Here is a 262,823-nt window from a genome sequence, read left to right on the forward strand (position 1 = left end):
TTATATAAAATATTATACATATAAATATATTTTTAATATTAAATACAATATGAATAAAAATCAAATGAATATTTTGTTAATGAATAGGGAAAGTATAAATTATTTAATTAAATTATAAACCTTGTACCTATAGAATCTATTCAAATATTTTTTTAAATTTTTATCTCTATCCTCAGTCAATAAATATTTTTATATATATTTACAACTTCTAATTGTTTATAAAATTAGTTTATCAGATAAATAAAAAAAAATTAACGTATTTATATTATATAAAATTTTATTCTACAAATTGATATACATAGTATATTTTATTGAGATATAATATTTAAAATATTTAAACACTTATTTTAAATTTTTTTTAATTATATATATATTAATTTTTATTTTAAAATACTAGCTACGCCACTTATATAAAAATAATAAAATCATATTATAATTAATATAATTAATTTATTAAATTGCTCTTAAAATACCATACCGTATTTCTGATCAAATTGGTCATCTGACCCCCGGATCATGGGAATATTTTTTTTTCTCATTTTATTTTTGGTATTATTTTTTAAAAATAAGTATAATTTTGATAGTCTTTTGAATATTTTATTTTTACCTTTTTTCTACAAGGTTTACATAATTATTTTTTTCAGACTTTATTGGAGTATTTTTAATAATTTAAATCCCTCAAAATATTTATAAATTCTTTTATATTTGCACCATTATCCTCTTTCAGACTTTTAAATACAATTTATATAAATAGTTAAAAAAATAAAAAATTAAAATTAATTTTTTAAAAAATATATATATTAAAACTATACTACCTAAAATAATGTATCAAAAATAAAATAATAGCGAATGAAATGAGATTGGAAAATTTTGAAATATACTTACATAACAAAAAATATATATTTTATAAAATAAAATAAATATTTAATATAATTTTTTAAAAAATATATATTTAATATTAATTTTCTTAAAATAGTACTCCATTCGTCTCAAACACCGTGCAACATTTGTGTTTGACACGGGAATTTAGGTGAAAAGTATTAAGTATGATAATTTGAGATAATTTGGATATTAAGTAATGTGATTGGAGAGAGAAATGATTATTTTATTTTTTTTATTTAAGTGATGTGATAGATATAGTGAAGTGTATATTAATATGTGTATAAAAATATTATTAATTATTTTTAAATTTAAAAATATTGCAGTGAGTTTGGGACCAATAAAAAAGAAAATACTGTAAGGTATTTAGAACGGATGAAGTAATATTGTTATAAAAAATATACGCATGTAACCCGTGTTGGAGGATTTGACCAGCCGCCACCAACTTTGAGTTGTTGGTAGGGCTAATTAATAATTTATTTATTTAATTAATTAAATAATTAATTTAGCTATAAATTGATGCAGCACAGAAACAGCTGCCTATTGCCTATTGCCTATTGGCTATTGGCTATTGCCTATTGGATTCCTTGTCAGCTGTACCTAATTTGCCCATTGGAATCTCGAATGTAATGAACCTTATTAATTAAGATTCTTGACTTTTAAGATTACTTAATGAATTTAATTTGACCAAACTTCTAGACGTCAACCATGATGATAGGGCTGCCACACCAAGAGTGTGTTTGTTTGGATTTTGATTTTGAATTTAAATTTTGAAAACTAATAATTTTTTATTTAAATGCTCTTTTCGTTCAATATGTATTAGTTAAGGATTTTCGTTTGCGGATAAATATTTAATGGTTGTATTATCTTAACAGTTTGAACTTTTAGATGAAACAGTTATTTTGCATCCGACATAATATCTAAGTCTCGAGTTCGAGTCTGACAGATAAAAAAAAAAATTATTTCATTTTTAAATATAATTAATATAAAATTAAAAAATTTAATTATTTATCTTATTATTTTAGTTTTTTTTTTTAATATCGTTATTTATAAAAAAAATATATATACATAGTAGTATTAAACTACATTTAAACAAAAAATTCAAATTTAAATACAAGTAAATAAAGTTTAAGATGTATATATATATATACATATACTTCATCTGTCCGCCTCTAACGGTCACATTTACCTTTTACGTCATTATACTTAACATTAAAAATATTTTTATATTTATATAAGTTTTTGTTAGTATTATAAAACACTAATTAAAGTATTTTTGCAATTTTTTTAAAATTTGTATTATATTTTAATATAATAATAATTATTCAAAAGATGAACACATAAAAAAACAAATAAGATTCTTCGAGTCGGACTGAGGTAGTATTATTGATATTATACATATAGATAGGCTTCTAAAGAATCCAAAATTTTGGGGTCTAGGCATGGTAAATAATTTAACATTTTTATCATTAATATTTTAACAAATAATTATAAATTTAATTTTTTTCTACTTAGCTCATTATTTTTTTATCAGTTTTTTAAATAAAATTGCTTAGTACATTCACTTTATTTTATGCAGCAAAATAAAATTCTAATTTTAAAATAGTATATTTTGAGTCAATTAGCAAATGTTAATAAATAATAATAATAATAATAAAATTAGCATATATTAATATAATATATAACAAATATTTTAATAGCAAATTATATAATTACATATAACAAAATATAAATATGATTTCAAAACAATAGGTTTTGATTTTCATACCCTAGTTCAATAAGCAAATTAATAACAAAATACAATATATAATCTACACAGCAAATATTAATACAATATATGACAGAGCATAATATATAATTATATATAATACAATATATGTATATTTTAACACGAAATATAATCTACGCAACATGTATTTCTATGTAACATAACATATATTATTTGTTTTGTAATAATTTGTTAATTGTTTCAAGTTAATGTGCTAATTTGATAATATGTTATATGTCTTGTGATGAATTTGCTAGTTATTTCAAGATAGTTTGTTAACTTAGTCAAAATCAAAATAATACTAATTTGATCAAATCAGCACTCTGAATATCCTAATAATCATAATTTAAGTTGAATTATATTCTCATACAACAATTTATTTGTAGCAATACCTTTATATGTGGATCAATAGGAAAACTTCCATCAATAAAGCTCCATCAATAGAAATCTTGTGGTGCTAATAGTGTTCATCAATGGCAATTTGGTCATTGGCTCACACAGTATTGAAGGGAGTGGTGATGATGGTGTGATGGTGATGGTGATGGTGAAAGAAAATAATATTTTATCCGTTTAATTCTGAGGGTCGCATTTATATTTTGCATAATTATATTTAACATTAAAAATATTTTTATTTTGTATAATTTTTTGTACAAATGTTCTTGTATTAGTATTATAAGATACTAATTAAAGTATTTTTTTAATTTTTTCTTAATTTGTACTATATTTTGATATAATAATTAATATTCAAAGATCAATACGAAAAAAGTAAATGAGACTCTTAGAGCCGGGCGGAGATAGTATATTTTTATTAGAAATTGTGTCAAATAAATAGTGTTATTTTGAATTGAAATGGTAAAAACAAACAAACAAACACCAAGATAATATGTTGAAAATTTAGAGGGTGTTTGGTAGACGGTTTTTTCAAGAGCTTTTAGCTTAACTTTTAGTTGTTGACCAATAAACCAGTTAATTTTGATATTTGGTAAATTAACGTTTTCAATTAGCTTATTAGGTCCAAAAAGCTAATTTTGAAAAAATTGTATATCCCAACGTTTCAAATTAACTTTTTCATTTTAAGTTTTCTTATTCTTTATTTGCTCTTAAAATTAATTAATTTTTTCACGTATATTAATATATATTTTTATTACACTATTTATTAATTATTTGGATATATCTTCTTCTAATAACTTATAAATTCATATTTATAAATTTAAAATAATTGTTTTGTTATATGTAAATTATCTTATTTATAATTATTTTTTGAAAATTTTTTAGAATAAGGATAATATGAAATATTAATATTATTGATTCATTTATATAGTATTTTTTATCACATAATATTTTTTTATTAAAAATGACTATATTTATTTAAAATTATAAATTTAATGTAAATATATATTAATTAAAAATTAATCTAATAAAAATATATATACTAATGATTTTTGTTCTTTTATATTTATACTATTTCTAATGAAAAAAAAATATATTTTTCAATAAGTTTGCATTAATTTTTGCAAAATATTTTAAAAATAATAAAAATAAATATCTTAATAAATTTTTTCTAATTTTTAAAATTAATAATAAAATTCTAAAAAAGTCTTCCATTGAAAATTCAACTAAATATATTGAAAATAACATATAAAATATCCTTAATTGTAATTTTACGTATAAACAACTAATATCAAACCGTTATTTTATCAAACATTTTAATACAATCAGCTAATCGAATCAACCAGTCAAACCAGTCAGCTAAGAGCTAACATTTATCAGCTAATTGTCAAACACACTCCTATTTCATACACTAATACTAGAAAATTATTTAACTTTTATTTAAATTACAAATATATCATTACACATATAATTACTTTATATATAAAGTCAAATGACAAAAATATCGCAACTTCTTACACATCTTCACTAACCAATAAAATACTATTATTTTTTAATATTTCTCCGAAGCGCATTTCGAAGGCTTCATTCCACTCTACCTTTGCTTCTTTCTTAATCAAGCTAGTTTGCTTGTTTGTAAAAAAAAATCCGAATTTTTTTCTCATTCCATTCTTTTCTTTTAAATCGTATCAAATTAGTGATTTTTTTTTTTTAATTTGATATTAGAAATAATTTTGCATTTATCATATAACATCTATATATATATATATTTATATTAATTAAATAATTATTTTTAGTTAAAATTTGATGATTATTATTTCTAATTCTCACCTTACAATCAAACAAACCTCCCTCAATAATTTTGTGGTGGTAATAAGCCAATTCCATAAACTATACATCTCTGTATACACTATTAGTTTTGTCTAATCGTGCATTGTGTTGATTTTTCCGAATCTACATCATTCTTTTCACTTAAAGAAATATTTTACGGTCGCTTTTTCACTAAAATAACGCGCTCAAGAAAAGATATATATATATATATATTTCACTTCATCACTACTTATGCTTGAAAAACTTTTGCATATAATATTTTTCTTTAGTCAATTTTTTCAAAATTTTATTATTTGGACTCTGTGTTTTCTGTATTTTTTTTCACAAAACATCACATCAAATATTATTTTTATATCAAATTCAAATCAATTTTTTTTCAAACTCATCAAAACAAACACACATCGGTAAGTCTTGATGAACATTCTAATCGAATATTATTATTATTATTATTATTATTATTATTGTTATTATGTGAGTCAAGTGATTGCTTAAACATATCCTAGTCATTGCCACGTTAGAAAATCTTGAAAGTCAATGTCAATATAAAAATCTGAATACTACTAACAGTCTAATGTTCTAGGTATTTGTCATTGGAGATGCTAGCCACGATCTTAATTACTTATTTGCATCAATTTTTAGTACCCTTTTCAATACAGTAAGATTTATACTCCAATTTTTTTAAAAATACATTAAAAATATTCTATTAAAGATTATTTATATAAAATATTATGTTATAGTATTATCACTAAGATCCTCTCTAACGATTTCATTCTTTATAAATATTATAAAAAATTATAATATATATTTTACATCGGAATTTGAACTTATAATCTCACAGTTAATGGTTCATATTTACACTATTAGATAATCTCATAAGGATTTAAAAGTTATTAGTATTTTATTAGTGAGTAAGAGCAGAGCGGCTCGAAGCAGAGCAGAGTGAGCAACTGTTCATAGAGGGTCTATATTTTAAAATATTATCCATTATTATTTTTAAATTTTAAAATTAAAAATTAACTTTTTGTTTATATATTTTTTTTCATAGTTCAATTTAATTTTATTTTATATCTCTTTTTCTTAAATATACCTCAACTTATCTTTTCAAATTTAATCTCAGTCTACATTTCTTTACCTCACATCCTGTCGTACTGTACTCACTAGCTTAGACCAAATCCGGCTCACTTTCTCTCTTTCTTTAACCCTCTCTCAATTCTTCTTTTTTTTCGAACCTACGGACAATTCGTTTTCATCTTTTTTTTTTTCTTAAATTGACACTGTTTAAACCGTCACGGTCAACATTTTGTCATATCGACGCCAATCAATGATAATATTTTGAATATATATTTTAATAATGTATTTATAAAACCTATAATTTATTTTTACTCAAAGCAGAAAAAAAATACGAGACATCCCTGGGTAAAGTATGTAAAACTCTATATAAAGTAATTATAGTATATTTATAAATTAAATACAAATTATTAAATATTTTAATATTAATATATAATTATTTTTAATAAAATAAAAAACTATATTTTGTAAATAAAATATACAAATATATTAAAAAATATTTTAAATTAGACGAAAATAATACTCCCTCCGTCCATTTATAAGGATTATATTTATTTTTGGCGCGGTGTTTAAAAAATAATAGTATTTTAATTATAGTGGGTAATTAAAAATAATGTTATGACATTTTTGCCTTTATTTTTTTGTGTAAAAGTAACGATGTAATGTAAAGTAAGGGTACTTGTGGAAAAAAATAGAATATTTAATAAAACGTAAACTTTGTAATTGACCGTCCCAAAATAGAAACACGTTAACTTTTACTCGAAGAGCGTGCTTTCAGCAACCTATATTATTCATGGATACTCGTGTCTATAAAAGTAATTTAAGTTGATACACAACAAAGCCTTAGTCATGATCAAATAATCAATTCCAAGCTCCCAAATTCGGTCAAAAGTTTGTCTGATTCTTACACCAAAGAAAATGAAATTAAATAGTGGCCTCGACGACGACCAAACTAATCTTCTCCACCAATAGCAATAGCAATGACAAATTAGGAATAGCAATGGCGTCCTTGACTAGTTGTATATATATCTCCTCCACCAAACCCTCCCCGAATTTCCTAAACCTCTTTCTCACCAAATCCAAACACACCTTTCGCTCTCCTCATTCACCTCTTCATTTCCGAACCTTAATTCCACGATCCATTTTCCGTTGTTCTTCTAAAATCCCCAAATTGCCCAAATCGAAACCTAGAATTTTCGACAATATCGACAAACATCATCATCATAATCGTGTCCGGACAAGGAATATTGTTGGCGGCGAGGCTAAAATGACGGTGACAGCGGCGGTGCAAGACGGAACCCTAATTGTGAATGGGAAGGCGGTGGTGGTCGGTGTGCCGTCCAACATTGTTGTCCGCCAGGTGTTCGACGATTTGCCTGCTGCTGCTGCTGCTGCTGCTGCTGCATTTATTGGCGCTGCCTCCACTTCTCCCAGCTCCAGACATGTCTTTCGGCTTGGTCATTTTCAGTAAGTTCTTATACCTTTTTTATTTTGACGAATTTAATTCTTTTAGATATAAGTTTTTTGAGATTTTTTAAAATTTGAAATTTTGAGAAAAGAACTCAAAATTAATATTGGATTTGATGTTTATGAAAAAAAAAATAAAAAAATAAAAAATTAGAGTATCTCTCCGCCTCATAATAAATAATTCATTTTTCAGTTTTAGTCTGTCTGATAACAAAATATTCATTTCATTTTTTTTTTTATAGTAACTGTCTACCTAGTATTACAAATACCCTTACAAGTTACAATATATTACACAAATATCATTATCTTTATATCACATAACTAATAAAGTTATTTTAGTCATTTCTAACTTATTTATATTATATCTCAATATAATACTAATATTTTTAAAACTACGTGCAAAAAATAAATGGATATTTACTTATGGGACGGAGAGAGTAATATTTTTGTGTTTCAGTAAAAATGAACAAAATATTTTTTATTTTATTTATTGCGCAAAATCCATTGCATTAATATAAAGTTTGTCCGAAATACTTAAATTACGAAAATTTTATACAAATAAAAAATGAAAAATATGTTAAATAGTTTTTTTTATAAAATAAATAAATAAATAAATAAATAATCTTTTATTTTATAGTTTTTAAAACAAATTGTTATCTGATTTTTATAAAAATTATAAAAATAAGTGATTGATCCATTATTTATTTATTTATTCATTTATTTTATTCAACAAAATTATCTAAAATATTTTTTATTTTTTATTTGTATAAAACTTACGTATAGATATTTATTTTAATTTCACGCAATAAATAAAGAGTATCTTGTGTATTTTTACTAAAAACACAAATATATATATATATATTTAATATGATACTTTTTTTAAAAAAAAAAAAGTAAATTATATCAAACGGAAGTGGATTATATTTAAACGAAACAAGGTTGAAGGGATTTTTATTATATTGGGGTTTTTATCATAAAATAAAAAATAATTATCCCTCCATCCCAGATATCGTGTCTGCTACACTATAGACGGTATTTTAGGAGGGGTGTAATTAGTAGATAATTAAAAATATTTTAGTGAAAATAATTATCCTATCATATAAATAATTATAAATTAAGATTAAGATAACTAATTAGTTTAATTAAAATTAAAAAAAAAATTTAAAAATTTAAAAAGAAATTAAAATGTGTAATAATTTTTCAAAAAAGGAAAGTAACATGATATGTGGGACGGACATAAATGGCAATGTGGACGTGGTATCTGGGATGGAGAGAGTAATGTTTTATTGTTAGTAAAATTGTATAAGATGGTTGATATATAGATATATATATATTTTATTTTATGTATATGTATCATTGTATGTTTGTTATTTTATTTAAAAATTAAAAAAGATTTTAATATTAATTTATATTATATTTATTATAATATGAAAGAAATAATTTTGAGGGAAAGAAGAAGTACTATATTGTGTTTATTTGTGGATTTGGATTTGAATAGCTTTTTATTTAATATAAATAAATATTATTGTGATATTTTGAATATAAAATTAATTTTTAAAATAATATAAAAATAAAAATAATTATTTAATTTGATATTTTTTTAAAAAAAATAAATAATAAAAATATTATGAGAAATTCCCAACAAATGCAAGTATGCAACAGAGATTGTAGTGGTAAGCAAGAATTGGGAGTTGGGACACGAATACATTGATAAGTATGGGAAGAAGTTTTTTTTTATTTCAAACTCAAATTTTTTATTATTTAATTTATTATCAATAAAAAATAGTAGTATATTTTCTTACACAACAAATTTCAAATAAAAATCAAATACACTTTCTCTTTCCAAAAATGTTTCAACACCTTATTTTTAGTTTTTATATTATATAAAAGAAATTAATTTTACCATTTTAGTCTATTGAAATCAAAATTTCATATTTTTTTAATAGTAAAAATAACTATCAACTAAATATTCCTATTTTTATTTTTTACAATACTTTTACTTTAATGTCAATATCAAAATAAATATTACACTTTTCTTTTACACTATATTTAATAAAATATTAATTTACTTTAATGTAAAAGTCAAATGAAAAGCTTGCTATTAAATGGTGAGAATATATATTTTTAAATATTGGAGGGTTTTTCATTTTGAATTTTTTTTTTAAATGTGACTTATAAGGTTTACTTTAAATAATATTTTTTTAAGAAAAAATAAATAATGTATATTTGTAGAAAATTTTGAGAATTACATAGCAAAACATTCTGAAATCAAACTTCAAAAAAAAGAACATGAATTTATTTGTTTAGTATTTTAGTTTGAGATGTTTGTTTAGTGTCGGGTATTAGTAATATAAAAAAAATAATATTTTGCATTGAATTGTTAATTTTGGTGAGATAATCGAATATAAACATTACAGTATATATTAGGAATAGTAAACAAACTAATGATTTTTTGAACAATAATATATTTGATTAAAAATTAATTTAAAATATATGTTCAATTATTATAAAAAGTGTAATTCAATAAAATAATACATATATATATATATTTGTATATGATTGTTATAATTTAAAAAACAAGAAATTTTTTAATATATATGTTTATATTTATTTTAGAAGAGCAATAGAAATAAAAAATTTTAAGTAGGTTCCATTGTGAGAAAATGTTGAGAGATATGTGATGATAAATTCCGAGAGTATAGTGATATTTCTTATATCTTTTCAACATCAATACCTTGTTTTGTACAGCAAATTTCGAAAATTTGGATTAATATGTGGATATGTAATAAAGACAGTTGGTTTGATCAGCTGGTGCATTCGATGCTCGAACATTGCAGGGAGTGCAAGTATGTGTCCTTGTTCAGACACAAAATTTGGTGGATGATACCTCGTTTTGGTAGCTTGGGAAAGGACATCCCGATCGAGACACAAATGCTGCTACTCGAAGAGACGGATCCGGCTGGCGACACTTTTTATGTGTTGCTATTGCCTGTATTGGAAGGGAAATTCCGCGCGACTTTGCAAGGGAATTCATCGAACGAGCTTGAATTGTGTGTCGAAAGCGGTAAGTTTGAGCACTCTACATGAATAACTTGAGGTTGCGGATCCTATGCTGATTGGGATTTGACTAATGTAATAAAGGTATATAACATATATTTACGTATATTTTTATTATATATGTTGATTTGGTCAAATCAGCGTTGTTATGTAATAAAGGTATACAATATATTTATAACACAGTATATACTTTGTTATAACACAAATATATACTGTGGTATACAAAAATATATGTTGTATGTTTTTATTATATATGATAATTGGGTCAAATTAGTATTATGGGTAATATAAATAGGTATTGATGTGATATTTTGAATGAAAAATTGATTTTTATTGTAATATAAAAAATACATTTTAGATTTGATGTTCTCATAGGGAAAGTTTTGGGGAATAATAGAATTTTTGTAAAGTCTGGTAAAAGAACACACCTAATGTTGATTTGACCCAATTTGCACTCATAATTTGATATCTTGAACACATGGTATGTTCCTTTAACGTTTGGAGGTTTGGGTTTAAGTGTAGGGTCTGAGAATGATAAAAATTTAAATTGAAATAACATTTGGTCGTGATATAAAAAGATATTTTGAACTAAAAATTTATTTTTTTCTGTGTATGATATATTTAAATAAAAAATTAAGTGTTTGATTTGACAGTTTCGAAAGTGAAAAAAAAAGAAAAAAAACGATGAAAATAATGCGAGATCAAAACCAAACCTTAAAGGAACAAGCTTGTTGTATCATGACACCGTGATGATTTTGGATATTCGAACTTGGAATGTTGTAGGAGACGAACAAATCGAAACCATGGAAGTGACTGAATCCGTTCTCATTAATTCGGGGCGTAACCCTTTCGAGCTCATAAAGGATTCTTTCAAGTATGTAGGCGAATCGTAATTTCTTCTAATTACGCGCCATTTGTTTAAGGTTCCGTCACGGTACATGTTTTGTTTTGTGCACAGGATTCTTGAGAAGTGCAAAGGCACATTCACTAATCTTGTCAACAAAAAGGTGAGAATTTTGCAATGCTCGCAACATTGAGCTGAATTTTAGTTGAAACGTGGTGAATCTTTCGTTTGTAGAAACCGGCACATTTAGATTGGTTCGGTTGGTGTACTTGGGATGCTTTTTATAAAGACGTAAATCCGGTTGGAATTAAAGAAGGCCTCGAAAGGTAAGTCGACGTACAAAAATAATTTTCGCGCTCGCGGTTGAATGCAAATTCTTTTTAATGATTCAATGCAGTTTTCTAGAAGGTGGTTGCCCTCCGAAGTTTTTGATCATCGACGACGGATGGCAAGATACGTGTAATGAGTTTCACAAGGAAGGCGAGCCATTGATCGAAGGAACACAGTGAGTAATCTAACCGTCGAATCTTTTAAACTTGATAGTTGTTTAATCGGAAATAAGTTTTATTTTTGTTGTTCATCTGCAGATTTGCGAGTAGATTAGTCGATATTAAGGAAAGTGCAAAATTTATGGCGTCCGGGGTCGACATTTCGTGTTACAATCTCCGCGACCTTGTCAACTACATCAAAGAAGAATATAGCGTGAAGTATATCGCAAACCTCGATTTTTTTTTCTCGTCATTTACTCCCTCCACTCCATATAATTTGTTCACTTTTTCTATTTCGATTCGTCCCACATAATTTGTCATTTTATTTTTGTTAAAGTATAATTATACACTTTAATCACTTTAATCTATAATTATTTTTATTACAATGTAATTATTGTTGTTAATACACTTCTTAATTACTTATTAATTATATAATACCTAAAACTCCGTGTTTCAGCTAAAATAGACAAATTAACTGGTACAGAGGGGGTATTTTTTAACATTTCGTAATTATTTGCGCGTTTCGGTGTAGATTCATCTACGTTTGGCACGCGTTGCTCGGGTACTGGGGAGGGCTTCTTCCATCGTCGGAAAAAATGAAGAAATACAATCCGAAGATAATACATCCCTTGCAATCTCCCGGAAACATAGGAAATATCCGTGACATTGCCATGGATAGTATAGAAAAATACGGAGTCGGTCTTATCGATCCGGAGAAAGCTTACGACTTTTATAACGATCTCCACAGCTATCTTTCCAGCTGCAATGTTGACGGAGTGAAAGTAGACGTGCAAAATCTGGCAGAGACACTTGGCAATGGTTACGGAGGCCGGGTCACCGTTACCCAACGATTTCAAGGAGCGTTAGAGGAGTCAATTGCGAAGAATTTCGAAGAGAATAATTTGATAAGCTGTATGAGCTTGAACAACGATTATGTTTACAGGTTCGACTTCTTTTTTTGTTTTTAAATTTTTTGATTCGATTTCTCAGGTATTTTTTACTGTGATTTATGTTTACGCAGCTCGAAGAAGAGTGCCACTGCAAGAGCGTCGGAAGACTTCATGCCGCGGGAGCCTTCGTTTCAAACTTTGCACGTTGCTTCCGTGGCCTTCAATAGCCTTCTGCTCGGAGAGGTTTCCGTGCCCGATTGGGACATGTTCCAGGTATCTTTCAGACATTACTAACCGTTTCTTCCGGTACAAAACTTGAATTCTTACACGACGAGCGAATGAAGTCGTAAGGTGTCATTATTTTTGGAAAATGGACTTCGAGTTAGAAGAAATGAATATAAATAGATACATCCTTAGGCGAACATTTAACACGGTATTATGGCGCACGGGAGTGTGTGAATTCTTACTTTCTTATATATCCCTCTGTCTCACTCAAATGTACCCGTTTTTAGTAAATTAAGAAATAACTCTGTCCTAAAAAAGTACGCCCATTTGACCGGCTTTTAAGAAAAATAGATAAAAAAAATATTTTGGATAAAAAAAAAAAAAAGTGACATTTTTTACTAAAAAATGAAATAAAAATAAATTTAAATTATAAAAAATAAAAAAATAAGAATAAATTTGAATGACGGAGGAAGTGTTTTTATTGATCATAATAAATAAGATAATTTTATTCTTTTTGTTCTTTGTACTTTATATTGTATAAAAGAATAGTACATGTAATAGTATATTTATAATTTATTTTAAAATTAAATGATATTTTGTTAGTAGTGAGGTAGCATTTACGAAAATAGTAAAATATATACTTTTGGTTGGGTGGGAGGGAGAGAGTACAACATCATATGAATTTCTTTTTTTCTTTTTTTTTTTTGTTATAAATTTTTTAGGTGAGACGATCGTTTAATTTTTATTATTTTACTATCGTATTTTCTCGATGCATCCTATGTTAGAGCAACCATTACACAGCCGAATTCCACGGCGCGGCAAGAGCGTTAGGTGGATGCCCGGTGTATGTGAGGTAAGGTGTCGCTAGCGAACTAATTTGATGCGATATTTTTTATACATTTCCCAAATACGTTATTGTTAATTTTCAAATATAATGACATAAGCGACAAGCCCGGAAAGCACGATTTCAAAGTCTTGAAGAAATTAGTGTTGCCCGATGGCTCGATACTAAGAGCTCGATATGCTGGACGGCCCACACGCGACTGCTTATTTGTGGACACTGTAGTCGATGGCAAAAGGTGAAACAGCAAAATTTCATCGATTTTTCAAATTTCAATGAGCATTTTTAGGCTATTGAGGATTTCATATACTAAAGTGTTAACTTGTATAGCTTGTTGAAGATTTGGAACTTGAATAAGTTTTCGGGAGTGATCGGTGTGTTTAACTGCCAAGGAGCCGGAAATTGGCCGATGATGGATGATCCGGCGCATTATGCCAACTCGTCATCCGAGCCTCGAGTTTTGTCAAGCCAATTGAGTCCCGAAGACATCGATTTTCTTGAAGAAGTTACTGATGAAAGTTGTGATGGTGAATGTGCTGCCTACGCGTTTCATACCGGTAAGTCTTAATTTCATAATCGTTAATCGAATTTGAATTTGAATTTGAATTTGAATTTGAATTTTAGGTTTTTGGAACTCAAATTTTTTTGCTCACTTTACATAGATACTTCTGAAACTTTCGACACTAGTGTTTGATTACATTTTTACTCTCACAAAACGTTACTTCAAATACTATTTTACTAACTCCAAAATTTTACTATTTTCAAATTATCCAAAACACTAGAACTTTCAAAACATCTATTTAAACGGAGACTGAATATTTGGAAATCGAGCTTGAAGAAATTTGATTCTATAGTTAATTGTTTTGAATTTGATTCATGTGTGCATATGGTTACAAAATTGGAATTTTATTTTCGAATATGCATTGATCTCAATAAACTTGACTATAAAATGTAAAAAATAAAATAAAATAAAATAAAATTCAAAGAGAACATATCCTTAAAAACACGCGTGCGCAACTATATCTTTTATGTTGTCATCGTATAGGTTCGCTTTCTCGACTCTCCAAAGAGGAAAGGATCAAAGTGTCATTAGCCACTCTTGAATGTGAAGTATTCACCGTCTCTCCGATAAGGGTAAGTAATCAATCGATCATTTCAATACTCACCTTTACGTGAAAAAGTTTGATCCGCGTCTTTAAAAATATATACATATAAATAAATAAATATATATATATGTATGTGTGTGAATTATTGTAGGTAAAATGGCAAGTTTGGTTCTATTAGATGGTTTTATTAGTTCTCAATGTTGATCATTCTAGTAGGATCAAAATTACTTTTGTACCGAAACTTTTTATTTGTTGCTCAGTAAAAAAGAAAATGTAAACTACATTCCCACCGCCTTTGTTTTAATTAAAAATGCATAAAATATCTTGTATAAAATTTATGGTCGTAAACTACCTTTTCATTAGCTAAAATTATGCATAGAATCTCTATATTTGTGCGAAAAATAGAGATTCTACGTATAATTTTAGTTAACACAAAGGCATATTATTATGCAATAAAATTTACATGATTCTCTCTTCTTTCTTTTTTTTTTTTTTTTTTTTTTACATTCCATTAAAAGCCATGTACTATCTGTATATTTTACACTATTAACAATAAAACTACTCTTCTTTAGATACTTATAAGCTTCACATGGACAGGTTTTGAACGAGGACTTGCAATTTGCTCCGATCGGGTTAATTGACATGTACAACTCCGGGGGAGCGGTACAAGGTTTGAGGTTGTCCCAAAAAGCTTCGGAACAGAGTGTAATAATTGAAGCCCGAGGCAGCGGCCGGTTGGGTGCATACTCAAGTAAGAAACCGGTTCGTTGCACAGTGGATGGCGAGGAATTCGAATTTGTGTATTTTTCAGACAATGGTTTGCTTATCGTAAATCTTGAAGGTGAATGCAAAGTCAGGGATATTAGTTACTGCTATTAGCATTTTTTTGTTTTGATCAATCGATTTTTCAATGAAATTGGCTGGTTTGGAGTTTTATTTTTCTTTTGAAGGGAAATTTGGATCGATTGTTCAGATGATCTAGTCGAGAATAAGCCGATGATGTTGTTGTTGTCGTCGGCATTTTAAAGGTTGAAAAGGTTGCCATTGTGAATTTTGGATTGTAATAAGAATGTTGTTTCAAAAGATATTTTGTGGTGAAGTATTTACCGTTTACATCTTGATTAAAGAATAATAATATTTTATATTCAGTAGAACGTATGTATATGTAAAGATTAAAATACCCTTGAGATATACAATATTTTATTATAAGAAAATGTGTTTTTTTTTTTTTTAATATGGATATATAGTTGTGCTATTAATGTACAAATTTTTTTATACAGAAATATTTGAGTCTATATTGGGTAAATCCTTTGTTCAAGCTTAATATATGAAAAATCACACCTCAATTAAATCACACTAGTTAAAAAGTGAAGTATAGCATAATTCTTACATCCTCATTGATTACATTGTAGACTATTTTTACTAGCATCGAGGATTCGCAGCGGGTTCATTCTTTCATAAAGTCCTTATTCTTTTTTTTATTATTATAATGTCAGCTATTACTTTTCGAGTGCGCTCTAGATAACTCTCCTTGGTGGCACATTGTGAAATTGCAACTTGTTCTTACATGATTTTATGAACATAGCGAAAGTGAGGAGATGAACTTTCTAGCTAACTCTTCCTATGTTTCGAGTAGAGGTTGCTTGTCAAACCGCTACTCTAGCAAAAGTCATGAAAAAAAAAAAAAAAAAAAAAAAAATTCTTACTCTATCCAGAGTTTGATTCATTATATCAGATTTTGATCCAAGAACACTATCAAAGTGTTTCAAAGATGGGGTTATCTTGACGTAGGTCTACCTCCGACATAAATTGTTTTAAATTAAATGAAGTCTCTTTGTTACTTTAAAAATGAAAATCAAATATAAAATTTTCGTACACCTTAAAGCTTATAGGATAAAAAGAATTTTTGTAGAACTTTATACTCATTATACCTAATCTTGAATGCATTGGTATTATCACAAAAACCCGTCACAACAAGAAAATATCAATTTTGTAACAAAGATTTTTTCATCCCTAAATTCACTTATTCAATTACTAATGACATTAAAGACGGAATTAAAGAGGGAATTGCGTTAACTACGTGAACTTTAGAGACGGAATTCTGTTACTAATATACTATTTTTTTTGTAGTGCGTCCTGAGTTCGGATTGCAGGCTGCAACTCGCCTACATAAGCCAGAATCATTAAGACAATAAAGCAAAGTGGGGAAGAAAGTTTGTTGAAAAGCTTATATTGTTCCCAAGGATCTTTCATCGGTAACTCATGGAACATAAGCAACAAAGCAAATTATCAAATATCTAATTACTCAATAGTAAAACCGAACTTTTACTTAGACTTCCCGATTTATAATTAAACCTTGTTTTTTTTTTTAGAGAAAGGCTCTCCTTCAATTTTTTTTGTTCTTTAACACTTGATAAGATTCCAATATTGTATTGGTATTAGTTTTAGAATATTATGTTGGTGTAGCATATGATATGATGTATATCTATATATCGGTTTGATTCTAATGTTAATTAGCGCATTATAATGATAAGCGCATATATGGTTATTGTTGAAACATGTATTGTATATATCATTAATGGATGCGGATCATATGTTGATCGGGCCAAATCAACATAGTACTAACTTAATCGGATCAGCATGTCATACACATAATACAACATATAATATAATATATGTTGAATTATAATATAGTATATGTTTATTATAAATATGTGTAAATATATATATTGATTACCTGAATAGTATATGGTGATTCGATTAAATCCGCACCATGCTTACTTATGATATATATATATTATTCGTTCATAGATATGTTATATTTATATTATATTAACATAAAATTTGCATTGTTACTTTATGTTTCGTATACTACAAAATACTTTTTATAAGCACACAAACATCCTACCTAATACAATATTGGATGTAGTAATCTAGGGCAGGTTGTTTTTATTGCATTTATACATTTGGTAGTGTCTTGTTTTTGGACATACTTCAATCGTGCAAATGAAACAGTTTATTTAAATTTTAAAATGTCTTCCTTATGTTTTTTTTTTAAATAAAAATATCTTTTTTTCAAGTAAATTAAATAGTTAAATACGATATCTTGATAATATATATATATATATGTACTACATACTACATACGTTTCACTTATTCTATCTATTATTTTATGTGCAACCACTTTGTAATAAACACCCTTCATTTTCAAGGAAAATCTACTTTATAGTTGTATTGTAATTTAGGTTCCATTTAAACAAAGCCTTTTGAAATATTAAAGATTAGAAAATAAAAATAAATAATTAAATATTTATAAAAAAAAATTATTATTATTTATTTAATGTAATATTTTATAAAAAAAAAATAATTCCTCCGTCCACAAACTAACGCTCTACTTTCCTATTTGGAATATCCAACAATTATTGTCCTCTTTCTATTTTTATACACAAAATTTACTCTTTTACTCTTACTTTAGTTACTCTTTTATTTTCTATACATAAGATTAAGGGCAAATTTGTCAAATTTGTTATTTTATAAAAAAATCATAATTGTCTAAAAATAGTGTAAATATCAAATAGGACATTAGAAAATGAACAGTGGGAGTAATTATTTAACATAATACTTTTTTAAAATATACATATTGATGAATGTCAGCAAACTTTTGAAAAAGTACATATAATTATATAAATAGAGCTTTATATATTTTAGAAAATTCAAAACTTAATGTTTACTTTGACAATTATTTTCATTTTTTTGCCTTTCAATTTTTACAATTTTCTATACAAAAGATTATTTCCTCTTACTAAACATTAAATTCAAACAAGCAAAAAAATCCAAAACTAAAAAAAATAAAAATCACCAACTAATGACAAAACTCAATTTAAAAAAAAAAAAACAAAAAACAAAAACAAGTAACAAATATCACGCCAAATCGTGAAGTAACAACGAGTTTAATTTAAGAAACTTATGTACATTTATTCCCAAAAAAGGAAAAATAAAATAAAACTCCAATTTATCAAAATTAATCCACATAACAAAGGTCACAAACCTATTATGTTCAAAACTTATGTACATAAGAGAAATAAATAAATTCATGATAGAAAAAAATAATGTTCAGAACATGTTCGAATAGTAGGCACAAATAATGCAAGAAAGATTCGACAATAGGCAGCTTCCATGAGACCTTGAGTATTATTTAGTAGAGCTTTATCCTTGTCTCGATGGGCATTCGACAAATAGGACACGAGACAAGATCTTGTCCGCATTCACAGCATGTCTGTAAACAAGAATCACGACAAGAGCACAGAAAAAAAATAAAAATCAATCATTTCTCAGTAAAATATTTCCCGGGCTTCCACAATCAAATGTAAGAAATGTAGCAAGAGTTGTACCTGGTGTCCGCAGCCAAATGCCATGTCCTTTGGCTCGGTAATGCAGATCGGGCAAAGCTGCAATAATAATTACATAAATGAAAACCAATGTTGTTCTTAACCTCCATAGATATTATGACTTAAATTGAATCAAGAAGTATTCGAAATAATATGACTAGTTAAGAATATATTTATATAATTATAAATTGATCGTAAAAAATATATGTGTGAGTACTCACTCTGTCTCATCCAAAAGTATATATTGTCATTTTCGTCTTTCCCATCCAAATATGTATACAATTTCTATTAATAGTAGAAGTGTTACTCGGGACATTGTTTTATACATAAGCCATAAAGTATAAAATACAAATTTGTCAAAATATTCTTACAAACTCTACTTACTAATAAAATACTATTATACATTAATGTACTACAAAAAAACAAATGTATACATTTAGATGGGATATCAACTTTCTCCGTGTATTTTTCCGATTAAATTTGTGCAGCATATCATGTGATATTAGTTGCTAGAAAAAACTAAAAAATAAAAACTAATTCAAGTATAAAATGGCTCAATGTGTATGCATTTTTCTAGGATCGTTTCAGTTTAGGTACCAAAATACTACCGACAGACCTTACAAGTGATTTATCGATTGTTTCTAAAGGATGTGATCTTAATATATCATTCTCGATCAAGGTCATTAAGTTTTCAAATGAATATTAGTATAATTCAAGCAATTAGTTATGTAATCGATTAGCTTGATTCATTACTAATGTAAGAGAGAGAGAATTAGAGATTATTACATGGTTGTCAGAAGTGTGGCTTCCGGAATGGCTGGACCGCGGAGCAGAATCCCGACTGCTGGAAGTCGGTGCACTGGGACAGAAACTGTTGGAACGGGAAGGCTTTGGTGTGGAGAAAGATGCCGCGCCGTAGAGGGGAGGAGGTAGTGAGATTCGATCAACGTCCTTTCCTCTAGAAGCACTGGATTAAGATTTCAATGTAAGAAGATGGCAATAGAAATTTTGTCGTAATTTGTAAAAAAAAAAAAAAAAAATTAGGATTTTAGTTTTACCCAAGAATATTCAGCTCCAGAGTTGCTCTATACTGAGCAGGTATTTCCATTAATGCTGCGAGCGCAAACTCAGCTTCTTTTCGAGCCCGATCCATGTTCTTCGACATGATTTCTGTGAAGTTTACAAACTAGAAACGCAGAGAAACCATAGATGTTATGGCTTTAACCATTAACAAATTCTCACCAAAAATAAAAAATGAAGAACCTTTGCGAGTTGTGATTAAGATTTTGAAGCTTTGGATACATTTTTCCAAATACACATGATTAATCTTTCATTTACAATTCCATACACGACTCGGGATTTTAATCTCAACTTCGATTTATCAAGAATATATTAACTTGCCTGAAAATTGTCAAAAGCCCGGGAAGGAATATTGTCGTCGAATTCCCTCATCATATCCCACGGCCCATCTCCAACGCCAACCAATATAATAGACAATGGGTACTCACTGTAAACAACCGAAAGGGTGTCAAGAACGAAGGAATCTCATGTGTCTAAAAGAACTAAGATGCTTGAAAGGGAGTGGAAATGAACTAATACCTAGCTTTGACGATTGCATCCACAGTTTTCTTCTCTTGGGGGCTTAGCTGGCCACGATTAGTGTCGACACTTCTTGTGACCTATATACCAAATAGTTACACATATTGGGTTCAAAAACCGAACCATCAATTTTTCGGCTATTCACATTTGTTATGGTATAGACTAATGGGTTTATAACCAGTCTGGCTGTATACTCGTATATGAAAAAAGTTATGGTGCCCAAGTGAAACTACATTAAACATAAAACATATACGGAATATTCTTCGGGTATTCTATATCACATTTGGTTCGACATCTTTTTATCAGATATTTGAGCTGTTGTTTTCACAAAGTGAGGGATTACTCAGAACTGGAAACATAAATCCTTTTCGAAAATCTAGCATTTCGCATGTATGCTATCATCAAACTATCAAAGTGTTCTTGTATAGCTTAAATTTTCAGGAATAAAGCCCCGGGGACAAAATTTCCCATTTAAATAATTGGTACCTGTCCGTCAGCTATGATCAGCAGCACGTGGTACTGGCCACCACTTTGTTCGACGATGGTCATAGCCATTTCAATGATAGGAGCAAATGATGTTGGTCCTGTTCAACAATAGAAAACACTTGTCGTAGGAAGACAAGACTGATAAAAAATTGTATAAAGGGAATCAGAAAAATTGAACCTGCAAGCCGCAATTGAGGAACTAAATCCCTATATCGGTTTAGCACTTCCTCAAACCCTTCACAAAACCTCTCGTCTGGGAAAAAACTGAAGACTTCTTGATCGTGCGTTGAAGCTGGCAATAAGAAATCATCACTTATTTCATCAGCCTTCAGTTCTCAAAACTCAAAAGAAATTGGCATATGAATCCAGACAATAAAAATTACCATCGCCGAATCCAAAACAAGGAATTAAATTATCTTCATCAAATTTGGAGAGTGTTCGTCCAATAATCGATATGGCTTGTTCATAAGGATTCTGCTCATCTCCAATATGATGCAAACTTCTCCGGTGAAATGACCTGGCACCTGAGAAGAAAAACAAAAGAAATATGTAGATATATATATATATATCAATGCAATCATCGGTATCTGCAAATTAGAATAAAAAATTTGTTCTCAGACAACAGAAACCATACCAGTCCACTCATTACTCTTTGTGAAATCAATACCAACAATTAAGTTCGAGGATTCTAGACCAGCACGTGCAAGAGCATCAGTGACCTGCACAATCGTTAAATTTTTATAACATAATTACTCATAATACCACAATTCTAAGAAAAATTAACACTTGAATCTTCAATAATCTCGGAGAACATGCTTAAGATTGTTTTACCTGATCTAAGGAGTTGTAATTGTCATCTATTCTAGAGAACTTCCTCTCCAATCTTCTCTTAGACTCCGGAGGCGGGGGCGGGCCACCATACATCGAATGTTGAGGTGCATAGCCATGACTTGGCTGAGGATACGATGATTGTGGATAGGCAGTATGGTTCCAGTTCGAACTTGACGCATACGATGAATATCGACCAGAAATCGATTTTTTTGATATCTTGTTACCCATCAGCTTTTCAACCTAAAAGATTAGATATTACTTCTAGACTTAAAGTGCATCCATAAACTGCTTTACCCAAAATAATTCACAAAAAAGCAAAACATATTTTTCTATCTAAAAAGTAAGCATTCAAAAATCGTAAGTAATTTCAACCAATATCGAATTTCAAAGCAAATTATTAAAGTTTAACATCACCAAAGTGAGCCAAACCAAAGTACAAATATTGAAAATCAGTGAAAGATTATTTCAATTAACAAAAATGAAGCAATAATCTTCTGTTTGGATGGATTCAAGTATATCTCTATGATTTTGACAAATCCCACAGCAAGAATGCTAACCGACAAGAACCACATCAACAACAAAAAAAAATTGAAATGAAAATTAAAAGCTAACCCTTGCCTGTGGAATTTTTAACTACAAAACCTAGAAATTTCTCCTCTCCGAGGTTAAACCTTCGTGTCTAATTCAATTACCTCAACAGAAAAAGTTACAATTCCAGCATAGATCCACTGGCATACGCAGCACAGAACCGAAACCTTCAAATTCGATAAAATTGCTTCAATTTACTTGCCGAATCACCGAATAGAACAATCTCCTGCTACACAGAAATCCATCACAAACATTTCACGCAAACAATGCATCAGAAAAGGGGGAAAAAATCATAAACAACCAAGAGTTACCTGTAACAATCTCAGCATCAAAGTGAAAAACAATTACACAAAAGTTTCACCAAATATAAAATCACACAAAAATAATAATAAAATCAAAAAACGTCATTATCACCGAACAAAGAATTAACAAAGCAACTAAAACATCAAAAAAATTAAAATTGAAAAGATGAAAACCAAAGTTACAAAAGCAAGTATATTCGAGATCTCCTTCCTTCAGCCTTACCTTTCCTGCATTTGGTGTGAGAGAAATTAGATAGAGACGAAGGAAAGTAGTGTATGTGAAGCAACAACAACCGATTGAAAATGGATTGAGGCGGAAATCGGTTGGATTTGCGATGGATTTTTTGTCGTCTTCAAAGTGGGAGGAAGGAGGGAGTCACATGTGGGAATTTTACCTCTGCAAGACTCTTACTCTTCTTCCATCAAAATTCTCTTTTCAACTCAAAAATCATATTTTTATGTGTTTATATTTGTATGGGGTTTTGATTTTCTGTTTCGATTTCGAAGGTGAAATTTAAGATTTAAATAACTTTTTTGGAAAAAAATCACAATATCAATATAACCAAAATTTATTATTTTTTAAAAAAATATAAAAATAAATAAGGTTTCAATTAAACCCAACGAGTTTTGGTTCTGGGACTAAAATTGATTAAAATTTTATATTATAACGATGAATTTTATTTATATTGAGACCAAAAATGATAAATTTTGATTATATTGAAATCAAAATTGATAAAATTTTTATATTATAATAAAAATTGATGAATTTTAATTATATTAATATAAAAATAGTTTTTTCCCTAACTTTTTATATGATATAAATAAAAATTAATTTATGTTGTTTTTCTACTAATAACTTTTTAATATAAAAATAATTGAATGGTAAAATATGAATACTTTTATATTTACTTTGGAATGCTTTACTAATATAAAAAGAAAATTGAAAAGATCTGAATAATATATTTACTTTTTCTGTTCCATGTATATTAGTAAAAATAATTATTATATACTAAAAATAATTATAAATTAATATTAAAATAATTAAATAGTTTAATTAAGATTAAAAAATTATAAAGTTTAAAATTTAAAATGTGATTAAAGTGTATAATTATATTTTCAAATAAGAAAATAATAAATTATGTGGACAGACGAAAATAGAAAATATGAACAAATTATATGGACGAATGGAGTAAAATTTAAAAGTAAAAATAAAAATATTTTTAGTAGATGGATGGAATAATATTTTTAATAGAATATTAAAAAATATATATTTTAATATTTTGAAAAAAAAGGTTGTGAATAGTAAAACTCAAAACAATCCAAACAAACATTCAGAAAACTTATACTACATTATTGGATCGATATGTAACTAAATTTTAACATAAAAATATGCTATATGAAAAATAAAATGAAATATTATAAAAAAAAATTAAGATAAAGACTGAAAATTAATAATATTTTAATAATAAAATATAATTAAAAAATAAAAGTACATTATAAAAAATTTATTAAATAATTAATAATAAAATAATAGAATAAATAAATAAAAAATAGTGACATATTTGTTATTATTAATGAATTAAAAAATATTAGCGGATTTAATAGTAACATAAAATAAATAAAAACACATTGTAACCGTTCATAAATAAAAGTTTAATATATTATTCATATTATAATTTTAGTGAAAAAGTGTATCAAAAATAATTTTAGCTGATTTTCAATATAATTTTAATATTAAAATAAAAATAGATAAAACACATTGTTTTGTAATATTTTATAAAAATAATAATATATTAAATAAACTGCAATAATTATATAATAAAAATAAAATAAATTTTCAAAATCCTATTCTTATACAAAGTTATAAATAGTATATAATAATAAAAAAATAGCATATTGTGATATTTATTCATAACAAACAGCACCATTGTTTATGCAATGTTTTTAAGATAAAATGTTTGGTATATGGTATGAGAAATTATTTCAAAAATATAAAATATATTACTTTATATTGACTTTTGAATTTTTTATAGTGACTTTTGAATTTTTTTTTATTTTTTTTATTTTTGTATAATATATTTGATATTTTCTATTATTTTTTTAAAAAAATCACAATTGAAAAGTGATATCGGAAAAAGGTAAAAAAGTTGTCCATATTTTAGAATGATTTTTTATTATTATTTTGTCATTTAAATCTTTATTTTTTTAAATCAAAATTTATTTATTTATTTATTTTTAGTAAAAAAATTCTATTTTTTATATTTTTTCCTTACTCAAAAAATAAAAGTTTTTATTTTGTACAACAGAGGATGTATTATGATTTGAATTGCACAATATTTGTTAATAAAATATATTTTATAATATTTGAAATAAAAGATTTACACCACTATTATATCATTACGAATTTTAATAAAAATATATTATTTTTTAAAAAGAAATACACATTAAATGTTATTTAACAAAAGTTCAATTTCAAATTACAATAAAACATATCATATAAAATCATATAAATTATCTTACAAAAATTAGTTGAACTACTAAGTACTAACACATCCTTTTATGTTCTACAATAATAATAATAATAATAATAATAATCAAATATAGGGTGTGATGTTTAGTATTTTAGTCAATAATATTTATTTTTAATGTTAAATATAAATAATATAAAAATTAATATTTTACTTTAAATATTAAACTTTTTTTAAAAGTTATTCTATCTGTTCCATAATAAAATATCCATTTTTTTTAGTAACTGTACTATCTACTAATATTATAAATACTCTTACAACTTACAATATATTACAGAAATGTCATTACATTTATATCATACATACTAATAAGATTATTTTAATCATTTATATTTTATTTTTACTATATCACAGTATAATACTAATATTTCTAAAATTACGTGCAAAAAAACAAATTGATATTTACTTATGGGACGGAAGGAGTATTATATAAATTATATACTCCCTCCGTCAAAGCTAAAAGTATACATTTACTCTTGGCGCGGAGTTTAAAAAATAATAGTATTTTAATTATAGTGGGTAGGTAAAAGTAGTGTAATGACATTTTTGCCCTTACTTTTTTTATATATAAAATTAATGATGTGATGTAAATGAGGAGTATTTGTAGGAAAAATAGTGTATTTAATGAAATGGTTACTTTGTAATTGGACGTTCTAAAATAAAAATATGTATACTTTCTAGCTGGCCGGCGGAAGTATGTTGAAAATAAAAAAATATTTATATGAAAGAAGACATTTGATACCAACAATTATTATAATAATTTAGTTCTAATAATCATTGACGAAAAGTATTACAATAATGTAGTAGTGAAAGTTTTGCTTGTAGAAATTGAATTATTATTTTATTTTTATTTATTTAAGAACCAATGTGGGGGAGACAGAGAATAAAGTGGGCAACGAACACTAAAGAGAATGTCCTTTTCAATTTGAAAGAATAAAGACATCAATTAGTCCCTCTAATCATTTTCTTGTAATATATAAACATATCCTTACATATATATATATATATATATTTAAAAAAATAATAATTTCATTTTCAATGTCTTTTATTTGATTTCGATACAAGTATTTTCGTTTTGGATAATGATTATGATTTATGTTTTATGCATTTATATTATGTATTATGAGTATGTGTTTTATTCGAGTTACAGAAAAAAATATTTAAATATTCTGTATTTTTTATTGATTTAAAGTTTATATTATTTTCATTAATAATAGTTCTGTTTGAATAATTTTGTGAATGTTTTAGTAGGTTATTATTATTAGTGAAGTGAAGTATGTATATTATTATTATTATTATTATTATTATTATTATTATTATTATTATTATTAGTGAAGTGAAAATATGAATACATATACTCCTTTCGTCCCATAACAAAGTATTTATTTTTTTTTAGTAATTGTACTATCTACCTAACATTATAAATATCCTTACAACTTACAATATATTACACAAATGTCATTACATTTTAGTCATTTCTAATTTATTCCTGCTTGATTTCAATATAATGCTAATATTTCTAAACTTCCGTACAAAAAGTAAATAAATACATAGTTATAAGATAGAGAAAATATTAAAATTTCAATGTACAATATATAGAAGAATTGAAAATTTGTTAAAAGATATCCTTAGAAAAACTTTGTTTTTTTGATTTAAACCATGTTTGAATATTAATATGAATTTTATTTTTATTCTATTGATTTTTAGAGTTAACATATATTAAAGATTATTTTTTAATATCATATATAATAAGTTTTGTGTAATTTTATTTTTTATAGTATAATTTTGGCAAATGCTAATTAAATGCATTATTATTATTATTATTATTATTATATGTCATATAGTATCACTTCTGCTTGATTATTTAAATAAAAACAATTTTTTAATAAATGCATATTAAAACAATATTAGAGTGTATGATTATATTTTAAAAAATAAAATAATAAATTATAAATTAAAATATAGATAATTTATGTGGACCCAAAAGAGTAATAATCTTACTATGGGACTTGGGTATGATCAAACAACCGACAAGAAATCAGTACCATGCTGATGCGGAAGGCATCAACAGAGTAACCATGGCCGTATTATACTCGGTCGTTATTTTCTCACAAAATATTAACATTTATAAAATATTATTTTTTATACTTCCTCCGTCCTATAACAAAGTATCCATTTTTTTATTTTAGTCCGTCTCATAACAAAGTATCCATTTCCTTTTTTTTAGTAACTGTACTATCTATATAATATTAAAAATACCCTTACAATTTACAATATATTACACAAATGTCGTTACTTTTATATCAAACATACTAATAAGACTATTTTAGTCATTTCTACTTTATTTCTTCTATATTCCAATATAATACTAATATTTTTAAAACTACGTGCAAAAAGCAAATGAATATTTTCTTATGGAACGGAGAAAGTATTACTTATTTTTATACTTCAAATAAAAAAAATACCCCAAGTCAAGTACTAAATAAACCATCCCTATTTTATCTATAAAATATTTAAAAACATAACAATATTTTAATGCTCCTTGTTCGTAAGTATATATTTTGCTATTTTTATTGTCCAAATAAAAAATATTATTTTTTTTTAGTAAATATGATTTCTATATATATTACAAATATCATCATATTTATACTTATATTATAACAATAAATTCCGCAATAATTTTACACATGTAAAAATAAAATTACATATAAAGATAAAATTATCATCAACTATCATTAAAATAATAATAAAAAACAAAATCAAAACCAAAACACGAGTATACATGACCTTATTATGTTTTAATTCTATAACGTATAAATCCGCAACCGCTATGTATATTATGGATCAATTTTTGATCGAATCTAAAGACTCTTAAATTAAACTAGCAAGCTAAAGCACATTAGGCCGAATGACATACAAGAGTAAGATCGGGTCTAGACTTTATAAGAAGAATACCGTTTGCGTTTTGACATTGTATTTAATAGTAAAAATATTTTTATATTTGTATAATTTACTCTATAAATGTCATTATATTTGCATTACAAGATACTAATAAGAATATTTTTGTATTTTTTTTCTTGATTTATACTCCCTCCGCCACACCTACCATATCTACATTGTTTGTTTATGTATGTCTCACGTCTCATGTCTTTTTTTTTTTTTTTTTTTTTAATGCTTACACACCTTAATATTATTTTAAATTTTCTAATTTTAAATTTTTAAATTTTTAATTAAATTAATTAATTATATCAGACATGTAATGTAATGTGGGATGAGAAAAGTGCTGCCTATTAATATAATAATTAATATTTAAAAATAACATGAAACAGTTCATTATCTTATGAAATTTATTAAATAATTTATAAAAAGAAGTAGTGAGATAAATAAAAATAACAATACTAAATAAATTATTATATAAAAATAATAAAATTATTTAACATTTATGCATAAATAGCTAAGTAATTTTGGCCTATGAGGAGTATTATTATTCTAGATTAAATAAACAAACAAACACGTCCTTAACCAGCAGCGTTTGTTCTTTTTCCCAATTCTATCGAAATTATCTATCAAAGCGGATAAGCAAGCCAGCAAGCCAGCAAGCAGCTAGCGCCATTTCCGACTGCAAATGGAAATCCTTGCGCTTCAACTCCCGCCCATCAATGCTCTCCATCATCACAAACCAAGAAGCTTCAACTGTCTCTCCGGCTCAGTCGCTACTGCAATCCCTTTTTCATCGAATCTCAATATTCGCCGCAATGTAAGCTGAGTTACCCTCACTTTTTGTTTTCCCCAAAAATTTCGTGTTATTTTTCGAATTAGTGTGTGCATTTAGTTTTCGTTTGGTGATTGGAATTTGGCGTTAGTTTAGTGCAGGCGTGGAGTAAGAATGCAACAAGCTGTTGAAGAAGAGTACGAGGTGAAGCAAATGAAAGATCTTGCTGCAGCTAGAAGAAGATGGGAGACTTTGGTAAAATTTCTATCCCAATTTTTATAATTATCAATGAGATTGTTTTTGGACTGACCATTTTAGTTAGCAAGCATGTGTTTGAGCTGTAAATACTGTGTATTTATATATATATAGATATATATATATATATGGTAATGCAAAGTTCTATATTTAGGGACTTGGTTATCAATTTATTGTGATGAATACTGTGATGAAAGTTTGAATTTGTTCCTTATTAAGTTTAAGGACTTGTTCTCGAACTTGTATTGTTCCTGCTGATATAGTTCGATCATAGATTGTTTGCTGAGCTCATCTGCCAGCTTGAATACAATTTTTAGAGTGGAGCTTTTTTTGTGAATATTTGATAGTATCCGACAAGAGGGTGAATTGAGCTATATTAATTTTGTAATAATAGACTTGAGTTCAATTCCTCGATGAAATGCACTAGTTGAAAAATAAAGATTTAAAAATTGCTTAATCTTAAACAAAATATTGCAGAGCTTGAATAATATTTTCTACTTGCTTCTCTCAATTCCTGGACAGGGTTAAAGCTCGAGTGGTAAAGTTTGGTTTAATTTTATTTTGTTAATAACTCTAGGCTGTGCTAAATTGGTAAATTCTACTTTGTAGTAGAATATATTATTATAACCACATTGTGATCGGTGTTACTGCATTTATATATTTGTTGGTTCATATATTATGATCGCTATTGTATTGAAATTGCATATCTTTTTGCCTGGCCCTGTAGGAAGACCCAGCTCGAATTATGCTAATAATCCAAATATTTTGTAAGAATTAGTAGCTTTGGCAATTGAGCTTTAAAATCCAAAATCCGCTGCCCAAATCTCATAAACAAAAGAAATGATGTAATCTGAGCCTGAACTTGTCAAATTTTCATCTCATGAGTCCTAACAGAAAGCCTACGAATTTGATTTCCATAATTGTGGAATGCTGCTGGGAGAGATTCATTTCACTTTATTATATTATAGACATATGAATATATAATATTAAATTACAAAGACTTTAGCTGTATTCAAAGTATATGAAGTTGCAAAGATGATGATTAGTTTTGGAAAATTTGTTAGTACTGGCAAAATGTTTTTCTGCACTTGGGCTTAGACCCGATTAAAAACACCTGAATGTTGCAAAATATTGGTTAACATTCGCAAAATGTTGAGACACCTTTCATTTCATTCCTTATTGCAACACATTCATAAAATATTATGGCACAATATTTGCACAGCTCTGCCTGCAAACGATTTTGTTTTTACTTTTTTGTTTATATAAGTTTGTGTGCATTGGTTATATTTGTTAATAATTCATACTGTTGTTATATATAAGATGTTAGCATTTGTCTCAATTTGAATATATATCTTTTAAACTTAGGTCCGGGAGGGAAAAGTAAAAGTTTTAACTCCAAGAGAAGCTGGATATGCCATTAAACTCTCGTATAAAACATTGCTTGATGTTCGTCCCTCCACTGAGCGCCAAAAGGTGAATTAACTTTCTTGATTGTGTCCCAACTCTGTTATGTTCCTTTGCTAAGTAACAATAAAAACTCACTGCATTTACTTTATAAATGTTACCTGTTTATTTTAAAATTTCTTAAATCTTATACTTCTCTGTACAAATTCAGAGCTCAGGATTTCTATAGCAGTTGTCCGTGATTTTTGTTGCTTGATTATTTTATCACACACTCCATCCATCATTGAAAAGTATTCTCAAACTTTTCGGCACATGTTTTAATGTTGATGTCTGGTTTTTGTTACTTTTTGCTTTTTATAATAAAAATATACTACAAAGTATGATTTTTTATTAAAAATGAAACAAGAATATTTTATTATGACAACCGCAAAAAAAAGTAAGAATAGAATTGAATGAGAGAGGGAGTATATGTTATGACGAGGAACTTGCTAGCTGGACCCAACTTTAGGTCTTCTTATAGTCCATATATGATGAGTTTGTGATAATATTTTTTGTGTTTTTATTATTGTTTCGAAGGCTTGGGTCAAAGGCTCTACTTGGATTCCCTTATTTGAAGTTGATGACCGTGCCGAAGCTGGTACTATCGCGCGGAAGGTCACAGATTTTGTAATGGGTAATGTATTTGCCTCCCCTATGCCAATATTTGTGCTGATTTTTTCAACATAATTAATATTGTGAAAAAATAAATGATAAAGACATATATGTATTGCTTTTGTAGGAAGCTGATTTCTTAGGCTCCGTTGGTTTCAATTTCTTGCTATGCAATAATCCAATTCCATATAAAAATTACACTATTTTTTTCTACGAAACATCACATCCAACCACTATTCAAACCAACACCCAAAATCAAAACACAACCAAACCCCAAGTAAAAAAACTCTTGTTATTTTTGTAACTATTGCAGGTACTATGTTCACTTAGTGTTGTTTTTTTATGTTTATTTATTTATTATTATTATATTTTATGTTTTGGTTGTTGGATGTGATGTTTTATATTAATTGATATGTTTTTATAGGGAATGTGAGGTTGTACCATAAAAAGATTGCAAAAAAAAAAAAATATTGAATTGATGGTTCAGATTGGATACTTAATATTTTTAGTAGCATTTTTTGCATGTTGTATGTTGTGTGCTTTAGGTGGATGGTGGAGTGGCGTTCCGACTTTGTCCTACAATAAGTACGATCTTAATCTTCTCATTTTCTTGCACATAAGCAGCATTTATATTCTAGCTTGTACTATACTGTTGATTAGTTTTTTATATTCTTCTATCCTTCTATCTCATCAGAGAATTTGTGTCCAAAGTTGAGGAAAAATTCCCCAAAGACACTGACCTTATTGTGGCTTGCCAGAAGGGATTGAGGTGAGTTCTTGTTCATTTCCTTCTTCTTCATATGTTAAAATATTAGCAAGACTTTAAAGTTGTTACATGTATGCTTTCCCTTAAAATACTTCGGACGGATAATGCTACTGAATACTTCTCTACTCTTATGACTCATCTCATGATATTTTACATTAGTCCTCTTGTGCCTATACTTCTCAGCAAAATGGGTTGGCTGAACGCAAAAATCGCCACCTAATTGAGACTGTTCGTACTTTGCTTGTGCATCATCATGTTCCTTTCCGGTTTTGGGCTGATGTTGTTCTTACTGCCTGTGATGATGATAATTTGTGTGCGTGGGTTTACACAATTCACAGGGAATTTATATTTGAAAATCAGTGAGTGAAGTTTATAGAAAACGATCAGATATAGCAATTGGTGGTTGTAGACCCTGAGTAGTCATCACAATTATTTATACTCTTTTTACTGGTGAGTTTCCATGTCGAACACAAGGATTTTAAGTCATAAATTTCAACGATGAAAATTTTGAAAAAGCGATGAAAAAGTGCAGGAAGGGATCCGCTGCAAAAGCTAGACTATAGAAAGCGGTAAGTAAAGCGATAAAAATTGGAGTGAGCGAAGCGAGGGCGGAAGGTGAAGTGCCAGCGGTAACCAGATGATCGGAACATGAGCGGAAGTGGGGACCAGATGAACGGGACATGAATGAATGATGGTTACCGAGTGAACGGGACATGAGCGAGTGGCACATTATATGTAGATATATATATAGATGAGCGACCGAGAGTGAAGGAGAGATGTGTCTGAACTGTGCGTTACTAAATAGATAGATTTCCCTGGAGGCAATGAGCGAGCGATGCAGTTGTGTTATTGGAAATATAAAGAATTCATAACACTGGAATTTTTTACCTTAAGGGATTTACAACAAGACTTCAATGACACCCATATTCAAGACATTATAAGAAAGAAACCCTACTGTCACTCGGAATCTCTTTGACCTAATAGACCACCGCCTTTGTCCCGTTAATTTTTCCAAAATCTGCCTCATTAGTGGCTTTACCCTTATGTTATCTTTTTTTTTTTTTTTTATCAAAATTGAATTCAAAACAGCAGTTAAGCAGGTCGACAAGACTCCCGCATACTTAACTACATTGAGACCGCTTTTGGCGCATAGCAAGGCTCAAATAATCAATTCTTTTTTAGCTCTAAACCAGTGAAATAGAATTCTCTAATTTCAAACTTTATATAAGTGTGTAAAAATATGGGCGAAATGAGGATGAAGAACTGAATGATATTTCATTATCTACTACGAAAGCATAAAAAGACTAAAGCTACAAAGCTGTAAACGAAAGTAGTAATCTAATTAAAAAAACTGTAAAGACTTGGCCAAGGGAGAAGGAAAACTCCTACTCCCTTGGCCATTTCTGTGGATAACTCCCTTAGAGGGTTGGAGCTCTCGGAACAGGAAGACAATTTTGCTTGAGAAGTACTTGCTAAGAGTGTTTTTAATCGAAGTATCGATCTATTTTTACATAAAGATATCTGGCCCTATTTATAGCAGGTGAAACGGAACAGTTGCAATCAGTTGTTGGGCAGTTCCAACCGCTGGGCAGTTAGGCGGTTACTGGTAGTTATTCTGTTGAAGCAGTTGCTGGCCATAACTCCCAGGGCGCTTGCTTTGATTGCACTGAACTGTAAGGGCGCAAATCTTCCTCGCTTGCCGAAGAGCTGGAGGGCATCAGCGCAGCTAGGCTCGCTTGTGCTGGCTGGAAATGGAATGGCTGTACCGCTGCAGTTGGAACACTTAGTTGGAATCTGGTGATAATCTGCAGCGGTGGGTGTCTGGGCTGTCACTTGCGGGTGGTGAAGGCTGCCGCTTGCCTCTCATGCCTTAGTATTTTCCAGGATGTATTCTGGGCGCTTGCGAACAGAGGTGGCTGTCGCTTGTGGTGTCTGCCTTAGCTTTTTTGGCACCAGACTACCGCTTAAAAAGACAAATCGTTAATAATCTCAACAACGAATTCTGGATCATGCCAAGCGATATATATCAATAATGTATACCATTAATGAATTATTGTGATGGTTTTTATACAGAAATTCGAGTAATACACAGTTTTGTCAAGCTAAGAATATGCTCCTATTTGGAGTTATCAAACCTCCTCACACTAAACCTTTGTTCGTCCTCGAACAAACTGCATTAAGAGATCAAGAGTTTATACTGTTCACTGCAATTAAGAAGTGTTACCAACAAGTGCCATGATTGGGAGTAAAGTGAATCTCAAAATAGAAACAAAGAAGCCATAAGTATTCAGCTTGTCATTTGATTTAACAAGGTTGGAGTTATCCAGGTATTGTCAACTTTGTTTGCTTAGCGGGGAATGTTTTTTCGGATTTAGGAAACCTTCAGCCGAAGGGTGCGGAGTTTTTTTTTTTTTTGGATCGAGAGTTTCAAACAAAATTGTGTCAGCTCAAGATCTTATTTGATTCTCACACGCCTAGGTCTTTTTGGTCCCTTTGTAATGATAGGTCCTCCCTGCTTCGCTTGCATTGTATCTTAAACTATATTTAAGGATTTCTCTTTTGTTATTTCTTATGAACACAGTTGAAAAACATAGGTTTGCTTGCCCTATTGAGTATGGAAAAGTTGAAACAAAGGGGCACTAATCTTCACAAGTCTTATTCGTTGTTACTTAGTTTAACGCTAATGTTCAAGTTATTGTGAAGTTCGAAGGACAATTACTTGGTCTGATGTGCTTAAGTCATCTAACTCTACTCTAAAACATATCACAGAGTTAACTCAACAGGATATTACAGGCATTTCACATAAGAACACATACTTTAGGTTATGTTAGGCATACAATAAAGAAAATTTGTCACTTGTTACCAAAAAGTGTTGTGTCGTTGATCAATGTTTTGTACAACCCTTGCCATTTTCAAAATGTGTGCATGGGGGAGGACCTTTCTTCATTTCCTTTTCTCGCTTGGTGGTCCTCGCCCCTGAGGAAGGTTTCTGGATATCTGCCGTACTAGGTCTTCCATTCGTTGGAGACTCCTGGATGTGTCAAGCTGTTGTTCCATAAGAATGGCGTTTTGTTGGATGAGAGCTGCGAGCGCTTTCATAATTTTCTGCAGCGTCGTACCCATGCTTGCAGCTTAAGTCTCCAGTGCTTCTACACGCGCTTCTAGTGCGGCAGTCGCTTTCTTTCCAGTGGTCAGTTCATCACCCAGACTCCTAGCGTATGTGTCAATTATTGTCTAAGTCATCATGTATTGGGTGAGAATGGCTGAGTCGAGTTCCTCCAGTCTTCTTTCAATGCTTTCCAGAGATGAGCGGGGGTTGATGGTCCAGCACCCGCTGCTGCTGGTGACTATCGCTCGGACTCAGCCGAACTGATCTCCACTGGCTCTTCCTCCCGAAGGGAATCAGGTGCTGGTTCAGAGGTGACGTCCCTGAGGAATACTAGCTGCATCGCTGCCTCGTACTCCAGCTGCTCTGCATTTTTTCTCTTCATATATCTCCTAAATCGCAGCTGGAGTTGAGTCAGCGGTTTCCAGTATTTGAGCAGCTTGGCCAGCACCTTCATTTTCCTTTTCTTTCTGTCGCTCGAGCTGTCGCAATCGTTCGATCTATTGTACTTCGGCGAGCAGCTGAGCTTGCTTCTCCTGCAGCTTCCTATCCTGCTCTTCCTCTATTAGTGTTTTGTCTGATTTAAGTGAGGAAGGAGTCAGAGTCTTTGCAGGTGTCCCCATCCTGGTAGGTGTTTTTGGGCTGCGTGGGGACACTTGTAAGATAGGAAGGTTTGAAATTACTGCCTCCACCTCTTCGGTTTCGTTGGCAGCTTCAGCGGTTGTGGCAGCGGGGGCCTCGGCGGGGTATTCTCTGTATGACTCCACTGTGACATCGATCCCGCCGATGGTTTCTTCGGTAAGCACAGTCTCCCGCTCCTCCTCTGTTCCAGCAGCAATAGGCTCTACCGCTCCCGGCTGATTAACGGGTGCGGCTTCCTCGCCTGATCCAGCAGCAGTTGGCTCACCTGCCCCCTGCTGGTCGAAGGGAACAGGTTCATCGCTAAGCGGACTTGGCAGTCTTGGTGACACCTCCACCGTCGCAGGCCTTACTGGCGAAGGTCTCTCAGGTTGAGCGGTGGGTTCTCTGATGACGATCCCTTTCCGTAGTCTGGAGAGGGGGATCGTGTCTTCGCTTGAGTCTACATCCACCGCTTTCCCCTTTCCTTTCTTCTGCCTCGTCGCTCGCCGAGGGGGTGTTGGATTTTTTCGCAGTGCTTCATTGACCCTCGGCTTCTTGACAGGTGGCGGAGCAGGGTCTTCTTGTCTCTTTGACCTGTTTTCGCCAGCGGCCGCTCGTGGCGCTTTTCCTCCCTTATCGCTCCTGACCGAAAAGATCCTCCTCTATCTCCCGAGCGAAGCGGAGGGCTTCCTCTTCCTCATCGCTGGGAGCTTCATTGGAGACTGTCCTCTCAGAATCGGGCTCGGCTTGAGGTGTCACATCCTCTCTGATGATTTCCCCCCTACAAACTTCATCTTCCTTTTTGGTGGAGGGGGTGCTGCCGCTTGTGCTTTCCTCTTTTTCTGCTTGGGGATAAGAGTAAACCCCATGGACTCCAGCCAAGTTTTGTGGAAGGCCGCCGGATACAGCGGCTTCATTTGTAGCTCTGGGGCTGGAGTGGGCAAGTCGACGCCCGCGCGCCGGCATAGTTCTGTGATCAGGGTCCCATGACCCAATGTTCTGTCTCCGTTTCTTCGATCCCAGATATCTATGCGTATGATCGCGCCCAAATCCACATCAGCATTCTTCTCCAGAATTGAGCGAAGGGCAAAGAGGTAGTCAGGACGGATGTCAGTGGTATGTGCGGTGATCATTATTCTGCTTAGCGACCACTTCACCCATTCCTTTTTTTCTTTGTCCACCGACCCGAATTTTAAATTCTTCTTCTCGTATACAGGGGTGGTGGCAAAGGTCCTGTAAAGCGTTTGCAACTCAAACGAGCTGCAGACCTCTGTTGCCTTCAACTTATCTCTCATCTCTGGATGGGGTAGTGGTGTTCCCATCCCAGGAGTCGGTTGATCTTCCTGGCTGAGCAGTTTACCCATTTTCCCCGGATGTAGACATGTTTTAGACTCTCAGCCTGGTTTAGATTAGCGTAAAACTCCCTCACCAGCGATGCATCCACTGGCTCACTGGGGTTTCTGATCAACCATGACAGGCCTCGCTCCTCCAGCCAGTCAGAGAGCGGGCCTGTGATCTTTTCGGGGTCAAATCCTCTTTCGTAGAGGATCCTCATCGCCTTCATCCGCTCATAGGCCGCTGCTGCATCAATGTTGGAAAAATGGAGTTTGTCAAACTGCTTGGACCTCAACACATCCTTTGCAGCATCGGCGGCATTCTTTTTGGAGGTTTCGCCTCTGAATGCCTTCATCCTCCTCAGCGGTGCCTCTTGGCAGGCAAGTTTGTCCCTCAGCTCTTTCAGCTGGTACTCCTTCAGCTCCTCGTAGTCCAACCACCAGTCGATCACCGGATACCTCTACTCTGTTTCTTCAGTGTATTCGAATCTGAGGTAATCCTCCGGGAACTCTGGAATGAATTTTCTGAAGGGGAGTGACTTCAGCTGCCTGAGGTTCTCCCAGTCCTCCGTAAGCTCCAACACTCTCCTCCTCCTGTAGTATGCCTCTGGCGGCGCTGGCTCTACAAATTCTGCCCCTGAGGTTGTTGTCACCACCTGTCGTCCGTCTGTGGATTTAATCCTTTGGACTCTCTTTTCTATTCTCTCCTCAACTTTCTCAAACTCCTTCTTGAACGTTTCTCGCTTGACTGGATCTGTTTTGTTAAGCTTGTCCTGAACCTAGGTTTTCCAAAGTTATTGTTTAATATAGGAAATTTATGAATCCTGCCTTACTACTTTAAAATGCTAACAACGTTCATGTACAGGCAATCATTTTCACAATTTCAGTGATTTTAACCCTAGATCCTCCCCTCACAAGGAAACAGAACACTATTGTGAGTGTTACGTTGTGAAAAAGGGAGAAAATCATAGAACAGAACAAAACATACAGATTATTGCAAAATTGAACCATATGAAGCAAGGAAATCAGTTATTGTATCTAAATCTAACAGACAATAGACCTAGATTCACATAAATCAAACATATAAACAGTTTCGCAAAAATGAAGAACAGACAGATATCGCGAAAATAATTTGGGATTCTATGTTTTTGAACGTTAAATCAGAGAAAATCAACCGTAAAATCGAGTTTATGTACTAAGGTTAACCTAGATCTTACCTTAGATGAAGCTATTATTGGTTGAAATGTCGAGATTTTGAAAAAAAAAAAATTTGCTTGGAGAGTGGCGGTTACTAAAACGTCTGGAAGAAGTTACTATAGAGCAAAAGTGGAAAATGACTGGTGACTGGGGTATTTATAGGATTTTCTATCGGTCATATGGGGGCAAGCGGACTGCTGCCTAGTCCATTGTACTTACTTATAAAGGTATAAGGGAGGGTTTTCAGGGCGGGTGAGCGAGTAAAGTAATACTTCTATTTATCTAAGCATGACATTCAAGCAGTGATGGAAGCGGTACTGGTTCAGCGATATTGCTCCCCTAGTGAATATCAGGGTGAGACAAGCGAAGCGATAGATGGCTTGGTCAGGCTCAGGTTAGAAGTTAATATGCTAACATTAAACTACTTCTATAAAGCGATAATCCTACTATACTGAAAGCGATAACAAAACTGTAAACCTATACTATGAAAGCGGTAAGAATTATAACATCTATCTATGAAAGCGATAAAGAAAACTTGTAAATTTTAACTATGAAAGCGATAAATTCTAACTAGGAAAGCGATAAATTCTAACTAGGAAAGCGATAAAAGAAAGCTGTAAAATTGACGGATATAAGATTAGGCTTTTGGATCCTTTTTTTCCGAAATTCTATCATTGAACGGGCTTCTGAACCTCCATCAGATTAATATCTGCACTAGCCTGCTGCAATACAGGCCTTCAATATACGGTTTCAGTCTCGCTCCATTTACCAGGAAGGAGTTTCTTTCTCCTGGGGTTTCCAGATTATTGATCCTTATGGCTCCACTTGGCAGCACTTGCCTGACGATATACGGCTCAGTCCACCGTGACTTCAATTTCCCTGGGAATAAATAAAGCCTAGTGTCGTATAGAAGAACCTTGGATCCCACAGTGAATTCCTTCTTCTCCAACTTCTTGTCATGGTCGAATTTCATCCTTTCCTTGTAGAGTTTAGCACTTTCATATGCAGGATAACGGAACTCAGTTAGATTGAGCAATCTTTTGGCGCGCTTCTCCTGTGCTGGGAGAAGATCAAAGTTGAGATACTTGATGGCTCAATACGCGCGATGCTCGAGTTCCAGATGTAGGTGGCAGGCTTTTCCATATACAAGCCGATAAGGGGACATTCCAATTGGAGTTTTGAAGGCTGTTCTATATGCCCACAGCGCATCATCCAATTTCTCTACCCAATTCTTGCGACTTTTATTTACTATGGTCTGAAGGATGTGTTTGATTTCTCTATTTGAAACTTCCACCTGACCGCTCGCTTGTGGATGATAAGGGTAGTTAGATGCTGGCGGAGACCATATTGTTGAAGGCGAAGGCAAGATTGCAGCACCTTATTCACAAAGTGGGTGCCTTCATCGCTTATTATCGTTCTGGGGACCCCAAACCTTAGGAATATGGTATATTTTATGAAGCAAATCACAGATCGAGCATCGTTAGTGGTGAGCGCTTGCGCTTCAACCCACTTGCTCATATAATCCACCGCCACCAGGATGTATAATTTCCCATTAGAAGGCGGAAAGGGACCCATAAAATCTATCCCCCATACATCAAATATGTCCACAAACAAGACTACAGTTTGGGGCATCTCATCTCTCTTCGAGATAGATCCAATCTTTGACACTTGTCGCAAGATTTGGCAAAGGCATCAGCATCTTTCTGTAGGGTAGGCCAAAAGAAGCCTGACTGCAAAACTTTGGCCGCTGTGCGCAGGCCAGCGAAATGCCCTCCTACATGGGACCCATGACATTCATTCAAGATCAGTGGGATCTCAGATTCCGCTACACAGCGACGGATTATCCCATCTGCGCCGATGTTGAACAAAAACGGTTCATTCCAAAAATAGTCTTTTGCCAAACTAAGCAATCTCTTCGTTTCCCTTTGTATAGTATGTGCTGGAAACTGTCCTGTAGTTAGGAAATTGGCCAGGTCCGCAAACCATGGCTCATTCGCTTGCACCAGGAACAGCTTCTCATCTGGGAATTGTTCGTTGATTCCTGGAGATATGTCCTCTTCTTGCCTTAACCTACTGAGGTGATCTGCCAGATGATTCTCTTTCCCCCTCTTATCCCCGATCTCTATGTCAAATTCCTGGAGCAACAGAACCCATCTGATCAAGCGGGCCTTTGTCTCCTTCTTCTCCATCAAATACTTAATAGCTGCATGGTCGGTGTGGACAATGGTCTTGCTCCCGATAAGATTTTGTCGAAATTTCTCGAAAGCGAAGACAATAGCTAGCAGCTCCTTCTCGGTTGTAGTGTAATTCTTTTGAGCGGAATCCAGTGATTTAATTGCATAATAAATGGCGTTCAACTTAGATTCCACACATCCGTCATCAGCTCGAATGGCTTACTCCACACTGGTGCTAAAATTATAGGAGCGGAGGTTAACTTCTCCTTCAGTACTCGGAAAGCCTCCTCACACTCGCTTGACCAATGAAACTGAGAATCCTTGCACAACAGTGATGTAAGTGGTTGCGTGATTTGACTGAAGCCCTTGATGAAACGACGGTAGAACCCCGCGTGTCCAAGGAAACTTCGCACTCCTTTCTCATTCGAGGGCGCTGGCATCTTTTCGATTACACTAACTTTGATCTATCCACCTCAATACCGGCAGATGAGATCTTATGGCCTAAGACAATTCATTCATTTACTATGAGATGACACTTCTCCCAGTTCAACACAAATTCAGTCTCAATGCAACGGAGAAGTACTTTTTCCAGATTATTCAGGCATCTGGAAAATGTCTTGCCATAAACCGAGAAGTCATCCATGAATACTTCTATAGAGGAGTCAGGAGATCGCTGAAGATATGGTACATACATCGCTGGAAAGTGGCCGGAGCATTGCAAAGCCCGAATGGCATCCTTCTGTAAGCGAAAGTCCCATATGGACAAGTAAATGTAGTTTTTCACAGTCCTCCGGTTTGATGGGAATTTGATGGTAGCCTGAGTAGCCATCGAGGAAACAGTAATATTCGTGACCTGTGAGCTTCTCAACACATTGATCAAGGAAGGGAAGCGGGAAATGATCCTTCTTCGTGGCGGAATTCAATCTTCTGTAGTCGATGCAAACCCTCCATCCAGTGACAGGTCTTGTCATGAAGACCTCCCCTCGTCGCTTGTTTGTTCGAAAAAGCCTCCTTTCTTGGGAACCACCTGGGTTGGGCTGACCCAACCCAGTGATAGGGTATATGATTCCTGCATCGAACAACTTGATCACCTCCTTCTTTACTACCTCTTGCATATTTTCGTTTAGTCGCCGCTGAGGCTGTCTGCATAGCTTAGCGTCAGCATCCAGCCTTATATGGTGCATGCACACTGCTGGGCTGATTCCTTTAATATCCGTGATCTTCCATGCAAACGCTGCTTTTCTTCTTTTGAGAAGTGAGATGAGCTGCCTCTTCGGCGACGTTGATTGTAGCTTGAGCGGTGGCAAGGAAATGTCTCCGTAGAATTATTGGAATTTTGCGATCCTCGCTCATTTTCATTCTAATGAAATCTGCAGGGAAAATAAATTTGTTTACTTGCACGAGTACATCACGAATGATTCCTTTAGGTAATCTTATTGATTTCTCGGCAAGCTGAATTACAGTTCTACATGCTTCTAATTCATAAAGCCCTAATTTAGAGAAAAGCGAGAAGGGCATAAGATTGATACTTGCATCTAGATCACATAATGCCCTAATCGGCTCTAAATTTCCTATAGTACAAATAATAATAAAACTCCCAGGATCGCTTAGTTTCTTCGGGAGGTCCTCCTTAAATACGGCGCTGCACACACTCTCCAGCTGCACCGCTGCCGCCTCGTCAGGGAATGCCCGCTTTCGGTTGATTATATCTTTGATAAACTTAGCGTAATGTGGCATCTGTGACAAAGCATCAGCAAACGGTATAGTAATTTGAAGACTACGAAAAGTGTGCACAAACTTATCAAATTCCTTGGAGCTGCCCTTCTTCCCAAGTCGTGTGGGAAAGGGGGCTCGAGCCAAAGGCTGAGCGGGACCCTTTTCCTTCGGTTCAGGCACCCGAGCGGCTGGTATCGCTCGAGGTTGGGATGGACTTTCCTCCCCAGTCGAAATCTGTATATCTTCATCATGCACAGGCACATTAGCAACAAAAGGTTAGGAGAATGATTAATACATCTGTCTGGCAGCGGTGGTGATTGTGCCCGTTTTCCTCCCTTTGTTTCGATGGCCTTTGCTTGGTTCGGGACAGTCTCGACTGTCCCAGGCAACGTTCCTTTATGCTTTAGCTCATAGCTTCAGCTATCTGCCCGACTTGTATTTCCAGTATTTTGATCGAGGCAGAAGTATTTCTTTGGAACTCCTGATTTGCTCGCTCTGTGTTCCTCCACAGCTCCTCCAGACTCAGCGGTGCTTGGCCCGCTGTGGGAGGTTGAGCGAATGCAGGTGCCTGCTGCGGAAAGTGGGCGGCTTGAAAATGTTGCTGTTGATGTGGATAATATCCCCTTGATGATATTGTTGTGCAACGAACTGTTGTGGCCTCTGAAATTGTTGCTGAGGACGCGGTCCAGCGGGGCCTTGAGCCTGCCTCTTTTGGAATTGCTGGAATTGTGGGGCATTTCTGTCAGCCATATAGTAGACCTCCGTTGGGTTCTGAGCCTCTTCAGTCGAGCACTCAGCAACCTGTGGACCTTGTTGGTCTTCAAAAGCTCTTTCGCCAATTTCCGCGGCCTCGTGTAGCGCCTGTTTCCGTTTATTACGCAGGTCCTGCTTCATGAGCTTAGACAACTCCTTGACTTGGATCGACAAACTGTCAATCCTTGCATCATAAGAAACGGAAGCGGGAACCTGGTATAGACCCCTCAATGGCTCAGGCCTGTTGGACTCTGGCCAACTTGACTGATTGGCCGCCATTTTTTCTATTAAAGCCCTCGCTTCTGAGGCACAGCGCCCCATCAGCGAGCTTACTGCCGCTGCATCTAAGGACATTCTTAATTCAGGAGTGATTCCTGAGTAGAAAATTTGAAGCTCCATGAAGTCCGGAATTTCATGATGAGGGCAGTTGCGGAGCAATTGTTTGAATCTGCTCCAAGCTTTTGGAAGGGTCTCATCACTCGCCATCTTGAAAGTGAGTATTTCATTCCTTTGACGAATGGTCTTCGATACAGGATGATATTTACTCACGAAGGCCTGCGCTGCTTCCTTAAAAGAGCCAGGAATGGGATAAAGGTTATCGAACCATTTCCTGGCTTCTCCAGATAGTGAAAATGAAAACAGTATCAGTTTTGCAGCGTCCTCCGTGATGCCGTGAGATTTGGAGGTGGCAGCGATCCTGTTAAAGTTCTGTAGATGCTCATAGGGGCTTTCGTTGAGCAGCCCATGAAATTGGCTCTGACTTGCCAGGCTAACAAGCGTTGGTTTCACCTCATAATGGCCAGAGCCTCTGGGCGCAGAACTTGTAATTAATGTATGATCCAGAAGGGACTGGTAATGAACATCTATGGGGACTTCAACCCTCTGGTAAGGCTCAGCAGTAGGTGGTGGGGGAGTGATGGTAGCGGTGTTGGCAGCTTGAGCCGCTTGGGAAGCGATAAACGCCCCCTGCGCAGCTTGAGCTTGCTCCACCTGAGCGAGGTACGCTTGCAGCCCCCCATTCCCTGTTGGATGCTACTGAGGGCTCTCATTAATTGCTCATCAGTCGGTGTGAGCGCATGGGGAACGACAGTAGGGACCACAGTGGGGATGTGGAGCGGCACCTTCTGTGAAGATGCAGATGTGGCAGAGTTAGAAGATGTCCCAGCGGCAGTCTGAAAAGCTGGGACGACAGTAGAAGAAACGGTCGCATTTCCTTGGTTCGCCATAAGTTGTTCTCGAACTTATGGATGAATGGCAGTTACCGAGTGAACGGGGCATGAGTGAGCAGCACATTATATGTATACATATATATATAAATGAGCGACCGAGAATGAAGGAGAAATGTTGTGTCTGAACTGTGTGTTACTAAATGGATAGATTTCCATGGAGGCAATGAGCGAGCGACGCAGTTGTGTTATCGGTAATATATGTATTTTACGGAAGCGGTGAGAAGGAAGTAGTGTAATTATATAAACTGAATATAAAAAATTCATAACACTGGAATTTTTGACCTTAAGGGATTTACAACAAGACTTCAATGACACCAAGATTCAAGACATAATAAGAAAGAAACCCTACTGTCACTAGGAATATCTGCGACCTAATAGACCACCGCTTATGTCCCGTTAATTTTCCCAAAATCTGCCTCATTAGTGGCTTTACCCTTCTGTTACCTCTTTTTTTTTTATCAAAATTGAATTCAGAACAGCAGTGAAGCAGGTCGACAAGGCTCCCGCGTACTTAACTATATTGAACTACCTTGAGACCGCTTTTAGCGCATAGCAAGGCTCAAATAATCAATTCTTCTTTAGCTCTAAACCAGTGAAATGGAATTCTCTAATTTCAAACTTTATATAAGTGTGTAAAAATATGGGCGAAATGAGGATGAAGAACTGAATGATATTTCATTATCTACTATGAAAGCATAAAAAGACTAAAACTACAAAGCTGTAAACGAAAGTAGTAATCTAATCTAAGAAAACTGTAAAGACTTGGCCAAGGGAGAAGGAAAACTCCTACTCCCTTGGCCATTCCTGTGGAAAACTCCCTTACAGTGTTGGAGCTCTCGGAAACAGGAAGACGATTTTGCTTGAGAAGTACTTGCTAAGAGTGTTTTTAATCGAAGTATCGATCTCTATTTACATAAAGATATCTGGCCCTATTTATAACAGATGAAACAGTTGTTGGGCAGTTCCAACCACTGGGTAGTTAGGCGGTTACTGGTAGTTATTCTGTTGAAGCAGTTGCTGGCCATAACTCCCGGGGCGTTTGCTTTGATTGCACTGAACTGTAAGGGCACAAATCTTCCTCACTTGCCGAAGCGCAGCTAGGCTCGCTTGTGCTGGCTGGAAATGGAATGGCTGTACCGCTGCAGTTGGAACGCTTAGTTGGAATCTGGTGATAGTCTGCAGCTGTGGGTGTCTGGGCTGTCGCTTGCAAGCGGGAGAGGCTGTCGTTTGCGGGTGGTGAAGGCTGCCGCTTGCCTCTCATGCCTTAGTATTTTCCAGGATGTATTCTGGGCGCTTGCGAGCGGAGGTGGCTGTCGCTTGTGGCGTCTGCCTTAGCTTTTCTGGCACCAGACTACCGCTTAAAAAGGCAAAAATCGTTAATAATCTCAACAACGAATTCTGGATAATGCCAAGCGATATATATCAATAATGTATGCTATTAATGAATCATTGTGATAGTTTTTATACAAAAATTCGAGTAATACACAGTTTTGTCAAGCTAAGAATATGGTCCTATTTGGAGTAATCAGCCTGCTATCTTATTAATCGCATTGCGTCCACGGTTCTCCAGAATAAAATTCTTCAACAGATATTGTTTCCTCAAGATTCTTTATATCATTTACTGTTTCGTGTCTTTGGGTGTACTGCATTTGTGCATGATCACTCCTTAGGTCGGGATAAGTTAGCTCCACGTTTTTTCCTTGGCTATTCTAGGGTTCAAAAGGGTTATAAGTGTTTCTCTCTGATACTCGTAGGTATTACTTTTCAGTTGATGTTACCTTTTTTGAGTTCACACCTTATTTCTCTCCGTTATCTTTGATCCCGTCTGTCAGCCACGTGTTTCCTATTCATTTCTCTTCTCCTCTTCGCGTCCACCTCTTCAGGCTTATAGTCAACGTCCTTGCTTGCAAGTGCTCCATTTCGATGTTCTACTCCTCATGTTCCTCCAGCGTCTATCGAGTGGCCTGGCTCTCAAGACTTGCCACTTTCTTCTTCTTCTCCGGCTCCTATCCTACCGGATCCTGCACCGTTACGACGAGGTACTCGTTCTTGTCGTAATCCTCATTCCATTTACAATTTTCTTAGTTTTCATCGTTTGTCTCCCACATACTATACCTTTGTGTCAAACTTATCTTCCATCTCCCTTCCTTAATCCCTTCGTGAAGCTCTTTCTCACCCAGGTTGGCGACAGGCAATGGTAGATGAAATGACTGCTTTGCATGCTAATGGTATTTGGGACTTGGTACCTTTGCCTTTAGGTAAGTCTCTCGTGGCTTGTCGTTGGGTTTAAGCAGTTAAGGTTGATGCAGATGGTCAAGTTGCTCGTCTCAAGGCCCGTTTGGTGGCTAAGGGCTTCACATAGGTCTTTGGTGAGGATTATACTGAAACTTTCTCACCTGTTGCCAAAATGTCTTCAATCCGTCTTTTTATTGCTTTCCTGGCCTCTTCGTCAGCTTGATATTAAGAATGCATTTCTACATGGCGAACACCAAGAGGAAATTTACATGGAGCAACCACATGGATTTGTTGCTCAAGGGGAGTCTGCTTTTGTTTGCAAACTACGCCGTTCGCTTTATGGATTGAAACAATCTCCGCGTGCTTGGTTTGTTCGATTTAGCAGTGTTATACAGGAGTTTGGCATGATCCGAAGCGCATTAGACCATTCTGTCTTTTATAAGCACACATCAAGTGGTAAGTGTTTATACCTTCTTGTGTATGTTGATGATATTGTTATCACCGGAAATGATCAAGAAGAGGCCACTCAGTTAAAGCAACATCTATTTAAGCATTTTCAAACTAAGGATATGGGACCATTGAAGTACTTTCTTGGTATTGAGATTGCTCAATCACGTGTTGGTATTGTTCTTTCAGAATGGAAGTACGCATTGGATAGTCTTGAAGAAATTGGTTTGTATGACTGCAAGCCAGTAGACTCTCCCATGGATCCAAATTTGAAGCTTATTCCGGGACAGGGGGAGCCTGATGAGGCTAAAAATGTGCGCGTATTTACAAAATTCGCAGGGAATTTATATTTGAAAATCAGTTAATGGAGTTTATAGAAAACGATCAGATATAGCAATTTTTGTGATTGTAGACCCTGAGTAGTCATACAATTATTTATACTCTTTTTACTAGTGAGTTTCCAGGTCGAACACAAGGATTTTAAGTCATGAATTTCATCGGTGAAGATCTTGAAAAAGCGACGAAAATACGGGAAGGGATCCGCTTATATCTGATCCAACAGCTAGACTATAAAAAATTGTAAGTAAAGCGATAAAGATGGAGTGAACGGAAGTGAGCGAAGCGAAGGCGGAAGATGAAGTGCCAGCGGTAACCAGATGATCGGGACATGAGCGGAAGTGGGGACCAGATGAACGGGACATGGATGAATGACGGTTACCGAGTGAACGGGGCATAAGTGAGCGGCACATTATATGTATACATATATATCTATATAAATGAGCGACCGAGAGTGAAGGAGAGATGTTGTGTCTGAACTGTGCGTTACTAAATGGATAGATTTCCCTGGAGGCAATAAACGAGCGATGCAGTTGTGTTATCGGAAATATATGTATTTTACGGAAGCGGTGATAAGGAAGTAGTGTAATTATATAAACTGAATATAAAGAATTCATAACACTGGAATTTTTGACCTTAAGGGATTTACAACAAGACTTCAATGACACCCAAATTCAAGATATTATAAGAAAGAAACCCTACTGTCACTATGAATCTCTGCGACCTAATAGACCACCGCCTATGTCCCGTTAATTTTCCCAAAATCTGCCTCATTAGTGGCTTTACCCTTCTGTTACCTCTTTTTAATTAAAATTGAATTTAGAACAGCAGTTAAGCAAGTCGACAAGGCTTTCGTGTACTTAACTACATTGAACTACCTTGAGACCGCTTTTGGCGCATAACAAGGCTCAAATAATCAATTCTTCTTTAGCTCTAAACCAGTGAAATGGAATTCTCTAAATTCAAACTTTATATAAGTGTGAAAATGGTGGAAGAATTTAGGATGAAGAACTGAATGATATTTCATTATCTACTACGAAAGCATGAAAAGACTAACGCTACAAAACTGTAAACGAAAGCGGTAATTCTAATCTAAGAAAACTGTAAAGACTTGGCCAAGGGAGAAGGAAAACTCCTACTCCCTTGGCCATTCATGTGGAGAACTCCCTTACAGGGTTGGAGCTCTCAAAAACAGGAAGACGATTTGCTGAGAAGTACTTGCTAAGAGTGTTTCAATCGAAGTATCGATCCTCTTTTACATAAAGATATCTGGCCCTATTTATAGCAGGTGAAACAGGACAGTTGCGATCAGTTGTTGGGCAGTTCCAACCGCTGGGCAGTTAAGCGGTTACCGGTAGTTATTCTGTTGAGGCAGTTGTTGGCCATAACTCCCAGGGCGCTTGCTTTGATTGTATTGAACTGTAAGGGTGCAAATCTTCCTCGCTTGCCGAGGGCTGGAGGGCATCAGCGCAGCTAGGCTTGCTTGTGCTGGCTGGAAATGGAATGGCTATACCGCTGCAGTTGGAACACTTAGTTGGAATCTGGTGATAATCTGCAGCGGTGGGTGTCTGGGCTGTCGCTTGCAAGCAGGAGAGGCTGTCGCTTACGGGTGGCTGCCGCTTGCCTCTCATGCCTTAGTATTTTCAGGATGTATTTTGGGCTCTTTCGAGCGGAGGTGATTGTCGCTTGTGGCGTCTGCCTTAGTTTTTCTGGCACCAGACTACCGCTTAAAAAGGCAAAAATCGTTAATAATCTCAACAACGAATTCTGGATCATGCCAAGCGATATATATCAATAATATATGCCATTGAAGATTCATTGTGATGGTTTTTATACAAAAATTCGAGTAATACACAGTTTTGTCAAGCTAAGAATATGCTCCTATTTGGAGTTATCAAACCTCCTCACACTAAGCATTTGTTCGTCCTCGAACAAACTGCATTAAAAGATCAAGAGGCTATACTGTTCATTGCAATTAAGAAGTGTGGCCAACAAGTGCCATGATTGGGAGTAAAGTGAATTTCAAAATAGAAACAAAGAAGCCATAAGTATTCAGTTGTCATTTGATTTAACAAGGTTGGAGTTATCCAGGTATTGTCAACTTTGCTTGCTTAACGGGGAATGTTTTTTTGATTTAGGAAACCTTCAGCCGAAGGGCGCGGAGTTTTTCTTTTCTTTTTTTATTGGGATCGAGAGTTTCAAACAAAATTGTGTCAGCTCAAGATCTTATTTGATGCTCACAAGCCTAGGCTTTTTCAGTCCCTTTGTAATGGTAGTTCCTCCCTGCTTCGCTTGCATTGTATCTTAAACCATATTTAAGGACTTCTCTTTTCAAGTTATTTCTTATGAACACAGTCGAAAAGCATAGGTTCGCTTGCCCTACTGAGTATGGGAAAGTTGAAACGAAGGGGGCACTAATCTTCACAAGTCTTATTCGCTGTTACTTAGTTCAACGCTAATGTTCAAGTTATTGTGAAGTTCGAAGGACAATTACTTGGTCTGATGTGCTTAAGTCATCTAACTCTACTTTAAAACATATCACAGAGTTAACTCAGCAGGATATCACAGGAATTTCACATAAGAACACATACTTCAGGTTATGTTAGGCATACAATAAAGAAATTTTGTCACTTGTTACCAAAAAATGTTGTGTCGTTGATCAATGATATGTACAGCCCTTGCCATTCTCAAGATGTGTAAATGGGGGAGGACCTTTCTTCATTTCCTCTTCTCGCTTGGCGGTCCTCGCCCCTGAGGAAGGTTTCTCAAGATGTGTCAAGCTGTTGTTCCATAAGAATGGCGTTTTGTTGGATGAGAGCTGCGAGCGCTTTCATAATTTTCTGCAGCGTCGTACCCATGCTTGCAGCTTAAGTCTCCAGTGCTTCTACACGCGCTTCTAGTGCGGCAGTCGCTTTCTTTCCAGTGGTCAGTTCATCACCCAGACTCCTAGCGTATGTGTCAATTATTGTCTGAGTCATCATGTATTGGGTGAGAATGGCTGAGTCGAGTTCCTCCAGTCTTCTTTCAATGCTTTCCAGAGATGAGCGGGGGGCTGATGGTCCAGCACCCGCCGCTGCTGGTGACTGTCGCTCGTACTCAGCCGAACTGATCTCCACTGGCTCTTCCTCCTGAAAGGAAACAGGTGCTGGTTCAGGGGTGACGTCCCTGAGGAATACTAGTTGCCTCGCTGCCTCGTACTTCAGCTGCTCTGCCTTCTTTCTCCCTATATATCTCCTAAATCGCAGCTGGAGTTGAGTCAGCGGTTTCCAGTAATTGAGCCAGCACCTTTATTTTCCTTTTCTTCTGTCGCTCGAGCTGTCGCAATTGTTCTATCTGTTGTACTTCGGCGAGCAGCTGAGCTTGCTTCTCCTGCAGCTTCCTATCCTGCTCATCCTCCTCTTCCTCTATTAGTGTTCTGTCTGATTTGACTGAGAAAGGAGTTACAGTCCTTGCAGGTGTCCCTAGTCTGGTAGGTGTTTTTGGGTTGCGTGGGGACTCTTGTAGGATAGGAAGGTTTGAAATTACTGCCTCCACCTCCTCGGCTTCGTTGGCAGCTTCAGCGGTTGTGGCAGCGGGGACCTCGGCGGGATATTCTCTGTATGACTCCACTGTGACATCGATCCCACCGATGGTTTCTTCGGTAAGCACAGTCTCCCGCTCCTCCTCTGTTCCAGCAGCAGTAGGCTTTACCGCTCCCGGCTGGTTAACGGGTGTGGCTTCCTCGCCTGTTCCAGCAACAGTTGGCTCACCTGTCCGCTGCTGGTCGAAGGGAACAGGTTCATTGCCAAGTGGACTCGGCAGTCCTTGTGACACCTCCACTATCGCAGGCCTTACCGGCGAAGGTCTCTCGGGTTGAGCGGTGGGTTCTCTGATGACGATCCCTTTCCGTAGTCTAGAGAGGGGATCGTGTCTTCGCTTGACTCTACATCCACCGCTTTCCCCTTCCCTTTCTCCTGCCTCGTCGCTCGCCGAGGGGGTGTTGGATTTTTTCATTTGAGATTGTCCTCTCAGAATCGGGCTCGGCCTGAGGTGTCACATGCTCTCTGATGATTTCCCCCCCCCCCACAAACTTCATCTTCCTTTTTGGTGGAGGGGGCGCTGCCGCTTGTGCTTTCCTTTTTTTCTGCTTGGGGATAAGAGTAAATCCTTTGGACTCCAGCCAGGTTTTGGAGGGCCGCCGGAAACAGCGGCTTTATTTGTAGCTCTAGGGCTGGAGTGGGCAAATCGACGCCCGCGCGCCGACATAGTTCTGTGATCAAGGTCCCATGACCCAATGTTCTGTCTTCGTTTCTTTGATCCCAGATATCTATGCCTATGATCGCGCCCAAATCCACATCAGCATTCTCCTCCAGAATTGAGCGAAGGGCAAGGACATAGTCAGGACGGATGTCAGTAGTATGTGCGGTGATCATTATTCTGCTCAGCGACCACTTCACCCATTCCTTTTTGTCTTCGTCCACCGACCCAAATTTTAAGTTCCTCTTCTCGTATACATGGGTGGTGGCGAAGGTCCTATAAAGCGTCTGCAACTCAAGCGAGCTGCAGACCTCCGTTGTTTTCAATTTATCTTTCATCTCCTGGATGGGGTAGTGGTGTTCCCACCCCAGGAGTCGGTTCATCTTCCTGGCTGAGCAATCTACCCATCTTCCTCGGATGTAGACATGTTTTAGACTTTCAGCCTAGTTCAGATTAGCGTAAAACTCCCTCACCAGTGATACATCCACTAGCTCACTGGGGTTTCTGATCAACCACGACAGGCCTAGCTCCTCCAGCCAGTCAGAGAGCGGGCCTGTGATCTTTTCGGGGTCAAATCCTCTCTCGTAGAGGATCCCCATCGCCTTCATCCGCTCATAGGCCACTGCTGCATCAATGTTGGAAAAGTGGAGTTTGTCAAACTGCTTGAACCTCAACACATCCTTTGCAGCATCGGCGGCATTCTTTTTGGAGGTTTCGCCTCTGAATGCCTTCATTCTCCTCAGCGGTGCCTCTTGGTAGGCAAGTTTGTCCTTAAGCTCTTTCAGCTGGTACTCCTTCTGTTCTTCGTAGTCCAACCACCAGTCACTCACTGGATACATCTGCTCTATTTCTTCAGTGTATTCGAATCTGAGGTAGTCCTCCGGGAACTCTAGATCTATTTTGTTAAGCCTGTCCTGAACCTAGGGTTTCCAGAGTTCTTGTTTAATACGAAATTTATGAATCCTGCCTTACTACTTTAAAATGCTAACAACATTCATGTACAGACAATCATTTTCACAATTCCAGTGATTATAACCCTAGATCCTCCCCCTCACAACGAAACAGAACACTACTGTGAGTGTTACGTTGTGAAAAGGGAGAAAGTCACAGAACAGAACAAAACATACAAAATATTGGAAATTTGAACCATAGGAAGCCAGAAAATCAGTTATTGTATCTAAATCCAACAGATAATAGACCTAGATTCACAGAAATCAAACATATAAACAGTTTCGCAAAAATGACGAACAGACAGTTGTCGCGAAAATAATTTGGGATTCTGTGTTTTTGAACGTTAAATCAGGGAAAATCAACCGTAAAATCGAGTTTATGTACTAAGGTTAACCTCGATCTTACCTTAGATGAAGCTATTATTGGGTGAAATGGTTAACCTCGATCTTACCTTAGATGAAGCTATTATTGGTTGAAGTGTCGAGATTTTGAAAAAAATTTGGCTTGGAGAGTGGCGGTTACTAAAGCGTCTGAAGGAAGGTACTGTAGGGCAAAAGTGGAAAATGACTGGTGACTAGGGTATTTATAGGATTTACCATCGCTCATCTGGAGGGCAAGCGGAGAGCTGCCTAGTCCATTGTACTTATAAAGGTATAAGGGAGGGTTTTCAGGGCGGATGAGCGAGTAAAACAATACTTCTATTTATCCAAGCATGACAATCAAGCAGTGATGGAAGCGGTACTGGGTGAGCGATACTGCTCCCTCAGTGAATATCAGGGTGAGACAAGCGAAGCGATACATGGCTTGGGTCAGACTTAGGTTAGAAGTTAAAATGCTAACATTAGACTACTCCTATAAAGCGATAATCCTATTCTAATGAAAGCGATAACAAAACTGTAAACCTATACTATGAAAACGTTAAGAATTATAAAATCTATCTATGAAAGCCATAAAGAAAACTTGTAAATTTTAACTATGAAAGCGATAAATTCTAATTAGGAAAGCGATAAAAGAAAGCTGTAAAATTGGCGGATATAAGATTAGGCTTCTGGATTCTTTCTTTCGAAATTCTATCATTGAACGAGCTTCTAAACTTACATCAGATTAATATTTGCACTGGCCTGCTGCAATACAGGCCCTTCGATATATGGTTTCAGCCTCGCTTCATTTACCAGGAAGGAGTTTCGTTCTCCTTGGGTTTCCAAATTATTGATCCTTATGGCTCCACTTGGCAGCACTTGCCTGACGATATGTGGCCCAGTCCACCGTGACTTCAATTTCCCGGGGAATAAGTGGAGCCTAGTGTCGTATAGAAGAACCTTGGATCCCGCAGTGAATTCCTTCTTCTTCAACTTTTTGTCATGGTAGAATTTCATCTTTTCTTTGTAAAGTTTAGCACTTTCATATGCAAGATAACGGAACTCAGTCAGATCGAGCAATCTTTTGGCGCGCTTCTCCTGTGCTGGGAGAAGATCAAAGTTGAGATACTTGATGGCCCAATACGCGCGATGCTCGAGTTCCAGAGGTAGGTGGCAGGTTTTTCCATATACAAGCCGATTAGGGGACATTCCAATTGGAGTTTTGAAGGCTGTTCTATATGCCCACAGCGCATCATCCAATTTCTCTGCCCAATTCTTGCGACTTTTATTTACTGTGATCTGGAGGATGTGTTTGATTTCTCTATTTGAAACTTCCACCTGACCGCTCGCTTGTGGATGGTAGGGGTAGTTAGATGCTGGCGGACACCATATTGTTGAAGGCAAGATTGCAGCGCCTTATTCACAAAGTGGGTGTGCCTTCATCGCTTATTATCGTTCTGGGGACCCAAAACCTTGGGAATATAGTATATATTAGGAAGCGGATCACAGATCGAGCATCGTTAGTGGTGAGCGCTTGCGCTTCAACCCACTTACTCACATAATCCACAGCCACCAGAATGTATAATTTCTCATTAGAAGGCGGAAAGGGACCCATAAATTCTATCCCCCATACATCAAATATGTCCACAAACAAGACTCCAGTTTGGGGCATCTCATCTCTCTTCGAGATAGATCCCAATCTTTGACACTTGTCGCAAGATTTGGCAAAGGCATCAGCATCTTTCTGTAGGGTAGGCCAGAAGAAGCCCGACTGCGAAACTTTGGCCGCTGTGCGAAGGCCAGCGAAATGCCCTCCTACATAGGACCCATGACATTCATTCAAAATCAGCGGGATCTCAGATTCCGCTACACAGCGACGGATTATCCCATCTGCGCCGATGTTGAACAAAAACGGTTTATCCCAAAAACAGTTTTTTGCCAAACTGAGCAATCTCTTCTTTTCCCTTTGTATAGTATGTGCTGGAAACTATCATGTAGTTAAGAAATTGGCCAGGTCCGCAAACCATGGCTCTTTCGCTTGCAGCAGGAACAGCTTCTCATCTGGGAATTGTTCGTTGATTCCTGAAGATATGTCCTCTTCTTGCCTTAACCTACTGAGGTGATCTGCCACATGATTCTCTTTCCCCCTCTTATCCCTGATCTCTATGTCGAATTCCTGGAGCAACAGAACCCATTTGATCAAGCGGGCCTTTGTCTCCTTCTTCTCCATCAAATACTTGATAGCTGCATGATCAGTGTGGACAATGGTCTTGCTCCCGATAAGATATTGTCAAAATTTCTCGAAAGCGAAGACAATAGCTAGCAGCTCCTTCTCGGTTGTAGTGTAATTCTTTTGAGTGGAATCCAGTGATTTACTTGCATAATAAATGACGTGCAATTTAGATTCCACCATTTGTCCTAGTACAGTGCCGACGGTATAGTCGCTCGCATCCGTCATCAGCTCGAATGGCTCACTCCACACTGGTGCTGAAATTATAGGAACGGATGTCAACTTCTCCTTCAGTACTCGGAAAGCCTCCTCACACTTGCTTGACCAGTGAAACTGAGAATCCTTGCACAACAGTGATGTAAGTGGTTGCGTGATTTGACTGAAGCCATTGATGAAACGACGATAAAACCCCGCGTGTCCAAGGAAACTTCGCACTCCTTTCTCATTCGAGGGCGCTGGCATCTTTTTGATTACACTAACTTTCGATCTGTCCACCTCAATACCGGCAGATGAGACCTTATGACCTAAGACAATTCCTTCATTTACCATAAGATGACACTTCTCCCAGTTCAACACGAGGTCTGTCTCAATGCAGCGGAGAAGTACTTTTTCCAGATTGTTCAGGCATCTGGAGAATGTCTTTCCATAAACCGAGAAGTCATCCATGAATAATTCTATACAGGAGTCCAAGAGATTGCTGAAGATATGGTACGTACATCCTTGGAAGGTGGCCGGAGCGTTGCAAAGCCCGAACGGCATCCTTCTGTAAGCGAAAGTCCCATATGGACAAGTAAATGTAGTTTTCTCACAGTCCTCCGGTTTGATGGGAATTTGATGGTAGCCTGAGTAGCCATCGAGGAAACAGTAGTATTCGTGACCCGCGAGCTTTTCAAGGTATTGATCAAGGAAGGGAAACGGGAAATAATCCTTCTTCGTGGCGGAATTCAATGTTCTGTAGTCGATGCAAACCCTCCATCCAGTGACAGGTCTTGTCATGAAGACCTCCCCTCGTCGCTTGTCTGTTCGACAAAGCCTCATTTCTTCGGGACTACCTGGGTTGGGCTGACCCACTGGCTGTCACTGATAGGGTATACGATTCCTGCATCGAACAGCTTGATCACCTCCTTCTTGACTACCTCTTGCATATTTTCGTTTAGTCGCCGCTAAGGCTGTCTGCATGGCTTAGCATCAGCATCCAGCCTTATATGGTGCATGCACACCGCTGAACTGATTCCTTTAATATCTGTGATCTTCCATGCATACGCCATTTTTTTTCTTTTGAGAAGTGAGACGAGCTGAGCCTCTTGGTCCGGCAACAGTGAGGCGGAGATTATCAGCACGTAACTCTTCTCCGGGCCAAGGAATATGTATTTGAGGTGCTCACGTAATTTCTTCAGCTCATCCTTTATGTTGGTGTCGCTGGCTGGTTCCCTCGTCGCTCGTTCAATGGATTCAGTGAGCGCTGGTGTGTCAGCGCTTGCCTCTGCTGAATCCTCTGCAGCTTCCCGCTCAAGCGACCTGTTATCTGAAATTCCTTCGAGATTTTCAAGTGTAATAAAGCTCTCAAAAGTTATTATTTCATTTAACTCGTTTATAAAATCACAATTTTCTTCTGAGGCTGACGCAACGCTGAGTTCATGGAAAATGTGACTTTATCTCCACCGAAGCTTAATGAGATTTCGCTTTCGTCGACATTGATTGTAGCTTGAGCGGTGGCAAGGAAATGTCTCCCTAGAATTATTGGAATTTCGCGATCCTCGCTCATTTCTATTATAATGAAATCTGCAGGGAAAATAAATTTGTTTACTTGCACGAGTACATCACGAATGATTCCTTTAGGTAATCTTATTGATTTATCGGCAAGCTGAATTACAGTTCTACATGCTTTTAATTCATAAAGCTCTAATTTAGAGAAAAGCGAGAAGGGCATAAGATTAATACTTGCACCTAGATCACATAATGCCCTAATCGGCTCTAAATTTCCTATAGTACAAATAATAGTAAAACTCCCAGGATCACTTAGTTTCTTCGGGAGGTCCTCCTTAAATACGGCGTTGCACACACTCTCCAGCTGCACTGCTGCCGCTTCGTCAGGGAATGCCCGCTTTTGGTTGATTATATCTTTAATAAACTTAGCGTAATGTGGCATCTGTGACAAAGCATCAGCAAACGGTATAGTAATTTGAAGACTACGAAAAGTGTGCACAAACTTATCAAATTCCTTGGAGCTGTCCTTCTTCCCAAGTCGTGTGGGAAAGGGGGCTCGAGCCAAAGGCTGAGCGGGACCCTTTCCCTTCGGTTCAGGCACCCGAGCGGCTGGTATCGCTCGAGGTTGGGATGGACCTTCCTCCCTAGTCGGAATCTGTACATCTTCATCCTGCACAGGCACGTTAGCAACAAAAAGGTTAGGAGAATGATCAATACCTCTGTTTGGCAGCGGTGGTGATTGAGTCCGCTTCCCTTCCCTTGTTTTATGGCCTTTACTTGGTTCGGGACAGTCTTGACTGTCCCAGGCAATGCTCCTTTCTGCTTCAGCTTCATAGCTTCAGCTATCTGCCCGACTTGTATTTCCAGCATTTTGATCGAGGCAGAAGTATTTCTTTGGAACTCCTGATTTGCTCGCTCTGTGTTCCTCCGGAGCTCCTCCAGACTCAGCGGTGCTTGGCTCGCTGTGGGAGGTTGAGCGAATGCAGGTGCCTTCTGCGGATAGTTGGGGGCTTGAAAGTATTGCTGTTGTTGTGGATAATATCCCCTTGATGATATTGTTGCGCAGCGAACTGTTGTGGCCTCTGAAATTGTTGCTGAGGACGCGGTCCAGCGGGCTTTGAGCCTGCCCCTTTTGGAACTGCTGGAATTAAAAGGCATTTCTGCCAACCATATAGTAGACCTCCGCTGGGTTCTGAGCCTCTTCAGTCGAGCACTCAGCAACTTGCGGACTTTGTTGCTCTTCAAAAGTTCTTTCCTCACATTCCGTGGCCTCGTGCAGCACTTGTTTTCCCTTATTTCGCAGGTCCTGCTTCATGAGCTTAGACAGCTCCTTGACTTGGATTGACAAACTGTCGATCCTTGCATCGTGAGAGATGGAAGCAGGAACCTGGTATAGACCCCTCGATGGCTCGGGCCTGTTGGATTCTGGCCAACTTGACTGATTGGCCGCCATTTTCTCTATTAAAGCCCTCGCTTATGAGGCACAGCGCCCCATCAGCGAGCTTTCTGCCGCTGCATCCAAGGACATTCTTAGTCGGGAGTGATTCCTGAGTAGAAAATTTGTAGCTCCATGAAGTCCGGAATTTCATGATAAGGGCAGTTGCGGAGCAATTGTTTGAATCGGCCCCAGGCTTTTGGAAGGGTCTCATCACTTGCCATCTTGAAAGTGAGTATTTCATTCCTTTGGCGAATGGTCTTCGATACAGGATGATATTTACTCACGAAGGCCTGCGCTGCTTCCTTAAAAGAGCCAGGAATGAGATAAAGGTTATCGAACCATTTCCTGGCTTCCCCAGATAGCGAAAATGGAAACAGTATCAGTTTTGCAGCGTCCTCCGTGATGCCGTGAGATTTGGAGGTGGCAGCGATCATGTTAAAGTTCTGTAGATGCTCATAGGGGCTTTCGTTGAGCAGCCCATGAAATTGGCTCTGGCTTGCCAGGCTAACAAGCGTTGGTTTCACCTCATAATGGCCAGAGCCTCTGGGCGCAGAACTTGTAATTAATGTATGATCCAGAAGGGACTGGTAGTGAATCGTCTATGGGGACTTCAGCAAGTGGGCGTTCAGCAGCCCTGTGTCCCTCAGCCCTCTAGTAAGGCTCAGCAGTAGGTGGTGGGGGAGTGATGGTAGCGGGTATCGCAGCGGTGTTGGTAGCTTGAGCCGCTTGGAAAGCGATAAATGCCCTCTGCGCAGCTTGAGCTTTCTCCACCTGATGCGAGGTGCGCTTGCAGCCCCGTCATTCCCTGTTGGATGCTACTGAGGGCTCTCATTAGTTGCTCCTCAGTCGGTCTGAGCGCATGGGGAATGACAGTAGGGACCACAGTTGGGATGTGGAGCGGCACCTCCTGCGAAGATGCAGATGTGGCAGAGTTGGAAGAAGTCCCAGTGGCAGTCTAGAAAGCTGGGACGACAGTAGAAGGAGCGACGGCATTTCCTTGGTTCGCCATAAGTTGTTCTCGAACTTGCTCTCTGGACAGACGTCTCTGTGATCGAGCGAAAGGAGTAAGACTTGGGGGACGCTGAAAACGCTTCGGACCCCTACATAATGATAGCCATATCAAAGAAAAAGTCAGCAAAATTAGTAAAAATGCAAAAATCATTACAAAAAATTTAAAAGTAATTTATGGCGCTTCAAAAGATCCTCAACCAGAATACTTTTTATAAGTTTAAAATCCCCGGCAACGACGCCAAATTATGATGAGGCTAAAAATGTGCGCGTGTTTACACAATTCACAGGGAATTTATATTTGAAAATCAATTAATGGAGTTTATAGAAAACGATCAGATATAGCAATTTTTGTGGTTGTGGACCCTGAGTAGTCATCACAATTATTTATACTTTTTTTACTTGTGAGTTTCCAGGCCGAACACAAGGATTTTAAGTCATGAATTTCATCGGTGAAGATCTTGAAAAAACGACGAAAATACGGGAAAGCGGATCCAACAGCTAGACTATAAAAAGCGGTAAGTAAAGCGATAAAGATGGAGAGTGAGCGGAAGTGAGCGAAGCGAAGGCGGAAGATGAAATGCCAGCGGTAACCAGATGATCGGGACATGAGCGGAAGTGGGAACCAGATGAACGAGACATGGATGAATGGCGGTTACCGAGTGAACGGGGCATGAGTGAGCGGCACATTATATGTATACATATATATCTATATAAATGAGCGACCGAGAGTGAAGGAGAGATGTTGTGTCTGAACTGTGCGTTACTAAATGGATAGATTTCCCTGGAGGCAATGAACGAGCGATGCAGTTGTGTTATCGGAAATATATGTATTTTACGGAAGCGGTGATAAGGAAGTAGTGTAATTATATAAACTGAATATAAAGAATTCATAACACTGGAATTTTTGACCTTAGGATTTACAACAAGACTTCAATGACACCCAGATTCAAGATATTATAAGAAAGAAACCCTACTGTCATTAGGAATCTCTGCGACCTAATAGACCACCGCCTATGTCCCGTTAATTTTCCCAAAATCTGCCTCATTAGTGGCTTTACCCTTCTGTTACCTCTTTCTAATCAAAATTGAATTCAGAACAGCAGTTAAGCAGGTCGACAAGGCTCCCACGTACTTAACTACATTGAACTACCTTGAGACCGTTTTTGGCACATAACAAGGCTCAAATAATCAATTCTTCTTTAGCTCTAAACCAGTGAAATGGAATTCTCTAAATTCAAACTTTATATAAGTGTGTAAAAATGGTGGAAGAATTTAGGATGAAGAACTAAATGATATTTCATTATCTACTACGAAAGCATGAAAAGACTAACGCTATAATTCTAATCTAAGAAAACTGTAAAGACTTGGCCAAGAGAGAAGGAAAACTTCTACTCTCTTGGCCATTCCTGTGGAGAACTCCCTTACAGGGTTGAAGCTCTCAAAAACAGGAAGACGATTTGCTGAGAAGTACTTGCTAAGAGTGTTTCAATCGAAGTATCGATTCTCTTTTACATAAAGATATCTGGCCCTATTTATAGCAGGTGAAACAGGAGCCAACCGCTAGGCAGTTAGGCGGTTACTGGTAGTTATTCTGTTGAGGCAGTTGCTGGCCATAACTCCCAAGGCGCTTGCTTTGATTGCACTGAACTGTAAGGGCGCAAATCTTCCTCGCTTGCCGAGGGCTGGAGGGCATCAGCGCAGCTAAGCTCTGGTGATAATCTGCAGCGGTGGGTGTCTGGGTTGTCGCTTGCAAGCAGGAGAGGCTGTCGCTTACGGGTGGCTGTCGTTTGTCTCTCATACCTTAGTATTTTCAAGATGTATTCTGGGCGCTTGCGAGCGGATGTGACTGTCGCTTGTGGCGTCTGCCTTAGCTTTTCTGGCACCAGACTACTGCTTAACAAGACAAAAATCGTTAATAATCTCAACAACGAATTCTGGATCATGCCAAGCGATATATATCAATAATGTATGCCATTGATGATTCATTGTGATGGTTTTTATACGGAAATTCGAGTAATACACAGTTTTGTCAAGCTAAAAATATGCTCCTATTTGGAGTTATTAGAGCCATTAGCTTACGCAGAAAGATATCGTAGAATGGTTGGTAAGCTTAACTATCTCACACTTACTCGACCTGAAATCTCTTTTGCTGTAGGTGTTGTGAGTCAATTTTTTCAGTCTCCATGCGATAGTCACTTAGATGCTACCATTCGAATCTTGAAATACATCAAAGGGTCTCAATGGTAGAGGATTATTGTACACATTTTTGTCAAGCTAAGAATATGCTCATATTTGGAGTCATCAAACCTCCTCACACTAAACCTTTGTTCGTCCTCGAACAAACTGCATTAAAGGATCAAGAGGTTATTCTGTTCACGGCAATCAAGAAGTGTTAATAACCAGTGCCATGATTGGGAGTAAAGTGAATCTCAAATAGTAACAAGTGAACCACAAGTATTCAGCATGTCATTTGATTTAACGAGATTGAAGTTGTCCAGGTATTGTCAACTTTGTTCGCTTAGCATAGATTCTTTTTTTTTGATCCAGGAAACCTTCAGCCGAAGGGCGTGGAGAATATATATATTTTCCTTTGGATCGTGAGTTTCAAACAAACATTGTGTCTGCTCATGATCTTATTAGGTTCTCGCACGCCTAGGCCTTTTCAGTTCCTTTGTAATGATAGGTCCTCCCTGCTTCGCTTGCATCGTATCTTAAACCAAATTTAAGGACTTCTCTTTTCAAGTTATGCCTTATGAGCAAAGTCGAAAAACCTGGTCATTTGCCTTACTGAGTATGGAAAGTTGAAACGAAGGGGGCACTAGTTTTTCACAAGTCTCTTTCACTGTTACTTAGTCTAACACTAGTGTTCGAGTTATGGTGAAGTTCGAAGGACAAGTACTTAGTCTGATGTGCTTAGGTTGTCTAACTCTACTCTAGAACATATCACAAAGTTAACCAAGTGGAATTTCACATAAGAGCACATACTTCAGGTTATGTTAGGCATACAATAAAGAAAAATTGTCACGAGTTACCAAAAATTGTTGTCTCCTTGACTGATGTTATGTACGGCCCTTGCTATTCTCAAATTTTTAAGAAATGGGGGAGGACTTTTCTTTACTTCTTCTTTTCGCTTGTTGGTCCTCGCCCTTGAGGAAGGTTGCGTGATATCTGCCGTACTAGGTCTTCCAATCGAAGGAGACTCCTGGCTGTGTCAAGCTGTTGTTCCATTAGGATGGCGTTTTGTTGGGTAAGAGCTGCGAGAGCTTTCATAATTTCATGCAGCGTCGTACCCATGCTTGCAGCCAGAGTCTCTAGCGCTTCCACTCGCTCTTCTAGTGCGGCAGTCGCTTTCTTTCCAGCAGTCAGTTCATCACCCAGACTCCTAGCGTATGTGTCTATTAATGTCTGAGTCATCATGTATTGGGTGAGAATGGCTGAGTCGAGTTCATCCAATCTTCTTTCAATATTTTCCAGTGATGCGCGGGGGGCTGATGGTCCAGCACCCGCCGCTTCTGGTGATTGTCGCTCGCTCTCAGCTGAACTGATCTCCACTGGCGCTTCCTTGTTTTGGGAATCGGGTGCTGGCTCAGGGGAGACATCCCTAAGGAATACTAGCTGCCTCGCTGCCTCGTACTCCAGCTGCTCTGCTTTCTTCTGTTGTAAGTACCTTCTGAATCGCAGCTGGAGTTGAGTCAGCGGTTTCCAGTATTTTAGCAGCTTGACCAACACCTTCATTTTCCTTTTTCTTTCTCGCTCGAGCTGCTGCATTCGTTCGATTCGTTGTACTGCGGCAAGCAGCTGAGCTTTCTGTTCCTGAAACTTCCTGTCCTGTTCCTCCTCCTCCTCTTCTATAAGTGTTTTATCAGATTTGGTTGAGGCAGGAGTCAGAATTCCTGCGGGTGTCCCGATCATGGTATGTGTTCCTAGGCTGCTCGGGGATACCTGCAAGACAGGAAGATTTAGAATCACTGCCTCCACCTCATCGGCTTCATTGACAGCTTCAGCGGTTGTGGCAGCGGGGACCTCGGCGGGATATTCTTTGTATGATTCAATGGTGACATCGATCCCGCCAATAGTTTCTTCGGTTAGTATACTCTCCCGCTCCTCCTCTGCTCCAGCAGCAGTAGGCTCCACCGCTCCCGGCTGGTTAACGGATGTGGTTTCTTTGCCTATTCCAACAGCAGTTGGCTCGCCTGCCCCCTGTTGGTCGAAGGGAACAGGTTCATCGCCAGATGGGCTTGGCAAAACCTCCTCTATTGCTGGCCGTGCCGGCGAAGGTCTCTCGGGTTGGGCGGTGGGTTCTCTGATGACGATCCCCTTCCGTAGTCTGGAGAGGGGAATCGTGTCCTCGCTTGACTCTACATCCACCGCTTTCCCCTTCCCTTTCTCTTGCCTCGTCGCTCGCCGAGGGGGTGTTGGATTTTTTTGCAATGCTTCTTTTACCCTCGGCTTTTTGACAGGCGGTGGAGCAGGGTCTTCTTGCTTCTTTGACCTTTTTTCGCCCACGGCCGCTCGCGGCGCCTTTCCTTCCTTATCTCTCCTAGTTGCTTCAGCCCCAAATAGATTTTCCTCAATCTCCCGAGCGAAGCGGAGGGCTTCCTCTTCCTCATCGCTGGGAGCTTCATTGGAAACTGTTCTCTCAGAGTCTGGCTCGGTATGGGGTGTCACATCTTCTCTTATGATTTCCCCCCCCCCACAAATCTCATCTTTCTTTTTGGTGGAGGGGGCGCTGCCGCTTGTGCTTTCCTCTTTTTCTGCTTGGGGATGAGAGTGAACCCCTTGGACTCCAGCCAATTTTTGTGGAAGGCCGCTGGGAACAGCGGCTTCATTTGGAGTTCTGGGGCTGGAGTGGGCAAATCAACGCCCGTGCGACGGCAAAGTTCTGTGATCAGGGTCCCGTGACCCAATGTTCTGTCTCCACTTCTTCGATCCCAGATATCTAAGCCGATGATCGCGCCCAAATCCACATCGTTCGATTCCTCCAAGATTGAGCGAAGGGCTACGAGGTAGTCAGGACGAATGTCAGTGGTGTGAGCAGTGATCATTATTCTGCTCAACGACCACTTCACCCATTCCTTTTTCTCTTCGTCCACCGACCCGAACTTCAGGTTTCTTTTCTCATATGCAGGGGTGGTGGCGAAGGTCCTGTATAGCGACTGCAGTTCAAGTGAACTGCAGACCTCCGTTGCCTTCAGCTTGTCTTGCATCTCTTGGGCGGGGTAGTGGTGTTCCCAACCCAAGAGTCGGTTGATCTTCCTGGCTGAGCAGTCTACCCATTTTCCCCGAACGTAGACATGCTTTAGACTCTCAGCCTGGTTGAGATTAGCGTAAAACTCCCTCACCAGTGATACATCCACTGGTTCATTGGGGTTTCTGATCAACCAAGACAGGCCCCGCTCCTCCAGCCAGTCAGAGAGCGGGCCTGTGATCTTTTCGGGGTCAAATCCTCTCTCGTAGAGGATCTCTATTGCCTTCATCCGCTCGTACGCCGCCGCTGCGTCAATGTTGGAAAAGTGCAGCTTGTCATACTGCTTCGATCTTAATACGTCCTTTGCAGCGTCGGCAGCATTCTTCTTGGAGATATTGCTCCGGAATGCCTTTATTTTCTTTGGCGGTGCTTCTAGGCAGGCAAATTTATTTTTGAGCTCCTTCAGCTGGTACTCCTTCAGCTGCTCGTATTCCGATTCTTCTAATTCCAGCCACCAGTCGCTCACCGGATACCTCTGCTCTGTTTCCTCAGTGTATTCGAATCTGAGGTATTCCTCCGGGAACTCTGGGATGAATTTTCGGAATGGCAGTGACTTAAGCTGCCTGAGCTTCCCCCAGTCTTTTGTTAACTCCAATAATCTCCTCCTCTTGTAGTATGCCTCAGGTGGCGCTGGTTCTACTAATTCTGCCCCTGAGGTTGTTGTCACCACCTTACGTCCGTCCGTGGATTTGATCTTTTGGACTCTTCGTTCGATCCTCTCCTCAACTTTCTCAAACTCCTTCTTCAACGTTTCTTGCTTTGCTGGATCTATTTTGCTAAGCCTGTCCTGAACCTAGGGTTTCCAGAATTATTGTTTGTCATATGAACATTATGAATCCTGCCTCATTATCTTTAAATGTAAATAACATCCATATAAGGCAATCACATTCAAAGTTCCGGTGATTTTAACCCTAAATTCTCCCCCTCACAACGAAACAGAACACTACTGTAAGCGTTACGTTGTGAAAAAGGGAGAAAATCACAAAACAAGACCTAACCTACAGATTAGAGTGAAATTCATCCGTAGAAAGCAAGTATATCAGTTATTGTATCTAAATCTAGCATATAACAGACTTAGATTCACAGAAATCAAACAGGCAAACATTTTCGCAAAAATGAAGAACAGTGAAATATCGTGAAAATAATTTGCGATTCTGTGTTTCTACGTTAAATCGGCGAGAATCAACCGTAAAATAGAGTTTATGTACCAAGGTTAACCTAGATCTTACCTTAGATGAAGCTATTATTGGTTGAAATGGTGAGATTTTGAAAAATTTTCGCTCTGAGAGTGGCGGTTACTAAAGCTTCGGGAGGAAGTTACTGTAGGGCAAAAGTGGAAAAATGACTGTGGACTGGGGTATTTATAGATTTTCTCAAGACTCTCTAGAGGGCAAGCGGAGCGATGCCAAGTCCACTGTAAATACTTATAAAGGTATAGGGGAGGGTATTTTAGGGCGGATGAGCGGGTAAAGCAACACTTCTATACACCTAAGACTGACACAAAAGCGAAAATGAAAGCGGTGCTGAGTGAGCGATACTACTCCCTCAGTGAATATCAGGGTGAAACAAGCGGAGCGGTGGTTGACTTGGGTCAGGCTTAGGTTGGAAGTTAAAATGCTACATTAAACTATTCCTATAAAGCGATAACCCTACTCTAATGAAAGCGATGAAATTATGAAATCTATCTATGAAAGCGGTAAAGGAAAACTTGTAAATTTTAACTATGAAAGCGATAAGTTTTAACTAGAAAAGCAATAAAAGAAAGCTGTAAATTGGCGGATATAAGATTGGGCTTCTGGATTCTTTTCACGAAATTCTATCATCGCTTGAGCTTCTGAACCTCAATCAGATTAATCTCTGCATTGGCCTGTTGTAACACAGGCCCTTCAATGTATGGTTTCAGCCTCGCTCCATTCACTAAGAAGGAATCTTTCTCTCCGGGGGTCTCCACATTGTTAATCCTTATGGCTCCACTTGGCAGCACTTGTCTGACAATATACGGCCCAGTCCACCGTGACTTCAATTTCCCTGGGAATAAGTGGAGCCTAGTGTCATATAAAAGAACTTTGGATCCCACCGCAAACTCTTTCTTCTTCAACTTCTTGTCATGATAGAATTTCATCCTTTCCTTATAGATCTTTGCGCTTTCATATGCAAGGTATCGGAACTCGGTCAGATCGAGCAATCTTTTCGTGCGCTTCTCCTGCGCTGGGAGAAGATCAAAATTGAGATACTTGATAGCCCAGTACGCACGATGCTCTAGTTCCAGCGGTAGGTGGCAGGCTTTTCCATATACAAGCCGATAAGGGGACATTCCAATTGGAGTCTTGAAGGCTGTTCTATAGGCCCACAGCGCATCATCCAATTTCTCTGCCCAATTCTTGCGACTCTTATTTAATGTGGTCTGGAGGATGTGTTTAATCTCTCTATTTGAAACTTCCACTTGACCGCTCGCTTGTGGATGATAGGGGGTAGTTAGATGCTGGCGAACACCATATTGTTGTAGGCTGGATTGTAGTGCCTTATTCACAAAATGGGTGCCTCCGTCGCTTATTATCGTTCTAGGGACCCCAAACCTTGGAAATATGGTATATTTTAGGAAGCGGATCACTGATCGAGCATCATTTGTGGTGAGCGCTTGCGCTTCAACCCACTTACTCACGTAATCCACCGCCACCAGAATGTATTGTTTCCCATTAGAAGGTGGAAAGGGACCCATAAAATCTATCCCCCATACATCAAATATGTCCACAAACAAGACTCCAGTTTGGGGCATCTCATCTTTCTTCGAAATGGACCCCAATCTTTGACATTTGTCGCAAGATTTGGCAAAGGCATCTGCATCTTTTTGTAGGGTAGGCCAAAAGAAACCTGACTGCAAAACTTTGGCCGCTGTGCGCATGCCAGCGAAATGCCCTCCTACATGGGACCCATGACATTCGTTCAAGATCAGCGGGATCTCAGACTCCGCTACACAGCGACGGATTATCCCATCTGAGCCGATGTTGAACAAATAAGGTTCATCCCAAAAATAATCCTTTGCCAAACTGAGCAATCTCTTCTTTTCCCGTTGTACAGTGTGTGCTGGAAACTGTCCTGTAGTTAAAAAGTTGGCCAGGTCAGCGAACCATGGCGCTTTCGCTTGCACCAGGAACAGCTTCTCATCTGGGAATTGTTCATTGATTCCAGGAGATTTGTCCTCCTCTTGTTGCAACCTACTGAGGTGATCTGCCACATGATTTTCCTTTCCCTTCTTATCCTTGATTTCTATGTCGAATTCCTGGAGCAACAAAACCCATCTAATCAAGCGGGCTTTTGTCTCCTTTTTCTCCATCAAATATTTAATGGCTGCATGGTCAGTGTGAACAATAGTCTTGCTTCCAATAAGATACTGCCTGAATTTCTCAAAAGCGAAGACAATAGCTAGCAGCTCTTTCTCGGTGGTAGTGTAATTCTTCTGAGCAGAGTCCAGCGCTTTACTTGCATAATAAATGACGTTAAGTTTAGACTCCACCCTTTGTCCTAGTACAGCGCCGACGGCATAATCACTTGCATCCGTCATTAGCTCGAATGGCTCACTCCACACTGGTGCTGAAATTATAGGAGCAGAGGTCAGCTTATCCTTCAGTATTTGAAAAGCCTCCTCACACTCGCTTGACCAGTGGAATTGAGTATCCTTGCACAGCAGTGACGTGAGTGGTTGTGTGATTTGACTGAAACCTCTGATAAAACGACGGTAAAATCCCGCGTGACCCAGAAAGCTTCGCACTCCTTTCTCATTCGAGGGCGCTGGCATTTTTTCGATTACACTAATTTTTTATCTATCTACCTCTATACCGGCAGACAAGATCTTATGGCCCAAGACAATTCCTTCATTCACCATAAGGTGACATTTTTCCCAGTTCAGCACGAGATCAGTCTCTATGCATCGGAGGAGTACTTTTTCCAAATTATTCAGGCATCTGGAAAATGTCTTGCCATACACCGAGAAATCATCCATAAAAACTTCAATACAGGAGTCCAGGAGATCACTGAAGATATGGTACATGCATCGCTGGAAGGTGGCCGGAGCGTTGCACAGTCCGAACGGCATCCTCCTATAAGCGAAAGTCCCATATGGACAAGTGAATGTAGTCTTCTCACAGTCCTCCGGTTTGATGGGAATTTGATGATAGCCTGAGTAGCCATCGAGGAAACAGTAGTATTCGTGACCTGCAAGCTTCTCAAGGCATTGATCAAGGAAGGGAAGTGGGAAATGATCCTTCTTTGTGGCTGAATTCAGTTTTCTGTAGTCGATGCAAACCCTCCATCCAGTGACAGGTCTTGTCATGAAGACCTCCCCATCGTCGCTTGTCTGTTCAACGAATCCTCCTTTCTTGGGAACCACCTGGGTTGGGTTAACCCACTGGCTGTCACTGATAGGGTATATGATTCCTGCATCGAACAATTTGATCACCTCTTTCTTGACTACTTCTTGCATATTCTCGTTCAGACGCCGCTGAGGCTGTCTACATGGCTTTGCATCGGCTTCCAGCCTTATATGGTGCATACACACCGCTGGGCTGATTCCTTTGATGTCTGAGATTTTCCATGCAAACGCCGCTTGATTTCTTTTGAGAAGTGAGATGAGCTGAGCCTCTTGGTCCGGCAGTAATAAGGCGGAGATTATCAGCGGGTAACTCTCCTCCGGCCCAAGGAATATATATTTGAGGTGCTCAGGTAATTTCTTCAGCTCAACCTTATTGTTGGTCTCGCTCGCTGGTTCCCTATTCGCTTGTTCAATGGATTCAGTGGGCGCTTGAATATCGTCGCTTGCCTCAGCTGAATTCTTTTTATCTTCCAGTTCGAGTGATCCATTACCTGAAATTCCTTCCAGGTTATCAAGTGTAATATGGTTCTCAAAAGTTATTATTTCATTTAACTCATTGATAAAATCACAATTTTCTTCCTGAGGTTGGCGCAGTGCTGAGTTCATGGAAAATGTGACTTTATCACCACCAAAACTCAAGGATATTTTTCCTTCAGCAACATTTATTGTAGCTTGAGCGGTGGCTAGGAAAGGTCTCCCTAATATAATTGGAATGTCGCGGTCTTCGCTCATTTCCATAATAACGAAATCTGCAGGGAAAATAAATTTGTTCACTTGCACGAGTACATCACGAATGATTCCTTTAGGCAATCTTATTGACTTATCGGCAAGCTGAATTACAGTTCTGCATGCTTCTAACTCATAAAGCCCTAATTTAGAAAAAAGCGAGAAGGGCATAAGATTGATACTTGCACCTAAATCACATAATGCCCTAATCGGCTCTAAATTTCCTATTGTACAACTAATGATAAAACTCACAGGATCGCTGAGTTTCTTCGGGAGGTCCTCCTTAAATACGGCACTGCACACACTTTCCAGCTGCACCGCTGCCACTTCATCAGGAAATGCCCGCTTCCGATTGATTATATCCCTGATAAACTTAGCGTAATGTGGCATCTGAGACAAAGCATCAGCAAACGGTATAGTAATTTGAAGACTACGGAAAGTATGTACAAACTTATCAAACTCCTTGGAGTTGTCCTTCTTCCCAAATCGTGCGGGAAAGGGGGCTCGAACCAAGGGCTGAGCAATACCCCTTTCATTCGGGTCAGACTCTTGAGCGGCTGGTATCGCTCGAGGTTGGGATGGACCTTGCTCCTTAGATGGAATCTGCTTACTCTCATCCTGCACAGGCATATTAGCAACAATAGGGGAAGAAGATTGATTCATACCTCTGTCTGGCAGTGGTGGCGATTGCGTCCGTTTCCCTCCTCTAGTTTCGATGGCCTTCGCTTGGTTCGGGACAGTCTCGACTGTCCCACGCAACGTTCCTTTCTGCTTCAGCTTCAGCGCTTCAGCAATCTGCCCGACTTGTACTTCCAGCATTTTGATCGAAGCAGATGTGTTTCTTTGGAACTCCTGATTCGCTCGCTCTGTGTTCCTCCAGAGTTCCTCCAGACTCAACGGGACTTGTGCCGCTGTGGGAAGTTGAGCGAATGCATGTGCCTGCTGCGGAAAATGGGGGGTTTGATTGTATTGTTGATGATGTGGATGATATCCCCCTTGGATATATTGTTGTGCAGCGAACTGTTGTGGCCTTTGAAATTGTTGCTGAGGACGCGGTCCAGCGGGGCCTTGAACTTGCCCTTTTTGGAACTGCTGGAATTGGGGGGCATTTCTGCCAGCCATATAAAAGACCTCCGCCGGGTTCTGAGCTTCCTCATTTGAATACTCAGCAACCTGCGGACATTTTTGGTCTTCATAAGCTTTCTCCTCGCATTCCGCGGCCTCATGTAGTGCTTGTTTTCCTTTATTACGCAGGTCCTGCTTCATAAGCTTAGACAGCTCCTTCACTTGGATCGACAAACTGTCGATCCTTGCATCGTGAGATACGGAAGCAGGAACCTGGTACAGACCCCTCGATGGCTCGGGCCTGTTGGACTCTGGCCAACTTGACTGATTGGCCGCCATCTTCTCTATCAAAGCCCTCGCTTCAGAGGCACAACGCCCCATAAGCGAGCTTCCTGCCGCTGCATCTAAGGACATTCTGAGTTCATGAGTAATTCCTGAGTAAAAAATCTGAAGTTCCATGAAGTCCGGTATTTCATGATGAGGGCAGTTGCGGAGTAGTTGTTTGAATCGGCTCCAGGCTTTTGGAAGGGTCTCATCACTCGCCATCTTGAAAGTAAGTATTTCATTCCTCTGGCGAATGGTCTTTGATACAGGATGGTATTTGCTCACGAAGGCCTGCGCTGCTTCCTTGAATGAGCCAGGGATCGGATAAAGATTATCAAACCATTTCCTGGCCTCTCCTGTTAAAGAAAAAGGAAACAGAATCAGTTTGGCAGCGTCCTCCGTGATGCCGTGCGATTTGGAGGTGGCAGCGATCCTATTAAAGTTCTGTAAGTGTTCGTAAGGGCTTTCATTGAGCAGCCCATGAAATTGGCTCTGGCTCGCCAGGCTGACGAGCGCTGGTTTCACCTCATAATGGCCAGAGCCTCTGGGCGCAGAACTTGTAATTAAAGTGTGATCCAGAAGGGTCTGGTAGTGAACATCCATGGGGACTTCCGCAAGTGGGCGATCAGCAGCCCTATGACCCTCAGCCCTCTGGTAAGGCTCAGCAGTAGGTGGTGGGGGAATGATGGTTGTGGGTATCGCAGCGGTGGTGGCAGCTTGTGCCGCTTGGGAAGCAATAAATGCTCCATGCGCAGCTTGAGTTTGTTCCACCTGAGCGAGGTGCGCTTGCAGCCCCGCCATTCCTTGTTGAATGCTACTGAGGGCTCTCAATAGTTGCTCCTCAGTCTGTGAAAGTGCAGGAGGAATGACAGCAGGGACCACAGTGGGGACGTGGAGCGGCACCTCCTGCGAAGATGCAGATGTGGCGGAGTTTGAAGATGTCCCAGCGGCAGTCTGGAAAGCTGGGATGACAGTAGGAGGAGCGGTGGCATTTCCTTGATTCGCCATGAGTTGTTCTCGCACTTGCTCTCGGAACAGACGTCTCTGTGATCGAGCGGAGGGAGTAGGACTCGTGGGACGCTGAAAACGCTTCGGACCCCTACAAAATGGCAGCCACATACAAAAAATTTAAAGTTAGAAGAATTTAATTAAATACAAAAAGCATTATTACAACGAATTAAGGGTAAATTATGGCGCTTCAAAAGATTTCCAACAGATACTTTTCATGAGTTTCAAATCCCCGGCAACGGCGCCAAATTATGATAACAGAAAAATATATTTGTTATTGTAGGTTGTATATCAAGTCGCAGGGAATTTTATTCGAAAATCAATGAGTAGAGTTTTTATAGAAGAATGGTCAAATATAGCAATTGTGTGGTTGTAGACCCTGGATAGTTATCACAATTATTTATACTCTTTTTACTGGTGAGTTTCCAGGTCGAACACAGGGATTTAAAGTCATGAATTTCAATGGTAAAAATCTTGGAGAAGCGACGAAGAAACAAAAAAGGGAGTCCGCTTCGAGCGGAGAATCTTCTACTACTGAAAGCGGTAAATAAAGCAGTAAAAAAATGAACGGGGGCGAGCGAAGCGAAAGCGAGAGGATTGGGATGTGAGTGAGCGGCATATTATATGTATATGTATATGAGCGAATTAGAGTGAAGAAGAGGTGTTGTGTCTGAACTGTGCGTTACGAAATGGGTAGATTTCCCTGGATGCAGCGAGCGAATGATGTAATTGTGTTATCGGAAGCATATATGTATATTACGAAAATGATGATAGAAAGATGTTGTAATTATATAAACTCGATTATAAAGAACTCATCACACTGGTATTTTGGCCTGGGGGGATTTACAAAAAGACTTCAATGACACCCAGAATTAAGACATTATAAGAAAGAAACCCTACTGTCACTAGGAATTTCTGCGACCTAATAGACCCCCGTCTATGTCCCGTTAATTTTCCCAATTTCTGCCTCATTAGTGGCTTTACCCCCTGATGTTGGTATTATTTTATCAGAATCAAATTTAGCGCAGTAGTTAAGTAGGTCGACAAGGCTCCCGCGTACTTAACTACGTTGAACTACCTTGAGACCGCTTTTGGCGCATCACAAGGCTTAATTAATCAATTCGTCTCTCGCTCTATACCAGTGATATGAAATTCTCTAAAATTGATTTATATAAGTATGGAAAATTGTGGAAGAATTTAATTTGAAGAAGTGAATGATATTTCTTTATATACTACGAAAATGCGAAAAGGATTAGACTACAAAGCTGTAAATGAAAGCAGTAATCTAGTCTAAGAAAGCATTAAAGACGTGGCCAAGGGAGAGGGAAGACGCCCACTCCCTTGGCCTTTCCTGTGGAGAACTCCCTTACAGGGTTGGAGCTCTCGGAAACAGGAAGACGACGAACGCTGTGTGTATTCTGAAATTATCCAAGAATTCGATTCTTTATACATACAGATATCTGGCCCTATTTATAGCAGGTGTAACGAGACGGTTGCAAGAAGCTGTTGGGCAGTTCCAACCGCTGGGCAGTTAGGCGGTTGCAGGTGGTTATTCTGTTGAAGCAGTTGCTGGCCATAACTCCCAGGGTGTCCGCTTCGCTTGCGTTAATGGCACAGATCTTCCTCGCTTGCTGGAGAGCAGGAGGGCATCAGCGTAGCACGGCTCGCTTGAGCTAGCTGGAATTGGAATGGCTGTACCGCTGCATTTGAAGTACTTAGTTGAAATCTGGTGATAGTCTGCAGCGGCGGGTATCTGGACTGTAGCTTGCAAGCGGGAGAGGCTATCGCTTGCGGCTATGAAGGTGGCCGCTTGCCTCTCATGCCTTAGTGTTTTCAAGGTGTGTCTTGGGCGCTTGCGAGCGAAGGCGGCTGTCGCTTGCGGCGTCTGCCTTAGCTTTTCTGGCTCCAGAATACCGCTTAAGAGGGCAAAAATCGTTAATAGTCTCAACAACGAATTCTGGATCATGCCTGGTGATATAAATCAATATTGTATGCCGATTACGAATTATTTTGATGATTCTTATGCAGAAATTCAAGTAATACACATTTTTGTCAAGCTAAGAATATGCTCATATTTGGAGTCATCACTTAACTATCTCACACTTACTCGACCTGAAATCTCTTTTGCTGTAGGTGTTGTGAGTCAATTTTTTCAGTCTCCATGCGATAGTCACTTAGATGCTACCATTCGAATCTTGAAATACATCAAAGGGTCTCAATGGTAGAGGATTATTGTACACCAATTAAGGTCACACTTAAGTAATTGGCTACTCAGATGCTGATTGGGCAGGATCCCAGTTGATAGACGCTCTACTTCGGGATATTGCATATTTGTGGGAGGTAATCTTATTTCATGGAAAAGTAAGAAACAGGATGTTGTTGCTCGTTCAAGTGCAGAGGTAGAATATCGAGTCATGGCATTAGTGACATGTGAACTTATTTGGGTAAACCAGCTTCTTCATAAGCTCAAGATAGTAGAAGTTTCAGAAATGAAACTCTTTTGTGACAATCAAGCTGCCTTGCATATTGCGTCTAATTCGGTGTTTCACGAGAGGACTAAACATATAGAGAATGATTGTCATTTTATTCGAGAGAAGGTATTATCTGGATGCATCGCCACTCACCGTGTTGCTTCGAATGAGCAACTTGCAGACATTCTTACCAAATTTCTTAGAGCCCTCGAATTAAATTTTTATGTGACAAACTTGGATCATACGATTTGTATTCTCCGGAGAGTGTTAGATATATTATGTATTAGAATATTTTTATATTTATAATAATATGGGGGCAGTTTAGATATTTGTATAATTTTAATATATTAGAATTTTGTATATTATAAAATCATTCTTTCTTTTGACGCAAAATAATAAAATAAACAATGATATTCTTCAAAATCAAATACTTAAGTAAAATATTTACTAAAAATGTTTAAGAATCCTTATTGTTATTTTTTTTCCTATTTGTTTTTTTTTTTTTTTTTTTCACTCAATGATTTCATCTTTCTGCTTTGTATTTCCATTTTTTGTTTATGTAATAACTTTATATATTTTTTGCTACATATTTCTTTCTTGATGCTATTTTTTTGTTAGTTGATATGGAATAGTTTTTCTTACTTTATATGCAAAACAAATAAAAAATCAAGAAATAATAAAATGAAGTATTAAAAATATGTAGGCACACATATCGAATCTGCTATTAAACTAGTTATAGTTTTATTTCAACACACTTTGTGAAGGTATTCTTTTTTCATAAGTCATAAATGTGATTTTGTTTTAAATTTTGGTTGAGAATGGGATAATTTGAAAAGATTCGGATTTGTTCTCTTTATATATTTTTTTCCTTTCATTTTTTCACACTATATAATCTTTCAATTTCCTTCCAAAAATATCTCATCCAATACTATTTTCAAAGCAAAACTAAAAATCACAAACACCAAACTAAAATATAACTACTATTTCACCTCAACAACACCAAACTAAAAATCACAAACACAAATATATATATATACATAGAAAAGGAACAGATCCTCAGATATTTGTTTGAAGTTTCTTAGCAAAATTGAATCATGAATATGGAATGATAGCTATAAAAAGTGGAATTGGATGTTTACTTAATTCTAATAGTTACCGTTTATATCCAAAATTCATCATAAAATTAATAAGAACTTATCTCCTTGGGTTATAAATCTTTGTATACACTGCAATCTAATGAAATCAATTCATAAAAGTGAGGCTTCTCACATTTTTCAATGGTATACTGAATCCTTGCACGTAATTTGTTTTTGCTGTTGTCTCTCTCCATTTATTTTTGCTGAGTCATTCTATAATAAGGCAGATCCCTTGCAGCTTGTGAGGCACTGTACAATGCCGGTTACGAAAATCTATTTTGGGTTCAAGAGGGTCTTGAGGCTGCCGAAGAAGAGGTGCTACTATGATTGTCATTTTTTAAAATTATTATTATTATTATTATTATTATCATCTTGGTGAATTTGTTACAATTCCATTTAGGCAGTTTTAACATATTAATTTTTCATGAAAATACTTATAGGACCTTGAAAGAGAGGGACCTCAATCCTTTAAGCTTGCAGGGATTGGTGGACTTTCAGAGTTTCTCGGGTAACTTTTATGTACAATTCTTTTTTAGAGCACATTTCTTCTGTGATAAATAGTTTTCATTTGTTAATCCTTCCATGGTTTTGTTAGAGTATTAAGAAAAATGAAAATCTTAAGGGAAAAAAGAAAAAAGAAAAGGTGATTGAAATTTTATTTGAGAGTTTAATCACAGAAAGTTTAAAAAAAAAAAAGAAAAACCTCTTATTTGCAGAAAATTTGAGGAAAGATCATATGGCAATAAACCTTAACGAATTTCCTTGTTTATAGTAGTATACTAAAGTTTTTCTATTGAATAAATTGGAACGGATTTTCTTTTTTTTTTTTTTTTTGACGAAATCATTCTTTTCCCAAATAATCGTGGTTTTGTGTATTAATAGTGGTTGGATATGATGTTTTATGAGAGGAAACAATGTATGTTTATATAAAATCGTAAAGGTTGCATAGTAAATAAATTGAAAAAAAAAAAAAGACTATACCAGAGCTTTGTTTCCATTTTCTCTTGTTTTACATTCGAAAAATTTAAACCTATTAAAAGATTTAAACTACTCCATGTCATTTCATTTCACTTTATAATAAACTCCTATACAAATGCCATTACAAAATTTTAGCTATTTACTCCTTTGTTGGCTGTTTTACTTCCATTTCAAAATGGACCTTTTTTATTACACTCTTCATCTCCGATAAAGTGTCTCGTTTACTGTAGATACAAGAACTTAGAAAAATTATAATTAGTAAGTAATTAAAAAGTATATTAGTAAAAATAATTATGATATAATACAAATAATTATAAACTAAGATAAAATAAAATAATTTAAAATAAGATTAAGAAAATACTAGATTATGTAATTTAAAATATGATTAAAATGTATTATCATTTTTTAAAAAAAATAGACATTATCTAGGACAAACTGAAATGAAAATAGTCGATGCTTTATGTGGGACGGAGGAAGTAACATTTATAATAGCGGATTGCTATTGTTTATTGAAATTATATTAAAAGATATATAGAATGAAGAATTACATAAGTTTGATTAATAAAAATGAAGAAATATAAATAAATTCGAAAGTATTAAGAATATGCCTATGCACATATGCATGGAACAAGGGGTGGTTAACTCTACTTACGGATTTTACAGATTTAGTTAACCGATCTATTCTAAAACATTTGGATCATAATATGCTTACATCCAAGCATATAGTGTCAATAAATGAATGTAATAGGAATATATACTTTGTTCTCATAATCAAATGCTCATTCATATTTATTAAAATGATAAGGTTGCATTTAGATATGTTTTGGAAAGTATTTGTTATGTTTGTTTGGAGATTTTTAGTTAACTATTGAACTAATTTTTAACCCCTAAAAACATCAAATCAAATATATATTTCTATTTATATTACATTAAACAATACACCTTTGTGTTTTGAGTTGTTTTGGAAACAATAAAAGTTTAAGTAAAAAATAAGTATTTAATATGATATTTCGAATAGAAAAATGGTGTGTTCTTTTTGTGAAAAAAGCACACATATCTCCACAAAAAAATTAATATATTTCACATATTCATATTTTTATATTACCTACACAATTCTCTATATTTTATATAAAAAAAAATAGTGTTAGACGTGATGCATATTAAGGAAGAAGATTTTTAGAAATAATGCAAAAACACAATAGGTTTGTTCATTCAACCATTTTTGTTGACATAATTTTCAATAAATATTAATAAAAAAATACGATATATACACACATCAACATAACTTAAATATTATTTTTTATATTATCGATATAATTTTTCATATCTCACGTAAAAAAAGAAAAAAAATCAAACTAAAACAATGAACAAACACACCCAATGGAAAATATAAATAAACAAAGAGTAAACAAACAAATCTATACAACATTGGGGACCTAAACACTAGGTATTGTATCTGTATTCAATTAGCAACATTTTATTTGCAAGAAATATTTCTCAAATTGTATATTAATGACAATTAAGCAATTTGTCATCATTGTTATCCCCCAATGGCTAGGATGGAATGTTTGGCAGATTTAGATTTGAAGAATATAGCCATCCATCTCAAAATCTTCATAGGGTATTTAATTAATTTCCACCTAAATTACTAAAATTATCTGCATTGATTGGACATGTTTAAAACACTAAACTAGAAAAATATATTCCTAACTCCTATTATATTTTCTCTAACAATTTCTTAATAAAAAATATTAAGGGGGCGTTTGGTACAGAGAATGGAATTGCAGATAAATGAGAGTAAAGAATAGAGAAAAAGGGAATTGATCAGAGAATGAGAATTAATTCTCTTATTTGGTAGAATAAAGAATTCAGTTAAGAAATGTAAAAAAATGAATGGATCGGACAAGAATAAATGATTAATCTAACAAAAGATAGTTTTAGCGAGTGAGAATTCATGAAAAAATATTTATGGTGACTTTTTTTAAAACCAAAAATTATAAATTATATACGAAGTTTTGTAAGATCATATTTTAGTATAATGTTTTTCAAAAAAAAAATTCGTAAAAAATTAAATACTTGAATGATAAATTAAATATAATTTTTCAAAACTAAAATAATATAATATAAATAATTATAAAAATTAAATAGTACAAAAAAGTATAAAATGATAAAAATTTATGTACTGCAACATCATTTCTCTCCATGGAGAGAAATGAAAACAGAGAAATGGAAATAATTTATTTCTCAAGTTCTATTTCTCTGACTCAAACAAACAAGATAAATGGAAACATTTCTATTTCTCTGCTGCCAATTCCCTGTACCAAATTGTTTGGGGTTTTGGGTTTGGATTTATGAATAGTAAAAAGTTAGAATTTAAATAGTTATTTGATGTGATATAATAGATATCTATGTAATGTAAAATAAATTTGTAATATAATATAAAAAAAGAAAGTAACTGTTTGATTTGATAATTTTTGGAGGAAAAGAAAAATCTGAATAGTAAAAATTTGTGTTAAACACAACCTAAGTGTGTTTGTTTGTGGGTTTGGGTTTTTTTTTGTTTGAATTTTTGAATAGTTGCTTGATGTGATATAAATATATATTCATTTTATGTTTTGAATGTAAAATAAATTTGTATTATAATATAAAAAAGGAAAGTAATTGTTTGATATGATATTTTTTAAGGGAAAAAAGAATTTGAATAGTTAAAACCCTCAAAAGAAGACAACTAAGATAGGATTTAATTTCCAACATTGTTTCTTTTAACTATATTGATCAGTAAATTTGTATGATTAAAAATTAGATTTAACACTATTTTCCTATAATATAATCATTCGTAAATTTAAATCATACTTTCACTTAAAGATGCTATTGTGGTATTCTACACCAGTTGGACAGATCAACAAAGAGCTGCAGCTGCCAAGGAAGGCTGGGGCTACCGACTGGTCTTCTCAGCCCGTCTGGTAGGCAATTAATTCTCACCTTTTCCTAAGAACTTTTTGGCTGACATTTTGATTGTTAGATATGGTCATTAAAGAAGCAAAATCTTGCAGATCGGGCTGTTTCTTGTGGCTGATGCCTTGTTTCTTGGGGCACAGCAATTCGGACACTATCTTCAGGACTTGAGGTCTCACTGAATAATATCTGCAGTTTCGCGCCGTTTCCAGGTTCTATATGTTGTAGTTATGAAGGATCCCTTTTCTTTGTTAATAATGGTGTGGCCTATTTTGTTCATCTGATTTTGGTTCATAGTTTTGTCTTAGTTATTAAGTTGTAGTGATGGTTTTGGCCAAAATATTGTGTTGTGAAATTGGCATTTGTTGAAATGACTTTTTCCTTGAGTGTTGGAATTAGTTAAGGTTTCATTTAGGAGTTGTTTTTGTGTGCTCCCGGATCGGGTGGAGTCGAAAGGCTATTGTTGCTGTGGGCCCCACTTCATGAATTTCGACTAAGCCATTCGACTCCGGGAACTCTAAGGGTGTGTTTGTTTGGGGGTTTGGATTTTGAGTTGAGATTTGAATTGTAATAGTTGTATGATGCGTGTTAATGCGGTGTTTTGAATGTAAAATTGGTGTTTAGTATTATATAAAAAAGTAAAGAATATGTATTTAATTTGATATTTTGAAAAAATAAAATAAAATTGATGAATAGTATAAATTTTTGGAAAATATTGCAAACGATATAAGGCGAGTTTACTTGTGCTTTGGATTGTTTTGCATTTGAATTTTTAAGTCTTGAAGAGGTGTTGAAGGTGATGTTTTTAATAGAAAATGAATATTAAGTGTGATTTTTATTTTCTTTTAAATATCTTTACACAATCCCGATAAATATTATAAAAAAAATATATTATTTGTACATATTTATATAGTATATAATGTATATATAATATTTTATATTACTGTCATAATTTTTTTTTTTTTTTTCGTACTAACATAAAAGTAGATACACCTAAAAGTACAAAGTGAACATATGTTTTATAAGACATTTAAATAGCATGCATGATTAAATTTTGGTTAAGAAATTATTCGTGGAATTTTATTTGTCTCAGTTATTAATAAACAAATATTTTGACTACATTCAAAATTTTATATTTTTTATAAAATTTATTTGTATCGGTATATATATTTTATTATTTATAAATGGTATTTATATTAAATATAAATTTCAAGATATAATTTTTAAAAATTTATACTTTAATACATATTTTAATTTTTTTAGTCAAATATTTAATTTGTTACCTAAAATCCTAAGGAATCCAATTCATTGAACATCATAAGGGCTCAAAAAGGGGCAAATTGCATATAAATTATTTGTATTTAATATAAATATATAAAATTCTTATATAAATTTTATTGTAATTCACTTTTAAGTTAACAAAGAATACACAAAACCCATGTCATGGGTATAAATACAATGGTTCTGTTCTTTTGTTGGTTTTACCACAAATTTTTACTATTCAAATTATTTTTTTTTTTTAAATTATTCAATCAAGCAATTACTTTTTTTCTTATATATATTACAAATTTATTTTATGTTCGAAATATTACATCAAACATTTATTTATATTACATCCAACAACTATTCAAATTCAACTCTTTATTATTCAAAAATTCAAATTCAAATCCACAATCAAACACACCCAGAATTCTACACATGATCTCGACTAACACAACATAATTATACAATAAAATTTACATAAGATATTTTAACGCATATGTATCAAAACAAACAATATATATATATAATATACTTTCAAAATGATTGAAATTAAAACAAGTGTTTTATTGAACCCCTCTAACATATTAAGTAAACTTTTGCGACGCGTCTAAAAGTAACACTTCGTAGCAACAACAACAAGAGGATCCTTTTTTCCAACGGTCATACCTGGTTTTTCTTCCACACTCACTTCTTCTCCTCTCGCTCCATCCGGCAATGCCCAATCGAACTTTTGCATAAAATTCGCCAATGTATGCTCAATAGAAATAACCGCAAATGCTAATCCGGGACACATTCTCCGGCCCGCCCCAAACGGGAGTAAGCAAAAGTCAAAACCCTTGAAATCTACCGAAGAATTGCTGAACCTCTCGGGGATGAATTCCTCGGGATCATTCCAACAAGAAGGGTCCCGACCCAAAGCCCACGCGTTTATAAGGACCGGTGCATTGGGTTCGACTTCGTATCCCATTAGATTTACATGTTGTCTCGAACATCGGAAGTATATTGGGATTGGAGGGTGAAGTCGAAGCGTTTCTTTGATCACGGCTTTTAGATACGGCATTTTTTGCAACTTTTCGTCGGATATGTGTTGTTCCCCTTTCATGACGTCCCTTACTTCATCTTGTAACTTCTTCATAACGGACGGGTGTCGTATGAGCTCTGTCATTGCCCATGTTAGGGTAATTGACGATGTATCGCTTCCCGCTCCAAAAATATCCTATACAAAGTGAAATATATATATATATATATTAAATTCAACGCACACGATTTTTTTTAAAGAAATACATTATTTTTTCTAACAAAACATTTTATTCAGACTAAAACACAAACCAAATTCTTGAAATTTTTTATTATTAAAATATAGAGAAAGATTAGGGTACTATTAGGATTAATAAGCATCATACTGATTAGTCTAATGAACACATAGAATATCTTCTACCGATAGATAATATATATTTTCAAGTAATATAACATATTTGTTTTTAGCTGAAAACATGTGATGACTATTAAATTTTATAATTGTGTTGTATTAACATATCTCATGTGCTAAGCTAAGCTGAGTAATAGTATCAATCTAAAATATGACTATAAAATGAAAATAATAATAATAAATAAGATATAACCTACGGTAAAAATGATAATTTTATTTCCATATTATTTATCAAATTACTTAATTTATAAAAAATCACCTTTACTATTCATTTTTCATTTAAAATGCAAATTTTATCTTTTACTTAAAAAAATGTCCATATTATTTATCAAATTACTTAATTTATAAAAATCACCTTTACTATTCACTTTTCATTTAAAATGCAAATTTTATTTTTTACTTAAAAAAATATCGCGTCAAACATTTATGTTCATTTAGTTTATACTAGTCTCAATACAATCCAAAGCATCAAAATATTACCAAAATATATCTAGCATGAAATATACTTACTATAATTACGCCTTTCACCGATATGAGATCGATCGAGAGACCCGGATTTTTTCCCTTGTATATATCCAACAAAATATCGACAAAATTCTCACCCCTACTCGGGCGATCATCTCCGTTCAAATGATACTCGATGACGGCATCCAAAATCTCGTCTTTCTCCTTCGCATATCGATCCAACGCTGCGTTGAATCCATTGAGATTATTGATCCAAGCGAGCCACGGCACAAATTCGCCGATCGTGAAATTGAACAATATCCCCATAACTTCGTCGATCTTCTCCACGAATTTCTTGCCCTCCGTAGTCTCGCTGTACTTCTTCCCAAATGCCGCTCGGCTAATCAGATCGTAAGCCCAGACAACGAACGTATGGCTGAGATTAATCGGAGAACCCGACCGGCATGACTCTCGTAGTCGATCCATTAGTAACATCACCTGTTGAATTAAAAATTCAATAATAGATTTAATGTAAAATGTTTTGAATATTAATAAAACTAAATCCAATACCTCTATATATATATATACTCCATTATCAATTTTGTTATATATTTATTACAGACAAACATATCTCATATATTTGCAAAAGTCGTTATTTTTACCTTTGGTCGCGCCAGCCAAACGTGACCGCGCGTGATGCGCACATCGCATGCGGTCAAAGGACACAAATAACAAATTTTACAAAGATATAGAATATATTTTGTCACATAGATAAATAAATGACAAAAAAAAAATAATGTGATATAGATAGGGATATTTTTACAATTTTCTCTATAATTAATTATAATAAGTAGAATTGTGATTCTAGACGTCCCTGTTAATTTTTTCATAATTCATCGTGAAAAGATGCATTGAGTAGTGTCTTTGTTTTGTGTTTTGATTTTAAAATAAAAAATAAAAAAAAAAATGATATGAGATATAGAGAATTACGTAAATAATATAAAAATAATAAATATATATATTATATTAATTTTTCGAAAAAAATATGTTGATAAAGTCTTTGTAAAGAAACAAACCATTTGTGTTCTTTGAAGAAAATTGCCTCTAAAGCTTGAAAACATTAGTCATTCGATTTTATATTTAAATTAATTTTTATAAAAGTAGAATTTTATAAAAAATTTGTTTACATATAGTAAATTGAAAATGATTTTAAACCATTAAAATTATCAAATGGGACACGCTAATATAAATATATTTTTTATTATATTTTTCTATTTAATTTTAAGAATTTTAAATTATGATCTAGCCTAATTAAAAATATATTTATTAAATAAAAACAAAAATAAAAATATAATTAACTTAAATAAATTTTACTGTATAGTAATATATTTAAAACTTTAGAAGCAAAAGCCAAAAGATTAGGTATATTGGGGTGTCAAAATTAAACTCAATTAAAAAATTCGAACTTGTTTAACCTGAAAATTTTCAGGTTCGAGTTTAAGTGTTTCGGATTTATAAAAAATCAGATAGATCCGAACATGAAACCAAAAAAATTTGTGTCGTGCTCGATCGGAATTTAAGTTGATCTGATAATTCGAAATATAAAAGTCAAGTCGAGTTTTGGATTTCAAATTTTGGATTGACTTAAAATTATTTTTTATTATTATTTTAATTTATAATAGTTATATTATCTTAAATATAAAATAATTATTAAAAATGAATTTATTTAGGTAAATTCAAAATTTTTAAAATTTTCGGATGTATTTCATGTGGAGTTTGTTTGGATTTTAGGTGATCTAAAACTAAATTAAATCAGGTTGACCTGAACTAGATCAAAAAAAATTCATATATGAGTTCGAATCTAAAGTTAAATTTTGGGTTCAATTGAATTCAATTGACAATTTTTCATTACACTCATAGCTAAATTCGACACAAACTCGCTCGAAAATACGAATTGATACTCTACTCCAAACGGAATCCAATTCATGTTAATTTCTAAAATCACCTCCTCCTCGCGGATGGTCCCGAAGGCCCGGACCCGCGAGCTACTCAGCAGCTCCTGGACGAAGATCCCGCGGAGCTTGCGCCATAACTCGCCGTACTTCATATGTATGGGGTCCTTGAGGTCGTAGAAGAGCTTACGTGGCGCGCTGAATGCCGGCTTGTCGAGGAAAACGACGTCGTTCGTTTTGAAGATCTCACGCGCCGCCGCCGGCGACGACACGACGATCGTCGGAATTGATCCCAAGTGGAGGAGCATCAGCGAACCGTGTTTCTTTGCGAGCTCCCGCATCGATCGGTGCGGCAGTTTTCCGAGCTGGTGGAGGTTTCCGACCACAGGGAGCGACGGCGGCGACGGCATCGGGTTTTTCTTGGGGCGGCGCGTGAAATACCACGCGCAGAGTGTGGAGAGGAGAGTGAAGAGGATTGCGTAGAATTGCAAATCTGCCATTATGAGTTTGGAGAAAGAATGCTTGTAAGCTTTGCTAATAGTAACTTAAATATATAGAGTATTTAAAATTGGTTTAGTTTTATTTTAGTTTTAATTTAAATAGTATTTTAATTTGACATTTTACTGTATAATATTTTTTTATATCCAATAAAATTAGAGTATTTGTATGAAAAATAGAAAAAATAAATATTTTATTAGAAAAATGATAAAAATAAAAATATAGTTGAAAATATTTTTGAAAATTTAGTTAGAATTAATGAAAACGAGGAGAAATGATATAATAAAGGTAAGTCAGTTATTGTAAATAAACGTTAAATGAAAGATAATAATTAAGGGTGTGTTTCTTTAGGAGGTTTCCCAGAAATTTGGATTTAGGTTTGGTTTTTATTTGAATTTTGAGATGAGTTTGAATTTTTATGTTTCTCTTGGGTTTGGGTTTGGTTGAAGTTTAAGAAGTTTTGATGGATATTAATTTGATGAATATGAATATAATAATATAAATTTATAGTAATTTGTATAATTTAATTACTGTCCCCCAAACCCCCTCCAACCCAGTTTTGGGCCGGAGAAACAGACCCTAAGTGATGATTTTGTTGACTTTGCATAATTAGTAAAATTTGTTTGAATGGATCTTTTGAATATCAACTAATATTTTCAATACTAGTTAATCACGTACTATTTCTAATTATTTTGATACATTTTTCAAAATATATATTTTGTCCGTCCAAAATTATTGTCTTAGTTGGGTTGAGAGAGACTTAAAGAATATTGATAATTGATAAAAAGTACGAATAAAATATTTTTTGTCCTTGTAATTGTATCAAATTTTTGAAATAAAAGTTATTTATGTTATTATTAATTAAGGATTTCTTATATGGCTAAACGACCCTTGCGATGTGATAAATAAAAAAATAATGACAAAGTGAGGGTAGTATAGTAAATTTATTAAATATTTGAAAAAGAAAAATGATGTGATAAATAGAAAAATAATGATAAATTGATTTTTATCTGTTAAAGTATGATGAATAAAATGTTTTCAATAAATAAATTGTGCATAAATTTAGCGGACTACAAAAAAATGAAACCCAACATAATTACACCGGTGGATTGATTAGATTACTTATGTCAATAATATGCATTTTTTTTCGATAGTCCACTTGAGAGAACTCTATGAATATAATTGAATAATATTTTAGTTAACTATTCATGTTAACAATATGTAAATTTTTTTCAGAAATTCATTTAAGTGAACTATAAAGTTGAACGTATTTTTTCTAGGATAATATCAGAATTAATGTATTTTAAATTTATTTTAATTATATATATTAATTTTCATTTTAAAAATACCAATAAAATCACTCACATAAAAAAAAATAATAATACCATAACATATTAAACTTTATTACCATAAATACATTGTCACTAATCAAACACGTCAATTTTCCGGAACATACGGAGTACATAAATACTTAGCATATTCCTCCTTTCAAAATATACTCCTTCCGTCTAGCAAATTTAGTCTTATCTTTTTTGTAAAAATACAAAGAAATGAGCTAAATTTTTCGGACGGACGGAGTACTACTTAGGGTGTGTTTATTTGGGGGTTTGAATTTTTTTGTTAAGATTTGAGTAGTAAATTTTTTTTAATTGAAATATTTATATTATGTTATATAAATAGAGGTTGATATTGATGTTTAAATTTAAAATTAATTTTTAATATAATACAAAAAATAAAAAATAATTATTTGATTGGTTATTTTTTGAGAAATTTTTTTAGTGAATAATAAAAATTCAGAGAAATTTGATAAAAAAAACACACATTCATGACAATATGAATTATTTCATACCGAGTTCAAATCGATATATTCATTTTCGTTTCGGATCAATTTATGACACCGACATAAGTTTGCATACTATTAGGTTCGATCAGAGGTTTATCCAAAGTACATTCGAATGGTAACGGTTCTGAATTTCTTCGTTATAAAATAATAATAATAATAATAATAATAATAATAATAATAATAATAATAATTGGCACCCCTACACATAATAGTGTAGTTATGCACAAATAAATAGTACAATTTGTTACAAATTAGTTTAGTATATGCTTTGGCAATTTTGCCTAATTTTATCTATAGGGGCTATCGACTATATATAAATTTATGATTTCATTTATATCATTGTTGGCTAGGTTTTGGCTTTAGCAATTATTTTACACTTAAAAAAAAATAAAAATAAAAATCATAGCATGTATAGTTGGGCATCTTATGTGATTGTAAATTGATCTATTAATATACTCTCTCCGTCTCAATATGATAGTTTTGTTTATCATTTTTGTCCGTTCTAAAACAATAGTCTTGTTTCCATAAATAACCATATCACCATAAATTACCTCTACTTTTTCATTTTATTACACAATTGCCACTAATTTTTTACACTAATACACTCACAATGGCAAAAAAGTACTTTTTACCAACTACCAATGTTCCTTAAATCTCGTGTCTAACCCAATTAAGACTATATTTATGGGACGGAGATAGTATTATTTATACACAATTTTATCACTATAGTTTGTTTTCATTTGCATATGCTTTGTATTCCTTTATTCTTTATGCAAATATGTGTTAAAATAGTTAGACGTGAATTTTAATAAAAGTTAATAATAATAATTGTTATTTTATATATTTTGTAGGAAAAAATACAAAAAGTTGATGTACTTTTTTACTTTTTTTAAAAAAAATGATTTTTTTAATGAGAACTCGTTAAAAAAAATAAGTATAGATTTAAATGACGAATGAAATAATTATTTGTGAATTTTTTACCGATGGATTTCTTTTTTTATTTAAAAAAAAGTAAAAGATATATATTTATATCATTAGTAACATTATGTGTTCTTTTTAAAATTTATTTTGCTTTAAATAGTATTTTAAAAATATATTCTTTTAATAAAGAATTACAAAGATTGAATATTAAAAAAAAGTTGAAAAAATAATAAACTGATTTATTTCAATAATTTTGTATAATACCAATTTCAAAAAGAAATTGATGTAAAATACAAGTTAGATAAAATCTAGATGTGAAAAATATTAAAAATAAATTGTATTTGTGTAACTAATGGCTTAAATTATGTTGTAATTTTCCATAGAAAAGTACATAAGGAAACTAGTTGAAGAATATTTTTTTTATGGGAAAATTGAAAAAAACATATAAATCAATAAAATGAGAAACATTTAAAACAATAAAAAAAAATAAGTAGAAGAATGAAATAAAACAATATGCATCACTATTTTTCCCATATTTTGATGAAGAATTTAAAAGTAAAATATATGGATCTATAATACATCTTTTATAGCAAAACTTCGATAAATAGTAATTCGAATGTAATATTTTATTAAATAAAATACAGTATTTTTATAGAGAATAGTCAAGTGAAATCTTTAAATTCATATAATAATTATATCCGTTTTGAAATTGAAATTAAGTATTAATTGTACCATCGTTAATAAACAAAATTACTTTTTAATTACGAATGTCGTTTTTAAGAGGGTGCTTAACCTACTAGTAGATTTGTGAAAAATGAAACGCGCCATTTGTATTTTTATTTTTGCTAAGATGAGATTATTTATATGATATTTTGTATAAAATTAATAAAAATTAAATATATCATTTTTTCGATAAACACAAAATACTTTTTCTGTCCGTTAAATTTATTTCTATTTTTTTTTCGTATGTTCGTTAAATTTATTTTATTTTGAAAATGTAAAAAAATAATATTTAATTATATTACCTTTAATTTAACACTTATTTTTTTACAATAAATACAGCTAACTTTGTTACATCTTTTATTTTAATTCTTTTTAATTATTAACTAAATTTTCAAAAATATTGTCGACTACTATTTTACTTTCTTTATCTTTTTAATAAGATATTTATTTTTCTTAATTTTTGACGCCAGCTCCAAATATTAAATACTAAAAAATGAGATTGACTATACAAAAGTAACTTATGTCATTTTCTATCTTATGTAATTTTCTAGATGTGAAGAATGTTGTGGTTTATTTGTGGGTTTGAGTTTTAATTTTATATTTTAATTTACATAATATTTTAATATAGGTGTAAGTTCTTTATTAGAGTTTTCTATAATAATAATAATAATAATAATAATTTAATGTTTTATATAAAAAAATTTGTTTATTTACTAAAAAAAAACAATAGTTATATAGTAAAATTATTAAAATTAAATTCTAAAAAAAGTCGCCCAAGTGTGTGACATTTTCTGAAGTCAGTTCAAATGAAATTTGTTTACTTGGAATTTTATTTTATAATTTAATTTTGAAATTTTTATTTAAATAATAATTTGAATACGATAAAGTATGAAAAAAAAATATCGTAATTTCAGAAAATTTATAAGTTATATAGTAAATAATTTGAAATAAAACTCCGAGTATATTTCAAACTTGTATCAATCTATGGCTAGAATTGGATTGTTGATTGTTTTCAATAATAAAATTAGATTAAGATATAAATTTGTAATTAATTTTATGAAAGTAGGGCTGGTGATATTTATCTATAGAAAAAAAAAAGTACATACAATTATTTTTAATTTAATTTAATTTGTGTTGTCCGAATTAATTTTTGTTAGCAATGTACGTGCCTTCGATTTTTCTATGTAAAAATTGTTATATGCGGCCGGATTTTTAGTCCATTTCCATTCTATTTAGATATATTTTTTTTTTGGAAATTTTCGAATTTTGAGAAGTTAAAAAAAAATAAAATTAATATGATATTTTTTTGAATATATATATATATATATATTAGATGATCTTTTTGTAAAAATATTATTAAAAATGAATAATATTGTCAAAAGTATTTTTTCATCTCTAAGATTTGGAGTATTTGATATATATGACTTTCGTTTTCTTGGGCCTCTTGGCTACTATACTATTTTATTGTGTGTTTGTTTGGGTGTTTGGATTTTGAATTGAGATTTGAACAGTAAAAGTTTTGAATTTGAATAGTTGTATGATGTGATGTTTTGAATGTAAATTTGATTTTTAATATAATATAAAAAATAAAAAAATAAGTGTTTGATTTGCTATTTTTTGAGGAAAAAATAGGATGAACAGTGGATTTAAAATTTAATCCCCAAACAAATATATTATCAATTTTAACATAGTATCTTGTATGATTATTATAGTCTTGAAAAAATTAATTTCAACCTAAAAATCTAGATAAAAAGTTTTGAAATGTAAAATTTTTAAGCTATTTGAAATCAGCCATTCAATATATATATATATATATATATAAAAGAATTAATCTTTTTGCCATAAAATATACGAAAGAATTTACAATAAAAAAATTTACAAAACTTTTTTGCAAATGATCAATTCGGCACATCCCTCGCAAGAACATAACATAACACAACCAATAATTTATTTTATAATAATTCGCTCAATATTATTACAATATTCGGGTTCAATTCTACCTATAAATTGGAAACACAAAATTATTCAATTTTCTATAAATTGCATTGGTCTCCCATATATGTAAATGAAACAATTGGGTCAAAGATTGAACTATGCTCGACGATATTTAATACTTCATTCGTTTTATCCACTTTTTCATTTTCATTTTTATTTGTTTTATTTATTTTGTCATCTTTTTTTAAGTAATATATACTTTAAATTTTTTTAATTTTAATTATATTAATGGGTTATTTTAAATTATAATTTAAAATTATTTTTATTAAATAATTTTGCTAATATATTTTTAATTATTTATTACTTATACTTCTAAATTTTAAAATACCATATTCTAGATAAAGAGAGTATTAAAAATTAAAAGCCCAGAGTTTGTAGAAGGAGCTAAAAAATAACTTAAAAAGTAAATATTTAAATAGACGGAGTATAAGTATTATTTATTAATATATTATTTTTATTTTTATAAAATTGATTATTTTTAGTTATTATATATTAAAAAAATTATTTAAATAAAACAACCGTTTCCTTCTTAGGTATAGCAATGAAAATAAAAAAATAAAAAAAAAAAGAATTGCAAGTTATTTGAAAAAATATACAAATAATTAATATGGGTAGTGTATTAATAATAATTTAGAGAAAAATTAATTTTAGTCAGATATAATTAAAATGTATCAATTTTGATCTTCAATATTAAAAACTCATCAATTTTAGTTTTATTATAAACTATTTTAAAGAGATGCCAGCTGATTTAGATATTATACTGTGTATAACATGTTTTTACGTGATCATGTTTAATTGTATAAGACCGTATACTTTTTTGTTTAGTGTAAAATTTTATTTTTTTTTATTAATTTTTTTTTAAAAAAAATTAATTTAAAATTGTTGACATTGTAAAAATGAAAAAAAATCAATTTTCCAATAAATTTAGATCGAACCAGACGCGCCCTTATGTCGCAGGCGAGAAACACAGAGGTGATATAGGTCATATCATTTCTTACGCAAGGTAAACACATTCAAAATTTTTCTATGATGTTGTCCTCCTCGCTGCTTTCCGAATTCATTCGTGATTGATTGCTGAACTCATTCTGTTTTGTACTTTGAAATCGCCATTCCTTTTTGGTGATTCATTTGTTTTTGAACTTTCTGTTTGGAATTTTGGGGATTTTCAGATTGCAGGTGCAGAATTTTAGCTAAGCTGTTGGGTATTCGAGATGTTTAATTCAAGTTTTCAAAATTATGGTTAATATTGCTGGAAAGAGGGGGAAATTATATGGCAATTTAGTCTATTTAAATTAGCACCGATGAGCTGCTGCAAATAATTTGGATAGATTTAAGAGAACCAATTATGCATTATACGTGTGAATTAGTTCTCAGACATGTTTTACCCCAATTTAGATGTGTTTGAACTGTTTTTGAGTGTGTGACATAGCTTGTGGTTTTCTTATTTTTGAAATATATATTTGATTGATTGAAGCATTGTATCGGATAGTATGAATAACATTTATTTTTGTTTGATTGAGAGGGTAGGGTATATGGTTTCGCATGAATAAATTCGAACCTATATTTTAGAAGGTGCAATGGTTTTATGGTCAGAATCCTCATGAAGTGAAATAGGTTTGTAATGTCAAGCATACTAAACAAATTAGAGACTTGGTTTTGGCAAATAGGAGAGTTACCTGTAGTGGGTATGCTTTAAGGAAATTCGATTAGGTTCACTAGGAAGTTGAGAGTCGGGATATCACGATGTAATAGAAAGAATTGAGGAGTGTTTACATTGATTTTCTTTTTGCACAATAAAAGGTGGAATTTTCTGTTACAAGTGTCTTCCCTTTATTGTGAGCAATTTCGAGAGACGATCGATTTTATAACTTCAATATTTACAATATTTCTGTAGAACTTTTATTTGTTATAGTAGAGACCGTTCTTGATCATTATATGCCCGTGTCCTTTAATTGCTTTGGATCCAAGTGCTTCAGGAATTTTTCTCCTAAGTTGAAAATTTATTGAGTTGTTATATTTATGTAATAAAACAAAAGGTGTTAAGTTTAGAATTTATGCTTGGTGGATGAAGTGCTATGAAAATCTTGAAGGAAATATTTTTCGAATTTAAATGTTTTATTTCCTATTACATGGAGAATGCTTTCGATGTGCTTGTGTTATATGCATCACTAATTTGAACATTCTTTTGATGCTTATAGAATTTGATTTTTCTGCTCAATGAGCTATCCAAATGGGATCATTGGTGCACAAGGAAAGCAGCCTCTGGTTTCTTTTGGGGTGATATCAGATGTCCAGTATGCTGACATTCCAGACGGACGCTCATTCTTAGGTGTTCCCCGCTATTATCGGCACAGCCTGCTTGTGTTGCAAAGAGCAGTGCAGAGTTGGAACAAGCAGAAGCTGCCATTTGCCATTAATTTTGGGGATATTGTTGATGGCTTGTGCCCAAAAGTCCAGTCTCTGACTGCAACTCAAAAAATTGTCAATGAATTTAATGCGTTTGATGGCTCGGTGTATCACATGATTGGCAACCACTGTCTCTATAATCTTCCTCGTGACAAATTACTTCCTCTATTGAACATTACTGGTTGTGACAGTCGTGCCTATTATGATTTTTCTCCAATACCAGAATTCCGATTTGTAGTCCTTGATGGGTATGATGTAAGTGCAGTGGGGTGGCCTGAGAATCATCCCAGCGCAGTTCAGGCCATGAAATTTCTTAAGGAGAAGAATCCAAATTCTAACAAGAACAGTCCAAATGGACTTGTGGGGACGGATAGAAGGTTTCTCATGTTTAATGGTGCAGTAGGAAAAGAACAGATGGAATGGTTGGATTATACGCTTAACAATGCGACAAAGTTACACCAGAAAGTGGTGATATGCTGCCATCTTCCATTAGATCCCAGTGCATCGTCTCCGGAATCATTATTATGGAATTATGACGAAGTGATGGAAGTTGTGCATCGATACAATTGTGTAAAGGCCTGTTTAGCTGGCCATGCACACACAGGTGGTTACTCTGTGGACTCCCGAGGTGTGCACCACCGTGTTCTCGAAGCTGCCTTGGAATGCCCTCCAGGAACCAGTGCTTTTGGACGTGTTGATCTTTTCCACGACAGTTTGTCTCTCATTGGAATGGATAGAATGGATAGTCAGGAAATGGTCTTCAATTAGATGCATCAAATGTATTGTATGATCTATTCTCGTTGCTCCTTATGCTATTATAATTTCCATTATCTTCAGAACAGTTTGGTTATATTCAAGAAAGATTCGTCAAAGGTTCGCAGTGCCCTATTATACATAATGATTATATTAGTACCTGTGGATGCAGCAATGATCTGTACACCGGTTTCTTTTCTTTGCTTAGGCAATTTGGTATAATCTGATCTGCATCTTATTTACGTTTCTATTATAATCTGTTTGTAGTTAATGCAACATTGATCAACTGCATATCTATTTTCTTTCAGATTTATACCAAAGCTGGAGCTTCTGAGTGGAAGATACTCGATTTTCTATCTCACCTACAACAAAGAGGAATTCTAGTACGATGGATTAGTAGTCTTTCGTCATGATAAGTCTGATTTCACCTCTCTCTTTATGTAGTTTACTTAGATCTTGTCTTCATCTATGCACTTGATCATGCTTGTCTTTCTATTTATTACATAATTCTTGCTGCTACTTATATTCTTGACAAGTCATTTTAGCAGATCCTTTACTCCTCATTGTTAAATAAATATCTCACCTAGATCATTGAATAGTTCTTTATATTAAATTCTTCCAACTTGTCCTTAATCTGCAATATTTTCTACATTCTGACGTTAGCAAACTATCTTGTAGTTAATTGTATTTGTTTTTGACTTGGAGTATTTTTGGTATATTGGCCTATTTTGAATTTGAACTTTTTTAACAAAAACAAAGATTTTGAAGAAGAGAAATAGGTTCCGGATGTTATGTTTGTAATAGAACATACATATTGGATATGATCTTTCTAGGAGAAAATTGTACTTTTTTATGATAGATGGCATATTGCTAAATAAATAAAACATAGAAAACACAACCAAACAGTCCTACAAATTCTATTCCTTTTCTTTATATTGGTGAGCTGCCTTTTGAATAATTAAGCAGGTGATGGCAGCATGTTTATTTTATCAATTTATTCAATTGATAACAGGTCACATGGTAGAACTTTGATAGTATTGTTGACTTTAGGAAAATGACAGGTACCTTCTCACTTGCATAAAGTTTAGACTATGTGTAACTTCTTAGCAAGCTTTCGGTATAAATATAAGAATAAAATTCAATCGAAATGAAAGTGATTTGACTTGGGAAGTAAATCATCCCTATATTCATATAATTACAAAAGAATAGAGAATTATTCTCAATTTTGGTTCCTAATACATCAAATTACCAGATGCCCAGATCATTACCTCTGATCAAAAGTCATGGTTCAAGATATGACCTTTAAACATACATAGAAATTTGTGATTACTTTTGAACAAAGGGATAAAATCACTTTCCAAACGAAACTATGATTTACCATTAATTTACAGTGCTTTTCCTGCAGACAAGGAAGATAATTCTAAGTCTCTTATGTGAATATGTGGTTTAGAGATAATGGAACTAAAATATCGAAATTATTACCAGCATTTGAGGAATAACCAAATCTGTGTATTGAATTATTTAAATGGGAATTTCAGTCGATTAGGATTCTGATTTCCATCAATAAACCAAAGGCCTGAATGTTTAACGATGTTTAGGCAATAGAAGTTTTGGCTATGGATTAATATTTTTGTTCATGTAAGCTTGAAAGTTCCTATGTTCTTCATTTTTCATTCAGGCATCAACGCTAGCTAGAAATTTCTCTTGTTAAGTAATTTTTTGAATTTTATCTCGAGTGAAATATACCAAAAAATTTTGGCTCTTAAATCTTAATATCCAGTTCATAACTTCTCAATCCTACAATATAATTTGCAGCTCATCATGAAGTCCTTGAGTTAGTTCAATAAACTAGTTTAAGCTTTGTCGGATGTCGTGGAGAGAGGCAGTTGTCTATCCCTCCTATCAATTTTGTGTTCGGTACACTTTCTCAAATGAGGAAAAAATAGCTTGAGCTATATAGACTATAATAGCAAAATCTTGAAAAATTAAAAACCAGTTTGTTTAACATGTTACCGAAAGCGTAGACACACCAACCAACCTTACACAGCATTCCCATGGAGACTTAACTTGCACATTTAGACGTATGCATCATAACGTATGAAAAAGGGACAAGAATGATTTGTTCAGCTGATGAAATCACTTAGTCTTGTTCCGGATTTTCTCCAAGAAGAAGAAGAAGAACAGCGACACCACGGAGAATGCCGAGAAGCAGATGGACGCAATGTCAAGTGACAGATGGCGGCCCGTGATTGCCTGGATTTCGAACAAGTTTGTGGTCTTCTTGGAATCCGTGGTTTGTCCAAAGGCTACCTCATGCTCGGCTGAGTTAAGAACATAAGCCCGGACGAAATATGTAGCTCCCGGGCAATCCCTCTTCACTATCCAGGTAACATTGTTGTTCGAAGGAGCATATGGTCGTGAAGCAATCAGGTGTTGGCATGTCTTGTCCTTTTTTAATTCGTTTTGTGTTTTCCTCCAGCCACGTTCCTCCTGGCTGATCGGGGCGTAGCAGAGCTTCACCTTCACTGTCTTGTAGTCCGAGTCGGCTCCATTTGGAAATGTAGTGTTGAGTGACCAAGTCACCGTTATTTTGTCCTCTCCGGCTTTTAGAACTGCGAAATTCAACAAAGAAAGGTAAGCTATATATTTTGTTTTCGAATTCGACTCGAGCTTTTCCGAAGTAAATCTCAAGCTTTACCTATAATATACTCCCTCCGTCATTCACATCTATTCTCACTTTCATTTTCTGGTTGTCATCAAAATTTATTCTTGTTTCTTTTTTTAGTAAAAATATACCACTTTTCTTTACAAAAAAAAAAGTAAAAATTTCTATTCTTACATTTTTTTTTAAAACCCGTGCCCGGTCAAATGAGCACACAATTGGATGACGGATGGGGTATTAAGGTAAAATTACTCATAACTCCACTATGATTTCGAAATTCAGCGTAAAATCTTTCAGTACTTTAAAAATTACATAGCACCCCTTATACTTTCAAAAATATTGCACGAAATCCCATTGCCATGAAACCTTCTTGTGTGATGAAAATATGATTTTCTATCTATATTTTTTGCATGGCGGGGAGTTGCATGCAATATTTTTGGAAGTATAAGGAGGCGTCAAGACAAGTTTTAAAATAAAATAGAGATTTACGCTGAATTTCGAAACTACGGAAGAATTTTATGCAATATTTTTTAAAGTATAAGAGATTTACGCTACAAGAAAGTTATGGACAATTTTGCCATATATTAAAAACACGAGAAATAGCATAAATTTATTACTTGCTCAACTCAAAAACATCTTAAGCTCAAACACGACTCGTTAGAATAATTAATGAGTCGAGCTTTCGAGTAACTCAACATGCATAGAGTTCTTTCTAAAGAGATTTCTAACAACATATATGCCTGTGGATTAGTTTTATTACCTTGTCCCGATTTAGGTGAAGCTGTGACGACAAGACTCTCCTTCAGATCCGAGAAGTGAATGGCGGCGCCACTCTCCACGACCAAACACCAAACCGAAACGGCAACAAAAAGGGATGTCCTGAATGCCATGGAATTGTTAAGATTCAGAAAACAATGAGAAGTAGAAGCTGTGAAAGATCTCACTGATTCTTGAATCTGAGGTAAGTACAAAAGTTAAGACTTTTGTTTGCTTATATAGAAGATGATGAGCAGCTATTCTGAAAAGTACAAGAAATATATTTAAAACCCTTAAAAGAAATAAAAAAATAAAAGTCAAATCCACAACCTGTGTTAGTATTATTATAAAATTTATTATAATTATAATTAATTGTGCATTTGGCTGGTTATCTTGTTTGACATTTTGATGTTAAGTGTTTTGTTTAATGTGAAAGTGTCCCAAAGGCATGTTTAGGGGATGAGTATGAAAATTGGAATGTCATCTGGATGTGTTGAAGAATCACATTGATCATATTATACAAATGGTGAGTATATTCTTTGTGTCACATATATATATATATTTTAAATAATATATATATATATATATATATACACGTATGTATGTAGTTTTGGCTGTCTCAAATTGAATAGTGAGGAGAGGAGATAAGCAAGTGGTGTTTAACTCTAATGTGTGTCCAAAGGGTTTTTATTTAGTAAGTAGTTTTTAGTTATTATTGTGAGACTTGCCCCCATGTTTTGTAGAGAGAGAATATAAGCCTTTGTCTTTTTATAGTAGAGATCCGGTAGGGTATAGCCCTATATTATGGGAAGGGATCCTAGTGTAGTGTGTCTATATATATATTGCTTTTAGTGAGGCACGTGAAGTGGCGTATGGGGGCCGAGGATCCTAGGGGCCGAGCAGGGCCGTGTCCTCAATTTCGAAGGGCTTAGTACGAAAAAAAAAAAAAAAAAAAAACCCTAATATATAAAATAATATATTTTTATTTATAATAAAATATAAATAATTAAATAAAATAATTTTTTAATATTTTTAGATAAAAAATATTTTTAAATGTTTGAGACTTAAAATCTCAATCTCTATATCATCGAAATATAATATTTTATATTTACATATATCAAATAAGTTATATATATATAATTTATACGTATATAATATAAATATATAATAAGTCCTCTGATTACCGTAGCCCTGGGATGGACACCCAGGGTCAGCGCTAGGGCCGAGGATCCTATCTTTATATTACCTATTCAAATTTTATAACAAATAACTTATTTTTTTCTTAGGTAATTTACTCATTTTTATTTTCATTTTAACACTTATTTGATGTTATCTTTATAATATATTTTTTAATTTTTTTAAATCTCTAAGTAAAGTTTCAAAAGTACTTTCAATTACAATTTTATATTTTTTTATCAATTTTTTTAATAATATATATATATTTTTTAATCTCCATAGTGATCCAAATGTACTACTTTTTTACAGGAGAGATTAAGTATTACTTCTGATTAATTAGCATCATAATCAATCCTATATTTTTATTCGAAATTTTTATACGTAGGTGGACCTGAAGGCATCGGAGTTTGAATTCATAATTTTACGGTCACAAATTCATTCTCTACCCCATCGGGTCGTCCTCAAGCGACTTTATTTATTTATATTTATGAGTATGAACTTTTGCCTAGTAGGTAGAGCTGTAAACAAATTTTTTTTGACTATGCGAGCCATCTTTTATAGAATATTGTATATGTATATTTATAATAAATTATTATATCAAATCATTGTTTTAAAATAGACATAAAGCCAAGTGAAAAAAGTCTTATTTAGGGTTAATTTATAGTTAGGAATAAGAAAATTAGAGACGATTTAGGGTATTCCATGTATGATATGGATTTTGTCAATTTTGAATCAATTTTAAAATTCAATTTTGTGAAAAATTGATTTTATTCAAAAGGCGAAATTGTGATACCCTTTAGTTGGATTGTTGTTTGGCCAACTCCTCTGTGTGGATGAGTCGGTATTAGACCATTCGAAGTTGATTAGAAGTTAAGTGTATTGAGTAGACTTATTCATGTCAACAATGTGCACATTTCTTTTTTAAAGTCCTACTTAAATAACTCTAAAATTAAACGTGGGAAGTCTGCGAATATGCGTGCAAGTGAGGACAGAAGCGTATGACTCGTGTTGACCTGTGAGATGTACGCAACATGTGTACAAAAATTGTCCAAAATTCACTTGTGATTTGGAAACGTCGATGTAATTTTATATTGTAGTTTAAATGGGACACTCTCATATTTTTTAGAATGTTGCATTAAACTTCCCCTGCCTACACTTGTCCAAGATTCACCTGTGATTTGGAAATTTTGTGTAATTCTATCTTGTGGTTTAAATGTGACACTCTCTCATATTTTTCAAAATGTTGCATTAAACCTCCCCACATGTACACTCTCTCAATATAGATTGGGCTTTGGTTGAATTTTGGAGCGTACAATTTGTAAAACAATACACTTATAATCCTAAAATATAAGAATGTCACATAGAAAAAAAAATGGCTCTAAATTATTTTATTATGTGATTGCATAATATATTAAAATAATACTATATACTATAATTTCATCCTATAAACACACTCTTAAGTGCAAATATAAAATTATGAATGCTAGTCATACGAACAAATATGATATTACACCACTTATTAGTGATACTAAGGCAAAAATAAAAGAAAAAATTTTGAATTTTTTTTATTTGTAAAAGTAAGATTATGAATTTTCGATGCCATTTGATTTTATCCGTCATATATAATTCATATACTATGACTTATCATATTGATTTAGTTTACAATCTATTATGCATTTGAAACCTAATAATTGTAAATTTTCAAATTATCGAAAATATGAAACTCTCGTATTATTAAATTAGAAAATATATTAAACATATATGGTGAATAATGATAAATATTATAATCTAATATTTTTATCAATTATCTATATCCAATTCTATTGAAGTAGTATATAATTGGGTATTTGCCGTTAGCATAAAGTCAATGTTTCCTAAGGCTAGATTTGTAATTTCATTACACTGCCTTCATTTTTAATAACATATGACCAAAGAAAAGATAACGATTCTGTTTACACTAATACATTTTTCTTATTTGAGACTGTTTATTTTTTAAAAAATATCACAATAAATATATTTTTTTTTACAAAATATTTAATCAAATTTTTTATTTTATTTCAAACTTTTAAATTTTTAAAAACCTCTATCTAAACAAAGAAGATTGCGCAAATGTGCTCTCTCCATTTTCGAAAGTAAAGCCAATAATTTAATTAATAACCTTTTTTGTTATAATTAATAGAACATATACAACATAATTATATGTATATATAGTTATTAGAACAATATTTATGTATAATTAATATGTTTACATAAGTTTATATTATTATTTAAGAAGGAAAAAAAATATTTTATTGATGATGTAAATAGATTTACATAATGGCCTACTTATAGGTTTTAGAAAAGTGATTACTCATCACTTAGAATGATACATTCATGCTAATTTGAATACATTTGGCATATTCCGTGGTAAAATGCATGTTTACCGTCGCTAACGAACCAGCAGTAAAAATTGGAGGGAGCATAATCAATTTTTTTTTATTGATTCAATGTTATTTTTTTTATTCATAGTACATCGGCGGCAAAAGATAAAAGAAATTGAAAATTTTAAATGTTTTAGAAAAAATTTCAATAAAATTACATAAAATTTAATACTTTTTTACAAAAAAATAAATATAATTTAAAAGACTAAAAGTATAAATCAATACACGAATAAAATTTTTATGATTTTTTTATATTACAAAATAAAAAATTAGAAAAAGCAAATTAATATAAAATATTTAATTTTATTTTTTTTATATTAAAAAATACATGAGGGCTAGGGTCAGTGTCAGATGACTCTCCTAGCCCCCACATAGTTCCGCCCTATTTACAATTGTTATGAGTCATACTCCATTTGTCTCACATTGTATGTTCAAATTACTGTAAATATAAAAATTTAAAATAAGTTCTAATTAGTGTAACTAAAGTTAAAAAAATTACAAATTAAATTTTTTAAAATAAAATTAAAATGTGTAGTTATTTTTTAAAAAAAACATAAAAAGTAGCATAAGATTTGATACGGATAGAAACGACAATATGACACAATAGTTAGGACCGCAAGAATTAGGATCTCTTACCATCACTTCTCTTGTTATCTTTATGATTACTTTTTCAATTTTATTTTATAATAACTAGTTACCTTCATCGTTACTTTTCTTAAAGAGATACATTTATTCACTATTTATTACCTTAAAAACTAGTTATTTTTTTAAAGAAAAAATTAAAAATAATAGTAAATTAATTATTTTAAAAAATTTTAACATTATCAATTTAACATAAATTATCTAATATATATATTGATTTATTTGAATAATTTTAATTTTTAAAATAATAAATTATATGTTTCAATATATTAAAATTTATATAGATTAAAATTTAAAAATTTAATATAATATTATATAAAAATATATAAAAGTATATATAAATAAATAAATAATTTTTATATATTATACAATAAACATATATAAAAACAGATAAATTAGTATAAATCCTATAAAATATTAAAATTAATATGTTGAAAATGATTATTATAACTAGTGATAAATAAATTAATTTAAATATTGAGTTAAATATAATGTGAAAAAAAATAATAATAATAATAACAAAAACAAAATAGATGTAATATCTGTAATGCTGTCAATATCCAGTTATCGATCACTGCTTTACTGAACAGTATCACAGTGGACTCCACTTTATCTTCTTTCTTTCGTCCGTTTTCCAAACCAATAATTTAGCTTCAGCTCTCAAGCTTTCAGCTATGGCGTCCGCCTGATCACTTCACTTCGCCACTTCCTCACAGCATCCATGGCGCACGCCGCCCTCGTCTCCCTCCTCCACACTCTGCACAACCTCTCCCGCTCCGATCACTCCCACACTCTCTACCCACACGACCAAGTCCAAAACCTCCACCAAAAGCTTCTCCACCTCCAAACTTCCCTCGAAAAGATCTTCCCTGTCACCAGAGACATCAGAGACACCGTATCCGACCTCGAATCCCAAATCCGAGACGCAGTCTTCAAATCACAGGACACAATCGACTACTTCCTCTCCACCTGCCTCCTACCCCCACCCACCCCCGCCGATCTCCGCCAAATCATCTCCAGCTTCGATCCAATCGCCAAAAACGCCGACGAACTCGTCGATTCCGTCAAACACGTCCGTTTGGGGACCGAAGGAACAGATCCGTTCACGAACGAAGCTATCGCCTCCAAATTCACTTCCAGATCCAAAACCACGCGGATCGTCGGCCAGGAAGAGGATTTCAAGCTCGTAACCGCCGAGCTCGTCTCCCCCTCCGACGACCTCCAAATCATTCCGATCATCGGTATGCCTGGAATCGGTAAGACCACTCTCGCTCGTAGCATCTACTTAGATCGACGTATGGAAGACGAATTCCTCGCCCGCGCTTGGGTAACGGTGTCGCCGGAGTACAATTTCCGCGACATCTTCACCAAGCTTCTGTCCTCCATTGAAACACGAGGTCAGAAAGGGGACGAATCCGTCTCCAATCTCGTCAGCCGCGAGAGCGACGAGCAATTAGCTCAACGCCTCCATCAAACCTTATACGATACTCGTTATCTGCTAGTAATCGATGATATGTGGGTAGAAACTTGTTGGGATCGATTGAAGCAGTATTTCCCTGACAATAAGAACAGGAGTAGGATCATCCTCACCACCAGGCACAACCACATTGCCGATCATGTCAATCGAATCGGATTCCGCCACACCATGAAGCCATTAAACGAAGAAAACAGTTGGATTCTGCTATGTGATCGTGTCTTCGGAACTGGAAATTGCCCCCCACACCTCCACGAAACCGGCCAGAAGATATCGAAGAACTGCCGGGGGCTGCCCCTGTCGCTGACCGTCATCGGCGGGCAGCTCTCGCAGGAGAGGAAGACCGTCGAGTATTGGACGATTATCGAACGCGACATTTACGCCGCAGTCGCTTCGACGGACGAGAAAGAGTCGTATATCGAGATTCTAACGTTGAGCTATAATCACTTGCCGAGTCGGCTTAAAGGCTGTTTTCTTTACATGGGAGGCTTCCCCGAAGATAGCGAGCTTCTTCTATCGAAGCTGACGCGGTTATGGGTCGCCGAAGGGTTTTTAAAAGATTCGAGGGACGAAAGATTCGACGCTTTGAAGAAAGCATTGAACGATTCGAAGGACAAGACGACGTTGGAATTCGTCGCGAAGAGGTTCTTGGAGGAGCTCATCGACAGGAATCTCATTGCGATCCGTAAGTTCGGTCCCGACGGTCGGATTAAGTCATGCGGGATTCACGACGTTCTTCGCGATATCGCCATTAAAGAGTGTCAAAAGGAGAAGTTCTTTCACGGCATAAAAAGGTATTACGAACCGATCCCGAAAGGTGCCGAGACGCAGAGGCGACTTTCGGTGCACAAAAACATTCTCATGTGTATGGAAGAAGTTTACGATGCCGCCATAGCTGTCACTACTGCCCGGAGTTTTCTCTTCACCGGAAACCACCACCACCACCCGTATCCTTACTCATTAGACTTCCATTACCTTAGAGTATTGGACGCTCTTACGGTATTTTTCATCGAATTCCCGGACGAAGTAGCGAGAATGATCCACTTGAGTTATCTTTCGCTTACCTACAATGGGAAGATTCCTTCGTCGATAGGAAAGCTTCGAAATCTTCAAGCCCTGATCGTTCGGCAGCATCCGAAGGTCATATTCTTGGGCGCGTCGATGCTGCCCGACGTAATCTGGAGCATGCCGGAGTTGAGGCATCTGTTCTTTACCGAAACCGAGCTGCCCGATTTTTCCGGAGTAGACTTTCTGTTGAGGGGCAATCCGCTCCTCGAAAACCTTCAATCTCTATCGAACATCAACGCCACTTGCTGTAACTGGGACGTTCTCCGAAGATTTCCCAACTTGAAGAAGTTGGAGACGTGGGTTGCGACACCGGATGATCCTGTCGATTTCCATATCGACGGGCTTAAATTTCTCGAAGTTTTCAAGTTTTCGGTTCTGAATCCTGTCCCGGAGAAGAAGATCGACTTCCGGCCGGCGCTTGCTTTCCCGAACAAGCTGAGGAAGTTGAGTCTGAGCGGGTGCGTGATCCCGTGGGACGACATGTCGATACTTGGACAATTGGAACATCTCGAGGTGCTGAAGCTGCGGGAGTTTGCGTTCCACGGGCATAACGAGGAAATCGAGAGCCGGCTGGACGAAGGAACCGTTGAGGAAGGTAATGTCGCGAAACTAACTTGTATATCTGAATCGATGGAACTATTGATGAATTTTTTTGGATCGTTGTTGTCGACAGTTTCGGTGTGGTTGCCGAAGGAAGAGCAGTTCAGGGTGCTGAAGTACCTGATGCTTGAAGGCCTGGATTTAGATTACTGGATTGCCGACGACACGCATTTCCCGAGCCTCGAAACGCTGATCGTCCGGCATTGCTATGACTTGGTGGAAATCCCTTCGGAAATCGGAAACATAGCGTGCCTGGAGCTCATCGAAATGATCGACTGCAGCCCTTCCTGCGTCTCGTCGGCGCGCGCGATCAAGAAGGAGCAAGCGGACATCAATAAGCTACTTCAGGTACGTATCTATTCTTCGTGGGAATAGTTAAGTTTGGTGAATGTATATATTTCATTTCGATTTTATGTTATGTGTTAGTCTTGTGATGGTTTGTTGAGTTTCTTGCTCTAAAATTTTGATTTAGACGGTGTCGTGAATAGACAAATCGTTAAGTTTGATCTGTACTGAGTAAATTCCGATCAAATCATACGTAGCAGACAAGATCAAGCCGACTTTGAATTTCACATGGTCGTATCTATTTCATTTTGATTTTATTTCATATATTTATAAATAATTGTTGATGCCGTTTTCAACCAACAATAAAAATTAAAATTTGAAATAAATTTGAATTTGACTGCAATAATATTTGGAATCGAAGATTCTCAAATATCATACGAAATGTAAGAAAATAAAAGCAAACTGATACTAAAACGAAAATAAAAGATGATTCTCAAAGCGAATTTTTATGCTGATTGAAGATGCCCCTGCTGGATGCGAATCGCTTGTTATATATTCTCTAATTCGGTTATTGAATCGTGTGCGCAGTCGGTTGTAACGGACTGAAAACTTCATCGTGGTTGCAATCGCTTGAAGAACCGTCTTCGATTACATTTCGTGCTATCAACCGACCAGCCGATCAGACCAGACACTAATCAACCGACGAACCACGCTACTGACCAACCGACCAATCAAATGACTGATCAACCACGCTATTGACCAACCGACCAATCAAGCGACTGATCAACCGACATGTTTCTTCAATGGGCGTCCGAAGCCCACTCTTTTTTTGGGTTTATCTGTAGGCTCAAAGTTAAAATCCAATTATAGGCCCAATAAAAACCCTAAAATATTTTAATATATAACAATAATATTTTTATACAAATTCATTACATAGTAAAAAATATATTTTTTTCAAAAAATTTAATATATATTATTCATTAATTATTTTTATATTACTTACACAATTTCATATAACTTACATTAAAAAAATAATAATAATAATTCTTCAAGCAATTTTACTAAACAAACACACACTAGATACAAATAAGAACAAGAACACTAACATTCACTTATTTACAACTTTTCTCTTTTCGAAAAAGAAGAATCCGAACAACGCGATGACGGCGAAAGCTGAGAAACAAATCGAGGCAATATCTAGGGACATATGGCGCCCGGAAATGGCTTGAATGTAAAACAAATTTGTCGTCTTTTTTTGATCTGTCGTTTGGCCATAGGCAACTTCATCTCTCGTGGAATTATAAGCATAAGCCCTAATGAAATAGGTCGCCCCGGGGACATCCCTTTGTATTGTCCATGTAAATGCGCTGTCTAAAGTGTTGTATGGCTTGGCGACGATCTTGTGTTGGCATGTCTTGTCTTTCGATAAATCATCTGCGGTTTTTCTCCAGGCACGATCTTGTTGGCTAATCGGGGCGTAGCAAAGCTTGACTTTTACTGTATGGTAAGATGAATCTGTCCCCGTCGATAGGCTCGTGTTGAGTGACCATGTTACTGAGATTTTATCGTCTCCGGCTTTTAGAACTGTAAGAAAATTATCGTAATTTTTTTTCTGTTAAGGCAAGTGGAAAAATAAAGAGAGAAAAAATAATAAAAGTAGTGATATTTGTTGTAAATAAGTGTTTAATTATGATAATAGTTAAATATTAATTTATTAAAATTAGTAACAAATAAATTTAGCGGACATACTTTAAAAAAGAAATGATTAAATTTGACAGACGATAAAGTATAATATTTCAATTGGATTTTTTTCAAAAAAATTTTTTGAGTTGATAATCAATGGCTCAATGAATATTTTGGGTTGAAATCTTAAAGATTTCAAATAATAAATAAGTATTGAATACAATTTTTTTTTTTTAAAAAAAAAAAGAAAAATTACGATTTTATTGATGAATGTATTTATATTGCTATTTTAGTTTGTTCATTTTCACTGTATTCGTTTCTTTTTTAGTAATTGTATTTTTTACTTAAATAAAGACTATTGTATATTTTACAATATATTACAAAAAAATATCATTAAAACAATAAGTTTAGTAATTGTATCTTTTAGCTAACAAATTATATCAGCAAGACAAGTTATACTAAATTAATTATGTGTGGTCGACAAGACTAAATGACGTTAAAGGATTTGAATCCATAACCTAACAGTCACATGTTCAACTTCACACAAAATTCGTTACAAAAGATCGATGAATTGAAAAAATATACTCAATTCAAGAGTAAAAAATTTACATCTCACGAAGCGATAAGTACAAATATTAATTTCCATGAGCACGCACTTATAAATCGATACAACAATTACACACAAATACATATATATGTGTAATAAACATACCTTGTCCATGTTTTGGAGAAGCCGAGACGGTGAGAGTGCGTGGGAGAGACGAGAAAGTTGCAGCGTTAGAACAAGTGGCTGCAAGAACACAGCATATTATTACAACAAGAGAATTTTCGACAGCCATTTTTTTCGAGACAACAAAGGTTCGAGTTTTCGGACCGAATTAGGGTTAGAAAGAATGAGTTTTCCATAAATTTATAGAACAAGTAGGGGTGTAATTTCTTGGCATTATTCTCTTTGTTTTCTTGTTTTTCTATGCTGGCTATGCTTTGTTTTCCCCTTGGAAGAACAAGCCAAACAATATCGATCAAGTTTTAGTTTCTTTGTATTAATATAATCAAGGGTCATATATATATATATATATATATATATAGGAATAAAAATAGTTGTATTCGTTTGTGGGTTTTATGACACGTTTTTACTATTTAAATTCTTTTTTTCTTTCGAAAAATCACATCAGACAATTACTTCTTTTTTTATATTATACTAAAAATTAATTTTTACATTCAAAATATCACATAAACTTCTATTTATATCACATCAAACAACTGTTCAAATTCAATTTTTTACTGGTAAAAAATCCAAACTCAAACTCAAAAACTAAAACTCTCAAACAAACACACCCTTAGAGTTAAATGGCCACAATTATGAAGGATGCCTAAAAAAAATTGTTTATCTTTTATATATCGTGTGTTTAATATAAATGCATAAAATGTATACTTTTTCCGTCCCACTTTAAAGGGGATTTATGAGATTTTGTAGTAGATTAAGAAATAATAGTATTTTATTGGTCATTCGAAGTGTATAAAAGATTAGACATTTTTGTCTGTTGACTTTATGTTTAAAGTAATTGTATGTATAATAGATATTTGTAATTAAGTAAAAATTAAAGGTATTTTGGTATTAGTGTATGATTATTTTTTTAAAATAAAAAATGGATACTTTTAAGTATGATGAACAAAAATAATAAAAAAATATTTTGAATTGGAACGAATTTTGCACTATATTTTATATAATAGTATTATCTTGCTATTTTTGTTTTACTATTTTATTTTATTTTTATTTGAAATAGTTTTATAATTGTATTAAGTAAAATAAAGATTAAAAAAAAATGTTAAAAATCAAATATTTTAAAAAATTCGAACCGTTAGGATATTGATTAAGTTAATTAACATCAATTATTATGTGTTTGTAAAAAATTATAGTGTTATTTTAACCATTATCTAATTAGTCATAAGTGTGTGTATTATAATGATTAATTTGATTTAATAAATAGAATGATGATTGAGATATGTAGAAAAGTGAAATGACTCTAAACCATGTTTAAGGGGCAATCAATATTTATTTAGTGAGTGATTTTTTATTTTTATTTTTTCAGATTTATATATTTGGAATTTTCTATGGGAATTCCCTTTCAGCATTTTATATTCTTCCATTTGTCTCTTGTTTTTAATTTTTTTTTTTTTTTTTTTATGTTTGTATCTTTCATTAGTTTTTTTCCTTTTATAAAAGAAATACAACAACTTTTATACTTCCACCGTTCCAAAAGTACAGTCTTATTGTGATAGATACGGGTTTAAGAAATATTGATATTATATTGATAGTGGGTAAAAAGTAAGGATAAATGACTTTTTTGCCCTTGTGAGTAATATTAGTGTAAAAAGTAGTGGCAATTGTGTAATAATAATAAAAAATTAGAGATAGTTTTATAGTGATATGATTATTTATGGAAATAAAACTATTGTTTTGAGACGGACAAAAGTGGTAAACAACACTATTTTATTGGGACAGAGGGAATAATATTTTATTAAAAAATAGAAGATGTTTATGATAATTCAAATAAAAGATGGAAATGAAATTGAATTACAAATAAAATACTCTTCGTCCCATATTTATCTTTATATTTATCTTTTGCGTTATTGTATTAACAATAAAAATATCCTTAAAATGATATTTGTACAAAAAAAAAAATTGTATAAATATAAGAATATTTTCAATATTAAGTATAAAATGTGACCCTTAAAAACGGACAGATTGAGTATATTATAAGAGTGTGTTTACTTTACGAAGATTATAATACTTTTTACGAAGATTATAATACATAGTATTATTTTAATGAATTATATAATCATAGAATAAAATAATACTCATATGTTTCCTTTAATAGATTATTGTGCGAAGATTCTAAATTTTTATTTTTTTGTAAAATACCCTTAATTATATAATAAAAGTAATACTATGTTAACTATTAATAAAGATAGAATAATATTTTTAACATTAATACAAAGTATGTAAGATTACGGTGGATAAAATAATATTATTTACCGGTGGTAATCATACAAAGTAAACACACTTTAAGGATAAAATAGTTTTTATATACAAAACTATTATATTTATAAAATGGACGGATGAAGTAAATATTAAAATTTGTTTGATTCTATTTAATTTAAACTTAATATTTTTATAAAAAAAAAAAAAGAATAGTAGGATTTTATTAAAAATAAAATAAAATAAATAAATATTAATTATTTATATGAAAATTAAAATAAAAGACATATTTATTTTTGTTCGGGCCAGAAACGGCCCAGCAAAACACAAACCAACTGTTACCAAAATAATTTGAGAATACCCGGACCCGGTTTTTGGACGGAGCGGGTCTTGGGTCCGGAAACCGGATGAACCCGATCCAGTCCCTCCCACACTCACTCTCGATTAGGGTTTAGGGTCTCTCGCTTTTTGAAACCAAATTCCGTTCAATCCTAAGGCTAGCGATCGATCTTTTCAGGAATTGCTGGGATTCAAGCTCTGATTCGACATTGTTGTGAATAGTGGTTCTTTTCGTCCATTACTCCGAGGCGTAGAAATGCAGTCTCTGTATGGTAAACTTCGGGTGGTAGCGAGGCAAACGATCGGCAATCTGAAAACTGTGGAATCAATTGCGCCATTCGAATCAAATTTGTCGAGGCACGCGTTGAGTCGGTCTTCGGCGTTCATTTCTGACCATTTTGGGTCTTGTTCCCTGTTCCGGTTGGTATGTTCTGTTTATATTTGTTTGCTGATTGCTTGTTTATCGATATGTGTTTTTGGGGAAGATTCAGTTCGTTTGTGTTGGTTTTAATATGAATATTGGGTTTGAAAATCATTTCTACATTCTGTAATGCACATTATGTAATTCTGGTAATCTGATTGGTTGAATGAATGTTAGAGAAGCTACAAATGAAGATGGAATGATATTTTGGGGACAATTAAAATTGAGAATCGAGCAAAACTAACATAAGAGGCGTAGGGATGTAGAAAGGAGATCAAATCAACCTATTTTGATCTAGGAATCGATCAATTCGACATGCCCATTGTTATGTTTTTCGTGTTGATCCAAGGATCTGATTGTCCGGTTGGTTAAATATCGTTGTTAATGAGAATCATAGTTGGCTATAAACTTGTAATTAACGACAGATCGATTGAATTTATAGCTTTGTTGTTAAAGGTTTTCGACTCGGTAGAGTAATCTTCAATCGGGCATCAATTATTCGAATTTTCGATTTAGTTCATCATCTCGTGTTTGATATTTTGCTATTATTGTACTACATTGTAAACCTTGACTCCGATTTCAAATCGACTTATGTAAAAGTATGACTATCTGATGAGATTTGTACTAATTTGATCTGTTGAAGTTCAACCGAAGAACACTAGGGAGTGTGTAACTTTATAGTTTCATCCAAGTTTGTTAAAATCGATGATTTTCTTCTTCAGAATCAAAATCTTCACACACGAACAGTCGAACCCACTTATTCTGGAAGTTATGGTGTACCTTCAGCATTGTCGTCCCAAGCTACAAGCTCAAGCTTGAATCACTCAGCTTCAATGGTGTTCAAGTTGTTGTCTAGAAATATGACGACGGAAGCAGCTTCGCAAGATGTTTCTCCTTCTCCTGCTGTACCCGAACGCATCAAATTCAAGAGACTCGATAAAACAGCCAGACACATTATGCAGGCAGCAATTTTAGACGAGCTCTTCTCCCTTCGACATTTGTATTATACCGTAATATAACTGATCATACTCAGTACTTGATAAAATGTTGTGTTCTTTTGGCTTTTTTTAATGCAAACTGCAGATTATTGATAAAGAAGCAGTCGAGGATGTGAAAACAAGCCGAGAGATACCGGAAATAAAGCCTGGGTATATCGTCCAATTGAAAGTGGTAAAAGATTATACTTTTTACGGTTGTTTATATATTCTTGTCCTGATGCTTATGGTGTGTTTGTTTGGCGGATTTCTCCATATTTCTACTATTTATAAAAAAAAAATTCCCTTAAAAACATCAAATCAAATATCTATTTTTTTATATTTTATATGATACTAAAAATCAATTTTACATTCAAAACATTACATCAATATCTATTTATATTACATTATACAATTATTTCAGTTCAAAATTTTTACTATTTAAATTGCAACTCAAAATCCAAACTCCCAAACAAACACACCCTTAGTTGAAAATTTGTTATCAGTTTTTGTTTGAAGTAGCGATGACCTATTTTCTGCAGGAAGTACCTGAGAACAGAAGGCGTACATCGATGTTGAAAGGCGTAGTTATAGCCAGGCGTAATGCTGGTTTAAATACTACCTTTAGAATAAGAAGGCTTGTAGCGGGAGTTGGGATCGAAAATGTCTTCCATCTGTGAGTATTTAGTATTGATTTTTGCTGGATCTCAAAACCTATAAATCTTCATTTTTATTTTTTATTTTTTTATATTGCATATCGATAACCTCTATTTTGTGATTTCGGTATTTCCATTTGTTACTTGTTCTTTGTGTGCTAACCTTATCGATCCTCGGTGGGGGTAAGACTACATTTCAAATCCTAAATTGAATTTGTGACATTTCACGTGATCTTCATTAGATATGTTTTGAGAGTATTTTTGAGTTTTGAAGAGTTTTGCAAAAAGTAAATAATTGTCGATGTTTTGTATAAAAAATAAGTGTTTGATCTGCAATTTTCTTAAAAGATATTGTTGATGAATAATTTCAAAAGCTATTAACATGAAAATAGAGCTTTGATGTTTGATCCAGACTCCAAAACAAAAAAAGATGACGATTTTGTATGAATGCTGATGCGCTGTTTTCTCGTAGACTATGAATATAAGATGTTGACTCATCCCGAGTGCATACCATCTGTGACCTTGATTGTGTAGAAAAGCTTTTTTCGAAGAAATTCGCTGGTGTTATGGTTATGGTTGCCTGTGTTTTGTATAGAAAATAAGTTTTTGATGTAATATTTTATAAAAAAAATAAGTTTTTGATTTGATTTTTTTTTTTTTTTTTTGTAAATTCGCTAGTGTCAAAAGTGATTTGACATTATATGAAAATAGAGTTTGATGCCTGATCCAGGATAAGTATTTCGTGTGAATGTCAGATGCTCCATTTTCCCATAGACAATATGACTATAAGATATGAATTCTTCCCGAGTGCATACCATCTATGATCTCGCCTGTATAGAAAAGATTTTTTCTGTGTTTGTTTGTGGGTTTGAGTTTTTGGGAATAGTTGTTTGATTTGATAGAAATAGATGTCATGCTTTGAATGTAAAATAAATTTATAGTATAATATAAAAAAATAATAATAATTGTTTAATTTAATATTTTTAGATGAAAAAAAAAATTTGAATAATAAAAATATGTGGTAAAATCCACGAAAGAACACAATCTTTATTTTTGTCGAAAAAAAATAAAATCTAATGTTACAAGTTATATTCGATGGTTGATGACAGGTATTCGCCAAATATAAAGAAGATCAAAGTGTTGGACAAGAAGAAAGTGAGGAGAGCCAAGCTATACTATTTAAGAGACAAAATGAACGCGCTCAAGAGGCAATAATAAATGCCATCTTGTTTAGCTTGTGGATGCAAAAAAATAAATAAAAAGGTATGTTTACATAATGCTTTGTGGGCTCTATATGTCGAGAAGAAGGATCCGGATTACGTTTAAATTTAATTGCGTATCGCTTAAAGTAGCATTTAGGGGAACCAAAGTTGGTGGAGACATGAGTGGATCGAATAGTTAGCAGCAACAATAGCAATATTGGTTCGATATACATCTTTTTCGAGTATAGAGCTCTTAGAACACTCGTTTGTGCCGAACTTTTAGATTTCTACTACTCGTTGTCTTGCATCGTATGGCTGTTGAAAATTTGTATTGTGACAACACATGGGGTGTCTTTAGGACCCTACCAAATCTTGGCTTTTTTCCTCTAAGTTGTTTTTTGGACTCTTTTGGTAGGGTGTGTTCTTTTGGGGGATTTCTCCATATTTTTACTATTCATCCAATTTTTTCCCTCCAAAAACATCAAATCAAACACTTAATTTTTTTTTTTTTATGTTATATTAAAAATTAATTTTACATTCAAAACATTATATCAACACCTATTTATATCGCATCATACAATTATTCCAATTCAAAAATTTTATTATTCAAAATTCAAATTCCCAAACAAACACACCCTAAATGTACGAGTGTGTTTGTTTGTTGGATTTTTGTCTTTGATTTCATTGTTTCAAGAAAATTTTTCGAGTATATCAAATTAAATAACTATTTCAATTTTTAAAAGTTATTATTCATTGTTAGTAGAAATGTATAAAGTTGTGTTCTTTTGAGGATTTTACTTTTTACTACAAGTTTATTTTATATTTAAAATATCACATTATCGTCTATTTCTATTATATGTCTAATCTAAAGTGGACAATTTAAATGGGATTGAGAGAATATTAAAAATCCAAATCCCAAGACCCAAAACCCAAACATACAAACAAACACATCCCAAGAGATTTTGCATTTTTTTTCCTTTGATTTATGTATAAAGTAATTATATATGTAATAATATATTTATAATTTAAATAAAAATTATTTTGGTATTAATGTATAATTTTTTTTATTAAAATAAAAAATAAATATTTTATAAGTAGAAAATTATGGACAGACAGACAAATAGTAAAGAATGGGTTTTCAGGACCAAGGTTGTCTTCTTTTTTGGTTGAGTTTTAAAAAATTGGTATAAATTTGTTATTAAAATAATATTTGATTGAATATTTTGTGAAATAAAAAATATATTTCTTTTTATTAACCTTTTATATTTGCGAAATTAACACATGTTTTTTTCTTTTTACAAATATATTTCAAACCTACCAACCCAATATGTATTATAAATTCATATGTTTTTTTTTATTAATAGTATTTACTTTTTTTTATTTGGTAATTTTTCATACATTTTACTATTTAATCTCTTAATTTTATTTTAAAAAATATATATATTATATCAAATATTTATTTTTCGGATGAAATATTATATTTAATAATTAATTATTTAAAAAATGTATAAAAAAAACAACAAAAAAAATACATCTCTAATATCGATAAAATAATTATTAAATATGGTATTTTACAAATATATATTGAATATAAATGTACTGGATAAAAATTTCTATTGATGTAAAAATAGAATTAAAAAATCATATAAAGTAAAAAGTAAGAAAATTAGACAATTTTTCACCAAGAACCTTATTGAAATTTGAAAGAAGTATTTACACATCGGTCCCGATTTCTCTTAAAAGGAAAGGGACATTTTTAGAAATATTTTAATTTGTTTATAGTCAATATATTTATTTTCAAATTTAGTAAATATAATTCTCACATATTAATAAAATATTTTTATTTTAAAAGATAAATTACATAATATATTAATGTATTTTATGAAAATGGCATATAATAATAAATTTTATTTATTATATAAAATCTCTTATGTAGGCACAAAATCTGAATATTTTATATTTTGTCCAAAAATAATAATAAAGAATAATTACACTTTTCTAATTTTGTACTCAATGAAAGTAAGTATTGAATTTATATACCTTACAATAAAATAAAAAATAAAAAAAATAAGGTTGACATTTTCTTATTCATTGCTATTGAACAAAAAAGTACTTTATAATAATATAAACAAAATTTATACATCAAATAAAATATATGATTCTATGCAATTTTTATAAAGCACAAGAAAGTTCTTGTGGATTATGGAATTTATCCAATAAACTAGAAATAAGAAGAATTAGAGGGAGACATCGGGTCGGGTATTTTTACTTCGGATAGTTCGGGTCAAGTTCTTAAAAAAGGAGTGAAAACGAAACAGCGAAAAAGCTTAGCTGCCCACATGGAACCCGTTGAGTTGAGTTACAGTCACAGCGACAGCTGATTCGGCTTTCATTTCATTTCATTTCAACCTTCGATCCCATTCCCATTTCCATTCCCAGCAAACCCCAGAAAAGTTCCTTCATCAATCAATGCTATGCAACCCGCAGTTGCAAATTCAACTCCAATTTGATCGATCCATTGATCCATTATTACTCACCTACTACGATCGGATCCCGCGATTTCCGACTGCTCCGCACTTCACGCCAATATTCTATTGCAATTCACTCCTTCAGATTTTCCTGCCGCCGCAAAGTGCTCCGACTTCGCGGCGTAACTGCTTCCAATTACGCCTCCTAGATCTGAATTCGAATGTGCCTTTCCCTCCTCAACTTGCTTCCTTTCTCAATTCGGTAGCAGAAAATGTCGCAGAAGTCGGCGTCGGAACCTGAGCCGGACTCCGACGCCGAACCGGATTTCGTCGAGGTCGATCCCTCCGGTCGCTACGGCCGGGTGCGTATATATACATATATATTCAATCTTTAGTTATCTGTGATTTATGTGTTTACTTTCTGTAAATTGTATGAGGTTTTTCTGCTTTACTCAATTTTCATTATGGTTAGAAATTTATTCGGTTGTTTGGTGTAGTGAAGTTTCGACTTCAGGTTATGTGTGATTGTGATCATTTATGACATTACTGGTTTGTGTGAATTCATGTTTTGCAGTACAAGGAGATATTGGGTAAAGGAGCATACAAGAAAGTGTATCCTTTTTCGATTTTGTTTTTTGTTTGGTTTTATACTTTGATTGCACTTTGAGTTGAATTCTGATTGAAAAAGTGGCTATGGTGAGGCCTTAATTTTGTCGCTGGCAAAATAGATACAGAGCATTTGATGAATGGGAAGGAATTGAGGTGGCTTGGAATCAGGTGAAAGTTACCGATCTTTTGAGGAATTCTGTGGATTTGGAGAGGCTGTATTCGGAAGTGCACTTGCTAAAAACCCTCAAGCACAAGAACATTATCAAGTTGTATCACTCGTGGGTCGATAAGAAGAACGAGCATATCAATTTCATTACAGAGATTTTCACATCCGGGAATCTGAGGCAGTATGTCAAATCCATTGGTGTGCATGTTCTAAAAGCTTAGGTTTTGATTGAAACATGGGCTGAAGTTGGCTGATGTGTTTCCTTAGGTACCGCAAGAAACATAAGCATGTCGACATTAGAGCATTGAAGAAATGGTCTAGACAAATTCTGGAGGGGCTTTCGTATCTCCACGGTCATGATCCGCCTGTTATTCATCGGGATTTGAAGTGCGACAACATTTTTGTTAATGGAAATCAAGGGGAGGTGAAAATTGGCGACTTAGGTCTCGCAGCTATTCTTGAGCAGGCTCGATCAGCTCATAGTGTAATAGGTGAGGCAAGATTTTGTCGTTGCTTTTTATAGAATGGGTTTAGTTTTGTTAGGCGGGAGATGCGATCATTTTTTCTTTTTTAAATGTTGTACGATTCCAGGCACTCCAGAATTCATGGCTCCCGAGCTTTACGAGGAGGAGTACAACGAGCTAGTGGATGTTTATGCATTTGGGATGTGTTTGCTCGAGCTAGTGACCCTTGAGTACCCATATGTCGAATGTTCCAACGCCGCTCAGATATATAAGAAAGTGACAACAGTAAGTTGTTCTTGACCTTGGGATTTCGGTTTTATTCTTGTTAGTATCTTTCCTTGATGAGCTTCGACTAGTGAAAGTGTTGATTGAACCCAAAGAACATGAGAATGTTTGTTAATATACTGTAATGCTTGTTATAATACATAGTTCAGGAAATGGTAATAATAAAATAAGAAGAGGTTGTAAAGAACGCTAGGAATTAAGCTATGTTGGTTGATATTTAACCCTACATTTGATTGCTGTTGTTATAGCCTACACTCATGCCTACGATTAGCTGTGTTAACTAAGTATTGCAATTTAAGAGCTTCGAGAGGTTCAACCATTTGATAACCAGTGTCATTTTTATTTTATTATTTTTATAGATGTTCATTATGACTTGAGACAAATAAGTTTCAATCAATTCTTTCTATTCTGACTTAAGGTTCAAAAACTGACACAAAAATTTCCTTTCTGTCATTGTTGATTGACTATATAATGCAATTAATAATGCATATTTCTATAATTTAAACTTTTAGGTGAGATGATCATTTAAATTTATTTGTGTGTGTATATATATGTTTTATTGTAAAATATAATTTTTTGGATAATATCTACATAGAATCAGAGCGGAACGATCCGTGTTCGTTGCACCGCTCTCCTTAGAAAAAAGAATAATAACAATAATTGTTCCTGTGCAAGATTCGTATGTGACGTAAATTCACTTTGCACGTGAGGGGCTTGTTGGATTATATAATATAATTAATGATGCTATTCCTAATAACTTAACTTTTTATGTAAAATGGTCATTTGACAGTCATCCTCGACCAAACCATTGCTCGTAACCCACAAATCTATTTCCCAATTCACTCATGTTCTTTGTTCTTTTTTCTTATCATATAATAAAGATCTTTATTCTTGCTACCAAGAACCGACGTATTTAGGTACCAATATTAATGATTCTGTTAGAAAACAATGAGATTTTGTAATGCGATAGCTCCATTAAGTTAATTTGTTAAGATTGAGTTATCTCTTTGCTCGGCATCTCCTTATCGTTTATATACTCCTCTGATGGATCAGCTATTGCTATTTGTCTTCAACATTTACATAGAAAATTCCTGAAGTAGTTGTGAATCTTTTGGGGTTCATTATGAATGCTCTCAATGTTCTTTAAACGACAAAAATCGACTCGCTGTCTTTATTTTATTAGGCTGTTTTTATAAATGCAATTTTCTCATTTGAACGGATGTCTTGACTCAGAAACAGAACAATGCATGCTGATTATCTTTCGAAATCAGCCAAATTTCTCTTTATATTAACCTTTTTATGCTCATTGAAGGGAGTCAAGCCTGCCTCATTAGGAAAAGTGAAAGATCCGGGAGTCCGAAAATTCATAGAGAAATGCATTGCAGAAGTCTCGGAACGTTTATCCGCCAAAGAACTGCTGATGGATCCGTTTCTTCAACCAGACAACGAGTTTGGGAATATGCATTGTTCTCCACCACCACCTCAGTCGACAGCAGGTTCAGTTTTGACAATGTTATCTTTTATTTCTGCATTTTAATCACTCTTTTTCCCTGATTTCGAACACCGTGTATGCAGATGATAACAACAACCAAAAAGCTACAGAAGAGACTCTGCTTGAGGATGGTCGAGATTTCATCGTGGAGGGACAGAGACAAGACCACGACACAATTTTTTTGCGTCTTCGGATAGCTGATTCGACAGGTTTTTTTACCTTTCTTTTAGTTTCCTGTAGTAAATCGAATCTCGGAAATATGGCAACTATATAATAGATTTTTTGCCATTGATGGAACTCACTTATGCCGAGTGAGCAAATCTTGTTAATTTTAAGGCTTAAAATCTTGTTTTAGTAGGACTACAAAATAAAGCGAGTTCGTTATAATTTTTTTTTTTTAATTTTGATCACTCAAGTATCTAATTTTATTAGTGGTGTTAACTAACACAGGTTATATTCGGAACATTCACTTTCCTTTCGATATCTCGGTGGACACTTCAACTAACGTTGCCGGGGAAATGGTCGAAGCACTGGACTTGACTATCAACGATGTTTCTGTCATCGCCGCAATGATCGATTCTGAAATTCAGTCGATCATCCCCGACTGGGAGCCAAGACAAGTTGCAGCCAACACCACTTCTTCGGAAAAAGAAATTCTTGAAAGCAGCAGCGAGGCGTGGGATGACGAAGCGTCCAACACAGCCACCGACCCGAGTAAATCCGACGCCAGCACTCTCGAAAGGATGCCGCCGGGATGGGAAATGTGGTCCGAATCTTACAAATCGAACGGAGAAATCCCGCCGTTACTCCGCAATTTGGCGACTTCCAGAGACAACCTGTCGAAACATGTCAGCGAGCTCGATTCTAACGACAATGGCGACAGAAAACCGGTGATCGATTCATCTGACGATGGTACATCCAGCGTTTGGGAGGAAAGTATGACCCCAAATAAAGTCGATTCAGACAACATCGAAAACGTCTTCGAACAGCTCGAACATGTCCTGGACAGGCAGCAGCAGGAGCTGAAAGAACTTCAGGCGAAGCACGAAATCGCCATCATGGACATCTTAAAGAAACTTCCGAAGGAGATTTGCCAGAGCGTGCTCCGCAGCTGTAGGAAGAAGAGATCTGATCGTATCCTCGACATCAAGAAACACCCGCGCCGAACCCTTCGACCCGTCTTCGTCGATGATGTAAGTCCCGCAATCACTTCCCGAACTCCGTCACTGCACAAGCATGGCACGTCTATTTACCGTCTCTAGCCTTTTAATTACGATTTCGATGTCCTCGTCCTGAAGGTTTCAAGTTATTCTAGAATTATGAAAATGTTCGGCAATATCGTCAGGAGAGGGAAGAGACTCGGCGCCATCATCGACAAATGCGTCCGCCGACGATCTCCGTCGCGCTCGTGCTTTAACAGCATCAAATTCTGACCTTTGCGAAAGGCGTTGCGGCAAAGCTGTAGCTTTTATAGGTGTGTTAGCATTATACCGTTCGATCCCAAGCAGAGGCACGACGATGGACCCGACTCGACGGGATTTCGAAAATCGGTAAGAAAGAATCGTATGTTTGTTTTGTGTTTTAGATTATAAGTGTACAGATTGATCTGTTGATGGGTGTTTGTAGAGTTAGTTTTGTTGGTTGGTTTTAGTTTTGTTTTATGTTAGTTGAATGAAATATTTGAACACCTTTTTGTGTGATTGCTCTTGGTGTGAGTGATTATTTGGTTTTTTTTTTAAAAAAAAATAGATAGTGTAATCTTTCGGACCATTTCTTACCGGAACGATTATTTTTAGCACTTAATAGAATTATCATTTCGTGCTTGGATTGTAACTTAGGCAAAATGAAAGTAATTGCAAAATGGTCCTTAATTTAGATGTCCAAATTTGAAGAGTGGCCTAAATTAGCAAACGTGGCGGAAACAAACACACACCCAAATTAGCAATCCGGATCATCCATATTCAAAACGGATCATAATCCTGGCCACACACGTGTCATCTTCTGATGCCGGTAGATCAGAAATCCCATGCCTCCCCTAATCTCCCATTTCTACTTAGAATGAGAGGTCCTCTTTGCAGATAGATAAAACCCCAATTCCCTTCCACTCTCCACTTTCTCGCTCATCCTCTCTCCCTCTCTCTCTCTCTACAATATCCTCCGCCATGGCCACAATCTCCGCCGCCGCCGCCGCTACTGTTTCGAAGCTTGCATTTGTCTCATCGGCGCCTCCGGTGGGAAACCCTAAACCGTTGAAGCCTGCTAAAGTTGTTTTCTCTTCGTCCTTCGCTCCGTCCTCCACCGCTCTCTTCTTCCGCTCCTCCACCGCCGCCGCCCCCCGCTGCCGCCGCGGATTTTCCGTCCGCGCCGCCCGGGGGAAGTTCGAGCGGAAGAAGCCGCACGTGAACATCGGTACAATCGGCCACGTCGACCACGGCAAGACCACGCTCACGGCCGCCCTGACCATGGCGCTGGCCTCGCTTGGAAACTCTGCGCCTAAGAAATACGACGAAATTGACGCGGCGCCGGAGGAGAGGGCTCGGGGTATCACGATTAACACCGCTACCGTGGAGTACGAGACCGAGAATCGCCACTACGCTCACGTGGATTGCCCTGGCCACGCGGATTACGTAAAGAACATGATTACCGGCGCCGCTCAAATGGACGGAGCTATTCTGGTGGTTTCCGGCGCCGACGGTCCGATGCCGCAGACGAAGGAGCACATTCTGCTGGCGAAACAGGTCGGAGTTCCGAACATGGTGGTTTTCCTGAACAAGCAGGATCAGGTCGATGATGAGGAGCTTCTCCAATTGGTGGAATTGGAGGTACGGGAGCTGCTTTCATCTTATGAATTTCCCGGTGATGATATTCCGATTGTTTCCGGTTCTGCTTTGCTAGCTCTAGAAGCTTTAATGGCGAATCCCGGCCTTAAAAGAGGGGAAAATGAGTGGGTAGATAAAATCTATCAGTTAATGGATGAGGTAGATAATTACATTCCAGTTCCTCAGAGACAGACTGATTTGCCGTTCTTGATGGCTATAGAGGATGTGTTTTCGATTACCGGTAGAGGGACAGTGGCAACGGGGAGGGTGGAGAGGGGTACAATTAGGATAGGTGAGACTGTGGATATTGTGGGGTTGAGGGAGACTAGGGCAACAACAGTGACAGGTGTGGAGATGTTTCAGAAGACATTGGATGAGGCAATGGCCGGCGATAATGTGGGATTGTTGTTGAGAGGCGTTCAGAAAATCGATATCCAGAGAGGGATGGTGTTGGCGAAGCCAGGGACGATTACGCCCCACAGGAAGTTTACGGCGATTGTTTACGTGTTGAAGAAGGAGGAGGGTGGGAGGCACTCGCCATTCTTTTCGGGTTACAGGCCTCAGTTTTACATGAGGACTACTGATGTGACGGGGAAGGTGAACAATATCATGAATGACAAGGATGAGGAGTCGAAGATGGTGATGCCCGGTGATCGAGTGAAGATGGAGGTTGAGCTAATTAATCCGATTGCTTGTGAGCAGGGAATGAGATTTGCGATCAGGGAGGGCGGTAAAACTGTCGGTGCTGGGGTCATTCAATCGATTATTGAGTAGGATGTTGAGGTTTTAATTTCCGCGTTTGAGTAAAAGGTTGTTGGGGACGAGAGAGCATTGCCCGATGTTGTGAAGTTGGGTTTGTTTCTCTATGCCGCAAGATCTTGTGTTAATTGTCTTATATGATGGGAATGTTTTGAATTTGAATTTTGTGTTGCATTATTTGACTAGTAGTTTAGATTCAAGAACACTTTTGTGATTATTCCAAAGTTTTCATAATACTGCTGCTTTTTTTGTTTCGCTTACCTGTGATGTTCTTTTAGTAACTTATAGCCGCACAATTGATGAAATTGATGAAATGGAACCTATTCCTCTGCATTGGCTATCTGAAGTAAGGTAAGTTTTTGATCTTCTTGAGAATTGATTTTTGATGATTGTTTCTTAGCTTTGAAACTTGAATTTGATCTTCTTATTATGTTTTAGTAATGAACTTCTGATGAGCTTTAGCTTATGATTTTATATTTTTTCTTTGAAGGCTGATGTTTGGTTTGAGCACAGGTATTGAATAGGAATGTCTATTTGATTGAGAACATTTCTGTATCCAAAACACTCAGCATTCGAGAGGTTTGGGGAATACAAAATTCGTGGAAATCATTTCCAAATTTTGATTTTCTTATTTTACAGCTTTGTGGATTCAAGTCATCCAAGTGGTGATGTTCTTGTAATCCATCGACTATTTTCTCCATTGCTTCATTAATTTATTACACAATCTGTGATCGTCAATGCAGATTTCATCAAAAGATTACGACCATCTGACTGGGTAGTGAGGCTATGAATAAATACATCATTAGGATCGTATTTGATGACCTCGAATAAAAATCTTTCCAGTTGATTTTTTCTACATTTTACATCATGCATTCATAATTACAGTGAATATTGCAATACATACTCATTGAATAGTTTTATGGATATCTTAGTCGCAGCTTTTAGATCTTCAGACATTCCCTCAATCTTTAGAAATAAGTTTGAGATGTCTAACATTTAATTTACTTTATAAATATGGATCATCTTGAAGCATCAACAGTTTAAAAAAATAGTCAAGATTAGAAGCTCCTGGAGGAATACGGCATGCTTCCTTCTCTCCTCATTGGCTGGTTCCTCAATTTGGCAAGTTTTGTAGCTGCAGGAAGAAACTATGGCATCATCCCTTCTCCTAGGTAAATTTCACCTTACTTGTTACCTTATGTTATTTGTACTTAAAATTAACTTAATTTGCTAGAGTGCTCGCATTTTGATTGAAAGTGTGTTAACTTGTGATGTTTTTGTGGTTTGGATTGTTTTTTATTTGAATCTTTTTCCGGCGGACAAGAATGTTTGGATACGATGTTTTGTATAGACTTCATTATTAGGAAATGATGTTTTTAGGTTAGAAAAAGTTTTTTACTGTAGATCGAATAATATGAATAGTGTGTTGTAAAAAAGTTGTTCTTGCTTCCTATATTTATACCCCTTAGATTTCTTACTTTAGATAAATTTTGATTTAGCGTTGGATAAATCTTCCAAGTTTTGATTTGGGTTGAAAAATTTTGGTTTGGGTTTGATATTAAAAAATATTGATGGGACGTGTTTTCTGAGAAGAATTTTATTTATTTATTTTTTTTTTATGAAAAACGCAGAGTTCAAATAGTAAAATCTGTACATTTCAATTTCCTTGCATATGCTTATATAAATTATACGGATTTGGATATATGCTTTTTGACCATTTCGATTGTGTGACAGAAAATGAACAGTCTTTTTTAAATATATAGATATATTTGTCTTCGACATAATGTCTCAAAACAATTGAACTATATGACTAGCTACAATAAGATTGATTTGAAGAACGATAATCCTCGAATAATTGTTGAAATTTTTACTAAGAAATATTGATTTTGTGAAAGTTTATAGGTATTTCAAAATGTTCTTTAAGAAGAAGCCTAACCTTTCGGCACTATGCGTTGCAGCAACAGCGTCGTCGTGGTGACATTCTTGAGAGGCTGTATGAGGTGTGATGCAGATAAATGGCGCAAGGATGGGATTGGGTGTCGATGGTTTATTACCACCTCTGCACAGACCAGTCATCGAATTTCCCCAGTCTATAAACGAGGTTAGTACTTTCGAGTCCTCGATCTTTTTCGACTTTTCACACCTCTTCCTCACGCACAGCAATGGAAGTTTAATTTCCATTTAGCTTACCATAAAAAGGCCTCAGTTCATCTTCTATTTATGCCTAAGCTTCATCTCTTTAGTTCTTCATTTATAGATGAGGATAAATTAGGTCTTCTACACTTAGAAAAGTCATAATTTTATATAAATATAAATATAAATAAAAATATGAATATGAATAAATAAATATTTAACATATAAATCAATTTATGCATAATGTTTAGCAGCACATCCACCTCAGCACCTATAGTTGGCAAATAAATATGATGAGCAAAATAAGTAGTGTTGATATTATACTTGGTGAAGTACATTCTTTTAAGCAAAATATTAGCATAATATAATACATAACTTAAAACATATGACAGTATTCAACATAATTTATTTTGCAAGATGGTACTTTCTCCGTCGGCCTCTAAGGGTTATATTTGTATAATTTTAAAAATATTTTTGTATTTGTATAATTTTAAAAATATTTTTGTATTTGTATAATCTACAAATGTTCTTCTATTAGTATTATAGGACACTATTAGAAATATTTTTGTAATTTTTTACTAATTTGTATTATGTTTTGATATAATAATTAATATTCAAATATTAATATAAAAAAATAAATGAGACCACCGGAGGGTTACGGAGGTAGTATTATAATTTATAGTATTATTTTAATACTCCCTCCATCAATTTTTATTGTCCTTGAAAGTATATTTGTACGATTTTTTAAGTAATTGTGTTTTGGTATGAATCGACAAACTTATTATTAAAGTAAAGATTAAAAATGATAAATGAATGAAGGGTAAAAAAAGTAAAATTTGTGTAAAAATTAAAATAGAAAGATAGTGGTTGAACATTCCAAATAGAAAAACAGGACATTAGTTTGTGGATGGAGATAGTAGATTATATAATTATGATACATTAATACATCATGTTTATTTATTTGATTAAATATAGGATAAATATTAATTTTTAGTACAACTATTACTTTAGATAAATTAATCCAATTCATTTAGGTAGATTTAATTACTCTATTATTATTATTATAAAAGGTAGATTTAATTAAATTTGAATTTTAAAAGTGAATAAAAGGGACATAAAAACGTAACAATTATAATACTAAGTTAATGTATTTAAAAGTTGCAGCAAATAGGAGAGAAAAGGGTGTTGAAAAGATTATTTGTATTATGAAAGTTGCGTGTGTGTAAAAAGACTGATGATAGAAGGTGAAATAATGACACAGGACGTACGTGGAATCGAGTTTAGTATTTTGTTGTCATTAAATAAATCTATTAAGTTAGCTAATTGTTTTATATTTTCTCTATTCTGCATAATTATGTTTTTTTATTTTTTTTTTATTGTCCTGTTAAATTATACTTTCTCAATCCCACATAAATTGTCCACAATTTTTATCTCTCTTTCACATAATTTGTCTTTTAATTTTTTATAAATATAATTATATTTTAATCATATTTCAAATTTTATAATTTATAATTTTTTTAATTTTAATTATATAATTTAGTTATTTTAATTTTAATTTATAATTATTTTTATTATATCATAATTATGGTTACTAATACACTTTTTAATTATTTACTAATTAAGTAGTATCTAAATTTTCGTATTTACAGTAACATGGACAATTTATCTGGTATCGAGGGAGTATATAATCTATTTGGTTTGAAGAAACTTTTTTGTTTTGCCCCTTAAATTTTTAGACTCCCTCTTCAGTCCACTTTAAAGGTTTACATCTACTTTTTATGTGTTGATATTTGAATATTATTTATTATATCAAAATATAATACAAATTAAATAAAAAAAAATAAAAATACTTTTATTATTAGTGTCTTATAATACAAATATAATATTATTTATATAAAAATTTATACATATATTTTAATGTCAAGTACAACGACGCAAAAGATAAATGTAAACTTTCAAATAGACGGAGAAAAGTATAATCTATCATAAATTAAAAATTTAAAATATCAACTAATTTTAAGTTGTAACAAAGACATCATAGCTGCATTCTATTCTATTATCGGACAAAAAAAAAATCAACATTTGATTCAAAATATCATTATTTATGTTATCATAAGATTAATATGTCTCACATAAAATTATTTCTAATTAAAATGCTAAGCAACACCCATTTGTCTGTTTATTTTGAGTTTGAGTTTTAATTTAAAATATGATATTTTAAAAAAATAAATATATATTTCATATATAAGAATTATCAGAACTATACAGTAAAATAATTAAAAACTTCAATTAAATAGAGCAAATAGGTCAAGGGTGTGTTCTTTTTTCTCCAAAAGTACATACTTGCTTCTTTTTTAAAAAATAAAAAATTAATATATTATATATATTTATTATTTTATTTCCCTCCGTCCCACTACAATAGTCATGTTTATCATTTTTGTCCGTCTTAAAACAATAGTCTCATTTCCATAAATAACTATATCACTATAAAATTATGTTTATTCTTTTATTATTATTACACAATTGTCGTTATCTTTCACACTAATACATTCACAAGGACAAAAAAGTTTTTTACCCGTACTTTTTATTCACTACCGATATAATATCAATATTTTTTAAATCTTATGGCAAACACAACTCAAACTATAGTTTTGGGACGGAGGGAGTATTATTTATACAATTTTCTATATTCTTCACAAAACAAATACACCCTAGTGTTTATATGTATACAAGTATTTGTGGACATAAAGATACATTAAATTTTTAGTTAGTTAAAAGCCTATTTATGTACACTAATAACAAAAATAGGTACTAATTAACATATATTTTATAAAATATTAGTACATGATGTTACTTCTATTTTATGTGCATTGTAGATTTATATATGGGGTGTGTTTGTTTCTTTTTCCTCTTCGAAATATCATATTAAATATTTATTTTATTCTATTTATATTATACTAAAAATTGATTTTACATTTAAAACATCAATCATTTGTATTGTATCATATAACTATTCAAATTCAAAATTTTTATTATTTAAAATTCAATCCAAAATCTACACCTATCTGATACTCTCTCCGTCTCAAAACTATAGTTTGGATTGTATTGGACATGAGATTTAAAGAATATTGATATTATATTAGTAATTGATAAAAAGAGTACGAGTAAAAGACTTTTTTACCCTTATGAGTGTATTAATGTAAAAAATAGTGACAATTGTGTAATAATAATAAAAAGGTAATGGTAGTTTTATAGTAATATTGTTATTTATGAAAATGAGACTATTATTTTGAGACGGACAAAAATAATAAACAAAATTATTGTATTAGGGCGGAGGGAATATATTACTGTGTCAGTAGGTGAAGAATATGGAGTTAGAAATGTGATGTTCACATAAATGTTAACAACCAAAACTATTTGTGGTAGTTTGTAATTTTCTTAAATATCAAATTAAAATATTATTTAAATAAATATTTAAAACCAATTTGAATGTATAATCAAACAATACAAATAATTGATAAATCCAATAGAATCGGGTGGTTATATACGGTCGGATCCGGGCAAATGGGTTGGGTCATTTCGATTCAAATCAAAACCCGTCTAAAGCCCTTCCCAAAACCCTCCGTAACTTCCTCTGCCGCAAAATTCCTTCTCCAGAGCAGCCATGAATGGAGCTAAGAGAATCCTCAGCCGTTGCCGGTTCGCGAATCCTCTAAGGTCGCCGCAGATCTCCAAATATCGCTCTACACCAAAGCAGGTAACTCACTGTTATCATTTCTACACTTTTTCTCCATCGAGAATCCCTACTTTAATCGATTCGAACGCCGCCCTACCTGGACGCCGGAATCATTTCTTCTCGTCGTCGCCGGAATCGCTTGTCGATATTTTCTCATCCGATGATTGGTCGAGTAAGCTGGACGAACACCTCGAATCTTCAAAATTAGGGCTGAATCACGAAACCGTGATTTACGTATTGAAGAAACTGTCGAACGATCCGCGAAAGGCTTCGGAATTCTTCGGATGGGCGGTAGATAAGAACGGATTCGAGCCTAGCTCCTCGATTTATAGCTTGATGCTTAGGATATACGCCAGGAAGGATTTCATGAAGGAATTTTGGGTGACGATTAAGGAAATGAAGGAGAAAGGGTTTTACATCGATGAGGAGACATTTAAGTCGATCTTCGCCATTTTCAGAGGCTTGAAAATGGAGGCTGATGCAACTGCTCTGAAGCATTTCTTCCAAAGGTTGATTGCAGAAAATGCTATGGAGGATTGCGTTAAGCAAGTCGTCGAAACGATTCGATTCTCCGAATGGGGAGTAGATGTCGAAAACAAATTGGAGGCGATGCATTTTGTCGTTTCGGATAATTTTGTTCTTAGAGTGTTGAAGGAGCTTCGATCGAAAGGATGTTCTTCGAAGGCATACAGTTTCTTCAAGTGGATTGAAAATCGTTTAGGCTATAAACACGATAGCGTTACGTATAACGGTGTATTGAGAGTGCTTTGTTGGGAGGATTCGATCGATCGATTTTGGGTCGTTTTGGACGAGATGACGAACGCCGGATTTGAAATCGATTTCGATACGTACGTAAAGGTTTCGCGGCAGCTTCAGAAGAACAAAATGCTGCATGAATCGGTGAGGCTATACGAGCACATGATGAACGGATCGTATAAACCATCGTTAAAGGAATGCAACGTACTATTACGTACACTCGCAACGCACTCGAATCCGGATCTCGATTTGGTTTACAGAGTTGTGAATAAGTTTGAGGAATCGGGAAATTCATTATCGAAGCATATCTACGACGGGATTCATCGATCGCTGACGAGCCTCGGGAAGTTCGCCGAGGCGGAGATAATCGTCGCGACGATGAGGAATGCGGGATTCGAACCCGACAACATTACCTATAGCCAATCGGTGTTCGGGCTTTGCAAGGCGAAGCGTTTCGCCGACGCCCGCAAAATCGTCGACTCGATGACGGGATGTGATCCCGACATCAAGACGTGGACGATTTTAATCAAAGGGCATTGCGACGGCGGCGAGATCGACGGCGCGGTGCTCTGTTTCGGGAGGATGATAGAGGCGGGGTGCGATCCCGACGCGGACGTTCTCGACGTTCTCGTAAACGGGTTTTTGAGTCGAGGGAGGACGTCGGGGGCACGGGAATTGATCGTCGAGCTGGCGGGGGGGCTCCGGGTGGCGCCGTGGCAGTCGACATTCAAGAAGGTGATCGGAAAATTGCTGGCGGAGAGGAAATTGGAGGAGGCGACGGAGGTGCTGCGGGTGATGAAGAAGCAGAAGTATCCGGCGTATACGGAGCCGTTTGTGGAGTATGTTTGTAAGTATGGGACGGTGGCGGAGGCCAGGGAGGTGCTGGCGGCGATGGGCGGCGGGAGTAAGTTTCCGGCGGTGGCGGCGTACCGGAATGTGTTGGGGGGGTTGGTTAAGGAGGGGAGGCTGTCGGAGGCTAATGATTTGTTGTTTAAATGCCCACACCATATTCGTAAGCATCCTTCTGTCATTGAGATTTTTGGCTCTGCTGCTAAATTAAATAGAACTTAGGGATTTTTGTTTAATCCCTTTAGGTGTTAAAATTTTTGGAGTATTTCTTTTTAAGTGAAGAAATGGTTTTCAATATATATATATATATATAATATTTGTAATCTATTTTTGTTTTTTTACAAAAATAAATAAATTAGATAAATATTTTTTTATAATTATAAAGTAAGATTAAAATAATTATTTGATTTAATTAAAATTACAAAATTATAAATTAAAAAATTTAAAATAGGATTAAAATTTAAATTTTTTCAAAACAATAAAAATAATATGAAATGTAGAACAAATAGAAATAATAATATAAACACGATATGTGAGACGAAAATAGTATTAAAATGTAATTATTTTTTATTTCGTCTATCCAGTTCAAATATATATATTCTTTTTGTCCCGCAAGAAGGTTGCAATTTAGTTTTTGCGTATTCAACTTACTTGACAAATATCATTATATTATATTTGTATTATAAGAGATTAATAAACGAACTTTTGCCTTTTTTCTCTTGATTTTTACTACGTATTGATATGAAAAAAAAATATTCTCTTTTATAATTATCGATATAATTTTTTATAAAAATACATCAAACTAAATGCTACTTCATCAGCTTTCTTGTTTTTGAATAGAATTACACTTTAATCTAATTTAAATTTTTTTATATTAGTAATCTAAAATTATTTTTATAATACTGGACGAAAGGAGTACTGAATAAACACATTCCTATTTTTATCTTATACTTTCTTATTGTTAGTTAATATATATTGAGAAAATGTTAGTATTTTCATCTTTAATGTAAGACAAATTTAGTGTTTGTTTACATAGAGGTGGTTATTTGAAAAAAAGTAAAATGTTAATATTTCCTTTCATTATTTTTTTATTTTGATCAATTTCATAACAAGATATTCAAATTTTTTTTTAATAAATGTACTATTTACCTAATATTACAAATACCCTTACAATTTTTAATATATTACACAAATACTATTACATTTATATCAAGCAATACTAATAAGGTCATTTTAGTCATTTATATTTTATTCCTATTATATCTCAATAAAATACTAATATTTTCAAAACTCCGTACAAAATACAAATTGATACATAGTTATAAAATAGATGAAGTATTTGATTTGATATTTTACGAGAGAAAATTTATATTTGTTGTGATATTTTTTGAAAAATAAATAATGTCAAATAAGCAAAAATATGTTGCATAAACAAAACTTTAATGACATGAATAATATGTAATCTTTGTTATTTTTTATTGAAATAGTGCATACTGATGTTACATGAAAGGCAACCACATTACACACACCCACTTTTTTCTCTTCTAAAAATGTTAGATTAAAAATATAGATTATGACTTTTTAATTAACGGGACGTTTGGCAATTACTTAAAAAATTACCAAAAAAAAAAAACAAGAAAAAAAAAGAAGCTGATTCTCAAATATCTTAGAAGTTTTTGTTATTAATTATAATATTCTAAAAGTATTCGAATTTATTAAATAATACTTCATCTATCCCACAAATATATATATATGATGGAATATTTAGTTTTCGCCACAAAATTTAGATATATAGTACTCAAGTAAAATAAATTAAGAATAAAATGATGTCGGAAAAAATATATATTTGTCTTTTTTATTTAAGCATTTGATAAAATAAAATATAATTAATTATTTTTTATTTAAAAAATATTACACAACATCCGAAACAAACCAAAATAAAACTATTATGTGGAGTACGAAGCCCTCCTTTTGCCAAATTTAATCTACTTTCTTTGGAAAAATACAAAGAAAGTAAACTAAATTTTCAGGACAAAGAGTATTTATTTATTTATTTTTATTATTATTTATGTGTATTTTACATTGTGTAAGCACTATAATGGAAATATTGATTCAAACACTCAACCCTACAAGAAAACACCAAAAAAAAAAAAAAAGAAAAAGGACAAAATACTAGTATATCCTAAGAAGCTGAAGGATTTTAGTTTAGTTACATAACATCTACCTTGTGATCAAATTAAGCCATTCAACTAAAAGCCTATATATATATATATATAGCTCCAAAATGTTGTAACATTTTTTTTATGCCAAATTTCTTTCAACTAATACAGCTACTAATCGAAATCGAAATCGAAATCGAAACCGAAACCGAAAAATGCGCAACAGCGTACCTTCACAGAGACTGCTGCAGGCAGTTTCAGTTCATTCAGGTATCTCCGAGCATTCTCTTTGAGCTGTTTCGATCATTTTCTCCAAGAATTTCCCCGGTTTGCAACCCGAAGGATTCGCCAGAGCTGCATACGTTAAGAATGGAAGTTTCCGGAGCGCTCGTCCGCTCCATCCCTGAAGATGTAGAACAGCAACTCATATATACTCACGCCTCGTTAATGAATTAATGTCTCATCATTTTCAACTAAGAGTTTTACGCGCAAATAAAAATCCACGACTTGTTTTTATGATATCATCGAAGTTTTTACCTCGCATGCTTCTGCAGCTATAAGCAAATCTCTGCAGAGGTGTGAAGGAGCTGCAGCCGTATTCGTGTGCTCTTTCAAACTGGTAAAACTTGGAAGAATGAAATGTTCGTCGACCTGAATGAAGCTAGTGTTAGCTCTATAGATATAACCGTAAATTTTATCACGATAATGAGAATCAATGATAAAATTGAATCCCCATTTAAGCGATCCAAACTAGTTCAAAAGCTCGATTCATTAATCATACTGACAAATATAGTTTGGCGTAAAATGAGCATTTAGAAAAATTATCGAGTTGAGTAAGCTCAGATCGATAGATTTGATAGAGCTTGACGAGGAAATAAATATGTATTTTAAATATGAGTTTGGCGCGAAAGTCTACGATGGCGCATTTAATGCAAGGATGCAAATCAATGATAAAACTAAACCTATCTTAAGAGATACAAACTAGTTCAAAAGCTCGGTTCATTAATAATCATAATAACAAATATAGTTTTTGACGTAAAATGAGTATTTAGAAAAAATTATCGAGTTGAGTAAGCTCAGATCAATAGATTTGATAGAGCTTGAAGAGGAAATAAATATGTATTTTAAATATATGAGTTAAGCGTGTTTACTTAATTAAATAAGCTCAAGTTGAAGCTTAGCTCTCAATAAAAGCTTGAGCTGAGTTCGAAATGAGATGCTCGATTCAATTTGATTATAGGTCTAGTGAAGTAAATACGAGGTTTAAAAACAAATACTTGAGACTCCGAACATGATAGTACGCCAGCTCTCATAAGCTCTTGCAGACAAGATCCAAGGATTTCATAGCGCGCTCGAAGAGTTGGAGGACCAACATATGCCTTAATATCAGCTCGATCGACAAATGCTATATCTGTAACCAAGGAATTAAAAGTAGTTATGGCAATCAATCAACTTAACAATGTTGGTCATCACAAATATATATATATCGATCGTGTTTACCTATTGCTGTTGTTATATTTGACGTAGTTAGAATTATTACATTAGGCGAGAACTTCAACTTGTCCATCTGAGTCAGGAGAGCATTTACAACCTGCACAAATATATATATATATATATTCATCACCACAAGGAAGGAGAGGGTGGGGTGAAATTAATGAATTCATGTTTTCTTAAGAACAAGATAGAACCCTTATTGAATCCGAAGGTTCGGAGCCTGATAAAGCAGCCTTCCTGGCAGCGGCGAGGCTTTCGACTTCATCTGCAGGATTTCATCAACAAAGCATCAGCAACCAACTCATTCAAACCAACACACATTGACCATACTCATTGTAAAACATCCTCACCGATCAAGACAAATACCAGATTGTTTTCTTCCTCTACCATTTCTTGAATTTTGGCGAACAGCTTCGCAACCTAATAACTGATGCTTTAGTACTAGTAGAGATACAAGTGATGAGAATGCTCTGTGAACATTTGAATTAGTAGTAACATTTATAAACTCCAATCCCGGCAAAAATATGTAACATTGATCTATAAAATGATGGAGGAGATGGGAGTTACCAGCTTGCCACTTTCGGAAAACCATTTACTGAACAAGGAATGTGCATTAACTTCGATCAACTGGCACTGCGGGTATCTGGACAAAGAGGCGTTTTATCAAAACAGGAAAACGGTCAGGCAAATGAAGGATAATGTAAATGATGAAATTCAGAATAAATGGTTTTTCGATAACCTTGAGCTGAAGCGTATGGAGAGTTTTTGTGCCAATGCTTTGCAAAGAGACGTCTTCCCTGTACCTGGAGGTCCATGAAGCAGAATGATGCTGCATGATCGTTCATAAAAGGAAAATTAAATTATTGGGATATATTCGGAAGCCGGGAACCATGGAATATGTGAGTTACATTTCATGAACAAATAAAATAATAAAGCATCAACCATAAACATTTAACAGTAGAAATCCCTTGACATTCATACCATCCCAACCGACCCTTTAATTCTACTTTTTAATTCTTCCTTTGAAAGTTTAAGCAATACATTTTCGACAAAGCAAAGTACATATTTCAAGTGACAACCGCCACCCCCCATATGAATATGAAGAAACATCCAAGTTAAGGGGTCCTTTATTTTCATGATATGGAGTTCCAATCGACCCATCATTGGCATAAAGAGCATCGGCATAATGTACAAGAATGAACCAATATGGCTTCCTTCCACTGGCATATCAGTGTGAAAAGAATTGACGAAATTAAATACTTACCGATTCCATGCTACAAGGAAAGGATTCACTCCCTTCTCTGTAAAAAGCAAAGCACTTGCTGCATAGCGTAGCAACCTCTGTTTGAGACCAGAGTCATAAATTAAGCTGCAGAAATTAATAAAGCCAGTGCTCTTAAGTTTCTATTCTCGTCGATGTTAGAAAAAGGAGTAGCCACATAGTACAACAAACCTTTCCCACATGCCATCGAATTCCTTTGCAGGAAGAATCCATTCATTAAAGCTAGCAAGTTGGCCATCACTGCTTAAATCCTCACATGGACCTTCCTCACTGAGCTGGAAATTGCAAGAAACATATCAAACTGTAGCTGTTTTCAATACATTAAGAACTATCAACATTCTGATTTCCTCTTTCGAATTCATCAAGAGCCTCGACGACAAGATAGTAAAAGCAAATATTTGGAAGCTTTAAAAATCGATGTTTCTGTAATATGCAAGTGATGAACCTATATAAGGAGAAAAGTGCAAGCATCATTAGCCTCAAACTGACCTGGAAAACATGCACAACAGGCTTGACTTGCCAAAATAACAGAATTTCATGTTTTTCCAGCCACACATCTAACAATCACAAGGAAAGAATTACACAGATATTAGGAGTAAATTGAATAAAAGTATCGACTTTGACATTGTTCAGATGCTAAATAACAATTAAGAATGCATATATGTAATGAATTCAATTGAAGGCCTTAATTCAAAAATAACAACTTTAGATTTGTAAACGTTGACTACCTGAATCGCATATACAAATTCGCTGTACATTGTCCACTAGAAAATCATCATCCATTGGAACTGGAATTGGACCATCAGAGTAGCTCATGCTCCTCTTTTCCAGCATTCTAAACAAATGTTAATTCGACATTGTTAGAAAGAATTACATAGAAACATTAACAAACGGAATATTTGCAGAATTTTGCTTTCACCTTTCTACTGCTGCGCGGACATCATCAGCCTGTGCTGTACTTGAAGGTTTCAACAAAACTTCAACTGGAAATTTGTGAGATCGAATTAAAACAAGAAGAAAAAGACCATAACTTCACTCCAAACTATAATCATTTCTATATTGCAGTTTTTAACACTTTATGCTCGCGATTTGTGCACTTACCTGAAACAAGGATTTTATCCTCGTTCAGTAACGGAGGTGGAGTCGGAAGCGAAGCCGAAGGCGTTGACGACGGTGCAGCAAGCGGTGGCTCAAAGATGGCAGCTTCACGGTCAGGTACATTGCCGTGGACGGGATTGGGAACCGAAATATCCATCGGAGTACTCATTTCGGCGGCCGACATCGCCGGATTCTTCCACACAAGACAACGGGATTGATCGTCAAAACCCTAGGGAAAATGCAGATTCTTAATTTGAAATTGTGCGCGGGAATGGAAATTCAACTCAAACCGAAGCATTCTCAAATAAATATATATATATATTGCTCCGACAAGATACAGTGAATATATTAATGAAAATAATTATCTTATAAAATAAATAATTATAAATTAAGATTAAGATAATTAATTAGTTTAATTAAATTAAAAAAATAAAATTTAAAAATTTAAAATGAAATTAAAGTATATAATATTTTGGATTTTAGATAGATAATTTGGATGTAAATTTAAGCTGCTGTATTCAATTAGAATTTTAATGGATTTGTTTGGACTTTAAAAAATATGTAGATTTAAGTGATTTATAAATTTTATACAGACGCTTTAATTGATTTTGTTTATTGATTTATATGAATTTTAAAAATTTTGATTGAATTATTTATTGATTTATCTAAATTTCATTAGAATTTATATTTTATGGATTAAATATTTTTTTATTGATTTATATAATTTCAAATATATATGAAGTATACTTGTATATATATACATATAACTTCAAATATTTAACAAAAATATTAAAAATATATTCATTTTCGAAAAATATACTATTATTATTATTATACTCATTTCTTATTTTAATAATAATAATAATAAATTTATACATTTTTGTTGTATTATATTTTGATCATATTTATTATATTATTATTCAACGTAATTAATTCTTATCTTGTAATAATCTATTTAATTGTTATTATTATTATTATTTATATAACTTTTTACGCAAAATATATATATATATATTAAATAAAATAAAATTACAGTTTTTTAATTGAAATTAAAAATTAAAGAATTAAAAAAGAATAAATATAAACCAACATTGTAAATTAAAGTCGGTAATTTTTAAACTGAAATCGATGGAATTAAAATCAAAATAAGAAAATAGAAATTAAAATCGTAAAAAGTTTAATTTCGATTTGACCTTTCAAAAAATCAAATTGGTAATTTTAATTCAAACTATTTGAGCAAGTCTATTTTGTTATTTTAAATATATATAATTTTTAGTATTATTTCGAATATATAAAATTTTAAAATATTTTGTAATTTTTCTATTTACATCTATACTTTTCTTATTTTTATGATATTATTATAATAAAATATTAAATACATATATAAATAAAAATAGTTATTAATGATATAAAAAAATAATATATTAACAATTTTGAGAATTCATTGAAATCTCAACTTCTATAGAGTGTAAATGATTAACAATTTTATTAAAGAATCCAACAAAATCCACGGACTTTAAAAATCCATGGACGGTTGAATACACCAAAATTTATGAATACACCAAAATTTTTAGAGATTTTTTAAAATCTGTACACCCAGATTTTAAAGTACTTTTAAAATTTTGGATTGAATACACCTAAATTTCAAAAGTTCAATGAAATCCAATAAACTCTAAATTGAATATACACCTTTTAGTATTGAAATATAACAAGAACTAAATAAAAAATAAATATTTCATTGTCCGTTTTTAATGATCACATTTATGTCATTGTATTTAATATTAAAAATATTTTTATATTTGTATAATTTTATTTTACAAATAATCTTCTATTGGTATTATAAAATATTATTTTAGTTTTTAATATAATAATTAATATTCAAAGATGAAGCTGGTATTTGATTTGATTTAGAAAAAATGATGACTAATAAAATTTTTGTAAAATTTAATTATTAAAAAAAGAAAAAAAAAGTAAAACTAATCCGGTCCCGAAGGGAATTATAATATTAAATATTTTATTAAAATTATTAAAATAAAAGGATAGTTTTAACAATTTTGAAAATATAATTAGTAATTAAAGATTATGTAAAAAAAGATAGTAATAGTAATAAGTGTTAAAATCGTAAGAGTAAAACAAATAACAAAAAATAGTAGTATCTCCGCAAGGAGATTGTCATTAGATTTTTACATGTTGATTATAAATATTAATTATTATATAAATACGTACTACAAATTAAAAGAAAATAATAAAAATAAATTTATTAGTTTAATACAAATACAATGACATTTGTGAACTAAATTATACATATACAAAAATATTTTATTGTCAAATACAATTAAACAAAAATTAAATGTTAATCTTGCATCGAAACGAATAGAATAATAGTGTTAAAATTATTGATAAATACCTCCTAGCTATATAACAAAAATAAGAATATTGTAATTGTCTTTTTACTATTGCAAGTTGGGTGTAAACAACAACTTCTCTGGTCTACCTCAAACTACATTTTCTTTCTTTTTTTTTTTTTTTTTTTTCGTCCGTCTTATTTAAAATTATTTATTTTCATATTAACAAAAATAATTATATATTAATACTAATATATTTTTAAATTTTATTTAAATTACAAATATATTATTACACACATAATTAATTTATACATAAAATAAAAAGATAAAAATATCAAAATTATTTTACACAATTCTACTGATTAATAAAATACTATATTAGTTTTTAATCTACTATAAAATTTTAAATGACCCAATATGAGATTAGGAAGTAATACATACAACTAACAAGAGGGGATGAGATCACCAGCCCCTCCTATATATATTAGAGTGAATTTATTTATAGTTTGGTATCCCACATATAAGTTGGTTATAATCGAATTAAATTAATAAATTCTTGTGTAATTATTATTTTAGTGTATTTGCATTTATTATGTATTATAATATTAACTAAATTGATTTATATTTATTAAATATTTATTAAATTAATAAAATTTATTAAATATAAAAGAATACATTTTAGTAAGAGGCAGATTAAAATTAATGATTTTTCAAACCTACAAAATCAAAGCAAACATTTTTCATCTGCAAATAATGATTTTTTTTGTTTTTTTTTTTAAAAAACAAGCATATCTAAAATATCTCGAATTATTTTTTCTCAATTAAAATTAAACTATGTCAAAACTCATTTACCCTCAAAATTTATATGTTTTTTTAACCAAATTTTTTCAAATTTTACTATCAAATCCAAACCAATTTTATTACCAAACTCAAACAAATTTTTCCTACAATTGTTTCCAAATTCAAGATAAAAAAGAAAACACATCCGTAGTGTTTATTATATATATATATATATTAAACAGAATATTGTATGTTAGAAAAATTAGACATACAATATTTTATTATTAAAAAGAAAAAATGGTTATATGTGAATGTAAAATTATATTATTAATATAAAAAATAATATTTTATATTAAATAATTATGCATAAAAAAATATATTATATATATTATGTTTATGAATATATATTATTATATTAATTCGTTCGATTCTAAGTATCTTATTTATTTTTTTAGTATTGATATTAGTAATATTAATTATTATATAGTGCAAACTAAGAAAAAATTTTAAAAATACCTCCAGTTACCCTCAAGGCGGACTAAGAGAGTATATTTTGTAATAATATTCTTGAAAATCAATACACTTTAAAATAAAAATAAAAATAAAAAATAAACAAATCCAAAGCTGCCATAGACAAAATACTTCACCAAAAATTCAAACAAATAATCCCAAAAATAAAAAACTTTTCATAAAATAAAAAAGGAGAAACAAAAAATAAATAATCCAAAACACAAAAAGCTAATCCTTAAAAAAAGAAAAAAAATCCAAAATAAAAAGAAAAAATCAATTACCAATATTCTCTTCAGCAATAAGATCCAAAACCACCTTCATTATGCTCCCATTGTTCTTCTCCAACAGCTTCTTGTTCGTCTCCGAATCCTTAAATCCCTTCAATCCACAATCAAATCAAATTCACAGATCCAAAAAAAAAACAAAAAAATAAAATAAAATAAAAATAATAATAATAATAATAATAATAATAATAATAATAATAATAATAATAATCTCACCATCTCCAGCAGCTCTTCTAGCATGGGATCCCAGTCGTCACTGTCACTGAAATCATCGTCCCTTGTCTCATCCAATTCACATTCTGATTTCTTCTCGTTTACGTACATGTCGTGAAATTTCTTCACAATACCAATCTTCTCCTCCTCGGCAGGATCCTCCTTATTTACAGAAACCTCAGTTTCAGATTCTGGAGGGCCATACAAAAGCGACCTTAGAGACCTTTTCGAAGATTTGGAAACATGCATAGGCATTGCTGAATCCGGGACAGATAGACCACACAGATCAGAAATCCATAGATCGTTCGCACCATTCCCTAGTAGAATAGATGAAGTGTAGTTTTCGTATATAGTCGGACGCCAAGCTGTCGAGTTCGTCCACCCGTCCACATTCATTGTATCTGTATCCTCTGCACTCTCTTCTTCTTCTTCTTCGCTTTCAGTTTCTTCGTAGCTTTCTTCTTCGCTTTCAGTCTCTTCGTAGCTTTCTTCTTCGCTCTCATCCTCTTCGTAGCTTTCTTCTTCGCTCTCGTAGTATTCGCTTTCAGTTTGAGGTTCCGTATCTTCAACAATGGGCACTGCATTGAAATTAATTATCGGAATTTTCTCCTCATCTTCGATCTCAGGTTGCGTATCATCGACAATTGGCGCTGGACTCGAATGCTCTACCGGTGTTGATTCTTCGTCTTCTATCTGAGGTTCAACAATTGGCTCTGGATTCGAATCTATTTCTGCAGTCTGAGGTTTGATATCTTCGACAAATGCCGGCTTCGAATTTATACAGCTGCTGCTGCTTCCAAGGGACAGTTTCAGACTCAAGTCACAGCTGTCGTCTTCTTCGTAATTTAGCGTCGTAGCGACATGATCAACCTACGATTAGCCAAGAACACAAGAATCCGAAATGTTTGTAAGAAGCCTCCACAAGAATGCGATAAATCGAACAAAAAAATCGACAGGCTAACCTGTAAGATGACCCAAAGAGCTTGTCCGAAATACTGTCTATCCGGCGAAGTCATTGTCCAAATAGAGATGTACTTGCCGGGCATTTCAGGAGCGACAAAATCGACAAAAATTTCTAGATCATCGCCTACTGGCACACCGGATATAGGAATCTAAGATGAAACGGAAAATCAATCGAAAATAAGTAAAGAACGAATAAACGAACAACATCGATAATCACTCGACTGATTCAAAATCACCTCAAGTTCGAGGCAAGGATTGCGTCTCAGCTGCTCTCCGCTGGTACAACAAAGATACGTTCCCTGCGGCCATTCGACCGTGCCATTGTTCCTCAATCGCCATTTCTTCGCAAACATAGTTAAAGGCGGAGTAACTGTAATATCGACTATATTTGCATTCGAATCAACGATGAAACTGTCGAGTCTGTGATCGTTCGACTTTCTGTAAGAGAGGACAAACGATGGCATCAGACAATATCATATCGAAGAAATACTATCAAAGAAAAACGATTAATTCTTACACTTGGGACGCGAATCCATTGTTATCACAAAAGGAACTCGTCTCTCGTTCAACGCGAGATATTTCATTCGCAAGACAACAAGCTCGGATTGTCTTCCTCGAAAGAACAGGGGAAACCATCAGGGGTCTCACAGACCGTGGCTTCCGACATTTGTCCCAATCCCAGTTTTTGATAGATACATTGCCAACATTATCATTTTGTAGGTTACCATCGTTATGATCCTTGGATGTATTCGACAAGCTATTTTCAGAGACATCCGAAGGCAATGTCTTTGATGAAACCGACGAGCTATTTTCAGAGACATCTTCAGAGACATCCGAAGGCAGTGTCTTCGATGAAACCGACAAGCTATTTTCAGAGACATCCGAAGGCAATGCATTAGATGAAACATCGGAGGCGACGTTGTTAGTGAGACTTCTGCGCAGAGGCCCCGGCATACATTTCAGAATTTCGAAAATCCCCTGCAATGGCAAGCAACTAGGCACACTTGAGGCTATCCGTGAACCGAGCAAAAGAGTTAATCGAAGAGGGTTGAGGCCCTGTTTCATCACATCGCAAATATCATCGTCGTCGACAAGATGCATGACATCGCCGTCCCTATCAGTGTACCTCAAAATCAGTTCGACATTGGGAGAAATATCGAAAAGAAACCGAATCTTCTTCTTCAATCCATCCATACTATAATACAATTTCTCCCCCAAAATTCCAGCAATGAAACGCCTCTGTACATCTCCATACTTAACCTGTAGAACAATTTACATCAATTTGTTACTATAAAGGTAGGCATAAATTTAGATCACTAACCATAGTTATAAGATAATATAAACCAGAAACAAATTGCAGCACAGTTTTGTGATTAACCAAAACTCATAAATTTCGATTTTCAGTGTATAGCAAAGTAGAATAAAATAAACCTCAAATTACAGAGTAATGGCAGATACACAGCAACAAACGAAAACAATAAAACCTACTCTAATATAATAGCATATGAACAAACAACATATAGACAGGCAACAAATAACATATACACATGATTTTCAACAACAGTCATCTTCAACAAATCGTATCGTTACAGAATATCATTCTCGTAAACAAAATGGCATCAAATGTATAAAATAGATTTGACAAATTCAGGAAAACCAGCAAAATCATCCACGCTAGACAAAAGAAAAAAAAAAGAAAAAGAAAAAACATGGCGGAAGGAAACGAGGGAAACAAAAATATTCAAAATCCTAACCTTAATCACGAGAGTTGAAGGAGTCGCCATGGCCATTGCAGTATCTTAGACGCTGGAGTTCAGAGGTTAGAGTCTCTAATTGAAAAGTAAAAAATCTCTCACGGAAATTTACTGAAAATAAGAAATACTGCGAAACTGAATCATGAGTAATATAGGGAATAATGAGTAATATAAGGGATTTCACATTATCTCAAGTAACAGATTAAGCAGATAAACCTAAATTAAGATAAATATACAAATTTATTTATATTTTATTATATAATAATTTTTTTATAATAAAAAAATATAAATAAATTGTGGTATTTACAGATTGTCGAAACAAATTGAGATGGTTAATTATTTAATTTTAGAATTTATTTTTATAAAAAATATTAGTAGACATTAGGCTCCTTTGTTTTTAAAAAAAATAAAATAGTGGTAATCTAATAAAACTTTCATTTTTTAAAATTAATTAATATAAATTTTAGATTTATTTACTTATTTTTTTTTATTTTTTGTATATCTTTTTAATAATATAAATAAATATATATAAAGACTTTATTAAGAGTATTAATAAATTATTCTTATATATATATATATATTTATTATTTTTTATTATCGTTTACATTATGCCTATAATGGCTTAATCTTCTATTTATAGGTATTTATTAGAGTCAGCTGCAAAAAATACTATTCTCTCCGTACAATATATCTTAATTGAGGTGGCACGACACTTAACGAATATCGAATATCGAATATCGATATTATATTGGTAATTTGTAAAAAGTATGAACAAAAATTTTTTTTTAGCAGAAAAAGTAGTAATAATTGTGTAATAAAAATAAAAAAATAAAGGTAATTTTACGATGATATAATTATTTACAAGAACAAGACTATTGTATTGGGACACACAAAAATGTAAACAAAGACAGATTTTTATCATTTCAAATTAATTTAAAATTGCAATCAAACAAATTCTAAGAAACTAAACAATAAAATACATGGAATAATTAGGCTACCTTTGTTTGGATTGTTTGGCTATGTTTTTTTTTTCTTTTTTTTTTTTTAATTTCTTAATTTGGATGGAATTTACATTTATATATATATATATATATATTTAATTTGAGTACTGTTTAAATAATAAAAAGGTAGATAGAATAACAGAACTCTATCAAATAAAATAATCATAATCAGTAATAAATTAAACTGAAAAAAAATTGATATAATTTTATATTTTTACATACTCTACGGGTTTGTTTCATTTGATAAAGCATGAGAAAATTTAAGTTTAAATTTAATATTAAATTATTATTTTTTATCAAAAAAATCAAAGTTCAAATAATAAAATATGCAAAATTTTAGTGTAAAAAAATACACCCTTAGTTTAACAGCTATTTTGGCTACAAATTTTATTTTTTCTATTATGATTTTTAATATATTTTCTAAAAAATATTATTTTTATATTTATTATTTTTATATTTACTACGATATTTCGATATTTTACATCAAAATAAATAAATAAATAAATTGTTGCAACGACTGTTTGGCAATCCTAAAGACTACACACAACGAATATTTATTACCTATTAAATAGTAAGATTAGATGATGCATTGCCATGGGACTGCAGCAATCCATCCGCACAATTTATCCCATGATATGTCTGCTTAGGAGCTCCCCCATCTCTCCGCCGGCGCTCCCCTCCGTCCGAATTCTCAATCCTCGCTGTTTTCTTGTTCGTCCTCATTGAATTTTTTCCCCCACATTCACCGCGCATTTGAGGAAGGGAAAGCTGTTTGTTTTGTTGATTTTTTCTAGTGTTTTATTTTGTTTCTGATTGTGGATTTAGGGCTGTTGGAGCTGGAGTTCAGCTGCGAGGTGCGTTGGGCGTGCTTATTGTTCGACTTCGAGGTCTCTACCGAAAGCAATGGCGTCGCCCAAAATCGCGACGGGTACGGAGTCGATTTCCTATTTAAATCAGCGAGAAGCGGCGGAAGTCGATGAGATTCTCATGGGGCCTTTGGGATTCAGCGTCGATCAGCTGATGGTCTTCTCTTTTTTTTTTTTTTTTTTTTTTTTAATAAAATAAAATTAGCTCTGTTGTTGTTGTTGTTGTACTGTAGCTGTTTCGATTGATTATTGGAGTTTTCTGGTTGCAGGAATTGGCTGGTTTGAGTGTGGCCTCTTCAATAGCTGAGGTATGTACCCATTTTTATTTTATTTATTTATTTTTTCATGTAAATTTTTGTAATTAGTGGTTTTTCTTCACCTTCACCATTGCTTACATTCGAGAACTGTTTGTTGTTGCTGATAAGGTTATCAATGTATTTATTTTATTGTTTTGGATCGTCCGCAATCAATATATCTATTTTCTATTGTAGTAAATGTAGTCAAAATTCCCTTACATTTCATCTAAAATTACAACCATACAATTCTTTGTCAATTGGTCTTTCGAGGATATTTTAGTTAATACAGTCTCACATAAATGGTAGTATTCCTTAGGATACATACATTCGGATGGATGAAGTAATAAATTGTTCTATTTCGGTTGAATGATCAACCTGAACTACATTCGAGAGCTTTTTCTTGTTGCTGATATTAGTACACATGTGATTGTATAATATTCCTTTTGTCTGCTATCAGTGTATTCATTTTATCAATTTGGGTTGTTTACAATCAATATATTAATTTCTTAATGTAGTAAAGGTTGTCAAAATTCCATTACATTTGATCTAGGTGTGTTTGTTTGGGGGTTTAGACTTTGGTTTTGGGATTTGAATAGTAAAATTTTTGAATTTGAATAGTTGTACAATGTGATATAAATAGGCGTTGATACGATATTTTAAATGTATAATTGATTTTTTGTATAATATAGAAAATGAAAATAGTCGTTTGATTTATGTTTTTTAGGAAAAAAAATTCGGTGAGTAGTAAAATCCTTACAAAATTCTCCAAAAGAACACCATTCCACTCCGTATCAATTGTACTTTCAAGGGTATTTTAATCAATATACTCTTGTACATTATCCATTAGGTATAAAATACTATTATTCTTTAATCTAGATACACATTCCGGATGGAGGGAGTAGTAAATTGCTCCAGGTCTGTTGAATGATCATCTGAACTAAAACAATTGATAAATATACTTCATTTGGGAGTGGATTATTTGCTGAATTCATTTAAGTCTTATATAAAAGAACCTCTCTAAGAGATCTCTTGAACTTGATGAACGACGTCAAACATTAGTTTGCGACTATAGTGTTGAAACATAATATGATTATCTCGAGCCATGTCGTAAATTTGTTGAACATTGATATAACTATGGTGCAAATCTGATGAACCACGCAAAGAACCGTTGAACCATGATGTATATTTGTTGAATACTTCAAGTTTAACGAGAAAAATAGGAATTACGTACAAAATATTTATTTATTTTAACTTGCACCCTAAAGACACAAGCTAAATCTCTTTTAGTAAGCCTTGCATGTGACATAATTTTTCACGAATGGGTCGTGGTGGAATTTAAAAATGGGACCATCTACTGGCTTTGCCATATTGTTCCTTGATTGCCTAACCAATAGGTCAGTTTGAGAGAGAAATGTATCATTTTGTATTTATTTATGCTTAATTTCTCCATGACTTTATTTTCCCTTTGTTCGTGTTTTTTTTATTTGTTTAATAAGGTGCAAGAATATCCTTTTGCACGTACAGTTTCTGCACCTTTGAGTTGTAAATTCTTTCGTTCTGCAGGTCTATAAGCCCGTAGATCACAGTCGAGTTCTCACTATCTGTGGCCCTGGGAATAATGGTGGTGATGGTCTTGTAGCTGCTCGTCATTTGCATCACTTTGGGTACAAACCATTTGTTTGTTACCCGAAACGTACTGCTAAGCCTCTTTACGATGGGCTGGTGACACAGGTATTGGGAATGGCTTAATCATGATATACTATAATGGCCTTAAGTTAGAGCAATGCTTATACCCAAGTTCTTACAGTTAGAGTCATTGTCCATTCCATTCCTGCCTGTGGAAGATCTGCCGAAAGACTTGTCAGATGGCTTTGACATTGTAGTGGATGCCATCTTTGGGTTCTCATTTAAGGGTAAGTAAAGATAGCTATTGAACAAGTTTTGAGCTAGAGTTAGTGGACGATAAATATTGATATCGTATTTAACTATGGTGGTAATCCTAACATTGCAGGTTTTTTAAACACAACTTTCATGTTTTTTCTTTGTAAGTTCATGCTAATGAATTCTTTTTTCCAAAATGTGATGTATATTAGTCCACTTTTCCTTCCTTATTATGCTCTATTTGGTTCTTGAATTTCGTTACACTACTTTATGTATAGAGCATAAGATCATCAAATTGAATTGCTGAGTCTTTTCTGAAGCAAATGAAGGGTTGAATTTGTTTTCCCTGGTCAGAAAAGATATCTTGCCTTTTGCCCTAAATTCTCATTCTCAGTTTTCCTTATTGTATCCTTGTTAACTAAGCAATGGAAATCATTTTCCCAAGTCTATTCTGTATTTCTCTTTCCAAAATTCTTAAAGCTAATAAAGTGTTGGTAAATTAGGATAGGGGTTGTGGGAAATGATTTAGTTGATTGGAAATTGCTCAGTTTGTTGGAAATTTAATTTGTTTTGTACCTCTTATGTTCATCAGAATTGGAATTCTATATCTGAGATTTTATTTTACATTTTTCTGTTTCTCTCATCATTCCAATTATCTATTCAAGCAATTACCACAAAATGTGCAGATTCCAAATTAATATTGCGTTAAGAATAAGACATGACCTGTTAAGCTTTGACATCATTGAGGAGATGAGATGAAATTTCATCTGGTTTGGACTTTTGTAACCTGAAAATTTCTTGGGTGGCTCTGCTTCATTTCTTAGTTATATGCTTCATCTTACACACTATACTTTTTCAGATCATGTAGATGAAGATCACTTCTAAACATGATGATCCATTCTTGACCAGCTATTACTGCATCGGAAATATATTTGACCATAAAATATAAATTGTCTAAGTTTTAACACCAGTTCAATTCTTTCTTCCATTCGATAGTCCCTGTTCTTTCTTTTAGGTTTAAGATCCTTCAATTAATTAAAGTTATGTTCTCAGGAGTATTTGTTTTGTCATCTTTTGAGTGATTTTTACAAATAAATTTTTGTAATTGTAGTATTTTTCAAGTTAAGAATATACCGAATACATATGTGATGTGTTATAACTGATACCTTCTTTCATTACATGCTTTAAACTTCCTTAGGCAGCCCAAGACCACCTTTTGATGATATAATACAAAAGTTAGTTGCCCTGGGAAATGACAGTCAAATGAAACAGAAATCACCACCCATAGTCTCCGTAGATATTCCATCTGGATGGCATGTTGAAGAAGGCGATCTCAGTGGCGAAGGCATCAAACCCACCATGCTTGTATGCATTGATTGTTAAGAAATTCAACCTTTTAGTGGCTGACGATGAGAATTCCTGTCACTCTTGATTGGAATTGTAATATGCTGCAATTTGTTTGTAGGTTTCCTTAACGGCACCAAAGTTATGTGCAAAAAAGTTTTCTGGTCCACATCACTTTCTTGGAGGCCGGTTTGTCCCTCCTGCCATCGCAGAAAAATTCAAGCTTGAGCTTCCGGCTTATCCAGGAACCTCTATGTGTGTCCGAATAGGCAAGCCTCCACGAGTTGACATATCAGCTCTTCGAGAGAATTATATTTCGCCGGTGTTTACAGAGGACCAAGCTGAAGCTGATCCCTTCACTCAGGTGCTATTTCATGTCAATCAGAGTTGCTGTTTCATCTGTAGCTTTTGATATATATATATATGTATGTATGTATGTCTAAATGATACCAGGTTTGAATTTTATAGAAGTTTCTTATACGCACCATGATATACCTGAGCTAAAATTAAATCTTGATTTTTGTCCCCTTTCAATTTCTCTGCATAGATGATGCTTCATTTAATTTAACTCATTTCCTAATGTTGTAGTTCCAAAAATGGTTTGATGATGCCATGACATCAGGCATGAGGGAACCGAATGCTATGGCACTGTCCACAACTGGAAAGGATGGCAAGCCGTACGTTCCTTACTCTTATCCGTATTCTTTCTCATTTATGATACTTTCATGGAGAAAAACCATGAGGCTATTGTTTGTGGATTTTATTACAGTACTCAGAGTTAGTATTTTATTTTGCTTCTGTGGCACTTTTTTTTTTTTTTTTTTTTATTTCCTGCATGTTTGTGGCATTCTTTTAGAGCAAGTTGTCCTTTGTCATATGATGACAATGCAATGAATTTGCTCTCTGTATATCTATAACATGACATTTAACCAGTTCAAGTTTTTCTTTCTCTCTTTCTTTTTTGTTTTTGTAAATTTCCTTTTGTTGGTCTGATGATCCCATCGTGGTTTTTCTATGCCATGCCCATGAAGCATGACCCTGGAATATGATTATGTGTTCAATAATATGTGACCATATTCTTATGGATTATTAAGTTTTTTTTTTTTTTTTTTTTTTTTTTTTAAATTTCTATACTTGCCAAACATTTCCGTGATGAATTTATGGTTTTCCTTTCCTGCAGATCATCAAGAATGGTATTGCTGAAAGGATTCGACAGAAAAGGTTTTGTCTGGTAAAAGAAGCACTTATTGTGCAGACACATATTACTTGCTTTCCTATTGGCTACTCAGAAGTCTTAAGCCTCTTATCTATTATTAGGTACACCAATTATGAAAGCCAAAAGGCTCGTCAACTATCAGAAAATCCTCAAGCGGCTCTGCTTTTTTACTGGGCTACTTTGAATCGTCAGGTATCTCTTATATTTCATCAGATTCTATTCAAGTCTCATGAAGCTCTAGATCAATTGAGAACTATCCAACATGTTCACTCGGTTTCAATTTTTTTCTCTAGTGTTTGAATTCATTGCTTGGCAGCCATCTGGTTATAGTAAATGTATATTGAAGATGAATGCTTTCTAGCTTTTGGAACAAATTTTTTTTGTTTGCCGAACTCGTAGACTAGGTGTTTTGGGATATGACAAAGTTGCAAATACGATAAATTTTATACGATGATATTTATCCGGTTGAATTGTTTTATGTTAGGAATCTAGTCTGAAACATGATAAGATTTATGCTATTGATAAGTGCTTCGACAAATTTTGGTAGATATGATTGTAAGACCATACATAGACTTGCTTTTCAGTTGTGTAGAATATTCATAACTTTTGTTTTCAGCAAAATACATCCTTGATTACGGTCGCTTTGCCTTAGTATGTGTTTGTGTTTCAAATTTGTGAAAATCCTTCCTGAAAGAATTTCCATCCAAACTGATTAAAATTTGCACCGAAATTATTCACTTTAAGTTCCTGTATAGATAAAGCTTTCATTTACATGATCTAGGTTAGAATTGAAGGACCAGTGCAAAAGGTATCGGAGGAAGAATCCGAACAATACTTCCACAGCCGTCCGAGAGGTAGCCAAATTGGAGCAATAGTAAGCAAACAGGTGTGTTTTCCACTCTCTTTTTGGAATGGGAATCGATTTTTTTGTACTTGGAATAAAAAAAGGTCGACATATGTCTTGTTTACCTCCAGAGTACTGTACTACCCGGAAGACATGTTCTATACCAGCAACAGGAAGAGCTGGAGGCTCAGTACTCTAATGGGTTAGTTAATTCATCCTCAACTCAACGTGTTTCTTTAAGTTCTTAAGTGTTTTAGATTGTTATGGGGATAATAAAATATTGAATCGAAAATAAGCTTTGATGTGATGTTTTTCATGGAATTATTGGTATTTGATTTGATATTTTATAGGGATTGAAGGAATGAAAAGACAAAGAAACACACGAAATTTGTGTGGTTATGAAATTCAGAAAACGGAAATGTTTGGGCAGAACATGTAATTGGAATTAGCATTGCATCTTGAGTTTTGTGTGTTCATAAAGAGAAACATTTAGGTATTTTATGATACTTTATTATGATTGATTAATTTTTAATCTGCAAACACAAGAGAAAATCCATTTTCATATCAAGTTGTAGTAATGTGACTCTCGACTATGTATTATGAACCGACATTGCTGTGTTTGATTGTGTGTATTTAAGGTTTGGATTTGGTTTTGAGGTTGAGAGTGGTAAAAATTGAATGGAAATAGTATTTGATGCAATATATATTTTGATGTGATGTTTTGAATGAATTATTAATATATTTTTGACTAACAAATTCATATTGATTTGCAGGAGTCCGATTCCAAAACCTGCCTATTGGGGAGGTTACCGACTCGTGCCAGAGCTTTTTGAGTTTTGGCAAGGACAACCGTCTCGATTGCATGATAGGTAACACAATGCTATATTATTTGTCTATTTCTTATGTCAACATGAAGCATGTTGTAAGATTCATAGTTTCAACGGAAAAGTTAAGCACGATGGCCATAGAATAGATGATTAGAGAATTCAAAACAAGAAAGAAAATGGATAACTAGTCGCGAGCATCAATAATGACGTATGATGTGTTTGTTTGTGGTCCGGATGTTTTAAAGTTAAAAAGTTCTGAATGAAAAATAGTTGTTTGATATGATTCGTTTAGTAGGAAAACATGTTTTTCTTTCATTCGACTAGTGATTGTAGATAATGTTAATTATAAGTAAAAAATCGAGAAAATGATTCTATTCTATTGATTCAGGTTGAGATACACTCCTCAAGATATAAACGGGAAGATAGCGTGGGAAATTGTTCGATTGTCTCCGTAAGCATGTACAATTTTTTTACGAACATATTTATTGGTTATGAGTGAATAAGTGAAGGTAAGAAATGGCCTGCCTTGGCTTTTGTTGCATGTATAATTTGGTGTGGATTCATTCTTCTGTACTTGCCCTTGTTGTCGAAAATTATACTCATTTTTTTTTCTTTTCATTAAAATATATTCTCATTTTTAAGTTAAAATAATACTCATTCCGTCTCATTAGTCTTGTTTTTATCATTTTTGTTTGGGTCAAAATAATACTTTTTTTTTTCAATAAATAATCATATTATTATAAAATTATAATATTTTTTTTATTATTATTCTTATACAAATATAATTATTTTTTACATTTAAATTAAAATATACTCGCAAAGGTAAAAGAAAATTTTTACTACCAATCTAATGTGAATAGTTTCTAAATTCCGTGTTAACACTAATTAAGTAGAGGAAGTATTTTTTTTTATTGCTTTATATATAATAATAATAATAATAATAATAATAATAATAAATAAATAAATAAATAAATAAAATGTGTCAAATTATTACTTATTTGTATTCAAATATATGTCCAAAAATACAATCATATTTATTTATTTTTCAATATTATTATTATTATCTGAAATTTTAATTTTCTTTTATATAAATTATAAATATATTATTGCACATAAAATATAGTCAGGGTGTGTTTGTTTGGGGTTTGGATTTTGAATTGAAATTTGAATATTAAAAATTTTGAATTTGAATAGTTGTATGATGTAATATAAATAGATGTTGATGTGATATTTTGAATGTAAAATTGATTTTTAGTATAATATAAAAAATGAAAAATAGGTGTTTGATTTGATGTTTATGGAGGGAAAATTTTGGATGAATAGTAGAATTTTGGTAAAATTCTTCAATTGAACAAACCGTCAGTATTCGTCTAGGTCGGATGAAATAATAGTTTTAATAATCAATACGTCTAGAACGTATGAAATAATACTTTTAAATGTGGTACCTACAAATATTTATCAATTCACATGAGACCGAGAAAGCATATTTAAAAAATTAAATTTTCACTTAAAATATTGACCAAATACTCCTATTTTCATACTAAAAGCTCCAAATCCAAACATAAAAAAGGAAACCAATGTCCCAAAACACACAAACACAACAAAACATGTTCTATAGATTATGGAAAGCCAAGTAAAACGATTAAAGACCCAAATCCGAATTGGCTAATATCACAGCATACCATAGCATAGCTTAAATAGAAAAAACACACACACACACAGAACGAACTACGACGACTCTCGACTCACAATGGTTAAAGAAACAAACATGAATTGACATGATAGAAAAATAAATGAATTCGAAGATGCGTACCTTACAAACATTTCGCAAGTTTATTCAGAGATGCATTTCTCATCGGCAGCTGGGCTAATGGGGATGACACCAGAGGATGTTACAAGTGCATCGATGGGGATATCGTTCGGAGTAATTGGTATAACGCCGTCTTCTAGAATTTGGCACGAGTAAGAAAGAGCAACTGCACGTGGAAAATCCCGAGCATTCATATATATATATGAATTTAGTGTGTATATATATATATAGGTGGTTATTGTGTTGAGTCTAGTGCTGACGGCATATTATAGACAACACATAATATAACAACATATATCATACTACCTTCGTCCAGCTTTAAGGGTCTCATTAACTTTTTGCGTATTAATCTTTGAATATTAATCAAACGAAAATGACACAAATACTTCTATTAGTATCTTATAATACTATTATAATGACCAAAAAAATATAAAAAATATAAAAATATTTTTAATGTTAAGTACGCAAAAGATAAATTAGATCTTTAGAGTACCACGGAGGGAGTACAATTTATGTTAACATAATACAAAAATCCCTCCGTCCCGACTAAAAGTACATTTTTTTATCATTTTCGTATGTTCTACTTCAAAGTATCTATTTTCTATTTTAGTAAAAGTAATCACATACTAATACAAAAATACCTTAATTTTTACTTAAATTACAAACATACCATTACACATGCAGTTGTCAAATGTCAAAAATATCAAAACTCTTACATATTTTCACTAACTAATAAAATACTATTATTTCTTAATCTACTACAAAAAACTCCAAAGAACCTCTTTAGAGTGTGACGGAGGGAGTAAACATATAAACTGACAATACATGATATAGTCCACACAACACATCCTAACATTTATTTTCAACACAAGACGTATATTCATAAAATATACTATGAACTAACAACATATGTCTTCAAATAATACAATACATGCAAACCAACCCCTGTATATATATATACATATGTATGTAAGATGTGATAAATAGTTAGCTCATCGTACCAAATAAAGGCTTCTTCCACGTGCGCGCCTTTGTAAGCTCTTGGTATTTTGTGAGGAATGCATCGTAATAGCTAAGTTTGATTTATTACAACACATCATGGAAAGGAAATAGTCATTACTATACAATGTAGATGCAATAAACCACGAAGATGCTTGGGTAGATCTACGCATAATCACTAATATTCAGTTTCGTAAATAGGCAGAGAAATACAAACAGGAGATTAAAATTTACGGAGAAGAGATGTTCACATATATTCATCTTCAAGGAGATTAAAATTTACGGAGAAGAGATGTTCACATATATTCATCTTCAACTTTTAAGTATAGCTCGATGAAAGGAACATAATGAAGTTCAAATTACTCCCTCAAATCCATTACTTTTATTTGGACATGCAAAATCTATGAAGTTAGATGTGTACTTCAAATTCATAGCTTTTAATATTTAAAAAAAAAACCTCTTTAACGCTACATCATTTTAAATACTTCCGAAAATTCTTGTGAAATCAACAATGACTTATAATTATAAAGCATTTCAAATCTACTCTCAAATCCATATATCAATTGTACTTGAACTGTTAGATAATAAAGCCAAATGCGCCTTAAAAGAGATCTTTGTTCATGAATGCAGAGACAGCATCTTTGAAAAGGATGTTTTGCAGAACATCAGGAAGAATAGATAACAATGCGACAATAATTATCACAGAATCAATTTTGTCTTTGGAAATAAAAAAGAAAAGAGACATCGGTTGACAGTCAGCATGCATTTTAGCACAATGACAACAATGTAAAAAGATTATTACAAATTGATTAATTTCTAATGATATTGAAATTCTCTTTTCATATGCTAAAAACATAGAAATAAATAAGATCTTCACATATATAGACCAAGATCACCGCACTCTAAACAATGGGACTTCAATTATTGAAAACAGATACTAAAAAGAAGAATGCATTACATACCCTCCACCACGGCCCAGGCGCCTCCCGAATTTGTCAAAAGCAAGACCTGGGTAATCAAGAGAACAAATTATGACACAAATCTTTGTAGCCAAAAAACTCTACAAGATCATTTACGATAATTTGATCAATCCCTACGAAGTGTGAGAGACTTTTGACGTCATACCAGGTAAAAGGAACAAGTCAACAGGTTCACCTGCAAACATGACTGCACGGGATAGACATACATTAGTTTTGAAGTCACAAATATCCAGAATATCACATGTATGCACGAGATTTGGTATGGCAATTGCATGCACACGCAATATCAAACAATATTGAGCCAAAAATTATTTAAATCATTAAGGACCCGATTAATTGGAGGGATTTGGATTAAAAAAATTTCAAGTAACACCATCAAATTCATTAGTTTCGTTTTTCAATATGATGTATTTCAAATCTCTAGAGTTAGTTGTGGATTTCAAATCCATTTCCTTTAATATTTCAAATATTTTTTAAATTGTGTTATTTCAAATACTTCATACAACCAAACAATCGATTTTAATTATGATTTATTTTAAATCTACACTAAATCAAATCAATCCATTTGAAGTCCACCATTAAGTTCAAATCTATCCAACCAAATGGTACACAAAATACTTCTTGGAATTGCAAAAAAGTTGTTGGTAAAATGTTTCCCTAATAGCAATAAATCAAGTTACATTTTCAAGAATTGTACTCTGTTCTTGAAGCATATAGTGATGAAACTATGTGGTACTAAACACAAAGCCATTGTTCATAGCAGCCATAATACCTATCATGTAAAGATTCTCCATGCTGTAGTGGGTAACTAAAAGCTTGTTTGCTTGTGTTTTCCAGAGTTCAAACCTTAGAAATTTTTTTGAAAGAAATACTCCATTCGTCATCCAAATTTATGTTTATTTTCTCTTTTTGGTTGTCATAAAATAATATTCTCGTTTTTTTTTAGTAAAAAAAAATACTACTTTTTATTTACTATAAAAGGAAATCTTTTTTTATTTTTATCCACTTTTCTTGAAACTCATGCACCGTCAAATGGATATGAGTTTCGATGACGGAGGGAGTATAAGGTTTGGAATGTAATACTTTGAATGAAAACATGTTGGATATAATTTTCTCTTTCAATGGAAAATAAGTGATGGGAATGATTTTCAAGGGGCAGGGAAAATATTTTACTTTAAATTTAATAGTGTGAAAACTTGAAAGCACAAACAGACACATCTAAGAATTCTTCCAAGGCCAGTGAGAACCACATACAATCGGAAATTTCCAATACAGTGCAAATAATAGCGCAATAACAAACAAGAATTACCATCTTCGCGTTCGTTTCCTTCAGCATCACATGATGCAGGTTCCAATATATCCATGGAATTCGCAATCAAATCATCCATCTTCGAAATGTGCAGCATCCGCATGAAACTGTTCTTGTCTTCCACTCTAGGAACATAAACCTTTTTTCGAACCTGTGAACCATCATCTTGTTGAAGAACAACAAATTAAGAACTTATGTTTTGATGGATACAACAACAAGTTGAACACAGCCAAACTCCAGCACCATCACAATTATAACACCAAAAAAGATCTTACAATTTCTAAATAGTAATGGCAGCATCATTTATACTTAACCATGATTGATCTCATTAAATGAACCACAATAATGGTTTTAACGAATAACATCCAATGCTAACACTTTCTGGAATTAAGTGATGAGAACACTAATCTAAAATCATTCAAATTGATCAAACAAGCAAAAATCTTATTTCAAATCTAAATTAGAAGATTACCTGTGGATGTGTTCTTCAAAATTTCAGATAGAATTTTCGATGTATCCACTTCTCTCAACGCGGCGCAGCTGATGTAAGCACAGAGACTTCTACAGGACTTGAACCATGGAGCATTCAATACAATGCTCTGAATTGCGTCGTCTGCGCAAACAAACAAAAATCGTAGAAACCTCTAAAAAAAACTTTCCCCCAAATAAAACATAATAAAATCACAAAAATTTCCGAGACAACAAAAATCTAGAAATTCAAAACCGCGTGAAAACAAATAAATACGTGTTTCGAACGAATTCAATTGCCTTCTTGAGATCTAAGGGCGGGGTCCATTGACTTGAGCTCTTTTCTGACTTTGGAGCGGAGAGCCTTTTTCTGCTTGAACAGCGTGTCTAGAGGAGTCGTGGCGACGGTCCTGGAGGCGCTCATGGCGGAGGATAAGAGTCGAGTGAAGGTATAAAAGGCGGTGGGGGCGGAGCTCCGATGTGCGGTGGCCGTGGCGGTTGTTGACAGTGGCGATGCGGCAACTGGTGAAATAAAATGGGCGGTGGTCATTCGTGCGGCGAACTTCTGCGCCAGACCCATTTTGGTCATTTCGCTTTCTAAATACCCCGAATTTCACTTTTAACTATTTGAAGTTATTTTGGAACACATGGAATCTCTTTGCAATAACATTTTTTGGAACATTGTGTGTTTTTCCTAAAAATATATATATATATATATATCACAGAAGTTTGTTAACTTTATATCAAATATATATATATATTACAAAATATTGAATCAAATGATAAATTTTTATATTTCAAAACTTTTATTCAACTCTTGTGCTTTGATTTATATAAGTTGAGATATTTTAAATTTAAATTTAAATTTAATTTAATATTTTTGTTAGATTAATATAATATTGATTGATTTATTTTAAATTTAATAATTTTAAATTATAATTTGACCTTATCTATGATTTAAGTTTATCTTGACATTAATATAATACAATTTTTGAATTTCATACAATTATTTTTCACAATATATATTACACATAAATATAATACTAGTATTAAAAATAAATATTACACAATCTAACTCCGGCCAAACCTCAGACGAAGCAAGTCATTAAAAACGAAACCATTTCTACCTAATTTCGTTTAGTAAGAACACATAGAAAAATTGACCCGAGACAACAATTCGACACGAAATAATTAAATTTGGGTCAAATATTTCAACCCACCCGTTTATATATACGGATTGACACGAATCCGACACAATAATAAACAAGTCGGGTTATAGTTAAGGCTCTCAACTCGAATCCTACACGACAACACACTTATAACATATTAATATTGATTAATATATTTATTATATATATAAAATAATCATATCTCATAAATTAATTTAAACTAAATTCAATTTTAAATAATTCAACCTCAAACCAATAAAAACTAACATAACACAACAACACTACAAAATATAATTTAATTTGAATCAGAATTTTTGATTTAATTATGTATACGAATCAATACAAATCAACCCGAACTCGACACGATAATAAACGGGTCAACATGAACCCGACACTATAATAAACCGGTCGAGTTAGAATTGAGTAATTTAACCCGTTTAAAGTGTTCAACTCAATACAAATCGACCCATTGCCAGCTCTGGAGTCAAATTTTAAAGATGCACACTCAACATGTACTGCAATAATCAGACAAAAACCCAAAATCTTTGAAGGATTCATCTCAACATGTATAGTAATAATCGGACAAAACCCAACAAGCAACGCATCGAAAAGGCGTCGAAGAACGTTAATTCCGTCCGAGCAGATAAATCAAGAAGTTATCGCAGGAACGTCGACGAAAGAAAGACACATACATAATGTAATTACGAACATCACCAGGTCGGAAGTTCGAGTCCTTTCTCACAGCTGCTGATTCAGGTAAGGATCGTCATTGCTCGATTTCCCGATGCCTCCCAAGTACCCTGAAACATTCGAAAAAACATTATTCAACCACAACGTGCTTCGATTTAACAAACCCGTTTGTGTTTGCTCGGGGTCTTGAACCATCGCCGCACTCCGCTCTTCCTCCATCACTATTTGTTCCCATCTTTGCACCATGTAAGCCTTAACAGCTTCGACGCCGTCAGAGGCGACGTCATTCGGAGGTATTTCGAGCGGGTTTTGGTCCACATTAAGTCTCGTTAAACTCGCCAGCCGACCGAAGGTGTCGGGCAATGCCCGAATCTGGTTGTTGCTCAGATTGAGTTCTTTGAGGTTGATCAGGTCGGGAAGTGTGTCGGGGAGTTCAGTCAGGTCGTTGAAGTTGCTGCTGAGGTTAAGTATCTCGAGATTCGTCAATCTTCCAATTGTATGCGGAAGACCGCGGAGCTCGTTGAAATGGACGTCGAGAAAGCACAGCGACTTCATCTCGCCGATCGATGTGGGGAGGGAACGGATCTTGTTGAGATGTACGTCGAGCCTTTTCAGATTCACGAGCTCGAACCCGATGTTCGTCGGCAGGTACGTTAGTTTGTTGAAACTCGCATTCAGCTCTACCAACGACCTGTAAACAAGAGATAAATAATTCATTTAATTTTATTTTTTATATCACTCTAAGAATCAATTTTAGATATTAAACACTAATTCAAATTCAAATTTTTACTATTCAAAACTCTAAATCCGAAATCTAAATCCACAAACAAACACACCCTTACACTAAAATTCAAGTAAAGAACGTTCACTTACGACACTTTGGGGACTTTCGGAAACATTCATCAACAGTAATTTTTGCAAAAAACATCACATAAAACCCCTGACGTGTATTATTTCCAAAAATTTTCAAAACTTCTATCTAATCGGAACCTGAAATTTTGACTCGAAAGACATTTATAAATATAAAAACCATTAAATTGAGGGACTAAAATTGGAACGTGGTATTTAGTAGAGGATAAAAAATACTATTTTACGTCATCTTCCTCGATAATTATGTTACCTGCAATGGCAAATGCTGTCGGGTAGGGCACCAAGCTTGTTTCCAGAAACATTCAGCAGTTTCAGCTTAAACAATAGGCCGATCGAATCGGGCAATGACTCTAATAGATTCTCCGAAAGATTGAGTTCCTCAAGATTTTCTAACCCTGCGATTGAGTCGGGAATTTCCTGGTTCGAACACATAAAAAAGAGTTCATTGTTATTCTCTGTTTAATGATCTACAATAACTCATAATATAATCTCCAATGGTAGGCGAAAGTGGCTCACAGATTATTTAAACTTAATTGACAAACTTGACATAGAAATGCTCGTATGTTAATATCATTATTTAAACCAGTGGAAAAATCATATTGCGGCAGAAACAGGTCTAATAAATAACTAAAACTGGGGAAGGGAATGAAACAAAAGTCGCTTACGATGATGTTTCTAAATTTGCTAATTTTTTCAATTTCATTGACCCCTTATTTTAGTAATAAATGATGGTTGACGAATTCGGGTTAGCAAATTGCGTAATAAGAACTAACTGCTCTTAACAATTTCGGTCGGAGGTCCATTTTTTTAAACTGTGTCTTTTATTTTCAACTCTCCAATGAATTATACAGAAAGACGTATACAGTGCCAAAGAAAATAGTATCTAAGGCTGTGTTCTTTTATGTGTTTTAACATAGATTTTTACTATTAGGATCCTTTTTTCCTCTAAAAATATCAAATCAAACAATTACTTTTCTTTTTTTAATATTATACCACAAATCTATTTTATTTTCAAAACATCACATCAATCGTCTATTTATATCACAAACAACTATTTAAATTCAACTTTTTACTATTCAAAAATCCAAACCCACAAACGAACACACATTGTTCACGTTCTCCAAAAAGCCGTAACAGCCTAATATTCTTCACACTTAGTTTCTTCCCTAGAAAACTAATCGAAATCCAAATAGCCCAACATTGATGCTTCCTAAGTTCAATCAACAAACACATCGTCCTATCAATCGAAATGCAATACTTATCTATTTCCTCCATATATGCATCAAGAAAAACCTAAAGCAATTACAAGAAAAAACACAAGCCGTGCTTGATTTCTTTCCTAGAAAACTAAATGCAATACTAAACAGCCCTACATCGATGCTTTGTAAGGACACTAAAATAATAAAACGGCGGCGCTATATCAATCCAAATGCAATGTATATCTATCTCCTCCGTATATGCATCACGAAAAACCTAAATCATTTACAAGCCATACATTGATGCTTCATAGGTTCACTTGTGTTTGTTTGAACGATTTCTATGTATTTCCACTATTCATCAAAAAATTTTCCTTAAAAAACATGAAATCAAACACTTATTTTTCATTATATATATTATATTAAAAATCAATTTTACATTCAAAATATTACATCAACACTTATTTGTATCACGTCATACACCTATTCATATTCAAAATTTTTACTATTCAAATTCCAATCTAAAATCCAAACCCCCAAACAAACACACCCTAAAGAAACACATAAACGGCTATATATCAATTGAAATGCAATGTGTATTGATCTCACCATAAATGCATCAAGAAAAACCTAAATCATTTACAGGCAAAAGACACAAGGCAGTGTTCAATTTCTTTCCTAGAAAACTAAATGCAATACTCAGCAACCCTATCGATATTTTGTAGATACACTGAAGTAATAAAACAGCTCTACATCAGTCGATATGCAGTGCCTAACTATCTCCTCCATATATGCATCACGAAAAACCTAAATCATTTACAAAGCCGAAAGACACAGGCCATGTATAATTTCTTGATAGGATTTGAAGCTCTCAACGATTATCTAAACCTCACATTTATCCATCAAATTAAACTGAAGATATGATCAACCATGATTTTAGCAAACTCAACGATAAATTCAGAAACACAGGATGAACTAAATCAAGTAGCTGAAAGCAAAAAATACGGATATGAATATTCGAAAGTAATGATCCGAACCTCTAATTGATTGTTGGAAAAGTTCAGCACAATTAAGAACTTCAATTTCCCAAAAGCTTCGGGGAAAATCGTCAGCCTTCTCCCTGATAGATCCACACGTTCAATCTCCTTCCCAGATTCTGCCTCCTTCAAAACCTCGACCACCGCCGCATCCACTTCTGGTTCACTCAGATCCGGCGCCGCATCAGCCTGAATCAGCTCATCTCCGGCGACCGCCGCCTCGTAAATCTTCTCCAACCTCCGCTCCGCCTCGCTGAGCATCCTCTCGTATGCCTCGTGCATCTCGTCCACCGCAATCACCGCCTTATACATCTTCGCATCCTCCGAATCGCTCGACGAGTGCGCGCTTATTTCCGACAGTCGGAACCGCGCGGCGTCGACGGTCTCGTGGTCGGGGCGGGGACCCAGGGCTTGGAGCGCGGATCGGCTCTCCACGACGTCGCTCACGGCTTGGCGCATCTCGGAGATGAGTTTAGGGTTCTTGAGGTGCGGCATCCTCTCGGTGAGTTCGAAGTAGGGTTCCGGCGGGTGCGAGTCCGGCGCCGGCGGGTTCTCGACATCGAAGTCCGGGGAGAAGGTGCGCTTGATGGTGGGGAGCTTGGCCATGACGTAGGAGAGGATGGGGAAGCTCTTGGGATTGGGATCCATGGCTGAGGAAGGTTCTGGAATGGAAGATTGGAAGGAAGAACAACGTGGAGTGATGAAGTGCAGTGTTGTTGTGTTTCAACGCAAAAATGACTATCGATATTCTATCCTCTATTTATACTCCGTTTTTTTTTCTCTCTTCCACTCAAGTCAATACTCTATTTAAGTAAAAACATTACGCCTGTTTTCTTTTGTAGATTTCAATTGTTTATTAAACTATTGTATATACAAGTAATCAATTTAATTTTTTTTTTATTTTTATTTGTTTCAATCCTTTTTTATTTAGAAAAAAAAAATTAATCAAGATACTTTTTAATTTTTACTTAAATTATAAATATATCATTACACATGTAATTTCTTTATATATATAAAAAAATTATTTATCTTCCGTGCTATTATTTTTTAATTTAGTACAAAATTTCAAAGACTTGTTCAAAAATGGCCAATGGAGTATTATTTGTTAGATCAAAGTTAATAATATTATAAATAAATAAAGTTGTTTATTGAATTTTAACATAAAGCCAACACAATTAACTTATTGATAAGCTCACAAATTAATTTGAAGTATAGTATTACTTTCTATTATATGCTTTAAAAAAATTAACATTTAACATAATTTCATCTAATTGTGTGTTTAAATATTTAGGTATAAATTTAAATAAAGATAAGTAATAATTGTTATTTTTTGTCATTTATAATAAAAAGTCCAGAAGAATAATATAGTAAAAGATTTTAGGTTGATTGAACTTTTGATTATAGTAAAAAGTACAAAAGAATAATATAGGTTATGTTTCTTTTGACAAATTTTACTATTTAAACTCATGTATTTTTCGAAAAAAATTACAGTTTTTTCTCTCACAAAACATCTCATCAAACATTATTTTAATACTAAATTCAAACCAAAATTTCCTTAACTCAAACAAAAGAAACAAACCCTAGTAAAATATTTTAGGTTGATTGGACTTTTGGTTGGTCTTTAAGGCGTAGAGATTTGAACAACTATATTAACATATGTTGTATACTTGTTGTATGGACTATTATTTTATTTTTTGCATTTGAACAACTATATTAATTTTTTGCACAAATATCACTATAATAGTATTATAATAAGATACTAATAAAAATATTTTTATCTTTTGTATTATTTTTTATATAATAATTAATATTACAAAAAATAAATAAAATGCTGGACGAAGTAGTACATATCATTGTTCTCACGGAGATAGTATATATTATTGTTATGCTATATATTGCCTCCATACTCAGCAGCACTGTAATAACAGTCCTCATATTTATTTCCTCCAAGATGTTGCAACATAGTAATATATATATATACATATACACATTAAAATTGCTAATTTATCCATATATCGAATGCAGTAATATCATCGAAAAAAATTTATTTTTCCGGATAGTGTTGTTAGAGATGTGCTTTGCTATTTCTATAGAATTATTCGAATTTCGATTCTATCGTAATTTCTACAATCAAATGTATCGTTTGTGTTTAAGACATCGTGTAACAATTGCATCCTAAATGTCAATGTTTCTCAAGTGTGGCTATCGACCCGTTAGCAATATCTCCCGCTCGACCAATTGCAATACCTCTTGCGACCAATGCGTGAACTTCGCAATGACATTCCTCGCTATCCTCGACTCAAAGTTGGTGCTTCTTAGCCACATGACTCCAATGTAAATATCACATTTGCAACAATTATGCGTGAAAGAAGATTTCTCGATTTGGTACCGAAATTGAACCTACACGCACGGGAGAACATATAAGGAGTTCATTACATAAATATTGTGTAAATTGCAGCGAGAAATAATATAACTTATATATGTTCTTTACTTATTTTGACTTTGATTTTTGAGTTAAATAGTGATTTACATGTAATATTTTACGGGCAAAACGAATTATATGAAAAGTCTGCACCATAATTCTTTATAATTTAGAAATACACGAGACTTTCTTGTGTTTCTAAAAATACTGTACATAATTTTTGCACGAAAGTTTTCTTATGTTTTCAAAACTATTACACAAAAATCGCTAAACAATTTTTAAAATATTACAAAAAAATTTTATGCAATTTTTAAATCATGAAGAAGAATAGTACATATTATAAACAATTTTACCTATTTGATCTATTTGATTAAATGAAGCAATGTATTTTTATAGAAAATAGTGATGATTGTATAGTAAAAATACCGAAACAATAACACTAAACAAAACCTATAAGAGAAACCAATTCAATTTTAGTTCCATGTATCTTTTCACCGAATTTCAACTTGAATCTTGAACATGTATCGAATACAATTCTATCGACTTTTTGGCCATAAAATGAATAAAATTAAGCGAATCACGATGATCCATCCTTCATCTTTAGGCCAAAAAACTTATAGAATTTGACTCGACGCATATTAGACTCAAATTGGAACCAAACCAAGTGTAAATAGTAAAACCAAAACTAAAATTCAGAATGTGTAAGGATTTTTATCGACCATACTCCAAAGAATGTAATAAAGCTCGGAAGCCGTAACTTACTTGGAAGTGATCGCTAAACGGGACATCGTGAAGGGTCATCATCTCGTTGACGACCCACCCATTGTCGTCCGGCAAGGGAGATTTCTGCTGCGTGCATGTGACTTCGCCTCCGAAGATTGAAATCCGTCGACTGAATTTGTAGCACACACGGCGTTCTTGTGTGCCGGGAGTTCCTTCTTCCCATGCAGTCGTTTGATAGTTGAGGCAACCGGACTTGCTCATTACCTTATGCTCCAACTCTCCTCCATCGAACATCTTCATCAACGACTTGATCTGCATCATTTAAAATATAAAAATCTACAATAGCCGTCGGCACTCAACAATTGGGATTTGTAAATGAGAACAAAGTAGCAAAGGGACCAGCCGAACTTACGTTCATAGGAAGTTCGATGGTGTAAACCTTCGTCATCTTGACGTCTTTCGCCACCAAATAGGATGCGGTGTCGTCAATCAGAAAAGGTTTCGCGTCATCACTCAACTGTTCCTCTGCAATCCGAGCTTTCTGATCAGGCTCCAGGGTTCGTGTTCTCCACAATGCCGTAATTGTCCTGAAATATAACGAGTCATCGAAATTAAGTGCACGCCAAAGGTACAAATTCAAATTCGGTGAAATATCCATCTGAATTTCAGATCGAAGGGAATTTCGGCGGTAGCCAACTCATAAAAACTTTTCATTTTATAGATCCACTTCTAAATAAACGATCGAAATCTGTTCGAGAACGAGGTCAACAAATATTGATGAAGTTTTCAAATTCAAATGTCACCCCTACTTGCATTGCTTAAAGGTAAAATAGCAAAAAAAATTATGTAGTTTGCTGAAAAGACCATCTGATCCTAAAATTTTGCTTTTGTTTTATCTACTTGTGGTTTGAAAAATATTGTAAAAAAATAGCCTATCTTTTAATTAGATTATGAGGCACGCGCTTAACCTGCAATTAGTATTTACAAGATCATATATAACACGTTTTAACCGTAATTTATAAAAATATCTAAGAGAGTAGTTTTGTAATTTCATACCTTGTTATATATGATTTTGTAATACCACATTGCAGTTTAAGCGCATGCCTCATAATTTCCGTTAATTACTAACGGAAAATATATTTTTTGCATCAATTTAAAAACCACAAGTAAGTAAAACGGAATTTTAGGACCAGACGATCTTTTGAGTAATTTTTGGAAACCATAATAGGAATTTTTTGCTATTTTACCTTGCTTAAATGAAAATAACTTTGTAGCGAAATACCTGCTAGCAGCATTGAAAGAGACGAATGAATGGAAATAGAAATGCAGTCTCCCGTCCTCGTCTAAAAGCTTGGCTCCATGCCTGGAATCGAGACCCCGACCTTTATGCAAGATTATTACCAGAGTGGGGCTGCCGACAGTCGAAAGAGACGGCGGCAGCACCTGAACATCTTCAATGTCTTCCCACAGGAAGTAAAATCTGGTCTTGTGTCCGAACAAGTTCGCATAGAATCCAACGATTCGAGCAGAAAGAAAAAGCCGGCCCTGCAAACACAAACAAATAAGAAAAAAAAAAAAGACAATAGGATCTGAAGTTATTCAATATTCCTTCTATACCTGCAAGGGCATTTTTCTCTTGAGGGAACACGAGAAATCGCTGATGAGAAATTCTTCCGGCGGCAATCCAAATAGCTTTTGAAAAGTCGAATTCCTGTGAGGTGATCGGATACTCAACTGTAGGCACAATTAGTGAGAACATTGTGGCGTCACTTATAAAAAACTATTCGTAAATTTAATGCAAAAGCACAGCTATACCTTTTTCCCGACCTCCTTTTCCAAATTTGCCAAATAATCTCTGATCGTTTCGACTCCGTTAGTATTGTCCAAGAAAATCCTCAAGTGCAGTTTTGACTGAGAAGACTGAGCAAGTTTTCCGTCAAGAGGGACCCAAAGATCGGCAAGTTCGGCAGCCGTGTGCTTCAGGAAATTGATCTCAGCATGGCCAAGAGAGGAAGCTTGGTCGAACGGGCCCTCGAAATCAAAAACTTCCACATCCAACACCGATGGCGGATCATCGACAGCGTCAAACTCAAGGATTTCTGCACAAATTATAAAATTATTTCAAAAAATTTTCAATTTATAACAATTGAAACAACCCAAGGCGCGAAAATATGTACCGTTCCATTGAGGGTCGAGAGTTTGGAGCTTGACCGAGCTCGTTCGTGTCTTGCCATTGCAAGTGAACACCACATAAGGATCCGGGATTTCGGTTTGATTCACGGAAGCTAAGTTCGTTGCCTCGATCAAAGCAACCGTAAGAACCCACCCGTCTCCTTGCGCTTTAACGCCATGATCGCTTCCTGTCAATATTGTATAATGCATCAAAGTCGAGAATATGCGACACATAACATTAAAAAAAAAAAAACCTCGAAATACAACTGTTACCTCTTTGTAGCCTAGCTTTAACAAAATGCGAAACTAAAATGTATGTTCGCTCCAACTGAACGAACAGAAGGGCGCAAGAGATGATCTCGCCAAAACTGTCGGGCAAATCAAGGCCGTCGAATTCCAATCCATGAATCTTGCTCGGTTCGCAGAGAAAAATGTGAACAACAACATAAAGAGAAATAAAAACTGCCGACACCACAGTGAAATTCAAGAAGTACTGAACAGCTGACTTCGAATCGGTCCGGTGGCTGCTCTCCAGCGTCGCCAACAACTGATCCTTTTCCGACATATCCGCGGCTTTCAATGTTTTGAACTTTTGTGATAATAAGCTCGAAAACTGTTCGAAACTCTCCTTCAAACCTTGCCTAACTCCATTCTCAACCATACCTTTCATCATGATATTCTGACTGAAATTAACGGCCCAGGATACAACCAGTCGAGCAGATTCCTCTTCTGAAGACCCTCGGATTATCTTGAAAAGTAATTCGACTTTGAAAGTGCTTCCGTAAGGAACATCCGGAGTGCTGACATTGACAAGGATTGCGAATTCGTTGCCGTCAGCCTTCACATATGTTTGTTCTTCGAAAGCTTTCACAGCCTTAACAAGTTTGCTAGCAGCTTTGGTATACGAAACAACTCTACTCAAAGACGGGGCGCCATCCGATTTCCATTTCCAGGCTTCCTCTTGAACATTCGTCGTCCCCTGCAATTCCGCTAAATTCCTTTGGAAATCAGAATTCGGACCAAAAATCAGATTATTAAGATCCTTTGGGGAGACAATGTAAGTTTCGTCTAAAAGGATACCCCCATGCAGATTCTCCGGCATTTCGTGGTTTTTGTTCCTCGATTGGAAAAGTTCGATGGCTTCTTCGAAGCTCGAGCTGCTAGGCATTTCCACTGTGCTTTCTTCGCTGTCAGACAATGGCGACACCAATTCAGAGGAGCTGTTGTTTGATGAAGTTTCGTCCTTCTTATGGAAGAGTTTCTCGACCCGATTGGCGAGTGCTTTCATCAATGCTTTCCCCTCCACGGGTCTCTTGGAGTGTGGTCGATCTTCACGAGATGTAATGATTTTACCTCCCCCTTGTGACGAATTACTAGTTTCCGAACTCGATTGAGTAGAGAAGGGATGCTCGATCATAGCATCAGGATTTCTTCCATGTAGGGACAAACCAAGAAGTATTTTGCCTGCAATTTTACGGGATAAAAAGGCTCGTATCAGTATAAACATCCAAGAATGAAATTTCTCCCAATTCGATTAGATTCTTGAACCTCGAGATTGACAAAAAAAATAATTAGCTCTTTAAACAAAAGTGAAAAATACATCAATCATATCAACGTTAAAATCATCGAGGCAAAATTAGACCACAACACGTCCAACTCCTAATATTGTCGATCATCAAATCAACACTATCCATCCTTTAGTTCAACTCCAGCACAAAATGTCACTGTGCTCTTGCTATACCGAACGTTATGCCCTTTCATCGGCTTATGAGTACAAATTAGGATGTGACAAGTTACTTTTTTATCCCTTCTACAAACTTAGCATGTTCATATTATTGACGCTAAACATACAGATAATAGCCTAAAACTACAAACTTTAGTTCTTATAGTCTTCAATGGAGTAGACTTAATTCTTTATAGTTCATCTCTTTCTAACTCATGCACTACCCCAATTGGAGAGTCTTTCGACACAATCATCGATAACCTCAGTCCTACCACCTAAAGTAAACATAACCATGCCCTGGAAAGGTCATGAATTCAAAACTTCTCGAAGATTAACCACGGTTAAAGCTGTAAAATAAACAAACAGTTTGCGAACTTAGTAAAGTTCGGCTCGTTTGAACTAAACGAGCCGAACACAAACATAAATTTTAGCTTGTTACGTTCACGAACGAGCTCAAGCTTGTTCGTTTAATGTTGGACAATATTTATTAAAAATTAAATTAGTAATTTTATATTTAATAAGTGAATATATTTTTATAAATATGAATATTTAATTTATTTAAAATAAATAAATTCTCTTAATGAGCCGAACACGAGTTAACTCAAACAAAAGTTTCAGCCCGTATCTCTTAATGAATGCATACGAGCCAAACTTAAACATGACAAGTTCGACTCGGTTCAGCTCGTTTACAACTCTAAGTCCACGGTGATTATCAAAACAAGCAACTCAAACGAAAAATGTGGAATTGCAAAACTAGTAACTAGACTGAATTTCCATCGAAACACCGCAATAGAAATAAAACATCTTTATCCTTGAGTCATCGTACCAATGCAAAACTGGGGGTCGGGAGGGCACGGATACTCGGTCTACCATCTCAGTTCTAACCCTAAATAATTGGACATACATTTTCAATAAGGGACAACAACAGACTGTGTCCCGACTATAATTCGAACACACCAAATGGATTTCCTGAAATGGACTAGAACGCACACTATTAGAAGAATCGCATATTTTTGGCACGAATGCAGGGTACCCTGTCTTGTACTAAACCTTTTCTAAAGAATTGGATACACATTTTCGATACTGTGTCCCATATTATTGTCACGGGCAGGGTAAATCCTCTCTCGACTGATCCCATCCTAAAAATTAGATATACACATTTTCGACTCCATGTCCTGAAAAATTTTTGAACATGCCACATGAATTTCCCAAAACAGAGTAGAACACATTATTCAAATGGAGCATATAACTTTATAGAAGTGAGCTGAAATCGACAAAAGCCGTAACTGTGTCGTGCCTACTCCTATCTTCACAATATCAATACACTGTAGAATCAAGAAACTAAAACCTCATCCCGTAAGGGATGGTCCAGTGGCGTGGGGGTTGGACGTGTGACCATTAGGTCATGGTTCAAACCCCCGAAGCCTAGTGTGAGTGCCCGTCGGCTATTAAGGCCACGTTTGGTTGGATGAATATGGATTTGAAAGCGGATTTTAGTTACGTTCCACAATGCAATGTATTTCAAATCTTCAACTTGATCGAAGATTTCAAATTATCTCTGATATTTCGAAATCTTTATACTGTATGGTTTCAAATACTTCCAACAACTATTTCAATTCCGGAGCAAATAAATTTTCAAATTCAAATCCATACAACCAAACAGAAATGGTTAATTGTGTTCTCCACTCAATTTCGATTCAATGAAATTATTCATCAAACAAAGCATTTCATTCACAAGCCATAATCGAATAAAAAAGAAACAACCAAACACTGTATCGATCATCAAAGAGCTAAAACTGTAACAAGAGCAGAGAACTAACCGAAATCCCTGTCGATTGCTTTCGAGTTCTTCGGCCGTACGACGGAGAACCAAGTCGGCGGCAAATTCCAATTCTCCTCCGCCGCCACACTCCACACCGGAATCCTGACCCGACCGGCCGATTCGGCGCCGGAGCAACCGAACACCCCGTGCTCATCGTCGCCGGCGTAATTACAAACAGACACTACGAGTTCCTCCTCCAAATCGACGACTCTGAACACGAATTCCTCATTCCAAATCGGATTCCCGGTGCTCCTCAACACTCTACTCTTCGATTTGCAGGCGCCGACCTGCAATTTCACGCACCAATCCGCCGCCGGCCAATCCTTACCCTCCAACAAGTACACGTAGAGCCTCATTCCTTTAATGTTCTTCGAAGACGGTGCGAAAGGGGTTTGGGGAAAGTGGGGGAGGGGGGAATGATTATAGGTGAAGCCATGAATTGGAGTAGGAGCAACGTGGGCGTGCGCTGAAAGCGACACGAGTAACGAAGGGAGTTGAACAGAAAAAGAAAAGTACAAGGGGGCGGGAGTGATGCTGTTTTTCTTGTTTTTTTTTTTTCTTTTTGGAGAAAAATCGAAAATGGCGGTTTGGAAATGTGGGTTTTTGGTAGCTAGAGAGGATTGTTGGACGAATTAGTTGATATGGATGGAATGGAGATGAGATGAGGTGGAGAGGATGGATCGATTGGATGGATAATTTGGATCGATTTTGGTGCGGTGTTGACGTCAAACGACGAAAAGGCCGAATTTTTAGAATACGGAATGCGATTGCGATGGCGATTGCTGAGGTTTTGTGTTGGAGATTTTTGGGGTTTCTACAAATTTTGACTATCACATTTACAGTGTGTTTATTCGGGGGATTGGATTTTCAATTCATTCAATTTTTTTTTTTTAAAAAAAATATCAAATCAAATATATTTTTTTTTATATTATATTAAAAATTAATTTTACATTCAAAACATCGTATCAACACCTGTTTATATCACATCATACAACTATTCAAATTCAAAACTTTTACTATTCAAATCCCAATTTAAAATCCAAACCCACGAACAAACACACCCGTAATGTACTTCTTCTTTTACTTTATAAAATATTTGCTCGGTACGGTGAGTGGAATAGTAAATTAAAAGATAATAATTCTTTCGTTTTTATGCAATAGTCTTATTTATTATTTTTATCCATCTCAAAACAATAATCTTATTTTTATAAATAATCATATCACGATAAAATTAACCTTACTTTTGTTTTATTACACAATTGCCACTACTTTTTCCACTAATACACTCACAAGGGCAAAAAAGTCTTTTATCTATATTTTTACCGACTACCAATATAATATCAATATTCTTTAAATCAAGTGCCCAACCCAATTAAGATTATAGTTCTGGGACGGAGGGAGTACTATTTTCGTCCACAAAGAAAATAACATTTGTTTTTTTGCAAATAGATTTTTGAATATTAGTATTATATTTGTTTATAGTTGAAAAAATAAAAATGCTCCTAGATTGTGTGATAAAAAAAAATAATGGCATTTTGTAATATATTTGAAGTTGTAAGGTTATTAATTATGTTAGACGGGTATACAATTAAATTACTAAATTAGGAAATTGTATTCTTATTTTTGGACGGACAAAAATGAAAAATGGTATTCTTCTTATTGGACGGAGGAAGTAGTATTTTATTAGTTAGCGGAAGTGTGTAATAAATTTTAACATTTTTGCTCTTTGATTTTATGTAAAAAATAATTGTATGTGTAATGGTATATTTGTAATTTAATAAAAAGTTAAAGATATTTTAGTATGTATGTATGATTATTTTTATTAAAATAGTAAATTGATACTTTGGAGTGAGATGAACGAAAATATTAAAAATGGTATTTTCAGTTAGCACGGAGGGAGTATTCATTTACTTTCTACGCTATTATATTTAATATTAAAAATATTTTTTTATTTTTATAATATTTTATACAAATATTATTATACTTGTATTAGAACATTAATAAAAGTATTTTTATTTTTTATTAATTTGTAATATGTATGAATATAATACTTCATTCGTTTCATAAGAAGGATATTATTTTTCACTTTTATCTGTCCAAAAAAAAAATATCATTTCATAATTCAGTAATTGTACTACCTACCCAATCTAATTATTACCTTTAATGCCTTAAAACTTTATATTTTTTTTACTATAAATCAATATAATACTAATATTAAAAAATTAACGTGTAAAAAACAAATATTGCTCTTTTTGAGGGATAAATATAGTATTAATATTTAAAATTCAATATCCAATAAATGGATATATAATTATGTAACATAATACTATGTTACGTCTTCCCTCTACTTATAAAAGAAGATACTCATCCTTCATTTCAGTTTTTACGAGAGATTACGACAATTTTATTAAATAATTAAAAAATATATTAATATAAACAATTATTATATAATAAGATTAATTATAGATTAAAATTAAATAATTAAATAGTCTAATTAAAATTAAAAAATTTTAAAATTTAAAATTTAAAATATAATTAAAGTGTATAATTATATTTTATTTTTTTAAAAAAAAAAAGTAGAATGAACGAAAATAAAAATAATAAAAAAAATAAGACGACAAATGTAATTTACAATTATTCGAAAGTGAGTTTTGTACTCATGAAATCATAATTCAAACTATTGTTTAATTTTGCAATTCAATTATGGTTGGTTGAAAGCACTATATTGAAGAGCACATAGTTAGAGCATATCACTTGCTAGCAAAAATTATAAAATTTTAATTTCTAACTATATATAAACTTTGAAATTTACTATTTAAATGAGAACTTCTTATGAGAAATTGAAAATTCAAAGCAAATTTTATATTGAATTTTTTTTTTCCAAATTACAATAATTTGCTAATTTATATTACTATTTTGTTCTTCTATAAAATATTATTTAAATTAAAATTTAAATTCAAAACTAAATAAAATTTAGATCGAATTCATCCTTTATTTTCCGTTCTTAATATATATTACAATTTGTTTGTTGGAAAATTTATTAGCGAAAATACTCCTTCCGTCCCAAAAGTATAATCTTATTGTGTTGCGTACGAGATTTAAGAAATATTGATATTATATTGGTAGTGAGTAAAAAGTAAAGATAAATAACTTTTTTGCCCTTGTGAGTATATTAATGTAAAAAGTAGTGGTAATTGTGTAATAATAATGAAAAAGTAATAATAGTTTTACGGTGATATGATTATTTATGGAAATGAGACTATTGTTTTGGGACGGACAAAAATGATAAACAAGACTATTGTATTGGGACGGATGGAGTAAGAGATATGCCAAAATTCGAAATACAAATCAAATACGATATGAAATCAAATTCAAGCCTCGCGTGGCATGCGATTTCTTTGAAACGAATTCGAACCCTATAAAAGTGTCTGGCAAAACAATTCAACGCATGAAGATGTATTGAAGATTCTATCAAAATGCAATTTTATTTTTTTCATTGTTATTTATGTCATTCGAAGTATGTTAAGATACTTATATGGTCAAATTTTAAACTTTCTTTATTTTATCCAAACCAACGTAAAGTTTTTTAAGTTTATGTTAGAATTAAAAAGGTTTTTCACATTGTGTTTGTATATTAACAATTTGACTTTTTTCGATTCTGAAATTAATAAAACTTAATGTTAAAAAATATGATGAAACATCAAATACGCGGGACATGAAGATCAAACCAAATTGTTTCATTTTTTATTTTTTTTTAAAACCAAATCCAAATTGAAGATCATAAACATCAAATTCCACAAAGAACTCATCAAAGTCAAATTGCATATCAAATTCACCTAAATGAAGATATAATCTACACAAAATTAACCCAAAAGAAGAATAAAACCCAGATCACTTTACCCAAATCACATGTTTTTTTTAGAAAAATTTGTATTATAAAATAACAAAAAAATATTTTGACGTAAAATATTGGAAAAATATATATATATACTATTTTTGATTAAAAATTACATGTATATTTAATAAAAAAACCAAATCGAGCGCAAAAATAATACCTTCATAGGCTCGTTACGGGCCCATTTAAATCGAGCACTACATATATATATAAAAAAAAATCTATTAAAATCATTAAATCAAACATTTTCGTTTAGACAAAGTTTTTTAGAAATTTGAAAAAAAAAAGTAAAAAATTATTATTTGATTTGATATTTTGTGAGGAAAAACAATTGATATTTTGATATTTTTTAAATTCAATATTTTACACTCTCTCAGTTCCACTCGAATATACCCCTTTGAAGTTTTGTAATAAATTAATAAATAGTATTACCTCCGTCCCACATACCGTGTGTAGACACGGTATTTTAGAAATGGTGTAATTAATAGATAATTAAAAATGTATTAGTGAAAATAATTATCCTATAATATAAATAATTATAAATTAAGATTAAGATAACTAATTAGTTTAATTAAAATTTTAAAAGAAAAATTTAAAAGTTTAAAATGAGATTAAAGTATGTAATCATTTTTCAAAAAATGAAAGTTACATGGTACGTGGGACAGACAGAAACGGTAACGTGGACATGGTATGTGGGACGGAGGGAATCTTATTTTATTAGTTAGTGTAAATGTGTAAGAAATTTTGATATATTTTTTTCATTTAATTTTATGAATAAAGTAATTGTACGTGTAAAAATATATTTTTAATTTAAGTAAATATTTAAAAACATTTTAATATTACGATGCGATTATTCTTACTAAAATGATAAAGTGATATTTTTGAATTAAATAAAAGAAAATGGTAAAAATAGTACGGGTACTTCTTTATTTAAAACATTATGCTGACATTTGGTACAAAGAATGAAATTGTAGATAATTAGAGTAGAAAATGAAATTTGAGAGAAATAGAATTGAGTAGAGAATGATAATTAATTGTCTTGTTTAGTAAAATAAAAAATTCAGTTAAAAAATGTAAAAAAATACAATTATATGAATGAATCAAATAAGAATAAATGATTAACCTGATAAAAGAAAAAAAAGAGTTTTAACTAATGGAAATTCATGAAAAATATTTTTGGTGACTTTTTTTTTTTTAAAAAAATATAAACTATATACATAATTTTCAAGATTATATTTTAGTACAATTTTAAAAAAATCGTAAAAATTAAATATTTTAACAGTAAATTAAATCTGATTTTTGTAAAATTAAAATAATATAATTTTTTTTTTAAAAAAAGTGTAAAAATTAAATAGTACAAAATAGATAAAAAAAAAAGTTTTAAAAAATATACTGCAATATCATTTTTTTTCTATTTTTCTTGAAAGAGAAATGAAAAGAAACGAATAGAAATGATTTATTTTAAGAGATTTGTTTGAATTTTGAAAAGTTCGCAGAATTGAGTGGATTTATAAATTCCATAAAATTTAATTGATTTTGTTTATTGATTTATATGGATTTTGATAAATTTGATTGAATTATTTATTGATTTTCCTATACTTTATTAGAGTTTATAAAATTGTCGATTAAATATTTTTTTTATTGATTTATATATTTTCAAATATATGCAGTACACTTGTATGTATATAAAAAATTTCAAATATTTAACAAAAATATTAGAAGTACATTAGTTCTCAAAAAATATATTTATTATTATTCTCATTTTTATTTTATTTTAATAATAATAATATTTTTAATTTATATTTTTTGTTATAGTATTATTTTGATCGAATTTATTATATTATATATTCAGCGTAATTAATTTTTATTTTGTAACAATTTATTTAATTGTTATTATTATTATTTATATGAATTTTTATATAAAAAATATATTTATAAATAAAATTACATTAAAATTACATTATTTATTAATTAAAATTAAAAACAAAATAATTAAAAAGGAATAAACATAAACTAACATTGTCAAATATAATCGGTGATTTTTGAATCGACGGAACTGAAATCGAAATAAGAAAATATAAATTAAAATTATGAAGAATTTAATTTTGATTTGACATTTCCAAACATTAAAATTATATATTTTAATTCGAACTATTTGATCAAGTTTATTTGTTATTATATATATATAATTTTTAATATTATTTCAAATGTATAAAACTTTAAAATATTTGTAATTTTTATATTAAACATTAAAATTTTTTTTATCTAATTGATATTATTATAATAAAATAATAAATACATATAAAACAATACATATTTATTAATGCTATAAATAAAATAATATGTGTTTTTTTACTAATTTTGAGAATTGTTAACAATTTTATTAAATTTTTGTTAAAACAGACAAAATAGACAAAATAGAAATGATTTATTATAGGTTTGTTTCTTTAAATTTCAAATTTGGATTTTTTATTATTTGAAAATTTTACTTAAAAGAAAAAATAATACTCCTTCATTCCAATAAAAATAATACCATTTTTTATTTTTGTACATCCAAAAACAACTATATTACTTATTCTTTTTATTTAGTAATTGTACTACCTACTTAACATAATTAATAAATACATTTACAACTTCCAATATATTACACAATATCGTTACTTTTATATCGCACAATCTAATAGGCGCATTTTTGTTCTTTTCATTATAAACCAATATAATACTAATAATAAACGTTACTCCTCTTCCGGGGGCGAAGGTAGTACTAGTATATTTTTTTCTCTCACAAAATATTCAATTATACATTATTTTAATACTAATTTAAAGTCAATATTTCCGAATTCATTAAAGGTAACACATCAACTAAAAGTAATACTCCTCTGTTCCACTTAATTTGTCAATTTTTTCTATTTTTATATGTCCCACATAATTTATTATTATTTTTCTCAAAATATAATTATACAATCACATTTTAAAATTTTTATTTTATATATATTTTTTTATTTTAATTAAGATATTTAGTTATTTTAATTTTAATTTATAATAATTTTTATCAATACCATTTTTTAAGTATTTACTAATGACAAAAGTAAAATGACAAAAGTAAGTAGGACGGAGAAATATCTTGGGGTGTGTTTGTTCGGGGTTTGGATTTTGGATTAGGATTTGAATAATAAAAATTTTGAATTTAAATAGTTGCATGATGTGATATAAATAGGTGTTGATGTGATGTTTTGAATATAAAATTAATTTTTAGTATAATATAAAAAATAAAAAATAAATTTTTAATTTGATATTTTTAAAAAAAAAAAAATTAGATGAATAGTTGGATTTAAATCCAATCCTCCAAACAAACACACAAAATTCTTCACAACGGATAACGGCATGTGTACGTGTTCCTTTGGCCCACCCCACCCCACTCAAAATTTCTTGACACGTGTGCCCTGCCCTCTTCGTAACTGAATCAATAAATACAAATGCAGACTGTCGTCAGTCACACAATCCTCCATCAACAAACCTGTCACGTGGACCATCACCGCCGCAAGTAACCGCCGTGGCGGCGGCGGCGGCCGGTAACACAATCAGATTCCGGCGACCGGAAAATCCTAGTTCATAAACAGAGGCAGAGATCGAATAAAATGAAGATGCAATCAGAATTTGAGCGAACCGTATCATAATTCTCAGAGGAAATTCCACAATCCAATCACGAAGTTTTCGTGTTCAAATTAAATCCAAATCCTTCTGCGATTCGACGGTGCAAATAAGAAAATTGTGTATTCAGTAAATGTGTTTTTATTTTGAGAAAATAGAAGAAACTAAATAGCTTTTTTTCGCTCACTTCAGGTTACCGCTGGGGATGAAAATGCCTTGGATTGTTGCGCCGGTGTTTTCCGGCGAGGACAGGACATCCAACCGCCGGAGATCTGCAACAGGATGCGGCGGCGCGCTTTGATTTTGGAGCGGACGGGAAATCGAAGCACGAAATCGGAGACGACGGAGGTGAGACTTTGTTCGCCGGCGTTTCGGAATTAAGCACCGCTACTATTTTCGCCGCCGGCAAAAAGCTCTCGTATTCTTCGATTACATTCCGGAGATCCTCGTCGGATTTGACTGAAATCAACATATCCAAATCTTCGCTAGGCAACTTACACTTCAAATTCACCGAAATTCCACACGATTCCCCAAATTTCAACATCAGCTCTACACCAAAATCGCGAAAAAAAAACTTCAATTCCATTTCCACCCTTACGAATAAATGAATAACAATCATATGCTATTATCTCAAAGTACCTGAAAATGAAATCGAGCGATGGACAGAGAGAACACGAGTGTGACCTGCGACGTATCGGAGCTTTCCATCGGTTGGACGAGGCATAATTTTGCCGCCATAGCTGTAAAGAAACTTGACAGTTTCTAAAGGATTCATGGCGGAACTCGATTTCTGATTCATATTAAGCAAAAACTAGTAAGCGGTGAGAGAATTCTCTCAGGAACGAAGAAGCTCTGGTTTTACGCCTTACAATAAAAAGAAAGATGAAGAGTTGGGGCCATATATATAGCAATTTTTATTTTTTTTTTAATTTTTTATTTTTAATTATAAATATTAAAATTAATTACAAAGCTCCGTTTTAAACACTTCTTTTAAAGACTTTTTTGGTTGCATTTGTTTAAGGGGTTTTGCCTTTAATTTGAATGTTGAATAATAAAAATTTTAATAGAATATATATATATTTTTTATTATAAAAGGATTATTTGAAATTTTTATAATAGATTAAAAATAATATTATTTTATTAAATTAATGAAAATATATTAAAAAATTTGATATTTTTTAAATTGTATGAAACAAATAAAAATAGTAAAAAATATATTTTGAATTCAAATAAAAGAAATATATATTGTGAATTTAAATTGAAATTAATTATTTATTTATTTAATTTTTAATAAAAATATATTATTTTTTCTAAAAAATATTATTTAGATAAAAATTCAAATCATATACATATTTTTTTATATAGATAAAGTATATTTAAATAAATAACGAAATAAATTATAAAGGAAAGTAAATAGATTCCAAATACTTTTCAATTTTGAAAAAACGCTATACATATATTTGATAGTATTAAATATTTTATTAAATATAATTTTTTTCTTTTTAGATTTTGGTAAAATTTTAGATTGGATTTTACTATTTTAAATTTTTTTTTTTAAAAAATATCAAACTAATTTTTTTTTATTAATTATATTACATTAAAATTTAAATGTACATTAAAATATTACAGGAATATGTATTTATATCACAATTAAAAACTATCAAGTTTATTTGATTGTGACTTAAATTGATTTAATAGGGTAAACTATTTTTTTATTCCCGTAACTGGACCCCTTTATCATTTTAGTCCCGTAAATGGAGCATGTCACAAACTAGTCCCATAAGTGAAATTTTTTTGCTGTTTTAGTCCTCCGGCGCCGGAGACGCCCGCGTGGCTCGCCGGAGGTGACGTGTCCGCCAGGTCAGCGACACCTGGCACTGACTTGGCGGACACGTGGATTTTTTAATTTATTTTTTATTTTTAATTTTTTTTAAAAAAATAATTTTTAATTTATTTTTAATTTTATTTATATATTTTTAATTTTTTAATTTGATTTAATTTTAAAAAAATAAAAATAAATAAATAAAAAAAAATAAATCCACGTGTCTGCCAGGTGTCGCTGACCTGGCGGGACACCTGGCGGACACGTCACCTCCGGCGACACGCGGGCGTCTCCGGCGGCGGAGGACTAAAACAACGAAAATTTTTCACTTATGGAACTAGTTTGCGACAGACTTCACTTATGGGACTAAAATGATAAGGGGGTCCAGTTACGGGATTAAAAAACAGTTTACCTGATTTAAAATAATTATTTTTGGTGAAAAATTTTAGTGGATAAGAATTTTTTTCCCCAAAAATTCAACCAAACACACCCATATCTACTTAATTGAGATTGGTTAGAATATTGATTACGACTAATCATTACTGTAGTTATGATTTCATTTACTTTTTACGGGTTGATATTTAAATATTAATTATTATATAAAAATATAATATAAATTAAGAGAAAATGATAAAAATATTTTTATTAGTGTTTTATAATAAAATTATAATGACATTTGTGCAAAAAAATAATAGAAATATATAAATATTTTTAATGTTAAGTACAATGACACAAAAGATAAATAAGACCATTGGAGTCGGATGAATCGAATATATTTTATGTGATGAATTCAATATATTGTAGTATGTATTACATGGATTATAATACAATTCTTATTTTATTGATTTATATTTTATCTATCATATGTTAATATTAGGTCCATAGTCAATTTTATTTTATACTTCATCCGTCCAGTTACAAAGTATACATATTTTTATTTTGGGACGTACAATTACAAAGTAATCATTTCATTAAATACCTCACTTTTTTCCATAAATACCTTTACTTTATATCACATCATTACTTTTATACCAAAAAGCAAGGGCAAAAATGTCATTACACTACTTTTACCTACCCACTATAATTAAAATACTATAATTTCTTAAACTCATTGTCAAAAGTAAATGTATACTTTATCCGTTGACGGAAAGAGTATTTATTAGTATATGATACTCCCTCCGTCTCAATATAGTAGTCTTGTTTACTATTTTTGTCCGTCCCAAAACAATAGTCTTATTTTCATAAATAATCATATCACTATATGACTACCTTTACTCTTTCATTATTATTACACAATTATCACTACCTTTTATACTAATACACTCACAAGGGCAAAAATGTCTTTTATCTTTATTTTTCACCCGCTATTAATATAATATCAATATTCCTTAAATATCGTGCCCAACACAACTGAGATTATAGTTATGGAAAAGAGGGAGTATAACATAAGTGATTTATTGTCATTTATTTAAAATTTATTAAGGGTGTGTTTGTTTGGGGGTTTGGATTTTGAGTTGGGATTTGAATAATAAAAATTTTGAATTTGAATAATTGTATGATGTGATATAAATAGGTGATGATGTGATGTTTTGAATGTAAAATTGATTTTTAGTATAATATAAAAAATAAAAAATAGGTATTTGATTTGATGTTTTTGGGGAAAAAATTTTGGATGAATAGTGAGATTTTGTCCAAATCTCTCAACCAAACACACTTACTCTTAACTAATTTAATACTTGGTCACCTTACTTGAGTATTATTGAAGATAATATAAGTTGTTGATATGGATATATATATATATATATATATTTTTTTTTCAGACTAATTTGGAAAATTATGTTAAATTTGGTGATGTCATATCGAGTTTTTTTTTTTTTTTAAGTAATAATGTACAATTTATTATATTATTATTATATTCTTTATATTTATCATCAATAAAATTATTCAAACTCTTTGAGCATATAATATAAAATACAAAATAAACACACCCAATAATTCAACATATATATATTATTTTTTATATTAATAACACTTTCTTATATTTAATATAAAAAAATAAATAAATATAAAAATACTTTAAACTAAAAATACAAAAGAAACATACCGTTATATATATTTGGTATTAAGAATTATTAATGCTTTATTCAATAATTTTAAGTATTTAATTGTTAATTAATAAAGATTAATATATCATAATTGTTCATATTTTACTGCCATTTATAACTATAAAAAATAATGTTAATGAAGTCATAGTAATAATAATAATAATAATAATAATAATAGTAATAATAGGTGTGTTCACTTTATAATGTTGATAAATATGTTTTTAATGTTATGTATAAAAAATTAATTTAATATAAAAATAATATTTTTATATTAAATACTTTTTATGAATGGTTAAAATATATATTATATTTATTTTATACTTTCTTAGTCACATTTTAAATGGTCTTTTTAGATTTTATAGTAGATTAAAGAATAATACTACATTTGTCCGGTTATAAGGATTCATTTATTTTTTGCATATTGATATTTAAATATTAGTTATTACTCTCTCCGTCCCATATTGGATGTCTGAGTCACTGTAGATACGAGAATTTAGAATAAGTATAATTAATAGATAATTAAGAATGTATTAGTGAAAATAATTATCTTATAATATAAATAATTATAGATTAAGGTTTAAGATAACTAATTAGTTTAATTAAAATTTTAAAAAATTAAATTAAAAAAATTAAAATGAGATGTTTAATCATTTTTCAAATAAAGGAAAGTGACATGGGATGTGGGACGGACAATAACGACAATGTGGATATGGTAGATGGGACGGAAGGAGTATTTGAAAACGTAGTACAAATTAAGGGAAAATAGCAAAAATACTTCTATTAGTGTCTTATGATACTATTATAATGACATTTGTGCAAAAAATTATACAAATATAAGGATATTATTAATGTTAAGTACAATGACACAAAAGGTAAATGAGACCCTTAAATATCTTGTGATTGTAATGATGTGATTGTAACAAGAAATACAATTATCAAAATTTATTACATTTCTTAACAACGGATTACCTTCAACAAAAATTAAAAAAAAAAAGTAAATTAAATTAAATATTATCCAAAAAATTTTGAAATGTCAAAAATTTAAATTTTATATATATTTAAAATTTATTAACCAATTCTCAGGCTTTATCTATCCTATTTTAAAATTATTTATTGTTCTATACCTTATTGCATATATTATTTGGATACGAATTGAAAATAAAAATAATTATTGTTAAGTTATATTGTTAATTATTATGATTCTTTTGATGTTATTTTTAATTAATATATATGTTGATTTATTCATAATATATTCAATTATTAAAATTTATATAGATTAATATTTAAAAATTAAAATATAATATTATATAAAAATATTATTAGATAATAAACATATATAGAAATATGTATAGATAAATAATTTTTTTTTTATATATTATTACATAATAAAAATATATAAAAATGAATAAATTACTATGTATTTATAAAATAGTAAAAGTAATGAATTGAATGTGATTTATTATATACGATGTGGATGAGAGAGAATGAGAGATAAAATAGATAATGTGGTAGAAATAATGACTATAAGAGATGTTCTAAGGAAAACGCTTTTATAGGGGAGATATAAATCGATAATCTAATCACTAATTAAATCGGGAATATTTTGAACGGAATTTAATCAACATTATACTGATTATAATAATTTTATAAGTAGGATTTTTGAAAAAAATAAAATGTGCATGTTGTTGACATAGTTTATTCAATTTATATTCAATCTCGAATAATCTAACACCGCTTTATCCATACACCGAAATTAATCTAACATCAGCTCAATTTCGGAGTATCATGCACAATTGTATGTGCTATATAAATTATTAGCATATGTTGTCTATTTTTTTTATTTTTTTTTATTTTTTTATGCGCTGAGTTAGCATGTTTTATATGTTGAAATTAATTGTAATATGTATTATGTGAACTATTATCGTGTGTTATATTTGCATTATATTGACATATAGGTTGTGATCTCAATTTATACTACATATGATATTGGTATATATTATATGTAATGTTAATACTAATTATAGCCAGTATAGTAACAACTGTCAATTAAATTACTAAATAAAATCTTAATAAAAGAGAATAAAATGAAAGCAACATTCTTGGACAAAAATTTATACCGTATATCGTATCAAAATTTTCGGTATAATATTCTATCGTACTGATAAATCAGTATATCAAAAATTCAATATTACATATGTTTTATACCGTACCATACCGACAATTCAGTATTGAATCGTCTGTACAATATGATATATTATTTCATGCTGAAATGTAAAAAATATCGACATATATTATATTATACCGAAATATTAAAATATAAATAATATTGATACATACGTTTCATACTATACTGTACAAAATAATAACATATCAATTTTAAAATAAGTTCATCATATATATAATATATTTAAGAACAACACCATTAAAAAAAATATAAAAGTTATCTTCAACTTATTGATTATAATCCTCATTCTTCTCCTATATATATATATATATATATTATATAATAATAATAAAAAATTAGTGGTGCTGCCACCCTCAATTTTGATTATTTTCAACTCTTCAAATTTTCAAAACTCATTTAAATAAAGCTTAAATTAATTTATCAATTTTAAATAGTTTTCAATTAATATAAATAACAAGTACGTGCTTTTTAGTGCTTATAAAACTACATATAAGTTGCATTTAAATTTCTTAATTTGTATTTTCAGGAAATTTTTAATAACGTTTGCTCTTTCTAGAGACAAAAAATTACATGAATTAGAGAGGAATTATACAAGAAATGTATATTCTCTTAAGGTTTGGATGCGAGAACAATAAAATTTTGAATTGAAATAATAATTGTTATAATATTTTGAAAGGATTGAATGTAAAAATAATAAAATTTTGAATTGAAATAATAATTTATATAATATTTTGAATAAATTTATATATATAATATTTAAAAACAATGTTTTATTTGATGGTTTTGAAGGAACAAAATATTTGTTTGAATAATATGCCAGAGTTAAAAGTGTAAAATTATACAAAACATATTATTATTTTCATCTTTCAAATACATACAATATAAGTTAATTATTGCGATAACTAGGTAATCATATATGCACAGATTATTTAAATATAATACCATAATAGTTCTTTGAGATGATATAAAAAGTTACTATTTTTTATTTGGTAAGAAAATTTGCACTATCGAATAGGAAGAAGGCGAGAGAAATATTCTAGAGATTGCAAACGGCTTCCATTGTTCATTGTGGTCAAAAGTAAACTCTTATAGACGCCAAGAAAATGAGAGATCTATTGTAAAGAAAAAATCGAATTCAAATTTAATTTAGAGCACGGACAAACATTCTTTTCAAATATCAATTCGCTTGGTGGCTATACATAAAAATTTTCCGAGAAAATAGTGAATTATTGTTTCTAATTTCATTGGATTATGGGTTGCCAAAGGATTCGTAAAACCAATTTTTGGGAAAGTATATAAACACATTCAAAAGGATAGTTGATCGATCTCACGGTAGAAATGTAATTTTAGTTAAAATCATAATACCATTTATCTTTTTAATAACATATACAAACATTTCTACTCCATTCGTCAATAAAATAAAAAACCCTTTTTAATTTAAGCACAAATCATAGTGTAAAGTTGAGAGAATGGAAGCTCAAGTATTGCTTCTTTCCCTTATCGCCCCTATTTGCTCGTCGACATGCCAAAGCCACGGACTCTTTCATAGACTCGGGGCCACACACCAACACACCTACATTTGATTCTCCGGATTCATTTCCAAAACTCGAGACAATCTCTGTTGAATCAAATCAGTACCATTATCAAAAGAAAAACAACAAGTTAACGAATCAATATCCCTATTGGAAAAGACACAAATGTTATGAACAGAAAAATTGCAGATTTGTCATTAGTTATGGAAAAAAAAATATTTTATTTCAACCCGACTGTATTGTACAAGTCATAATATTTTTGTAGGTTACTAGAGAGTTATTAGCCTAAAGAGGCTATGGCTTTTCTATAAAGAACAATAATTAAGATTTTACCTACACAATAGTATTTAATCCCCGAGCATTCGAATTTATGGACCTAAATGTAGTTTAATTTTGCTAATATCTTATAGACAATTATAAATTCGATCAAAAGTGTTACCTTGAAAGTTTGGCCTTTCTCCGAACAAAATTTCATGCTTATCAAGATCGTTGTAGGCTTCAAGTGAACTCAATTTCACGGTCTTTTCTTTGTTATCGGAAAACCAATTGACCTTCTTTACTCTTCTCCACTTTATTATAGTGCCCATCAAAATGCTACATGCCAAAGCTATTAGAAACGAGCATAAAAGAAAGAAATCAACCCAAGAAGACGAAACCTTCTTTGCCTTGGCCGGTGGAATGACAAAATAGTTGAAAGTAATGAGCGATAAAACAACTACTATAGAAGAAGCCATAGTGATTGCTACTAAGTGTAATAATCTTTCGGGTCCATATGCCGCATATTTTGCACATGTAGTGCTAAAAGTTGTCACCCGTGGCTCGGGGATGTTGCCAAGTACGTCTCTTAAAGTCGTACCAATGAAGTTTTCACGAGTCACGAATACTCTGAGGTTTATATTGAATTTCTCTGTGTTTAGAAGATAAGGAAAAATTGATTCGAGTATGCAAAGATCTTGGGATTGTTTTATGGTGTATATGAGTTGTATTCGATGAGGGTAATGGTTTTTATCGTAGTTTGAGTTAGAGCTGATTTCCTTCAAAATGCTCAAAAATGGTGTTACTCCGATCCCTCCAGAAATAAGGAGCAAATATTTGTATCTGCACGTTCAAAAATTAAAAAACAAAATTGCAAATTATTTCTAGTTTTATAACTATATTTTATTTAAAAATAACTATTTAAAATATGGGTAAACTGATTTTTAAGTTCCATAATTGGACTTCTTTTATCATTTTAGTCTCATTACTGGAGCATGTCGCAAATTAGTCCCGTAAGTGAAATTTTTTTGCACTTTTAGTCTTCCGGCGCCGGAGATGCCTACGTGACACCCGCGTGGCTTGCCGGAAGATACGTGTCTGTCAGGTCAGCCACATCCGGCAGACACATTGATTTTTATTTTTTATTTTTTTAAAAAAAATTTAATTTATTTATTTTTCTCTTTTTAAAAAATTAAAAATATAAATAAAAATCCACGTGCTGGTATCTCTGGCACCGGATGACTAAAAGTGCAAAAAAATTTTATTTACCGGACTAGTTTGCGACATGCTCCAGTTACATGATTAAAATGATAAAAAAATCCAATTACAGGATTGAAAAATCAGTTTATCCTTAAAATAATTATAATAAGGATACTTTACATATATATTTTTTTATAGTATAAAAAGAATTTTATATTTATTAACATGTGATATATAACACTTTTAAAATATAATTTTAAACTATGTTTGAAAAAAAAAAAAAAGTGTATAGTTGATACCTTATGAAGTCGAGTGAAGCCGGGCCATATGGACCCTCGATCGCAACGGGAACACATATCATTTGATCTTCTTCCAAATCGTGTTCATTGTGGACTAAGCTATACAAGGAGCTTGTCCATTGTCCCTCGCATTTAATGATAACCGAGATTGTGTTTTCATCGAGGCTAGAGGTAGAAGTTACGCTAAAAGGATGCCATTGAACCTTGGAAATGCTCGGGATTTTCAAAAATATCACACTAGTCGGCGTATATCTCATCCCTAACATCAAAGCAAAATTTTCATTACCACTACAAATTAGACAAGCAAGAAAATGTACGATGTTTCATGATAGTGAAGAAGATATCATGAAGACTTACTTGGATCCTTAGGCAAAGTCAATTCCATGGCTTTGGATGGGAACACACGCGCGGAGACAATGCAAGTGCACGGCCTAGATTGTATGAGACGTTGCAACTTATCAACGGCAAAGAGAAAAATTCCCGGGAAAACCATGTAGAAATGGCGATCTCCCCCGTGGAACAAGAAAAGTATCATGAAGACTATGTATAGGTGATGCGTGTAGAAGAAGAGACGAAACTGTTTCCTTCTTATTCGTGGGAATGTCGTGATCCACATAATGAGAGCCGTTGCGAGAGCCATTTCGCCGGCTAGATATATCCGCCCATTCTTTTGCCACTTTCGTATCTATTTCAAATGTTGAATATATATATATATATATAATATAAACCTTCGTTCAAACCAAATCACGGTCTGTTAATTCATTTATATTTCAAATTTAAATCACCACTACTCAATTCGTACAATTTTCAATAAAAATATACTCTTTTATGTTCATTTGACTGTGCACGAGTTTTAATAAAAATAAGTAATAATTGTTATTTTTTTCTTTTATAGTAAAAAAATACAAAAATGTAATAATTTTTTGCTTAAAAATGAAATTTGAATATTTTTTTATAAAATTTTTAAAAAGAAAGTGGGTATAGATTTGAATGACGTGGGAAGTTATTCTCATAAAATATCAATCAAAATACTATTTAAATCAAAACACAAATGAAAACATTAATAAAACATACTCCTTTCGTCTCAAAACAATAAGGACATTTCGGATGGACATGATAATTAAGAAATAATAAAATAATAGTATTATATTGCTAGTCGGTGTAAAAGTGACTCTGAAAGACCAAAATGTCCTTACTTATGTAATTATTATGAAAAAAAAAAATGGGGATAGTTTAATAAAAAGTGGGGAGCTAATTACTAAGAATGTAAATGAGACTATTATTTTAGAATGAACAGAAATGACAAACTAAACCTATTGTTTTGGAACGAAGAAGTATCTTTTTTTTTACAAAATATGAAATCAAAATACTATTCAAACCCAAACACACAACTAAACTTCATTCGAATAAAATGAAGTTACCTCATCTTCGACTTTATGCTCGACTCCCCAAATAAAGAGAGTTCCGGCACCATGTAAAGTCGCAAAGAATACCAAGGCATTGCCGAGCCAAACATGATATCTCACCGAAGCCTCAAATTGAATGCCAAGTACACGAAATAATGACATCCCTCGCAACACCGGGATAAATAATAGCGCAAGACAAGCTTCAGACAATAATCCACATCTCGTAGCCATACGCGACAACTTATATTGCCATCTGAAATCTCGAATATTGTTATTGAAATGCTCGCTTTACCATTTTAGTTGTCTATGATTTAATATCTCGAAAAAAATAAAAATTTCATTATATTTATTTACTTACAAGCTTAGTTTGAGCGATTTGGCCGGTGTTATTTTCTTGAAGTCATTGGAAATACGGACAGAGAATGTCCAAACAAGAACGGCGACAAATAGCAATGAAACGAGAATTTGTAGTCCGGATAAGATTCCAACGTATGGATTCACTAGTAATGGACTAGACAAACTAGTCGTGAATCTTCCATATCCTTTTCTGTAATAATACATGACGTTCGAAAGAATTTAGGAGTTGTATTATGTAAAAAAGATATTAACAGAATTTAGTATAATCATTTGTCTCCAAAAAAGAATAAAATGAAGGATCAATCAATATATTTTATTAAAAAAAATTATTTAAGATATTTTGCGTTTTTTATTTGTAAAACTTGCGTAATTTAAATCTTTATTTAAAACTAAACATCAGTTTTCGACAATGAAGGTGTTTCATGCAAACTTTACACTAACATAAAGGGGTTTACACAATAAATACAATACATGATATTCTGTGCATTTTTACTAAAATACAACGGTGTTATATAACTTACCCTATTATTTAAATACTATCATATAAAACTTTAATTTTCTTAAAAAAAATTAAGTTCAAAGCACCAAGTATGTTTGGTTTTAAATTGAGTGTTGTGGTTGCAAATTGAATTTTACTACTTATAACATTTTTAGTTGATTTATAATGTAATATATATTAAATATAAATAAATTAACAATATTTTCTGAATGATTTAAACATTATACTTCACTATATACTATGAATGTCATAGAAAATAAAATTTAATTTAATATGCATAAGTAAAAGATATATATAATTATATATGATTAGTATAAATTAGTTTATACAAAGTTATGAAATAGTAAATGTATATATATATATATGAAAATTAGAAATGAGAAGTTAGAAGTGAATTTTATATATGTATATATATTTTTTTAAAAGAGAAAATACTTAAGATTTAAAAAATAAAAGGGAAAAAATTAATTTTGGTCCCAATATAATCAAAATTAATCAATTTTTGTCCCAATATAACCAAAATTTATCAATTTTGGTCCCAATATAAAAAAACTTATCAATTTTGGTCCCAATATAACCAAAATTTATGGGATTAGTTTGCGACAGACTCCACTTACGGAACTAAAATGATAAAGGGGTCCAGTTACCGGATTAAAAAAACAGTTTACCATACAAATAATTATAATTAAAAATTAAGATAATTAATTAATCTAATTACAATTATAGAAATTATAAATTAAAATAAAATTATTAATATGATTAAAGTGTATAATATTGTTTTAGAAAACAAAAAGAAAAAACTAAAACTACAATATGAACATAGAGGGTGTGTTTGTTTGGAAGATTTTCCCCAAAATATACTATTTATCCAATTTTTTTTTAAAAAAAATATCAAATCAAATACCTATTTTTTATTTTTTATATTATACTAAAAATCAATTTTACATTCAAAACATCACATCAACACTTATTTATATTACATTATACAACTATTTCAATTCAAAAATTTTAGTTATTCAAATCCCAATTCAAACTATTACCTGCTTGATTCTGTTTGTCTAAAATCCATGTAGATAAAGCCAAGCATCGCCAAAGCTATCACAGGAAAGCTATATACAACAAAGTCGACACCTGCCCATTCCACAATTATTATTATTATTATTATTATTATTATTATTATTACTATATAAAATATTAAATTTATTATCTTAGAAATATGTTTATATTATTGAAAACGGTAAATTGTTTTTTAGTATCATGATTTGACTCTTTTATCATTTTAGTTTTTAATTTGATGGTGTTTTAAAATAGTTTCGTAAGTGAAAAAAAATTTCAATCTAGTCTTCAAATGCGGGCATCTGCGTGGCAGGCTGGAGGACACATGTCTGCCATATCAGCACCATGTTGCTGACACGTGTCCGTCATGTGAAAATTTTTTCTTTTTTAATTTTTTTTAATAAAAAAAATTAATTAATTAAATATACAAAAAATAAAATTAAAAGAATATAAAAATTAAAATTAAAAAATTTAAAGAAAAAATTAATATTATCCACATATTCGTCAGGTCATTGCTATGTAGCTGCTACGTAGATAATTTATATTTTTTATATTAAAAATAAAATATAAAAAATAAAAAATATAATTAAAAAATAAATTAATATATAAATTATTAAAGGTCACATGACGTTGATTTGACGGACATATAGATAATTTTTATTTTTTTTTATTTTTATTTTTATATTTGTAATTTTTTATATTTAAAAAAATAAAAATTAAAATAGTTCACGTGACCGACACGTGTCAGCCACATGACACTGACCTGGCCGATATGTGTTCGTCAATCTGCCACGTATATGCCACGTAGACATTGAAGATTAAATTACAAAAGATTTTCATTTACAGACTATTTTAAGACATGCTCAAGTTACGGAATTAAAGTGATAAATAAGTCTAATTACGAGACTAAAAAATCAATTTATTCTATTTTAAATGTTGTGGCATCGGATACTCAATTTCATATTATTCTATGCAATATAAACTACTCATAATAAAAACAAAGGGTAAATTTGTTTGTTTGTTTGTTTTTTTCTTTCTTTTCAATTTTATAAGTGAAAATTTTTTGCGCATTTAATTTTCTGGCGCCATAAATGACCGTGTGACACCTTTGTGGCACATCGGAGGACATATGTCCTCCAGGTCAATCGACTTAACAGCCACATAGATAATTTTAATTTTTTTATAAATTGATGTATTTTTTATTTTCCAATAGACCAAATAGAAAAAGGACAAAAATATATAAATTTAAAATTAATAAAAAAAAAATTAGTCATGTGTCCGCATGGTAGTGCTGATCTGGCGGATACGTATACTCCGACATGCCACGCAGACATCTTCCTCGCCGAAAGACTAAATGTGCGAAAAATTTCTAAAATAAGAAAAAAATCTATTTACGGGACTAAAATATCAATTTATCCTGAAATAATTACAAGTTTGTTTGGTTGTTTCAAACACTTTTTTTTTTTCAATAATTTATTTTTTCTATCTTTAAAAAGATTCTTAATTTCTATCTTTTATATTATGATCAAATAATTATTTTTATTTATTTATTATATTAAAAAAATAAACAAACAACGCTGAGCTATTTACAATATAAAAATTGTGCTGTGTGCAACCTTTTCTCTTTATCGTATGTAATTTTTTTAATATATATTTTTTAAGTTGAATATAATATTCGATATAATATTTTTTATAAAAAATATTGATTGCAAAGTTTTACTACTATTTTTTTTAGGGAAAAAGTATATTGAACACGTGAAACATTATTTATAAAAATACAAGTGAATAAACTATTAAATAATAATAAATTTTTTTTTTAAGAGGAAAGAAAAAAAAAAAAAACCCTTTTATTTGTAGTAGTGGTTTTTAAATATTTCAAGCATAGGTGTACTCTTAAGTAATTTATTTTTTATTTTTTTATTGTGCCTTTTTAAGAAAAAATAAATAAATACTAAATAATTTAAAGGGGGAAAAAGAAGGTCACCCTTATTTTATTTTTAAAAGGTTTGTTTAAATTTAAATTTGTGGTTGTTTTGAATAAATTTTGATTATTTGTGATTTTCTAAAATATAAAATCAAAAATATTAATTATTTTTATTTTTATATTATATTCAAAATATTAGATTAATATTTATGTATATCATATCAAATAATGGTTTTAAATTTAAAATTCTATTATTATTTAGAAGAGCTCCAAAATACACTCTATGCTAAGGTGAGGGGTGATTTTCACATTAAGACTCCATTGATGGATATGATGTTCTCTTTGTTTAGAACATAAACTTATGTAGTTTTATTTTTTTTTCTCTTTTTGTATATATTCCTTCCGTCCAATTTCTATTATTCTAAAGTATATTTTCACGGTTTTTTAGATGATAGTCTTTTTGTTATGAATTGACAAATTTGCCCTTAATTGTATGATAGAGATCAAAAGTAATAAATAAATGAATGGTAAAAATATAAAATTTGTGTTTAAAAAATAAAATAGGACAATAGTTATTTAATGTTCCAAATAGGAAATTAGGACATTAATTTGTGGACGGATGGAGTATTATTTTTAAAAAATTACATACTAAATATCAAATAAACTAAAAAATATATATACCGTTGTATCCGAATATGGTGGATGAGGCGGCATCTTCGACTCGTTTCCATCTTGTCGTCCAAAATTGCGTCGGCTTGAGAAGCCAAAGGGCAATCCAACCACCAAATATGAGGATCATAGTTAGCTTGAGCATCACCAACCACACACCCTTCATGCTTAACATCGGATTCAAGATTCGATCCGAATAAAATTTAACTCAGAAAAATTTAATATTCGATTCGATTCGATTCGATTCGTTTTGCTATGATATGTAAGAAAAGGGTTCTCTCCCTCCATCTTCTATATATAGATAGTGCCCTTTCTCAATTAAGAAGATATATATATATAGAGATATAGAGAGAGAGTAGAACTTTATGAGTGGAAATGGGTTTAGTGTAGTGTTTAGTGTGAGGGATATGGGTCGGATACGACGACTTTGTTCTTTTACCAAAAAAAAATTTCAAATCTTATTTTTCTAAACATAATTAGTATACTATATACATTTATTATTTTTATATTATTTACACAATTTTTTATATTTTATATACTCCTTCAGTCATAAAAGAGACGTCTTATTGAGCGTTGGCACAAGAATTTAAAAATAATAGTATTTTAATTAAAAGTTAGTATAAAGTAGAATGTAAAAGACTAAAATGCCCTTACTTTTTGAAAGATTTTAAAAAGTATATTAGAGTAATAATTAGGGATAGTTTGAAAAAGTATGAATAATTTTGTTATAAAGTGGGGACCACAGTTACTAAATAAGAAAACAAAATAATTGTTTTAGGACAAACGAAAATGAAAAAACAAGACAACTCTTTTAAGACGGAGGGAGTATATATATAAAGAAAAAAAATTTCAAACCAAAATACAAAACAAACTACCAACGTCATCTTGATCTTTTATAATTTTGAGATGATTTTGGAAATTTTAAAGGTGTTTAGTTGTAATTTCAAATCGAAATTAATATCATTCATTTTGTGTGATTTTTAATAAAAAAAAATACAATAAAATATACTATTTAAATAAAAATAAATATAATATGCCAAATCAAAACTAAACAAACCGGGTAATCATAATATTGTTTAAAAGTATTACTTTTTTATTTTAGAAAAAATAATCATACATTAATACTAAAATATCTTTAAATTTTATTTAAATTACAAATATATTATTATATATACAATTACTTTATAGATAAAGTCAAAAGGTAAAAATATCAAAAATTCTTAAACACTTTCACTAACTAATATAATAATATAATATTTTAATCTACTACAAAACTCCAAACGGCCCATTTGATTTGGACGAAAGGAGTATTATTTTATATTTTACACTATTCTAAAAAATATTCATATTTTTTATTTTTCTCAAATCTAACAACAAGAAAAATAAATAATTTATGGTATTTTTACAATTTCAAATAATTAATAACAATTTTTTAAAAAGTTTTTAAATTCAAAATAACACAATTAAATTTTTAAGAAAATAAAATATAAATGTCTCGTATTGTTATTTTATATATAAACAATAATATTAAAATGTTATTTTATCAAACACTTTAACAAACAATTAATTGAATCAGTTAGTTAAATAAATTAATAGTTAAATGAATCGGCTAATAATTAATTGAGTCAAATAATAACTAATTGAATCAACTAACGGCTAAAAATTATCAACTAATAGTCAAACACACTCATAGTCATTGTGATCCCTCACGGGTGACCTAGTGGGGCGACCGTTAGGGTGCTGACTTAATCGTGCAGTTTGACCGAGTCAACACCCTAACATCAGGGAATCAACATCTAATCAAAAAATAGAAAACAAAATCTTGTATTATATAGAAATATGTGTTGTGCAGTATATATAGTATATTCTACTGTATGAATATATTTATTGTATTGAAAATTAATAGCATCTTGTGTGTATTATATTATTATAATATATTGTTAGAATATATGTTAGTACCCCTCTCGTTTTAAATCAAATGGGTCTTTTGGAGTTTTGAAATAAATTTTTTAAAAAAATTATTAGTTAATGAAAGTGTGTAAGGGTTTTTGATATTTTTTTTCCTTTGACTTTATATATAAAGTAATTGTATGTATAATGATATATTTGTAATTTAAATTAAAATTAAAGGTATTTTGATATTAGTGTATGATTATTTTTTTATAAAATATAAAAGAGATACTTTGAAATGAGACAAACAAAAATGATAAAAAAAACTATTTTGAATTAGGACTGAGGAAGTATATTGTATTACCATATGCGCTGTTTTTATTTTATGTGATGTCTGATTTATAAATTTGTGTTAATTGGGTCAAACCAGTACGACGCTGACTTGACTCAGTCAACACTTGAACCAAACCGGACCTAATAGAGTGAAGGTTGAATTGTAAGGTCATGAGTTCAAATCCTCTAAACGACTTGATCTTTTAAATTCTATCGGAGATTTATCAAAAGCATTACGAAGAATAACAACGGTAGATTCTTACGTCATCAAAATATATGATAAATTGCATAATACTCAATTGTCTTTTAGTATAAAAATACAAAATATCTCGTATTTTATTTGTTATGTTAAATTTCTTATGCTAAATTAAAATCTGCACAAAGTACTATATTGGTCCGAAAGTTGATGTCATATTTAATTATGTAAATTTATATAAATAAATGAGATCAGATATATTAAATAATTTTATTTGAATAAACTAAATAATTGATTAATATTTTATTTTATAATTTTTATATATTTTTTTTTTTTTTTGTAAAAATTAAGTAATGGTTCATCTTTAATAAAACTACTACCGAATGGTTGATAAATTGTTTGGTTAATAATTTTATTCAAAAAATATTATTTTTTTAGATATTTTACCATTTTTATTTATATAGAATTTACATAATTAGATATCTATTCATAATAACATTAATTTTGAACGAAAATTGTATTTTGTGCATTTTTTTTATGACGTAGGAACCCGCAGTTACTACCCCTACACCACCAGATCATTCTTTACGGGATGTTTTTTTTTTTTTTTTTTTTTTGTGCACATTTTAGTTTTACACAACAAAGTTTCATATAATAAATAAAATATGAACTGCTTTATACCCCGTCGTCCTCTTGGTAAGTACACATATTGCTATTTTTCTGTCATCTAAACAAAAAGTATCTATTTTTTTTTTTTTTAAACTAAGTATAAATTACTTTATATTACAAATATCCTTATATTTATATTTACAATAATTTTTACACATTATAAAAATTAAATAATTTTTACATATAAAAGTACTATCAACTATCATTAAAATTTAATATTCATTAATTTTTGTGCGAAAATAAATGTATAATTATTAAATAAACGGAAGGAAAATATTATATAATTTAACCAAATATAAATAAATATACATATAATATTGTGGTGGAATTATGGTCCACAATTCCACTGCCACTTTTGTAAGATTATTGCCTCAAGATATTTTTATTGTGGAATGATAATGATAATAATGATAAGATAATGGAGAATATATAATAGCAAGTTGATCCGTGTTAAAATTAATAAATTAAATAAATAACACTGTGTCAACTTTGACATATTTTCATTTAATTTAAAATATTTTTTAGATGAAATAATAAAATAAATATTAAAATATTATATTTTTAAATTTTGGCAAAACAACAAAAAATCCACCGTAATTTACCAAATTCGCTGAAAATCCTTTGTAGTCTTAAAATTCCAAAAAACCTACCCGTGATTTGTAAAATGTTGCAAAGAATCCCCTAATCCTAACGAAAGTGGTATATCACGCGCCTAAAATGCGATTTTTGGTTCATAGAGTGATATTTCTGTATAAAATTACTAAAATACCCTTATTGACTATTTTTTACACCAACTTCTTCTTCGTTCTTCTTCTTCTTTATTCTTCTTCTTTCTTCTTCTTCCCCATTCATTTTTTTATTTATATTAAATCCGCTAAACACAACATAAATTTTACTAAATTTATCACAATTAATTGATTGGACATGGAGATGGAGATGAGAATGCGTAAGTTATTATTCACCGTCGATTTCTTCTTCTGTTTTACCAAACCCAAAAATACTTCTTCTATTTTTACCAACCCCAGAAATCTAAAAATTCAATTTGACATCAAGATTTGAAATCAATCTAAGAAGAAGGAAAGAACTTGCTGCTAGTTGCAACCGTGTACGAAATAATTAAGGAGAAAAAATAAAAAAAAAAAAAAAATTGGGGAAAAAGAGATAAAGAAAGAAAAATAAAATTGGAAAAAAAAAAAAAAAAAACCTAATGTCCGGCCCTTCTTTCTCATCTTCTTCTTTCCCTTCTCTTTTTTATTCTCTTTCTTTTCTTCATTTCTTCTTCCTTGCTCCCTTTCTACCCGTCATCTTCTTTCTCTTTTTATTCTTTTGTAATTCTCCATTCTTCAAAGAACAATTGGAGATGAAGAAGAAGCAAAGAAAAGAAATGGATGGAACTGCTATGACCTGAAAAAGAATTGGAGAATAAGAGAGAAAAATTGAGGAAAAAGAAAGAAAATAAAAAAGCGGGTGGAACTGCTATGACCTGAAAAAGAATTAAAGAAGAAGAGAAAAATTGAGAAAAAAGATGAGTGATGAAGAATTTGGGGAATAAAAGAAGATGGAAGAAAGAAGTTGTGGAGAAGAGAAGAAGAAAGGGGCATAAAGGCCTGATAAGGCTAAAATTTAACGGGCGTCAATGTGATTTAAAAGGGGAGCGAGTGTGTATCGTTTTACAAACCACGAGTAGGTTTTTTGAAGTTTTAGGACTAGGGGGGTTTTCAGCAGATTTGGTAAACCGATTTTTTTGTTGTTTTGCCCTAAATTTTTAATATTGAATATTTATGTACCAAAATTATTTTTAAAAATAATTAGTGTATCGATTCTAAATCTAAGTAATTAGATAATTAAAAAATAAATTAATTTTAATAAATTAAATGCAACTAATACAATAAAAAATTGTAATTATAAAAATTTTAAAATAAAAAATACATAAAATTTTTCGAATTGGTTTGTTTGTAGGAATGATTCGTTATGACGTACCAAAATTTATATCACATATCGTATTATGTGTCAAATTTTTGATTTGATATTTTACCATTCCGATACCATATCAATAATTTCGTATGTTAAAATTACAGATGAAAAAATATCGAATTACTGAAATATCGAGCATACCGTATAAAAACAATATAAAAAATTTCAAATTTTTTGGTATGATACGATACCATACTGATTATTTTTTGGTATTGTAACACAATACAATTTGATATTTTTAATAAATAGAGCCAAAAAACCGGTTTTTTGGTATGACATCGATAAACAAAACAACGTTGGTTTTAATTTGGAGTTTTGGTGTTAAATAGTAAAAAATCTTGAATTAAGATAGTTATTTAGTGTAATATAATTATGTATCTGTAATTCACCAAAAAGAAAAAGTCTAGATCACCGGCTTACCTAACGAAGATTATGCCACACATGGTTCGGTTAGTGTGACTTGCTTTGTCGGGCCTAGTTTGCAAGGTATTAGGTTCGACCGATGATTTACCCAGTGAATACTTTCTGGTAGCAGCTGCGTGTTCTCATATTATCAAAAGAAAAAAAAAAAAATCAACCAAAGACCTCAAATGAGCAGATCCTTTCACCTTCTCTAGCCGGCCAGTCTTACGGCAGCCCATAAGAGCTGGTCCGGGTATGGACTCGATTAGGTATGTGATGTGAGAAGCTGTTTCACACTATGAATGTCAAATACTTATAAAGAATGTCCAAAGAAAATAATAGATTTTTTTTACTTTCTCGGGCCGGCCCAGCCTTACAACCGTCCATAAGAACAAGCTCAGATGTGAGCTCGATGATTAGAAGGTGACATGGGGAGCTATTTTGCTATCAAATCCAAAATTGGCCCAAGTCGGATATTAGTCAAAGGCCCAAAACTTACCCAACTTATTTCTTGTAGCTATAAGCCCAAACAAACACTAATGGCCCAATCCGAACCAGTCCAGCCCGTGAAGCAGCCCATAGAGGAGGTCAGCTCGTGGATTTGGTAATGTGGTTATGAGAAGGTTGTTTGTTGGAAGATGGAAGTTGTTGGATAAAAATATAGAGATAAATGATTTATCAACAAGATTAAAAAATAGAATAAAAAAAAATACTCCCTCCCTCCCAAATACTGTGTTTGCTACAATGTAAACATGGTATTTTAGGAGTGATGTAATTAGTAGATAATTAAAAATGTATTAGTGAAAATAATTATTCTATGATATAAATAATTATAAATTAAGATTAAAATAACTAATTAGTTTAATTAAAATTAAAAAATTTAAAATGAGATTAAAGTGTGTAATCATTTAAAAAAAAAAGAAAATGACATGAAATGTGGGACGGACAGAAACGGCAACGTGAACATGGTATCTGAGACACGGATAGAGTAAAAAAATTCCAAGGCCGATGGGATCATTCAAAGCGCATAATTATCTTTTCCTTCAATTTTTTTCTTTATTTATTTTTTCTTTAGGAACATCAATTATTTTTAATTAATTTCCAACTTCTTTTTCAACTTTTTCTTAATCTTATCGGCTTCAATTTGACATTCTTTTCACGTTAATTATTCGAATATGGGCAAGATAGCTTAATTTTTTTTTTTGAGAATGCTGAAAACTCTACTATTAAATCAATTTCTACTGACTTTTCTAATTAAACCGTCAATCATAATTTTTTACGACTACTATCGATTAACTGCTTTGAATATAAAATTAAATTTTAATTTAAAATAAATATTTAATTTGATATTTTTTAGATAAATATTTTTTAAAATAGTAAAACCAACATAAAAATCTCACGAGTAAAAACACCATTATTATTATAGTGTTTATACATATTCTTATAAAAATAAATATCAACTACAATTATACTAATATTCAAAAATATATTTGTATACCATAAACAAATTTAAAATAAAATTCATAAAAAATAAAATTATAACTCTGAAATTTGTGCAAAGTAGAAAATCTCTATAATACTCTCTCTGTCCTTTGGTATAAACTTCGTTTTATTAGTATTATAAGACGTATTTTTATCAATTTTTTTTTTTAAATTTGTATTATATTTTGATATAATAATTAATATTTAAAGATGAATATGCAAAAATTTAAATGTAAAATATTTACTAGTGGACCAATGGAGTAATTTTTTTTGTGTGTGTATATATTCGATTTATAATAAAATATTATTTTACCATTTTGTTTTTAATAATATAGAGATTGAAGTTTGAATCATATGATCTTATGAGTTCATTCTATCAATCATCCTTATGAGACTTTTTATGTTTCACTTTAACATAATAAACCAAAGTTATTTAATTTTCCTTAAACGGAGGAGTATAATATACATGAAAACTAAAAATAAAAAATAAAAAAAATTTATGATTATTATATTATTATTGAATTTAAATTTAAATACTCCCTCCATCTCAGATACTGAGTCTGATATACTGTAGACATCGGTGTTTTAGGAGGGATGTAATTAGTAAAATAATTATTCTATAATATAAATAATTATAAATTAAAATGAAAATAACTAATTAGTTTAATTAAAATTAAAAAATTTAAAATAAAATTAAAATATATAATTATTTTTCAAAAAAAAAAAATAATGCGTAGGACGAACAGAAAACGGCAACGTAAACACTGAGGGAGTACAAAACAAACACCTGGTATTTTTACAATTTTACAAAGAAATATATATATATATATTTATCTAAACATTAAACAGCGTTAAAAAAACAAAAGAAAAACAACTTTTATATTACGCCGGTTCGAAGCATTTCTTTCCCTATTCATTTAAGGTTCTGGAGCTTCTTCTCAAAACTGCGAACCCTAACCCCAAATTTCAACCCAGAAACCTTCTCGCAATGTTTAACGACCGCTACGATCCCAGACAACACGATGCCGGCTCTTATCGTCAGCGCCGGAGGTATTATTCTATGTTTCTTTCTACAATTTATTGTTTTGAGGTTCTTGGTGTTGAACGATTTCCAGTATCTTCTGTTGCTTCTAAGAATTCTAGTATACTAATAAGTTGCTGTTCTTGAATCCTTTGTTGATAATGTAATAATCTTTATGTTTGTTGCTCGCACCGCTCAATTTACTTCCAATGGGATGCGACGTACGAAGCTTCGTCTCATGCTGAGTTACCGGTTGTTTTTGAGTGTCTGTACTGTAGTTGTGTTTGCACTGCGTTGTATGAAGTTGCCGCAGCGAATTGTGGTTCTATTTGGTGAGATTCTTTCTGTTTATTGTTTTCAGTGATTTGACGGGGCAGCCGCCGATGGGGGTTCCGACTCATGCTCCTGGTGGTGCCGAAGGCTACGAACGCGGTGCTCCAATTCCATATGGAGGTCCTTCTGGGCATCGTGAGACTGAACATAGCGGTGGACGGGATAGTGGAGGAAAAGGGTTTGGGAAAGGATCAGGTAGTAGAGACTATGTAGATAGAAGAAGTGATGGGAGAGGTTTTGGCTCCAGTAGGGATTATGATCGTGGTGGAGATAGGGGTGGTGCCCGTGAGGGCTTTGGCAGGGGGCGGGGTGGAGGTAGAGATGGTCGTGGCTTTGATGGAGGCCATGGTGGTAGGCCAAGAGGGGATGACTTGGATAATATTTCTCTTCCGAAGCCAGATTTCAGAGGGTTGATTGCCTTTAAGAAAGATTTTTATGTCGAGAGTCCGTCTGTAAGGGCAATGACTGAGCAAGAGGTCTCTATGTTTCGTGCAAGGAAGGAAATCACCATTGAAGGCCGTGATGTCCCTAAGCCAATTAGGATGTTTCAAGAAGCAAATTTCCCTGGTATTTCTTTGTTTCTTTTTGCCCCTTTTAAATAAATTAGCGATGGCGTGCCCCAATTGTCTTATTGCATTTGCCGATCTCTTGAAGCTTTATGCCTGATTCTCCTTTTCTGTTAAATTTTCTATGTGTAGTTAGTTTAATGGGTATTTGGCTTGCAGATTACTGCCTTGAAGTCATATCTAAATTGGGTTTTGTGGAGCCGACTCCTATTCAATCACAAGGATGGCCCATGGCTTTAAAGGGTCGAGATCTGATTGGCATAGCTGAGACTGGTTCTGGAAAGACTTTGGCATATTTGCTTCCTGCTTTTGTTCATGTTAGTGCTCAGCCGAGGCTGGGTAAGTTCATTCAGAAACTGGTAGTTTGATAAAGCCACAAAACCTTATAAACGTATGTTTCTAATTCTCTTTTGGCTTAATATATATAAATCCAGCACATGGTGAAGGGCCAATAGTTTTAGTGCTTGCACCTACAAGAGAGCTGGCTGTTCAGATTCAAGAAGAAGCTGCCAAATTTGGATCATATGCGCACATAAAAAGTACCTGTATATATGGCGGTGCTCCTAAAGGGCCGCAAATTCGCGACCTTAAAAGAGGTGACTCAGATTCGTCATTCTTCTGTGCTGTTACTGTTTTGAATTTATTGTGCTGATCTTTTGGGGAAATATATTCTACTTAATTCTTGTGCCAGGTGTTGAAATCGTCATTGCTACACCCGGAAGATTAATTGATATGCTGGAAGCTCAGCATACTAACTTGAGAAGAGTTACGTATCTCGTGTTAGATGAGGCTGATCGCATGCTTGATATGGGTTTTGAACCCCAAATTAGAAAAATTATTTCTCAGGTATCAAGCCAGTTGCCTATGTCACTTTCAGTTATGTATCTTTGCAAATTGGCATTAATAACCTCTGCGTACGTGTACGTGCGTCCCTATACGTGTCATGTTCATGGTCTCTTGTGTCCTACAATGTCACAGAATCGGCAATAGATATCAATCATTATTACCAATACACTTTTTAGTCGCCTTTTTGACCTGTTTGCGTGCTCCATTACTCCTAGAAAGTTGTTGGCTGCATGTTCAGATTCAGGGGGCCCACGTAGCTTATCAATTTTTCGGATACGTGGTTCAGATATAGCAAATATAATACACATAATATTGTCTGATCTGTTGTACGTAGACTGAACCAATAAATTTCCTATTGTATGCTGTTAAATGCAGTTTTCTTGCACACACACAGTAGTTTATGAATACCTTCATGTATTTACTTACTTTCTTTCTCTATATTATGGACCTAATTTTCCTGTTCTTGTTTATAGCATCTTGTTTGGAAAGTTCTGATGTATTCAGTTTAACGATTTCTCAAAATCCAGATCCGACCTGATAGGCAAACCTTGTACTGGAGTGCTACATGGCCAAGGGAGGTTGAATCTTTAGCAAGACAATTCCTGCAAAATCCATACAAGGTTTGTCTTACATTTTATCCTTGAGCAGCAATGTAATATGTAAAATATGCTCAATGTCAATGATAATTCTTTGGTTGTAAAATAAGGGTTGTGCGAAAACTTCTCAATTTTAATATTGAATTAGAAACATAATCTCTATTCTATTGCATTGTAGGTTACCATTGGATCTCCAGATCTGAAAGCGAATCAATCTATACAACAAGTTATTGAAGTTATTACCGATATGGAGAAGTATAACAGGTGAATTATGGAGAAGTATAACAGGTGAATTTGGTTGTACCTCCAGTTGTATCCTAACGAGGTTCTTGATTCTTATGGGGTATCCTTTAACAGATTGATCAAATTGCTGAAGGATGTGATGGATGGGAGTAAAATTTTAATTTTTGTGGAGACAAAGAAAGGATGTGATCAAGTCACTCGACAGTTAAGAATGGATGGATGGCCGGCTTTGTCCATTCATGGTGATAAAAGCCAGGATGAGAGGGATTGGGTCCTGGCCGAGTTTAAAACTGGCAGGAGTCCTGTAATGATTGCCACTGATGTGGCTGCTCGTGGCCTTGGTAGGATAAGTCTTACAGTTTAGGGTTTAGCATATCTTGTTTTGGATCTTACAACTGCGTAGGCAAGTCTTCCGGCTGTTCTCCATGTTCCTGAAGAAGTTGTGGGTTGGGCACAAATGCTTTTCCTGTAGTGTCCTATATCTGATCACAACCATTTTGTTGTGTCTGACGGGAGTTTCTTTATGCGTCACAGAAGGGAGGATATACAGTACCTAACCTTAAACATTTTGATCCTGAACCCTAAACCTTCCATACCTTGAAAATTTGGTGTCTAAACACAAAGCCTTCATGACCTCTGAAGCTTGGTGTGCTAACCTTGTCATGACCTAGAAATAGGTCGGAGATTTGACCATTAGTTGGGAGGTTGCTTTATATCGGGAAGATAAGAGTCAATTTGATCTACTTTTCCCTAAGGTCTATTTACCTTATACATCCTTATTGGGGGTGGCATTTTCTTCTGACCCAAAAACATAAAGGTAACACAGAAGTAATGGGTCTGGATTTGGATGTTTCGGTTTGATTCAAAATCAGGCTTAGCGTAATAAATCCCAAAGACAATAGGTGAGTTTTGTGTGAAATTTTGGCTCAACTCTCAACCCATTTTTAAATACAATTGAACTAAATATTAATGTATATAATTGTTTTACTGATTTATTATCTATTATATATTTGTTGGATATTCTTGACTGAGTTTGTACTGTTTGTTAAAATTAGATAGATGATTGACATATACATTATGTTTCAGTCTTCCATTGTCGTAATTTAGTTTATGTTTGGTTTGGAAATCTTTATTAGGCTCTTCTATTACTTTATTCTGCGATTCGTCTTGTAATATTCCAGGCCTTTGGTTGACCTGAAAACTTAAGATTAAGTTCAAGTCAGCCCATATTAACCCATTGCAGTTTGGTGGATTGAGTTTGATACGATGGATATCTTCATATTGCTCGAGTCATAACCTGACCTACTAAACCTTTTTAGATCTGATTTCCGCCCCTAGTATGCCGCCCCATGGACTTTTGACTGCTATCAGAGCTTAACGAAAACTAGGTCTTGTCAACTGTTGTTCGTATTTTCTTTTTCTTTCTCCATCACCTAAGAATAAGCATTACAGAAGGGCACTGAATGCCTGTAAAATTCTTCCACTATGTTGCCTTCCTCCTTTCTTTCCAAGTTGCATTATTATTTGAAGTGCCCATCCACACTAGGGACCTGGAAGTTTGCGACAGCCGGTAGACTCATACAAGATTATTGATTGATTGGACAATGATTATTGAAAAAAATTGTGGATGAGCAGGCTCCTTATCCCTGCAAAGTAAGGTAGGCACATTTAAGAGATGTGTAGTATCTTAAGCACGATCAGTTTTTGATCTTAGAACAGCAGGGATAAGGTAGCGACATTCTCAATTTTACCTCTGATGCTAACTCTACTATTTTCTGTAGATGTGAAGGACATTAAATGTGTTGTCAACTATGACTTTCCGTCGTGCCTTGAGGATTATGTTCACAGGATTGGCCGAACTGGTCGTGCTGGAGCCAAAGGAACTGCTTTCACATTTTTTACACATGGAAATGCCAAGTATGCAAGGGGACTAATTAAGATATTGCAACAAGCACGACAAGTTGTACCTCCGCAACTTTCTGCTTTGGCTCGATCTGGTCCTAGTTCGGGGGGTAAGAATTGCTGATTAATTGGTGTTTCATAAGTGGTTTATTTCCAAAATTTATGAAACATGCCAAAAATTTTGATATATTTTGATGTATTTTTGGAGTTCGATGAGTGTGTCAAGTAATGTGTTTTTGTTGATTTGGAAAGTAAATTTTGGTAGAATGATTGTAAAATAATATTACGCAGAAGTTTCAGTGTTAATTTCATTTTTCTAGGCAGGTGAATATTGTGAGCAAAAAAATTGAAATGAAGTCAAAGGAATGGCCAAATAATATTGCATTCTTAAGTTTTAATTTTAATCTGTCGTAAAAAAAAAAAAAAAAAAAAGAATATTTTTGTGAAAGGAAGATAGTTATATTCTCGGTTTGAAAGTCTGTGCGTCATTGCTAAATGATTATAGAGTTATTGACTCAGTGAGAACACATCTAAGTCCTTAGAAATGTTTTCTAATTTCTTGATTATTGGGAATGTGTCAATTAATGTTTATTTCCACGTTCGTTCTTCTTATATTGACGGGGATCAAAATTTCCTAACTTGAATCTTCTTTTTGGCGGGTTCAGGAAGCAACTTCCGATCTAGAGGACGAGGTGGTTTTGGCAACCGCTCTTCGATTTCTGGCTCGAATGCTATTCCTATTGGCGGCAGAAGAGGTTATTGATTTACTGGAGCACAGGTTTTATTTCCTTATGAGAATTGCATATCCATTACCAATCTGTGTGGAAAGCTTTTAAAGAGGTGGGATGGTTTATGTGTGATACCAAATATCGATGAATGCTTATGCATGTGTACATATCTCTATGTTGTAATAACAGCGCTGAATTGATTGCCTAGGAATCCTGTGGTTATGATTTTGTTTGTTTATGTGATTGTCTTGTCGAAGGAACATTATATGAAAATTGTTTCGTATCTCATTCATTGTCGTTGAAATGGTTTTTGTATTTGTGTGCAACACTCAGCGCGCACGGTTAATTCACAATATATGAGTGCGTGTCGTGCACAAATACAAGACTATTATGTGACAATGGTTGAGATACCAAATGATTTTCATATATAGTCCATTTAAAATAAAAATAATGAAGGATGTTTCTATATAGAAGTCATGTGATTTTATTTGTGTTGAGCTGTACTAATGTGTCATATTTGCTGAGATACATAGTGCTATGTACTGTGTTTATTATTGCTATGTGTTGTGAGTTTGATATGCTGCATTTATATTAATTAGGATAAAAAAAATGATAATAAAAAGAAGAAAGGGTGCTACTCTTTTACTTTGGATGACAACTTAAAAAAAACAAGAAAGTGAGAATAAATCTGGAGAACGAGAACTATATTTAGTTTTAGTATATAGAGTTTTAAGAAATATTGTATTTAAATAGTTGTTAATTTTTTTATTTTTTTTGTATGTAGATATTTATTTGCACATAGTATTTTAATTTGATTTAGTGAGATATTAATATAAATAAGTTTAAATTTTAAGGATATTTGTAGGGGTCTATATTTATTAAAGAATTCTTATGTATATGTATATCTTGTGTTTATATATATGATAATGGTATAATGTTTATCTTTCGGATAGATGATCATTTCTATGTTTGTATATTGTATTTTGTGTTGGTTAAATACTTTAAATAGGTTAAATCATTCAATTATAATTCGATTTGTTTATTATCTTGTCAGGTTTGTGTTGATCCATAGATATAATTGGGTTGAAATTTTTTATTTAAATCCAATTATTTTTTGTTGAGATCTCATGATATATTAATTTTTATTAGTTTTAGTGTAATGTATAGTAAATTAAGTTGGATTATTGAAGATTGAATTTAGTTTAAATTAATATGTAGACTAATTATCAAATTAGAATTATTTTACATATATAATAAATATATTAATTAATATTAATATATTATAATTAGGTTATTATGTCTGGGTTTGAGTTGAGGTTACAATTTAACTTGATTTGTTTATTATCGTGTCGGATATTTACAAGTATATATAATTGGTTCGAAAATTTTGATATAAATTCAATTATTACTTTGTGTCATGTTAATTGTATGCCCTTTTTTGATAATATTTGTGTATAATATAATTCATAAACAATAGAGCTTCGATTTTAGATATATTTTAAAACTGTTTTGCAAGTTTTGGGTTGTTTGCAATGTAACATGAATAAAGATTAATTATCAAATTATAATTGCAAAAAATAATTAAATAAATAAATAAAAACTCGAAAAAATATAAATAAGGTAATTATCAAATTATATTTGTTTTACATTTACAGAAACTATAAAAATTAAAATTTTGCTAACTTATGGTGTGTGTTTTTTTTTTTTTTTTTGAAAAAAATGATATACATATTTTTTTAAAAAAAAATTAATATACTATATATATATTTATTATTTTTATATTATTTATACAATTTTTTATATTTTATATAAAAAAATATTCATTCTAACAATTTCACAAAACAAATATACTTTTATCCATTTTTCAATTTTATAGTAAATATATCTCCGTTCTATAAGTAGGTTCTATAAGTAGGTATCAGTTTGTTTTTTGCACGGACTTTTAGAAATATTAGTATTATATTGGGATGATGTAGAAATAAAATAGAAATGACTAAAATAATCTTATTACTATTGTGTGATATATATGTAGTGGTATTTATGTAATATATTATAAGTTGTAAGGATATTTGTAATATTAGGCGGAGAATACAGTTACTCAAAAAAATTAATACTTTATTATGAGACAGATTAAAATAGAAAAATAAATAATTTGTTATGGAACAAAGGGAGTATTATATTCTCTTCATCCCAACTCAAAGTATCATTTTTACTATTTTCGTTCGTCTCATTCCAAAGTATCTCTTTCCTATTTTAATAAAAATAATCATACACCAATACCAAAATACCCTTAATTTTTACCTAAATTATAAATATATCATTACACATACAATTATTTTTTTCATAAAGTTAAAAGACAAAAATGTTAAAATCTCTTACACTTCTACTAAGTAAGAAAATACAATTATTTCTTAATTTGCTACAAAATTCTGAATGATCCATTTTAAACTGGACGGAAAAAGACTATTTAAATTTTATATTTTGTGTAAGTAATACATAAAAATTACTATTATATTATTATATTTAAATACTTATTCACCAAACCAAATTAAATTTTCTATACCATATCTAAACAAATCTTTATTAAAATATAAATATATTCTTGTTAATCGTTAAGTATATTACTAACAAATATCTTTAAAATAACAAATGAAATAAACTTAAAAAATAATTATTTATGTTTACATCATACATTATTAAATATCCATATAAGTATTAATATAACAATCATCATAAATTTAAAAATATAATAGTATATATGTAGCTACATATTCTATAAAAATTATTAAAAAAAATAAAAATAAAGTAGCGTGGTTGTGTTTGTTTAGTGAATTAATTTGAATACATATTTTTTTTTTCTTTTACTTGAAATATAAAAAATTACGTTGAAAATATAAAAAAAATGCTAATGTGTTAAATATTAATATGTTTAGAAAAAAATTTATTTTTTTCCATTGAAAGAACACATCTTATATTTTTTAAGTTTCAATTCAATATTTTTATACAATTATTTTTTTTATATATAAAAATACAATATCTATATAGTGATATTTAAAATGGATACGAGAATTAAGAAATAATAATATCATATTGATAGTGGGTATAAAAGTTTTTTTAAAAATGGTTATACTTCATGTAATTATGGTAAAAATGTGAAAATAAGTTTGTAAAAAGGCGATGAGTTAGATAAAAAAAAATAAAAATAAGACTATTATTTTAGAATTGAAAAAAATATGAGACTATTATTTTAAAACGGAGATAATACTAAAAAAAAAAAAAAAAAAAAACTAAAACGAACACGCTTGTACCTATATAACACTCCTCAAACGTGAAGGGTAAATTTGTCATTACACTTCTCCTATGAAAACCCTAGCAATTACTCATTTGTGTATATAATTCCCCCAACGCTGATACTTCTCCTTCCCCAGTTCCGCCGCTGCCGCAGCTCTCCCCAAATCGCCTGAAATCCTCGCCGGAATGACGACCAGATTCAAGAAGAACCGCAAGAAGCGCGGCCACGTCAGCGCGGGGCACGGTCGCATCGGCAAGCACCGGAAGCATCCCGGCGGCCGCGGAAACGCCGGCGGTATGCACCACCACCGCATCCTCTTCGACAAGTATCACCCTGGATACTTCGGGAAGGTCGGCATGCGGTACTTCCACAAGCTCCGCAACAAGTTCTACTGCCCTACCGTAAACATCGACCGGCTCTGGTCTATGGTGCCGCAGGAGGTGAAGGAGAAGGCAGCGAAGGGCGGCGAAGCTCCGTTGATCGACGTCACGCAGTTCGGGTACTTCAAAGTCCTCGGGAAGGGGCTGCTGCCTGGAGATCAGCCCGTGGTGGTAAAGGCGAAGCTCGTGTCGAAAAACGCCGAGAAGAAAATCAAGGAGGCCGGCGGCGCCGTCGTCCTCACCGCCTAATTAGGGTTTTTGATCAATTAACTGCTTTATTATTATTATTATCATTATTATTATTATTATTATTGAATTGCCTCTTTTGATACTTTGATTGATGCATTTTGGTGAGCACAATGATCGTTTCTGTTGCAATTATATCAAATTGCTTATGTGGTTTGCTTATATCTCTGATTTCAATTCATTTTCTCTCTTCGATTGGCATAATGTGAAATTATCTGTGTTAAATGTTGTCTGGCAGTTGTTTTTCTTTATTTCATAGAAAGAAGGATGCTTTGGATTCATCTGTTGCTGCTGACTGATAATTCATGTTTGGGTGTTAGATCATAGATGATTAGTATGTCGATGAAATTGGTTAATGTGACCAACTGGATTTGATTATGGAATGTTCTTGCTAGAAGAAATGCTCCTGATGATCAATTGGGATTATTGATTTCTATCCTTATCTGAAGTGTCATTTGAATTTTCTCTAGTTTCTGTTGAGGTAATCCTTACGGTGGTGTTCGATAATTAGTGTGTTTGTTAAATTTCATGATGTGTTGAACTTGATTTCATTACAAATTGTTTTTATTCAAAGAAATGCTCTTGTGATGACCATTTGAGGTAATTGGTTTCCATTTTTATTTTTATTTGTGCTCGAATCTTCTTGGTTTCTGTCAAGTTAATCTCTATGGCGGTGTCCTATGTTGGTTAAAGTGTTAAATGTGTTTGTTGAAACAAATTTCATTACAGAATGTTATTGTTTCAAAAATGACTATTTGGGATCCTTGGTTTCCATTTTTATTTTTATTTTTGCTCGAATTCTTGTTGGTTTCTGTCAAGTTAATCTCTATGGTGGTGTCCGAAGATTATTATGTCGGTTAAAGTGCTAAATGTGTTTGTTGAAACGAATTTCATTACAAAATGTTGCTGTTCAAAGATGAGTATTTGGGATCATCGGTTTCCATCCTTATTTGTATTAGCTCTCAAAACTTGTGTTGGTTTGAGCTATTTGATGATTAGTATGTAAGTTAAATTGGTTAATGTGTGTGTATATTGTATGTATTAGGTCTCGATTTTTGTTGGTTTTTGTCGCATTAAGCTATCACTATGTTGGTCGGAGTGCGCTTTAGGTAAACTTTTGGTCGAATCTAATAGCTTGCGAACTTGAGGTGTTTGGGTTTTAAAATTATTATTCTACGATTACGAATTCACTATCACATCATTAGACTATCTCTTAGTGTCTTGCAGGATATTGTTGTTCAAAGAAATGATCTTGGTGAGCATTTTCTTACTAGACATCATATTCGAACCACTATTCGAATAAAAAATTAAATATATTCCCAAGTTGGATGTCCGGGCCAATTTAGGATAAATATAATTAGTAGATAATTTAAAATGTATCAGTGAAAATAATTAATTAATAATATAAATAATTATAGATTAAGATAATTAATTAATTAAATTAAAATTAAAAAATTAAATTAAAAAATTTAAAATGAGATTAATGCGCATAATCATTTTAAAAAAAAGAAAAGTAACAAAATGTGGGGACATTCCTGGAAGTGAAGGCGCAGAGTGAAGTGAAAGTTTTGTTGCTTGTGCAATATTATCGGTAAGGTTGTTGTTTGCTGATTGTTAATTTTTTGAACATGATTTAACCATTCGGATGGTATTTGGAAGACGATTATTGTAATGAGGATTGATGGTGGTGGTGTTGTGGTGGCCCTGATGGTTGTTCTGAGGCCTTGGGATTGAGAATCTACCGTAAAGTTTCCTGCAACTACTCGACTATATCGGAGTTGTATGAAATTTTCGTTAGACGTAAGATCAACAATTTTGCCTTTTTCTCACTGTGGTCGCCAATTTGTTAATGGTAAAATTTCAACAAATAAAAAGTAAAATTCAAAAATATATTTCGAACTTGAACATTAAAGCTTGGAACTATAAATCCTCAAGCGATAAACAAAGGGGAAAAATGAAAGCTGAAAAAGATAACTAGAAAACTAAAATGACGTTCCCAATGAGATTCTCTGGAATTTTGTCTGATTGAAGATGTTTATCTCTATCGCTGAGGTTACTTATATACGTATAAAATCAAATCGTCCATAACCACTTCCATGGCGGTTACCCTTGAACTTCCTAAAAAACTGCTTCCACGTCAGTAACAGCCCAAAACCGATTCCTCTTCGATTATCGATTTGAACTGTCCGAAACTGTTTTTTAGTCGGTAAGATTTGTGACCAACTGACTAGCCATCCCACCAAAATCGTTTACACATCGGTAACTTTTGTGACCAATCGACCAACTGTTCCAAGGCCCACACTCAAATGAAAACTGTCCGTAGGGCCAACCGTTCGACCGATCTGGCCCCAACAACCATCCGACCGAATGACTCTGGCCTACCACAGATCACCATTGGGCCCATCCATTTATCCTTCTATCTTATTTTTTTGTGCTAAAAATTAATAATTATAAACAATTAAAATATTTGAACTTTAGGAATTTTAACAAACAATTATTTTCTAAACAAACAAACCCCAAATTCTTTAACTTGAAAAGGTAATAGTTTTTTTTTTAATTTATTTAAATGAAAAATTCATTTATTTTGGAATTTTAAATTAAAATATATATAAAACATTATAGGAAGTTTTTGTGGTTTATAGTTAAAAAGTACTAAAAAGATAAACGATAATATTTTTTATGATAATTTTTATAAAAAAGTGATTATAAATTTAAATAAAGAGAGGATATATCTCTATCTTTTTATGTGAAATTTTGGGCCTGTGATTGTGGGAGGCCCAACATCACTCAACTTGATCCGTTCATCCAAGATCCGGATCCGTGCCCGCGACCTAACCCATATGTGTTGAGACAAGGTGGCAGTCGTTCGAACGAGGGTTTAATTATGGGCCTTTCATCTGCTTACCAATCTAATATATATATATATATATATAACCTGGTTACTCCTACGATTCTCTCTAAAAACCCTAATCTCCCGATGGCGTTCCCAGATTGATATTCCTTGCGATTTTTCCGGTGATCTTGTCCAGCGAAGCTAAGGATTTGACGTGCGCGATCATGTTCGACTTGTTCTGAGACTGTCCATGGGTTTGCTTTCTCGATTCTTGCCTTATTTGTTGTTCGTGGTGTATTTGTGTGACCGCGATGAAATTAGGTTTAGAATGTCGATGTTTCCATATATTGTGATTCGATTCGCGTTGTTTGTTCGTTTCCGTAGATGTCGTTTGTGGTTTGGGTCGAGGTTAAGTGTTTGTGTTGGTTTCAATTGATATATTGGGTAAACTGAGTTCGAACTCTATTGATTTCGAAATATATAAAAGATTCTTTAGATTTCTTTTTTGATTTCGCTCGATTGTATGTAAATAACAAGCGGCCGATTCTCAATTTTGAAATAACATTTTATATATATCATATTATATTTTAAGATTATTTTTATAATTTTATTTTGATGATAAATATATTTGTATATAAATATAATTATGATATTTCATTTATTTTATTATTTATGTTTGGAATATATATATATTTATATATAATTATGATATTTTAAAGTTTTTATAGTTTTATTTGAAAAGGATTTCGATTTGTGTATATTTGTGTATATATAATTATAGTATTATATATTTTTAGTAATTTTATGGTTTTATTTGGAAAATATCACATTCTATATATTAATTTAGATATTTTAGTAAAAAAATTAACTTTTTCTTTATGAAAAATGAATAATTTGATAATTTTAGATTAAAATATTAATTATTTATGGATTTTATTTTATTTTTTTCTATTTTTTTAATTTTATTTTAAAAAATTAATTTTTTAGTCTGTCTTGAACATTATGAAATATTTTTAAAATAAAAAATAATTAATTATAATAAATTTATACAATATGATCTCATCAAACAGCCTAAATAAAATAAATAAATAAATATTTATTTCTCCCTCTCATTGCATCGTCTGATTGTCAAATTATTGTATTTAATAATATTCATCTAAATTATCATTTCGGAAATCAAATGTAAACATATTTGAGGCATGGAGAGAAGAGACTACTTAGAGTACAATAAAATTATATTATTTTATTTTGCAATAATTTTGTAGTATTTTCGGGAATGTTAGAAAACATTGATCGTATGAATTGAGAATGAAATAATTATCCAACCGGTTGGAAATGTTACTTTTCAAGTAAATATAGTAAATTTACAATTATATTATAAGTTGCGGCATTATATAACTTGTGGATTTGACATTTTTTTTTAGCACATCAGGTACATGTAATGTAATGATATTAATGTTCTCAATCAATTTCTATTATTTAATGATATTTTGGATGGCAGAAATCTGCAAGTGTATTTCGTCGTTAATGAACATCAATATATTATGAGTTATTATCTTATGGATGATTTTTATCCACTATAGGCAATTTTTATTCAATTTATTCGTCTTCCACAAGGTTCTACAGCATAATTGTTTTGCATAATATCAAGAAATAACTCGAAAAGATATAGAATGTGTTTTTGGATGTTACAGGCTCGATTTACAATTATTTGTTGTCTGTGTGCTATTTGAGATCTAAATATAATTGGAAAAATATTGAAGTATTGCATGATATTATATAATGTGATCATTGAAAATGAAATATATATATATATATATGCATTGTTATAATATTTCATAATTTGATCAAGTGAAGATATATAGACGTCAATTTTTCTTCTTGGACATACTCGAATGATAGATATAATAATATGACAAGTTTTCTATAAAACAAAATCAAATTTAATAAAACACATGTGAAAGACTTTTAATCCTTTTAAAAGTTGAATTGTATATTTAAAATAATTTTGAAAGTATATGGAGCGCGATGCAATTTTTAAAGTAAAGTGAGATTTACTCTGAGTTTTGAAACCACTTTTATATAACTTTTTAAAAATTATAGGGGACGCTATGCAATTTTTAAATTTTTAAAGTAAATATGCTGTATTTTGAAATCAGAAGGCAGTTATGGATGTAGTATTTAATAAAATATTATTTTAAATATTTTTTATTTTGATAAAATATTGAAATAAAAGTTAAAATATTTTTAATTCTAATTTTTTAATATTTAATATTTTATTTATTAATATTATTTTATTTTAATAAATTATTATTTTGATGATAAATCTACAATCAATATATACAATTAGATAATAAATTTTAATAATTTAAATACAATTAATAGTCGTAATAATAAAATTTTTAATATAAATAATAAATCAAATTTCTCGAATGTGATTGTTGGTAGGGATGGTTAAATATTATATATCAAAGTTATACTTATACCGCATATCTTATATATTGTACCAAAATTTTTTGTATGCTATTTTACTGTACCGATATATTGTACTAATAATTTGGCATGTCAAAGATGAAAATTACCGAATTATCAAAATAGCGCATACAGTACCAAATTTGGTATACCGAACTTTTTTCGATTTAATATATCAAAAAATTCAGTATGGTATTCAATATGGTTCGGTATTGTTGGTATACCGTATCGAGACATTTCTAATCAAATTGCATGTATGTTATCATAATATACTTTTTTTTATGTTGAAATATCAAAATTAAAAATAATTTTTATAATTTTGAGAATATATTATAAAATTAATTATTTTAGTATAAATATATTGAATTAGCGATATATATTGATATATGAAATTATAAAATATCAAAATTGTATATGGTATTTTATGTATATAAAACCAAAAATGCTAAAAGTATATACAATTACATATATAAATATTAATACCAAAATATGGATACATCAACTTTTTTATATTATGTTAAAAATGAATTTAAAATTTTAAATATCGGATAAACACTTATTTATATCATATTAAATATTTATTTTAATTTTTATTATTTAAAATTCTATCTAAACTTCTAAATTTACAACCAAATAAACAATAAAAGTTAGAGATATTAGAATGTGTTTTTTCTCACACATATTTTCCAAAAAATATTAATATATCACACATATTTATTATTTTATATTCTTTACATATTTCTCTATATTTCACATCAAAAATTTTTCCTTTATATTATTTCACAAAATAAACATACGTAATTTAATGAAATATAGTTAAATGTGTAATTTGAATTAGTATTTACAAATCATTACTATATAAAGAAATATGACTAAGTTCGCGAGACGGCTAAAAAAAAATGGACCAATTAATTTTGCGGAATGAAGAGAGTATATTGATAATATTTCTATTCAATAAAATAATTTAAATGAAAAATTATTTAATATTAAACTAAAACAATTTAGTAAATAAAATCTATATATTAAATACAAATCATTTTATAGTATTACATTTATATGTATATATATTTATATTTATTTATCATTTTATTGATAATTTATTTTAAATAAGCTTATATATACATATGAGTTATGAAAATTATTGAGAATATAGTATTTCAATTTAATAATAATAATAATATTAATGTGCAATAAACTTAACATAATAAATAATTAAATATTTAAATTGTATGAAACCCCTGGCCATGCAGATAGAAAATCATTTTCTCACGGGGTGGGTTTCATGAATGTTTTATGGGATGGATGTCATACAATTTTTAAAATATAAAGAGATATTTTAAGCTAAATTTTGAAACTACATGGATATTATGAGCAATTTTACTTTATATAAATCATTTTTTAAAATTGCATGAAAAAAAAAAAAAAAAAAACCAATTTCGCATGACTGATGAAGTACACAATATATAATGTGAAAAACTATATTATATAAAATTTATATTAAATAAAATAAAATTTTTATAATATAGAAAAAAAAACTGTAAAATTCAGTTTTGACGTGACAATTAGACTTGATTCTAACAAAATTACTTAACTCTAGATTTATCTGTTCGAATTCATTGTTATCCCTACTCAAACGTCGAATAAATAGCCACTCAATGTCAACGTACGTTCGAAAATGGATAAGAGGGCAATAGATAATGTTTTCGCAACTTGAAATACTCTCAATATTGTATATATATGTATATATACAAGAGTTCTTACATTGGAATGTTTCGGCGGAAAGAAATAATTCCACGGCCAAATTAGATTAATCACCATGTACGCGAAGGGAAATGTTGATGAGAAAGTCGCCACTTTCGATACCTCCACGCAACTTGAATACGTCTAGCTGCAAGACCTCGCCAATACGGTGATTCGTACCTACGACAAGAAGGGCATGTATGAATTCTTACGGAGCAAACGAAAAAAATGGCATGCATAAAGATGATCTATAGCAAAACACAAATGAAACATTTTACGCGCATGCATAGTTTGGTTTGTGTTTAAATATTAGTTTGATATGATATTTTATGAGAATAAATAAAATTATCTTCGTCTATAAGAAGAGTATCATGAGTGTTTTGCATGTTGATTTTTTTATATTATTATTATAGACAAAATTGTCCATAACTTCCTTGTGGTTTCGAAACTTGGCGTAAATTCCCTTTACTTTAAAAATTGTGTGGTGCCTCTTATACTTTAAGAAACGTTACATGAAATCTTTCTGTGGTTTCGAAACTAAATGTAAATCCCTGTATTATGTTAAAATCTGCATGACACTCTTTATACTTTAAAAAATATTATATGAAAAAAATATATATATATTGCATCAACTTCTCATCACAAGGAAGTTTCATGATAGTGGAGTTTTATGCAACATTTTTAAAAGTATGACGGGTGTCATGCAATTTTTCAAGTGCAGATGACTTTTAAAGTACAACTTTTACACTGAATTTCGAAACCATAGAGGAGTTATCAGCAATTTTACCATTATTATATTAATACGTAGTATAAATTAAAAAAAATATACAAAAATACATTAACGCAAAACTCAAACGGTATCCTTCTTATGGAACGGAGGTAGTATATTTTTATGAAAAATCCGTGAAAATTTTATAATAGAAATTAAAAAAAAAAAAAAAAAAATCTCAAAGAGAACAGAGCCACAATCTTGCATATCAATTACTATATTGTAAAAATATGATATTGAGATGTTAGATTTTAGAAAAGATCGATCAAAACTATAAAGATGAGGGCATTGATGATGCGCGTGTAAGAAGTTCTTGATCATGTTGTATATAACAACCATTCAAAACATTTTGTTAAGAGATTCGCCACGAATGACAAAAAAAAAAAAAAAAATGTACCTTATCGCCCCTTGAACGCGTGGATTCCTCAAGAATCGAGCATAAAGACTAATAACTTCTTCAAGATCCGCAGCTCGAAGAATGAAAGCTTCAACATGAGCTAAACATTTTATTGTCCTATTGCTCAACAACCGATGTCGGGGAAGTCCAATTCTTTTTCCATCTGAAATAAAAAGCGCGACGATTTTAATGTGAGAATGAAATATTTGAATGAATTCATCTCTAAAGCGACGCAAAATTTGATAAAAAAACAAAAAATAAAAATAAAAATCAAACTATACTTGTACTTTTACTCGTTGAAGAATGCTCGAGGAACCATGTAAGAAGCTCTTCTCCACAAACATCTCCTTCGGACAAAGGAACAATGACATTTTCTTCAACGGTCTCCATCTTGCCGCGGATTATGAAAACCATTTTATCAACAAGACCACCGGGGAATATAATTCTGCTTCCTTTGACGTACGTTTTTGTTTTTAGCCTATTGCATATGGCGTCTATGACGGGCTCATCCAAGAATTGGAAAATCCTCACCTGTATTTACGAGCAAATTAAGTACGAGGCAATGTTTCAAATTACACCTTTCGCAACAAATACGAGACTTTTTTTTTTGTTTCATTGAATGTTGTTGTAATGGAAGTGCATTAATTCTTGAAAGGAAACTTACTTTCTTAACAAATTTGAAGAGATGACGGCGTATATCTCTTTGAAGGTCTTCGGGCAAATTTTCCATTAATATTTCTTCATTGACGCCTCTAGTTGCAACCCAAGCAAAACGCTCAGATTCTCGAACTTGTCTGCAGATCAAAGACTATTAAGTTGTCAAATATTCATCCATTGAACTGAAAAGAAGCCGAGTTTCTTATTTTCAGTTTCTAAAACAGAAAAAATGAAGCTTCTATTAAAACATGACAACTTAACCTTCTTAGCTCTTCAGGCAGTCGACGATGTTTCATCCATCGTTCAACGTCACGGCGCCTTAAAGTCATCTCTAGTCTCCTAATGAAATATATATTCATTTAAAACCTATATTATTATCATTTAAGGATGCTAAATTTCGATATAATGAAGAAGAGAATAAATCAAGAAATATCGATGCAACAAAGCTGTTACCTACGCCCGAGAGCTTGAAGAAAGTTTTGAATATTTCCTATCAAAAGAGCGAAAAGCAAAAGCCCAATCCCTAATATGGCCATAGTGAAAAGAACTTCCCATACGAAATAACTCGGGGTCTGGTTCCCGGCCAAAGTGCTAATTTGCTATGTAGAACACCAAAACAAAAAAAATACAGAAGATTAAACAAAATCAATAAATAAAATTTTGATCTTTAAGACAATGTATACTCGATAATATTAAGAAACAAACTTACTAGCATGTAATAGATATCCATCTACCATCATGTTGAATGAAAAATAAGTTTTGTAAAATACCTGAAACCCCCAAAAGAAGGAGTATATATACCGCGTCAACAAGCTTTGTTCGGCTGTCAAGTTGACGGCATTTTGATAAATTCCATATGAAAAAGAATAGCGTCCATCTAAGCAACCAATGGCATTTTCATTGTTCTTCCACTGGTTTCGAATTCCTGCATCATTGGGGCCGTCCTTGCAGTCGATGAGCTGTATACACATCGTAATGTTGGATTGATGGCAAGCATTTCGAAAGCACTGATTCACCCTCTGTATTTAAGTCAACATAAAGTCAGTGATGCGAGCAACAGCCTCAGAATTAAAAATTTCTCAAACTTCTAAAGGGATCATTAGATTAGTCTTAGATGAGGTAATAACTTTTATTTTGTCACTTTGATTCCATTCGAGGGGAAATTGAGCAGAAAGGAAGACAAAACGAAAAATCATTGCGAAAAATGTAAGCAATTAAATACCCCTCTACTGTGAATTTGTTTACATAAATCGAAGCATCATTCATATGATATACTTCCATAGTTGTCGATCTCAGAAATAGCAGTCAAATTCTAAAATGCTATAGCGGATAGCAGAATGACCTATTCAAAAACTTAAAAATATACCTATAAAAGTTATTGTATACAAAATATTGCAAGCAAGATGTATAAAAAAATATATAATCATTCAAATCAATAAAATGTCAAATATATATAATTATAGTTCATAGATATATAATCAAAGATAATCATAGTTTCACATTTTCACCCTCCTCATTGCAACACTGCTCACTATTGCGCGCACTATTGACAACTATGTATACTTCGAAGCATAAAAACCAAATTTTCAGCAGAAAGTGTCTCACCTGTAGCCCAAAAAGATACCAGCATGATCCTACCACATGGCTAGCCAGCATATATGTAAGAAGATTTATCACAAAATTTGCCCAAGCCGACTCGAATACAAAACCAGTTGGAGACTGGCCAGCCAGCAATGGTATAAATCTGAATAGCCGCGGAATGTACTGAAAAAGAATTGCTGCTCGGAGAAAATTTTTTGCATCATTAGCACCAGATCCAAACGAGGAGGGTTGCAGTGCCCCGAAGATAATGATCTGCTCAGAATGAATTAAATGAGTATTTATACGAATCATACAATATAAGCAATGAAATAGAAAAGAAAGGTTTTCACTAATATGTAATGCCGGCATTGCATTCGAAAATCAGCTTAAAAGACAAAATAAATTTACCTGGGGAAGAGGAAGTGCAGCAAAGAAATCAAAGATAAAATATCGAGATAGATAATTTACAGCAATCTTTTTGGGATCATCGATTAATTCTCCAGCTCCAACAACTCGAGACTCGGGAGCAATGTAAGCCAACCTAAACTGCAGAATGGAAATCAAGAATGCTTTTGTGATTCCTGATGCTTTTGCTTTAACAACATGTTGGCATGACTTATGGAAAGAATTGTACGAACACAAAAAGAATGAGTCCAATCACAAAAAAAGGAAACAGTGATAGCTTGGAAACAAGAAATCCACATACAACATAGCTCATTAACATTATATAAACCTTTACATAGAAAATAAAAAATCCAGCATAATAAATTCGATAACATACGAACGAGATTAATTGAATCTAATCATATCACTTTATACCTCATCATTTTACGAAGACGAGGATGTTGGTTTTGAGAAAAGAGATAAAACTAGTACACAAAAACACCAACAATAGATAAATTCATTCAGTAACTTTACTTTGAGAATAAATACCTGAAGGAGGATATGAAGCAAGTAAATGAAGTCAGTTATGCTCCTCATGAGCACAAGTACGATCGCCATGGGCCAATTCAATCTTATGCAATTTTGTGCCTAGGAAGAAAAAGACATTAAATTGAAACAAAATACAAATTTATCAATCGATCTCATCTCGTTGCACAAGAAGCTAAATGTTTCAAAGAAAAGAAATCCCAAATGCTCTTGATCAACAATAATAATAGAGTTAAGATCAAAACCATTGCAATACTGAAAAAGATCACAAACAATAAATCTATAGTAAACAAATAAATGTAATGAACAGTATCTTAAATAAAGAAGAGTCGGGTTTTGGAGACGTACCTTGTCCACATTGAGAAGCAAGAAGAATAATGGGTCCAAAAATATTGCAAACAAACAAGAGATTACAAAGAACTTGTTCCAATGCTGAACAACTTTTGTGTGAGGATTCATGACTCTTGGGATACAAGATTTCAAGAAAGAACATATTCTCTGCCAACAATTTTTAGCCTCGGCAGCAGATTGGAACTAAACAAAATCAAATGGAGAAGAAAATACAACCAGTATAAGTGCACTAAACAACTTCAGACTTCACGACACTAAATCGAATAAACCTATGAGTAGTTTCTTTGCTCTTTTATTTATTTGTTTTGTGAATATCACTCCAAATCCACAAAATGAATCAAGATGAAATTAAACGAATACGTAGAACAAGTACCTTCTTAAGTACTTTAAGATCGCCTAATTCAGTAAACAAAAGCTTCTGGTGCGAGTTAGGACGGTCGTACGATGGACATGTCATGCAATACGGATCATCACACATTCGAAGCTGCCTAGATTTCATGAGATGCTCGTCTCTAATATCAGATGTGCCGTCATATTCATCTGTGCTGTGAATGAAAGGATGTATTTGTTTGCCATTTGTAGATTTCGACTGTGAAACATTTTGGGGTGGCTCGAAGACAACCTCATCAACAGTGTTGACATACAATGAACCAGACATTTGTACCGGGGATGTTTGCCTTTCACTTCTCAAACGATCTAGAGAACCACCAACATTGTTCTTGTGCTCGAAGGAATTCAAACCATCATTCAAAGAAAATGGCATGGGTGTATTCTGCCTCCCCGACAACGAACCATTATTGGATGAGTAATAGCGGGAATCTGAACTGTGTACATCAACCTTTTCCAAACCATCCATTTTGTGAAAAAGCCTGTATGAGAAAGTAACAAATGCTGCTTAAATCCAGCATCGAAGATATCAACGAATCAACGATTTGTTCACAACACAAAATTTTCCATTTTTTCGACTATTCATTCTCTCAGTTCACCTCCCAAAACATTACATCCAATTTACTATTTCGCCTCAAATTTTACCTCAGAAATACTTTGGCTCAAAATACAAACGCAAAAAGAACACTCCCTTGGTGTTTTTGTTTATGTTTTCAATCTTGTTTTCGTACTAATCAAGCTACATTAAAATATATTTTTCATTCAAAACATCTTGTCCAAAACCTATTTCCATTCGAAACAACATATCCAACGTCGAATTTTCAGTTTAAATATCATATTCAAAACCTGTTTTCATTCAAAAAAAAAAAAAAAAAAATCAATTCCAAAAGACACCAAAACAGTCCATAAACACTAACAAGCGCGCACCTACACACACTCTCTAATCCAAAACTACTACAAAAAATAAAATAAAATAAAATAAAAAAGGAAAACAAATCCGAAAACATTCGATTTTCTGGAATGAAAATTCTGCATTGGAAACGATTACAATTGCAATTTCCCTATCCCCAAATTCAATCAAATGCTTCATCCATAAACATTCAGATAAGCTCCTTCCATTTCATAAATAATCGTCTTATTCATCAAACAAAACAAATATAACGCAAAGCAAAGTCATCGATGCAGACGTAGATAAGAAAAATCAACACAACGGCCAGAAACCAAAATAAGATACGATTCAACAACTTCGCATTAGAAAATCAAATTAAATAAACAAGAAATGCAGAGAACAGAAGCCATAGACGAACAGAGAAAAACGTACCTTTTTTCTCAGTCGAACAACAAAACCGCAACGCGATGCTCAGAAGAAAATCAATCGTCAAAAGCTCCTCAGAGAATAGAAACGACAATCACGAGAAATCTGCCGGAGAACGAAGCCATTTTTGTAGCAGCAGCTTGGACGAGGACGAGGACGAGGAGTTGAATTCCTTCACCAGTCAAGATTTTTCAGTGTGGACTCGTGAAATTCTGATTTTGCGTGTCATTTCTGATTTGCCACTTAAGGCAGTGTTTGTTTGTGATTTTTTGTACTTTAAAAAAAAAAAAAATACTTTCTTCCGTCGGATTTGGATTTTGGATTGGAATTTAAATAATAAAATTTTTTAATATTGTATGTGATATAAATAGGTGTTATGTAATATTTTGAAAGTAAAATTAATTTTTAAATGACTCCGCCACATATGACCTTATTTCCTTTTTTGTACATCGCGCAAAAGATGACTCCTTCTAAGTTTATTAATTTTAAATATATTTATAAAATACGAATCAATTTAATTAAACTTCTGACATCTTACACGTAAGATCATTTAAAACTTTTTTATTTCTATATCTCTTCAATTAATAAATATTTTTTATCTACCTAACTCTTCATTTTTTATAAAACTAATTTATGGTAATAATAAATAAATAAATATATTTTTTTTATTCATTTGTATTATATAATATTTTATTGTCTACAAAATGATATCTATATTGCATATATTTTATTGAGATATAATTTTAAAAATATTTTAAAATACAAACAATACTACACATATAAAAAATAATAAAATATTATCATAACTTAATAACCTACCATTCCTGAAATATCGGATCCTAACAAAAGTGATCATCTTTAGTGGGACGGAGGGAGTAGTTTATATTTAAAATTTTGTTCTTTTAATTAAATTTTTCAACATATTTTTTAAAAAAAAATTAATATATTACATATATTTTTTATTTTTATATTACTTATACCATTTTTCATATTTTCCGTAAAAAAAAAATATTAAAATATAAAACAAACATTATTTTTTCATTCGAAATATAATTTTCAAGGCATAAAAGAACAAAGACGCGTAAACACAAACAAACGCATACGTTAGTATTTTTGGATGTGTTTTATTTTTGTTACTGTCTTTTTGTGAATTAAAAAATTGATAGTTTTAGATGTGCTTGTTTGATTTATATTTTTATATTAATAGTATTTTATTATTTTGAGCTGTTCATAGTCAAATTATTTAATTTTTTATATATATTTTTATATAATAACAAAATATTTTTAAATTTTATGAAAATTGATATTAATTTATTAGTTGTATGCAGTAGTATTATTGGTAATTTTAAAAGAATAATAGAATATATATGATTAAAATCAATTTAAGATATATATTTAAATATACATATTACTTAATCTGTTCCAATACAATAGTATTGTTTATCATTTTTGTTTATTTTAAAATAATAGTCTTATTTCTATAAATAATCATATTACTACTTATTTTTTTATTATTATTACACAATTGTCACTACTTTTTACACTAATACACTCGGTAAGGCAAAATGTCTTTTATCCGCAATTTTGTTAACAAACACAGTCCAGGGCCCACCTCTTGTTTGTTGACATCTGGACTGCTTTTTCAGTACCAACTTTCTGAACCAATCATTTTGTGGGTCTAGTTGATCTATTTTACCCTATCTATTTTTTTGTATACATATAGGCCGTGTTTGTTTGGAAGATTTTCTCCCAATACATTATTCATCTAAATTTTTTTTTTTCAATAGCATTAAATCAAATATTTATTATTTATTTTTTATATTATATTAAAAATAAATTTTATATTCAAAATATCACATCAATACTTATTTATATCACATCATACAACTGTTCAAAATTTATTTGAATTTACTTTTTATGTAAAAAGGTTATATTAAAATAAATAATTTACGATTTTTGAAAAAATATTAAAATAAATAAATAAATATAAATTAACGGTTCAACAAAAAATATATATTTAAATATCTATTTCACCGTTATCGCAATGATAATATAGTGTATTCGATAATTGAAAAGAAAATACAACAGTAATATATTATTGTGATAATAATATTTTTTAAAATTATATTTATAATATAAAAATATAAATTTAAAAAAAATCATAATAATTTGTTAGTATATTTTAGTTTTAAATTATTATTTTTATTAAAAATTATAATAATAGTAATAATTATTATCATATTATTGATCACATATGCAATAACAACAACAACAAAATAATAATAATAATAACAATAATAATAATAATAATAATAATTTTAAGAATCCATAATTTTAAGAATCCATCAAAATCTGTGATGGTAAGGAGAAATTTTTTCCTACACAAAAATCCATTAAAATCCATAAACTTTCAAAGTCTATAGATTATTTAATATCTCAAGATTTTAAAAGTATGGATTGAATACCTCTAAATTTTAAAAACTTTTAAAAATTTTGATTGAATAGACCTAAATTTTGAAAGTCCGACAAAATCCTACAAAATCTATATTGAATACACCCCCCTTATTTTTTTTTTTATAGGCAGCAGTTTATGTCAAATCAGTGCTGATTTGACCAAAACTAATTTAAAGGAATTAATAAATCATTACACAATATATAGCACATCATTAAGTTAGCACATTAACTTAAAATAATTAGCAAATCGTAACAAGAGAGATAATATATATTATGTTATATAACGTGCTATATATTATGTAATGATTTGCTATTTTCTTTGTGGATATTTGTTAATTGAATCATATTACTCCCTCCGTTCCATGTCTATATATCCATTTATTTTTTGCACGAAATTTTAAAAATATTAATATTATATTGGAATAAAGTAGAAATAAAGGTAAAAGGACTAAATTAACCCTAATAGTATTGTATGATATAAATGTAATGACATTTGTATAATATATTGTAAATTAGAGGATATTTGTAATGTTAAGTAGATAGTACAATTACTATAAAAAAAAAAAAAAAAAGAAATGAAAAAATAGATAGATTGTCAAGGGCCAGAGGGAGGGAGTACTATTTTGTTAAAATTATGATATATTTTGATATATATAATTACATGTGTTATTCAAATATGTTTTATATTCTATATCGATATTTGCTATTTTCTTTATAGATATTTGCTACCAAAGTATTTTTTATAATTAACCTTCGCTTTTGTTTTTAGTTTGTCCATTAAATTTATCTTTATTACTAATTTTTTACGGAGTCAACAAATCAATATTTAATTTTTATCATTCATTCAATACTTATTTATACCAAATATCACTATATTTATTATTTTCTCGCCCCTTCTTTTTTTAAAAAAAAATAAATAACAAATTTTTTTAAAATACACTAAACTACTTTTTTTTTTTTTACTTTTATTGTTTTTTTAATAAAATATTCATTGTTTTTAATAGAACCAAATGTTCTGAATTTTACGAAACAAATGAAGTATTATATAATATTAAAATTTAAATTTTTTCAAAATATACCACATTAATATTTATTTATAGTATATTAAATAAATTCAAACGAAATATTTTTATGGGATATCGATCATTTATCATTTGTTTATTGCATTTATTGTTGTTTACTTGTAATAAAGAGTCTTTATTAATTACTATATTTATAAGATATTTCAATTAAAGATTGAGAAAAAAAAAAATCCTTCGTTATTAATTGCTCAGTGACATTATCCTTTGGTAGTATGCTAATTTGATCAAATTAATATGGTAACGGACACATATGTATATATATATGAAAAATTCATCGCATAAATAATAGTATATGATAATAATATAATAATTTTTTCGTCTACGTACAAAGTAAACATTTATTTTTGGCGTGATATTTAAAAATAATATTAATATTTTAATTATAATGGGTAGTTGAAAGTAATGTAATAATATTTTTGCCTTTATTTTTTTTTATGTAAAAGTAATGATGCGGTGTAAAGTAAAGGTATTTAATGAAATATTTACTTTGTAATTGAACGTCCCAAAATAGAAATATATATACTTTATAACTCGACGGAGGGAGTATGCTCCCTCCGTCTCATTTCTATGTATCCGTTTACTTTTTGCTTGGAATTTTAGAAATATTAGTATTATATTATGATATAAAAGGAATAAAGTATAAATGACTAAAATAACATTATTAGTATTATGTGATATAAAAATAATGATATTTGTGTAATATATTATAAGTTGTAAGAGTATTTGTAATATTAGGTAGATAGTGCAGTTATTAAAAAAGAAAATTGATACTTTGTTACAGGACAAGTCAAAGTGAAAATAATAATAATAATAATAATAATAATAATAATAATAATAATAATGAATAGTTTATTAAGAGATGGATGGAGTATATTCTAACAACATATAATATTACTCCCTCCGTCCCATTGGAATGGTGGCATTTGTTTTTTACACGTAAATTTTTTAATATTAATATTATATTGAATTGTTGTAAAAAAGACAAAAATACCCCTATTAGTATGGTGTAATATAAAAGTAATGATATTTGTGTAATATATTGTAAGTTAAAAGAGTATTGATTATATTAGGTAGGTAGTATAATTACAAAATTAAAAAATAGTAACCTTGTTTTAAAATAAACGAAAATAAAAAATAATCTTGAAAATAAAAAATATACATATATATATATATATATTAGGGAAGAAAGAATAAAAGAATTTATTACTTCTGCTCTTTATCAATATATATATTTATTTATTTATATTAATGTATCAATTTTTTAATTAAAAAATGTGATGATTACATATTAATAAAATATTTTTATATTTTTATCTAAAATTACAATTATATCAATTTCTGTCAATTATAATTTTTAAAATATTTTAATTAACATAATCTTACACACTACACGACATACATAAAATATTATTATTTTTTTAATTATTAAAAAAATAGATACAAATATTTCAAAGAATTATAATCCAAAGCCCATTTGTTGAACCAATCCAATTTAGGCCCACTACTACGCACAACCCAAATTCAATTGATGATTTCACAATGTTAAAGGGTTTATTTACCTAATTAATTTTTTTTTGACACAATTTCGAATGTATAATATTTATATATTTCATCTTACAAAAATTAAAAATTTAATAATCCCTCCATCTCATAATTAGATATCTATTTGCTTTTTGCACGTAGTTTTAAAAATATTAGTACTAAAATAACTTTATTAGTATTGTGTGATATAAATGTAGTGTCATTTGTGTAATATATTATAAGTTATAAGGGTATTTGTAATGTTAGGTATATAGTACATTTACTAAAAAAAAAAAATGAATACTTTATTATAAAACATATTAAAATGAAAAAATAGATACTTTGTTAATAGATCGAGGGAATATAAAAGATCATTTTTTATATTATTGCCTCATATAAAATATATATATATATATATATCAAATTCAAACACTAATTAGGGTTTGTTTAGATATGGGTTTTTTTGAAAATTTGGAAGTTTAGAAAAAAAATAAAAAATTAGTATTTAATTTGATTTTTTGTGAGAGAAAAAATGTATTTTATGTGATATTTTTTAAAAAAATAAATAGTATCAAATGAGTGAAAATGTACTGTGTAAGCAAAGCCGAAATAAACAAATCCTATATTTTAAAAACTCCATTTATAAAAATTTTTTAAGGGTTTATTCACTCAATATTTTTTTTTGACATAGTTTTTGATAAATATTATTAAAAATATATTATTTATACGTACTTACATAATATATAATATATCTTTTATTTATTTATAAAAAATCAACATTCAATACAAAAATATTTTTTTATATTATTGACTCGATTCCTTATACTTGATATTAGAGTGTAAACCCGTGTGATGCACGGTGTGTGTAAATTGTTGAAATAATATCAAACAAATAATTAATTATATTGATAAATATTATGTACAAATATACAAATATTCTTAAGACTAATTAATAATTAATACTAAATTTAACATGTAACAAATTTTTTATTGTGTCCATAAAGATACAATTAGTACTATACATATATAAACACAATCAATAAAAGTGTTAATAAACTCTCGTACTAATCATATATAATATCCTGTTATATATTTAAAAAAAATATTAGTGCGTCAAAATAATTAACAATGAAATAATATGTATGTATATTTATACGTGTAAAAATATGTCTGATTTTGTAAAATTTTGAAATATAAAGATGAACTGAAATTGTTTGTGTGACAATTTTAAATTTATCGTCTTTTATTGTCTAATTAGTATCATATCTACATTTAAAATTGTATATAAAATATAAATAAAAAATTACGATGTATTTATAATTATATAAATATACAATATTTGTAAAATTAGTTTCACTTTAGATATTTTGAACATCAATATGGTCAATTCGTCAAATAATACGGAAAAACTTAACATTCATATAAAAAAATTTTAAAAAAATTAATTATAAGTTGAAAAAATTAAGGGAAAAAATCAATTTTGATCCCAATATAATCAAAGTTTATCAATTTTGGTCTCAATATAAAAAATTAATCAATTTTAGTCTCGTTATAAACAATTTCAATCAATTTTTGTCTCATTATAAACAATTTCAATCAATTTTTGTTCCACCTTAAAAAACTAACGAAAATTGCTGATCTGGAAACTACACGGCTATGTATAATTATACACGGTTATGTTGTCATACAACCATATATATTTCAGTGTATAATTATACATGGTCATGTTGCTACACGACCATGTATTTACACAGCCGTGTACCTTTTTGTTTTGGTCTAAAAAATTTTTTTCTTAGTTATATTTTTTTAAAAAAATATATATTTTGAATTTATAATAATTGTTATAGTTACAATAGAAAAAAAAAATCAATAATAATCCTAATATAATTAAAATGTATCAATTTTAATTCAAATATAAATATTTATAGAATATGTTTTTTTAAAGGTTTTTCTAAAATTTTATTATTCATGAAAAAAAAATAATTTAATTAATTTAATTAAATTTATTAATCTTAAATATACTTAACAAATAAAATCAATTTAATTAAATTTCTAATATTTTATACGTATGATCGACTCGAAACTCTTTATTTCTATATGTCTTCCCAATTATCAAAGATCTTATTTACCTTTAAAACTATTTATTTTTTTACAAAAAATAATTTATTGTACTGATAAATAAATAAATATTTTTTTTATTTTTATTAATAGAATTTTATTCTCTAAAAAATAGTATTCATGTTGTATATATATTTTATTGGGATATATAATGTTTAAAATATTCAAACACATATTTTATTTTTTTTTAATCATTAAATAATAATATCACTATTTAAATAACTAATTTATACTGCATCTATTCTTATGCCCAAATAAAATATTTAATATTTGCCGGACAAAGAGAGCATATTTTAGTACTTACCAAATTCAATATTTTTTGAAAAATGATAGGATAAAAAAAACTAATGAATAAAAAAACTAATACTACATCTGTCCAATCGGGAAGTAAATACACCTTTTTGTTTCATTGTATTTAATATTAAAAATATTTTTATATTTGTATAATTTACTCTACAAATATCATTGTATAAATATTATAAGAGACTAATAGATGTATTTTTGTCTTTATATCTTTATTTGTACTATGTTTTGATATAATAATTAATATTTAAATATTAACACAATAAAACCACTGTGTACCTTGTGAGTGGACGGAGGTAGTATAAGAACAGAAAATACCTAAGATTTAAATAATTTAAAAATTATCAATTATAAATATTATTAAGTTTACCAATATAAAAAAAATAAATTGTTAAATAAATAAGATCTTGCAAAATATAAATAAATATCATATTAAATTATTTATAAATTCTAAAAAAAAGGTATACAAATAAATACCGTGATTATATATCTTTTTCAAAATAGTAAGATAAAAAAAATAAAAAAATTTATATAAAAATGATGAAACAAGCTGGAAAAAAATCATACAATGGTACAATACTAGAAACTGTAGAAATTATATTGATTTTAAATACTCTGTTATCATATAATAATAATAATAATAAACTGTAAAATAAAATTAAAAAAAAATCAAAAAAATCTCAAAAATTTCAGAATGGAGAAATTATGGAATAATCTCAAATATATAATATATAGATAACTGAAAATAAAGTAAACAAACTCTTAAATCTTTGAACAACCTAAAAGGTTTTGCAGAAGCCTTACTAACAACGGTTTATTTGATTAACAAGCCTTTTTTCATCATTTGAGTGAAAATTTCCAAAATTTAAATAATCAAGTAAATAAGTAGAATTTAATTTATTATTTTTTTTAACGTAAAAATTTACAATCGATATTCATTGAATCTAATATTAAATTGTTTGAATGTGGTGCTTTTGTTCATATTAAAATAGATAAATTAAAATCTAAATTGAAAAGTATGTGTTCTTAAATTATCCCGATTGAATTAAAGGTTATAAACTATGAATACCAAATAAACCTTGTTTGGAAACGATTATCAATAAGAATGTAACTTTTAATGAGTTTGAAATATCCTGTTTAAATCAATAAAAATTTATTTACTCCATCCGTCCCAAAATTATAATCTTACTTGGGTTGGACACGAGATTTAAGGAATATTTATATTATACTGGTAGTTGGTAAAAAGTATGGATAAAAGACTTTTTCCTCTTGTGAGTGTATTAGTGTAAAAAATAGTGACAATTGTGTAATAAAAATAAAAAAGTAGGGGTAATTTTACGGTGATATGGTTATTTATGGAAATAAGACTATTATTTTGGGACGAACAAAAATAGTAAACAAGACTATAGTATTATATTGATAGTAAGTTTGAAAGTATTTCTAAAAAAACCAAAATGCTCCTACTTTGTGTAATTATTATGAAAAAATAGAGATAGTTTTGTAAAAAAATGAAAAGTTAGTTACTAAAAATGAAAATGAGACTATTGTTTTAAAAAAAATAAGACTGTTGTTTTGAGAATATTAAAGATATGATAGATAAACAAATCTAATTTAAAAATTTTACTTTCTAATTTAATAATGTACTAATAGTTATGGAATTTAAAGAATCTATTCCGTATGTTCAATTAATATTTTTAAGCGGAACAATTTTTCATAAATATTAAAAAGTACAATATATATATTAACATAATATATAATATATTATTTATTTACTTATAAAAAGCCAACAATTATATCCCTTCGTCGGCTTTGAAAGTTTACATTTACTTTTGGCGCGGTATTTAAGAAATAATAGTATTTTAATTATAGTGAGTAGTTTAAAGTAGTGTAATGACATTTTTGCCCTTACTTTTTTTTTTTTGTGTAAAAGTAATGATGTGATGTAAAGTAAGGATATTTGTGAAAAAAATATGTATTTAATAAAATGTTAACTTTGTAATTGGACGTCCTAAAATAAAAATATGTAAACATTATAAGTGGACGGAGGAAATATTTATTATATTATTAACACAAGTTATCGTACCTAATATAAAAAAATGCTTGCATCTAAAAACACTAGTGTTTGTTCACACAATCTATTTTTTTGTTGACACTTTTTTTATTAATATTATGAAAATGCAATATATACATATTAATATAATATATATATTCTGTTCACTTATAAAAAAATAACGATTCAATAAGAAATATTATTTTTTATACAATCAAAATAATTTTTCTTCTAATTAAAAACAACCAATTAAAAAAAATTCAATAACTATATATTATGACTATTTATATATATGGTAAATATTTAACTTTGTATATTTTTAAATAAAAAATAATACAATTTTTTATTAAAAAAATAATTTAACACTGATTATTATTATTATTATTTATTTTAAATACAACTTATATAGAATAGTATATACATATATATGTTTTTTCAAAAAAAATAAATAAATAATAAAATAAAATGTGGGGTGGGGCGGGGGGACAGCCCACCCTTGCCCCTGAATAGATCCGCCCTGCTTATAGTTATACTTATAATTAAAAAAAAAAAAAAATTAATTTGAAGATAACATCGAATATAGAAAAACCGATATCATATTTCTTGTCGTTTTTTATATTTATTTTAATATTAAATAATTTAAAATAATTACATGTATTAAAAAAGGTACTAAAATGATAATATTATTGGAATGTGTTTTGTTTGAATATAAAATACAAATCAATATTATTTATTTAATATATTTTTTATATAAATATATTATTTTATTTCAAAAATATTATATTAAATTATTATTTAAAGAAAAATTCAAATCAAAATTAAACAAATCCTATGTTCACATTATATATTTATATTATTGTTAGATTGTGGAGTTTTTTTGTCCATGAATTTTGATATGTGAAAATTTTTTTACGTGAAATATAAAAAATTGCGGGAAAAAAATATAAAAAGTATTAATATTTTATATTGATTTTTGTGAGAAAATAAATATAGAGAACTGTATTAAAAAAAAAAAATGGACAAAAAACTAATTTTGGTTTGAATTTATTTTTTCTAAAGTTGCATTTAAATAAAATTTTTAATTTAATGTTTTATAAATAAAATATATCATTCAAATCTATACTCATGTTCCTTTTTGAGTTGTCATAAGAAAAGTATTATCGTTTCATTTTTAAGTAAAAAATTATTATATTATTATATTTTTTTTAATTATAAAAGAAAAAAATAATCATTATTACTCACATTTATTAAAATCTATGTCCGATTAAATAAGCATACATTTGCATGACGAAGAATAATATTTTTACTAAACTCATATAATTGAATAATAACAATTTTAATTTAAAACAAAAATCAAATACACTAGTAAATATGAGCTAGATTTGACATTCATTTATAAATTAAAATACATTTATAATTCAATACTTTTAATTTAAAAAAAAAGTAAAATTACTTGAAATTAATGTTTGTTTTGTGAAATAATTTAAATGAGTATTTTTATTTATTTTTTTGTGAGACATAAAATAATGTGTAGATAATATAAAAATAACAAATATGTGTAATATATTATTATTTTTTAAAAAATTATAAAAGAAAACATACCCTTTACGAGTGTGTTTGTTTGGAGGATTGAATTTTAAATACACAATTCATCATATTTTTTTCCAAATCAAATCAAATACCTATTTTTTATTTTTTATATTATATTAAAAATCAATTTTACATTATTTAAAATATTATAAAAATTCTCTATAAAACTAAGGGTCTGTTTCTCCGAGCACAGTGTTTGCATAGTATTTTTCCCCAGTCTAGGCCGGTTCCTCCAAGCAGACATTTGCTGCATTTTTTTTCAAATATTATATTTATTTAATATTTATAATAATTGTAGGGTAAAAAAATATATACAATATATATGTCATTCTGTAGAGAATAAAATTTTGTATAATAAGAATAAATAAAAATTTAAATATATATATGTTTGGTATAATATAAATTCATAATCAAATCATACAATATAAATTTTATAAATTAAATTTAATATACATTTATATTATTTTATTCATTATCCATTAAATCAATACACATCAAAACTTCTCAAACCCCAACCAAATCTAAACACAAAAGAAACAACAAAATTCAAACTCATCCCAAAATTCAAATAAAAACCAAACTCAAATTCAAGTTCCCTAAATAAAATCATTTTGTATAACTTTAATATATATATATATATATATATTATTCAGTATATTTTTATAAATTATTTTTGTAGAAAAAAAAAAATTATATAGAAGATTTAAGAAAGAATTTATTTTGACAAAGTAATAATAATAATAAAGGAAACATAAACAAGACCAGACAAGACACAAGCTACAATCCAAACAAAGCAATAATCATATCAAACCATGTGCGTGAATGAATTGACTATGAGTGAATTTCTTTATAATTTTTTTTTAAAAAAAATTATTATTTGAATCATATATATATATATATTTTGGAAAACATATAAATTTTCTTTTGTTCATTGATAAATTTTTTATTTGATTTTTTACAAAAGTTAAATAAATTAAATTTTTTCAAAAATATAAAATAATATAATGTTCATCTTACTCTTAAAAAAGTAATACTCCCTTCGTCCCAATACAATAATCTTATTTACCATTTTTGTCCGTCCTGAAACAATAGTCTTATTTTTATAAATAACTATATTACCATAACATTATCACTGCTTTTTCATTTTTATTACACAATTGTCACTACTTTTTACATTAATACACTCACAAGGACAAAAAAAAATTTTATCTATACTTTTTATCAACTACTAATATAATATCAATATTTCTTAAATATTCTGCCAAACTCAATTAAGAATATAATTATGGGATGGATGAAGTATAAAAAAAAACAAAAAATATAAATATTTTAGTATTTAGCTAAAAATTACTTTTAAAATAAAAAATAAAAATTTTGCTTTGGCAAATGTAAAGTTTACAATAGACTTGTAATCGTGAGGTTATGGGTTCAAATCTCTGACGCTCTAATTTGTGCACTCTAAAAATAGCAACGGCGAGTTCTGTAAGGGATGACCTGGTGGTGTGGGGATTAGACTTGTGACCGTTAGGTCATAGGTTCAAATCCTCGACGCCTTGGGTCTTGCCACACATGATTCGTCTAATATATCTTGCATATCGGATATAATTTGCAGGGTATTTGGTTCAATCGCAGATTCCCACGTCATAAGTTTTGGGGGAACACTTGTGTGTTGCCTTTTTATTTTACTTTTTAATTTTTTAAAATTATAATTAAAAAAATTATACTCCCTCAATTCCAAAACTATAGTCTGGATTGTGCTTGGCACGGGATTTAAGGAATATTGATATTATATTGGTAGTGGGTAAAAAGTACGAGTAAAAGATTTTTTTGCCCTTGTGAGTATATTAGTGTAAAAAATAGTGACAATTGTGTAATAATAATGAAAAAGTAAGGGCATTTATATAGTGATATAGTTATTTATGAAAATGAGATTATTGTTTTAGGACGAACAAAAATGATAAACAAGATTATTGTATTGAAACGGACAAAAATGATAAATAAAACTATTGAGTATATATAATTACGTGTATGTATTTGTTAGGTAAGTATATTATTATTATTATTACTTATTTTTATTTTTTTAGGAGAAAAAGATAAATTGTAGAATAATGATTTATATTCCAATACATCATGACTTATATATAGACAATTACATTTGTGATTAGTCATCACATTGATGACATATGAGGATCAAATTATATATTGTATTGAATTATTAGTTTTTTTTATAAGTGTATAATATGTATAATATACATATTGTATTAATATATATATATATTATAATTTTTTAAAAACAATATTTATGAAAATCATACCATTTCAAATACAAAGTGAACAAACCCTAGCTATCATCTAAATACAATCAATCAATTTTGTAACAAAAATTTTTCGTTGTTAAATTCACTTTTTTCGTTACTAATGATATTAGAGATGGAATTACAAATATACTGTTTTTTTTAGTGAATTTGAGTTTGTTTGTTTAGTATTTCAGTTTCATAATTTATTTATTTTTATGCGAGGTATATTGAATTGTATCAATAATATTATTTTGTATTAAATATTACTTTTTTTTATATAAAGATAGAATATATGTTATATTTAAATTTGTGTCGGTGGAGATCTTTTTGGACCATCTTTTAAATTCTATATTAAAAGTAAAAGTAAACGTGGGATGGTAGGCATATTATAGATAGGTCCTTATTTTTAAATTTTTTAAAAAAATATTTAGAATAATAAAAGTGGGTAGAAAGTTGAGAAGTCAAACAAACACACCCTCTCCTTCATCATACCTCATGTGTGTATATATATATATATATCATACACACACTTCCTAGGAGTCTCAAAAAATGGATTTTGAGGAAGTAAGAAAATACGTAGAGAACGAAAAATCGAAGTCGGGATTGAAATCAAAATCCATGCCCGAAGATTTTTTAGACCTGACGACGATGCAAGGACTAAGAATTCAAAAAATCGAACGCGGTCGTATCCTTTGCTCGATTATTGTCCCGCAACGACTCACCGGAGAAAAAGGGGAATTGCACGCCGGAGCCGCCGCCGCCCTAGTGGACTTGATCGGAACAACGGTGGTTTTTACGACGGGAGTTCCGACCGGCGTATCCGTAGAAATCAATATTTCTTACACGGGCACTGCTTATGTTGGGGTACGTATCTATTTTTTCATATCTAATAACACAAAAAGTATAATTTATTATTTTATTTCGATCTGTCTCAAAATAAAATACTTTTTTGAGAAAAAGAAAATATATCATTTTTTCTTTATTTGTGTTACATATAAATATGATATTAATGTTAAAAAAATATAGTTACAATTAAAACAATTATACAATACAGTTATTCGTAGTTTGTGCATAAAATATAACAATGATAATTAATATTTTAGGACGAAGTTGAGATCGAATGCAAAATTTTGCGATTGGGGAAAGCTATTGCGGTGATCGGCGTCGAGCTAAGGAATTGCAACAACGGCGAACTCATAGCTATCGGCCGACATACAAAATACATTCAAAACATCCGAAGCAAAATTTAGGGTTTGTTCGATTATATTTTCTCTCGTTTGTTCGGGTACCAGGGGCGAATTAAAGGGGGGTTGATTTTTCGAACTTATAAACTAATACAGTTTATTTAACTATATATATATATAGTATTTCCTCCGTCCGCCTGTAAGAGTCACATTTACCTTTTGCGTCATTGTACTTAACATTAAAAATATCCTTATATTTGTATAATTTTGTATAAAAATATCTTCTTTTAGTATTATAAGACATTAATTGAAGTATTTTTGCAATTTTTTCTTAATTTATACCAGATTTTGATATAATAATTAATATTCAAATATAAATATGCAAAAAGTAAATGAGACCTTTAGAGTTGGACGAAGATAATAACATATACTCCCTCCATCCCATATCCATCTATTTATTTCCTTTTTGCACGAAGTTTTAGAAATATTATGATGCAGTAGAAATAAAGGTAAAAAAACTAAACTAACTTTATTAGTATTGTATGATATAAATGTAATGACATTTGTGTAATATATTGTAAATTAGAAGGATATTTATAATGTTAAATAGATAGTACAATTACTTGAAATTGATACTTTGTTATGAGACAGACCAGAATGAAAAAATAATTTAAGGTGCGTTTGGTTAGCAATTGAATTTTTGAATGAAAAGTTGGGTTGAAAATAATTTATTTAATTAATATTTCATTTATAACGTAATATATATAAAATAAAATAATTAAAATGCATAGTAGTTTATTTTAATAACTGAGCTTTAATATATAATATAAATATTAATTTGGAGAAAATAAAATTTTATATAATACAAATAAAAAATTTAAATATTTATTTATAATTAAAATAAATTAATTTTATAAATAAATATGGAGTTTGTTAATGAAAGAACCAGGAAAAATATAAAATTTTGAATAAATTTTAAGTAAATTTCATATGATATAATAATATTTTAAAAAAAAGGTTACGGACATAGTGTCAACAGCCGCGTAATGATATATATTTAATGAAGATGCTTCGATTTAATAAAATATAATAATATATATATGTTAATTAAATATTTTTTTATTATTTGTATTATTTAAAATTTTATTTTTTTTTATAAAATAATATTAATATTGTATATATTTTATTAAAATATAATATTTAAATATATTTTAAATTTATTTTAATTATGCATATTAATTCTTAATTTTAAATTATAATAATATTATTTATATAAAAAAATAATATCTTAATTTAATATTATTAATTAATTAAATTTTACTACTTTAAATTTTGTATCAATGATTAAACCAATCATTCAAACCATAGAGAATATATTATATATTAAAATATTTATAATTAAAATAGTAATAGTACAAAGTGATGACAACGACAAGTTTGTTTTCAACCGTAAAAAATTTTATTATTTGGACTCTATATTTTTTGAAAAAAAAAAATATTTTTTTCGTTTCGAATATTTTGTGTCGTTTATGTAAATAATGGAATTTAGGAATGGTATAATTAGTAAATAATTAAATTTGTATTAATAAAAATAATTATAGTATAATAAAAATAATTATAAATTAAAAAAATTATAAATTAAAAAATATAACTTTTTTCAAAAAAAATAATGACAAAATAAGCGTAACGAATGAAAATAGAAAGGTAAATATCAGAAGTGGGACAAAGGGAGAGAGTATAATTTTTTACAAAATATCACGTTATATATTATTTAAATACCAACCTCTAACTAAATTTTTTTTCAGACTAAATAAAAAAAACATATACATGAGTAACTAATTACCAGCTGTCCTGTCGTGTCATCAATATATTTTAATATATAATTTTTTTTTTTTAAAAAAACATTATATGTCGTGGACAAACGTTGACAACTAATTTCTTAATGTCAGGAATCTTCGCATTGATTTGGCGTAAGTGGAAAACTTTTATTTTAAAATAGGGTAAACTGTATTTTTAGTTTCGTAATTAATCTCCTTTATCATTTTAGTCTCGAAAGTGAAATATGTTGCAAATTAGTCTTATAAGTGAAAAATTTTCGTTGTTTTAGTCCTCCTGCATGGGAGATGCCCGCGTGGCTCGTCGGAAGTGACGTGTCAGCCAGGTGTCGCTGACCTAGCGGACACGTGGATTTTTTACTTTTTTTTTTCATTTTTTTAAATTTTTTTAAGGTAAACTGTTTTTTTAGTCCGGTAACTGGACCCCTTATCATTTTATTCCCGTAAATGGAGCCTGTCGCAAACTAGTCCCATAAGTGAAAAATTTTCGTTGTTTTAGTCCTCCAGCACCGGAGACGCCCGCGTGGCTCACCGGAAGTAACGTGTCCGCCAAGTGTCCTGCTAGGTCAGCGACACCTGGCGGCACGTGGATTATTTATTTTTTTATTTTTTTTAGATTGGACCAAATAAAAAAAATTAAAAAAATACAAATAAAATTAAAAATAAATTAAAAAAAATTTAAAAAAAAAATTAAAAAATGAAAATAAAAATAAAAAATTCACGTGCCCGCCAAGTGTCGCTGACATGGCAGGATACCTGGCGGACACGTCACCTCCGGTGAGCCACGCGGGCGTCTCCGGCGCCGGAGGACTAAAACAGCGAAAATTTTTCACTTATAGGACTAGTTTGCCACAGGCTCCATTTACGGGACTAAAATGATAAGGGGTCCAGTTACGGGACTAAAAAAACAGTTTACCCATTTTTTTAAAACTTATTTTTAATTTATTTTGAATTTTATTTGTATTTTATTTATTTATTTTTTATTTGGTACAATTAAGAAAAATTAAAAAAATGAAAAAAAAATAAATCCACGTGTCCGCCAGGTCAGCGACACCTGGCGGTGCCGGAGAACTAAAACAGCGAAAATTTGTCACTTATGGGACTAGTTTGCGACAGGCTCCACTTACATGACTAAAATGATAAAGGGGTCCAGTTACGGGATTGAAAAACATTTTACCCTTTAAAATATTATTATATCATACTTCTTCCATTCAATTTCTATTGTTCTAAAATATATTTACACGTTTTTTTAGGTGATTATTTTTTTGTTATGAATGAACAAATTTGTCCTTAATTGAATGATAGAGATTAAAAATAATAAATGAATGGATGGTAAAAATATAAAACTTATGTTTAAAAAAAAAAATAGGGAAACAATTGTTGGACGTCCCAAAAAGGATAGTAGGACATTAATTTGTGCACGAAAGGAGTATAAAATTTGTTCAAAATCTATTAAAAAATTTTTATTTTTGTCTTTCTTTTATAAATAACTCCCTGATTACTTATAAAACTAATATATTTTAATTATATAAATATTTTTACTTTTATTTATTTATATTATATAAAAGTTTATTTTTTTACAAAATAATATCTATATTGTATATATATTATATTAAAATAATTAAATATACATTTTAATTTTTAAAATTTTATATATTATATTATTAATTAAATTAATTAATTTCAATTTCAATTTTGTTAATTGACTGTTGCTTTAAAATGTCTCCGTATTATACTAGTAGAATATCACTACAGTGATTACTATAATTCTATTATTTTATTTATCTCTCATTTACATTATATTTATATTAATATTTAATTTTTTTAAACATCAGTTATAATTATTATTTTAAGCCTATTATTTTTATTATTTTATAAAATTCATTTTAATTTATTTATATATATATTTATATTATGTAATAATGAATAATATTTATTATTAATAATATACTCATCCGTCCCGGCAAATATGAGTTTTTTTTTTTTTGTTATGGATACGGTATTTTAGATATTTTAGATTAATAAATAATTAATAATAAATTACGATGTTATTTTATTATTTTTATATAAATAGTATTGTTGGTATTTTAAATATATTTATGATTATATTTTAATAAAATATATACCGTATGAATATCATTTTATAGGTAATAAAATTTTATATAACTTAAAACTAATTTTATAAAAAATGGTAAGTTGTAAATATAGATAAAAATATTTATTTATCTAAGAAGATAGAAATAAAAGGGTTTTGAGTGGACGTGTAAGAAGTTATAAATTTAATAAAATTGATTTATATTTGTTGAATATGTTTAAGATGAATAAATTTACTGAAAATAGAAATGGAACATCGTTTATGAAATTGACAAAAAAGAAAATTTGATAATTTGTGGCGGGACGAAGAGAATATTATAATTTCAATATATTGATATAAATTGTGATAATATTATATAATTTTTATAATACATTTAAATTATTTTTGAATATGTGATATTAATGTTATTTGAAAAAGTAAATGATTAAAAGAAACTTGAGTTGATCTATCACTTAATTTTTATTTTTCGATAATTTGGTTAAAAAATCAATTGAAAAAATTTATGTGCTCGTTAGTCATTTCGTTGAAATTATATATAAAATTTTAAAGAAATCTAAATATTAAAATTTAATACTATATAAAATTAGATAAAATTAAATTATTGAAAAATATGTAAATAATATAGAATAATATTTTAAAATAAACTTGAATTGTATTTGTAGAGATAAATTATTAATATTTTAAATTTTAATTTTAAGTAATAATTGATTGATATAATTTTAATTATTTTTTTTAGAAATAGCAAGCTCTTATAAAAGACAATAAATGTATATTAACTATACTTTTTACTAAAGATAATAAGTATTTTTATAATAAAAATGAAAAAAATAATTATAAAGGTAACGACGAAAATGCTTTATTACAAAAAATATATATATATATATAAAATACGATTAATAAATTCAATATTATTTAAATTAAAAGTTAAAAGCTAAAAGTAAATATATATATATATATATAGAAAGTGAAAATGGTGTACTTGGTTTTAGTTTCAATCCAAATTATTATTATTATTTAATATATATATATTTTTTATTTTATTAATAGAATATATTATTTTATTATAATATACTGTATTACATAAAAAATTATTCAAACTAAAATTTAAATTAAATTTCCAATCTTAAATCAAAATCAAATAAATTATTATTTTTATATTTTATTTTTCTTTTTATATTTTAAAAGATAACAATAATTATATAACATGATATTTATATGAAAAAATAGATATATTTTCTTAAAGAAAAAATAAAAATAAAACAGTAAATACTAATAATAGTAATAGTAAATGATGACTATGATGATGAAGATAATAAATTCAACGTGCTGAACCAAATTATATATCTAATCTAATATAATATATATATTTACCGTTGATTATGTGTCACGGACGGCGACACAAATATTTTTTTTTCTAAAAAAACAATTTCCTCGTGAATCCCATTTAATTGAATAATAATAAAATAAACTGTGAAGAAATATAGAATTTTTTTTATTTGTTTAGAAAAAAAAATCTTGTGGATCCCACTTAAATTAAATAATAATAATAATAAAAAAGAGACATGCAGATGAACTAGAGCGTGGAAAAACAATAATAATATAATATTATTTACTTTATTATTTAAATTGTAACAATCTAATTAATTGTTTTTACTTTTTTGATTAAATTATTTATATTATTATAAATATGAATTTAAATAAAATATATTTAGTAAATAATTAAAAAATATTAGTAAAAGTAATTATTGTATAATAAATATAATTATATATGAACTGATAAAAATTATAAAAAATAGACATTTTATGCAGGATAGGGAGAATATTATTTATATATTTATCAATTATTATTGTATACTTTAACATTCAATAATATCCATATTTACTACTCCCTCCGTCCATTTAGAAGAGTTACATTTATTTTTGGCGCGGTGTTTAAGAAATAATAGTATTTTAATTACAGTGAGTAGTTAAAAGTAGTGTAATAATATTTTTGCCCTTACTTTTTTGTGTAAAAGTAATGATGTGATGTAAAGTAAGAGTATTTGTGAAAAAATGTAGGATATTTACAAATAATAATGTACATATAAAATACCATAAAAAATAATTTATTCATCCGTACATAGCACGGCTATACACTAGTATTAAATTAATTTAATTCTTTGAAAATTATATAATATATATATATATTATTCTTTGAAAATTTTTAAATATAATAATTTTTATAAATATTATTAAAAATACAACATATATTAATATAAAAATTATAAATATTATTAAAAACACAATATATATTAATATAATATTATAACATGGATATATTTAATTTATTTATAAAAAATTAATTATTTAATACAAAATATTATTTTTTTATATTTAACATAAATAATACATATGTCAAAAAATACCAAATAAATAAACTCATATATATATATATATATATATATATAGAGTATGTTTCTTTACAAAATTATGAAATTGCTCTGATATATAAAAATGAAAAACATTTTACAAGAATAACCTTTTGGTTTAATATTTGAAATTTATTTTATTATATATTTATTGTGGAGATTTCTTAATTATTGTGGTTCCTTATTATTATTTTGAATAATTTATTTATATTATCTTCAAAACTAAAATATTTTCAACTTTTTTTTACACTATTATAGAAAAAAAAGCAGCCTTTTTTATTTAAATATATAACATTTAATATTTATTTTTCATTCAAATATAACTTTAATTTTTTTTTTTTCATATTCAAAATATTTTATTAAATAGTTATTTATATCACATAAAAAATTGATTTTTCATGTACATATATTTTTTCCCTTCCTATTTTGAAAGTTCTTCAAAACTTAAAAATATTTATAAATAATTTGAAAATTGCAGAGAAAGCAAATCTGGTCTGATCTACAACGGAAGATATCTAAAAAAAATAAATAATAAAGTGCGCACTCGACTCACGTATAAATAACGACATACAAATCAAAGAAAATAAAAATATACGAAACATACAATTTGTTCACTAAAAAACTCAACAAAATTTACCCATGAAAATCAACAATTCTCCTAAGTATTGTGTTGAGTTTTTCTCTAGAAAAGAACTTATTCAGGTCTCTCCGATTTTCTATAAATCAATTCATCTAAAAATCTTGATATGGATAAAGTATCAATTATAGATAAAAACTATTCATATTTGTCTCCAATCTTATCCGAAATTCAAATAAAAAATATCCGCAATTATTTTATTCAATAATATACATTAGCCAAAATATATTCTAACACAATTTTAGCGCTTGATTTTGTATTTTGATTTGAATAAATATCACTAGAATATAATATTTTATGGAAAAAAATTATTTTTGATCCAATTAAATTTTAGTTTTTTTACCTAATTTTTGTCCAACTTAAATTAGAATTAATCGATTTTAGTCTCACGGAGTCATGGTAGATGACATAGACTGAATGTGTTTTTTTTTTAAAAAAAATAATAATAAAAAAAAACTATAAAAATAATCATAATTATATATATTTCAAAATTTATAGTAAAATTTTAATATTTTACAAAATGATTTACAAAAAATTATAAAATAATAAATTGATATACTCTATCTGTCCCATTAGAAGGATATCATTTTTCATTTTTGTCGGTTCCAAAACAAAGATACTATTTTATAATTTGGTAATTGTACGAAATACCTAAATTAATTAATACATTTACAACTTCCAATATATTACATCAATGTCATTACTTTTATATCACACAATCTAATAGGGACATTTTTTTTCTTTTACTATAAACCAATATAATATTAATATTAAAAAATCTATGTACAAAAAAACAAATGTTGGACTTCTTCTTGAGGGACGGAGGTAGTATATATTTTTAATAATCATAATTATATATATTTTTAAAAATTTATAGTAAAAATTTTAAACTAAATTTAATTCAAGTCTTAAAAAACAAAAAATAAATTTAATTTATAATATAAAATATGAAAAATATACAAACATTATTTAAAAAAAAGTTATAATATTTTAACTAGAAGATTTTAAAACAACATCTATAATTTTTATATAAGTAATGCATAGTTATAAATTTTTTAGTTAAAATAAAATAAGATTATTTATTTATTTTTAAAATTATAAATTAAATTTATTTTTAAAATGTCACTATAAATTTTAAAAAATATATATTAATTTATTATTTTTATAGTTTTTTTCAATCATTTTTGTTAAATTATAATACATATATATATAAATAATCTGAAAAAATAAATATAATAATAAATATGAGTTAGAACATGACTATTTTTAAAATAGAGCCGTGAACATGACCTCGAATATGGTAATGCTAAGAACATAATCGTGAATGAACATAATTGTGTTCAGCACACGAGCATGACTACGGCTGTGAACAGAGGCATTAACACGGTCTTTAATTAATTAATAATAATAAGTTATGATATTATTAATATTATATTTTGATATGAATACTATTATTGGTAGTTTCAAATTAATATATTATTAAAATAAAACTAAAAAATATATATATTTAAATATTACTATTATTTTAATAAAATATACTCCCTTCGTCACTAAAATAACTTTATTAGTATTGTATGATATAAATGTAATGACATTTGTGTAATATATTGTAAGTGGTAAAAGTATTTTTAATATTTAGTAGAAAGTACAATTACTCAAAAAAAAAAAAAAAAATTGATACTATCAAAATACTAAAAAATTAGATAAATTGTTAATCGGACGGAGAGAGTATTACAGCGTGAATATAGAAACAAAATTTTAAATAATAAAAACAATATATATTGATTTATAATAAATATAAATTAATTTTATAAAAAAAATAATTAAACGAGGATTGTAAATATACATAAAAATAACTTTTTATTGAGAGGAATATAAATAAAAGAATTTTAAATAAGTCTTATACGATGTTATATCTTACAAATTTAATTTGATTTACATTTGTTAAATATATTTTGATTTACTAATTTTCTTTTAAAAAAAATAAACCCAATTAAAATAAAAATGAGGAAATAATATTTTTAAAATAAAAATTTATTTATTTAAAAACTTTATTTTATTTTACGCTAGTTCAAAATGTCCAGCTGTGAGCCATCGTTCACTCTCCTTCTTCCCCGCCCAACACACCTTTAAGCCTACTTACACAATTTCAAAATATTTGGAAAAACGAAACAAACACGGCCTAAGAGGTGATCAGACCGTTAGAAGTAACAAATCACTTCTTCTAATGACAGTTAGTTACAGTCTTAGGCATCTTCAAAAAAATCTCTTCTCTTCTTCGCCGCTCTGTTCTTGCCGATGATTGTCTGTCAATCAGTCGACTCAATTGGTCTCTTCTCCGTTGCGTTGCTGCCCTTCTTCCTTGTCTGAGTACTGTCCGATTCTTTGTATGGTTGTGGCGGTTTTGGGTGGATGTGTTTTGTGGATTGGCGATAATCTTGTTTAATTGTTTTCTAGGGTTTTCTTCGATTTGAACTCCTCGACTGAGTCAAGTATTTCTGTCACTGTTGGCTGTTGTGTCGTCAATCAGTTCTGGAATGGAATTTTAGAGTAACTTTGGTGGTTTCATTTCTTTCTGCAACATGATATGGTATAATGTGCTGTAGAATTTTAGATTGGCAATTGTTCTTGTCTGTTGCTTTTCTTAATTTATCGCTTGATTTGATTTAATTGTTGAGAATCGGTTGATCAAAATCCTGAGGGTTGGGTTTATTATTATTTCTTTGTGTTGGTTGCGATTTGAACGAAATCTGCAAAGAAATCAACGTTGTAGGTTCTCAAGATAAATAGAATCATAAATTTGTTAGTTGTTTTCGAGAATTGAAGTGAGGAATCGTATGTTTAAATTGCGTTCGCAGGCCATGTCCCTTAGAAAAGATCTAAAACTAGGAATAGAAGATATCCTGGTGGCAGATTTGAACTCTGTATATATTGTTGCACACATTTTGGAAAATTTGAGTCCTGATTTGATTGGAAAATGTGTGTGGGAGTTTATTTGTTCTTGTTATATTTATGAATATATTGTTATGAAGAGAAACCATGGATGTGTTATCCAACTGAATACAGGTCACAGTTTTTTCCCTCTACCTTTTCCTATTAGTTTGTTTAGTTATATTGCCTGGAACATTCGTCTAAAACAGAGATTTGTGGATAGGTTGCTATTGTCAAAGACATAAAGGAGTCAATGCTTGAAGAAGTGGATTTTAAGGAGGCAAGGTACATTGAGTCTTTCTCTATAAATCTTTGTAAATGATTCTTGGCTACGAATTGTATGTAAATCACTTTCTTGAAGTAAATCACTTCTACTCTTTGATCAATAATCTCAATAAATCTTTGTAAATGATTCTTGGCTAGGAATTGTATGTAAATCACTTTCTTGAAGTAAATCACTTCCGCTCTTTGATCAATAGTCTCAATAAATCTTTGTAAATGACTCTTGGCTAGGAATTGTATGTAAATCACTTTCTTGAAGTAAATTTCTACTCCTTGATCAATAATCTCAAGTGATCTTTGTAGATGTATGTATCTTGTACAATTTCTTCTTCTTCTTCAATTGTTATACTTTCTTGATATAAATTACTCCACATGAATTGTTGGGAGGATTTCTTCGAAAACATGTATAATTATTCACCCTAAGATTATGATTCCATGGCTTCTTCCTTGATTGATATGGGTGCTACAAGCAATGATGTTGACTCGAAGGCCTTTCCGAGGGACCTGGAAACAATATTTTCCTCTATTTAGGAAAGTTTCTGTTTCTGTACTGTCATCTTCATTTTATAGAACATCATATTGCCATTGCCATTGTTTTGTGCTAATATTGATGGGTATATAAGAGTTCTAACTTAAAAGCATTTCGGATGGATTTGTTGTTGCTGTGACTGCAGGAATTGCGCAGAGATCTTCGTTGATACATGCAGGCTTTAATTTCTGTAGGTAACTAATTCACTTCCATTGCTTGCCTACCTTCAATATACCCATTTCTCCATCTTATTCAATTTACTAATTCCAGAAGCTGATCAAAATACATACATATCGACTACTTCGACCCTACTATATATATTCTAGAAGCTTTTATTTTTCGATAACATATGGCATTAGCATTCCATTCTTGTACATTTATAGTTAATTAGTTATGTCAGCTACTTGACTTAGATGGCCTAAGACATGGCCTTATCATGTCTATATGCAATTAGACTTGTGCCTGCTGCAGCTTTGTTTGATTGTTTCAAATGGAATGCATATCTTCAACCGGGCGCAAGAGATAGGGAGTGTTTCGACACTTGTACCCTTACATTCTTGTATTCATTTAAGCATACTTCCATATATTAATAAGATCATATTTATAATCCAAGATATGTATGCATCGATTTAATTTATAATTTGCATCCCAACCACATTGTTTTTGTTTTCTGGTTATGTAAATTTTATATGAAGACTCGAGACTCAACGGAGACCCTTCGTATTTCTGTGTATATATATATACTAATATTACTTTTAAACTTTTAAGACGCGTTTTTTGGAGTATGGCAGGACGATTATGGAAATATCCATTTCAAATGTAGTGGATATCTTCAACTGTAGGATTCTATTTAGATCTGGGACATACATGCATCGATTTAATATCTAATTTGCATTCTAACTATATTGTTTGTGCATTTTGTGTTAGTTAAGGCTCACGTGGAGACCGGAGAGTCGACCGAGACCCTTCGATCTAAATTTCTAACACAAGATGGTTAGTGAATTAAGTTTTATTTCCATGTTTTCATTGTGTACATACTAAATATCTATAGTGAGTATTTCAATATTTTTTTCTCTTACATTCTTGCATTCATTTAAGCATACATGTATTTACTATTTAGTAATAGGATCGTATATACGTCAGGGACATTTATGCATCAATTTAATTTCTAATTTGTACTTTAGCCACATTATTTTTGTTTTCTGCTTATGGAAAGTTTATGTGGAGACTCGAGAGTCAACGGGTGTGTTTGTTTGGGAGATTGGATTTTAAGTACACTATTCATTTAATTTCTTCCTAGATCAAACACCTATTTTCGATCGGGATTTTGAAGATAAGATGGTAGGTGAATTAAATTTTATTTTCATGTTTTCTATTTAGATATACTATTATTTCTTTTATTATTATTATTATTTTTTTTTATCGAATTAAATTTTTAATGATGCATTGGTAGGATCGTGGTGAGATAATCAAAGAAATTCATTTCAAATGGAATGGATATCTTTGACCGGATGGAATGAATATTTTCGATCGGACCAAAGATAGGAAGTATTTCGATACTTTCTCTTACATTCGTGCGTTCATTTATTGCATTAATTTAAGCATACTTGCATCTAATAATTATATAAAGAAAATAAAAACTTAGGGTTTGATTTGAGTTTAAAGTTTTGATTTGAGATTTGATTAAATACTTTTTGATATTTTATAAAAAAAAATTATGTATATATTTACTAGAAACCGTATAAACTTACTTAATAGGCAATTTTTAAATTTGAAAAAAAATAAATAAATAACCCTTATAATGTCTTTTGTTGTTGATTTTTCCTTATGGATGTAAATATGATATCTTGTAAAAAAAATAAAAATAAAAAAATAATTAACAATGATTAAAATTGAATAATAAAAACAAAATAAATTCAATAATAATAATAATAATAAGAACAAACTCAGAAATAAGTACACTTTTTCTGTGGCCCCAAATAATACCAAATGTTTCTTTTCGGCCTTATGCATTTTGGAGTTGGGCTCGTAATATTTCTTGGGCAGTAGAAATTAATGAGTCCGTTTATTATTTCAACTTTTGTCTAGTTATGCTCTTAATTTATTTATTTTTATTAAAAATATATTTCAAAAATTCTTTACTAAATTCAATTTTTTCTTTATATGTATCTCTTAAATAAATAAATAAATAAATAGATTTATATGCATTCAAATATTACTATTGTTGTTTTTAATAGTGTCTAACTATAAAATTTCTAAGTAGTTGAGCTCTTTCCTTCACATTTTTTGGAGTTACAATTCAATTCCCATTGTGCACAATAGTACTACTCCCTCCGCCCTATATTTTTAATTTGTTTGAACACGAAATTTAAAAAATATTAATATTATATTAGTAGATAAAAAATATTGATAAAAATTTTTTTTACCCTTGTGAGTGTATTAGTATAAAAAATAGTGTCAATGGTGTAATAAAAATAAAAAAATAGAAGTAATTTTATGGTGATATAATTATTTATGAAAATAAGACTATTGTTTTAGAACGGACAAAAATAGTAAACATGACTACTGTATTGGGACGGAGGGAGTAATATATCCTTCCTCCGTCCAATTCCAATTGATCATTTGGGAATTTATGGTAAATTAAAAAATAATAATATTGTATTGGTCAGTGAAAGTATATAAGAGAGTTTGATATTTTTGCTCTTTGGTTTTATATATAAAGTAATTTATACGTGTAATTGATATATTTATAATTTAGGTAAAAATTAAGAATATTTTGGTATTAATGTATTATTATTTTTACTTAGATAGAAAATAAATATTTTTGGAGTGAACGGAGAAAGTACTATCTATTCATAATAAAATTAACAATATACTCTCTCCGGCCACTCTAGAATAACAATTTGAGGTAGATTAGAAAATAATATTTTATTTGTTAGTGAAAGTATATAATAGAATTTTATAATTTTGTTTTTGGTTTTATATATAAATTAATGGTATATATAACGATACATTTGTAATTTAGGTAAAAATTATTACTCCTCCATCCGGCTCTAAGGGTCTCATTTATCTTATGCGTCATTGTATTTAACATTAAAAATATCTTTATATTTGCATAATTTGTTTGCACGAATGTCGTTATAATAGTATAAGACACTAATAGAAGTATGTTTTGTCATTTTCCTTTAATTTGTACTATATTTTCATATAATAATTAATATTAAAAAATAAACACGTAAAAAATAAACACTTAAAAGCCGGACGGAAGTAATAGTATTTTGGTATTAGCATATAATTATTTTTACTAAAATAATAAAATAATATTTTATAATTTAATAATTCATCATATCAAATAAACAATTTGTTATTATTATTATTATTTTAAATAAAACTTCTATGTAAAATCAATTTATTTCAATTATTTTTGTCTCATTGCAATATTTTGTGTGGACCCACTTATTATTTAAAAGTTGAAAAAATGAAATATGGGTAAAAGTAGTTGTGGACCCTACCTATCTTGAATTAGACAGTCCATTTGTGGGGCCCATCCTAATATGAAAGTGCACAGTCGATAAGGCTTTATTTAGATATTACAAGACACTGCCTTTGTCGGGTTATTTTTGTCTTTTACTTATTTATTTATTTTAATTTACTTTTTCAAATAAATTACTTTTTTTAAAAAATAAATTACCTTTTTTTTTTTTTTTTTTTTTACTTTAATGTTTATAATTAGGGAGTATTTTGGTACCGAAGAATAAATTTTTTTCTTGTTTGGTCGAGATAGAAAATTCAGGATTGATAAATAAATTAAAGGAGTAGGGTGTATTTATATATTTATTTATTTATTTATATTTAATTTTTACGATTTAATTTTTGTTTTTTGTTTTAATTTTTTTTACTATTATTTAATTTTATATTATTCAAATCTCATAAAATATCATATCTAAATTATTATTAAAATAATTTATCAAAATAAAGATATAACAAAAAAATACAAAAATATTTTTTTTTATCTAATTTATTATTTTTCAATGATTGATGTATCTTTTTAAACTAGCAATGTAGATTGTTCTATTTATGCTTTGTATTTTTATTATTTTTTATTTTTTACGAATTATCTGTTTTATCAAACAAAATAATCAATTCTTATTCTCCGTTGAATTTATTTTCTCTCCAATTTCATTCACAACTATCATTTATCTACAATTTCATTCTCTATACCAAATGCACCTTACTGTTTGAATAGTAGTAAGTAAATATAATGATGTAAAGACTAAATCGCTTTTAGTTTTAAATATAAGTGTATAATAAAATGATGGTAAAATGATAAACAAGTATATAAAAATAAAAAGGTGTTAGTAGTTATTGGCAGGGTTCACGATTACTAAAAAATAACTAGAAACATTTGAATTAGACGAACGAAAATAGAGATATGTAAACATTGTAAGTAAACAGAAAGAAAGAGTATTGAATTGTATTTATAATTTGAAGTGTTTTTTATATTAATTGAGATATATGTATATAATACTCCATTCATTTGTTTCTAAGATTACATTTACCTTTTTGCGTCACTGTATTTTATATTAAAAATATTCTTATATTAATATAACTTTTTTGTAAAAATATTTTTATATTAGTAATATAAGACACCAATAAAAATATTGTCATTTTTTTAATTTATGCTATATTTTGATATAATAATTAACACTCAAAAAATAAATGTGCTCTTAAAACCGGACGAAGGTAGTTTATTCTTTGGTTGGAATACACTCATTCAAATTATTAGATAAAATAATTATTTAAAAAATAATAATAATAATAAAAGTTCTCCTTCAGATCTAACTCAAATACTATTTTTACAATTTTTACATATCTAACTCAAAAGTATCTATTTCCTATTTTAATAAAAGTAATCATACATTAATATCAAAATATCATTTTACTTATACTTAAATTACAAATATATCATTACACATACAATTACTTTATACATAAAATGTCAAAATCTTTTACATACTTCCATTAACCAATAAAATATTCTTATTTCATAATTTACTGTAAAATCCTAATAAAATACTTTCATCCGGACGAAAAAAGTATTATCTTTTTTTTTTTTTTTTTATCAATAATAAGAATATGTTTATTTGTATTTCTATTTATTATTTAAAAAATTAACAAATTTTGCGAGCTTACATATATAAATAGTATGTGAAGTGTATACGTATATAGATTGGTAAAAGTTTACATTCGTTAAATCTTTTAAAACAAATTTTCGCCAATCTTATCATTCAAAATAATTGTTTTTACCGACTTATAGCTTAAACACAAAATAAACTAGTTTTTTATACTAACATTTTATAGCAAAGAACATCCTAATGCCTATAACATATTTTACTAGTATTCATATCATAACCTAAATTAACTTGATTAAACTTATATACAATGTTATACTAATTTTTTTTTCATAGCATCGATCAAAAGTTCATATAGCACTTATTCAGTTATTCTTAATACATTATTTATAAAATAAAAGTATGTGTTATTTTCTCGTAAGTTCGACCAAAGATTTACTCATAACGCAGTAGAAAGATTCAATATCTATTTTGAATACTCTAGAGAATTAATTTGAATGAACAATTCATGACATTTATGAAAATTCATAGTGTAAGCTAATCAATTGGGTCAAAAAGCGAAGTTTTGTGGAGTACTGATCGAGTCAAATCAGCATAATATTTTAAATAATATATATAATCAAAACATATCATGCATGTTTGACATTATACGATACTTTCTCCGTCCGTCTCTAAGATCACATTTATCTTTTGCGTCATTGCACTTAACATTAAAAATATCTTTATATTTGTATAATTTTTTTGTACAAATATCCTACTATTAGTATTATAAAACATTAATTGAAGTATTTTTGCAATTTTTTCTTAATACTACCTCTGTTCCATTCTAGAATCTTATTTAGTTTTTGCATGTTGATATTTGAATATTAATAATTATATTAAAAAGTAGTACAAATTAAGAAAAATTTATAAAAATATTTCTATTAGTGTTTTATAATACTAGTAGAATGACATTTGTATAAAAAATTATACAAATATAAAGATATTTTTAATGTTAAGTATAATTACGAAAAATATAAATGTGACCCTTAGAAGCATACGAAAGGAGTAATATTTATAAAAAAATTATTCGATTGAAATATTCTATAATAATAATAATAATAATAATAATAATTTGAATGCATATTTTAGTATAGTTTGTTAAATCAACAATACTTTATTTATTTATGTTTTTGTCAGTTTTATTGACTTAAATCCAAATGGTCCCAACATACTTTCCACAAAGTTAGGCTTCAAAAATTTTTCTAACAATTATTTAAGTAAAATATCTCTATACTTTTAATATTTTATATTTAAAGATACAATATATAATTTAATTCTATATTAATAAAAGGTGTGTATGAAGTTTTTCTTACATAATAAAACAAAAGTCTCACCAATTTATTTTAATACAAAAAAAATAATAATAAAAAAATTACTCCTTCCATCGTTGTACTCAAATATTTAGGTAGTGATTTTAATAAAAATAAATAATAGTAATGGTTGTTTTTCTTGTTTTTATAGTAAAAATTTACAAAAAATAGTGTTTATTTTAAACAATAATAATAAATATATTTTTTTATGATAATTCAAAGAAAAGTATCTAGTTACTATAATATTCATTATTTATATCACAATCAATTTTACTTATATAAATATTATATTATATATATTAAAATTCATGTCCATTTTGAGTTTAGATTTCTTAATAGTAAAATTTTTTAAATGAGAATAGTTATTTGATGTGATATAAATAAATTTTGATGTAATATTTTAAATACAAAATTAAATTTTATTATAATATAAAAATAAAAAATATATACTTAATCTAATATTTTTGGAAAAAATTTCGTTTATAACATATGAGTTCGTTTACTTTAGTATTTTTGGATGAATTTGCTTTTCTAGGATAGGTATGAAGATGAAGAATGATATTATAATATAAAAAATAATATTTTGTATTAAATTATTAATTTTTCATGAGTAAATAAAATATATATTTTACTATTACGAATATATATTGTATTTTTATAATATTTATAAGAAATTATACTATAAAAAATATTGGATAAACAAAACTATTATATACTCCCTCCGTCCCAGAATTATAGTCTCGGTTGGGTTTGTTACGGGATTTAAAGAATATTGATATTATATTGGTAGTTGGTAAAAAGTACGGGTAAAAGACTTTTTTGCCCTTGTGAGTGTATTAGTGTAAAAAGTAGTGACAATTGTGTAATAATAATGAAAAAGTAAAAGTAGTTTTATAGTAATATGGTTATTTATGAAAATGAGACTATTATTTTGAGACGAACAAAAATAGTAAACATGGCTATGGTATTGGGACGGAGAGATTATTTATATTAAGATATAGGAGTATGTATTATATATAGTTGACCCCTTTTATTTATTATATATTTACATCAATTCCACTATTTCCATTGTACTTAAAATTAAAATACAAATTAGACAATGGGAGATTTTATGCCATGATCCAATTTATTTAAAGAAGAGTGAGTATTTTATTTGAGTGTGTTATTTTTTTTTCTAATATAATAATAATTGTATATAATGCTTAAATAAAATAAATAAATAAATATTATACTCCCTTCGTCCATACACAAAGTAAATAATTATTTTTGGCGCAGTGTTTAAGAAATAATAGTATTTTAATTATAGTGGTTGTTAAAAGTAGTGTAATGATATTTTTGTTATTGTTTTTTTGGTCTAAAAGTAATGATGTGATATAAAGTAGGGGTATTTGTGAAAAAAAAAATGAGGTATTTAATGAAATATTTACTTTGTATAGGAACGTCCGAAAATATAAATATGTATACTTTCTAACTGGACGGAGAGAGAGTATATTTATTTTTGAAAAAAATTAAATATTAAGTAATAAAAATAAAATTAAAATATCAATAAACAATTGGTGTGTTTGTTTGTTGGGCTTAAGTTTTAATAGTAAAATGATTTGAATAAATATATAATTTGATATAAATAATTATTAATGTGATGCTTTAAATGTAAAATTAATTTTTAATATATTATAAAAATAAAAAATAAATATTCATTTAATATTTTTTTTTAGCTAGGGAATTAGACGAATAGAAAAAACCTCCAAAAACTTGCGTTAAGTAATTTTTTTTTGCTAAAAAAATATCAAATTAAGTATATGTATTACATTAAATTTAAATTTTGTATTTTAAATATCACATCAATATATAAATCACACAAAATATTATTTTAATTAAAACTTTTACCATTATAAATCTAAATTTAGTATTTTATTTTTATACAATTCTTCAAAAATATTATTAAAAAAAATACAACACTTTAGCGGTCTGGCTACGAGAGTTACATTTGCTTTTGGCACAGATATTAAAAAATATTGTATTTTAATAATAGTTTGTGTTATTTTAGATTAAATGATAAATTTATACTTGTAACTTTATCTATAATGAAATAATATTTATGTAAATAAGTGTGATTGTAAATGATATTTATAATGGATAGTGAAGCCAGTAGTAACTAAATAAAAAAATATACTCTTGTAAGTAGTGGACAACAAAAAATAGAATATTCATTTTTTTTTAGTAACTGTAATATATACGTAACATTATAAATAAGCTTGCAACTTATAATATATTACATAAATATCATTACTTTTATATCACACAATAGTAATAAAGTTATTTTAGTAATTTCTACTTTATTTCTACTAAATCCCAATATAATACTAATATTTCTAAAATTTTGTGAAAAAAACAAACGGATACCTAATTATGGGACAGATGAAGTATAATTTTTGTGGCTCAAAATAAAAATACTTAAAATTAAAAAGTATCAATAAAATTAAGATTTTGTAATATAATAAGCCCAACATTTCAATATTCTTTTCCAATATATTTTTAAATTCTATCTCATTATCTCTATATAAAATGTGCGTACATTAAGGCTGTGTTTGTTTGGGGGATTGAATTGAATTTACATTATTCATCAAAATTTTTTCTCCAAAAACATCAAATTAAACACCTATTTTTTATTTTTTATATTACACTAAAAATCAATTTTACATTTAAAATATCACATCAACACCTATTTATATCACATGATACAACTATTTAAATTCAAAATTTTTACTATTCAAATCCCAACTCAAAATCCGAACCCCCAAACAAACACACCCTAAAATAAAGTTTCGAAACGGTACTAGTCATTGCCAACCATGCAAGTTGTACTTTGATCCAATTATTATTATTATTTATTTATTTATTTATTTATTTTTATTACGTAGGGTTCGACACTTGAATTTGTGACCATAAAGTCATGGATTCAAACTCCCGATATCTCAGGTCACCTGCCACATATGATTCGTCTAGTGTGATTTTCTCGTCAAGCCTAATTTGCAGGGCATTAAGTTCGATCGAAAGTTTACTTATTGTGCACTTTCGGATAACCATAGCGAGTTCCTAAGATATTATTATTATTATTATTATTATTATTATTATTATTGATAGTGTGTATGATTGGTTGATTGAAGCATTCTCAATTATTGCAGCAATATGTGGCAATGCACCATCCATCACCCATTCCCCAATTTTAATAATATTAATATTTTTAAATATATTATATTGTATGAATTAAATACAAGTACGTCCGTGCAACTTGGTATATTATTATTATTATTATTATTATTATAATGTTGTAATAAGACAAGAGAATCTTTGCTGGTTTGAATCTTTGCTGGTTTAGTGGTGGATAGAGTAGAGGTCTACTCTACTGTAACCTATTCTATTATTTTATTTTCTGTTCTATTTTATTCTGATTTTAAGGTTTATATTTATTAACCCAATAATAGATAGATAGATAGATATTTAATTATATCGTAACAATGTGGCGGCTTCCTCACACCTTATTTTATTTACTTTGGCATACCAACTAAGCCTATCTTTAATGATATTATTATTATATTTTAAATTATTATTATTCCCTCCGTCCTATAATAAATTTTTTATTTTTTTATTTTAATTCGTCTCATAACAAAATATATATTTTTTAATAATTATACTATTTATCTAATATTACAAATATTTTTACAACTTACAATATACTCTCTCCGTCCCAGATACCATGTCCACGTTGCCGTTTCTGTCTGTCCCATATATCATGTCACTTTCCTTTTTTTGGAGAATGATTACACACTTTAGTCTCATTTTAAATTTTTTAATTTTAATTTTTTAATTTTAATTAAACTAATTAGTTATCTTAATCTTAATTTATGATTATTTATATTATAGGATAATTATTTTCACTAATACATTCTTAATTATTTACTAATTACACCCCTCCTAAAATATCGTGTCTACAGTGTAGCAGACACGGTATCTGGGACGGAGGGAGTATTACACAAATGTCATTACTTTTATATCACACAATACTAATAAGGTTATTTTAGTCATTTCTATTTTATTCCTACTATGTCTTAATATAATACTAATATTTCTAAAATTCTGTGCAAAAAGCAAATGGATATATAGTTATGGGATGGAGGGAGTATTATTTATTTATCCCCCACCCCCCACCAAAAAAAAGCTTTAAATAAAACACTTATTTTTTTTTATTTATTATACTATATTATTTTTTTTAAATATTACATTAAATATATATTTATATCAATCAAACAATTATTTTAATTTAACATTTTGATATATTTTACTTTTGATTTGTATTATTTAATCAAACAATTATTTTGTTATTTACTTTTGATTTGTATTATATATTAATGTAAAAATTAATATTTAAAGATTAACACCAAAATATTTTATACTTTATGACTAGATGGAAGTAATAGTTTATTTATATTTATGGGCCGCAGATTCTGTATTGATCCGACCAAATCAATGTGACGCTGATTTGACCGGATCAGTATATATCATATGAATTACCATTGTATGTCTATATTATTTCATCATAAATAAGATAATATATGATAAATTATAATATAATATATGATGTATTATAAATACACTAAAATATATATATAAATATATATTGGTCACCTTAATAAACATTTATTTATATAGTGACCCATGCCCATATTTATAATTTATGTGATTTACGTGGAATTGAAGGTTTACTCAAGAATAATATTCATTAAAAAAAATATTTTAAAATTTTCTATGGCTCATTCACCAATGAATGATAATGACTATAAATTGCAATATCATTAAAAATATATATATTTTTTAAAATTTTCTAAAATTTATTCACCAATATAATACTCCCTCCGTCCAGCTAGAAAGTATACATATTTTTATTTTTGGACGTCCAATTACAAAGTAACCATTTCATTAAATACTCCATTTTTCCCACAAATACCCCTACTTTACATCACATTATTACTTTTATACCAAAAAAGTAAGGGCAAAAATGTCATTTTATTACTTTTACCTACACACTATAATTAAAATAATATTATTCCTTAATCTTTGTGCCAAAAGTAAATGTATACTTTTAGCTTGGACGGAGGGAGTACTACCTTAGCCCAATACTATCTTAAAACACTAGTCTCATTTATATAAATAATCACATCACTATAAAATTACTTTTATTTTTTCATTATTATTATACAATTGTCACTACTTTTTATACTAATACACTCACAAGGATAAAAAAATATTTTATCTGTACTTTTTATTTATTACTAATATAATATTAATATTTTTAAAATCTCGTATCAAACACAATCCAAACTATAGTTACGAGACGGACGAAGTAATATTGTTTATTAATTTTTATAAAGTTCTTTTAGAATAATTTAGGTGGAACATAGTATATTCTTTAAAGGCTGATTTAACATCATGGTACTTTTCATTAGTGGACATTGAAAATGATTTTTAATATCCCATCATTATCACTAATTGTCACACAGCTGGATTCTCAAAGCTAGCTAAAAAAAATCTTTAAAACATACTCCTAATAATAATACTCCTTTCGTCCCGAAATTAAGTATCCATTTGCTTTTTGCACGTAGTTTTAGAAATATTAGTATTATATTAGGATATAGTAGAAATAAAGTAGAAATGACTAAAATAACCTTATTAGTATGTGTGATATAAAAGTAATGGCATTTGTGTAATATATTGTAAGTTGTAAGGGTATTTGTAATGTTAGGTAGATAGTACAGTTACTAAAAAATGAAATGAATACTTTGTTATGGGACGGATTAAAATGAAAAAATAGATACTTTGTTATGGGACGGAGGGAGTAATAATAATAATTCACACTATATTAAGAAATTAGTCCCGCGAAAGATGAAACATTTTGTCAGGAATACGATATTTTAGGTAGTACAAGTTATTAAGTTATTTTTTATATTTGTAGTGTTGTTGGTATTTTAAATATTTTTATAATTATATCTCAATAAAATATATGCAATATGGATATCATTTTGTAGACAATACAATTTTATATAATACAAATGAATAAAAAAATTTATTTATTTATTTATCATTATCATAAATTAGATTTATAAAAATGAAAAGTTTTAAAGATAGATAAAAATATTTTTTAATTGAGGAGAGAGATATAAATAAAAAAGTTTTAAGTTGATCCTACTTGTTAGATTTTAGGATTTTAATTAAATTGATTTATATTTATTAAGTATGTTTAAGATTGATAAACTTACTAAAAATAAAAAATAGTCATCTTTTGTGGGAGGTACCAAAACGAAAATGAGATATGTGACGGGATGAAGGAAGTATGATTGATTTTAATCTATATTCTTAGTAATTAAATTATTTATTTAATTAAAATAAGTAAATTTTAAATTAATGATTGAGATTAAATTCAACATATGTATATTCTGAGTTATGTTTGACACGATATTTAAGGAATATTGATATTATACTGGTAGTGGATAAAAAGTACGAATAAAATTTTTTTTTGCCCTTGTGAATGTATTAGTGTAAAAAGTCGTGGCAATTGTGTAATAATAATAAAAATAAATATAGTTTTATAGTGATATGATTATTTATGGAAATGAGACTATTGTTTTAGGACGAACAAAAATTATAAACAAGACTATTGTATTGAGACGGAGGGAGTACATAATATCTTAATAAAGGAATTTTGTGCAATCTTTTTAAAAATATAAGAGAGTCTCATTTAATCTTTAAATCATTAAGGAGAATGATGTAGATTTTTAAAATGATAGGTGAATGATAAATTTTATTTATTTTTTTATTTATTTTTATATAAGACATGGTGAATTGTGGTGGTAATATAAAAACTAATATTTTCTATTGAATATTAGTTTTTTGTGTGAGAATATAATATATTACTAATGTCTTACTTTCTTATTTGGGACGTCCAACAACTATTGTCCTATTTTATTTTTTAAATACAAATTTTGTATTTTTACTTTTCATTCATTTATTACTTTTAATCTCTATCGTACAATTAAGGACAAATTTGTCCATTCATAACAAAAAGACAATCACCTAAAAAACCGTATAAATATACTTTAGGACAATAGAAATTTGACGGAGGGAGTATATGATATATATTGAGAATTATATCGATAAAAATGTTGTTAGACACAAACATAATTCTTTATCATTTTAACACTAAATGTA

At 31.1% G+C, this 262,823-nt stretch overlaps 24 protein-coding genes and 1 long non-coding RNA gene across 48 annotated transcripts; 13 read left to right on the forward strand and 12 right to left on the reverse strand.

Moving 5' to 3' along the window:
* Nucleotides 1-6,858: 6,858 nt before the first annotated feature.
* Nucleotides 6,859-15,971, forward strand: LOC127255313 (probable galactinol--sucrose galactosyltransferase 2). Its single transcript, XM_051280800.1, has 14 exons — nt 6,859-7,402; nt 10,240-10,466; nt 11,243-11,333; nt 11,418-11,466; nt 11,538-11,629; nt 11,701-11,808; nt 11,891-12,010; nt 12,324-12,734; nt 12,813-12,954; nt 13,692-13,759; nt 13,851-13,985; nt 14,078-14,304; nt 14,793-14,881; nt 15,451-15,971. Exons 1-14 carry the CDS (start codon nt 6,936-6,938, stop codon nt 15,730-15,732), a joined length of 2,508 nt encoding a protein of 835 aa, XP_051136757.1. The 5' UTR covers nt 6,859-6,935; the 3' UTR covers nt 15,733-15,971.
* Nucleotides 15,972-18,842: 2,871 nt separating this feature from the next.
* LOC127255340 (E3 ubiquitin-protein ligase RGLG2-like) lies at nt 18,843-23,485 on the reverse strand. 5 transcript variants are annotated; one of them, XM_051280838.1, is made up of 13 exons: nt 23,271-23,485; nt 22,850-22,912; nt 22,158-22,397; nt 21,961-22,045; nt 21,710-21,850; nt 21,505-21,618; nt 21,327-21,424; nt 20,841-20,920; nt 20,643-20,748; nt 20,300-20,427; nt 20,028-20,208; nt 19,245-19,301; nt 18,843-19,129 (listed from the first exon to the last, which is right to left on the reverse strand). In XM_051280838.1, exons 3-13 carry the CDS (start codon nt 22,383-22,385, stop codon nt 19,049-19,051), a joined length of 1,299 nt encoding a protein of 432 aa, XP_051136795.1. In that variant the 5' UTR covers nt 22,386-22,397; nt 22,850-22,912; nt 23,271-23,485; the 3' UTR covers nt 18,843-19,048. The 5 variants fall into 5 exon arrangements, with proteins under 5 accessions (XP_051136795.1, XP_051136791.1, XP_051136792.1 ...); XM_051280834.1 differs by having other exon boundaries at nt 22,850-22,971; XM_051280835.1 differs by having other exon boundaries at nt 22,850-22,974.
* A 5,628-nt stretch (nt 23,486-29,113) lies between these two features.
* Nucleotides 29,114-80,121, forward strand: LOC127255210 (rhodanese-like domain-containing protein 11, chloroplastic). 3 transcript variants are annotated; one of them, XM_051280643.1, is made up of 10 exons: nt 29,114-29,332; nt 29,444-29,542; nt 30,908-31,015; nt 31,523-31,619; nt 32,110-32,182; nt 32,292-32,366; nt 76,018-76,105; nt 76,231-76,298; nt 79,659-79,731; nt 79,822-80,121. In XM_051280643.1, the coding sequence occupies exons 1-10, from the start codon at nt 29,201-29,203 to the stop codon at nt 79,903-79,905; spliced, it is 897 nt and encodes a 298-aa protein (XP_051136600.1). In that variant the 5' UTR covers nt 29,114-29,200; the 3' UTR covers nt 79,906-80,121. The 3 variants fall into 3 exon arrangements, with proteins under 3 accessions (XP_051136600.1, XP_051136602.1, XP_051136603.1); XM_051280645.1 differs by having other exon boundaries at nt 29,116-29,332; nt 32,143-32,182; XM_051280646.1 differs by having other exon boundaries at nt 29,175-29,332; nt 29,439-29,542.
* A 1,472-nt stretch (nt 80,122-81,593) lies between these two features.
* LOC127255144 (cytochrome P450 736A117-like) lies at nt 81,594-85,311 on the reverse strand. The gene is made up of 3 exons (XM_051280537.1): nt 84,865-85,311; nt 82,926-83,357; nt 81,594-82,202 (listed from the first exon to the last, which is right to left on the reverse strand). The coding sequence occupies exons 1-3, from the start codon at nt 85,309-85,311 to the stop codon at nt 81,594-81,596; spliced, it is 1,488 nt and encodes a 495-aa protein (XP_051136494.1).
* A 6,398-nt stretch (nt 85,312-91,709) lies between these two features.
* LOC127255344 (manganese-dependent ADP-ribose/CDP-alcohol diphosphatase) lies at nt 91,710-95,984 on the forward strand. 3 transcript variants are annotated; one of them, XM_051280846.1, is made up of 3 exons: nt 91,710-91,794; nt 92,990-94,166; nt 94,259-95,984. In XM_051280846.1, the coding sequence occupies exon 2, from the start codon at nt 93,009-93,011 to the stop codon at nt 93,963-93,965; it is 957 nt and encodes a 318-aa protein (XP_051136803.1). In that variant the 5' UTR covers nt 91,710-91,794; nt 92,990-93,008; the 3' UTR covers nt 93,966-94,166; nt 94,259-95,984. The 3 variants fall into 3 exon arrangements, with proteins under 3 accessions (XP_051136803.1, XP_051136802.1, XP_051136804.1); XM_051280845.1 differs by lacking the exon at nt 91,710-91,794 and adding an exon at nt 91,814-91,967; XM_051280847.1 differs by lacking the exon at nt 91,710-91,794 and adding an exon at nt 91,814-91,967 and having other exon boundaries at nt 92,990-94,070.
* Nucleotides 95,928-97,505, reverse strand: LOC127255345 (high-affinity nitrate transporter 3.2-like). The gene is made up of 2 exons (XM_051280848.1): nt 97,373-97,505; nt 95,928-96,562 (listed from the first exon to the last, which is right to left on the reverse strand). Exons 1-2 carry the CDS (start codon nt 97,500-97,502, stop codon nt 96,087-96,089), a joined length of 606 nt encoding a protein of 201 aa, XP_051136805.1. The 5' UTR covers nt 97,503-97,505; the 3' UTR covers nt 95,928-96,086.
* A 4,695-nt stretch (nt 97,506-102,200) lies between these two features.
* On the forward strand, nt 102,201-105,933 carry LOC127255254 (putative late blight resistance protein homolog R1A-10). 2 transcript variants are annotated; one of them, XM_051280726.1, is made up of 3 exons: nt 102,201-104,743; nt 104,822-105,096; nt 105,622-105,933. In XM_051280726.1, exons 1-3 carry the CDS (start codon nt 102,328-102,330, stop codon nt 105,637-105,639), a joined length of 2,709 nt encoding a protein of 902 aa, XP_051136683.1. In that variant the 5' UTR covers nt 102,201-102,327; the 3' UTR covers nt 105,640-105,933. The 2 variants fall into 2 exon arrangements, with proteins under 2 accessions (XP_051136683.1, XP_051136682.1); XM_051280725.1 differs by lacking the exon at nt 105,622-105,933 and having other exon boundaries at nt 104,822-105,320.
* A 104-nt stretch (nt 105,934-106,037) lies between these two features.
* LOC127255255 (high-affinity nitrate transporter 3.1-like) lies at nt 106,038-107,703 on the reverse strand. The gene is made up of 2 exons (XM_051280727.1): nt 107,429-107,703; nt 106,038-106,617 (listed from the first exon to the last, which is right to left on the reverse strand). The coding sequence occupies exons 1-2, from the start codon at nt 107,553-107,555 to the stop codon at nt 106,142-106,144; spliced, it is 603 nt and encodes a 200-aa protein (XP_051136684.1). The 5' UTR covers nt 107,556-107,703; the 3' UTR covers nt 106,038-106,141.
* A 2,453-nt stretch (nt 107,704-110,156) lies between these two features.
* LOC127255219 (50S ribosomal protein L19-2, chloroplastic-like) lies at nt 110,157-113,552 on the forward strand. The gene is made up of 5 exons (XM_051280666.1): nt 110,157-110,462; nt 111,182-111,421; nt 111,543-111,629; nt 111,976-112,109; nt 113,199-113,552. The coding sequence occupies exons 1-5, from the start codon at nt 110,295-110,297 to the stop codon at nt 113,302-113,304; spliced, it is 735 nt and encodes a 244-aa protein (XP_051136623.1). The 5' UTR covers nt 110,157-110,294; the 3' UTR covers nt 113,305-113,552.
* A 2,079-nt stretch (nt 113,553-115,631) lies between these two features.
* On the forward strand, nt 115,632-120,462 carry LOC127255218 (probable serine/threonine-protein kinase WNK3). The gene is made up of 9 exons (XM_051280665.1): nt 115,632-116,121; nt 116,334-116,371; nt 116,488-116,715; nt 116,802-117,025; nt 117,126-117,283; nt 118,596-118,779; nt 118,859-118,984; nt 119,226-119,968; nt 120,074-120,462. Exons 1-9 carry the CDS (start codon nt 116,032-116,034, stop codon nt 120,206-120,208), a joined length of 1,926 nt encoding a protein of 641 aa, XP_051136622.1. The 5' UTR covers nt 115,632-116,031; the 3' UTR covers nt 120,209-120,462.
* Nucleotides 120,463-120,849: 387 nt separating this feature from the next.
* LOC127255127 (elongation factor Tu, chloroplastic) lies at nt 120,850-122,613 on the forward strand. Its single transcript, XM_051280519.1, has one exon. It carries the CDS (start codon nt 120,938-120,940, stop codon nt 122,366-122,368), a length of 1,431 nt encoding a protein of 476 aa, XP_051136476.1. The 5' UTR covers nt 120,850-120,937; the 3' UTR covers nt 122,369-122,613.
* Nucleotides 122,614-122,732: 119 nt separating this feature from the next.
* On the forward strand, nt 122,733-130,118 carry LOC127255126 (pentatricopeptide repeat-containing protein At3g48250, chloroplastic). 3 transcript variants are annotated; one of them, XM_051280516.1, is made up of 3 exons: nt 122,733-123,525; nt 124,312-124,454; nt 128,149-130,118. In XM_051280516.1, exons 1-3 carry the CDS (start codon nt 123,437-123,439, stop codon nt 130,047-130,049), a joined length of 2,133 nt encoding a protein of 710 aa, XP_051136473.1. In that variant the 5' UTR covers nt 122,733-123,436; the 3' UTR covers nt 130,050-130,118. The 3 variants fall into 3 exon arrangements, with proteins under 3 accessions (XP_051136473.1, XP_051136475.1, XP_051136474.1); XM_051280518.1 differs by lacking the exon at nt 122,733-123,525 and having other exon boundaries at nt 124,326-124,454; nt 128,144-130,117; XM_051280517.1 differs by lacking the exon at nt 122,733-123,525 and having other exon boundaries at nt 124,440-124,454; nt 128,017-130,116.
* A 1,856-nt stretch (nt 130,119-131,974) lies between these two features.
* Nucleotides 131,975-136,140, reverse strand: LOC127255115 (pachytene checkpoint protein 2 homolog). Of its 2 annotated transcripts, none has more exons than XM_051280501.1 (14): nt 135,864-136,140; nt 135,682-135,745; nt 135,491-135,597; nt 135,252-135,319; nt 134,934-135,037; nt 134,745-134,849; nt 134,220-134,309; nt 134,048-134,123; nt 133,831-133,900; nt 133,675-133,745; nt 133,487-133,577; nt 133,278-133,397; nt 132,524-132,637; nt 131,975-132,389 (listed from the first exon to the last, which is right to left on the reverse strand). In XM_051280501.1, the coding sequence occupies exons 1-14, from the start codon at nt 136,042-136,044 to the stop codon at nt 132,253-132,255; spliced, it is 1,398 nt and encodes a 465-aa protein (XP_051136458.1). In that variant the 5' UTR covers nt 136,045-136,140; the 3' UTR covers nt 131,975-132,252. The 2 variants fall into 2 exon arrangements, with proteins under 2 accessions (XP_051136458.1, XP_051136457.1); XM_051280500.1 differs by having other exon boundaries at nt 133,264-133,397.
* Nucleotides 136,014-142,815, reverse strand: LOC127255114 (protein JOKA2-like). Its single transcript, XM_051280499.1, has 7 exons — nt 142,710-142,815; nt 141,473-142,215; nt 141,192-141,393; nt 140,955-141,104; nt 139,996-140,862; nt 139,777-139,873; nt 136,014-136,089 (listed from the first exon to the last, which is right to left on the reverse strand). The coding sequence occupies exons 1-7, from the start codon at nt 142,743-142,745 to the stop codon at nt 136,082-136,084; spliced, it is 2,103 nt and encodes a 700-aa protein (XP_051136456.1). The 5' UTR covers nt 142,746-142,815; the 3' UTR covers nt 136,014-136,081.
* Nucleotides 142,816-144,275: 1,460 nt separating this feature from the next.
* On the forward strand, nt 144,276-151,635 carry LOC127255256 (pyridoxine/pyridoxamine 5'-phosphate oxidase 1, chloroplastic). Its single transcript, XM_051280728.1, has 14 exons — nt 144,276-144,421; nt 144,536-144,733; nt 144,846-144,884; nt 146,436-146,603; nt 146,680-146,785; nt 147,952-148,118; nt 148,219-148,461; nt 148,686-148,774; nt 149,278-149,328; nt 149,415-149,505; nt 150,095-150,199; nt 150,289-150,359; nt 150,931-151,026; nt 151,373-151,635. Exons 1-14 carry the CDS (start codon nt 144,305-144,307, stop codon nt 151,437-151,439), a joined length of 1,608 nt encoding a protein of 535 aa, XP_051136685.1. The 5' UTR covers nt 144,276-144,304; the 3' UTR covers nt 151,440-151,635.
* Nucleotides 151,636-152,497: 862 nt separating this feature from the next.
* LOC127255185 (5-formyltetrahydrofolate cyclo-ligase, mitochondrial) lies at nt 152,498-157,154 on the reverse strand. Its single transcript, XM_051280579.1, has 7 exons — nt 156,851-157,154; nt 156,555-156,695; nt 156,083-156,247; nt 154,919-154,960; nt 154,756-154,801; nt 153,796-153,866; nt 152,498-152,960 (listed from the first exon to the last, which is right to left on the reverse strand). The coding sequence occupies exons 1-7, from the start codon at nt 157,137-157,139 to the stop codon at nt 152,818-152,820; spliced, it is 897 nt and encodes a 298-aa protein (XP_051136536.1). The 5' UTR covers nt 157,140-157,154; the 3' UTR covers nt 152,498-152,817.
* An 847-nt stretch (nt 157,155-158,001) lies between these two features.
* Nucleotides 158,002-162,256, reverse strand: LOC127255184 (plant intracellular Ras-group-related LRR protein 1-like). Its single transcript, XM_051280578.1, has 3 exons — nt 161,513-162,256; nt 159,530-159,696; nt 158,002-159,100 (listed from the first exon to the last, which is right to left on the reverse strand). The coding sequence occupies exons 1-3, from the start codon at nt 162,158-162,160 to the stop codon at nt 158,458-158,460; spliced, it is 1,458 nt and encodes a 485-aa protein (XP_051136535.1). The 5' UTR covers nt 162,161-162,256; the 3' UTR covers nt 158,002-158,457.
* Nucleotides 162,257-163,488: 1,232 nt separating this feature from the next.
* LOC127255299 (C2 and GRAM domain-containing protein At5g50170) lies at nt 163,489-170,960 on the reverse strand. 2 transcript variants are annotated; one of them, XM_051280783.1, is made up of 10 exons: nt 170,373-170,960; nt 167,910-168,293; nt 167,103-167,819; nt 166,835-167,017; nt 166,473-166,756; nt 166,275-166,391; nt 165,940-166,202; nt 165,070-165,244; nt 164,697-164,969; nt 163,489-163,912 (listed from the first exon to the last, which is right to left on the reverse strand). In XM_051280783.1, exons 1-10 carry the CDS (start codon nt 170,728-170,730, stop codon nt 163,715-163,717), a joined length of 2,952 nt encoding a protein of 983 aa, XP_051136740.1. In that variant the 5' UTR covers nt 170,731-170,960; the 3' UTR covers nt 163,489-163,714. The 2 variants fall into 2 exon arrangements, with proteins under 2 accessions (XP_051136740.1, XP_051136739.1); XM_051280782.1 differs by having other exon boundaries at nt 167,103-168,293.
* A 6,502-nt stretch (nt 170,961-177,462) lies between these two features.
* On the reverse strand, nt 177,463-178,803 carry LOC127255245 (uncharacterized). 7 transcript variants are annotated; one of them, XR_007839592.1, is made up of 4 exons: nt 178,560-178,803; nt 178,108-178,469; nt 177,937-178,010; nt 177,463-177,786 (listed from the first exon to the last, which is right to left on the reverse strand). XR_007839592.1 is itself a non-coding variant. In XM_051280705.1 (3 exons), the coding sequence occupies exons 1-2, from the start codon at nt 178,717-178,719 to the stop codon at nt 178,114-178,116; spliced, it is 516 nt and encodes a 171-aa protein (XP_051136662.1). In that variant the 5' UTR covers nt 178,720-178,803; the 3' UTR covers nt 177,463-177,874; nt 178,108-178,113. The 7 variants fall into 7 exon arrangements, 3 of the variants coding, with proteins under 3 accessions (XP_051136662.1, XP_051136664.1, XP_051136661.1); XR_007839593.1 differs by having other exon boundaries at nt 177,466-177,727; XM_051280705.1 differs by lacking the exon at nt 177,937-178,010 and having other exon boundaries at nt 177,463-177,874.
* Nucleotides 178,804-185,320: 6,517 nt separating this feature from the next.
* Nucleotides 185,321-193,511, reverse strand: LOC127255092 (ferric reduction oxidase 8, mitochondrial). Of its 2 annotated transcripts, XM_051280468.1 has the most exons (8): nt 193,242-193,511; nt 190,621-190,711; nt 189,083-189,271; nt 188,740-188,977; nt 187,676-188,003; nt 187,319-187,577; nt 186,004-186,662; nt 185,321-185,650 (listed from the first exon to the last, which is right to left on the reverse strand). In XM_051280468.1, the coding sequence occupies exons 1-8, from the start codon at nt 193,402-193,404 to the stop codon at nt 185,481-185,483; spliced, it is 2,097 nt and encodes a 698-aa protein (XP_051136425.1). In that variant the 5' UTR covers nt 193,405-193,511; the 3' UTR covers nt 185,321-185,480. The 2 variants fall into 2 exon arrangements, with proteins under 2 accessions (XP_051136425.1, XP_051136426.1); XM_051280469.1 differs by lacking the exon at nt 190,621-190,711.
* A 7,548-nt stretch (nt 193,512-201,059) lies between these two features.
* Nucleotides 201,060-206,648, forward strand: LOC127255209 (DEAD-box ATP-dependent RNA helicase 20). Of its 2 annotated transcripts, XM_051280642.1 has the most exons (10): nt 201,061-201,225; nt 201,558-202,096; nt 202,255-202,434; nt 202,530-202,691; nt 202,787-202,941; nt 203,469-203,561; nt 203,716-203,801; nt 203,895-204,121; nt 205,562-205,792; nt 206,348-206,648. In XM_051280642.1, the coding sequence occupies exons 1-10, from the start codon at nt 201,164-201,166 to the stop codon at nt 206,443-206,445; spliced, it is 1,833 nt and encodes a 610-aa protein (XP_051136599.1). In that variant the 5' UTR covers nt 201,061-201,163; the 3' UTR covers nt 206,446-206,648. The 2 variants fall into 2 exon arrangements, 1 of the variants encoding a protein (XP_051136599.1); XR_007839586.1 differs by lacking the exon at nt 206,348-206,648 and having other exon boundaries at nt 201,060-201,225; nt 203,895-204,682.
* Nucleotides 206,649-209,812: 3,164 nt separating this feature from the next.
* Nucleotides 209,813-210,490, forward strand: LOC127255368 (60S ribosomal protein L27a-3-like). Its single transcript, XM_051280874.1, has one exon. It carries the CDS (start codon nt 209,888-209,890, stop codon nt 210,329-210,331), a length of 444 nt encoding a protein of 147 aa, XP_051136831.1. The 5' UTR covers nt 209,813-209,887; the 3' UTR covers nt 210,332-210,490.
* A 6,772-nt stretch (nt 210,491-217,262) lies between these two features.
* Nucleotides 217,263-223,969, reverse strand: LOC127255098 (probable cyclic nucleotide-gated ion channel 20, chloroplastic). 3 transcript variants are annotated; one of them, XM_051280478.1, is made up of 13 exons: nt 223,767-223,969; nt 222,432-222,896; nt 222,056-222,241; nt 221,711-221,809; nt 221,186-221,323; nt 220,802-221,050; nt 219,967-220,215; nt 219,650-219,795; nt 219,458-219,535; nt 219,204-219,333; nt 218,821-219,070; nt 218,540-218,702; nt 217,263-217,553 (listed from the first exon to the last, which is right to left on the reverse strand). In XM_051280478.1, the coding sequence occupies exons 2-13, from the start codon at nt 222,819-222,821 to the stop codon at nt 217,445-217,447; spliced, it is 2,187 nt and encodes a 728-aa protein (XP_051136435.1). In that variant the 5' UTR covers nt 222,822-222,896; nt 223,767-223,969; the 3' UTR covers nt 217,263-217,444. The 3 variants fall into 3 exon arrangements, with proteins under 3 accessions (XP_051136435.1, XP_051136434.1, XP_051136433.1); XM_051280477.1 differs by having other exon boundaries at nt 218,827-219,070; nt 222,432-222,927; XM_051280476.1 differs by having other exon boundaries at nt 222,432-222,927.
* A 13,700-nt stretch (nt 223,970-237,669) lies between these two features.
* LOC127255276 (uncharacterized) lies at nt 237,670-238,430 on the forward strand. Its single transcript, XM_051280748.1, has 2 exons — nt 237,670-238,039; nt 238,279-238,430. Exons 1-2 carry the CDS (start codon nt 237,725-237,727, stop codon nt 238,423-238,425), a joined length of 462 nt encoding a protein of 153 aa, XP_051136705.1. The 5' UTR covers nt 237,670-237,724; the 3' UTR covers nt 238,426-238,430.
* A 9,034-nt stretch (nt 238,431-247,464) lies between these two features.
* On the forward strand, nt 247,465-249,988 carry LOC127255118 (uncharacterized). Its single transcript, XR_007839580.1, has 3 exons — nt 247,465-248,400; nt 248,489-248,550; nt 249,222-249,988. It is a non-coding gene; the product is annotated as an uncharacterized LOC127255118 (long non-coding RNA).
* Nucleotides 249,989-262,823: the final 12,835 nt, after the last annotated feature.

The sequence above is a fragment of the Andrographis paniculata genome, unplaced genomic scaffold, assembly GCF_009805555.1.
Source record: "Andrographis paniculata isolate CXL003 unplaced genomic scaffold, ASM980555v1 Contig53END, whole genome shotgun sequence".
Classification (NCBI taxonomy): domain Eukaryota; kingdom Viridiplantae; phylum Streptophyta; class Magnoliopsida; order Lamiales; family Acanthaceae; genus Andrographis; species Andrographis paniculata.

What these genes read in the sequence shown, in the direction of transcription:
- LOC127255115 (XM_051280500.1), bottom strand. Translation starts at nt 136,044, where the DNA reads ATGTCGGCCGCCGAAATGAGTACTCCGATGGATATTTCGGTTCCCAAT. An exon ending in GGATAAAATCCTTGTTTCAG is followed by an intron (nt 135,746 to 135,863) that starts GTAAGTGCACAA and finishes ACAAATTTCCAG; the next exon opens with TTGAAGTTTTGTTGAAACCT. An exon ending in TCTGGTATTTGTCTTGATCG is followed by an intron (nt 133,746 to 133,830) that starts GTGAGGATGTTT and finishes GAAATCCTGCAG; the next exon opens with ATGAAGTCGAAAGCCTCGCC.
- LOC127255126 (XM_051280516.1), top strand. Translation starts at nt 123,437, where the DNA reads ATGCTTCCTTCTCTCCTCATTGGCTGGTTCCTCAATTTGGCAAGTTTT. An exon ending in GGCATCATCCCTTCTCCTAG is followed by an intron (nt 123,526 to 124,311) that starts GTAAATTTCACC and finishes TATGCGTTGCAG; the next exon opens with CAACAGCGTCGTCGTGGTGA. An exon ending in TTCCCCAGTCTATAAACGAG is followed by an intron (nt 124,455 to 128,148) that starts GTTAGTACTTTC and finishes TCTCCAGAGCAG; the next exon opens with CCATGAATGGAGCTAAGAGA.
- LOC127255254 (XM_051280725.1), top strand. Translation starts at nt 102,328, where the DNA reads ATGGCGCACGCCGCCCTCGTCTCCCTCCTCCACACTCTGCACAACCTC. An exon ending in CGAAGGAACCGTTGAGGAAG is followed by an intron (nt 104,744 to 104,821) that starts GTAATGTCGCGA and finishes TGTTGTCGACAG; the next exon opens with TTTCGGTGTGGTTGCCGAAG.
- LOC127255210 (XM_051280643.1), top strand. Translation starts at nt 29,201, where the DNA reads ATGGAAATCCTTGCGCTTCAACTCCCGCCCATCAATGCTCTCCATCAT. An exon ending in ATCTCAATATTCGCCGCAAT is followed by an intron (nt 29,333 to 29,443) that starts GTAAGCTGAGTT and finishes GCGTTAGTTTAG; the next exon opens with TGCAGGCGTGGAGTAAGAAT. An exon ending in GAAGAAGATGGGAGACTTTG is followed by an intron (nt 29,543 to 30,907) that starts GTAAAATTTCTA and finishes TTTTAAACTTAG; the next exon opens with GTCCGGGAGGGAAAAGTAAA.
- LOC127255209 (XM_051280642.1), top strand. Translation starts at nt 201,164, where the DNA reads ATGTTTAACGACCGCTACGATCCCAGACAACACGATGCCGGCTCTTAT. An exon ending in TAGTGCTCAGCCGAGGCTGG is followed by an intron (nt 202,435 to 202,529) that starts GTAAGTTCATTC and finishes ATATAAATCCAG; the next exon opens with CACATGGTGAAGGGCCAATA. An exon ending in TCCTGCAAAATCCATACAAG is followed by an intron (nt 203,562 to 203,715) that starts GTTTGTCTTACA and finishes ATTGCATTGTAG; the next exon opens with GTTACCATTGGATCTCCAGA.
- LOC127255313 (XM_051280800.1), top strand. Translation starts at nt 6,936, where the DNA reads ATGGCGTCCTTGACTAGTTGTATATATATCTCCTCCACCAAACCCTCC. An exon ending in CTAATCTTGTCAACAAAAAG is followed by an intron (nt 11,467 to 11,537) that starts GTGAGAATTTTG and finishes TTTCGTTTGTAG; the next exon opens with AAACCGGCACATTTAGATTG. An exon ending in TCACCGTCTCTCCGATAAGG is followed by an intron (nt 14,882 to 15,450) that starts GTAAGTAATCAA and finishes TCACATGGACAG; the next exon opens with GTTTTGAACGAGGACTTGCA.
- LOC127255219 (XM_051280666.1), top strand. Translation starts at nt 110,295, where the DNA reads ATGCAGTCTCTGTATGGTAAACTTCGGGTGGTAGCGAGGCAAACGATC. An exon ending in ATATCGTCCAATTGAAAGTG is followed by an intron (nt 111,630 to 111,975) that starts GTAAAAGATTAT and finishes TATTTTCTGCAG; the next exon opens with GAAGTACCTGAGAACAGAAG. An exon ending in ATCGAAAATGTCTTCCATCT is followed by an intron (nt 112,110 to 113,198) that starts GTGAGTATTTAG and finishes GGTTGATGACAG; the next exon opens with GTATTCGCCAAATATAAAGA.
- LOC127255114 (XM_051280499.1), bottom strand. Translation starts at nt 142,745, where the DNA reads ATGGCCATGGCGACTCCTTCAACTCTCGTGATTAAG. An exon ending in CTTCAACTCTCGTGATTAAG is followed by an intron (nt 142,216 to 142,709) that starts GTTAGGATTTTG and finishes ATTGTTCTACAG; the next exon opens with GTTAAGTATGGAGATGTACA. An exon ending in AATGGATTCGCGTCCCAAGT is followed by an intron (nt 141,394 to 141,472) that starts GTAAGAATTAAT and finishes CCTCTCTTACAG; the next exon opens with AAAGTCGAACGATCACAGAC.
- LOC127255299 (XM_051280782.1), bottom strand. Translation starts at nt 170,730, where the DNA reads ATGAGGCTCTACGTGTACTTGTTGGAGGGTAAGGATTGGCCGGCGGCG. An exon ending in TAAAGCTAGGCTACAAAGAG is followed by an intron (nt 167,018 to 167,102) that starts GTAACAGTTGTA and finishes CAATATTGACAG; the next exon opens with GAAGCGATCATGGCGTTAAA. An exon ending in TCTTTCAATGCTGCTAGCAG is followed by an intron (nt 165,245 to 165,939) that starts GTATTTCGCTAC and finishes GTTATATTTCAG; the next exon opens with GACAATTACGGCATTGTGGA.
- LOC127255276 (XM_051280748.1), top strand. Translation starts at nt 237,725, where the DNA reads ATGGATTTTGAGGAAGTAAGAAAATACGTAGAGAACGAAAAATCGAAG. An exon ending in CGGGCACTGCTTATGTTGGG is followed by an intron (nt 238,040 to 238,278) that starts GTACGTATCTAT and finishes TTAATATTTTAG; the next exon opens with GACGAAGTTGAGATCGAATG.
- LOC127255344 (XM_051280846.1), top strand. Translation starts at nt 93,009, where the DNA reads ATGAGCTATCCAAATGGGATCATTGGTGCACAAGGAAAGCAGCCTCTG.
- LOC127255368 (XM_051280874.1), top strand. Translation starts at nt 209,888, where the DNA reads ATGACGACCAGATTCAAGAAGAACCGCAAGAAGCGCGGCCACGTCAGC.
- LOC127255144 (XM_051280537.1), bottom strand. Translation starts at nt 85,311, where the DNA reads ATGGCAGATTTGCAATTCTACGCAATCCTCTTCACTCTCCTCTCCACA. An exon ending in GGACCATCCGCGAGGAGGAG is followed by an intron (nt 83,358 to 84,864) that starts GTGATTTTAGAA and finishes TTAATTCAACAG; the next exon opens with GTGATGTTACTAATGGATCG. An exon ending in CGGTGAAAGGCGTAATTATA is followed by an intron (nt 82,203 to 82,925) that starts GTAAGTATATTT and finishes CACTTTGTATAG; the next exon opens with GATATTTTTGGAGCGGGAAG.
- LOC127255184 (XM_051280578.1), bottom strand. Translation starts at nt 162,160, where the DNA reads ATGGATCCCAATCCCAAGAGCTTCCCCATCCTCTCCTACGTCATGGCC. An exon ending in TTTCCAACAATCAATTAGAG is followed by an intron (nt 159,697 to 161,512) that starts GTTCGGATCATT and finishes TGTTCGAACCAG; the next exon opens with GAAATTCCCGACTCAATCGC. An exon ending in GACAGCATTTGCCATTGCAG is followed by an intron (nt 159,101 to 159,529) that starts GTAACATAATTA and finishes TCTTGTTTACAG; the next exon opens with GTCGTTGGTAGAGCTGAATG.
- LOC127255092 (XM_051280468.1), bottom strand. Translation starts at nt 193,404, where the DNA reads ATGTTAAGCATGAAGGGTGTGTGGTTGGTGATGCTCAAGCTAACTATG. An exon ending in GACTTTGCCTAAGGATCCAA is followed by an intron (nt 187,578 to 187,675) that starts GTAAGTCTTCAT and finishes CTTTGATGTTAG; the next exon opens with GGATGAGATATACGCCGACT. An exon ending in AGAAAGGCCAAACTTTCAAG is followed by an intron (nt 185,651 to 186,003) that starts GTAACACTTTTG and finishes TTGATTCAACAG; the next exon opens with AGATTGTCTCGAGTTTTGGA.
- LOC127255340 (XM_051280839.1), bottom strand. Translation starts at nt 22,385, where the DNA reads ATGGGTAACAAGATATCAAAAAAATCGATTTCTGGTCGATATTCATCG. An exon ending in TCCTCAATTGCGGCTTGCAG is followed by an intron (nt 21,425 to 21,504) that starts GTTCAATTTTTC and finishes ATTGTTGAACAG; the next exon opens with GACCAACATCATTTGCTCCT. An exon ending in GATGCAATCGTCAAAGCTAG is followed by an intron (nt 20,749 to 20,840) that starts GTATTAGTTCAT and finishes GGTTGTTTACAG; the next exon opens with TGAGTACCCATTGTCTATTA.
- LOC127255185 (XM_051280579.1), bottom strand. Translation starts at nt 157,139, where the DNA reads ATGACCAAAATGGGTCTGGCGCAGAAGTTCGCCGCACGAATGACCACC. An exon ending in CGCCCTTAGATCTCAAGAAG is followed by an intron (nt 156,696 to 156,850) that starts GCAATTGAATTC and finishes TTGTTTGCGCAG; the next exon opens with ACGACGCAATTCAGAGCATT. An exon ending in CGCCTGGGCCGTGGTGGAGG is followed by an intron (nt 153,867 to 154,755) that starts GTATGTAATGCA and finishes AATCAAACTTAG; the next exon opens with CTATTACGATGCATTCCTCA.
- LOC127255127 (XM_051280519.1), top strand. Translation starts at nt 120,938, where the DNA reads ATGGCCACAATCTCCGCCGCCGCCGCCGCTACTGTTTCGAAGCTTGCA.
- LOC127255255 (XM_051280727.1), bottom strand. Translation starts at nt 107,555, where the DNA reads ATGGCTGTCGAAAATTCTCTTGTTGTAATAATATGCTGTGTTCTTGCA. An exon ending in TTCTCCAAAACATGGACAAG is followed by an intron (nt 106,618 to 107,428) that starts GTATGTTTATTA and finishes ATTTTCTTACAG; the next exon opens with TTCTAAAAGCCGGAGACGAT.
- LOC127255256 (XM_051280728.1), top strand. Translation starts at nt 144,305, where the DNA reads ATGGGACTGCAGCAATCCATCCGCACAATTTATCCCATGATATGTCTG. An exon ending in ACGATGGGCTGGTGACACAG is followed by an intron (nt 146,604 to 146,679) that starts GTATTGGGAATG and finishes AAGTTCTTACAG; the next exon opens with TTAGAGTCATTGTCCATTCC. An exon ending in GACAGAAAAGGTTTTGTCTG is followed by an intron (nt 149,329 to 149,414) that starts GTAAAAGAAGCA and finishes ATCTATTATTAG; the next exon opens with GTACACCAATTATGAAAGCC.
- LOC127255245 (XM_051280705.1), bottom strand. Translation starts at nt 178,719, where the DNA reads ATGAATCAGAAATCGAGTTCCGCCATGAATCCTTTAGAAACTGTCAAG. An exon ending in TCGCTCGATTTCATTTTCAG is followed by an intron (nt 178,470 to 178,559) that starts GTACTTTGAGAT and finishes ATTTTGGTGTAG; the next exon opens with AGCTGATGTTGAAATTTGGG.
- LOC127255098 (XM_051280476.1), bottom strand. Translation starts at nt 222,914, where the DNA reads ATGGATGGTTTGGAAAAGGTTGATGTACACAGTTCAGATTCCCGCTAT. An exon ending in CTTCAAGCTCTCGGGCGTAG is followed by an intron (nt 219,536 to 219,649) that starts GTAACAGCTTTG and finishes ATATTTCATTAG; the next exon opens with GAGACTAGAGATGACTTTAA. An exon ending in CTGCCTGAAGAGCTAAGAAG is followed by an intron (nt 219,334 to 219,457) that starts GTTAAGTTGTCA and finishes TTTGATCTGCAG; the next exon opens with ACAAGTTCGAGAATCTGAGC.
- LOC127255345 (XM_051280848.1), bottom strand. Translation starts at nt 97,502, where the DNA reads ATGGCATTCAGGACATCCCTTTTTGTTGCCGTTTCGGTTTGGTGTTTG. An exon ending in TTCACCTAAATCGGGACAAG is followed by an intron (nt 96,563 to 97,372) that starts GTAATAAAACTA and finishes TGAATTTCGCAG; the next exon opens with TTCTAAAAGCCGGAGAGGAC.
- LOC127255218 (XM_051280665.1), top strand. Translation starts at nt 116,032, where the DNA reads ATGTCGCAGAAGTCGGCGTCGGAACCTGAGCCGGACTCCGACGCCGAA. An exon ending in AAAGGAGCATACAAGAAAGT is followed by an intron (nt 116,372 to 116,487) that starts GTATCCTTTTTC and finishes CTGGCAAAATAG; the next exon opens with ATACAGAGCATTTGATGAAT. An exon ending in ACCACCTCAGTCGACAGCAG is followed by an intron (nt 118,780 to 118,858) that starts GTTCAGTTTTGA and finishes CCGTGTATGCAG; the next exon opens with ATGATAACAACAACCAAAAA.